The sequence below is a fragment of the Apostichopus japonicus genome, chromosome 3, assembly GCF_037975245.1.
Source record: "Apostichopus japonicus isolate 1M-3 chromosome 3, ASM3797524v1, whole genome shotgun sequence".
NCBI lineage: Eukaryota > Metazoa > Echinodermata > Holothuroidea > Aspidochirotida > Stichopodidae > Apostichopus > Apostichopus japonicus.
This window is the reverse complement of record NC_092563.1, coordinates 28954722-29195689: the sequence shown is the minus strand read 5'-3', so window position 1 is coordinate 29195689 and position 240968 is coordinate 28954722. Positions and strand designations below refer to the sequence as shown.

Below are 240968 nucleotides of genomic sequence, written 5' to 3'. Positions count from 1 at the left end.
ACGTCACCTAATATTAAATAAGCTTGCTTATTCAAATTGTTGCTAAACTTTTTCACACAAGAATGTAATTTTTCAGTTCAAGAACTATTGATAGTGTTCACCGACTGTTTCGAGAATTTTGGTGGAAACTAGTACGAGCAGTTTCCTTTTCACCGCTGAAATTTATGACTCTAAATTGCAGAAGTATTCAGTTCAGGGCGAGAACTGCAGAAACTCATGATGTGTGCGTGCGTGTTGACCATGATTTTGCAATTCAGATATTTTTTAGACTCCTTAAACAAACAGATCTCGCTGGGTCTTATGTTCTGCAATTTGACTCATGATGTGATAATCTTTGCTGATATCACCAATTATTTGATGATAGGCTACTATTAATTATTGGTTGATATCACCAACTAACTGATGATATCATTCATAAACAGCGATTCATTTTATTATATCAGCCAATAACTTAAAATATTTATATAGAAAATATTATCAACCTTGAACACTCGATATTACCACATTCCAGGTGTCCCAACCTGTCTTCACCTCTCCCCCCCCCCCCAAGGAAAATCTTCCGCTCCTCCTCCAACCCCCCCCCCCTTCCTTCATCCTTCCCGCACAAAACAAGAATTTGAGTAATACCAAGCACTTTGTTTTTGTTGCTTGAACTGTTCTCTTGAAGTTTTGAATAGGCCTATGTTGACAAAATTACAATAAGAGACAAGACCTCTGAATCACTTTCAAGACTGACAATAAATAGAAATAGCAGTGGTAGTTGTGTGAGTTTTGTGTGAATTTTCTCTAAGCTGCCTCCTCATCTTCTTCCTCCTCGTCCTCTTCAAACTCTCCCTCCTCCTCTGCTGTTGCATCCTGGTATTGTTGGTATTCGGACACCAAGTCATTCATGTTGCTCTCAGCTTCAGTGAACTCCATCTCGTCCATGCCTTCACCTGAATAATGCAAGAAAGCGTTAGAATGACAGTACTGTATTGCCTGTTACTGATTATAATTGACGCCATTTTGAGTCCAAGCAGTGGCGTAGGAAGGTACTTTTGAGTGGGGGGCTGAAGACTGATGGCCGGCCTGGGGGAGGGGTCTAAGGGGAGGGGGTGTCCCCCTCCCCTGCCCCCTCCCCTGTGGAATTTTTTTGCATTTCCAGGTGGCCTCAGATGCAATTTGGTGCAATATAGCACACTTCAACCCACCCACTCCATTTTGTATATAATTTTGCATTTTCACCTGGCCTTAGATGCAATTTGGTGCTCCAAATGAGACTTTTTTCTCATTTGGAAATGAAAAAGGGGTTTTCTGACTTGCGAAGTGGGGGGCGGAATGATACTTCCGCCCTCCATATTTTTCACTGGGGGCTGGCGCTCCCCCCCCCCCACAGCCCCCCCCCCCCCGGTTCCTACGCCCTTGAGTCCAAGTACCGAGATGTCAGAAGAGCATTCATTTTCATTCGTAGTTTAACATTTCTGCTACATTAATTAATAGGAGGTCACTTCAAACGGTTTAATGTATTTCAAAGATGATGTTACATTTCCGCTGCTGCACATTGCTATGAAACGACTGTCATCATTTCGACTCGGCCTAGTACTTTACCACAAGTTTTGTCACAGTTTTTACATGTTTGATTCTCCATATGTACGGAAATGATCAAGTTTATCTTATTGCAAGTGAAAGTACAGTGTATACGTGTTTTGTTTATTTACTGGGATAAGTACACTTGCTAACAGACAACCATAACGGCAATGTGAAGGCTTACTGATACGTGAACTCCCCGAGAGAAAGTGTTCTGATACTACGAACTTATACCTTATCCAGGTGCGTATCCAGGGGGGGGCGTTGGGGGCGCGCGCCCCCCGGGTAAGAAAAAGAGGAGAGAAAAAAAGAGAAGAAAAAAGGAAAAAAGAGGGGAAAAAAGAAGAGGAGGAGAGGAAGGAAGAGAAAAGAAAAAGAAGAAAGAGAGAAAAAGGAGAAAAGGAGGGAGTAAAAGAAAAACGCGAAGACACCGGGAAGAGAAAGAGGAACAGTGACATCATTACAGCGCTGAAGGGTAGCCAGTGACGGATCAATGATTTCGTAAAAGTGTGACTCACCCTACCCCTTACACCGACAACTCCATTTTTTGACGTTTCCATTTTCCTCTCTCACTAATGATCTATATATATACTATATATGGTCTATCATAACGCGTGTGTAGAATTGTGCTATGAAACCAACTGTGGCTGGTCTCGAACTCGACCGTATCGTCGGGGAACATGACGATTTTTGGGATGGGGGCGACCGCCCGCCCCGCCCCCCATTCAGCATTGTTTTAAATGATATCGCTAAGTAATTTCAAAATAGAAAGTGCTTAGATGCAACTTACAAGGCCTGGGAAGTGTCATTTCCAGCGATCTGGGAGGCATTTTCAGCCAAATTTGCTTGTACGCTTCGCGCTAACAAATGGTCCTGGGTGCGCCGCTGAGATAATTTGCCTACAGGCTTCGCCCCTCCCTTGGCAAATTCCTCGCTACGCGCCTGTTCGAATTTGTAACGCAAACAGCAGATATCACATCATATCAGTGAGCATGAAAATGGCGTTCCAGGATGAAAAGCCTCAAAACTGTCCGACTTGCCTGAAAAAATTAAACAAAAATTTTCGCGCGCGAAGCGCGCGTTCAACGTGTTAATGTCGATATCATATAAGCAAGCATCGGTTATTACATCGCATGCCATCATGTACCGTGCGGTCCGTTCAAATTGCGCAGTATACCGCGGGATGCTAATGTAAACAACGACATGTCTCATGTAGATGTATAAAAAGCATGGAGGTCCAATTATGTCAAAACTCTCTTTTACATTAGTAATGGCGAATTAGGGGCTGCACCCCCGCCGCGCAGTGGCGGAGCGTCCATACGGTCAGGGGGGCGCATGCCCCCCCCCCCCTGACGGACTCAAATGGACTGCTGGCGCCTTTTTCAGCTCTTTACCACTTTTTACTTATTCTAGATTATTGACTTTTTCATTGCGCTCTCATCTACTTATTGACATTTTTCACATTTTGTTGGTGTAATTTGGAGATGACACCTATTTATTCTTCGTTTATCTGCAAATTAGCCAGGCCCGGAAAGAGTCATTTCCGGCGATCTAGGGAGTATCTTTACTCAAAAATTTTCTGTACGCTACGCGCCAACCAGTGGTGGCGCTCCGCTTAGATAGTGTTGAAAGCGCCTCTACAGACCATTCTCGCCCCTCCTGACCAATACCCCTAGCTCCGCCACTTCCGCCGCGCCTCCTACGCCTATGTGTATAGTGTTCGTTCTCGGAAATATCTGCTATTTTTTCATTTCCTTCAACCAAGTTTTATAATAGCCGTTATAAGAGGTTTTAATATTTCTACACCAATAAATTAACTGTGTCTGAATTTTCGAAAATTTCTGACCAACATTCTGCATCACACTTCCCTCTACTCGTGCAATTTTCACCGGTCTGTTAGGGGTTGAAGGAAGTTCTTCTATATTGGTTGTCCATAGATGAAATTTTGTACAACATTATGGGTATGTTTTCAAGTGAGTTTATTCACGAGAAATCTGAATTTTCAAATTCTGAACAAATATGGGGCTTAAAACCTTGAAAAGTGGGGCTGACGGGTATTGTGGGCCGCGACGTAGAATCACCTACAAAAGCAAAGACCCACAGGAGATGCGATCAGGTCGAACATGATGTGTGCCGGGTTGACAATCTTCAAAAAGGTTATGGATGGAAAAAAAAAACTATTAGGAAATACTTGGTTTTCAGGCAAAAAGTGTACATCTGGTTGGTCATTTCAAGCCCGAGAAGTGCCGTTTCCGGTGATCTGGGGGTATCAAAATAAGAAATTTTCTTGTACGCTGCGCGCCAACCGATGGTGGCGCTCCGCTTAGATAGTAATTCGCGCCCCCCCCCCCCGGGTTTGAAAATCCTGGATACGCGCCTGTTATCCCCCACCCACACCCCATTGCACCCAGTGGATGCCCTAACACATTCTCCAAGCCACTGAACCGCGAAGCTGTATGTAAACCATAACAACATGTAATAAGATTCAGGCTATTTTTTTTAACAAATACTAACTAAAAGCCTAGAAACACAACTAAGTTTTAGAGCAGCGACTCGGTTTGTCGGTATCGACAGTTATTTATAACTTCAGCTATATCATAAATTCATTCTTATGTAAACACGTTGCCTCAAGCAAAATGACCTCTGATATGAAAACAAAGTATACGTTATTATTTGAAAGGTCGTCATTATTTGGATCCAAAATTGTGCTAGAGAGTCAAATAATGGTCACCAAGTTTCAAACATCAAGCTATTTACCTTCATCCCTAACTCTGCCATTTTCACTCACCGAGAAACAGGAAATAACTTGCAATGAAGTACTAATGGTTTTACCATGATGAACTTATAGCGGTTACTTTCATTAACAATTAAGAGTTATACCAATGCATTGCCCCATATTCCATTCTAATGTTCACATCAGCTATGTATTGTCAGCACCAGTTTGGACTATGCATAGTATAAACTAAACGACTGCTTAAACATACTGATTGTTCATGATTTGTCAAGGGTTATATCAATTAATTTTCTACTGAGGCCAGAGAAAAGCATCGATTGGAGCAAAGGGTCATGCAAGCGGAATAAACATCTCACTATACCTAGGTTGAGCAGTGAGTGGTATAGGCCTATAGTACGTTAGAAACGAGAACATTTCCTTTGCGTACGGGTATCTAGTGTGAGTGAAGATGCGGGTAACTAGGGCCTACAGGTGACTTTCTTGCTGTTTCTGGCAAATTCGCGAGCATCGTAACTTTTGTATATGTTTTTATTCATATAGCAGTTTGGTCACCTTTTGAACAAGGCAAAATGTGTTAATTTGCCGGAAACGTCACACTCTCAATAAAAGCTTTAGTCTGAGGGGCGTGGCTGTAGCTTTGCTAATTGTTTGATGAGACATTGTTATAGACTCACAGACACAAGGAGGTGTTCCACGAAAAATAAAGCTTTAATCTGAGGGGCGTGGCTGTAGCTTTGCTAACTATTTGCTGACATATTGTTATAGACGTACAGACACAAGGAGGGGTTCCACGAAAAATAAAGCTTTAATCCGAGGGGCGTGGCTGTAGCTCTGCTAACTATTTGCTGAGACATTATTATTGACCTACAGACGCAAGGAGTGATTCCACGAAGAACAAAGTTTTTATAGGAAGTACATAATACTTGATAACACGCTCAATTTGATAAGATGTAACTCTTATGCAATTTTTCGTAAATTATGTATTGATCAATCTCATATTAACTAAACACAAATAAATTATACACAACAATGGGAACATGGGATGTTATTTTGAGCAATTTTATTAAGAACTGACCTTACTCCATCAAAGCCCTGTTGCTCCTTCTCTTGAAAGTCTCACGCATACGGCAACGGTTAATTAATTTATACACGCGACAACTAATTATCACTGATATATGTACACGTCAGTATTCTCACCTAAATGACTATTGTCTTATATCAATTTATAGACAAACACGTCATGATGATTAATTATTAACACTAAACTAGTGTACTCTGTAGCCCGGATACAACTACTATTCGTCAAAGCTATACACTTTTACAAAGGAATTTTTTTATAACTTTTGTTTCAAAGTTGGTAAAAATTAAGCGAACATTGGTGCTACGCAGCGTGGAATTCTAATTTCTTGTGTACCGGTATTTAATTTAGTTATGATGAGTTTGGCAGAAAGGACGTTAGTTTACCCTACAAAAATACAAATTTATTCAGAGGACAGCTGTGCCGACCCAACACCCCGCCCTTCCCTCCCCTCCCCCGCCCTTCCCTCCCCGTATGTAACTGTTGTAGTGATAAAGTTAAACAAGGTTATACGGAACTCAAAATGAAGAAACTTTGGTGAAAAAGAACCTTCGGAAATTCGCGATACTGACCTTCAGTATCACGTGACAATTCCAGCCTTTATTCAACGTGATTCTGTGTTGCCACCTATAACAGTTAAAGTTATCTTTGATCGCCATTGAAGTTCAGTCATGAATATGCAATATGCAGTTATACAAATTCAACAGACCCCACTTAATTCACTATTGTTCCTCGTGGTATGTATTAAGTCCTTGAACTGCGTGGACCTGACGTGGTTAATTAATTTCCTTGCCACAATACGATTAACCTAAAAACCTCATCTACCGGTACCGTCCGGGTGCTTGTCGATGAGTTATTGTTAAATGAAGAATGGGTCAAGGGATTTCTTAATCAAACATTTAGAACAAAATAATTAACACTAGTTAACGTTTCATTAACTGCAGGTGACAGTAATTTATGTGACATTTGTACGACCGTTGGCTACAGGTGGGAACGGTGCGTGAAGGATCTCCGGTTGAACTTCCATGAAGGGGAGAGGGTGTAGTTATTAGGGGACAGGAACGGGGGGTCACGTGGAGATCACACACTATTGTAACCTGCAGAGCTATATTACAAGCTCCATCTTGCCTTAAAAATTTGTCACATTCTTGTGATTTCCGGCTCAACTGTAACATGTCATCACTATTGCTCCAAATATGCCAGAATGTCCAAAAATGGTCACCGATGTTCAGTAGTCAACAGGTAGTTTACTTCCAACTTGAAAGCATTTTGCCCGACAGGTATTTAAATGTATAAAACTCCTCAATGGATGGGAATGATTTTAAGGTTAAGAGCCTCCATCAGGAAAGTATATTTTTGAAGACTTTTTAGCAAATTTTTAGCAAAGTAACCAAAGAATTGTATCAGTACCAATGACCATATATAGTTACATCAATAAGCCACCAATAACGCACCGGGAAAAAGGAATTGTATATAGGCACAAACTTCAAATGGAATATACAATCATTACAAGTATATTGTTGGTGAAATACAATATTTTCTGTATAAGGGTTCGTGGTTTCTAACGCTATAATTAGAAACAACCGCGTCGTCCAGCCGTGGTTGTCTTGATAGATCGAGGGTATCTAATGTTTAAGAATATCACGTGGTTTGCTAAAGATTATTGAACATCTTTCCATCTGGACTTTTCTTTTGCATTACTTGAAAATGAACTTCATTAGTCAAATAAATAAATGAAGTTGCTTGGAGGTTAAGGTTTTTGCAGCAATAATAATAATAGTAATAAATATTTGTAGTATTGCTAATTAATAAGAACATCAACTAAACAAGCCTTACTTTAATAGAAGGATTCAATAAAAAAAAATTAAAAGGCTTGTCATGTTATATATGTTATGTGTATACAGACATTATTCTTCTTTTTGCGCGTGTGTGTGTTTGTGTGTACAATATCGACCAATAAAAACATATAAAAAGCTGTACCGTGTTTCCGTTCATATGGCATAGTTTGATGGTGGTGTATATGTGGCATTTTCCAGGACTAATCGCTAATGTGAAGTCATTGTAAATGTGACGTCATTGTAAATGTGACGTCATTGTGTTACCCATTCACTTGAAACGAAGCACGGCATCTCCCTTGACATGCTTTTGCAGGAAATACTGACAACATTACTGTTATTCAATTTGTTTTTGGCTTTTACTTGTTTCTTCATAGGTTTTAGTTGATTATTTAGTTTTATAATTCAAAGATGCCGTCGTATTTACTAAGCAGTTAAATGTGCATGCTAAGACAGTTAACCTTTGATGAGACTACAATACTGTTACTAAATTGCAACCTGCCCTGAAAATAGTTGATTCTATATGTTTCTCACAAAGCCATATTTTTTGAAGAGTGCATGCATGCAGGGGAGGGAGACAAACATTTAATTGTCTAAAACAATTAGAATCTTGGACGAAACGCTATAGACAATGTTTTTGGCAATACAAACAGGTTGACCCTTGTAAAGAGAAACATGCGTATGTTGTGACAGAAAAAAATCAATCTATAGACAATGTGACAAACTCGAGTTATAGTTGCTATTTTCTCTTCTCAAAAAAAAGCAATTATTTCACGATTCGTTTATTATCTTGAACCATCTAAACATATAGGATACCAGATTTTACAGACCGAGTGAGAGATTAAATCTAAATGTTTGACTTCGTGTCAACCATTGGGTGGAAGTAAAGGAATCTACGGGATTTCCGTCGAGGGAGATAATTACTATGTTCATTGTATACCAGCCGGCATGATATACCCACATCGCACATGATATTTGCATATATATGTCAGACATCTATGTCACCGGATACCTTCTTTGAAATCTTTGATTTGACTTGAGTGTATTATGAAAATGAGAATATTCCTTTCTTTTACATATTTCCCTTGCCCTCCCACCCTATTAACCCCGGGACTGTATCCCTTATGGGCGAAAACTTAAACGTCATCTCATAGCCCTCTATTAAAACGTCATTGTGTCGCCCTCTGTTAATGTCAATTGTATCGCCCTCTATTAATTTCGATTGTATATCGGCCTCTGTTAATGTCAATTGTATATCGCCTCTGTTCATGTCAATTGTGGAACAGCATATTGTGGCCCTTTATAGAACGTCCTATAATAGGTCCTGGTGTCATCGTTTATGTTTACCCATAGGTTAACTTCCTTCTACACTTCATTATATACTTCAAAGGAAGAAGTAGGCCTGGGATGATCTTCTGTAACCAAACTAAAAATACAGTGCTTATATGTAAAAATAAGTCTTTCATGTTCAAGATATATATATATATATATATATATAAATGAAAATCGTAATGAGTTGGAAAATCAAGAACAGTGAAAAAACTTTCAGCCTCCACCGGGATTCGAACCACGGGCCTCCCGCTCTGTACGCGGACACCCTAACCACTAGGCTATGGACGCTGATTGTATGTGCAGAGGTTCGAAACCGGTAAGGAAGATCGTAATTCCACTGTAGGCGTTTGTCACCTATATCGAACAATACTAGTTCTGTTTTTGGTGACATATTTTGCCCTACTCTAGAGATCAAACATGATGCTATCCAACTCGAAAATCATTTGTGATTCCTAAAGCCGGATCTCGAAAGAGATACTTTGAACAGACTTTATGTTATATATATATATATATATATATATATATATATATATATATATATATATATATATATATATATATATATATCAGCCTGATCTTAATGTGTTGTGAATAAGTCTAATAATGTGATAGGAAGCAATTCATGTCATTGAAGGAAGACAATATCATATATGTCGGGTGAATGCGGACGATTATAGAATTCGTCTGCTCTCCAGATAACAGATATATTTCCCTTTTCTTTTTTTGTCTTGAAGCTGAAATTATTGATAAGATTGATTGATTTTAATCGTTTCCGGTGAGAGTGATAATGATGCAGAATATCAGCATTTATCGAGGGCGATGAAGAACAGAGATAAAACCTGTCTTAGATCTTTTTTTAGCCTGTGTTTTAGGTTCACTTGTGTATCGTGGTTGAAAGTTCGTTAACCAAATTATGAATCTGCAACAGGGATTGCATCATTATTTGCCATCTTTAGTAGAGTATTTATACTTGTTATGAGCTTAAAAGATATATTGTTTTGCTATGGGTTGTAACTTTACAACTTTATATTCTACATTCTTATATTTCTAGATATTCATCTGCTTTGGTCTGGATCGAGCATGTTTGGTACTGCAAGTTGTAAGAAACATTCAGCTTTAGAGTAATACTACAGCAAGTATGTAATGCAATTGGGATTTACTATAGTAACTAGGAAAAGACCTGCAGGTAGCTCACTCCCTCCGCCACATATTCGGCAGAACACCCTATTTGGTCCCATCGAAGTTTACAGAGCCTGACTGGCTTCGTGCTACCACACAGGCGTCCAGAGCCGTATTATGATCTGCAGGGCAATGCTTTTATGGTAGAATTATGCCAAGCACAGTATCTAACCTATATATACAGCTTTTTTATGAATAAATGAAGGATTGGAAAATAAGTCTCTTTGACAATGTGGCTTTTGACTCCGTTTCCACTATCAACACGTGGAAAAAAAATATGACTGTTGCGTTCTTTCCCTTTATTATCTTACTGTTTAATAAAATTCAGATTTATACTGAGATAAAACAATAGTTGAATATAAAGTGTAGCTTACGCGGTATATCATGAAAACAAAATATTGTATATTGAAAGCGAGCTCACCCCCCCCCCCCCCCCACCCCCACCAACCCCAGCCCACTTTCCCCTTACCCCAAAAAATATATTAAAACAGCAGGAAAGACAGGAATACATAGAGACGACTTAGGGAAAGGATAAGAGAACCAATCAACCAAGTAAACAAGAGACAAGTAAACAAGTAAGCACGTAAGCAAGTAAAGAAACAAGTTAAACAGGAAGTACAATATTATCTGAAAGGCCATAGCTAATATATAATGTAAAGTCTTTGAATTTTGATTAAATTGGTCTGTGCGCACACTCGTATTAGTCTGAAGTCAAGGGAGGTTATTCCAGAATTCACACTAATTGATTTCCTATTAAGCTTAATATATAATCTATACATATGGATAACATATGAACGTCTGGCAAAATGCTTGCATATAAAAAAAAAATTGTTTAGAATTAAGCCTGAGATTTATTATAGTTGGAGAAAAGTAAACATAAGGAAGTAAACATCTCGAAACACCTGTCCTAAATTGTAGATGATTTCTATAACAGAGGGTAAGATTTACAACTCATTAAAGATCAAGTTTTCTGATGGCGTCTTATATTTAATAGAAACCCTGTATGTAGATCAGTCATGCATGTGAGTATATATTTTCTGCAACTTATACATTTTCTTTCAGCTACATTTTGCCTTCACATTATCTCAATATATTTTAATATCATATCAAGTAAAACGTAAAAGGAAAGAGAATTTATATATGAAAATTAAAATCTGTGACTTTTGTTCACGAAAATCACATTCGAAACGTTGACATTAAATGACAAAAGTAATACATTCATTAACAGTTGTGAAAACCAATTTTTCTTATCAGATTTTACGGTTGATAACTCACTAAGAAAGTTAAGATTGTGAAAAGTGATCGCGTATTACGATGACGAGCCCCCCCCCCACCCTCCCACCGCCACCCTAAGGAAAAAGAAAATAGAACCCCTTGGTCTTTACAGGGACTCTTAGTAGAGCTAATATATATTCCTGTGAAAAAAATAGCTTAGTCTGAAACTCGTTTTAACCCCCCATATCTTGTCCATAATGCCAGGACCAGCCATGTAAGTAAATCCAGTCTTTACTCGGACTCAAACGGATGATACAACCGAATGTTGTTTTCAGTAAAGCAAAACAAATCTTCACTTCTAGGAGGAAGATGGATTTCAAGAACCTCTAAGATATAGAGTGTGTGGGAGAAATATCATGCAGATGCCAGGTAGACATGTATACTTTGTCTCCAGTTTTATAATTGTGGTTAAATGCTAAAAGCTGACAAATTTGGTATGCAGAAATATTGAAGATACTATCTAACGTATGGTTGTATATGATAATGTAGCAAACAGACCTTATTACACGCACGGATAAATCATCTCTATCAGATGAGAATTAATTTATCATATTTTGCAATAATTTAATAATGGCTGCAGGAGGATAAATTGGTGATGATAATAGAAAGATTGTATTATTGTAATATAATCATGTTAGGTCAGATAGTGTAGTTAACAATCTTTTTAACCAGTTATGGAGTTATGATAATTTTCAAAACAATTTTTATGAATTTGAAGGAAAAAAATGTTATATAACGGCTTTCTTAATATCATCTTCACTTGTCAGGAAATAATAATACCATTATGATTAATTTTTTTTATGCTTTCATAATTTAATTGGTTACTTTTCGGATTTTTGATAACTTTTAATAATCTTGTAGCGTCATTTTTGTCCAGGAGTCCAAGTCCAGGAGGTGAGAGGAAGGAACGTGGAAAGGGTTACCAACGTGTAACGGAGAAAACAAACCAAAAAAATACATGATAAATATACAGTATATGTTGTCAAAATGTTGTCTATATATGCGAAGTGGCTCCTTTTTCTTGGCTATGAAACCCAATCGGGGCGGATCCCGGATTTTTAAAAGGAGGGTATGTGAGCTTGAGATCATTGACACAATGACTCTCATGTAAAGGGTGTGTTGAGGAGGGGGCACCTCCAGAATAAGCACATTTTTAAACCTGAAATGTAAAATATTAAGGCTACAAATTATGTCTAAGGCATAAAACTACAGTATTGAAAAAATATATAATGTATCAGCCTAATATGGTTTACAATATACCTTGAATTATTTGGTCTTATTTCGCTTAAATAATAACGGTATATTTAAGTTCCACGAAAACCCAATGCAATAACTAACGCTGTTCCTCCGTGTTTGTCTTTGCAAATTAGGATAAATTAATTATAGTGAAGTTAATTAATTTGTAAAATGGAAAAGAATATGCTGCATTGGACAAACCAGATTCAACTAAAATATGTTGCCGTAATTTTTCATCGGTAAATTAGAAATTCTATGGGATTATAGATATAGTATTTGGGTTTACACAATAAATACCAAGATAGGTAGGTATGTGATCATTGGCTTCTTCCGAAATTAATTTATCCCAAGTATAGATTAATTGATGAAAGTACCACGTTGTCAAGTACGATGTCTGTATTAATATCAAGACAAGAATTGGTTTTGTAATTTGTGTAAGAAGAGGAAGAGATTAATATATCAAGGAAATTATTAGTCATATTTCTGATCATACTTACCGTCAATTTAGATTGATATTTGGGACGTTAAGAATAACAATTATAAAAGACAGGCCATCAATATTAAGTTGCATTGAATTGGCAGGAATTTCGACGGGGCGATATAAATTACGCATTTTGTTAAAAATAGTTTTATAGCAACAACCTCATTAAATATGGATTAAAATAAGTGAACCGATCTTTGCTTGGCGGCTATATGTACGGCATTTCGCCCCACCCCACCCCACCCCTCACCATAGACGACACACCAAGGGCGGCGGAACCGGGGGGGCACAGGGGGCACGTGCCCCCCTTTTCCTCAGATTAAAAATGTGCCCTTTTTCTACATACAAATTTCTAAATAAAAAAAGAGTTTACAAAGCGAAACCCACGTCGAATGAAATATTTCGGGAAGTTTTAAATGTTTACTACCACAGGCGTAGGAGCCCAATTTGATTTGGGGGGGGGGGGGGCTGTAACGACTTGCCCGAAAAATATTACCAAAAGTTTTCGCGCGCTACGCGCGCGTTCAACATTTTAATGTGCATATTATATAGGCATGCGTTAGTTATTTCATCGCATGCCAATAACATACAATCATTTGCCGTGTTATAACCCTTCCAAATTGGTTATAATTATTGGCAAAGTCGTTACAATAATAATGATCATAATAATATCAGTTTAACCATTGAAAAACACATAGAAAATTACCTTTCTTTCAGTATTTTGACATATTTCATTTGCTTTCATGCATGTATCGATCGCGTGTGCAGGGACTTGGACTTTATAATGATTTCACCTCATTTTGTCGTTTTCCTTGTTTCCCAATTTGCACATTAGATACTGCAGTGCTAGTATGCATTGTTTCCTTGAGGGGGGGGGGGGGGGGTTGGCGTTGATGGAGTGATGTGTATACGCAAATAAGATAATACAATAAGAGTTATGAAGGGTACTAAATATCAGGCTGCATCAGTCCAATCGAATTTCTGCAAAGTGCCCTTCGACGTTGGTGTCCCCCAGATTAAAAGTGCTTCCGCCGACCTTGCGACACACTCTCGTTGTCTGACCATTGCATCTCAAGTTCTGCGAGAGATTTTTAAGGGATCTTTGTTTGTCGTCACATCAGTACATTCAGAAAGTCAAATACGCACCCACGACCAAATATACGTAATTATCTCCTCTACCTAATAGTACAGGAGCAGTTGTGAACTAATGAAAGATATAATCTGACTGAACAGCAACAGCTTCCCTCCCTCTCCTCTCATTCTCCTCCCTCCCTCATCTCTTCCGATCTCCTCCCTTCCTCCCCTTCCTCTCCTCCCCTCCCCTCCTGTGACCCATTTCCCCTCTTCTCCTCTCGTCCCTTCCTCTCCCAACCCTTCTTCCCTCCATCCATTTCTCCCCTCCCACCCCCTCACCCCATATGCACCCGCCCTCCCAACACTTCCCATGCAGTCTGACTCAACTCCTTACCGCTACATACGGCTATCTGTATCCTTGTCAGTAACTATAAGTCGCACAATAACTAGACTGAACACGTTGTGACCATACATTTGTTCATTGATTGGTCCCAAACCCTACCTGAGTAGGATGAACCTAAAATGGGAGGGGTGGATGTGAAGAGAAATAGTAAAATCTTCAACTCCCTTTGTGTATGTATAACTTTAGAATACAGTGTAATTAACCTGTGAGTCTGTGATGTAACAATTGACGTACATGGTTATTGTCAGTGCTTATTAAGAATGCTTTAAATTGGCAATTGTTCTGTTAATGGGTGCTTTGAACACGTTAAACTAACCATTCCACGAGGTTCATATACGTTTGCTGCGTGAAATTCAAGGGATTGATAACAGTACGTCTTACAGTTTGCTGACATGCCAAATGTGGCCAAGAGGTCAAAAGTGGTCACGAGTTGTCCTAATTTTTTTTCACGACATTTCTGTCTCACTACCCCCCCCCCCTTTCCTCTCTCCTCTTTTGATAAGGGAAGAGGATTCTTTTGGATAGAATATTGTCAGAGGGATTCGTGTTGGTATGTAGCTCCTCTAGGTTGCAGCAACAATCTAAGTTTTTGTTTCTACAGTCCAATGAATCTCAATGTTGTTTGGGAAGTCATTTCACACCATCGGTCACTGGAGACTTAATTTCACTTCCTTCCAAGTTTAGTACTAAAAATATCCTTTTGAACTTTTATCAGCAAATTAGGCTGATCCTTGTTCGAACTTTAACGATCGTATAGAGAAGAGATTTAGATCTGTTTTACTCGTTTCCCTTCAGACGTATATACAAAGCATGGACAGAAACTATAAGAGTTTGCGCGCTCACGCTCACGAGAGGACGGGATTTTCTCTCTGATTCAATAGGATGCGGTTAATTTAACGTAAAATCCTGTTTTATCCGTTTCGAATGGAAGAGTACGCCCGGAGAACCCTTTACAAAAAAATAAATAAAGAAAAAGCCTCTTTCCTGTCGTGGCGTGGGACAATATCTTACGTAACGTGCTCTTAGAGGATTTGTTAACACCCCATCGAGAAATCACGTTAAGTCCTTATGCGTAAGTTGAACTCTCACTGAAGCTTGAGCAAACTTCTCTGGCCTGTATTGTTTAACTTGTCATGATTCTAATAGCAGAATTTTCAATGGATGAATGAGTGGCAAACTTCGTGCGGATTACCTGTTTTTTAATATCACCAGTGAGTAAACTATCGTTCTTCCTACGGATTCTTATTGGTACGGTTAGTCAAGTGAGACAGTGTCTTTATACAATCAATACAGGAGTTATTTTAAGTTTGCTCTACTCCAAACCTTAGTAAACTATTTGGATATCGTGTGGAAGTAAATTGAGTTTTGAGCTTCGAAAGATACACAAAGCAATGAACTATACGTGAAACCAATCAAACAATTGCCACAACATTCGGGTTGAGGACTGACCTGGTTGCAGATTTGCATGAAGAAGCTACGTGTAGCCTTGTTTTTCTCTAGGTTCGTGCATTTGCAAAGCAAAGTGGTCTTGTTTTATGCGAGATCATATTTACTGCAAATTCCTTGAGATAGTTGAACAGCTGCCGTCTATAATTAAACCGGAATCCGAAGTAAAATAACTTTACAGATGGTTACGTTTAGACTTCAGTATTTGTCAAACTCACGTAGCAGCACTTGAGTACATGCATGGTTGCAGGTGTTTTGACTATGCATACAGATGAGTGACGTCACGATTGTTTTCCATGTAGTAGTCACGGGGGAGTGTACTTGATGAATATTCAACAATATTACCATAAAAGACCTACATTGGCGGATGTTTTAACTGTCATCACATACCTATTGATGCATATTTAAGCGGGGCTTAAAGATAACATTCGCTTAAAACAAACCGTGATCCGTGAAATGGAGAGGTCTTGATGTTGGAGTGATAGAGGTGGAAAGTAAAGATACCCAAACGAACAACAAAGACAACTTCGTCAACAACAACAACAACAACAACAAAATAAAGTAAGTTGCTTTTCATATCGATATGTATATATGTATGTATAATATAAACGATAAGGTTTTCTTGTTCAATTGAGGGAGAACTGAAAATGGGATAATAGTGGATTCAACCCTTTAACACCAAAAGAGTGACATTTCATTCTCTTGTGTGTCAATGCAGTGTGTCTATATACCGTGCTCACGCTCTCGATTAGAATAATTTTAACCTTGCTCTCAGTGATTTCACGCAAACAGATCATAGGTTTGTAGCTTTTAACTAGATTGTAATGGTATCACTATTAGTGATGCCAGAGAATATTACCCATCATCATAGTACTCATGATCCTTAATTCCTTTAGAGAGTGAACCCCCCCCCCCTCTCCCCACGTATAATGATACACACAATAAGTGATAACATAGAATTCTCTTTGAGTCTGACAGGTGTATTGTATGTAGGCTATCTATAGTTCTTAAGTTGAGGAAACCGCTTTTTTTTTCACAATATCGCGTAACAGCCTGATCATCTCTCCGAGTGCTTGCAATTCATGGGCTACTCTTTAGCGAGAACGATGATGCCAAAGTGTTTGTTCTCTGTGCGTTATATATTTAATTCAGTCTTGCAAATTGCCTTCTTTACTTTCTTTGGGCGTTAATTTTTGTTAGAGGTGATTGATATCAATAATCCCATACCAATCCAGTTCATTAGGCTTGTCTATATAGTTTCATTAAAAGCATTGTAGCCCTAACTGAAGTAAAAATTTTCTTAAAATTTCATATGTGCTTTTCGCATGATGTGATTGCCACTATAATTTAGAAAATAAATTTGGATCAAACTTAGTTCGATCGATATTCGGTAGATTTGGTAAAATTACCAGAAATTGGTGAACGAATGATCTCAAACATGTGTAGAAATAGCTAATAAGGACGTATACCGAGCGGTTTACTCATGTACTTGAACAAGTTGCAATAATTACTATACTCTGTTTAAGATATCAGATACTATTAAAAGTGATCTAAACTCTTAAATGTTCAGCTTCACTGCGTTTAAAGTCATATGTATCATATATGTATCAGCATTAAGCATAACTTTTTTTCTAATAGGGTTGTGAATGAGTGGAATGGTTTACCTGAGAAAGTTGTACTTGCAAGTAGTGTCAATGGGTTTAAGAATGCTTTGGACAAGCATTTTAAGCATTGTAATCGGGTCTGAGTATTTGTGTCTGCAGTTTTTTTTTCTGTCTTCATTTTTTTTTCTCTCTATAGGGTCCTTGATGGGGACTTAAGTGTCCCTCCTGATCCTTTTTTTCTACTAAACTTAACTAAATCTATGGCTGCATTGGTCAATAAATAACACAAACAAAACATTCTGTTTTGAAAAAAAGAAATTGTATAGCATTGATTGATATTTGTAAGATCACTTATTATGAGTGTTGAAGAAACGTATCTATGTAATATCAATTATAGGTTTACTTTGGCGCCATTTGCGGGTAATTTATGAAGATGATGATATGCTGATTTTTCATATATAAGGCCACACAGGAACGTCACTCGCATGTCTCATGTATACACTTAACCTACTTATCGGCTGTCTAGGACTTCCGGTTACTAGAAATTAATGGCTAATTATATTAACAACATCCTAATTTAGACTATGGTTCTGCATGGATAAATATTGTGTTATCCTTGAATATTTGATTTGCTTTTTATCTGTTTGTCCTTATCGATAAAGATTAAGATTATCTTGAACATGCTGATGTATCACATTTCATCAGATTTATAATACTGTGTCTGCACGTCCAATGGCTACATTAATAAATGTAGCAAACTTCCATGAGACATATTTCCGCCGGCGGGTTAGACTTTCAATCTTGTGGAAACACGAACGCGTCACGGTTGTTAGATTTATCAGGAAGAGCTGGTGTACCTGCATGTGCGTAATATAAACAATGGTCCCTAGATGAGGAATATACTTGCATAAGTCGTTTTTCACCTGAAAGCATGCATGTGCCTGATTGATATGATGATTTAGAAAAATACTTGGAATTGGTGTCTCGAACAGCATACTATACTATTGTCCATTTTCTCCTTGCCTCAATCCACTTTGCTCTGCAGGTAAACGGTCTATATGCCCTTTGCGATATAAAGTGGAAACAGAAAATATTTTATTCATACCAACTTTTAAAAAGTCTGATATTATTAGATTTTACACCTTTAACATTCCCTTTTGGTTTGAGATATTACCATGTAAACCTTCCTGGGTGACATGTCAATCAAATTGGCTGGACCACTAAGTCTATAATACACAGTCTTAAACAATTTTAAGAGCTCTGATATTATTAGATTTAACACTTTAAGACTCCCTTTTGGTTTGAGATATTACCATGTAAACCTGTCTAGGTGACATGTCAATCAAAGTGGCTGGACCACTTAGTCTATAATACACAATCACAACCAATTCACAAATCAGTAAGAAAATACACGATTTTTAAAGTCGGAAGTATTACGTATATAGGCCTACATTGCACCACCAAAAACAATTTTATGAGGTGTCATAATTTGTTGTTCTTAATGTTACACTATCGCTATAAATAAAAAATAAATAAAAAAGATGAAGTTTAGATTGCATGTTGTAAACGGAGGCTCTGATATAGCAGTTGACTTAGTCCTTCAAGCATTGATAATCCAGCGTGAATTTGCCATGTTTATACTGATAAAAGAGCCACATGTATTGTATTTATATGTTATGACGCATCCTATATCGAAGTATAAACTTGGAAGCAAATTATTATGAAGTGAAAATACATTTATTGCCATATAAATATCCATCTACATTTCTTTCCTTCATGTTCACTTTCGAACAAATCCAGGTATTTCGGAAACAGCATTTTTTTTAAAGGAATGCTTCGTTTACGGTCCTCTCATCAGAGTTCTAATGCGTGACTTCAATTGTATATGTCTAATCAGGGAGTTGTTATGGAACTCCCTGGTCTAATCGCGACTTAGGCCCTATTACCAGTAAATTCACTAACTCAGCGGGGAGTCATTGACTTCAGACACTGCATGGGTATAAGCTCTAACGTTCACAAACCTTTGCGAGTATACTTGAAATTTGATGACGCTCCGTTTCAACACTCCCTCATTCACAACTTACTCCCTTTCTTTCTGGATACATCATTAACACAAACCTTGATATAAATGTTTATAGGTAGACCACTTACATTGTCGTTTACTGGTCTCTACATGACATGACTATGACCACCGCTAACCGTTGGCATAATATCAATTAGTCATCGATTTAAATTAAAGAGATTATGCAGAACAACTCATTGTTAATCATTTACATAGAAGGGTCAGGTTAAACTAAAGGGTACATATGGGTCACTCTCTTTTCCCCACCAAATTAGGTCATCATTATTAATTGATTGCCTCCGAATGTTAACCTCGTATACTGATGAAGTCTTCGAGAGGCTAACGGATGGTAGCTTTCAGGGGCCATTGATACTTGAATCACTCATCGATAACGATGCATCTTGTTGTGTACATCAGTAAATAGGTTAACGACACACGAGTGACAACATGGCACTAATATTTACGACGAAGTAAATCTATATGGGTTTTTCATTGATCTTCTAATTCTGACGGCAGTATTTTATCTGTAAAAAGAGGATTCTATGTTCTCATATAAGAAACTAACTTGACCACATGAAGAGAGATTCCTTTATTTACTCCCAGATTCCTAGAGGAACAGTTGCGCATATTATCATTGATTTTATTGGTGAACTTGTCCTGAAAGTGCATCTGACCTATAAATCAACCAGGTCTCTTCCGGGAAGTAGATGTAAATACACGCGTTTTCCGGTAAGATTCTGCCGGGCAACAGTTATTCGGAAAACCTGCTCTCGTTCAACACATAGGCCTGTTCTGAAAACGTCTGACTCTCTCCTAACTAAAAGGGTCCTCCATCTTAAAAAGTAATTGCTTCACAGTAACAGGAAATAGCTACAGGGTAGGTGGGCCATATTGACAAAGTCACTGAACAGCAAATTTCAAAGTCTAAACGAGGAGCTATACTACTTGGTCCAAGTACCAACTCCCTGGTGGAAAGAGGGAAGGTCTTCGAACAAAAACATTGTCAATGTTTTTACCATTGTTTACATAATACTTCGTAATGGTCCAAAATATCGTCGGTCCAAATATGTCCACACAAAAAAATGGATCTTGTCAGCCGTTTATTCCAACAGACCCGTCAAACTGTTTTCAGACACTCACGATGCAACCATGTCACACCCACAATGATTTGCAGAACGTTCCATTATCTGTAGTTATACCGGACACTAACTAAGGGTGCGGACTAAGATGGTTGGGAAGAGGGGACGAGGCGAAACAAAGGAAAGCGAGGAGGGGAAGGGGGGGGCGAGGGGACGAAAACAGACTATGCGAATCCATCTAAGAATTATTGACTTCGGTTCACAATTCTTATGCTTGCAAACTGCAGTCAAGGCCCGCCCCTCACCCCCCTGCCCCTCCTCCATTGTATAGTAACACTGTGTTCATTTTCAAGATCCTGTTGTGGCACTAGGCTACAAACATCAACAGGATAATTGAAACAATGCGTAATGAATATCTCGTGAAAATGTTCACGGTATTACTGACTTCCATCGCAAGTTCGATAAAAGGGAGTCGGAGGGACCAAAGCAAACGCCGAGCATCCCCTGCTTATCAGAAAAGAACAAAGGGGAGCGGGCCCCTCGGTGGTACCGATTCTGTAATTTTGTTTTATCTCTTGTGTATTAAATGGATTCCGTAGCAAGTATTTTTAAGTCATAGTTAACATGTGTTAGGTATCGAGGAAACTTTTTTTACGGTAATCTATGTAAACAACCTGATGATGGTCTACTACAATTAGTGTAACACATGGTAATTCCTTGTGACGGTATTTCGATTCAGTTTTACTAACACAGTATCAAACTGGATGGTATACTCATTCTGTAGCATCCGAGCAGACGACCGGCGGGAAATGAGTTCTGCCAGTAACAGAGCAATTGTCAGAATCGTTCGTTGAGTGGTTTGATTGACCAAACCTAAATTAGGAGGTCAAGATGTTAACTGGATAAGGCAGTCTCTCAGCAGCGTGTAAGACATACAAGGCGACAGTCTCAAGGTTACTAATATTATACATTGGACATGTTAATGGTGATTAGTATATATAATTACTCCGCACGAACGATATCGTGGACTCGGCTTATTTCATAGATCACATTGCTACTTTCTTCGACAATATCGGACGGAGTACTATAAATTGCAAGAACGATATTAAATATCTGTATTACCTTTAAAGGAGACGTCAGTTTTCATCAGTTCGTGTTTTTATTGTGCAATGGGACACATTTATTTCTCTTCCTATACGGTGAGTTTGTTTTAACGTTATTATATTGTAATTCGGTCGTTTCACTGTATATTTTAAAGGACGATAATTCAGACGGAATACATCAAACACTTAGAATACTATAATAAGCAGAATGCCTGAATTAATCTGTTTTGGTAAGGCACAATCAGCTGGGTTGTGTAGACGGGAGGGAGGGGAGGGGAGGGGGGGGGGGTGCCGGGGGTAAGGAAAAAGAGGTGATACTCCTTTTCTTGACTGGAATTTCTGTATGTTGAAAGAAATCGAACAACTATTGTGTCTAGTTTGGAAGATGTTCGATTTTCGAATTTCGTCAGTCGCCTCTTATCCCCTCGCTCCAAACAAAAGTTATTCTCTACGCCCATGTACCGTGCGTAAAGTGACCCCCCCCCCCACCCCACCTTCAACGAACCGATCATGCGGCGTACAAAATTCTGACGCTACTGTTACGAACTATGACATCAGAGATCAGAACTAATTTAATTTTTAGGATAAAAGAGTTTTATCCATGGTTCTCCCGTGCACAATCCAATTTCTGAAGTAGAATTCTAGACACACACAATGCTTGTTACATTATATGTCCGGACTAAAACAGTATACTTCACCACGTTCTTGGTAATTAGTAAACAACCACTGACATTTCCTCTACGCTTGCTAAAATACACGACACCGTCTCTGTAACATATGAATGTATGCAGAACCCCCAAAATTCCCGTGAGAAATGTCTTTGAAAGTGCTAATATTCCCAGAAGTACGGTCTCTTCCATTTTTAAGACTCGAAGGAGCTTCCTATTGGTTACATCCCGTCTTCTGATTCTGACACTTCTCCTTTCATTGTCATTATAGCCTGCTCTTTATTGTTCTTCTATTTAGGGAACTATTTGAGAACGTTAGACTACGTCACTATTAATTAAGGTATATCTCTCGCCTTTATTTTCCTTCGATGGGGACGTATGCAACCTGCTGCAATCATGCAAATACATGTGGTTCCTATACACCGGCGTTCCTAACCAGAGTGTTCGGAGATGAAGGACGGGGAGGGGGAGGGGGCTGGATTAGCCAATTCGTTATTCAGTAGTCTGAGAGAAGGAATCTTGTGGTATCCTTGTTTGGGATTCACGGGACATTCATAAGAGCTGTATGCATGGAAAGTGTATTCTTTTGATATCTAGTTCTAAAGCTGTGTCAATATGAGCCGTCATAGATGAAATTAAGTTTTATGGGTTATCAACGATCCCTACGAGGTTTTTTATCCGCCTCCCCTCTCCCTTCCTGATGAAGAATGTACATTAGAGTTAGATAGTCTAGAGCCAGGCGCGTGGCAAAGGGGGTGCGAAGGGGGCGACGCCCCCCCCCCCTCCTTGAGCATATTTTTATAATATCGCTAGTTATTTTTTAAATTGAAAATGCTTAGATGCAACTAACAAGGCCTAGGAAGTGTGTTTTCCAGCGATCTGGGAGGTATTTGCGGCCAAAATTTTCTTGTACGCTCCGCGCCAACTAGTGGTGGCGCTACGCTTAGCCTTAGGCAGCTGCATGGCCGCGTTTTTTGGTCCGTTTGATCCAGCAAATGCGCCGACGAGCATCAAACGGATCATGCAGTTGACTGGAGATTGTTTACCTACAAGCTTCTTCCCTCCCTTGCCAAATTCCTCGCTACGCGCCTGTCTAGAGCGTAGAGGTTCTTAGGCTGTAATCGCAACCACCCATCAATATAAAATATAAATATGTCTCGATCTAGGAGTATAGATATCCTCTAAAGGTAGTAAATATCAGATATATTTGGTACTTTTTTTGTACTTCTGAGAACCACGGGAACACGCAAGTTGGTTGAAGAGATTGTGGAGGGGCGTGGTATGCGTGTAATACTCCAAATTAGTTTTCGTTGTCTTCTTTGCCCCTTTAACCCCTCCTCGCAATCATGGATGTAGTAGGGGAGATACAGATCTGTCTATGTCATATTTATGTAGGCTACCCGCCTACTATATAACCCTCTCATGCATATCATTAAATGTTCCTTTAACGTTGCCGAAGAGGGTATTTGACCACGATCTCTACCATTGAACCGTATATGCAGAACTCACGTTAACTTCCTTCACTTTATTTTATGCTCGATAATGCGTTGTTAGAAATAGATAAATATTTTACTTTACCCCTACCTCCAATCGCGTGACCAGTTCGGATTTTGAATGCATATTCATTTAAGATTTCGACGATGGAAGTATTACTCAGTCGCAGGGGGGGGGGGGTGAAAACTTCCATGGTTCAACCCCCTAATAACTGTCCCGTCGCTTCAGTTCATGCAGCCAATGTAGATCCTGTGGTTATAAGGTTATAGATCTTACGTCAATCTACCCTTAGCAACGGACAAAATGGACGCCTGCAGCGTTTCTCTTTAGTCACAACCCATGCTTATCTTCCTTCAGAATAACACGTATTTTATTATATCTCACGATGTTCAGGTTTATGGAATAAAGAAAAAACAGATATCGTTACATTGAAGGTAATGTCATCCAACCCTTGGGCTTCCATATTAATATTCAATATATGCCTATCACATCACATGGTGGCTTGACAGCGTGAAATGTCCGTTACTTTGACCTTAATTAGCTGGGCAGTATGGTGGATTAGTGTACATAGAGAAAGAGGGAGAGAGAGATAGTTGTTCCATGAATGGTAGGGATCTAAACTTGCAAATTTTATATTTAAAAACTTCATGTCCATTACCTGCAGTCATGATTTTTCTATTCTCAATCTGATATTAATTTATTGAAGTTTTGACAAATATTTGTGTTATAATTAGACCAGTGTAAAGTCAAGTGAACGTATTACCATATAGGGTTCAGATGGAATTCGATTATTCAATTTCTTCCAGTCAAAACAAAGACGAAATTTATCGAGAATTGGGAAGGATAATGAGCAGAATTCTGACTTGGTCCCTATATATGACCAATGGATAAATCACTTACTTGCCTCCTCTGTACAATGGCACTCTACGCGTGTACAGTAAAACAATCCTTCAGTAATACACACAGGTTAGCTATAGGCCATCACGTGACAATTTACTAAGTGATGAACGGATTAAGGCATGTGTTCTTTAAAATTCGTACCGTGTTTTCATGTCCTAAGCTTTCGATTCAGGTTCTCATGATGTTTGTGCGTGTGTCTGTATGCGTGTGTGTGTATGTTATATCTTATCTCATCACATAATGAATTAAACTTGGCTCCGCTGAAAAGCCAAAGATAACATCACCGTCTGCCCCCGGAAGTATTAAACTTCATGATTTAGTTTCTGTCACATCTTGGAATGTTATAACATAATCTAATTGACAATAGACTTGACTACCGTATGATATCGACGAGCGGTAGTTCGAATTACTTTAAAGTCACGTGCTTTGATTATATTTAATGTATTATGACATTTCATACCTGTTTACAAATTTGATAAAATATGGTTCAACCTCAAAAATGAGACCACATTTGGTGACGGATCCATGATTTCTTGGATACAGATATCTTTAGATGAAAAATTACTGCCGTTAAAATATAGGTTTCTAAGGCACTTACATCGCTAAAATTCTAATAAAACGCCAGCTACATTTTCCAATATCAGGCTACTTTGCTCTTGAGCAAAATTATGTATGCTGCTAACTTTTAGAGCCCGATATTTTTTTCGCCATACCTGGATCAGTGCCTGGGATCTATAACGATTCACGTGACATTCTGTATGGGAGTTAGCGTGAAGTAAAAGTTTTTGAACGGTCGGCGAATGGACAGAATATACCGGTATAGCAACTCCCTGGTATATTCATTATCCATGGTGTAAACTATACAGCAACTGTTCACATGTTGTCTATTTCACGAGAACGTTTCCTCGATCATATTAATTAAGAGATGTTTCCTCTCTGTATGTCAGTGTTTAAGACTAGTTTCCATTGATCGTTGATATACCGTATCTTGTATTGGGTCGTTAAGAAAATAAAACCGATAAAGTCGGGAGAGGACTAGAAAGGGCATGCCTTCCCCCTCTCATTAGTTTTGTATAAAACTCCTGAAAGTAGGTTTTTTGTTTGTGTGAATTGGTGCACATTCAACTACCCCTAGAAGTCCCCCACCCCCCCCCCCCCCCTTCGCTGTAGCTCTGTAACACCAAATGCTGTTAAGCCATACAACTGTTACCTATTGGAAATTTACCTTGTGCGATACAGAAGCGACTCTGTTTACGTTCTGTAAAATCTTATTTATTTTACAAGTATAACCGAGACGAAACGACTCGTGGTCCCCCATAATATTTACCCAGCATGTCTCGTTAAAAGGTCGGGGATTAAAATGCATTTCATAACGGCGCAGTGGTTGGAAACGTACCGTATATAAATAGACTTATATGGGCATAGTGTCCTTCGCTGCTAAGTGTTCGGTAGCCACTGCAAAAATTGAATCAATTTTGGGTGCCTTGTAATTTTTCGACCTTTCTCTGTACCTTGGACTTTAAAAGGAGTATGAAAGTGTAGTCGTATACTCTATCAGAGTATGCGGTAAGCTTTTATGGAATTACCGTATCCATCAATAACAATAATATATGTATTATCATAATATATATCAAAGGAATTGCATCACCCTTGTGATGTCGGTTTTGCCTACATTCCATTCAACTCATATATATTTATTGTTAGATTATAATGTTCTAAGGTCACCCACCGTAGGAAGGTAAGGAGCAAGGGCGGGCTGGGGCATAAATTACTACCCGGTTCAGCAATCGAACCGGCAGCGCTGGGGCCTTGAAACAAGCGGTGTCAGTTAGCAGTCTAGGGTTAAACTAGCATGTTTTGTGTCCAAGAGTACATCGGCGCCCTCGGAGCTTCAATCCGGTGGCTCCATGGCTCTTCGGACCTAGAGGTGCACCGGTTGCGAGACCCCCCATTCATCCCCCAATTCGCCCCTGGGAGGGGAATAATACATGGGATTCGTCATCGGGGGTATGCTAGCAGCGTTCGATCCAATGTCATGTTGTCTTTATTATTGTGAAATATTTGTCTATGAATATAGGAAGAAACATTAAACCGGAAGTGTGATTCTGGTTTTCGTCTTACGAGACTATTTTGGACCCCTCATCTCAGCTTACCATCCAGACCGTCAGTTGATGTATACGTATACTATATGTCTCCCATAACGTGATATATCTCAAAATATCTGTTCCTATAGAGATAAAGTATAGCTCACCTCTCGTTTCTCATGTGAAACACTAATATACATCGCAAATAGGAACCCCATACTAATTAAACAGTGTTTATTGTGATGACGGCACTGCAATATAGATTTACGTATTGTCTTGATCTTGCTAACGAGAGAAGAAAGAACTGGTTATTCTTCAATTCTATACCTTTACATGCTTCGTTACAAACACAGTTGCAAATCATTAAAAAGCGTTGTGACAAGGTTATTTCCAATCAAATCATCTCATGTTTATTCCATTTACCATTCCATGCAGATACCGAGCAAAACGGTTTTTGGGGGTTTGATAATATTTATATATCACGCAAGCAACATTAAAAATAGTGATCATAACCGCAGATGTTTAACGTTAATCCGGTTTCAATATCCTTGAAGTTGGTTGATTATTTCATGAGACAATGTCGCAGCAACATGATATATATGAAGTATGCCTATACTATTAAAAAAACAAAAACAAGTGACCTCGGTAATGCGATGGCGGCACACGAACTCGAAAAATTGGCAGAAACGGAAGTTTTTGCAAGAATTTAGCGATTAAAACAGAAGGACTTATAAACAAAAAACCTATTTAGACAGTCTTGTAAGTCGGAAAGGGATTTGTGTAGCCTCGGAAACATTCAACGTGTTTGATTTCTTCAACCTAGGAAAGATGTACACCACGATGTCACGTTTGACTCTGTATATATATATATATATATATAAGCCAGTCATATGTAAGTCATTATTCATCCCCATGTTACTGGAATGTTTCTTTCAAGAGGGTAAATATACGTCCATTTAAGTATTAACACCTGTGTCTGTATGGATATGAAAGGCTTAATGAATGTGCGGATCACATAAGGCAAGTCTCTATACGCAAGGTATACCTATGTATATAGCCTTACCTTCCTCACACACCCTGCCAACCTCCGCACTACTGCAACCACCGATTTGATCGTCTGCTGTTCCTTGTATTCTAACTGCAATTTGAGGAAGAAAATAAAGAAACAAAATAGAGAATGAAGTAATTAGCCAAAGTGAGGTAGGGAGGGGGTGGGGGGGGTGCCACGGTCTAACGTAAATCCTGTATATAATAACACAAGTATATAAGTTGCTCATGTGCATTTATTTGCTTATTGAGAAACGTTACCTATATAGGAACAACAAAGTGGAATACATGCATGCTAATCAGCTGCATTACAGATGGCATGATGGTCGAGGCAAGGGTGGTGCGCATGCGCAAGCTTTACACTCGATTCTGAAGTAGAAATCCATTGAAAGTATCTGTAGAGTTCATCGTTCTAATGTGAGTATTGTTTGAGGTTTATGAAAGAACACACGGGGCAACATCAATTATTGTTGGTAAATTTAGCGTAAATCACGATCGGCAAAGCGCTCCCTATTCCCGGTTTTATCTATTCATATATCCGCAGGTTAGACACAGAAGTTATATTTTCACTAGGGATTATTTTAAATCCGTGTTTTGTAGAATAAATCAAACGATGATAAGCCACGTATATAATCTCTTAGCTCTATTTATTTTTTGAGATACACATGCGGTGACCATACGCTCTAAATGCAATTAATATTGACGTATCTGATTGGCTGTCGTTCTCATAAAGTATCGTCTGCTTGACTATATGTCTTGGCGCATTCCTGTTGGTCAGTTGTTAATTGCGAAACGACAGGATCGGATTAAAGGGCACGCCCCCCAACCGTTGGATTCTCAACAGGCGATATGACAGACGATATTCGTTGATAAAATTTAAAAAAAATATATTTCTTTTTACGATATTGTAAAGGTTTTCCCAGTCTACTTTTCGAAAACTCAGATCGTGTACAAAACTAAGCCTGTGTGCAACGGCAGATTTTTCGAACGACCGACTGGATATACGAGAAATTAGGAATAAGACAGCATGCATATTAGCATTAGCAGATATAGACCGTAAATATATACGTTTGATATATCTTTCCCTTTAACGGCTGATAATGTAAGACCGATGATCCTTGAACTAACTTGAGAGCAAGTAAAATCTTGATCACTTCTGTTTTGGTCGGAGAGTGACCCTAACGTATTCTATACGTAAAACCTACAATAACGAGTGTATAGATACAGACTGAGGTCTGGTCAGGTTTTGGTTTGCACTAAGCCTGCAGGTTTGTTTGATATCCGATACATATCCATCAAACATTAATTCAACTTTATTTGGATTCGACAAATACTTTTGGATTCTCAGTGTAAAGGCAGTTCATCGTGTTGGACAAGTCAAAGTCCTCGTTTTTATCCAAGCAGGCCTGCAGGTCATCAACACGATACGGTTTGCTTATTCTATAACATCGCTATACCTTATCCAGCTCAACTATAAAGAGGTAAGATTATAAGATACAAATAGTTTATGCGGTAAAGTGTACATCTATAGTCTTGCAAAAACCTTCAAAATTCAAATGATGTTTGTCTACGAGAGCCGGAAAATCCATTAGCTCATTTCCTTTTATACTTTTCTACATTTTGTTTTTTCTTCTGTCGAAATGAATACCTTCGGGATTTTATAATTTTGTAAACATCCGGGCAGTTAATTTGAAGAGAAATACTTTTAAGGGTTTGCCTAAACTGGCCGGCGCATTTTGTTTTGTTTTCAATGGTTAATTTCTTCCGACCTGTATCTATGTTTTATTCTCACACATGTACTGCATTCGATCATACGGCTAAACATATTCATCTTAAATTATTTTTGTCTTTAAGTTGTATTGCTTTAATAACCAGAGTTACTGAGAATGACCAACCTCCACTATAAGATCGAAACCGTTTGTGGATTTTCTTGTTATATATGTGCTGGCATGAAACCGTCAGTATTTAAGATTTTATGAGCCATTCCGTGATAAAAACGTCAGATGGGTGAATTGCTCTCTGAATATTTCGAAAAGCGCGATAATTGACTTGATGTCAATGTTTTAAGGCGTAAACAATAAATTATTTTATTCTTTAGTTCGTTCGCGTATTGTGATTTGAGAGAGGCCTACTAAAGAGATATTTAGTTTTATAGTTGATGGGTATCGTGACAAATGCGATTTTAACCAACCCACAGTTGTTGACCATCAAATGGAGGAGTATTTGGATCATGCAAATCATCTTTTACCTTTACAAGGGTAGCAAGCTTATCGTCCTGGTAAAATATAGATCAGTTCTGTGCTTTGATGTTGTAAGTTTATTTTTACTCCGAACTAGCGGGGATGCTATTTCGACTGCGCACTGAGTTGTTTGTAGAATTTCAATCGTGATTTTCGAAACATGTGAGTGCACAATCGGATTCTTCATTTATATAGGCTACATGTATAATGGGCGGGGACGGGGAGGGCGCAGGCAGCCGGGCGTACGTAGATGGCGTTTGGAGTTTTCCAGTCCCGTCCGCCAAATCCAATGTTTTTCCACACAAGTTGGCGGCAAAAGTTGTGTTTTCGATTAAATTTAAAATTAGCATTCATAAATATACATGGCGGTTATTCAACAGTCAAATGCGCGACTCACCGTTAAGTTCTTCATAATCATGTAGCAAATACTAAAATATGCATTTAGTCTCGCCGAAAGCAGTGTGTATGATTAAGTTGCATCTCATCATGATAATGCGGAGGGGGGGGGGGGGCGGGTGGAAAAGTAAGGTGGGTTGGGAAGCAGCGGGCTTCAACACTCAAATCCAATGTGCGTCCGACAAATTCCTCTTACCTAGCAATGTTACCGCATTAGGTTATCACCCAAGGGACATGCTACCATGCAGTGACTGTTCTGATCAACCATGCAAGGGGAGGCAATCTGCAAGAAGATTGCTTTATTACATTTAAATGTACCACGTGGCTATTCTGACAATTCCATATACTCTGCACGTGTATCGTATTTAATTAAGAGGAAGAAACCTTATAATTGCTCTAAGCGCATGAGACATGTTAAATTTCATTACATTTATAATTACATCTGGTCCACATATGGCGCTATATATTTCATCATTTACAACATCACACCCGGTACCATGCAATGCCAATGCTCTAAATATGGACTTGCTTCAAGTCGGCGTTTTGACGATTGACAATATCATTCCTTTATGTAGCTGTCAAGTAGTGTATAGGTTTAGTTTTCAACTACGAGTTACATATACGAGTGGGAGAGGGGTGGGCTATACATCATCCAGACCCCATCCCTGTATATCCTTACATTCATAAATAGTCTGCTTACAATCCGTCAGGCCTTCCGTTTATAATACTTTCACCAATCACATTAAGCTACCCTGTTAGTCTGTATAATGTACGCGATTATGTATGGTTTATAAATTTTACAAATAATATCTGTGTGTTGTGTTGTTGTATACATAGTCATCTACACGACTTTGTTCCGCCTCATTTGAACGGACAATTCGACAGCTATAACATCCGTTGATATGTTTCACCTCTCTGGTGTCAATCACCTGTCTACGAAAGGTGAAGTTGACATAAAAAAAATATGATATTCTATAGCCAATGCAAGGCCTTTGATTTCACTCTTCATTTGATAATACATTGTTAAATAAATCGGCCTGTCTCTTCAAATCTGTGACGAAACTGTAACTCGGTGATTGACCTTAAAGTTGATTGTGTGAGCTTATCGAATAAAGTCAATATGCCAAGGTAAATGAGGCATTAAGCCCATCAACTAACACGACCAATGGCCATACACGATGCAAACACAGCAAATAGTAGTTATATAATTATGCGAGGGCCAGTCGTTTTCTAAATTTTATTACCTATTAAGTCCTTTAACTCCAATCGTCCACCATGTGCACAGCACTGCTTGTAGTCCTCTTAGCGGTTGGTATACACTGTGCAGGTCCGACTGATAAATAATTAAGAGGAGGGGGGGGGGGACCGACTATCCTAAGGAACAGCCGAAGTTCTCCTCATAATTATGTAGGAATCGATTTTCGAAGAGCAGTTTGCACAACGTTTGTCTTTTGTCACGTTAGTCTCAGAGCAGCTAAGTTGGTGAAAGTTACCATGAAGTTTGCAAAATTCTCATCACCCTCAAAACGATTCCTTAACAATTTTGCAATCCTACGTCTTGTATGGAATTCGTAGCTTTGTGTGCAGGCTTTTCTTCAGGAACTGTGCCACGGGTTTGATAATATGATAGGGAGTGGGTTGGGGAGGGTAGTCCAACCAATGTGAAAATGGGAGGGGGAAGAACCCAGACCAATGTTAAAGGTGTTGAAATTGCTGTCTGTGACGGCACCATATACCCGCGTGAAAATCTGCGCTTGTGAAAATTACTGGGAGACCCCCCCACCCCTCCCTCTTGATTTAGAGTCAAGCTATGACTCAGTTTCGATTCCACCAACCCTTGCTAATGTTTTACCTTGAGTCACTTACATTTCGAGGTTTCTTGGGGTCGCGTTTCACTTCGGCGGTGAGATTGGGTGAAGGAGGGTGTTTAGGGAGGTGGAGAGGGATTTCCAGTTATCGCCAGTATAACCAAGAAAGGGTAATCGTAGAGGACATGTTATGCTCAATCATTCGCCAATGTTGGACCAATGTGTCAATGCAATTGTTGGACCTATAATATTTTACATATAGCACTACATCATTATGATTGAATAATACATAATTCATACACTGATTGTATTTCTTTATATGTTCGGTTCTAATATGTTACCTGTTCGGTCGTATTAACATTTTAGTGTATCAATACTAAATCTACTGTAAATTTTATACGACACCATTCAATTTGAACTGTTTTGTCAGGTTTTCGTTATTTGAGAAGGAAACAATTAAAGTTTGCATACCTGCTCAACTCAATAAAGAACAATGCTAACTATATCTATAAACTTTATGTGGGTGTCCCTGGTATTTCTTCCCTCACAATAACGACGAACGACTGAAATTGATTAAAACTGACATATATAGGCCAAAAAAATGGGTATGTCTGTATACTCCAGTAAAATTGGTGTGGAATGTCTATAAATTGACAATATATATTTGTTGTATTGCATTTCTGGTATTGTCAGCCTTTGAAACATACTTCTTTTTTTTCCGTGTGGTTTGTGTTTTTTTTTGGACGTTACAAGATTTGTAGCACTGAGCCTTACTTGTATGGTATAGTATAATAATGTTTATAATGTTGTCGTCATGACAACATGTCTGTATGTATATTCGTAATTCGCCAACCTCGGTTACGCACAAACGCACCCAGGCCATTCTAACACGTTTAATACGACTCTGTTTTAGTGCCATACTCAAGTTTCTTTTTTTTTAAATGAACATAACAATCCGAATGTTATATTTCCGAATCCGACTGCTATTATCCTCATGATCACGTGGTCGCAGTCCTGGAGTAAGAGGTATGGACTGACAAAGGAGTCATTTTGACCACGATGTCGTTCATGTTGGGATTATTTTATATTGTCGACTCGAACTAAAACAAAAATGTTATGTGCGTGCGTATAAATTTGTCAACGAATCACTGTAAATGGCTACATATGTCCAGTGAATCTGTTGTACTATTATGTCTTTTGTTTTAAGCTTCCTTGTCTCATATCTATGATACGCGTGGTACAAGAGGAAATATAGTTACATATAATTAAAGGCCAAGTTGATTGAAGTGTAAATGGTGACTATATTTATATATAGCAGGTCCTCCTTGGACCACTGGTGAGAGGTAATATTCTTGCTGTACGCGCGTCGTGAGTTTAGTTTTGACTGTGGACAATGGAATATACAAACGTCGTTGTTGTCTGACTAAAGACTATAGACTATAATTATGACTATAGACTGCAGGGGCGAGCTTTGTCTAAATAGAAAGCGATACTTCGCAACAAGAAAGGACAAATTAGTTCGGAGGAGGGAACTTTAAAGAGACATTTAGCCAATGGTCTCACCCACTCACAGACAGAACAATACACTGGTCGGGCGAAGCATGGAGGTAAAAACAGACCTCCATGGGCGAAGAGAACTGCGCAACTCACCTGCATATATCAGGGAGTTGTTATGGAACAACTCCCTGCATATATGATGGTGAAGTTTTAAGCTGTTCTGAATATGATGAAGTTATCGCTGTTTTATATAGAGAATTTAGCCCTGTGAATATAGAATAGGACCTATATTATGGATACATCGTGCCTAGTGAGAGTTTGTCAAGGTGCGTGTAGAACATTGGATAATTAGCCTACAAATTAACATGAGTAGATCCCTAAAGTTACAGACATATCAGGAACGTAACTACAGTGTTGCCAGATGCCTAGTAGTTACCAGTAGTCAGTGAGGTCCACCATCTGCATGTAATAGAATGTCATACAACCAATATCAATGTCCGTTGTACTTTTCAAGAATTGATTAAAAACTCCAAATACATTTCATTCGGTCGAGTTCTCTCTTGACCGGACATATAATTACCATCAGTTAGTCACCCGCGAAGGAAAGGACAGGACGCCCTTGACCCGAGAAAAGTACTTTACTTACTTTACCGATCCTGTTCATTAAGGTTCTCTATAGTTAAATCTGATATCTTACTGGGAAATAATTACATCTCTTCGAACTCTGATATATAAAGCGCTAGGATTTTCGAGGAGGGGGGGGGGGGGGGGAACAAGTCTGAAATCATTAAGATCAATTATATATGCCTTGTGCATTGAAGTTGTTATACAAGTCTCATAGTACAATTTACTTTGAAGGTACTTGAAACAAATATTCACCAGGTAATATGAAATAAGGCACAATTGAAACTTAAAAGGTTTAAAAATAAAATAACTCAAAGCATTTCACGAAATTGTCCGAATTGGATTAAACATAACTCGCCAATTAGGGAGCTGCATGTATCTGGGTTGCTTCTACAAGCATTCATATTATTACAGCCATCGTTATTTTTATTTTTTTGACTCCCGTATCTGGTGCGTGAGTAACTGCTCAGTGTCTGGGAATAACTTGAAAAAGGGACAGGCTCCTGGAAATTACTCATTGGATGTTTAAACACTTCAAAAAGTAGTGCTAAAATCTAGGGATTTTCATCTTACTTATGATACGTAAGCTATATACAATGTAACGATTGTCTCTGCTAAATCCAGTCTGAAGGTAAGAATTCAATTGGAATATTTTATTTCAAACGTCCTTACGGTTTGCGTGTGAAGTGAAACTGTATAAAAGTCAAACTCATGACTCGCAAGGGATTTTAGTACTGACAACACTGGAGGATTTATCTAACTAAACACACATGTACACTCAAAATGTTTATAAAACAAATTTTGATAGTAAATATCCTAAACATTTCTCTACATTACATATATCCCTTGGATGTCAAAATATAAGACAGTCGCGCATGCGTATATATCCCGAGCGCATTTGTGTTGTTCCTATTTTCCATTATACATCACTCCGTCAATAGGTTTGATATAAGCAGTTTGAATTATTTCTTTTTAAAAGTAGAGCAAATTTTTTGACCAGCAGAGTTGACCTGTCATCTCATTTGAAACAACAAACTATTGTTTTAATTAAGTCGGTCAGGTTATGAGATTAACCGCAAAATAAGTCGTGATGCATATAGCATACTTTGAGAAATTTATTATATAATTTCTGATATTGATCTCAGACAATTTGTCCTGCTAAATTTGCTGGAAAGGAAGAACAAATGAACTTTAACATCCCTCTTGTTACTACCACAGAACAACTTCCTTTTAATCGAACTACTTTCAGAGTGGTATAAAGTTAGGTCGCACTTAGGTCCCTCTGATGACGTATAAGCCTGTCTAAATTTATCTACCTTGAGGTGAATTTTTCTGAATACTAATGCGTATTCTCTTCTTTTACACTTATATAATGGTAACCTATATTTATGTAATATTACAACCCTTCATATAAGACCCACGACTCCTTCTGTCTCTGATCTTATTCCATATTACTTGCAACCATCTCTTTGCACCTTATCATATCATTTAAGGTTTTATACTTATCATTTCCTGTAAGGTTTTATACTTATTATTTCCTTTAAGGTTTTATACTTATTATTTCCTTTAAGGATTAAAACTTAACATTTCCTTTAAGGTTTTATACTTATCAGTTTCTTTAATGTATTATGCTTATCCTTTCCTTAAGGTTTCATACTTATCATATCCTTTAAGATTTTAAACTTATCATTTCCTTAAGGTTTTATAATAATCATTTCCTTTAAGGTTTCATACTTTATCATTTCCTTTAAGGTATTAAAATTGTCATTTCCTTTAAGGTTTTATACTTATCATTTCCTTTAATGTATTGTGCTTATTATTTTCTTTAAGGTTTAAAACTTAACATTTCCTTTAAGGTTTTATACTTATCGTTTCCTTTCAGGTGTTATACTTATCATTTCCTGTAAGGTTTTATACTTATCATTTCCTTTAAGGTTTTATACTTATCATTTCCTTAAGGATTTTATACCCTTCATTGCCTTTAAGGTTTTATGCTTATCATTTCCTTAAGGTTTTACACCTGAGGTATATTATATTCAGTCTATAATATCTACATTACAGTATTGAAAACGACATTGTTGCAAACTCGATAGAGATATACTGTATCTTACTGATTGCTGTAACAGTGTAAAAGTCACTAGCAATATCAAGACCACAATATGGATGAAGAATAAAATTTGAAATTGTTAAAACACGCTCAAGTAACAACTGTAAATATAAATTAAACTTGTCAAAGTCTGTTTTTACTGGAGATTCCTAAGATGCTCGTAGCTTCAATAAAATGAAAGAGAGAGAGAGGTCAAATCTAGAATCTTTACTGGACGGAATTAAATACAGATGTAAATGGATTCTTCAGACTTTTGATGTATAGATTGAGCCCTGATTAAATTTGAATGAAAGGGGAAAGGGGTATTGGTAGGGGATGATAAAGTGAGGTAAAGAAGGGACGAAAATATATGTGAGGAGTTAGGGGAGGAAACCAGGGAGGGTTGAGAAGAAAGGGGGTGGGAGTAGGGGAGGAGACGATATGCTTGGGGAAGGGGATATCACGGGTGAGGTAAGGTAACAATGGAATAAAAGGAATGACACGTTGCAAAGGGAGGATTGGTTAAATGTATGTTAATGATAACCTTTGCATAGGTCACAGGTCACGCTCATTTTGATTATACAATTATAGAGTCCCTTCAATCAACTGACCGTATTGCCTGTTGTTCGGTAGTTCGAAAGGGGAGAGGGTGGGGTGGAACGAGTGATGGAACTGCGATACATTGCATTGATAAGTATATGCTTTCGAAAGATTAATTTCTTTAGAACTATGCTCGTTGATCACTGGAATGGGATAACTGTTGGAGGTATATGGAGAGGTTAGGAGTTTGCCTAGCTCACACACTATCTGATTTGTTTTGAGTATAGTTTTGATAGAAGGGACTTAACACGTTTCGAATAAGAACCTAACTACAGGCCGAAAATTAATTCTGTGTTTTTGTTTGTTTGAAGGGATGGGGGTTGTGGGCAGTGGTTGACAAGAGCCCTTATCGGCATCCGTTATAACTACCAATCCAAAAGCGATGTTTCATCGCGATCAGTATATATAGACAATTCTATAATATGGGACACGGGAAACACATCTCTGTTGACCAGATCTGGATAACGCTTTATCTTTATGGGAATGCCATTAAATACAGGACACGTATATACGGTTTCAATAAGAACAATACTCTCTGTTATTTTTACACTTCCGTTACAAGCCATACTAAGTCTACCCATAAACCAGCAAGTTTTCTCATCAGTGGTTATAGTGAAACCAGAGGAATGTCTCCCTAAGTTGAAGTCACGTATATAAACCACTGTCAGTCTACAATATAAAAGTGCATGGTATTTGGAACATCGTGTTGGAGGTAAGCAATAATGTACGGGTTGAGAGATGAGAATAAGAGTGGGGAAGGGGAATGTAAAGGGGTGGGGGTGGGTGGGGTGGTTTGTTGAAGAAGTGATCTCCTTGAATTGTATAAGTTTATGTTAACCCTACCTTTTCGGGAAATATGCTTTCGACATTCTACGCCAACTTTTTTTTTGGCTATTTATGTTTTGTTTTTTTCTGCACAATTCAACTAACGGAAGGTATATGATGGTGAGCATTGCTCACTAGGTCGATGAGTTCACGAGAGTTCACCTTTCTTACGGAAATGAGGTTGTATCAGTTTGTTCATTTCCTCTATATAGTGTTATTCAGGTTTAATTCATTCTCCCTATGTACACAACATCAATGGCCTTAGCAAATATGATTTTATCAAATAGCAAATATGATTTTATAAAATAACTTGCTTAACAATTTTTTGGTGTTATTATTTTATAGATTCCCTTGTCTGGTTTGAAATTTTGTAAAGTGGTAATTGTAAACACATTCAAACAAGGACATTTTATTATACATAACGTATGTAAACAGTGCAGTTAACTGCTAACTTTCTGCAAACAATTTAAACCGCTTTGGTACTGTACATGTCATTAAGGATACAGGCACGTCGATTAAAATAAATGGAAAACTTTTCAATATATAGTTGACACAATTCAAATGAAATATCAAGAAATGCCAAAACAAAAAAATTAAATTAAACAGCTTAAAGAATATTACGAAATATTTACAGTCAGCCTGCGCGACACCTGATATGATATAAACGGTCCTAGGCCTACAGTAGAATACTCTCCAATTTCATTAACACGGCGGCTCCCGTAACATTCATAAGATGTGAAAAACAATATCGGCGTATTTGATGTTTTGCTTGAGATGTTGGATCTAAATGGGATAACTGAAACCAAACAGGGAATATAGTCACTTATTTTTATTATTTATTAGTTTTATTTCTGAATCAACAAAAGGAGACGGATATATAATAGCATATATTGTAATGTCTAACCTAATAATATGCAAAGTTTATTTAATATGCAAAGTTTCGTCCTGTTTGTCACTATGGTGTTTGTGTCTGTTTCGTAACATTATTCTTACTGCTCGCGGGTCCAACCCATAGTTCCTGTTTTCAGATAGTTTTCAACTTATTATCATGTTGGATGTTTTAAACATTGGTCTATTTCTTGCAAGTACTATAGGTTTCTTGATTTTAGTGATGTTCTATTTTATGTTTCTGTCCCTCGAATGAGAAATTGCCGACCCTATGCAACCGACCTCACTTCTATATTTGACCTATAGTGACAATCTTTCAAGGGAAATAATTCAATTTGATTTGATGCTGATCATATGACATGATTGTCTCGTTTTGATTGCCACGATTTTACTGTTACACATACAGAGAGGAAGTTGTTCGAAGTTTGACATATTTTATCACCTGGCCACGAATCGATGAGGTTTTTGAACTAATTATAGTCGCAATTGGGAATCGGGTCAAGAAAGTGGGTATGAGGAGTTGTTGCGAAACTTGAAATCAATTTGTGGACATATTGTATTCAGTGAGATAGATTACATCTTCCAACCCCTAACCCTCCCCTCCCCACTCCCGTCTTTCAACCGAGTATACTTTATGCGGACATGTACTAATTTAGTGTAAATTTCTCCGCGTACAGGTCTTGCCCTATGATAGGATCTCCCCAATATACACAACTTATTTTTTACTAAAACTGCTTTATATCGTTAACTATATTGTGCCTCTATTTTGTTCCAGAAGAATTTTCCTAAAGAGTTTGTTGGTATTTTAAAAACGTTGATATAAGAAAACTGAATTATTAAGGAACCACAAAGCTTAACTTTTCAAGTATAACTAATCACTAGAGGTGCATGTCACTTTATAATCAAATCTAAATTGTAGTGGCATCCAAGGATATAATTCCACTAGGTTTTTCGTTATAGCATACATTATGCTGGGGGAGATTATACACTATAAAGTAGGTCTATACCAAGTATATAATATCCCCCATGCAGATAGAATAACCAGGGGGGTATTGCACACTGTCACACCGGTATAACGATGTGGGAATATAGGCGAGGGGTTTGATAAGGGCAGAACTAAACTATTAGAAATGTGACATGTTTGTTTAGATTGGTTTAAGTTGTATTAGCAGCTGAGTGCCCTTACAAGCTTCCATAGTTTCGGGGGAAGGATAAGTTCTTTACAATACAACGAACATTATATGAGCCATATGAAATTTAACTATGATTATCGGTATCCTGTTTCTGTTATAGATAAAGCTTCCAAACTCCTCATTTTGTCACTACAAATTCTTTGCAGCGTGAAATGTAAGTACCGCACAGTGAGTGGTATTCGCATTAAAAGGTTGGGGTTTTTTTCAACTGCAGGCTGAGAATTTTGCAAAGTCTCATCATAACATGAAAATAATTACTCAAACCGTCAAACAAATGCTTCAGACATGCTGTAATTGTGAAAACACTATCACCATTTTGAAAACTGGTGGTCACAGATTATTAGTCCCTATTGAACTCCTTCTTATAGTCATTTCATAAGTGACAAGAAATGACGGAAACGTACAGATAATAGAAAGAAACTGTAATATATGGGTCAGTTTTATGCAGCGCAGACTGTATTTCTTCTTCTTCTTATTATTATCATTCAGAAGTGATTGTCCCAGAAATCGAAAACACGGTTGGCGACATATTTTAAACCACCAAATTTTTTAAATTTCAAATACAGTTACTAACTTTTACCAGGTATTAATGGCCAATATTCTGTTTATTGCTTCTTAATCATCAATTGACGGACGAAACCTGTTTCCTTTTATCATATATAGGATAACAAAATCATATATGATGGTTTTAAATTAGCCCAAGGACTTTCCGTTATTAGCATTCGGTAGGTGATGATGGTTAATGCAGATCACATTTGCAACATAACCGATTTATTTTTAGGTCTCCGACCTCCATCGGCAGCCTTGGGGTGAGGGGGGGGGGGAGAAACCTTCAGTCGGAAGACATTTTCTTTCAAATTGTAAAGCATTTATTATCTCAACCCTTGTCCCTGTCCCTGCAGTGAGTAGAAGAGTTTTGAAAATGTTATGCAAGGATTGTCAAATGTAATCAGTGTATAATTCCATATTTGAGGTGGATACCGATGATCAAACCGGATAGAAATGAATATATTTAGGGGATCCTCCTTATATCAAATCAAATAATTGTTGTTTTCCTTGTTCTAATCACTTTCCCATTGATTCAGCTGTTCAGTCGTGTAATGAACTTGCTAGAGGGAACTAGTTAATTTCTTTACTGAACTTCACTTAACGTTCACACTGACAAACTATACATGCATTCCTATACACATAGATATTACTAAGTACATAAAAGAGTTACGAAACGGCAAGGTCAACTCTGACTAGCTTGGTTTGTGGTATCTTTATTTTCAATCATCCGCAGTAACAATATGGATTGATGATTTACTGAAGATATTTTGACTAGATGATTCCTGAAAGATTTTAATTACAGTTACGTCAAATTTATCCCACCCATGAACTTGTTCCCACCTTTTGGCGTGTAGTCGTGACAACACCCCGCAGTTTTGTGTGTTTTCGTTTGTTTTATAAATTCACACATTTCAAGACTATATAGCCTCGCCTCGCCTCGCCTCTATAGACAACACGTTCCCATCAATCCACGACTCCATGTGTTGAAGAAGGCTCTTTCATAATTAACCTTTGTAGGAGGGGCTGAAAAACCTTTTAACGCGGAACCCATCAACTTCACCGGAATTAATCCCCCGAAATTGATATGGTCATTTTGAAATAGAATTGGTATGATTATAATAACCTGCACTGAAAATAGTTATTTTGTGTAAAGTTTATTACATATACCAACATTAATGTAAACTTTTAACATGTCACCAAACAAACTGTAAGAACTGATAAAATATTACAAATGTCAACGGAAAATATGTATGTTGTGTGTGTCCATTTGCTGGTCTCTCACATCACTGGTATAGTATGTATTCACGCATACGGTATACTGTTAGTGCTATATATAACTGATAGGTTTTTTTGTCTGAAAGATGTGTGCATATTCACTGATTTGTTTTGCCCGATAATACATCATTTCTCTAGTATACTGTCAGAATTTCGTAATTTCATAGCCGAAGGAGTTAAAATAACGAACGGTATCGGTGACCAACATCAAAATAAATGGAGTGAAACTGAATCGTGCTTTATTGTCGAGACCATGCAGTCCAAAAAACAACACAAATAATGGCAGCAGGGTTATATTTCAAGTACAGTTAAGTTAAACACCAATAAATCTCGACAAGTGAATGGCTGTACCCTAACAATTCCCTGCTCTGACGTCACAAAGATCGTAACCCTACACCTGTAAGACAAACGTCCAAGAAAACAACAAAACCAAACGTACGGTGGCATAAATTAGAGTTCCTTCATAGTTAGTTTGAAGGAACCCTAGTATAAATATGCATTGCTTGTATATAGGTTTCATTCTCCACTCCTATGTGCAAAACAGTATACATTCATTGTATTGATACGGTCTAGTGCCGACCTAACAAAAGTAATCATATTAATAACAGAGGTATAAATAGAATCAATTTGTGATCTCGTTTAACTTTATGGGGGAGTGTTAAATACTATATACATCGCAACAATGGTAAGGAATTCATTCTTTGAGATTCAAGGTTACCAATAAAGGATCGTCATTCTCGGCGTCATATCTGTGTAGTTATAGCTAAAGGCTCAATTTGTATATATGTATACAGCCATTGCGCAGTCTGTAACGATTTAACTTAATCGGCTGTCGTATACCGAATGCTTTTTTTTGTGAAACTGGAAAGGATTTGATTATTTTTGTTATATGATATTCTTATTAGGACGCGAATGTAAGGTAAGTGGACCATATATACTCTCTACCACACTCTTACCATATCATCTTAACAAACATCCGGGTATTTATGTGGTGTTAAGTTGGTATGATATATGATATATGGTAACACACGATCTCGATATATTGTGTAAGCATGTCAATATGTAATATGCGTTTTTACAGTGAATGACGTCACTGACATTTATGGGAAATTGCATGGGTCTTACTGAACACGTAGTCGAGATTATGACACACAATGGCTTTCCAAACAGAACCGTGAAAGCGTATTTGCACTTGTAAGTTATAGGTCAAAGCTGACTTTCCTTTTATGAAAGTTCAGATGCAGGAATTGGGTGGTTGGGTACTACTGGGTACAGGGATAAGTTAGTTCTCGAAAATCGAAAGCTGCGTATCACCCTTTCCAAACTTCTTATTTCTTTACTGCCCCACAAAGAAAATATATGATAATAATTTGCTGTTCCTTCACATCTAACAAATCGGATCTTTCAGCGTTCAGTTTTCTCTATGCCATCAGGCGTTGTCATGGTTACGCCAATGGTTGGTCCGGTGAAGTATTTACGCTATAGGTAATACTTAAACGTTGTGGTCATACGCCATGTATTATTATATAGTCTATCTTTGCAGACATTGCTCATAATTATCCATGACACCATGGTTACAGTAGCACTCATTATGCTTCCACTGTTTATCACGGTCTCGGTCACCTTTAAGTGTCATTTATGTGCGGCATAGATTGCCCAATGTATCATATTTAGTTTCCTGGAAGTTCTTAACATCAGCAGTTGCGGCAATCAGGGAAGAACACAATTTTCTTTACAACGGAGTTAATATTAATGTTTTCCTAAGAGATGAGGAGGATATTTATGCAATCTAAATGCCAAAGTCTTTCCGCTAAGAGAATCAGGAAACCGCCTCCGATACCTCTGAGTCCATGTACACGGTATGAGACACTGCAGTGTCACTTTATCAAACTTAATGCATCCAGTTGCCAGTATATAGTAGTTGCTATGAATAAAAGTAGTCCAGGATAACTACAGAGTTGGGTGGAAGGAAGGGAGTACTCGAGTCTATTCAAGTGGCTGTTTATAGCTAGAAACCCAATCGAGAGACACGACGTATATATTGGAAATAGTACCGGTACAAAAACCATATGGTAGCCCATAAGGTTAAACGGTACAGCAATACATGGTGAATACTTACCTCGCCATTTCGATTGGTGTTGTACTCATTCTTGATGTGACTGTAATCATGCCAAGTTTAGTTAATTCATTTTAGTCATCGGTCCGTTGTGTTGGCTTATCTATATCGATACCGTGCGTTCATATATCAGGATTTATGAAACACAGATGGTTGAAATTCTTCCTAATCCTATTATCCTATTTATATATTATTTTTATTTTTATTACCATTCAGATTTGGCGATATATCGGCTTTCTTGATGGGTAGATGATGTATCGTTGGTTGAGAAGAAGGAAATGGCATATCGTGATTATAACTACCCTGGTTACCTTCTTCATATTGCGGGCCTACAACACTAGTGGAGATGAACGACCCGAAGCCAGAGCTCATAGAGTGGTACAGGCACGGAACGTGGGAAGGTATGTTGGCCTATATACATGGACTACCAATATGTTAATTCTTCAGTTTCACGTATCGTGTGAAAATGTTTTAAGCACAGCTTTCAAATCGTCAGATATATTGTTCCTATATATAGTGATTCCCAACAGATTCATTTCCCTTTTAGGCTCATAATGAATCCATATACGTAAAAGCAATAAGAACTACGATATCTATAAGCCTGCTAACGACTATACAATCTTAGCTCCAATGTTAACAATAGTAGGAAGTACTTCAATGTAACGGGTACATTAACACAGCATTATATGTGCGGAACCTTCCTGCCATTTTACCAACAGGGTGGTGAATCAATTTTTGGCGAATACCTTGCTATATGGTGTTACGTTACGTATATAGAGATATTTAGATGTTACAAACGAAAACGTTTACTTTGCTAAGTTGGATTTCGAACAGTGTAATCTCTTTGGACCAATGCTCAAAGGGATTAAATATGCATAAGCTATTCATGTTCTTCAGGGATCATACATGCTGATTTTTGTTCTCGACTTCCTTAGAGCGGAGATCTGAGCCTATATGCAAAGCCTAGCTCCCTGGCGTGAGAGCCGTAAATGAATTTAGAAGATGTTGAATGTCAAGGTTAAGTCGGACTGATATTTTGTTGCTTGCCTAGTATAAATCGTTGTTTGTAAATACGTGTACTTTGTGGACGTTCTTAAATTCCCGGTACCCCATCGCGGCCTTTTCTTATCGGATTAACCGTCAGCTCAAATTTGCATGGATTTCGTGTTAGTCTTTGAAGGAGTAGGCAGGCTTACTACTATAGTAAGCCCATAGAACCACTGTCCAAATCATTCTAAAATGTGAATTTATCTTGAGGTATATATTGTTAGTATACCGGCCTTATATGTTTGTTACATCGCTTGTCATGTAAATATACAGGTCGTTTGAAGTGTAGTTTGGAAGGATAGGCTATACCAACATTACTCAAGATTTACTAACTGTATTCACCTCACTACGATTAATTAGCTAGATTAGTGTAGCTGTTACGTCTAGGCTTATCATCCATGTTGTTATAACATATAACATATTGCGTTACTTGATAAATGCACACAAATGCTGAAATGACGCGATTGGTTTAAATATTTGGCTACAACACTGTTACACTGCATTTGTCATTGTTCCATTGTTCTTCATTGATTGAGGTGTACCCATAGAAACACTTTTGAGTTCTTTGGGTGTACCAGACTGCTAATAATTACAGTGATACGGTCTGAAGAATCAAGTGACGTCACTAAAATAACTATGTACAAATACGTGCACACAACTACCTTACACGGTTAGCAATATAAGCATATCAAAAGAAGCATGTGGAGAGAGGGCAGTAGCGAAAGAGGGCATATGAAAAGAAAATGCATTTACACGAACAAAGTGACGCATTAAATTCGAATATATCCTTCACAAACAAGAACATTTCCTGTAGATAATTGCGAGCGAAAGATGAGGATAATTTGATGTCATAGCTGGAGTGTTAGGCGCTGAACCAAATCACCGCCGTCGCCAAACTCTACAACTCGTTCCTCAGTTTTGAGAATATTCAAAATCTTCAAGGTTTAAAGAAGTATAGGCTGGATTTTCTGCATTCTTTATATATTCCTTGCCGAAGGAATCGATGCAATTGTGATGGCATATGGTATCTATGCGTACGGTATATTGTGTGCGTGTGACACTTGCTCGTAAACGCTCTAACTTCAGAAGGATAACTGGGGTACATTTCATATTTGTTATGAAGGTTCCCCATAGGTAGAACTGGTTAGGAACTGCTGTTGGTATTGGTCAAAGGTCATTTGAGGTCAGCACGGGTCAAAGTGTGAAAACATTGTTCACACAATATCTCAAGAAGAAGATGAAGTTGCATGAAGTTCAAACTTAGTGTGCAACTTGCCGTTGGTGAGTGGACGATCTATATAGTGTTGAATATGAATATGAAGGGTCAATTGAGGTCAACAGAGGGGGAAAAGTGTGAAAATCTTGTAAACATGATATCTCAAGGAAGGTCGCCTGTGCAGTTCTTATATTTGGCATGTGGATTTCCTGTAATTAGTTCAGCGAACCTTATTGTTTGTGGTGGAGGTCAAAGGTCATTTTGGGTCAGCAGAGGCTAACATATGAATATAAAAATTGTTATATCTCCAAAGCCAGAACATAAAAGGAGCTCATATATGCATAGTATGATAGCCTTGTGTATTTTATAGTTTTCGCACAAGTTGATATAGGTCAGAGTTCATTTAAGGTCACCAGGTGTCAAAACTTGAACACTATGTAAAACGATATTTACGGAAATGAAAACTGCGTAGCTGGTATATATGGCTATGGCTTCTCTATAATGAGTTCAAGAACTCTATTTTTTTGTGGAGGGTACAGGTCATTTGGGTTCAGCAGAGGTTACACTCTGGGAATTATCATAAGATAGGCAGTTTCATCAGATGTAATATTGGCATATGACTTTCCTATAATGAGAACAAGAACCCAGTAATTCTTAGTGGTCAGCGGGGGGGGGGGGGAGGGGGCGGTTAAAACCTTAAAAGCACTGTATAAGTTTATTTTCAGGTTGAGACTTCTAATTTGCTTCAAGCCAATGGTTGTTTAAAGCTAGCAGAATTCAATCCCTGAAAACCTTGCTTCTTAGTTAGAGAGTGGCCATGGTACTAAGCATAGAGTTTCAGCATGACATTTTGTACAAGGACATGTTGTACAGGAAAGCACATAATTGGTCTGAATGATTTGCAGTTTTAAGAACATAATTAATAATTCCTAAAGTTTACACCATGTCAGTGTAATATTCCATTGCTCTCACAACCTTGGAATACACCCGTGCTCTCACCATACTTAACTGATACCAAGCGCGTAGCGATGGGGGGGGGGGGGGCGACCGTATATTTTTATGATATCGCCAGTAATTTAAAAATAGAAAATGCTTAGATGCAACTTACAAGGCCTGGGAAGTGCCATTTCTAGCGATCTGGGAGGCATTTTCGGCCAAAAATTTTCTTGTACTCTTCATGCCAACTCATGGTGGCGATACGCTTTACCGAATCTACGGCTCCAATAGTTTGCATATACAGGTTCGCCCCTCCCTTGGCAAATTTCTCGCTACGCGCCTGATTGATACAGGCTTAATCCTGTTGTTTAAGATGTCATTTGTAACTAAGTTTAGCCAGAAATACTGCACAATATCTTGAACTGCTCTCAAGCACTTGACCCTAACCTATTAAAGTTGTCCGTTTTAGTGCTGGTTATTACAACTGCATTTAGTTACAGATATTGTCCAAATATTTACCCAAATATGATGCTGATGGAAGGTCATTTGAAGTCAACAGAGGTCAAACAAAGTATGGAAACCTTGAACGCCTGTAAACTCAATTCTATGATGAATGGCATTTCTGTGTCACTAACTGTCATAGGATTTGACCTTTCCTCTTTGAGAGGGTTTTCCACTCTCAAATATGACTGTAACCTGTCAGCAACATTTTGAAGGGTAATAACTTTGCGATGATCAAGTTATCTGGTATGATTTTCTGGTACTTGACTGTCAGGACACATTGTCCTCAGTTGCTCTATCAATCAGTTGATCCCATATACAATTTAAACTTACAAGGAAAGGAATCACTAAGCCTGCTGGCTTTCTGGTGAATAATTCATGTAATGTTCACACATAATTGATCACCGGTCTCTCAGTTTAACTGCAACTATTAGGAGTTTACTCCTTCCCGTCTAGTTTCAGAATTATGAACTGGTAAGCCCAACATAAAACTGCTTTTGTGCCCCCCAGCTTTTTAACATTTGTTTTCATTGTCGCATTTAAAAACTACATGTAGATTTTCTTCTTGCCTTTAACGATCAAACGTATTGCACAAACCGGGTGTGTCTTATGGTTTCTTTTTTTGTGTGTTTTGTTTTTTGCAGGAAACAGTTACAAGCTGACATAGACGAGTCTACGGTTCTTACAGGGACTAAACACCAGCATCATCGGGATGCCGTTGAAAGTTCAAAACCAGAAACACAACGACTGGAGAATGCCAAAAGCCCAGCGACAAGACCTTCCCTTCTTGTATATATTTATGATGTTCCTTCAATGTTCACCACAGACCTGTTACATTGCGCAATCAATAACACAGATAACGGTTATCAAAGAACGGAAGACCGTTTCACTTCAACCACGCACAGTGGTGACGACGTTACGAGCGTTGTTACTTCTCTAGAAGTGCTCTTCCATCGTAGATTATTGAGCAGCAAATATTTAACGAGTGATGCGACGAAGGCGGATGTTCTATTTATTCCGTTCTACGCTTCATTAGCATGTAACTGTCGTTCGGGGATTAATGTGACCGTTGCCGACTTACATAGTCAACTGTGGCAGTTTGTTGACCAAACGCTTCCATACTTCCGAAACGGTAAACCATCCAGACCACATTTTATGGTACTCGGTAAACCAGAACGGTATCACTGGACTAAAATATGTCCTCTTCTGAGAGACAAGGAACATACGAGCAACATCATCTTTATAAGTCCAGATAGGGAAAACAATGTCGAACTTCGAAAATACGCCGGCAGAGGAACTTCCCAGATCATTGTGGCCCCGTACCCAGCTCACGAGCCCATAACAAGCGGTGAATTGCCGCGAAATATATTTGCTTTCTTTTACGACAATACTTTTTCTGGTAGAGGAGTTCGAGCCAGTTTGAGGGAACAGATAACTAATATTCACATTTCGTCGTCGTCAGAGACACCGACCGAGACAGATACCTTTGCAGTTCGATTTATCGATAACTTAAACCAAGTTGGTTCATCCCAGTCAGCGTATCAGTGGATGAGACGATCGGTGTTTTGTTTGCTTGCACCCGCAGATACACATATTCAACAGTACTTTTATGATGCAATAGCAGCCGGCTGCTTACCAGTAACATTTTTACCGAAGAAGAAAAAGAAGCATAAAATTCAATTTCCTTTCGACGATAAGGTTGATTACTCTTCGTTCACAATTAACATTCCTCCAGAGGAAGTGTTGTCAGGGGATCAAAATACAACATGGTTCCTAAGTACATTACCGAAGCTTAGAATAGCCATTATGCAGAAAAAGTTAAAACAATATGCAAGCCAGCTGTTGTATTCAAGTCGTAAAGACACAAACGATGCCTTTGAAATGATAGTCGCAGAAATGGTACAGATATCTTCTTAAGTGAGTCTAACCCTATTATTTTAGTCACGGGTATATGTGAGACGCGTCACAGTCCGCAGTGGCGTACGCAAGGTGGGCGGGGGGGGGGTGGGGTCGGGAGTGGAGGCATGGCGATCGTCAGTCCGGGCAATGGTTCGGGCGAATATCCAGCCAGGTAAAATATGCCTCAGCTGAATGAACCATTTGACTTAATTTTTTTCTAGTGGGAACACCCCCGCCTCCCCCACACTGGTCTTGCATTCAAAGACCCAAGTGCCAACCCCCTCCCATTCCCCAACCTTTGAAATCCTGTGAACGTCACTGACTATCCGTGGCTCAACAATTCAGATATATTTTTCGTCATTGTTTATAATTTATAGAAAATTAACTATAGAATTCCACACAAGTTTAACTTAGCATAGAAGTATTATCCTCCAGGGGACTTCCATGATTAAAGTATTTCATCCGCCAATCATGCTGATGTTTAGGAATCTCATCTGACACGTGCAAAGGAATTCGAAGGTGGGAACCAACTTCTAAGCTCTCTCGAGGTAGGTAGGTATAGAGCAGGGTTGTCCAACCTTTTGCAGAGGAGGGCCACATGGAATGATTATGATGAAGGAGGGGGCCGCATGAACCCTACGCTCGATTTTTCGATTTTTTTTGCCCGAAGCCCAAGGCAACAAAATGTGAGCACTGCGCGCGGAGCGCACTGATTTATTTTCCTTCCTGATAAAACAGATGAATAAAGTTCAGCCGCCCCCCCCCCCCGCTAAGAGAGTGTCACACAAACTGACCTGTATGCAGTTTTTTGGACCCAGAAGGTTCGAATGATTGATTATATAGCTTCAAATTGTTATCAATAAATCTGCTCACTAAAATTTCGCACCGTAGAGCATCTCTGGCGGGCCGGACGCAACCCTGCGGCGGGCCGGACTGTGGCCCGCGGGCCGTAGGTTGGACAACCCTGGTATAGAGGCTTGGACTTTCTGTTAGAAGGTCGTCTTGGGCCCGCAAGAATGGTGCAATACCTCACAGACTGAATGTAAAAAAAACCGGCTGAACGTTATTTTCCGACTACCAATGTAAATGGAACCCTGTCACCATCACACCTCCCCCCCCCCCATCCTTCCCCATCTGATCCAACTGAGTCCCCCTTGCTCCAAATGGGGTATTAACTATTAAAGGGCTCTCGGAATTAAGTCATTTCGAAATTCGGACACACTTTGCACTATACGTACATTGCCACTGCATGAATTACTACGTTGCTGCGGTTCAAAGCTGTGTCGGACGCAGTTAAAAACTCCTTCAATACCAAATATGAACCATATTAATCGGAACGAATAATCCTAATTACTTATTAATTGAAATATATGAAATGAACAAGTTTATTCTGCTGAAATAAGGATGTATTTACTCCTATTTGTGTGAAGTAGTGCAAAGACCGTGTGTATATGGAGTTTCCAAGGAGCTGTTTAGTGTTTACTAATAACGTTTGACCTAACTGGCATATTGTTACTTGCCGTAGACTATCACAAATCACCCGTATCTTGTCTTGTTATACGAGTGATTTTATCTTTGAAACGTCCAGGAAGCTAGATATATTCAATTAGACTTCTTTGAACGGACTTAAAGATAAAAAAGTGAGATAAACAGTTATTCTCTTATGCACTTCCTGCTTGTAATTTTGATAATTTAACCGTATAATTACAATGATAACATATTCCTGTGATACCATCCAGTGTTACCAAGACAACGTGCACTCCAATATGTTAAAGCACTACAGTTAGTGTGTTGGGATTATATAAAATGTGTAATGTAAACATTACTGATGAGAGGCTTTATGTACCGTGTAGTGTTACAACAACATGGAGTAGCCGATAATTGCCATAAACTCTTTCTAGTCCGGTTTCTTAATCACAACAAGGGTCAACTGTCTAGTACATTGGAAATGAGGAAAACATATTTACAAAATCCGCATTTATCCAACATAAAGGAGCCTTTACATACATAGCATTTGCAAATAGACTTGCAATGAGAAGTTCAGAAATAGCAAATATTCTATTTATGTGTTGATAAAGTGTTGAGGTCATGTATATGGGTCGTCCAAAAGGATAAACCTCATTTCAATGTGCACACTTTTAAATATACTTCACTGTGTGTTTAATTAGCACTCTATACTAAGGTACTTGTGATAAACATGTTGACTTCTTTGGAACGCCATGATGGACAATCTGGGTTCATTTCTACATCTAAACTGTAATCCAACGAAAGAGAATACCCAGCTGTATTTATAGAAAAAGTTGTTTTTATGTCAGTATTAAGCCTCTCATAAACCATGCGTTAATGACATATCCTGGTAAATATTGTTCATAAGTTCCATAACCTAACTGAAGGATTATTGTGACATTGCACTCCATTTTTGGAAGTAAACACGGAAGTATGTTACTAGATAGGCACGCATTAGGCACACACTTCATAACATCATTCATCGCATACGTCATATGGTAGCCTATACATGATCGTAAGTACCGCGACGGCGTAGTCCGTTGGTGGGAGGGAGGCCATGTGTGGGTGGGAGTGGATCATAGGGTGAACCAACTCCGATCCTCGGTAAGCACTCGTACATGCTGCCCCCCCCCCCCGGCTGGTAAATATGTCCCCCCTCTTCTTTCAGTTATAACAATACGGTAGGGTAAACCGTTTATTGGTGTACAGGAAAAGATTTGTCCGATCATAAAACAACAAAATTTAGTGATTTGGTAACTACACAAGGATACGTACACAATGCTTTCGTGGAACAATTTTTTTATCACGATTTTTTTAGGAAATGGTAAATTTAATAAGCAATTATACTTGGATTTTACATATTTTGTTTTTATATGTGTATTTTGAAATCGTGTCAAATTATGTCTTCTGTTGCTTAAATGCCAATCATTTTAATTTAATGCATCTATAGTTTTGGTACGTCTAATTAAGCACTTCTATATGGTGTCTGCATAATGTGCTTTATTTATGAATTCATATATTTTAACACATGCTCAATATTTCTTTAAGTCAAAATTGTTTACTTATTCCATTCCGTCCATGTCCCGATCTATTTCCGAAGTTTGTACACTGTGTGTACCAGTGTGTGTACCAGGTACAGTGTGTGTACCAGGTACACTGTGTGTACCAGTGATAATCTAACGATTATTTGTTCTATTTAACTCCTTACAATTGAAACTGTATGAGTAAATTTCCAATCTGTTGTAATAAAGATGCTGCAACCCTGTTTCGGAAGTCGTCTCTTCTTCATTGTGTATTTTGTATGGCACCAACAACGCCATGGAAGGAATCGTAATAACTACGAAGGGTAGTGAGTGAACAGGGGGGGGGGGGCTGGCAGGGATGCATATGGGATTGTATTGTCAGAGCGTTCCTTCCCCAATTCTAAACTAAGAACGATTATAGGCTATTCTAAGTTAGAGGATGGGTTATCGCCAGGGGGTCGTCGGCGTCGCGATGTCTATATAAGAAAGAACAAGTAACTTGTTATGACATCACTATTACCACTTAAGTGCTCTGTGCCCAATTTAACATAGCCCGATACAGCCAGACTTACATTGCTATATATCAAAGTATCAAATATACAATTTTGTGGTAAACGGCTTGAAAAAGATGGTGGTATATCTAAATTGAAAAAGATAACATTTTGTTTCTCTGTTGCCAACCCAGTCAATTACAATCTCTACTGCGTTGAATTTGTGTGGTTTAATAGGGAATCTTGACTGCGACCTGAAGATGCCCTGATCAAGGTAGCCAGCTTCCTCTTAAAAGTGGAAGGGAAGAGCAGTCCTTCGAGGTTGGCATTCCCCACCATCATTTATTCAACAGCAGTTAGTTAGTAGCGCATGGAACTTGCACCACTTACAGTTCACTAGTTCAAGACCTGCTCTAGTCAATGCTCTATGAGCTGTTTCCAAACACACCTACTTTTTCCTTCCATATTTTAGGGTGAGGTCACAAAATATTTGATGAAAACATGCCCTCCAACTGAGTAAAATATTTCATTTAAATGTAGATAAAACTTAAAGGTCGCCCTTACTAGCAAGTATGTTTAAGCATATTGAAGTTGCTTAAAGGTTTTAAAACATATAACTTATTGCATGACATTCGTATTGAATGGGGCCAAGAGCCAGGGCAGCCCTGGGAACAGTTACATTTTCAGATCCCTTATTTGAAGTCGTCTCATTCTCTCAAGAATGTTGTAGAAATTATTATAATTTAACCAATCCCTCTAATTGCCCCTTGATGTCTGTTTGAGAATGCTAAGGACAGCCCTTTCTCAAGTTTTGAGCACAGGTGAACATTAGTTTACTTTCTAGCATACTTAGAGCAATGTTAATGGCTTTCAAACTAAATTAAGTTGTACTCTGAAGTTTCTTTGAAAGATAACAAATACAGCTGAAAAAGTCTTCTTTGGACACTTGTATTAACATAATAATCAATTCATTGCATACATATATTTGAGCAATGCAAACACTGGGCAACAAACACTACTTTAAATTTCTCCACTTAACTGAATCTTTCAGGATAGGAAATTGGAATGATAGATAACTTTTAACAGGGGTGGATCCAGGTTGTTACATAGAAGGGGGTGGCCACAGGGGTCAGATTCAATGGCAATGAGGGGGGGGGGGGTGTAAGGGTCCTTTCCCAGAGAGAAAATTCAAACATCAAATGGTGCATTCTTAGGCGTGTATAGACTAAAAGTTGGTTCTAAATGCACGTTTGTGCTAATAACTACTTTTGAATATTTGTGTGAGGTAAAAAGAGGCGGCGAAAGGGGTGGGTGTCAGAAATGCTTGAGATGGACTTAGAACTAGATAACAAACACACCATTCCATCCAACTAAGCTAGCCACAACATTTCTGACAGTCGAAGGTGTTGAAATATAATGCCAAGGTTTGTGCCAATAATTAACCACTGCTGACTCTGGTTGAATGTAACTCAAGTACAAACAACGTAAAATAGAATCATTTTCTTTTTCCTTGTGCATTGCTACAAATTTAATACCCTATCTTGTTTTCCCATCTTTTGTGGCGGTGAGATTTACTTATTAATTAATTTCTGTCAGTACTGCCGCTCCACCGAACATTTCCCCGCAGATTCTTCCAGCCAGAAACCTGCCATCTCAGAAGCTGGTTGTGGTGTGGTTTCCAAAGAAAGATTTACGACCTGTAAAAAGAAACAATTGAGGAAGGCTAGTATGTAAATGAGTACCAGAAGACCAATGCACTGTTGCATTGGCGGAGAAACATTGCACAATAACCATTACCAATCCATAAACAATAACTGGATACTTATATAAAGCGAGTTATTAATAGCTTCTTTCAATACAGAAAAGGTTTCATTTATACTAAATTTATGTTTTGACTTTTTTACTGTTATTCTGTATCCAAACAAGTCTACCTACAGTACTATACTGTTAACTCAAGTATAACTGTATTAGGCAGCAGGCAAGTGCTTATTATTGTTCATGCAACATACCATTTCAATACTGACTAGCACCTATGAGACATCAGCAATTATTGTCCTCAGATACGCCAGAGAGTCATACAATGGTCACTCCGGTTTAATGTTATCCTGTTTATGGAATCTTTCAAACTATACACAAATAATTACTTTGATTTCTGTAATTCTTGTATTGAATCAAGATTGAGAAGAAAGATGATACAAGGCTTTCTAGTCACTTCGCCCAACAACCATTTCGCCCAACTGCCATTTCGCCCAACCAGCCTGGTCATTTCGCCCAACCAGCCAGGTCATTTCGCCCAACCAGCATGGTCATTTCGCCCAACCATCATAGTCATTTCGCCCAACCAGCATGGTCATTTCGCCCAACTGTGTTGGTCATTTCGCCCAACCTTATTTTCACTAATATTCAGTCAGAATAATATTACTTTTTCTATTCCACTAGTTCAATTTGATTTATTTTGGGTTAGGTTACTTTGTAATAGGTAAATAAAAAAAGTGAGGTCCGCTCGATATCGATCGGAGTCTGAGCAGTTATTTCGGGTATAATGGGAGGATTACACTACTTTAGGCGTTTACGCATACAATGGAAGTTATATTATTATACAAACACAGGGGAATCGGTCTTCATAAAACCTATCAAACCTAACCCCTAAAACACTGATCCATTCTACTGACTAACAATTCCCGAACGTTTCCTTATTAAATTGAAAAAAAAATAAATATAAAACCCGTCCGTAATATTGAATTACTATATTTAATCAATGTAACCACTTTATCAATGTAACCACATATGTAATCACATATGTAATCAATTTAACCACGACTTCAAGTTTCCTTAATACTCGGTTCGTATCCCGTAACGTTAACAATTCCCGAACGTTTACTATATCAAACCTATCAAACCTAACCCCTAAAACACTGATCCATCCTCAAGATTCCTTAATATTCGGTTCGTATCCTGTAACGTTAAAAATTCCCGAACGTTTCCTTACTAAAGTTATACAAAGTAAAGGACTTCAAGTTTCCTTAATATTCCTTAATATTCGAACGTTTACTATCAAACCTAACCCCTAACACACTGATCAATCCTCAAGTTTCCTTAATATTCGGTTCGTATCCTGTAACGTTAACAATTCCCGAACGTTTCCTTTTGAAATATCATATTTAAACAAGGTTGGGCGAAATGACCAGACTGGTTGGGCGAAATGACCAGGCTGGTTGGGCGAAATGACCAGGCTGGTTGGGCGAAATGACCAGGCTGGTTGGGCGAAATGACCAGGCTGGTTGGGCGAAATGACCAGGCTGGTTGGGAGAAATGGTAAGGTTGGGCGAAATGGCAGTTGGGCGAAGTGTCCTGCTTCCGATACAAGTATGAACAAAGAAGCATGAGGGGTGGTTCAGTGAAGGGAAAGTGGCAAACACATATATGTGGTTGTCGCTAAAATGTGGACATCAGATAACCTTTCAGTCACCAACATGATATCTGAACGCCCTTTACAACTCCACACGACTCATTCCATCTCTTTTCCCTCTCCCTAACTAATCCCACCACTTCAGACTCCCCACAACTGATCCCATTCATTCATTCTGATCCTTCACCCTCACCTCACCTCATCCCACTCTTTCACCCTATTGTGAATAGGGCTTGAGTAATCTGTCCCTTTTGTAGCACTCACCTGCTTTTTCCTTCTATCCAATAAAATTCATGACCACCAAATGAAGAATGATACTAGCGAATATGAAGTCTGCAAACGCTCGCTCGTTGGAAACACCATGGAAACCGGATTTATTTGCAGGATTGACTTGCAGTCTGAGGCACACTGTGAAAGAAAGAAGAAACGCAAAGAATTTGTAAACAGAAGAAAATACAGAGACAAATGGGCTGATAGTAGGAGAGGAGACAGCAAGCACTTTTAAAGCTTGCATGGCTATGATATAATGAGAACCAAGTCAATTCATGCATTGTTCATTTCATGTCTAATTTGTCACAGAAAATATAGAAATGGTGACAGCCAATTTTCCTGAAGATGTCACTGTGGGAATGAAAGCACACTGTAAACAACCAGCCTGCTTGAGGTACACCCTTGTCACTTGGATGAGGGCTTTAAGTGTCAGTCTAGTGAGCAGGAATGGGTAGAACATTTACATGGCCTGCTTTTGAATGCGCATTGCAAAGAGCAGGCTTGATTTAAATCACTGTTCAGCCACAACGGTCACATATATATTAGGTCTCAAATGAGCAAATGAAGGCTTTGAAGCCCTAAGGATAGCTAAAACAAAAAGTGATCAAAGTTACTGTGCATAAGTTGCTTGCTCACAGCCAAACTCTATGATTCCATAATCTGAGTATGAAGTGTATACAGTAGCTTTGTTCTTTTGAAATTTATCAATTTTATGCATATGTATGTGCTTGGTAATCTGATACCGTATGAGTGGAAAAAAAGCTGTCTGTTAGTGTTAACTGTGACACAAATGAAGCATTAGCTGTTACTTATATAACAAATTGAAGCCTAAAGTTAGGCCCTAAAACTGAAAAGAACAATTAACACCCTCAAGAAAATTTGCTATGAAGTTATAATGTACGTAACCCATACATTTCATTCATAATTATAACCGGTGCACCTAAGTCCCAAACGTACATAGATCACATCACTGTTGAAAGCGTTTTTGTGCGCAGTTAGCCTGTTTTTCGCACAACTGCTACCACAGTATTATTAGGCTTATACAACATTGGCCCTAGGCTCCCATGACTAAAATAAGTAAAACACATTTCTACACCATGCAATTGAACTGTATACTTAAAACTTATACATTACGAAAGAACAACTAATTATCAGTTAATAGCTACGGAAAAGTATAGAGGCAGAGGTAATTTTCTTACCACCAAGAATAAAAGAACCAACACATGAGATGAAACCCGACAGAAACGAATTGAAGGGGAAGGTTCCTACGAGAGCACAGTATACGAACTGAATAATCCCTGTAAACATGATATAAGCAAGGTAAGCATCAATTATTTTTAGCTTCCTCGGAGTCTTCGTTGTGTACTCATCATAAAATTTCCTCAAAACGGTAACTATATTGGCCGACATCGTGAAGAAAGGGAATTTTCGGTTGCTTTCGAGGAGGTGTGCTGTTGCAGAGTTACGCTTGCGTGTCAAAGGAAGTTACAGGGCATTCTGGGAAGAATAGGTAAATTCCCTGTTGGGTGTATAGTTGTAATATACTAGTCGATAAGCAAGAAGCGTTGGATTGCATGTCCTTAATCGGCAGTACGCACGACCCCGCCAAGTTTTTAATTTTTGGTCACGACCCATCGATCATCACCCCACTCCCTTCCATGAAAAATGCCACTGGATTGATGTTGCTTATGCGATGGTTGGCTGTTTCTTTGCTGAAAGTTAGTCGATCTTGGGTTGATGATCCCTGAGACTGGCACACAGGGGCACTGTGTTAAACTTGTTATGATACCTTAGTTTAGTTTAGTAGAAAAAAAGGATCAGGAGGGACACTCAAGTCCCCATCAAGGACCCTATACCTTAACTTCAGATAAGTTGACATTTTCCGCGGTTTCTGAAACGATCTCGAGACCCATCGAGATTCCTTTCCGACCAAATCGTTGAATTGCGGACCGTCGGCCTAAATAACAATGGGTTAGAATCGTCCTGATATGAACACAAAATATGTTACTTTCTTTTCGCAGATTCACAAAACATGAGAAAGAACATGAGTTGGGGTGGGGGGGGGTGGGCACCAAACATTTAAGGAGGGGCACAATAATCTTTTCCTGTAACTTGTGAAGCTTTATACACATGGTGGTTGCACAGAAGATGGGGGAGGGCACAGTAGTTTGCATGGGGGTGAGGGCAGGGGGAGAGTGTATCTGTACCCTGGCCTGGCTATGGACATGTGAAGGGTCCTTAAAATAAGGCAATTATTCCAAATAATATGAGCAAATACAAAGTATGAGATCCATTCAGTTGAATGCCATTATTCGGTTATTGTGTTAAACAGTTTTCATATTTTGACCCCTACTGACCTTTGATCTCCACCAAACTAAGGTTCATCTATGCATAATGAGGCAACTACACTTCATTTAATTTCCCATGTTATTTTGGTTGTATGCTTACCGCTCACACACACAAGCCATATTTGTATAACATTACCACTCTGTTAACTCAAATTTAATATCAAAGAGTAGCTCCCACCATAAAGCTACTGGGAGCTTTATTAATGTGGAAACATTTTTGCACATAAAATAACGGAAGGATTTCATGGTGTTACAGCACTCTTGTTCAAGAAAGAACACCTACATAGCAATAACCTGACGCAGAATTCATGCTGAAAGAAATTATGACAGATAAAAGATATGGAATTTTAATTTTCTTTTGATCCCATGTATTTAACTTATCCTCTTTTACTGAACGTTTATTGATATTGAAAGAGGCATACTTTTGCTATATAAAGAAAAAAATATCGGTGAAAGTCTGATTTCTTTATTATTTATTATAAAAATATCACTTCAGATAATACAGTAGCTAACAATAAATATATAATATGGTAAAACATAACAATATTACAATCACATGCCCATAACCATATTTGGGCGATGGGTATGTGAATTTGTGCACATTTGAAAGATATGTCAAAATATGGCAAATAATGAATGGATTTTGGCGATACTCGGTAGATACAGAGATGAAAAGATTTCATATTTTTATAGTGAAAACTTGAGAAAAAGAAATAAATAGATGAAAAACACTCAAAGTAATATATTCTTATCCTGAAGTTATCCCATACTGACACACACATCTACACAGCAATACTTCATATATCGGGAAAATAAAAATCAGTTTTACAAAATGATTAGTTAAAGCTAGTAAATAATTATTAAGCAAATAATTGATAAGTTACAGTTACTTTCAACCATTTGTTGAACAAGTTTAGTGTTGTGGGTAATAATTTTATATACCACAGTCATACATGTAAGGCCATGTGCAAAAAAAAAATATGTTTCTTGTCTGAACTTTGTCAAACAAGGAAGGTGGAGGTTTTTTTTTCTTCTCTATTTTTGGACCAAAAAAGGATGAAGGCTAGGATAAGAATATGTTTTTTTTTCCTTTTTGGGCTAATATGCTGGTAATTGAGCAATATTGAGATTATATAACATCAGCAAATGTTCCAGAATATGCTAGAAGGTCAAATAATGGTCACTCACGTTCAAGCTTCATCAAACAGTTTTGCTTCCATATTATACTTTTACCAATCTCAGAGCATCTAGTAATGTTTAGCACTATGTAAATTGGTGGGAATACTGAACATCATACACATGATAACGATGCTAAGCAACCATGCTGACATACCAATGCAATACACGATTCATGAAAAGGGATTTTTTCTTTTTCTTAAACAGATGCTTCTTTAGAGACGGAGCAAAGATATAAATTTATTTTTAGAATTTGATGAGGTGAAAATGTCTTCCCTTTCCTTACAAAGTATAAGTTATTTCTCCAAAGTACAAGTTATTGGTAGATGATATATGAATCTGTGGAAGTCTCGAGAAGAGTGATGACAAAGCAAAATTTCCAAATATACCATATTTTACTGAGAAAACAGGAAATTTGTAAAAAGGAAAGCAAAAATTTGAAGAACATTTTCTGAGCACAAAGTTTAGACCATCAACAAAGGGTTTACCTGGCAATAAAAAAAATATATAAAAAAATAGTAATAACAACCATATTTATATTTAGGAACACATCATTTAGATGGGCAGTGAGGAATAACTCTGGCATCTTAATAAATTTGTCAATGTCTGTCATTCAATTTTCCATATAATAAAGACGATGAAACATTAATGGTATTCGTCCTCCGGTTCTTGATAAATAGTGTGTCACAAATTGTCCAATGACAATTAGGTCGCCGGAAATTTGGCCAAGTTCAATGCTACCTCTTGCTGCTTCTCCTTTCAGAGTGTTGGGCTTTAATATCCGGCAGCGGAAATCCAAACCGTTGAGAGAGTTTCTCCAGAGTCCTTTGATATTCCTTATTGAGTTTCGCCGACTGCTGAAGAGCAAACTTCAAGTCTTCGAGCTCTTCAAAGAAATCCTTCTCCAAAGAAGGAAAAATATGAGAGATACATATAAAATGTCATATTCAAGATGGGGGGTGGGGAGGTGGGGGGATTGGAAGGCAGTACCCATGCCATCAATTCAGCTAATGATAACTAATGTGTTGTTCAAAGTATTTACCTTAAATGCCTGCGACACACCTGAAGATTTATGAAATATTATACTGTAGAGTTTTACCGTAAGCTTCAAATGTGAATGACATATGTAGACAAGCAGCAGGGATAATGAAGTGTGTTATGCAAACCAGCCAAACAGTATTTCTTGTTCATAGAACCTCAGTATTTGAAGTAGTGAATGACAAGCAATATGTAACAACCATAAAAGTATGATGCAAAATGCACTAGTTATTTAGTGTATAGCACAAAAGGAAAAAACACTTCTAACGTTGCTTGCATTGCAGGCTGAATTCAACTTACGTCATCTAAAGCTCCAAGTTCTTTCTTCAGTAATTTTCTGTCCTTGGCTAACCTTTCTTTTTCTTGTCGTAGTTGGTTCACCTCTGACCTCAGATCTAAAGTATAAATGTTTCAAACCTTATTTTCCCTTTGTAATGAATGACACCATTATTTGAACTATTTTGTCATTGTATATATTTACTATAAATTACTAGTTCAGCTAGCCACAATACATTTACTAGAATCTGGTGTGAAGAGGACAAAACAAAAATGGTGCCAGATTTGGTCCATGAATTTTAAACTAAACTGGCTAAAATTAAAAAGCTTACAGCAAGACACCTCCACACTCCCCCCCCCCACCCTACTAAAAGAAAAAAATCTCCATTAGATGAAAGGCAAAAGTTACTCTCACAACATGCCCTTATCACCACCTGAACACCACTAAAAGGGAATAACTTAACTGGTATCCCATAGCAACACAAAATCACACAAAGACAAATATGTATTTTAGGTTTTGTACACAGGACTAACCATTTTGTGGAAAGCAGTCTTCATAAACCTCAAAACTACATAAATACTTTCAGCACAAATTATTTCCCAAAAAATTCACCCTTCTTCAGTTACATCTGCAAAATGTCATTGAAAAACGGGGAGGAAACGTTAGAATCCGTGTTTTGTAGCCGTAGTAACTAGGTTGCTTTACCTTCAGCGTCATCTTGAGTCGATGAAGTTCTCCTCCTTCGTTGAGTTCTTGGTGTCCTCCTCATCTTCCTCTGAGAGGAGGATGGAGTGGTCAGAGGACGATTTCTTTCTAAATAATCAACTTTCTGCTTTGAGTTGGTCAGTTGAGTCTCAAGCTCTTGCACTCTTAACTTGTGTTGAAAACAGGTGAGAAGAACATAGCTGAATATTTGGTAATTAATATTAGAGAAATTTCGGTTTCAAACCACAAAGAGAAACAAGTCTTACAGCTGTACTGATATGAGGTATGGCAAGTGTGTGTGTTTTTCCTTCTCAATTACTATCAGCTAATATTGGGCTGCTCTCATAAGCCTGTACTGTAACTGATATGTGCTGTAATCCAGTAAAATGCGAGGTGAGAACTTGATTTTACCTAATAGATTCTGTTAAGCACTGGCATGTATTGGCACATGGCTAATAGTGTAAAATTCTAGGCCTGATATACTTACATTCAAACCTGCTATCGTTTCAAGGTGTTTGGCATTGTGCTTTAACTCCTTTTGATATTTCTTCATCAGGTTTTTGTGCATTTTAAGCAAGCTGGTGACAAAAAATGCATTACGGGGAGAAAGAAAATTCATGCATATATCAAACAAAAGTGATCATAAATTTTACAATGTTTAAAATTGCTGGAATATACGGAAGCGTAGAAGGGACATTGCATTGACGAGTTACCAACTTGACAAAACGACAATTATCTGCAAATTGACGAGTTGACGAGATGGTAACCTGACAAAATTCAGAAAATTGACGTTTTGACGAGATAACGGATCTCGTCAATGCATCAATTTTCTGCAAATTGACGAGTTGCACACTTACAACCATCTCGACAAGATGACAAAATTCAGAAAATTGACGTTTTGACGAGATCCGTTATCTCGTCAAAACGTCAATTTTCTGAATTTTGTCATCTTGTCGAGATGGTTGTAAGTGTGCAACTCGTCAATTTGCAGAAAATTGATGCATTGACGAGATGCGATATCTCGTCAAAACGACAATTTTCTGAATTTTGTCAGCTTGTCGAGATGGTAGTAAGTGTGCAACTCGTCAATTTGCAGAAAATTGATGCATTGACGAGATCCGTTATCTCGTCAAAACGTCAATTTTCTGAATTTTGTCACGTTACCATCTCGTCAACTCGTCAATTTGCAGATAATTGTCGTTTTGTCAAGTTGGTAACTCGTCAATGCAATGTCCCTTCTACGCTTCCGTAGGAATATGACTCAATACAACAACTTTAGGTTATATTAATATTGCATTCAGTTGAGGGCGACAATAATTTTTCCAATACATACAGGGACATGCTGTTGATGGTGATCTCTCCCCCCCCCCCCCCCAATCTTTCATTTTCACAACAAGGGTTTTGAGCTAAAGTTTGAGGACCTCTGGGTGTTTTGGCTATGTTTCAAAGATTCTGTTCAAACGCTCAAGTGTGTATCAGGCCCAAAATACATTAAAAGAACAATACCGAAAGAACCAGCAGTCTCCTTATATATTACTAAGTTCAAAAGAGATTTTCCATGTGAAAGACAGCCAATGAAATTATTCAGTGACCTGAGATGCCTTTTATCTGTGAGTTGTGAATGTAATTGTAAACAATGGATGTTTACATTGAAGTTGCTTTTGAGAACGGAAGGCCCAACAGGTGAAATTAAAATTATTCAGGGCCGATTTTCAAATTCAAGGATATTCTCAGGACAGTAATAAATGACAGGTACATTTCCGGGAACACTTTTCATCCTGGAACAGGGCGTGATATCTGTGGACTGTCCTCGAATATTGGGAATGTCTGGTCACCTTATTTTAGTTTCTTAATGCAATTATCCTGAATTCCATAGCACTGCACAACTCTGCCCATCCAACCTCCCTCTGGTACCTCTTCCCCCCCCCCCCCCCACACCCACCCCCTCTTTAATCATCTCACCCACATCTATCCAGAGAGGCTTTTACCTGTCAATCTGCTTCTTTTGCTCATCTGTGTGCTTTTGTTGTTTGCTGACTTGTTTGGATTTAATCACAAGTGGTTTGTATCCTGGTAAATCAGTCTGGGTGCATACACTGCAGGAAATTAGAAAATATGTCTTAATTCATCATCAACATTACTTAACCAATTTTGTCTAGAGAATATGGCAGTCTATTCCCAAAGGAACTTCAAATCCTGATTTTCATCCAATTCAAAGCACTTTCCAATCAACATCTCGGAACATCCCACAGAGCCTGTTCTTAAAATTTCCATTAACAAACTATCAGGATGTAGAAACACCTAACAACTAAAATAATGCTTGGCATAATCTATGGTAACTCTTGTTGAGCACTGTCCAGAAATTGGGTCTGTAGGGATTGAATGTTATTGGTTAAAGGACATGTATTTATTGACAGATATTTAACAGACAAGACAGTTTTCAAAATTTCACAGATGGCACATTTTACTCAACTTATTTGGAACTGTTTAATCTTATACTATCAATTCTTGAGTTATTCTAAAGGTGCAATTCGATCATATTTTTCTTTGCACTGTGCTTTGCTTCTCAATATTTATAAATAATTAAAGTCTTTGTGTACAAGGGAAAGGCAGGCGGGAGGCTTCAATGATAAGTCTGAGTGGAGGGGTGTCCCCCCCCCCCCCCTTTGAGGAATTCTGGTAAAATTGAGGGTAATTATATACAGAAAGGTGTTATACATTTGAAACAATATTGAATCATTTTTGACAGTTACATGTTTATGTACAATACACTAAGAATTTTTGGTATTGTCTGTCAGAATAATAGTGGGCCGCCCTCGCCAATCCCCATTTTTTGTATGGGGGGGGGTGGGGATTTATACATTGTTACATCCCTGCTAAGGTTGATGCTACTACATTAGCATGCTTACACAAATTCATTACATTCGATTCCAAATGACAGTTTAACAGAACAAGTGTAAATACTAAAATGAGAAGTGACACAAAACAGCATTGGTGACAATTTAATTATATGGATCAATACTACTCTCAATATTGCACAGAAATTACCATCTACTCAACTTTGACAATGTGATGAGCCAACATAAAACTAACAGGTACATATATACGTTGTTATGTCATTTCTGAATTCTTTTAATTCTTCAGTAGTTCTGTCAAGTTTTATCATGGAAATGAGTGAACACTTGGTTGTAACTGACATCAATAAGGTATGCTTCTAATTACTATTATTCTAACAGCTGGATTTAAAACAATGATTCTAAATACTGTTAAATGTTATATGCGAGAGAAGAGAAGATAACATTGTTGTACCTGATTGTCAACGTGTGATGCTTGACAAATTCTTCAAATTTTAACTTTTCATTAATATCCCTCAGTTCTTCTTCCAATACATTGTTCTTCTTCTTCAGCTTTCTCAACTTTCTGATCAACTGTTCATTTTCATCTGTCAACTATTTGTAATAAACATTGCAGAAAAGAAGGAAACTTTCTGTTAATGTTCTTGAACAAAACTTCTGGGAGAATGAAGAGCTAAAATTTACAGTATCAGTACTATATCTGAATAAGCATGATAATTTTAGGATACAAAAAGTCAAGTCCCTAGAGTGCTTTCCTGAAGATTCTAAACCCTAAAAAATGTTTACATACCAAGGAAGTAATGCCATTGTCACAGAGACTATGATTTTTTTTTTTACAGTTACAGAAAAACTTTAAATCAACAGTTAAACATGTTTGTATGTATCATATCTGCACCTTCACATCAATCCTGCCACAAACGATGTTAGGGATGAGCAATGGGGGGGCAAGGGGAGGGGGAAAATGTTGGTAGACAGTAAAGTTATTATCTTTTCAGTATATAACACTGTCAGAAGGGTTCTGCTTTGTCAAAGTCATGGTGCATCTTATGGATCAGCCCCTCAAAATGGCTTAGCTACAGTACCGGTGGTATGCCCATGGTGACTGTGAATGTGACAAGAGCACATTTGTCAGTGAAAAACCTTTCATTGAGGAAGGTACACTTGGGCTAGGAGTATAGTGCCCCATACAGGAATTCTACTCTAGTTCAAACACTTAAATGGATGTGACAATAATAAATTGACCTGGAGCACCTAGGCTACATGATCACATGTTACTTGTTATGTTAGCCAACGCCTAACATAGGTTATCTTAGAGAAGTTAGGCTACTGCCAGTACTGTGTTCAGTTCACTTTAATTTCGAGTGGGCCTAAGCCTACACCCACAGGTACCCATGACCACCCAACATATGCTGCACATGCCAATACAAAAACAGATAATACTGTGTACGTTATGAACGTCTCCATGCCATCTAGGGCCTAGGCTGCAGTTTAGGCCTAGCCTATGCTATAGTCTACCTTTTGGATGGTTTAAAGATTAAGTCTAACGTTAACGATAGGCAGTTTAGGAATATAGCCTACCCTTGAACAAACATGGACTTCTGGCATTTGGTTGAACATGTTGTCGATATTAATAATAGTTACTGATAGTTAAATTCTGAAATATTAACGGAGATCTGACGGCAATCATCGATCATTATCGTGCTCAAACGCCAATGTTTTCTAATATGCTAGAGAGATAGCAACTGGTCACTTCAACTGTGGATTCAAAATGTTTTGTTTTGCGAACGAACCCCACTATACATTTTCCTACTCAAGTTATCCACCGGCTCTTCAGCATGGAACTCCACAGTCGTGTGAAGAAGCAGAGAGTTTACTCCAAGCTACCTGTCATTATTGTTGAGGATCATCAGGAGGTAATTAAGTCAAAATGCGTTGTATGAGTATGTATGATCGTTTTTAATCGTATTAGCACAAATTTAAATAGCTACTCCATCTTCCCATGTTTTGTCAGCTTTAATTTGCATTGGAACCGTATTCGCGACGTTTTCCCCACAAGAATCCAACCCATATTGTGTAGCATACGTTGGAAGCGCCGATTGTTTTTACAACAACAAAAAACAATGCTGGTGGTTCATGCCTAAACGACAAAACATGTTATTATTACTAATAATGGTCTTTTCATTGACCAATCTGCCCACAGATGCAGCCTTGGTGTATTCACACTCATTTCATGGCTAGTCCATTACATTTGCCAAGGCACTCAGTTCATTAATAACCTGGGTGATTGCATCTAACATAGGCCTAGGGTACATTAAGTAGGTTCCTCATCAGGAACTCGATTGATGGTGAACTACATGTATGCTTCAGCAGAAGAAAGCTAGAGGAAATTATTTAGGGCCCCTGTAACAGTAACATTTCTTTAGGGAGTAGGAATGTTGAAATACAATAAGTTTGTTTCTACCAACCACAAGATCCAAACAGTTTCACATTGCTTATATGTGCAGGTACTGAAGCATATCTACCGGGCCATTGCTACTCGCCATTTACCATTTGAAAACATCAGTATGGTCCATTTAGACTCTCATCCAGATCTCCAGATACCTTCAAAGATTCCTGCAAAAGATGTCTTTAATTTAACAGAGCTGAGCAAGTATGTATCTACTAATAAATTTCTCATTCTATGTCATGCAAAACAGTTACAGTATACAAAAATTACTTAAAGTATACTAAATTATACTTAAATGCCATAGGGAACTCCTGCTCCCACTTATACACTGCTTATAATTATAATTGTTATTGGTTAAATTCAAATTGTAGCAACGAAATTCATTTATTTTTTTGTATGTAGTGTTGAAGCTTGCTATTTCAATCTGTAAATAGTGTTGTTTAAAGTTCTATTTCCTTACAATTGAGTGAATTGACCAGATGGTTATTGATGTTACAATATTTCACAGTGATTACCAAGAGAAATATTTGTTGCATATTTGAGTGTTGGTTCCGTTGCAGACACTTGAGTATTGAGAACTGGATTATTCCTGCAGTGTATGCCGGTCACATCAGTCACTTTGTTTGGGTAAAACCTCCCTGGGCAGATCAGTTGCCAGAAGGTCCAAGACGGGTCACAGTAGGTCGTCATGTGACATATGACACAATTAGGTAAGTGAGGACATGATACGCAAAATTAAGACAAATGGCATTCTACATGTAGTGGTGGCCCGGTCGGCCAACCGTGGCCCTCGGCGAAGAGCAATAGGGTTGTACCCATTAGCTTCCATAAATTTCTTATCAAAGTTGATATTCAATATGCTTGCGTATGAATTGTATGAATAGTTTGGACCTTTCCTATGTAAGAGAGGTTGTGCTCGGAAGTGGGCTATTCACTTCTTACTGCTGGCTAGGGTGCTGGTGGAGGTGGTCTGAAGACCCTTTGTAGCCAGAGGGCCCAAATCATCTTCAGCCCACCCCTGGTTCCATGACTTATTCAGGCTGATGGACCAACCATCAAGTCCAATCTACTTCCTTCTAAGTTAACAAGGCAAATTTTTAATGGTTGTCCCATCATCTTAGATGACCAAATTTCTATTCGGACAACCAAAGTCAGCTTTAGTGGTTCTGCCAAATGATTCTAGAGTAGTTTACATCAAATTCAGATGGCACTTTAATTTATAATAAACCCAAATAGGTAAAATGATAAGGTGGTATCACCCTTTTATCACTTTGGAGATACTGAAATAAAATAAAAATAGTGGTAGTTTGATGGCACAAAAAAACAAACACTAAGACCTTGTTGTCCAAGGAAGAACCAGAAAAATCCTTACAAATTTGCCCTGAAGTAGTAGAGCTCTGTTGACACTTTCAGTTAAAAACTTCTATTCATTGTATCCAGATCTTGCAAAAGGACAGTTACTATGATTGGCATAAATATGATTACATATATATTTAAGAATATACCTGTGGTCAGAGGTCTGAAATCCTAATGGAAGCCTGCAAGCCATCTCTTGTTAACATTTACTTCTTCCTTGACAGGATCAATTGGCCAGATGAGTACTATCTAAGCGATGTAATGTACGCTGATTCGGAGGATATGGTTGATTCAAAACAACTAGACGTGAATGTCGTGACGTTGAAATACAAAACAAAACACGACTATTTAAAATACCAGACAGCAGAAGACGTTCAATTATTGGAGAATAAAGACCAGGAATCCAGAAAAGATACTATTAAGGGAGATGATCTTCACACGAGTGCCGAGAGCAAAAGCCTCGATTCTTGCCAAACATTTGAGAGAAAGAGCGCTGACAAACTTTTGACAAGTGATCGTCTTTCTGGAAATTGTACAGAACATCAAAAGGAAGAAGATTGCAAGGAGTGTAAAGAAGGAGATTTGCCTGGCATGAACCAGAATGTACTTAAAGTGGTGGAAGAATCTGTTTCCACAGCAGGAGCTTTCATTTTGGATATAGACTTAGATTTTTTCTCAACACAGAATCCTTTCAAACTTGAGTATACATTAGTAAGTAGCCACAAACATTTTTTTGGCCATTTGCACGAGACTTGGTTTGTATTCATGCAAACTTCTTTGTATTCATGCAAATTTTTAGTGGGAGATGACCCACGAATTTCCCCTAAATGGGAGTTCGTTCAAGTGACACAAAGGTTAAATTACTATGTAAACAACTACGGATGCTTTCATCTGATCTGTTGTATTTTCATGCCCCACTTTTTTATCTCTTTTAACAACGTTGAACTTGTTGCATTCCAAAAAATTTGAAACTTGTTTGTAATTAAATATGTGGTAAATTTCTTGCATCATCTATTTTATTTATTTTCCAAATGATGTTAAGATAAGATGTCATATGACTCTCCTTCTTTATTTGTTAACCCCATTGTGATATGGATTTTTTATTGTTTCAGGGTGCAACCTACTCACCAAAATTTGTTCTTCTGTTATTCAAGTTATATCAATGGACGTCTTGCTTTCACTGCCTTCAGTTAACACAAACTTCTATTCTCCTTGACAGGATCAATTTAACATATTAAAGGAACTGTATCACTTTGAGGTGCCTAAGAGTAGCAATAAAGAAGAACTAAGGCAAATACAAGAGAAAAGAGCCGCACAATTATCTGATTTGAAAAATGCAATAACCTGGTGCCTAGAAGGAGATGTAGCATCAGCACACACAGATACTGACAATCTTCCAAAGAGGTATTCGAATTTTATTCACTTGCATTCCTAGCCATATGTAACATTATGTGCCAAAACCATTTGTTCAACGTTGTGTCTAGTTTTAGAAGTTCATTCATGAAAATTTATTTCAATTCTTACATGGTGATGTAAAAGTATACTCAAATGGCCAACCTTGAAATTGAAAAGTATTAACAGCTTCTTCCTCTCTTCACTGAAATCCTCTGGTTTTGGTTTATAGTTGGCAGAAAATGCTAGGACTGATTAAGGATTTGAAAGCCAGTAGTGCAGAAACTTTGAACGGAGAACTACTCCACATGGCAGGAGAGACGACCTGCGATGATGAAGATGATTTACCGCATCACGTCAGTTCGGACGAAGAAATTGGAGCATTGATGGAACAAGTTCAAGAGGTCCTTAGAGGCATTTCAAAACCAATCATGGTGACCATTGCTAGGTAACTAAACCAATCAGCTTTACACCACGGTCAAAAAATATTTTCAGTGTAGAAAAATGTGCAGCTTGCACTTGAGTTTATTATTTTCTGTGGGGGCAGGGAAGAGTTTCACCCCCTAATCCCAATCAACTCTCCAGTCAACCACCTTCACTGTTTGCAAGGAAACAGGGAACTCCAATAAATGCTACTTTTCTCTGCACAGAAACTCTTCTCTGCCTTCTTCATGGTAGTCTTTCAGCCAACTTTTTAAATAATGTAGGAGCTCTGTGTTATTTGCAGTTCTTGTTTAGTAGATTTAAGTGACTCAATTCAAAGGAGTATCGAGGTCGAGTAGTCCCAGAGGAAATGCAGGGGTTCTGTATAACATACAATGTATAGGATTATTTGTAGTTTTTGATGGGCAATAATGTGTATTGCCTGAGGAAAATTGTATTTCTTATTACCCCAGGCTGGAAATTAAGAGGAAGTCAGAACCCCATACTGCCCCGGTGGCATCTTTGTTTTTACTCCTCCCACTTTTGACTCTGATCTTGTTTGAAATTAAAAATGGAACAATGTAATTATTATTCCATCTACATATTTTCATCAGTCATTTGATTACCCTCAAGAGTCACATTAAACTGGATATATCTCAGATGGCTTTTTGTGCTCGTCAAATGGCCTTTCTCTTTTTCTCTCCGCTCCATTCTTTCAGATCATCTCTAGATGATTATTGTCCAAAGAAGCAAGTCGGCCGTATCCAGGAACTTGTGATCAAAATGTTAAATGATCTCTATACAGATGTCGAGGTGCAAAAAGACTATGAAGATGAAATAGTATCAACTTCCTCTGAAACTAAGACGTGAACTTGCAACAGCCTTGAAACCTCAGTAGACTACAAAATAGCAGACCAAGATGAGTTTCTTGTAGCAGGATATGGGGATGGTGGGGGTGGGGGAGGGAGGGGGAAAGTTGTAGTGAGGGGAATGAAACCTCAGTAGACTACAGATAGCAGACCTAGGTGAGTTTCTTGTAGCAGGATGCAGGGGTGGTGGGAAGGTGGAGTTGGAGGGAGGGGAGAGTTGAAGGTAAGGGGATGAAACCTCAATACTACAAATAACAGACCTAGATGAGTTTCTTGTAGCAGGATACAGGGAAGGTGGGATGGGGATGGGGAGGGGGAAGGAGAGAGAGTTGGGGATGAAACATCAGTTATTTTCTGTTGTGTTCATGACTGATATGACTACTTGTTATACTAACAGTCTCCCCCGAAGATCCAGTTGGAATTGAAACATCAGGCCCTCAAAAATTTTGTACTTAAATTACTTATCTTCACTACAGTATAATATTTTATGACATCATGGTCCTTGTGGTAATGTATTGTTTCACTGCTGTTGGCAACAAACTCAATGGCACATATCAAACCATGTGAAGATTTAGTAGTCTTTAAAGAAAGAAATTTCCAGGGTATTGGAGACAAAAGGTTAACATTTGTCGGGTATCTTTGTAAACAAAGTTAAATTCCTATCATGTTTTACTGAATTGCCATATGAAGAATTTTCTTTGCATTTTAATGTCATGTAAGAACAAATAATAGTTTATCTTAACTTTGTAAGGTCTTCATCTGAAATGATTGCTAGTTTGGTCAAAATAGAAGAAAAACGAAAGTATTATTTTGTACGTATCAAATTTTAATTGAAATCCAGCATGTCCTAACCTTTAACAAATGCAAGAAATTCACCCAATTTGTATGAAGAAACTTAAATGGCATTTGAAGTTCAAAATCTAAAAGATTCATCTTGTGTTGGATTGTAAGTTTTACTGAGCCATGAAATATTCACATTTCAATGGATACCTTCCTTTAACACACTGTTTATTACATAACAGAACAAATATGAACAAGTTTGTAGATTATAATAGATTATAATGAGGAAGTTTGTTTGAAGTACCTTATCTTCCCTTTAATGCTTATGATAGCTACCATCAGATAGTAGATAATGATACACAATAATGTAGCTGTAGCATGGAAAACTGTATTTTAAGATAGCTACCATCAGATAGCAGATAATGCCAAACATAAATGTAGCTTTAGCATGGCAAACTGTATCTTAAGATAGCTACCATCAGATAGCAGATAACACCAAACAATAATGTAGCTTTAGCATGGCAAACTGTATCTTAAGATAGCTACCATCAGATAGCAGATTCCACACAATAATGTAACTGTAGCATGGCAAACTGTCTCTTAAGATAGCTACCATCAGATAGCAGATTCCACACAATAATGTAACTGTAGCATGGCAAACTGTCTCTTAAGATAGCTACCATCAGGTAGCAAATTCCACACATTAATGTAGCTTTAGCATGGCAAACTGTATCTTAAGATAGCTACCATCAGATAGCAGATAATGCCAAACATAAATGTAGCTTTAGTATGGCAAACTGTATCTTAAGATAGCTACCATCAGATAGCAGATAATGCCTAACAATAATGTAGCTTTAGCATGGCAAACTGTATCTTAAGATGGCTACCATCAGATAGCAGATAATGCCAAACATAAATGTAGCTTTAGCATGGCAAACTGTATCTTAAGATAGCTACCATCAGGTAGCAAATTCCACACATTAATGTAGCTTTAGCATGGCAAACTGTATTTTAAGATAGCTACCATCAGATAGCAGATAATGCCAAACAATAATGTAGCTTTAGCATGGCAAACTGTATCCGTCGTATTGGATTAGAGAATAGAAGTGTCAACACTGCGATTCCATCCCACCATTTGGCTGGAAGGTCTTCCTTCAGTGGTAATACACTGCATGGTTTATTTCACAAGTGCCACGTTACCAAAGATACATAAGCAGAGACTTTTTGGCTAGTAAAAACAATTTCTCTTTCCTAACACACAATTTACCTTTCAAGCTAAATTCAATTCTTTGACTGGATACACTGTCATCACAAAGGAAATAAGTAAGGTACAGCCCTCGGGCACAGGCTCAATTTGGGGACCAGAATTTTCATAATATACTTAAGGGCAAGTAAGGTGGTAAAAAATGAGGCCAAGTGAATAGTTGTCATGGAAACCCGACCTGGCTCTCTCAGCACCTGTGACCTAAGGTAGGCAACCAGCTATTAAACTGGTGGCTTTCCTCTATTATTCCGGCATTCCTCCATCTTGGTGTGCTCACACGACAAGTTCTTCCATCATGTATCTCTCTCTGAAAGCATTCTTTCTATCCACATTTCTTTCTAAGATGGTCCTTCATGATGGCTGCTGTTCTTTTGTTTCTTCCTGTTACCCAACGTCCTATTTGTATCCTTTGGAGCTTCACCGATTAAATCAGCAAATAACTTCCTCTTTTTATCGTCTTTAGTCATGATTGAAGTCCAAGCGTTCCGTCGATGCTTGAACTGGCTCAGTTGACAAGTCCGATGCATGAAACAGCCAAATCTATCTGAATGTAACTGTGTTTCCTTCTTGGCTAACACCTCCGCAATTATTGTCTTCATCTTAATGGAAGACATTTTGAAGACAGATTCCATTGCGCGGCTTCCGCTCTTATCACAGCAGATGGAGAATAGATCATTCTAAAACAATGAAAAGAAATGAAATCAAGTAAACACGAAAGAGGCCGATAATCTATGTTATGAATTTTTATCACAGAGTGTTGGGGATTGATTATGCTGCGATTCGTATGAAAGCCATTTGCTTGCTGCAATATCAGTCATATTCTCAAAGTTAATTTTTTTCACAAAATGTTTCTTAACGCCCTTGCAACTATTTCTTCAAAGAAACCTTTATGGAATAAAAAAAAAATGACTAATGAATATTTAAAGATAAGTTTATTGCTATGATTATAACTGAGCTTGGACAACTTGCCCTCCGTATCTGCTACACCTAGTCACACCACTGTGTGATGCCACAAAATGCAGCACTGTGCCTCATGTCCGGGAATGTTCTACTGCCTCACGTCCCATAACTTACCCTGCACAGCCTTATTTACCATAGCTTTCAATAGCTCCTACCACTACATGAATGATCTCATAATGCACTGTTGCATTACACCCCAGAATGAGCCATGACCTCGTCCCTCACAACTGTTCGGGCCCCAGAGTGTACAAGCTGCCTCATGTCCCCAGAGTGTACTAACTGTCTCGTGTCCCATAAAATTAGATTTGCAGGCTGTTGCCTCATGATGCCTCTGCTGGAAAGCTCCAACCACTTCATGAATCCCCACTACAGTACACTGTTGCCTCATGTCCTAGAATAAGCCAAAGCCTCATTCCCCCTAATGCACCAAGCTGCAGACAGCCCCACCACTTGCTGCATATAAACATTTCAGGCCCCATAGTGGTAACTCATCTCTGCCTTATATAACCCATAATACTCAGGCACAGCCTCATGTCCCCATAATGCACCTTGCACTATCGCCAGATATACCAGCTCTGCTACATGGTACACAGATCACACAAAAGTGAGTGAGGACATGAAGAGACAAACCTTCATCGTGTTGATTAGTTGCTCTTTTTTCTTATCTTTAATCCGTTCGTTGGACATGAAATGCTCGAGCAGATAGCTCCCTGCTGGTTGGCAAATGATCGTCTTTAGCTCCTCTGTGCTCAGTGCCATAAATCCATTCACAACAATTCTTTTATTTTGAAATTTCAAGAGGCTCTGAAGAAGCAGAGAACCATGTAACTTCACCTCGATTCCTTTAGGTTTTACTTCCCCTGTCTGAAGACAGAAAAGGTGAAAGAAAGTTGATATATGCTTTTTGGCTGGATATGTTTATCACATCAATCACTTTGTTTTATATATAGATGGACATTAATTGAAATGGAAAACTTCAGATTAATGGGGGGCAAAAATAAGAAAGGTGGATGAAAATGGTAAAATTTTACCTGATTGTGAAGCTTTCATGCTTAAGGAATGTATACAGGATTTGATACCCTTTCATACACTTCCTTCATGCTTAAACGTTTTACAGGGATAGCAGTGAAACATTTACGTCATCAAAACATCATTCCAGTAATCGCCTCTTCAAAAAGACATAGAATAATTACCCCCGAGTTTGAGTTTTCATCATCTTCCGAAGGAAAGAGGACTTCAAATGATTGTAGGGAACCAATGAGAATGATAGCCTTGAGCTGACGTTCCTCTGGAGTAAAGCCCTTCAATGCTTCAAGCAGAGATTTCAAAAACGTTTCTGACAAGAGAAGTCAAGTCAAACCAAGAATCTGAGTGATTAGCTGCATTGAACGCATAGGAAGTACTCTGTATTTTATTTACTCTCTGTCAACATAACATAACATAACTTCAGTGACATCTTTTCATTATTTCATCAAAATTTCCTTACTCTTTAAAAAATTGTCATATAAAATTTCAACAACAAAAAAAAAAGAATAATTAAACTAAATTCAAATTAAAGCAAACTTATTAGAAACATTACAAAAAAAGATTTAAAAAAGAAAGTTAAAGTTTTTGAAAATTTTGCATGTAAACATTACAAATATAGTTAATCAGGAAATTTTTATTACAACCTTGAGCTTTGCTAAATTTGGGAGCAATACTAACGACTTGAAATTGCCACATTTGTTTCAATTTGGTTGTAAATAGGTGAAATAAAACCTGGAAAGAAGTGACATTGGGGCTTTGAAAATGTCATCATTAATAAGACAATTAAATCCAAAAACCAATACAAAAGTAGTGTGAACAATTCCCCCAGGAAGGATGCTATTAAACTGCACATGAAATGACAAAAGTGTGCAAATGAAAAGTAAATCATTACATTTGATGAAGAAACAGTTACCTTGATGTGCAGGGAATAAGAAGCAAGTTTCTGCTAACTGTAGAAGCACCCCCGTGTTATTGGCTGCTAAGATCTTATGGAATCCTTTCGTAAGTTCTGTCATAATCTGGTCCATCTACAAACAAGAAAAAATAGAACTGATAGTGATTCAGAGGTAAATATCAATTAAAATGGTTTAACCTATGACCTATGACATCACATTTCCTTTGTTGAGCCACAGTTTTTTCTTCTTTCATATATCGCTATGGTCATGTCACTGAGTATATTAACTGCAGTAAGAAACAGATTGAATTTCATGGAAAGACCTGCAAAAGGACCATCAGACTATGAACTTAAATTGATTAAACAATCTGCAATAGTCCTCACAAGTACCTTTGACCAACTTTGGCGACTACCAATGAACTAATTCCTGTAGAACAATCATATGGAAGTACTTTCACATAAATTGACTGGCTGCAAAACACTTCTTTTATTCCAGCTTTGAATTTTTTTTTTTCTGTAACTGCCTCAGTATGTAATAATGGGACCTTACATGTATCGCATAAAAAAAATAACCAAACATGGTCAGTCCCTTTCAATTATCGCTTAAACTGATTCGCATATATAAACTTACAGATTCAGACTGAACTGTTTTTGCAATGAGTCGCTGAAGTATAAAGTTTGCCACAGGAGTTTTAGCGAGTTTGAGAAGTAGGCCATTAAAGCATGTCTCTGTCAGGTCTTTCAGAATGTCATCACTTGCTACTTCGATGATTGTTTCAATTAAATGACTTGATATAGGGTTGACCACCGCATCTGGTAGAGTCCTAGAATGTGAGAGAAAACAAGAAATAAAGATAAATACAATAAAGATATCACATGATTTTCATTGAACCCCCACCCCCTCCTCCCCTCCCAAAAAAACAATTGTTAATTATGTAATAGTCGTAAGCTTATATGAGAGGAAAAGACAGTCTGTTCAAATGTCTCAATTTGTTCAATTTTTTTTTTTTTTTTTTTTATTGGGGGGGGGGGTTATCAAGTTTACCAAACCAACCGATTAGGTTTTATGGTCAAATTGTTGAGCAAAAACAGACAGTTGCTTTATAGTGACTTGACATATTGAGCATCAGCACAACACTGGGATATATTCACAAATAGAATGATAACAATATGATTAATTTCTCAGGATCAATTAAGCAAAGAATTTCATGCCTCTAGGAAAAAAAAAATTTGACTGAGCATGGAATAGGATGCATATGAAGTTGTTGCTTCGAAAGTTGAAGACTCAAAAGGAAGACTTAACATTCTTTCATTTCAAATTTGATGAGATTTCAACAATTACCTTATTTTTTTCCCAAATACCTTTTAGAGTCTGACGAGGGCTCCTGCTTGAGTTCGCATTTCTTTATCAGTTTACGACAAACTTTCCTACAACTGTCCTTATCGTTCTTTTGGAGAACTAGAAGCAGCACTGCTAAGACTGGACATGCTGATGGACTGCCAATATATTCTGCAATGATGAAGTACTTTTTAGGTAATGATTCTAAAGGAGACCAGAATGTTCCAAGGGAGGGATTGGATTCATCGTAAGTCATCTTGTGGGTTGTGAATCATATGTGTGACATTTAAAAAAAAAAAAAATACTTGACAACCTTGATAGTTGAACAAGATATTTCATTTTAAGTAAAATCATTTATGCTATTGCACTTCCCTTAGACAACATAAACTTCAAATATGTAACATGAAATGCTTAGACACTGAAAACATGTAAGTCTTCTATCGAAAGTCACTTTAACCATAAATCTTGGTATGTCAATCATGTAGCTATAATATTGTTTTATTTATTGACACCCCCCCCCCTTTCAGTAGTAAGGTTTCTTCCTCTCTAAACTGTTCTTCCAAGAGAGCAAGATAGTAACATTGAAGAAATACAAGGGTTAAAATCTAGGTCATTTTCATAACTGATGTTATACATGTGAAGACAATTTTATCATTGTATAAAAGTACTTTAAGTTACAAAAGTTACCAAGCCCATTGGATCTTTTTCTTTGACTTTTTTACTGTGACTCTTTTGTGTCATATTCCCCCAAACACAATATCATACACCCCAAGGTTCATAAAATCCCCATACACAATATCAAGCATCCCACTAGGCTAAATGAAATCCCCATTCACAATATCAAACACCCCACTAAGGTTCATAAAATCCCCATACTCAATATCAACACCCCACTAAGGTTAATGAAATCCCCATACACAATATCAAGCATCCCACTTAGGTTCATGAAATCCCCATACACAATATAATAATAAACTCCACTAAGGTTCATGAAATCCCCATACACAATATAATAAACCCCACTAAGGTTCATGAAATCCCCATACACAATATAATAAACCCCACTAAGGTTCATGAAATCCCCATACACAATATAATAAACCCCACTAAGGTTCATGAAATCCCCATACACAATATAATAAACCCCACTAAGGTTCATGAAATCCCCATACACAATATAATAAACCCCACTAAGGTTCATGAAATCCCCACGCACAATATAATAAACCCCACTAAGGTTCATGAAATCCAAACACAACAGACATACCTTCCAGTTGCTTTGATTTCATGAGCTCACTCTGAAGCAAAAGGAATTCATTTTGATATGTTTCAGGCCGGTTTTCCAATATCACTCTTGTTTCTTGTATCATATCTAAAATAAAGGAATGAGAAAAACAATGACACAACGTACATTGTGTTGTTATCACAAAGAAATACAGGTTTAATTTAATTATGACAATTATCAAAATAAAAGGTCTCAGTTACAATTCAGATAATAACATGGCAATAAATATACACCAGATATCATACTGATACAACAAAGTTATCAGTAACAAGTTCTGTACATGACATTTCTCATAATCCTAAAACATATAAACTGAATTTTCATGTGTAGTATACATTTGCTCCATGTCTAGTAGTATATATTAAGTATATTTTCATGTAGTATTTGAAACAGAATGACTTTAAGCCTTTGTTCAAGTTTATGCAGAGTCTGTGGTTGTGTTCTACAGTTCTTGGAAAAAGTCATAGTTGCACATGTTCTCTGTTCTAACGTTAAGTTACTTTCTATATGAGTTGTTCACTTGCTCTTGTAGGATACAGTTCAATAAAATAAGCTGCCTACTTTAATTCTTGATTTCTCTCATATTTTGTCTCTTTACCCACATATATACTGTATGTTCCATACACCAGTATATTACACTACACATGTTGTGAACAGTGATATATTATGTGGGATCTAAGGCTATGACTCTGTGTGCCTGACAGTGACTTCCTATATGCTTGGTTGCCTACATTACCAGGATTTTTTTTCATCACTATTGGCTACAATTTATTAATAGGGAGGCTTCTTTAAGAAAATCCTTTCCATTCTTTGATGGGCCTGAATGAAATGCAAATGCCTCTATCAAAAGTGTAACTTCAGTTTTGGTCTTAAGTACCTCTTTGTTGCTGTTCTCTTGAAAGCTTACTCCGAGTTACTTTCTCTGCAACTTGCAATCCGCCAAATACTTGTAGCAAAGTTCTCAGAACATGACTGGCATAGGTATCCATGACAACAGACTCCAGCTGATCTCTGACACTTTGGCTAAGGTTCAGAAGCAGCCCATTGAATGCATCAGCTTCATCTTGTTTTGCAGCAAATTCTAAAGAGAGCATCATCGTGGTTTGTAAGACGTGGGCTCCAAACCGATCATACATTATGGTCTCAGAATCAGACAGCAGGCCCTTGAAGAAGGTGAGAATCTGTGAGCTCTTTCCAAGAGGAAGTATCTCTTCTAATATTCTGCTGATTGTCTGGTTCTGGCAAAGTTTCACCTCTTGTTCTTCTGTTTGCTTAAAGACGTTTTCAAGAAACATCTCTGAAAAAAAAAGCAACCATATCATCACATTTTTTTTTACATAACTGATACAAAAAGGTCTTTAGTTGAAGTTGTGACTTCTTGACATATATCTGGATCTTTCAAATTGGGACATTGTAGCATAAAAAAATGGCATGAAGCACCGGATGAGAGACTTATACACCAGACATTGGATCTAGAGAACTTGTAAGGAGGGTTCTCCCACTTTTCATAAGAATGAATTTGACCTAGTTTTTTTAAGATTGCTTTATTTTGACAACAAAAAAGACAACACTAACTAAGAACTTAATAAAAGTCTGGAGGGATTGAATATTTTAGACATATAATGAGTTTTAACCAGCTCAGTTTTCATGTATACTATACTGTTTTACATCAGCTGCTACTGATCACGCAGGGGCTATGATGGCTTGTTCACTAGTGAAAAAAATTAATGACAAAACGACACATGAATCTAATTTTACTCCTGTGCTATATCAAGTGGATATGAAGATAACTGTGATGTATTGAGTCCTACGACATATAGCCTAGCCTACTGTATAAGTAACTTGCATGTAGCATTTGTACCTGTAGTATGGCACACAGTAACCTGCATGAATTGGTAAAAATCTTTGTCCATTCCTGTCCATTTGCTCATTGTTTCATTGTTTAACCTGAAATAGGTTTGGATGAAGCTACAACATTATGAAGTAAATGTTAAAAGGCATCTGAGCCATAGCCTAGCTTACTTCAACAAATTCATATTGAAATTGGAAAGACATCTGAAGTCTTATGATTTACCCAGGTTGTTTCATCCTCTTATGTTTACCCTTGTAAGTTGTAGCATGGTGGATTCATAATTGATGCACTTGAGGATTTGATTAAAGATGTCTATCAACAAAATATCCAAATCACTCAACTACATTCGTTTCTTCAGATGTATACTTTCTCAGATATGTAATGATCTTAAATATTTATTGCTCTGTGTCTATGCAAAATACAATTGAGCAGAATTTTACCACAAATTTCTGTTGTGTCAAATTCTTTCATACTGTACCCCTAATTTGACACTCTTGTCGATAAATTAAATGTAGTATAGGCCTAAGTATACATCCATTGACTTTGGATGCTGTTTGCTATGCTGTGAGCCTCTAAGCTCAGATCCCAGAGGGTAGTGGTATGATATTGAGGAAATTTTGGTGCCTAAACATGTGCAAAACTGGGGGAGGATGTTAAATGCTTTAAATAAAACACAATTTGATCAGCTTAATCCTGAAATGGATTAAAACTCATCAAATATGTAACTCTGCTTGACTGCAAAGTGTTTAGGTTGCCTGCTGTATCATTGTTAGATGGGTCAATTGTACGAAGGTGTGTCAATTATGAAGCCTTTACTAAACAGTTGTTGTATGTACATAGTTTCTGTTACTTGTCAATGTCATTCAGCTTCTTTTGTTTTACTAAGCCTAGACCTATACTTACTAATTAGTTAGGCCTATGCTAACTGATGTTTAACTTTAAGTTAATTAAATGAGGACAGATACTGATTCTAGTAATAGGCTACTCTTAATTAGTTATATTTTTAGGCCTTGCCCAACTTAGGCATAGTCCTATCCTTACTTAGCCTAACATGATGCTATCATTAGCCTAACAAGTAAGGCTTTGACTGATACCTGCACATTAAAATACCTTGTTCATGGGTTTCCTGAAAGCCATCTTGTAATGCTTCGTGTACTCGACGGTAATATCCGAGTACGTGATGCTCCACCCTGCCTTTTCGACCAGAATCATGCAGAAGACCTGCATCTTCGCAATTAAAACTTGAGTCATTACCCTTGTCACCCTTGTGCTCTTCCATGCGGGCAGCCATATTGAAATAATTTCAATTTCATATGTTAGTGCTGCATTCACTCCATGATTCAAGCTGGCTTTACGCAACAACAAGAAAAGGGATTGAAAAAGTATTGATTGTAAATGCGGGAAATCATGTGTCGGGAATTTCGATTGCTTCCCGATATTAAGACAAAAAGTCAAAACTTTGATAAAAAAAATTAAAAGTTCATGGAAACAATTCAATTTCTACAACCCCCAAGGCCCTGCAATTTTTTTTAGGGTGTTTGAGGTTGCTTTAAACTTCAAATGGTGCATTCTGAGGCACATTAGACTATAGTATAAGTATAAGTAAACGTAGGTCTAGAAATCATCTATCTATAACGTAGGTGTATAACCAGGTCTAAGCTCAAGACACAGATTCTGCCAATAATTACTTCCGAATTTCGAATACTATTCCTGTCTGAACGTTCACCCTTGACTGACGGTGAAAGTGAGGGTGAGGGGTGGCACTCCCTCCCCTGGCGTTTTTTTCCTTATTCTCTGGTTCTAATTTCTGAGCATTTGGCTGGCCATAGTATTTGGCATTATGTGTATGCCAAAAGGGGAATCCCGACAACTGATCTACACTAACCACTGATCTGTAATCTAACGCTTCCGTATTGTCGGGATCACTGTTAGTGTGCATATCAGATTTGCAAGAAATTGTTGCGTTCACCAGATATATTATCTCTTCAAAATAACATTTTGCTGTGTTTTGACGAGAACTAAGTTGTCAAAGTAACGATATTCTGCATTTTGTTAAGTTATTTCTTTGTGATGTCATGGCATTTAAACGCTTCCGTACGACAACACCACAATAGCACTACGACGTTGTCACAGAATGTTAAAATGGGAGTGGAGATAAAGCAAGAAAGTTGGGCGACAGCATGTCTATAAACAATATACGTAGGCTGTTCCACTTTGTGAGAGGGAATATATAGGCTCGTTTGCAGTGCGGAAACTACACTAGTACTTCGTAGCTAATTACTAACGTTAGACATGCTGGCACAGAACAAGTACAGATACATTGGGCTTGTGGCGGGAAATGTCGATGTCTGAATTGTATTTCAAGAACGATTTTTTGTCGAAAAGGATTGTTTACCTGGACGTGTTGCTGTGGGGAAATGTTTAGTTCAGTGCAACCACGGAATTCTCCATGGAACAGAGCCCAATGCTGCTCGACGGGAATATAGCTATCACGTTAGGCTACAGGCACGGTTATTGCTAGGTAACGGGTGTCGTCTGCTGCTCTAAGCACGCATACACATTTACGTACTAGTTGGGTGAAATCATCATGCGTTATGGGGAAAGTAATATATTAATACCACCCTGGAACACATCACATGACCCTCCATGCATGGTACGCGCGTACGAACTTATTTACTGTGTGATAGATCAGATTCATTTACCGAAGCGTTTAAATGACATTACAATGAAATAACTAACAACATGCAGAATATCGTTACTTTGACACCTTAGTTCTCGTTACTACACCACTAGATCTTTCGCTACTGTATGTGTATTCACCTGTGCCGTCGATGTTCAGAAGTCATTTCGATTTTGGACAAATTGCTTTTCGTAAAACACATGTGTGAGTAAACCAAAATTATGTTTTTTCTTTTATCAATGTACTTGTTATCAATATATTAATATTCATGCGAAAGTTTACCATTGTTTGGCTCTCAAGCCATTTAGCCTGTATAGTGACAGAAGCCTATACCGTTATGATACGTCATTCTGTGTGAGCTTCACTGAACTAATCTTACTTATTAACATCTATCTAACGACTCAAATTTGAGAAACCAGGTATCTGTTCACCTACTCAAATCTTAAACAATAGCATATGTTCTCATGCGAGTAATTCCTTTTACCCAAAATACCAATGCTTTATACCACACTGTTGATCCCAAGCTTAAAATCTCTGTATTTGGCTTGCTTCCCCCCGGCTACTTTCAAATTGCATAACCTTTTGTTTTATACTGTTGTTTGATACAATTAAATCACCAAGGTATGAATATAATGCAATTAAAGCATAGTGATGTTCATTGTTCATATGAATACTAAGTTGGGCTCGAATGATCTCAAATTTCACATCTTGAATCGCAAATCTTGACTGAACCTCACATCATACAACTGCTATATCGTCTGATATTTCCTTTGAGATCAAGATTCAACATAAGACATATTTTACCTGATTCTATATTATCTGCAGTGCTTTATATCACGTTAAATGGCTAAACCTCCTATCAGCAGTGTTCAACTTGACCTCAGGATATCAAAGCAAGACTTAGAGCCCAAGAAGTACTGGGAAGAGATTGGGTATGGTAGCTTTGCAACCGTTTACAAAGCTTACTGCAAAAAACACAATGGTTTTGTTGCAGTGAAAGAATTATTCAAAGAGTACAGGTATGCATAGTTTCCATTTTAATATCAGACATGGTGTAACTATAGGAAGTTGATAGATAGGATCATAGCTCATTGCATTTTAATGGTCAAGTTGGTTTTACTGACCAATGTACATTCAATACACTTTTCATGTTTAACTGCACAAGGTCTCAAATACTAGAATCTGCCATATGTATCTGTGAAAGTGCATCAAGTTGCTCTTGGGTTTTTGTAATTATCTGGAGCCATGATATTGTGTGAAGGGGCAGAATTATGAAGAATGACACATTTGTGCATGAAGAACATTAAAGTGTTGAGAGATCCACATTCCCATTGTAAAATTATGTAAGATGTGTCCACCATACATTTTCCCCATATGGCCACACATTTAATTTGTATAAACTAGTATTTTGAAACAAAGTAGATAGGATAGCATTCCTTTATGTATGTGTGTTCGCTTTGATTGTAACAGTAAATGCTTTGGCCTTCAGATTTCCTTGAGAATCCTAGTACAATAATTATTCTGCTCCTCAATGCTGACATGCAGAGTGGGTACGATTGAGACTATGAAAAGCAATGGCCTTTTTTTTTCTTTCTTGTATCTTGTTCCAGAGATGTTCAGCAGAAGGAAATCGACAAACTTGTACAGCTTTCTACTCACATACATGTGGTCGGAATTAAAGGTGTTGATCCTGATCGTAACCTCATCATCATGGAGTACTGCTCTTACAGCCTGTCTAAGTTGAGAAAGACTCTGGGGAAGACCTATATACCCTGGCCACGCTGCCTCTACTTTATGCAACAAATCATGAGTGGGGTTGAATTTCTGCATGATAATCACATCATCCACAGAGACATCAAACTTGAGAATGTCATGGTAACTGACAGTTTTGTATGCAAAGTAAGTCTTACTGTACTTTTCTAACGTTCACATGACATGCATGTTCTGCATCGATGGCAGGTCATCGGCGATGTCACACTTTGGGATACCTTAATTACCACCATATTACCAGGGAGGTGCTACTCTAGAGTAGCAGTAGCAGCTCCCTGTTTTTACAACAGATTGACACTGCATGGTTATGCAACAAAATGAAAGGAAGAAAAAAGAAAAAAACATGGAGGATTTCAACCTTATTTTTTTTTGGGGGGGGGGGGTGGGGGGAGGAGGGTCCTTCATAGGAAATAATTTGATAGTGATGTCAATCACATGTTTGGGTAAAACTCTTTTGGCACTGAGTGATAATGATAGGCTTTATAAATTTCAAACTTTCCTTTTAACGTAAACAATGTAGATCGGTAGAAGTACTCACCCTTGATGTCAATATTAGGGGGTGGGGGGGCAGAGTGGTTGGAGGAGTCAACATCAATACCAATTTCTTTGGGTTTCCCAGAAAAGGTATTGTAACCTTATGTAGTACAACTTAGGGAATACAGAACTTGAATTTGCTGCACATCCTTTCAGAAATATGCAAAGTTTGCTTATGAGACTTTCATTGATGGAAAGTTGTCACATCAAACCATGTATAATCAATTATTCTGGCTGTTACAGACATTAAGGTATACTTGAAGATACTATCAGTAACAAATAGATGCATAACAGAAATCTTAAATTTCTATCTTAGCACAATCTGACACAATCATGGCTAACCTAGAAGGCATTGTCTTGAAGAATGCACAAACATGTGTGTTTACAGTGAGAAGTGCATGCTACTTTGTGATGTGCTGAATGCCTTATCAATAATCTATTGTGGTTTGTGTTTTGCTAAATGAACCAGGCAGCTGAGAGTTACTTCACAGTGAGTTTTAAAAAAAATATAAAATACCTCATGTCGTAACCATGGAGACTGAATAACTTAGAGCATTGCAGTAGCAGAGGAAGACTATAAATCAAAGTAAGAGAATACATCTTAATTTTCCACAGATTGCAGATCTTGGACTAGCGAAGCATGAATCCAGCCACACCAATTCGAACAAAGACAGTTTTATTATACAACCGTCTGGTTCAATGTTCTATATCAGTCCAGAACGATGGAATTCACCTGCTGATCCAGCCAAGGAATCTGATGACATTTACAGGTATTTCTGATGCTCTTGTTCCTTTCTCCTTTTCTTCTTCTAGAAAAGCTTTTTTGATTCTTACCAGAGGCAGAGGAATCTGTGCGATGGTGATGGCATGTGTGTGTGTGGGGGGGGGGGGGAGGGGTGTGTGACATTGCTTGTAGATGCCATGTAAGAGTTCATGGTAGCTTAACTTCATACTTGGTGTGTGGATCTGTCTTATTGAGTACAAGAACCCTTTTCTTTCTGTCAAGTTCAATGGTCATTTGGGGTCAACAGCTCTTGGTCAAAGTATGAACTCTTTTGTAAACATGATTACTCAAGAATTAAATAATTGTTGATCTTCATACTTTGTATGTAGATCCAGCTTGGTGAGTTTAAGAATGCTATCGAAATTGGTGTAGGTCAAAGGTCACATGAGTTCAACATATGTGTAATCCTTGTACTGTAAACAATTTAGCTCCAAAATTAAAGTTACAATTAATCTGTGAGTTATACCATGCTGTGATTTTCTTTTGGTGAACATACTTTTGTCAATTTCAGTTCAATTTAGTGAACAGGCCCAATATAAAGTAGATCTCAAGTGATCTTCAATTATACAAATATGTGGGAATACGCATTATTTTACCTTTTTGGCTCCCCACAGGTCCTTTGGTTGAGGGTTGGACACCTGCAAAACGTCTCTAACCAACGTTAACTTTTACTTATTATTAAGTGCTCGTAATTACTACGCGTGCATGTGATACCTTCTCAATGATTCAAAAAATGTTTATTTTCACCTTTGCGTGGCAAGTTAAAAGCTCTATTGAGGTAAATATGTATTTCATTTGTATTATTTCTAAGATTGATTATCTCGAGGGCAAATACCCTCTTTGGTTCCTTGCTTTTTGCAAAGCAAGGAACCTATGCGTTCAACTTGGCGTGTGTGGGTGTGTGCGTGTGTGTGTGTGTGTGTATGTGACGCTTGGCTTGTGTACACGATATCTCAATAAGGAAATGATGTATCATGATCCAACTTGGTGGGTGGATAGCCCATAGTAAGAGGAAGATCCCTACTGTTTTTGGTGCCCGAAAAGGTCACCAAAGGTCAGTTAGATGCCAAAAACCAATATATTAAAAACAGCAATAACTCCCATTGACAGGGTCCGACATGGTTGATATTGTGGGAGTAGTTGTGAATGAGGTACGGGATCGTTTCCAAACATAACGGTAATGTGATCGAAGGTCAACAAAGGTCAATTAATGATAAAAAACTAGTATTTTTGCGATAACTTGAGAAATAAATGTCCGTTAGGGTTGGGAGTTGCTTCAATGTAATCCAATTGTCGACCCGCATCTGGGTGACCCTTGACCTCAATTTGACCTCTGGTGACCTTTTACATGTTTTTGGGGATTTTTACAGTTTTGATGCTATTTTCAGATGTTAAAGGTACCTTCTGATCATAAATGTCAATAGATTGACCCTGTTTGACCTTTTTGTGGGAAGTTATATGGAGTCAAAGTTTTTCGGTCGGAGTTAGGATGGCTGTACAGACTTGTCGTTTTGTTTTTTGGAATCAGGAGATTAAACTACATCTGAAACCAAGGTCAAAAGGTCAAAGGTCATATTAGAAAAAATGTGCTTATTTTGGGAGGAAACGAGCAAAAAAGAAAATGTTTGGTTTTGATGCTAGATTTGGATATCAAAGGTACCTTCCGATCAAAAATGTCAATGGGTTGACACTTGTGTGACCTTCGTGTGCGAAGTTATACGAGGTCAACGTTAATTTTCAGACATTTAATGCAATAACTCCCAGTTCCAAGGTGTGACACAGTTGATATTTTTGGACAAGTTGGAAATGGTATAGGGGAATATTTTCAAACTTAACAGTCATGTGATCCGAGGTCACCAAAGGTCAGTTAATGTTAAAAAACTAGTATTTTGGGGGGGGGGGGGGAAATGGGCAAAGAAAAAAATGTTTGAATTTTAATAGTTTGATGCTATATTCACGTCTCACTGATCAAAAATTTCAATTGGTTGACCTCCGGTGACCTTTGTGTGTGAAGTTATGTATACAAGTTCAAAGTTAATTTTTAGACATTAATGCAATTAAATCTCAATGCCAAGGTGTGACACGGTTGATATTTTGGGACAGGTTGTGAATGGGATGGTGGAACATTTTCAAACTGAAAGGTCATGTCATCTGAGGTCACCAATGTTATCATATCTGTTGACCTGCTTGTAGGTGACCGTATATTTCTTACATTTTCGACGCTATATTTAGATCTCAAAAGTGCCTTTTGATCAAATATTTGTGATCACAAAAGTGTTGGCTATAGTGTTGGTTACTTTATGGGAACATGTAGGACCACAATTACTTGGATTATATGAGCCCAATCTTGCTTGATAATATTATGTGTATTGTCATATACCCCTACGCAAGGAACCACAGTGCCCTTGGGCTCTTGTTTTTATAATCGGTTGAAGGGCTCGAACAAGGAGTATTCTAGGAGCCAAGTTCTCAAGGAGCTCTCAAGGAGTTCTCAAGTTCTCTAGGAGTTCTCAAGGAGTTCTCTAGGCTAGTAGATTGTCATTATAGCAATGTTCAAGTTACATTCACTATTCCAACGGCGGAACAAGTTATAGTAAAGGAACTAATTTTTCTTCTACTACTGCATACATGTCACTTGAGATTTTATGTTAACTAAGTGTTTAATGGGCATCTTGGATGGCAAATGACCCTCTACGATATTTATGCTTGTATATGTCCACATGTTTAGGTATTAACCAGACTGGCAAGTGTATTGTAAGCTTTGGAGCCTATCGGGTTAAATTACACTTAGGCTGTATGTGTTAGTGACTGTAGAGGTGTTCGCTAATCGCGCCCTCGGATAGTCCTCACCGAAGCATTGTTTTAAAATGGCCGCGCCCATGTGTCGCTAAACGTAATTGTTGTACACAAAACAGTGTAGGCGTTGGCACTGACTTGTATCCCACTGGATCTTAGTAAACTGTCTCAGTAATGTATAGGATGAGTTGAAATGAACCAAATGTTTATTCAATTTTTGAGCTGTCATTTATAGGGGAAAATCCCCATATGTTTGGTAATACAGTTGGAAGCAAAGATTAGGGTTATGAAAGTGAGACCCCCAGTCAAAGGGTAAACTGCTCATGTATTGTTTGTATTTTCCAGTTATCATTTTGTCTGAGGAACATCATCTAGATATGTCTCAGATTAATTGGTACTGTTCTGCGGCCAGATTAATTTTAGCTCACTCAGCCAAATTAAAGGAGTCTTCCAATTTGTTTCTAATAAATGAAAGGAGTGTTACCTATGATGAATGGTGAGGCGATACTGTTTCTTATTCCTTAAGAAACTATTCTAGTGGTTTTCTTCTTTCACATTTAGAGCTCGCTAGAGGGGAGCGTTAATACACTGCTTGCCAAGTAGACCAATCTTTGGCTCAGTCATTTGTGTCACCCCGGCCATCTCCCCCCACGGGCGTCACCACACCAACAACCTGACCACTCCTGGCTTTATTTATATAGTCATCCAGGAAATGAAATCTGCTTCAAATAGTTGATACTCTTGTATTGGAAGCGTTAAACAGACTCAAGTAACCCTTATATGTATTTACACTCTGAGTTTCAAGTGGTCAACAGGTTATCTCAAATGGCCTTAAATTGGCTCAAGTGGACAATAGGTTACTTCAGCTTTGACATTTGTATAAACAATGTCATGCAACTCTCATTTATTAATAAACAATTAGTAAAGGGATGGTGGCAGAGCTGATTTGCTCTCCCAAAATTGGAAAAGAAACTGACCATATGCTCATACATCTATGTGTCTATATTTCAACTAGGAAGACTGTTCTTTCTGGATAATGGAACATTTTGGAATAAAATTCTATGCTTGTCTGTAAAATCCTTACTAGTGAATTAATTGGTTTCAGGATCCCCACAAGTAAGTACTATAAATAAGAGAAGGATATCTCTGATCTTTATGGTTATATCACTTAATTCTTGTACAAATTTAACTTACTTGCTCTACAATTACGTCAGATGTGTGGAATTTGAGCAAATTAAATAGCAAGGAATCCCAAAGCCAACTGGCTTTCTGGCATCAATGGCAATTTCTCTGCCATTATATGAGTTCAAAACATCTTCCAGGGATGCATTCAACATCTCTAAATAGCTGTAAGGGACTTAAATGAGGTTTATTATCGTGTAAATTAAATATATATCCCATCTTATTAAGCGATAATACTTGCACAAATACAGATATTTTGTCAATTTATGTCACACATTACTTTGGCCAGATCTGCAAGGTAATATATATGCTGGAAGTACATGATTAGATACTTGGCCAAATGCCAAATAATAGATACTTGACCAGCATATTCTCTGAGGTCGATTACAAGATATTTCAAATGTCAGAGTCTGGTACTGGGACAGATGTCAGATAATTGGCCGTATAACAGATAAACTTTGTGCAGTTGGTGAAAGCTAGTTATACAACTGATGGGTGTTCAGCGAGAACATCAACCGTTTCCCTGTTTAAAACCATACTTGATGTACATGCCAAATATAAGATTTTTCAATGAGTCAGCATTTTATGCTTTCATAATCTCACTTTGATATTCTGATTTTTCTTCCACAGTTGTGGCATGGTGTTCTTCAAGATGATTACAAATGGTAACTTATTCGAGTGTAAGTTCTATTAAATTGTCTTCACATGTAAAATCTCGACAGAGACAACCTCACATATTGGAGTACTTTCAAGAATTTCACTTCCATCATAATCGTTGTTGACGGAGTAATTTTTCATATAGGTTACCCCTGTAAAATACAAATTAAAAATACCAACAACAACAACAATACCAAAGCATATACATTAACATTTTATTAACATTAACTGATATACAGGGTTGAGAGGGAATGATGTTTGAAACTTACCAATTCCTCCCCCAAAATGTTAACCAGTATGAACATAGTTGTTATGTCACCCTTTATTTTTGTTCATACTGCTTAAAATTTGTGGGGTGGGGGAGGGGGAGAGGATGTTAAGGCTTTTATCAAATGTTGATTCCTCTTGTAACCCACATGGGTTTATGCTTTGGTGAAGTGTTGTCTTGCTTTGGGGGGGGGGGGGGTTATTTGTGGACCATTCATTTAATTTTCAATATTTTAAAGTCATGGCAATAAAGATTTGATCAGTATTGGCCTTTGAATGCAAATTAGCATTTGCCATTTACCAAAATTTCCAAGTATTACAGGAAATAAGAATCCATTCATCAGACAGAGAAAAATGTTTCCACTGAATGTTGATAAGTTAACTTTAGTAGTAGTAATTCCATCTGGCTTGAACAATGCGACCCCCATGTTGGTAAGTTTTAAGATTTCAATTCATAAAAAAGTACACACTTTTGTTTGCTGCCAAGGAATTCAAAATTTACAACTTTTATTCTTCTCTTTCAGCGGAGAATTTACCGTGGGATGAAAGTGTTGTTTCTAACTTAAAACATTACCTCAAAGGTCCATGGAGAGAGTCTTTCATAGAACAACTTGGGAACGATTGTCCTGTCATTGTGAAAGATGTTCTTAAATCGTGTTGGCATAAAGAACCAGTAAAAAGAAGGACATGTAAATGTAAGGTATCATTGATATTCTTTTATCAGATTCCATTTAAAATGTTGCTGTTACTTGTTATTTAGCCTTTGAAGAAGTCCTGCTAGGATTGAAACGTCAGGCTAACTAATACTTTTACACATTCTCCTACACAGGCTCTCTTGTGGATAAGCAGTTTGCTAACAGTTTTATTTTATTTGGATATTTATAAAACAGAAAATGAAATTAACTGCTTTAAAGTAAGAATTGTCTACCAAAACACAACAACTTTTACTAAAAGGGATAATAATATCGCCAGTATAGCAAAAATGGTTTGATTTTTCAAGACAGATTTGCGCCAACTTTGCGCAATGCTTCTAAATTTGTGTCCAGCAATACCAATTTCCCATTCCTTCTTCCTCCAGCCTGGGCAGACTCATTGAGAAACTACATCCGTGATGAAGTTAACGAAGAAGACCTGGCAAAAGCCGACGAAAAATTGAAGGATCTTGTAAGTGGGCTATGAATTTTCATCTTTTGAGTCTCTGCTATATGGGGTAATTGTAGTGGAGTTTGATTAACAGTATGGTTGTAAAGTTGTGTGATTTTTATAGACAGCCTGTATTTATAAGCCATGTTTACTCCAATATGTTTCCTGTGGAACACAAGGAGTACATATGCATGGATACCCATTAGTTTACAAGAATAAAGCTCGTTAAAATCTTGATTTTTATCTTTGAAATTTGCTAGAAAAATGCTACAATTGTCATACTGGTAATATGGCAACACTGCTAAAGCAATCATTTAGATACAGAGTACCAATCCTTGGTTAGAAGATGTTGTGAAGTAGATTGATAATTAGATTAGAGAATTAGTTTATACATGGGGATGAGCTGTATTGGCTAAAGGGAAGCTGGCACACAACTCCTAAAATTTTGAATGTATGACATGTCCAATATTCACAAGGTGTCGTTTTATCTAGTAAAAACTGAAAGGGCACTTTAAACCACATACATGACAAGTGTTTCTTACTTTACCATCCCAACCCTAGCCCCCTCAACACACTGACATTTTAGCATTTATCAGAAACAGGCAAATGAGAGAAATGGGTACATCACAAATGACACATGTCTTGGGAGGCACACATTATTCATTCATTATATCTTGCAGTCTTTCCTTCAATAGATCAAAACAGTATCTTGAAAGGAACGGAAACATTGATTGCATATGTTACTGCCTTACTATCTAAAACATGAACATCATTTGAAACAATAGAATGAATAAATCACATTAGATTAGAAACATGGAGTAGATCAACATTCCACATTATATCATGAGGTTGGCAAGTATTAGGCTTCAAAACCATAGGTGCTACAATGACAGTAGCACAATACCATTTATGGGTTTTTGTAAGTTTTGTTTCAAGTGCTAGGGTATTAAAGTGCAGGGGTATACAGATAAATTAAGCATTTGATAAATTAATAGTATATTGAACAACTTCTGTTTTGCTCACTTAATGATATATATTGAAATTAGTTAGCTGGACAAATACTTGGTTCAGTTGCACCGCAGAGACCTTCCATTCCTTCTTATTTTCAGCTTATTAAATGTTTCACTATCAAAATTTACCACAAAGAATTGCTCAGACAAGGGCTTTACATGATACTGTTCACTGCATTGAATCTTACTCTTGAAGATTTAAACTTGATAAAATAAATATTTGTCATGTGAAGAAATTATAGTTGTGGAGATGTAATCAGAAAGGTACAGAATATTACTGCATGTGGGATGTAATTAGAGGTACTTTCTTTAAAAAGATAAAGAAAGTTTAAAGGGTACTTCTGAACCAGTCCGTGTTTAGAAAAAGTATTTGTATTAAATTTCCTCTTGACAAAATGGAAGTGAAATGTGTATCTATATTTTGTCCAACTCATATGTGTAAAGGTAAAACAGGTGTGTCAAAGTTCCATTTTTTGGTGGAGGGGGATTTGGGTTTTTATCTGTAAATAGAAGGGAAGAGATCTGAAACCATGTGTCATTTTTGTCAACCAAAACTCAAGACCAGGAAGGATACAGTTTAAATATAAACTTGGAAGGTTCGGGAAAGATGCAAGAATGAATTTATGACATTAATTACAGATAAATTTATGTGACTCAAGAGTATTGGACTAAACAGTTAAAGGACATCAGTTTTGTCCCCACATTTGTGCATTTTAGTAAAAATAACTTTCTAGAGGCTCTGTACTAAAAATTAGTCCTAGACATTGAGAAAGTTGAAAAATTACATAGCTAATTTTAGAGTGGCATAAAAAACGCTTGTTTGAAATTGTGCACCCATAATAACTAACCAATGACGAGCTCAGCAAAATAACTGTACCCATATACATATCTCTTAATTAGATTAACGGTAAATAATATGAATTTAGCTTGGTCTTGGCAAGAATGATGCAATCTTAAAAAAACCAACAGAAAATAAAGCTTTTAGAAATAGAGCAAATGATGTCTCTACATTTGAAATAACAGTTGAAAGGTGGGAAATCTCGGACAAGGCATGGCATATCCCAGTCACCAGCCACTCCTCTCAGTGACAGAGCATCGGCAGGAGGGGAAGAAAGAGACTATCGAGATTCCCCAACCGATGATGATCCGCCCACCACAGACGATGATCCGCCCACCATAGATGACGATCCACCCACCACAGTTGATGATCCGCCCACCATAGATGACGATCCACCCACCCCTGTAAATAAAGAGGTTTCCTCCGCATACCCTGAAGGCCTTACAGGGCGCTACGCAGATGGAGCATCATTTCATTTGGAAGAAGAAATGAGTAATCTGACAGTTGAAGGAAAATGTTTGTAAAATTCTTTCTGTTTATAGTTAGCAAATGTAGTACCTTAGGAATATTTTTGAAAAAAAACTTCTAGCAGAATTCTTGGAAAATTTGCAACATTTAGGCATTGAAAAGTTTTTTGTGTTGTTGATGTTGCAATCTCACAGTATAGTTTGTTGTAAATCTGTGGACTTTTTCAAGAATTTATATTCATCAGTGAAAAAATCTTGTCTGTTTCTTATTTTCTCTCCAGATACTGACGTTTTTGTATTATCGGGAGGTAATGATGTCATCGAATGCCATGGTCTGCAAACAAACACATCATACAAATTATACCTCCAGAAAGATACCGGCGAACTCTGTTTCATTAAGGTGCCAATCGGGTCAGATGGCAATGAGAAATGGATACCTTTGAGGAGGATACAGACAATTGTAAAGAACAAAAAGGAAAGGATTTTGACGCTGCAAGTTCGGGTAGCAGGACGTACCCAAGTTCAACATGTAACACTTTCAGTTTCATCACTGGATACTTTATGTGCTGATTTGAGAGGTGATTTGTTAAATTAAATTGAATAGTTACTTTACTAATTTTTACGGGGGTCTTTGATGATTACAGTAATATATTCAACTATTATGGAATGAATATATGTGGTCAAGTGTGTGACACCTTGCTTGTAAACACCATATCACCAGAAGGGAAGCTTGGACAAATTTCATGCTTTCTGCATTAGTGCCCCATATTGAGTAAAAGAAGCCTATGTGTTTTTTTTAGCAGGTCAAAGATCATTTGAAAGATACTAGAGATCAAAAAAAAGTTTGCAAACAACATCTTAAGAAGGGAATCTTGGAGATCTCATACAGGCATACATGTATCTGTATCATACTGAGTAGAAGAAGCCTTTTGCTTTTGGTTACAACATAACTCAAATGCTAGTTAGTGAAATACAATCACTATTTGCAATAGTGTACCTGCCATGCATCTGTGGATTTGATCTCAACTCTGGATCCAGTACAAGTGTAAATTTTAAATCTCATTGTTAACACCAGTATGAAGATGTAAAAGCAGAGAATAGTTTTTGAAAGAGTGAATATTTCCCCAATTCAAATAAATTAATGTAATTTTCTTGTTGTTTTCAGCTTGTGGAGTGTGTGTTAATGAGGTAGGTACTCCTTCTTCTTTTAGGTGGCAGCCTGTCTAGGATTTCAGTTAACTTTAACAATCATACTAAAAATGTAACAAGAATAATGTTCAGGACTTGAGAACTTATGTATGAATCAATGTAAGTCCAGTAAAATTCAGCCTACTTTGTAACCATTTACTTTCCCTGAATTAATTAATAGGTCACACAGGTTATTTTTGCTCTCATCTGCAAGTCGTTGAGGAGATATTAAACTGGTCTGAAATACCTTTAAGCTTTCATCACAAACATATTCAAAAACTTTTGCATAATAGTGTTCAGACCATCAACGTTATCTAACAGACGAAGAAACAGGTTTGATATCAGATCTATAATTTTGTTATACACAATATGCAGTCTTCACTAAGTTGAAATGTGTTACAGCCACAGCTCACCAATCAAGCAACTGTATATTAACCCCGTGGAATCTACCTGCGTAGTCTGTTGTAATCATTTGGTGTTGGAATGAGATTGGTTATACATAAGGAACTTAATAATAAAAAAATTATTCACAAACTGTTAAAACAGTCAGTCATAGCCCTCAAACTATTCACCAATACTGGCAGATTTGGGAAGAAATTTCATCCCTCTGTTTTCAAACAGTGACTGTTTCTCAAGCTAAAAGCTGGCAAAATGGTTTTGTTAATATTGTTACTAAGTTTGTTATAGTTAGTAAATCTAGGGGAAAAAACTGCAAAGTATGGTATTGAACGATGTAGACCAAAGTACTGTTAAGATAGGCAGGTCTCGGTCGGTAGGTTTCAGCCGTTTGCTCATTGATACAATAACTTGCATATTTAATGAATCAATTTTGCCTTGAAAGCTGGTCTGCCACCTAGTACAATATATCTGAATACAATATTCGTGACACGTTGCAGTGTCTCTGGAATAGGTTAAATATCAAAAGTGTTTCTGCAAATTATTTTAAAGAAATTAAAGAGTGAAGGTGAATTTTTACAGTCTCGTGAAAACGCAAAGACGTCTCACACAAATTTTTCAACAGCTTACCCATTGTCACACCACAGTCTGCACTATTCAAACAGATGCATGCACACTTGTACCTACAGGAAATGTGCAGATTTGTGTTCTATGAACCATGGGGCTATGCATGCACACTCCTACCTACAGGAAATGTGCAGATTTGTGTTCTAGGAACCATGGGGCTATGCATGCACACTCCTACCTACAGGAAATGTGCAGATTTTTTATCTAGGAGCCATGGGGTTATGCATGCACACTCCTACCTACAGGAAATGTGCAGATTTTTGATCTAGGAGCCATGGGGTTATGCATGCACACTCCTACCTACAGGAAATGTGCAGATTTTTGATCTAGAAACCATGGGGCTATGCATGCACACTCCTACCTACAGGAAATGTGCAGATTTTTGATCTAGGAGCCATGGGGTTATGCATGCACACTCCTACCTACAGGAAATGTGCAGATTTGTGTTCTATGAACCATGGGGTTATGCATGCACACTCCTACCTACAGGAAATGTGCAGATTTGTGTTCTATGAACCATGGGACTATGCATGCACACTCGTACCTACAGGAAATGTGCAGATTTTTGATCTAGGAGCCATGGGGTTATGCATGCACACTCGTACCTACAGGAAATGTGCAGATTTGTGTTCTATGAACCATGGGACTATGCATGCACACTCGTACCTACAGGAAATGTGCAGATTTGTGTTCTATGAACCATGGGACTATGCATGCACACTCGTACCTACAGGAAATGTGCAGATTTTTGATCTAGGAGCCATGGGGTTATGCATGCACACTCCTACCTACAGGAAATGTGCAGATTTGTGTTCTAGGAACCATGGGGCTATGCATGCACACTCCTACCTACAGGAAATGTGCAGATTTGTGTTCTAGAAACCATGGGGCTATGCATGCACACTCCTACCTACAGGAAATGTGCAGATTTTTATCTAGGAGCCATGGGGTTATGCATGCACACTCCTACCTACAGGAAATGTGCAGATTTGTGTTCTAGGAACCATGGGGCTATGCATGCACACTCCTACCTACAGGAATTGTGCAGATTTTTTATCTAGGAGCCATGGGGTTATGCATGCACACTCCTACCTACAGGAAATGTGCAGATTTGTGTTCTATGAACCATGGGGTTATGCATGCACACTCCTACCTACAGGAAATGTGCAGATTTGTGTTCTAGAAACCATGGGGTTATGCATGCACACTCCTACCTGCAGGAAATGTGCAGATTTGTGTTCTAGGAACCATGGGGCTATGCATACACCCTCCTACCTATCTTGCAAGTTCTCTGTACTTAATTAACACACTAATCTTGGTTCCCAATTGTTTAACCCAAACTTAAAGGATCATGACAACTCAGTAAAGGCAGATGCTAAGTGCAGATACTATCGTCAACAAACTCAGGATTCTCATCTGCAGGATGAGCCAACACAACACTGTTCGAACTCCCAACCTTTCCAGCAAAACCGTTCGCCTAACATGTGAGACTTTTGTTCATTCTTGTTGTTTTGATTATATTTGGCATCACAACCTACTGTGTATATGAGAAGGGATAGGATGATTCTATTCCTAACTCCTTTGTAGAAAATTATGGTAAATTTTGATGTGTAGTTTTACACATATGGGTGTATGTTTGTGTGTGTGTGTGTACCTGTACATGTGAGCAACAAAGTTTATGGTGAGCTCAATAACCACAAACTGATAAATCTCATGCATGATTCTGGGTAATACCTGGAAATCACAATGGACTCAGTACTCCCCCAAATAACAAAAACCCTTAAAGTAGATATGAGACTGTTAGTGCCATTCTATATAAATCAAGATCTATGAATTTCAGAGATCTGCAAGACTGGTTGTGTCAAAGTTCTCCATAAGATTGCCTACTGTTCTACTTGTGCAATTATTGTTGTTGAGAAAATTGCTTGGATGGTTGCATGGTGATTATTCATTTATGGAGAGAGGAATTTCAATTGTCGTGTGTAATATATTTGTCCTTATTGGCGTTCCATATTGTACCTGTTTGCTGCAAGTCTAAATAAAAGACTCTTCCAGTTGTTATGTTAAACAGAGAACCGTGCATTGTGTTTTATTCGTTAACAGCCACCAAAATATGTTACATCGTGCAATTAAGTTGACAACATGTGCATGGTTTTAAAAGTTAAGCCCTTGAGGTGAGCACCTCAATAGACAAAATACAGATTAATATTTGCATGGTTTAAATCCACCCAGTTATGTTGATAACCAGTCCCTCTAAAGATTGCTTTAAAACTGACATACCTCCACCCTCTCCTCCTTACCACCACTCAACCAGAACCCATATCTCAGTGTTTTTTGTTACTTCCTACCTGAAGTTACCAGCATGCACCTATAAAACAGAAATGGTCAATTAGCACTAATCGAAAGGTGTAAGGAATGTCGTGTATGTGAATGTGTTGTCTTTGCTTTTAAGCAGAATTATAATGTAGTACACAATGATTGGTCAACCTCATTGACCCCATCCATGATCCCAATAGCTTTTGCTGAAGTCAAAGGTTATTTCAGTAGAAAGTGGACAAAGTCTAAGTATATATTGCACTCTGTGCTTGGTGCACACACATTGTCATTCTTTCATAGGTACATTGTAAGGATAAAGCACATTGGGTGTGAACCTCACATTTTGAGGTTTAGAATTCCATTAGTGCATGTACTAATTATCTATCAAGTTTTGCTTGGGACCAAAAGACCAATGGTTGGAATAATAAACTGTTATTGTGCCTTGGATTTGAAAGATCGTCCACCTTAGTAAATGGGATGAAGAACTTTTCATTTCTTGTCAAGAAAACAAGAAAATCCTTCATCCAAGGCAAAGTTGTTTGCACATTTAATTGGTAAGCTATTAACTTTCTGGTTGTGTTTTGTTTTGCCTTGCACATTAGTATCTTTCCTCATGATTCTTAACTGTATTTTAGGCAACCACCACCTCATGCAGGCCAGCCTCTTAACCAGCGGCAGAATCTATCCCACCATGGACAATCACAGTACCAACCAGAGTTCAACCAGAACAGGCAGCCTACCAGCAGCCAGGCTTCACCATCAAGTCAGTGTTTACTATTAAAGTTATGATAATGGTTTGCTTGAAAGTGCAGAAGGATATGATAACAGTTTTCACCTTCCAATAGTTTGAGTGCAAAATGTGAGGTAACGATGTACAACTGACTTAAAATAAGATCAGAAGGGATTTCTCATGGTGATTATTGTAATGAATGATCAAGAGTCTTAGAAAAGAGCAGTGCTTGAGTAATCACATAGATGGGGGGGGGGGGGGGGGAAGTCTTTTAAATAAGAAAAGGGGAATTGGAATTAATCTTTGTCACATATAGAGGATATAACATCCACACAAAAGTGATATGTAAGTTTTGATTCCTTACTGGAGGAATCTATGTGATGATGATGGTGTGAATGGGTTTTTGTATTCTGACCGAGGACTTGAACAAAAGAATTCCAGGTCCTCAGTTATGAGTTCTAAAGAATCACCACTTCCTCGGAAGAATTCTATTGTATGGGGTATTGTTAAGGTTAGGGTACGTGGATTTGAACAATGGAAAATACAATGGGGTCCTCGGTCTGAATGTAATACAAACGTGTGTGTGCATGTGTGTGTCTGTTTCTGGATACTGAAGCATTTTGAAGAAATAAAAAAATGTTATACTGTAAAATCCTTACTAGTGAATGAATGGTTTATATTCCTACAAGGGTAGTGCTACAAGAGCTGGAAATCTCAGAGGTTTTTTTGTTTCTCACTTTCTTCCTTGTGAAGAAGACTGACGGTAGCTTAGGTTTAGTAATTCATGAAATCACCATAAATCATTGTTTAATGTTTGGTGTCTTTTGTTTGTGTTTACTTTCCTACCATGTAGTTAATTACATTAACCACATTGAGAACTTTTATAATGGACCGACGTATCATCAGGGTGGACCTCCAAACACCTAGCATCAACCTCCTCATCTACGGAGTGGATTAATCAGGTACAGTGTAGTCCTTCTTTTACGTATCGAAGCCTTAGTGTGCATCAAATTCGGTACCATTCTTAGACCATATGCAGTTTATCCAGATGTTTGATAAATGTCCTCAATGTGCTAGAAAGTCAATTAATTGCCAACCATGGGCAAATTTTAAAAACCAATTTACTGCCACTGTAAAAGTATTTTGATACCCACACTGAAATTCTAGCAAATTGTTTGCGTACTGAAATTTGAAGCCAAAACTAATAACAGCTAGCTTAACGTTGTTGCTTCAAATATCTTCTTGGTCATGAATTTTTAACCTTTCATTTTTTTCTACAGATTCTTCCAGAATGGTCAAGGATGAAGGAATTTTTTAGAACAAATTGTCAGTAAAATTTGCAAAGTTCCTGCATTGCCAGAAACAAACCCTCTCACCGTTTGAGGTAAAACTTCTGTGCACTTAACAGTAACTATGAGGAAGTTTGCTTCCAACTCGTGTATGCTAGTCTTCTGGCACAGGACAGTGAGACTTAATTAGAATAGTGTGATCTAGTGAACTTTGCAAGAATTCTAAGTGCTGATTAAACTGGTTGTGTCTATATTCCAAGAACTGCTCTTGTAGGAAATCTGCTCAACTTGACATTGGCCGATAGTTTTATTGAGCAGCATTCTCAAAGATACAACCGGAGTAAACATGGTCACTTCTATTACTCATACAAGAAATATTTCCAAGTTTTAAATTTCTATATTTTCATGTTTTCATATTGAAATTTTTGTGAATTTTGATCGATGTCCTTTCAACAACTTTTTTGTTATGGACTTTTGAAACAAAGCTGGTTTATCATGGTTCTCCAAAATTAAAATTTCATTTTGTAATAGCTTGTGCGCAGTGTCCTGTGTCGTTTCAATAACATTTATGTAATAAGTCAAAAGCTCTATGTTGGATCCTCTCTGGGCCAAAGTTAGAAGAGCAAAATGTTTGGGCTGCTTTTAATTCTCGAATTACTCCAAATGAAATTATATCACCCTGAAATATGTCAATTTCTATATTTTGGCTTATATATAAAATTAACTATAATAAATAATTAACTGTAAATAATAATAAACTTATATTCATATATTTACTACTTTTGTTACTTCAACATTTAATGCTTTCCTTAAATTTTAGCTATTCCACAATATTGTCTTATATCTTCAAATATTTTTAATATCTTCATTTGATATCTTCAACTTCAAATCATTTTCATAGATTTGATATCTTCAAATCATTTTTAAGTATTGGGAAGTTAAAGAACATCTCAAAGTATTGTTAACATTGGGTCAGGTAACCATAAAAAAGCTAGTGATCTTGTAAAATTAGTTTGAAGATGTAAATGCAATTTCTTTAAGCAGTGAATATTTTGAATTTGCTCTGAGTTAGTAAATCGTTAATGAATATAATTTCACCATTGAAAATGGAAAATAAAACAATATATTATATATATTATATCTAGATTTTTGGTGCAGAACTTTGTACATGAGCAGCGTTTGTCAAGGGCTACTCTAGTCTAAATGAACAGAGTTTTAAAACAAATTGTGAGTGAACTTGCCCGATGCATGTGAATGGTCAACAAGTGAACAGACAGCATGTGAAAGCTGAAACTGATGTCGGACAACAGAAATTAGAGCTGTGCACTTATCTCTGGCTCTGAATCGGTTGTTAAACTGCAATTATGATGTTCATTTGTGATGGTGTTTATGCGACCTATAAAAGCCAGCCAGGGGCTCCAAGTTTCTTGAAACCCCCAAAGTGCGCCCTTTTTCTTTTTTTAACCAGAATGCAAAAGTGCATTGTGGTTCTGATGATGTAACATGAGCAATTTTCTTCATGAATCTGGTGTAATGTATAGTGAGGGTATACAACAAACTAGATCTTAGTAATACAGTAAAAAGCAGTGTTATGTGACAAACAATACATTCAAAATGACACAGGCTGTCCTGAAATGACCATTGGCCTCAACAACAGGCTTCTTGTACTAAATGTGATACATCAACACACTAAATATGACATCTGTCCAAGCTTCCCTTGCGTTATTATGCTATGGTAGGTGTCTTAGTGTAGAGAGACAGGTTAGATGGGAGTGAAGTAGATGTTTGGCAATTGTTGACTTCAAATGACCTTTGACCTCCACAATCAATCAGGCTTCTTTTACTCAGTGTTATACACCATCATACTAAGTATGAGATCTGCTCAAGCCTTCAATATTGAGATATCATGTTTACAAGGTTTTCACAATTTGACTCCTGGTGGCCAAAAATGACTGTTGACTTCCACAAAAAACAATAGGCTTCTTGTACTCAATGTAGTACTTCTACACCCAAATATTAGGTCTGCCCAAGCTTCCCTTCAGATATTGTATTTATAAGGTTTCCCAATTTGACCCCAAATGACCTTTGACCTCCACCAAAACTATAGGCTTCTTGTATTCAGTGTGGTTCATATGCATATTAAATATGAGATCTGCCCAGCTTACATACTGTGTTTACAAGGTTTTCACAATTAGACACCTGGTGACCCCAAATGACATTTGACATCCACCAAAACAAATAGTCTTCTTAAAATTAATGTGGTACTTCTACACATCAAATGTATGTGAGGTCTGCCTAAGCTTCCCTTTTTGAGATATCGTATTACAAGGTTTTCGGAATTTGACCCTGGTGACCCCAAATGACAAATGAACTCCACGGTTCTCCACCAAACCTATAGTCTTCTTGTACCTAATGTGGTTTATATTATATTAAATATGAGATTTCCCAAGCTTACCTTCTTGAGATACATGTTTACAAGGTTCCACAATTTGACCCTTGGTGACCCCAAATGATCATTGACCTCCACAAAAACAACAAGCTTCTTTCACTCAATGTGGTACTTCTTCACACCAAATATGAAATTGATCTGACCTTCCCTTCTTCAGATATCGTGTTTATGTGCCATCATGACTGCAAAGATTACAATGATCATCGTAACCAAAAATGACCCTTTCTGTTAATAAATAGTACTTCTCCCCATTTTTCTAATTAAAAAGTGCCCTTTTGGTATTCAAAGAATGTCCTTATGCGACATTCAAGTTAAATTCTGCGGAGGAGTGACAACAAGAAATTTTTCCCTGTTGGTACTTGTGTTTATTAGCATTGATATCATTACATAGTGTAATGCGGCAAATATCGCCTGTTGCTCGGTAGAGATTGGTACTGTCGTTGCCCCTGCGGAAAATTACTTGGTAGGCTATTTCAGAAACCTAGCTCCAATAAGCTCCACTCAAATAAATGATTAAATAGTTGTGTTGATTTCAAGCTGATTTATTCTCGATCCGTGATACAATTCAAAGTTCAATTTTAAACGCTGTAAAATAACTTCAAAATACTGATTGGAAACCCAAAAATAGGTATAAATTATTTGGTGATATATATACTGATCGTGAGTACGGGATTATTCCTTCTCCTGCACTAATTTGCCTCTTGAACAACTGTTCAGAGGTCACATGTGATGGGGAATCTGATCTATGATTGGTTCAATATTACCTACTTCTGAACATCATTAATATTCATCAAATCTATCACTGAATGAACCAATCATGAGTGAGAAAGAATTTGATTTTATTCGCACTCAGATTGTGCAAAATACAAAACTATTACAAAGACAAAAAGGATGGAAAAGAAAAGAGTAACTGGAGCTAAACCCATTAGGTTGACTGAACGTCGACTCAATTCCAATGGGGCCCTATAGACGAAAAAATGCACAATGAATGGAAAAAACTAGGGAACCAATAAATAAGACACAAAAAAGGAAGATGTTGCACAAAAAACAGAAAAGTGCCTCCCTCTCCCCCCACCCCCAAAATTACATGAGATGCTTCCTTAACTCAGCTCTAAAAAGATGAGAAGACTTAATGGATTTGATATGATTTGGAAGAGCATTCCAATCCTGAGTTGCCGTGAAGTAGAAAGTAGAGCTAACACCACCCATAGAATCAATAACATAGAAATTGTGATATCTTGAACGAGTCCCCTGGTTATGAATGGCAGAGGTTTTGGTGAAATTGGTGGTGAGGTAAGGAGAACTACAGTTGTTAAGGATTTTGTGTGTATGGTTTAACCTAATGAATTTAGCTCTACTCTCTACGGATAACAATCCAAGACCAGAAATTTCCTCCTGCCCAACATGGAATCCCGGGCCTTGCATAAGTATGAAGCAAAACAAGACGCTGTCCTAATTTTTTGTTATTCTTTGTCTGCAAATACGGGCTCCTAAAGTAACTAGACGTCTGGAAAATGTTCCGAACAGTTTCTTGTATACTTCTTTATTCAGGAACCGTTGGAATTAACGAGGCCGGGAAACAGGAAGGTCAAAAGTGCCAAGGGTAAAGACCTTGCGGGTTCCCCTCCCTCTCGGTTTCCCCTCCCACTCTGAATGCAATAATATTAAAACACATTAAGGTGAAATCATCAATCATGTAAGTACAACATTCAGAGTACCTTGGCTGAGCACAGGCCGGTAATCATGACTTTATACAGACTGTCTGTGAACCACAGGGCCAGTATACTCTAACCAAAACGTATACACCACCATTTATACAATCAACCCAGTATTCCATATAAAATAAACATTGCTATATTTCTCTGTACATATATTAGCAAAGGCACCCTTCATTCTTCATCCCGAACCCCAACCCCCCCCCCTCACCCCATACACACACAATAACAGAAAAGGTAAAAAAGTTGATGTTTATGCTAAAACAATAATATAGCACATTTAAGAAACCATCAAAACATAGACTGCTCAAGAAGTACGGAATGATGCAATACCGTCACTTGCAAAACATTTTTTCCACATCATAACTTGGTGCTGTCAAGGATTCTCAGATAATACTATTCAGGCGCGTATCAAGGGGGGGGGCGTTGGGGCGCGCGCCCCCCGGGTAAGCAAAAGAGGAGAGAAAAAAAGAGAAGAAAAAGGAAAAAAGGGGGGAAAAAAGAGGAGGAGGAGAGGAAGGAAGGGAAAAGAAAAAGAAGAAAGAGAGAAAAAGAGGGAGTAGAAGAAAACGCCAAGACACCGGGAAGAGAAAGAGGAACAGTGACATCATTACAGCTCTGGTCCTTATTTTATACACAGGGTAGCCAGTGACGGATCAAGGATTTCGGAAGGGGCGTGTGCCTCACCCTACCCCTTACACCGACAGCTCCATTTTTGACGTTTCCATTTTTCCTCTCACACTCATGATCTATATATATATTATTTATGGCTGCAGCCCCCCCCCCCGCGCCTCCTACGCCTATGTGTGTAGTGTTCGGTTTCGGAAATATCTGCTATTATTTCATTTCCTTCAACCAAGTTTTATAATATCCGTTTTAAGAGGTTTTAATATTTGTACACCAATGAATTAACTGTGTCTGAATTTTCCAAAATTTATGACCAACATTCTTCATCACACTTCCCTCTACTCGTGCAACTTTTACCGGTCTGTTAGGGGTTGAAGGAGCTCTTTCTATATTGGTTGTAAATAGATGAAATTTTGTGCAACATTATGGGTATGTTTTGAAGTGAGTTAATTCACGAGAAATGTGAATTTTCAAATTCTGAACAAATAATGGGCTTGGAACCTTGAAAAGTTTGGCTGACGGATATTGTGGGCCGCGACGTAGAATCACCTACAAAAAGCAATGATATACAGGACATGCGATGAGATCGAACAAGATTTGTAACTGGTGACAATCTTCAAAAAGGTTATGGATGGAAAAAAACTATTAGGAAATACTTGGTTCTCAGGGAAAAAGTGTACATCTGCATGGTTGGTCTTTTTCAAGCCCGAGAAGTGCCATTTCCGGTGATCTGGGTGGTATCAAAACAAGAAATTTTCTTCTACGCTGCGCGCCAACTGATGGTGGCGCTCCGCTTAGATAGTAATTCGCGCCCCCCGGGTTAGAAAATCCTGGATACGCCCCTGCTATTGTCAATGCCAAGTATTCTGAAGATCGATACTAAATTCGTAGTTAACACTTTTACCATATTGATATATGCTAAATAGAAACTGACAAATGCATAACTTGGAGCCACTGCAATATCGGTACTTAAGCGTCTTCCTTTGCAAGTGTCATGTAATTTGTCAGCACAAACTGTCAAAAAAGTCAAGGCAAAGTCACAAGCCATTATATCTGCAAGTCAAGTCAAAGTCACAATGATGTCATTTAACACTAAATCAAATTCACATTTCAATGTAACTCGAGAATCTGACTGGAATCAAAAGTCATTCCCCTAGTCAACAACTCTGCTAAAACAAAATTGCCAACTCTCTTCTTTCTGTGGCGCTGAATCGTTCCAATAAAGTGACGATGACACACAATTTGATGAGGTACTAGTAGTCTAGTACTGAGTTGTTGAAAATAATGTCCTTTCTGATGTTCCATACAAATAGAAAGGCGAAGTGGCGTGTGAAAACTGATTGGGGAATCCCCTGAAATAACTTTTGGACCATTACATATACACTGTGTAACTTGTTCAAAGCAGTCATCGCACCACACAAAACTCTAGCCATCATGTTGTTGATTGTACGTAACTGCACACTGTGTAGACTTAGTTCAACAGTATTAGAAAACGCACGGTCGATTTGGTGAAAGGTAACGTCACTTTCCGATCGGTGAGGAATTGCTTTGTTGACAGATCCGTACTGTAAGTATTTATCAATTTGCTGTGTTATCAATGTACTCATCATTAGCAAGTAAATAACCCTATTTATTACCCGAAAATGTGGCAATTCTCAATGCAAAAATTATAACTGGTAAAGTAGAGTACCCTATCGTAATACCATTACGGCCTTTTCAACTTAGGACTACACTATTTTTATCTTTCCCCAATTGTTATTATTCGATACATGTATGTAACAAACTGTAAATAAACCCAAGACAGAGGTTACCAACCCCTGTGGGGTGTGCTCTACAGATCTATCTTCTCCCCTTAGCATCTTCACAAACATTAGATCAGGAATATGTGACTACACATCCCTGGATGTAACCTCATTACTTACTTAGCATAGGCTTAAGTTATACAGACTACACTTAGCATTACCTTTAACATATAGTTAGAATATGCTAAGGATAGAATAGGATTTACTGTACATGGAATACTTAATATCTATTACAGGCTAAACTTAAGATTACTTACAGTGTTATTCCAAGAAGTGATCCCTATAACTGGTATCAGCGTGTATATTAGACAACATTCAGAACACTTCTCTGTCTCTTCACTTCAATGTGTCAATAACTGAGGAACAATAATAAAGCTTTTCCAAATAAACATCAAGAGGGAAAAGAAATATCAAGATTGAAATACTGATCCTGTCTTGCTATAGTATAACTAAAGACAAATATGTTGGAATTCATCTTATAATAAAGTGAGTGTAATAATGTACAAGAGTATCAATATTTCAGGCCAAGAAGAAAACTCAAGGTATCATAAAACACTTTTGAAAAATTTCAAGTTGTTTGTTCCATTTATTTGTTGCCACAACCATCTTTCCCTTCCTGTCCAGCTTCCCATTGTCACATCCATGACATTCGCCTCAAAACTTTTATTCGCAAAATTGAAACGCAAACTAGTTTTGAACCCTTGATTCACCATTATTTACATATTCCTTTGCTTCTAAGAAGCAGCAAGCAAGTAAGAATTTCAAAACCTTCACACCTCCTCCACCAGGCCTACTGTAGCAGTGTGTGAAACTGTCATACTGACTTGGTTTGCATTTTCATACGTATTAGTACTCTACTCTACTCTTGGGTCTCTTATAACTTAATGGAAGCAACAAGTTAGATTATTGTTCAATATCATCATATTTTCTTCCCTGAGATCATCATGAACCATCTATTGTTGTTTCCATTTTATCTGCAGTACGGTACTGTACATCTACATTGCTTTAAATGGCTGCTTATGGTGAACCCAGCCTCGTTTTACAAGAGGATAACTTCGAACCCAGAGAAAAGTGGAAAAAGATTGGTGAAGGCGGTTTTTCAAAAGTGTATAAAGCTTATTGCTATAAACACAATGGTGATGTTGCAGCGAAAGAAGTAACAAGAGGGTATGTGCAATTATTCATGTTTATATTGAGAGTTGGTTTACCTGCAAAGTCTTCAGGGTGGGGCACAGCTCACGTTTTGTTTTATTGGTCAAGCTGCTAACAGGAGTGTGGTAATTGTATCCTGAATTGACTGACCAAAGTTTATTGCACTTTCCTTATTTATTGCACAGCAGAAATAAATGACATAGAACAAATGATTCTCAGCTATCTCAAATCTTAGCATTGGTTGTGTTTCTACTCTAAAGATTTCTTGTTCATGTGTATATGTAATTCTCTGCAGGCATGCTAATATATATGGAATGAACGGACATGGTAGCCAGTAGAATTATGATCACATCAATAATTAAATCTATGAAGAACATTTGAAAGGGCACTGTGGCTTTTGTAAATTATGTTATGATTCATATATATTGTTTTATAAATGTATCTATCGCCACCATACATCATACGTTTATGGTAAAGCGTTCTGTAGTGTACAAAAAAATACTTTTTACACTATATTCTATTGTTTATACTGGGTACAAATGTTGGACCGCAGTACCAGACATGCGTTACCTGTCGGGTAACCAACTACGTACAAACTACACGGTAAAATAACATTTGAACCCTGCCCTGACTGCCTAGTAGAAGACTACTAGTACTACAGTGATCATTACATTCTAGATATATACAAAATCCAACAACTAGTCTTTTCTTATACAATTTTCAACTAAAAATATTTCGGGAAGAAGAAAGAATTCATATCGGAGAGGCTTTAAAAAAGCCCCAAACTGACGGAAAATGTTCCCAATAATGATTAGCATATTGTTAGATTAATGTTACATGCAAGCCTTACGGTATGTGAGGCTAAAATTCTACCCGCCAAAACGTGAAATATACTTGTCACTTTTTATCGCTAATTGTTTGTGATGAATAGGCCTAGGTAGTTGCCTATGACATAGCTTTGGCTACCACCGTGTATAATGTTATAGTTGGATAAAGCGAGACGATCTATAGGTTAGTGGGAAAAGAGGATCAGAAGGGACAATCAAGTCCCCATCAATGTTGTCAAAAGGTTCCCTTGGTCAGGTCATATTTTATGGCTAAATGTTAATCCAATAAAGCACCTGTTGTTCATTTTGTGATATATAATGCTATTTCGGCAAAATTATGATTTAATTTTTGAGTGCCCTTCAAGTTCAGTTCGTAACACTACATAGACTTTGTAAGTTTGTAAACAATCACCGCACCTGCAATAACCCTGTACATTATGTATGTGAAAGTAGTGAGCCATTTCACCCACTTTAACTCCCATTGAAATCGGTCATCGAACAAAAAATGTGATTTGGACTTGCTTCAAGTTGAATGAACTTTGTATGTCAATCGGGATATGCATACATTGAGTGTGCTGGTAAAGCAAGGAAACTTAGCTCAGACAGCAGTTACTGTAGTGTGATACTTGAACTTTGGAGCAAGAACGCAGGCTTTTTTCCCTTTTGGTTCTTTTTCTGCTACGATTCCCGCAAAAACTTCTTGCTCACTTATGATGGTTGGGAAGACTCAGAAAACACAAAAATAAAATGATTTTAGTTTTTAGTTTTACGCAGATAGAGCAAAGCGCTCTCATTGACAGGTCAATCATTTGAATCCGCCCCACTCCCTTAGATGAAGTCCTGGCTATGCACTTGACTTTCTCTACCAATGTATCAAGTTTAAATTTAAGTTGGACTCTCCCTTCAACGATTTAAGCTGACGGAAGTCAGGAATATACTGTTCAATTTGGGTTAAGAAACATTCATAACAGTACAGTAACCATGGTTTTAACTGTTTGGGAATGGGGCATATTGCAACAGTACGTAAAATGAAATTAGTTGTACTTTGATTGTTTGTTTTTATCTTGTTGCAGAGATCAGTTGAAGGAAATACAGAAACTGGTAAAGCTTTCTACTCACATTCATGTGGTCGGAATTAAAGGTGTTTATCGTGATCATGATAGTAACTTCATCATCATGGAATACTGCTCTTACAGCCTGTCTGAGTTGAGAAAGACTCTGGGAAAGACCTATATACCCTGGCCACGCTGCCTCCACTTTATGCAACAAATCTTGAGTGGGGTAGAATTTCTGCATCATAATAACATCATCCACAGAGACATCAAACCTGAGAATGTCATGGTAACTGACAGTTTTGTATGCAAAGTAAGTTATACATATATATATTTATCACATTAATGCCATGGGGTTCTCCTAAGCATAGTATATATGTGCTAATTCTATTAAGTGATCACAAAGCTGACATTTTTCTGATAGCTTTTAGACATTCCAAATAGAGTAGCAAAGAGGGAAAAATACAAAGAAATCAAAGTAAAATATATATATACTTTATACTACTTTGTTCGAGATGTTCCATAAACTCAAACGTGACGAAAGACGAACGTTACTTTTTTATGTATGTATATGTATGTATATGTGATCTTCCCGCAAGCAGGAACTCGCGAAAGAAGCCATGGAGGCTTGTAGACTCGCAAGCTGACCGAAGCCCATCTCTCGGCACACATCCATTTAACGTCCATGTCGGAAAGTTGTTATTGAACAACACCCTTGCCAGACGACACATTTAAGGCCTAGCAATGATGTAAATGGTGGAAGAGACTACATAACTTGAGATCAATAGCCGATCCAGACACAGCTTGTGAACTCAAACTGAGACAGTGTTTACACAATTAATTCACATTGAGATTGGTCATAGTGAAAAATTTAACTAGACGAACTGTTAAGTATCATAAACGGCACCTGGTCACAACGAAACTACATCCAACCTGAACTATGACGGAAAACTTCCAGTAGCACAGCTATACGTACAAAGAGTACACCTTTTTGCACGCAAATTAAGGCTTCTGAGCGGCACGTTGAAACCCATGCAGATATGTTCGAGTTGACAGTTTTGAGTTTTAGATTCTACGGATGACCATAAGCTTATTTCCAATTGCCAACAGCCTCCTATTCGTTATATGTTATCTGATAGGCTGGTGGGTGGGAGATACGGTAGCTTATAAAACAAGGTTTCCAAAATTTGGCTTCTGGTGACTCCAACTGACCTTTGACCTCAATAAAATCTTGTACTGAACATGTACCCACTACATAAAATATGAGATTCGTCCAACCTTACCTACTTGAGATATCGAATGTTACAAGGTTCTCACATTTTGACCTCTAGTGACCCCAAATGAACTTTGACCTCCACAAAAAACAGTAGGCTTCTTCTTCTTAATGTGGCGCTCCTTCACACGAAAAACGAGATTGATCCAAGATTTCCTTCTGGAGATATCGTGATTACAAGGTTTTCACAAATTGACCTCTGGTGACCCAAATGTCCTTTGACCACCATAAAAGGATTTTTCTCCTAAATGTGGTACTCATATACTCCAAATATTAGATTGGTCCAAGCTTCCCTTCTTGAGATATCATGTTTACAAGCGAGGCGTCATACACACACACACGCCAGCATAGGTTACAACTATCATTGAAACTCTAATATAAAATAATATAAATGAGCAATTTATAGATCTTCTCAGAGCTCTTACATCATATAAGAAAATCCATGGACTTTATTGGAAAATAAAATACATTACCAACGAAATAAAAACAAAATCGCGGCGTGGGTCGACCAAATATATTGGAAAATGAAATTTCCTCCTTGGGATACTGCCAGGGCAATTCACTTTAATAGATGGGGATGTCTCTGGGGTAGGGTGGCGTTCTGGATGGCTTGCGACTCGGGAAAATATCCTCTTGGGGTGTCTCGGTCTCTAGGAGGGGCTGTTCATCACTTGGGATGGGTCATAGCAGGGCTTCAATTCCGGTGCCAAACACCAACGAGAAATTAAATGGTGATATATAGTTCCATTAAAACAGAAAATAAGCACAACGGGCGGAGCACAACAAATGATGGGGTTGCCAGATATCAATACAGGATGAGATATAGGTCTTCCTCCATGGATACAGCTTTGGGTGATCAGTAAACTCTCCATTTGTTAAACAGCTCTCGGTGTTTACTGAAATGAAATCTCCATCATACCCTATTCATACCATCCCATATTTCCTTATATACATAGTTATTAGAATACATCCCATATTTGTAAGAATACATCCCATATTTTAGTACATTGCAACTCACACTTGATCACCTTAAACCAATCAAACACAAAGGAGGATTCATTGAATATTCGTAATTTAGCCTTTGTCTCAACCCCCCCCCCCTCTCCAACTCTAGACCAGCTTGCCCTTCACTCCCTGTTTTCTGGGGTCCTTTGACCTAACAGCTGTTGATTAGCACTTACTAGATAATTACCAGACACATAACTTAACTTGTAAATGGGTCTCATCAGTGTCCTTAAAGGGTGTGAAGACTCGCGCAAAAAGAAACGTCTAATGTCCGTTATCTGACCTAGTTTCGAATGAGGTGTAACAATTGTTAGACACCACCATCGATCCCAGAAAATACACACATAGCTTGCTACTGTCGGTAATTAGATACTAGTGTACAGTCAGTACATACAGCTACGGTCAATACCCACAGCAGTGTATAAACGATACAGCGATGGACATCTCAGGTCCAGCTAAAGATAATAAGGTATCACGTTTCATTACTGTCTGCATTTTGTAGCGACACGAACAAAACTTCACTTGCAGGCAAAACAAAAATTTTACTTTTCAGATGGCCGCACGCGGTTTGATGCAAGTCTTCAATGCCTATAAGTACATTTGAAAATTAACATCTATCACCAAGAATGTTCCTAGCAACCAAAAATAGCTCTTAAACTTTCTATTTCACCCACAATTCTCAAAAGGGATAGACTCTTGGAGCCAGCTCATGCATTCCTAGAAAAAGAAAGGACCACACAAAACAATTACTTAGTTTACTAAACAACCAAAGAAAAGAAGACAGGTCACACAGGGCCACCTGATCATGAATAGAAGTAGTTAGCAATAAAAGTGAAATCTAAAGTAAATGTTATTCATGATCAAATATCAAAATAGGAAAATGAAAGGAAATGATCAAATTATGAATAAAAACAAAAATATGAAAGAATGAAAGAATGATAAAAATACACAACAGCGAAACATCAACCAGGTAATGCTCTGGCTACTGGTATAGGGCTTTGCCATATTGGGTACAAGAATCCTGTTGCTTTTGAGGTCAAATCTCATTTGAGGTCACCAGAAGTTAACTTTGAAAACCTGTTTACATGACATCTAACGATAGGAATCATGGATGCATCACATTGATTACAACACTCCTATTTTTCTTGGTGGAGGTGTGTTTTGCCAGTTAAGTAGACTGACCTATCATCCTATGTTTACCCTGCCATACAGTTATGGCAAGCCAAATGCTCAATAAATCGAGAAACATGGATGTTCGGTCGAAAAACCATGTTTCGGCGATTAAACATGGTTTATCGGCGATAAACTATGTTTTTCGACAGATAAACACGGTTTATCGGCGATAAACCATATTATCACCGATAAACCATGTTTATCGCCGAAAAACCATGTTTATCAGTGATAATCCATGTTTCTCAAGAGATAAACATGGATTCTCGCCGATAAACCGTGTTTATCAACCGAAAATCCATGTTTATCGGTCGATAAACATGGTCTTTCGATCGAAAAACATGGTTTATCAGTTTATAAACATGGTTTTTCGACTGATAATCCATGTTTTTCGATTTGTTGAGCAATTAGCTTGCCATATACAGTAGTGTAATTGTACATCAAAATAGTGTTTCAAGATTTATAATGTGACAGCTATTAACTTCAGTTGATTAACTTCAAGCAGAAGTCTTGTGCAATGAAGACATGAAACTTCAATGCATTTTGCATTCTGGTTATTAGCTTTGTTTTGTAAATTACTAAATTTTCAAAATTGTGATAATCAAGCTAGAAATTATGCACACTTTGTTATAATCAGCAAAATTATCACATAATTATTATAGAGGTAATTGCTGTTCCTAGGATTGTACTGTACAGTGAGATAAAAGGGAGAGTTTTATGGCCCTGTTGAAGGTAAATCTGTAAATTTATATTCCAAATTTATTCATAGATTGCAGATTTTGGACTCTCGAAGGACCAAGCAAGCTACACAAATTCCAAAATAACAAGTGGCAATTTTAATAAACCCTCTGGAACAATGTTCTATAATAGTCCAGAACGATGGAAATCACCTGCTGATCCAGCCAAGGAATCTGATGATATTTACAGGTACCGTTTTCTCCAGAGGTCTCAAGGGAAATGTTATAAAGATGACAATTGTTTATAGCTGATGTTTAGATTAGTCATCATTTTCCAATAATTAATTTTCCAAATCCACAGAGTATTGTTCATAATAAGATGGCAAAGGATCTAAACTAAAAAAACTCTCCTCGATATTTGGTTTCTCTTCAACCATATGTCCAATTTAGTTCATACTTGATATGGTGATGTAGGTACAAAGTTTGTACATGTTCTCTGCAACAACAGCTTTTACTCATTAGTATTCATAAGTGGGTGGGGCTTTATGGGAAATCGTGGAAAACGGCTTGTGAATATGTATTACAAAAACCATGAGTTGAATCAATGTCATACTTTTTAGGTAGATGCCTCATGGTATGTACATTGCTCAATTGTGTTTGGTTCCCAACCATGTATATTTATGAGTGGACGGGGCTTAACAGAAAATTCTTAAAATGTCAATATCTCTTCAACATTATGTCCGATTTAGTTCATTCTTGGTATGGTGATGTAACAATATATAGTTAGTACATGTTCTTTGCAACAGCAATTTTTACCTCATTAATATTCATATTTGGGTGGGCTTTATGGGAAACTTGTCAAAAAGGGTTTGTAAACATGATATCTCAAGAAGCACAAGTAAAGAACATAGTTTGGTCAAATTCAGTTCAGGTTAGGTCTGTGAAGGGGCTCTATAGGTCTTCAACGAGACATACCTGGCATCCAAGTAATGAAATCTGCTTCAGAATTCATACTCTTTCTTTAAACATGCACTTAAATCTCCTATCAGTTTTCTCCTCTGAGCCTCAAGGGGTCAACAGGTTATATCAAATGGGCACAAAAGGCTCAAGGGTTTAAGGTGATTTCAAATGGTGGAAAGTTTGGCCAATTTTTCCAAAATATTTCACAATGTATAAACAATGTTATGTAACTCTCAACAATTAATCAAAGGGATTGCTCCATCAAAATTGGTAAAATGTGTATATATTTAACATAGGAAGACTGTTTTGTTCTTGTATTAAAAACATTTTGGTTTAAATTCTATACTTTAAAATCCTATGCAGCGATGCCCACAAGGGATTGCTAAAAACCTTTTATGGTTCTCACTTAAATTCTTAGATAAATTTAACCCGCTTGCTCTACATTAATCAGATAGTTATTTCAACTTTGAGGAAATTGTATGGCAAGGAATCACAAAGCTAACTGGCTTTCTGGTTATACTGTATATGAGTACCACTGTTTTTGAGTATCACATTTATCTGTGAGTAGTAAGTTTATTTAAGTGCTAGGTTAATTGAGTACCAAGTTTATCCATGACTAGTAAGATTAATTTATTTTCTTTCTCATTTCTTTAGTTGTGCCATGGTGTTCTATAAGATGATTACCAATGCTGATTTATTTTGCAGTAAGTTTTCATAATATTGTCTCTTTAGTGAAGATTGTTTGTCAACCTTTGATGAGCTCATGATATGACCTTTCTGTGGCAGTCAAAGGTCACCAGAAGTCTAAACAGCTAGTAACTATGATATCTTCAACAGTAAAACTTGGATGGAATTCATACTTAGTGTGTTGATTCGTGTTAATGTGTAGCAGAACGATATAGCTACTGCATGTGTTGAGTTCATTTGAGCTGGAAACTTGAAAATGCTGTCTGCAGTGATACATTCAGTGTTCTCGAATATCAAACTTTGCAAGGATTCACTATGCTAACATTGGTGTTCTGGTTTGAACTCTTTACATTATTCACTGACAATTGTTAGTACATATGCAGTTTAGGATGGTGTGTGTGCGATGTGTGTGTGGTGGGAGGGGCGTGTGTGTGCGTGGCATCTGCATTCAAACATAGTACCTCCACAATGGAAATTTGGATGTATCTTGTACATTGTATTGTACATTGTATCTTGTACATGTATGAGGGTGTCCTAGATAGTCAATTCATGCAGCCAAATGCTTTAAGTGGAGGTCACCAGGGGTTATATGAGGTCAACGTAGGCTAATGTCAACTACTATGCAGATGTAGGCTACAGATTTAGTGGAGGTCAGAAGTCAGTAGAGGTTAGTATGAAAATCCTTTAAACATGATATCAAGAAAGGAAAAGATAACATGAAGCTTCAATCAGTTTCATACAAATACATGGATGTCCATCAAATAAATTACATCATCCCTTTTGTTGTTAGTGGATGCTAAATTTGTCGTCGGAAGATGTCCAAGTCTGAACACAATTTCTCCAACAGGGAAATTTGAATAATTTCGTCTCAGCATTAGGAAAGTCCTATAAAAAGTGCTATGCAAATGCTATATGGTCTGCTGTGTAGGTCAAAGTATATTTGTGGTCAATAGGTAAGAGAAAATCATGTTAACATGTTATCTCAGGATGGGAAGCATCAAGTATAAAATTAGTTGGTAATGTCTCAGTTAATTTTCTTTGTTTTTCAGTGGAGACAAGAGCACAAGATGAAAGCGTTCTGAAAGATTTAAGATATTACCTTGTTAACCTAGAGTACAGGCATGACTTACAAAACGTTGGAAGAGGTAGTCCCGATACAGTACCTGAAATTGTGATAACCGTCATCGAAGGCTGCTGGCATGTTAACCCAACAGAGCGAAAGACGGTTCAACGTAATGTGTCTCTTGGTTATTCTTGTATATTTATTTCTGCCAGTCTGAGAATTGTTATCTTATTACGAGAGATGACCGTAGTTTGAGATTCTTTACTTGTAGTCTTTTGACTCGATCAGTTATAGACAATTTTGAGTAGGGTTTGTCCCTGACGGAATGTGTTTCAATCACTGACAAGATTGCTTTATTAAAGTGTTTAAAAACCTTTTTCCCCAAAATTCCATATTCTTATATAAAAATATGTTTATATATATTTGGGGAAAGGGCAAGAGGTTTCAATCCAGTAAGGAAGGTTATTTTTCCACTGTAGGCTAATATACATATATATATATATATATATATATATATATATATATATATATATATATAAATATATATATATATATATATATATATATATACTTAAGGGATCACAAATGATTGAATGAAATTTTCTGTATTATTACCATTGTTCCTCCAGATTGGACAGAGCTTTTGAGGGATTATAATAAAAAGAATGTTACCTCAGCACAACTGGCAACAGCCGACACAACCCTGAAGCATCTTGTAAGTGAACAATACGTCACCTGCTTGACGATTTCATTGTGTGCCGCAAACAAACACATCTGTGTGTAGCTTATATGATCGGGAGCTTTGCGATGATCCCTCAGACAGCGATGAAAAGAAATATGTTTCCTCTTTAGGAAGTTATCCTAATTTTGAAAGTTGTGTTTGGTAGCTGCTAATTTATTAATGTGTTTTGTCATAGCACTACTAGAAGATAAAACCTTTCACTTTCTGTTCCTTTCTGGTTTCATCTATCACGGTGAATGTAACAGGTATTTGTCACTGGAACCAACGCCAAAATTAGGTCGTATTAATGACAGTATTATCTTGACTCGCTAAAGTATTCAAAACATATGGTCTGTTGCAAGGTTGATTGATGTAGTAAGAGTGCAATTTACAATCCCTGGCAACTTGTAACTATGCATTACAATCCTACATAGACAGAGTGTATGATCTGTCGGAGGATTGTCTGTGACATTACAAACACTGTTACATTCATAGACAGAGTGTATGATCTGTCGGAGGATTGTCTGTGACATTACAAACACTGTTACATTCATAGACAGAGTGTATGATCTGTCCGAGGATTGTCTGTGACATTACAAACACTGTTACATTCATAGACAGAGTGTATGATCTGTCCGAGGATTGTCTGTGACATTACAAACACTGTTACATTCATAGACAGAGTGTATGATCTGTCCGAGGATTGTCTGTGACATTACAAACACTGTTACATTCATAGACAGAGTGTATGATCTGTCCGAGGATTGTCTGTGACATTACAAACACTGTTACATTCATAGACAGAGTGTATGATCTGTCCGAGGATTGTCTGTGACATTACAAACACTGTTACATTCATAGACAGAGTGTATGATCTGTCCGAGGATTGTCTGTGACATTACAAACACTGTTACATCCATAGACAGAGTGTATGATCTGTCCGAGGATTGTCTGTGACATTACAAACACTGTTACATTCATAGACAGAGTGTATGATCTGTCCGAGGATTGTCTGTGACATTACAAACACTGTTACATTCATAGACAGAGTGTATGATCTGTCCGAGGATTGTCTGTGACATTACAAACACTGTTACATTCATAGACAGAGTGTATGATCTGTCCGAGGATTGTCTGTGACATTACAAACACTGTTACATTCATAGACAGAGTGTATGATCTGTCCGAGGATTGTCTGTGACATTACAAACACTGTTACATCCATAGACAGAGTGTATGATCTGTCCGAGGATTGTCTGTGACATTACAAACACTGTTACATTCGTCAAAGAAATTCCTCCCAGGAGTGATGGCGTTAGGAACCAACCTCAGCAGCCAAAAAAAAAAAGTGCATTTGTAAGACACAAAAAATCGTTTCTGTATTAGTCTAAATGATTTATGACTAGCTAATGAGGAGCAGTCAACTGACTGTACCCACATATATCTCTATATGTAAGATTCAGGGGGTCGCTTATCCAATTCTGTTTGAATGTACCATGACTTTGTCAAAATGACAAATAATAACAGACTATTCCTTTTTCCATTAATTTGTCAAAATAACAGTTGAAAGAAGGAAAGTCTCTGACAGAATGCGATGATTCCAAGTCACCAACCTCTCCTCGCAGAAACAGAACACCAGCCAAGCGGGACACCAATGACCGCCCTGATTCCCCGACCGATGAAGATCTGCACATCGAAGATGACCAGTCGCCCTCCGAAGTTGACAAACCATCCACCCGAGAGCTTGAAGGAGCTGTCAATCACAGGGGCCATGCCGATGGATCAGAATCCCCAACAGATGGACACCTTCCCACCTCAAAACCTAAACCTCTGGTTGGTCTGCAAAGCCAAATGAGTAATCTGACTGTCCAATCAGATGGTTTGTAAAGTTTCCTTCTTGTATCATCGTCTGTATGTAACTTTTGTCAATGCGGTGTCTATTTTGGTATTTTGTAAAAGAATTCTTGTCATGTTAAGGCAGAGTAATTCAAATGTTGGACATATACAATATATACAAAATAAGTCATAGTTTTGCAAGGCATCTGTGATATCACACTTTGCTTGCTTCAATGTCACTGTTGGTATCAGACTATCAGTGTTCGCATCAGGACGCACGATTGCGGGATTCCCGCCATTTAACTACAGGGTCCCACAAAAATATTTTCTCTGGGGGAATTTCCTGCAACAATTCCTGGTACTTTTTACCATTACTGTATAGTTACAAAACTTGCCAATAACGAGCCGGATATTATAAAGCTTTGTTGATTTTTATAAAGAGTAATGTGATTGGTCAAATCTTTTAAAGAGAAAACACTTGCTTTGTTAGTGCCCTCACTGTACAGTGTGTATTGGTCGCAATGGTTGACCATGTGTACGGCGCTGTTTGTGCTATATGTGCGCAAAAAAATACAAAAAAAAACACCTTTGAAACATCCTAGCACTAACACTAGTTGGTATCGAGTCTATACAGTTCATAGGCTAGTATCTTCAAAGGTATGGAGATGTTGAATTCAATTTTTACTGTGATGCTTTATTTATGTTTCTCTTTCACATCTATGCTTCTTACAAACATATCCATGTCTGATTCTCTCTGTAGATATTCAAGTCATCATTTTATCCGAAAATAATGATGCTATGGCATTCTATCGTCTGCAAGGTTTAGTATCTTACAAATTACACCTCGACCAAAGAAGCTGGGAACTTTGTTTCAATGAGGACGGTAACATCCAACGGATACCTCTGAGTAAAATAAAAGACTACAAGTTAAACGGACAGGAAAAGACATTCAAACTTGGAGTTTGGGCGGGAAATGTGAAGCAAAATCAAGAAATAAAACTTTCTGTTTCATCATCAATTGAGAGTCTCATCAACCAATTGAAAGGTAATGTATGGAATGAATTGATCAATTGATTTATTGATTGAATTCTAATATCAAGTCATCTGGTCTTAAATCACTAATTTCAGTACTCAATCTCAGACATGTGACTAGAAGTAGAATATTGATGGACCTTATTGGTAGATCTATCAGGTATAAATGTATGCATAAACACACCCATTTTGGCGTTCTCCATTATTTCCAATGCCGTAAAAACGTTGTGTTTATCTATAAAGTCAACCCAGTTGTCATATGTTGATGCTATTTTGTCGTCAGTATATAGATTGGTAAAAGTGCCGACACATATTGAGTTCAAATCAAAATACATCTTTCTGTTTTTATCTTTAATTTCAGATATTGGATGCTACGTCGAAAAGGTATGCTCTACTGATATCAATCTGTTTCTGTTCTTTCTATGTCCAGAATTTCATTTAGACCAGACTTTCATTACATTGAAATATTGCATGCAGGAAGGAGGGGGAGGGAAAGAGGGGGAGGGGTGGGAAGAGGAAGGACAAGTTTGCATCCATGTAACCTGTTGCTGCTATGCTCCTTGAAACATATATAAGGCTACAAGGTGCACTTTCCAAAAGTTTTTAGACCATTTCTATTTAGTAGATAGTTTATACTTGACTTATCTTTATTACTCTCTTTTTCTAAATTTTCAGAAAACAGACGGCAGCAGTCATCAGAAGTCAGCAATGAAGACAAGGCCCGTTTCGTGTGAGAGTAATTATGGGCGGTCTCAAGGACAAAACCACATGGCACACTCTCAGTCTTACCCTGATAATCTACAAAACCCCTAGTTAGTTTCAATTTGCATTTACAGCTTGACTTTTCTTAAAAGTTGCTTCTGTTTCTTCTTCTTCATCTTTATCTTTCTCTCTTTGTGTGTTATCCTAAGAGTATATGTATAACAATAGATTGCTGTATGTCATTGATGATTGGTCATTTGTGCCCGCAGAGAATGTGCTCAAATGTGCAGCTTGGAATGACATCGCTTGTTAATATACAGAACTGAAAGTTGGTGGGTTACCTGACCCTTTTCATAAGTGGGTTGGAAAGACCTCTTTACGACAAAATGAGAATATGTGGTAGACTTCCCATGAAGAATAGGGGTGGCTACTGACAAAATGTATAACGCATAGGAAGCGAAGGATAACATGGGCAGCAGTTTGTCATCAGTCCACATTTCAAGGGCTTGTGGGAAACATAGCAAAAGCTTACATATAACAGGATGTTAATACTTATAAACTAAATAAGGACGATTCATTATAGTTAACGAAAAATTCGGAAGAGATAGTATTAACTACAATGAAATTGTACTTAAGTGAACAGTTGTATATGTAATGCTGCTGGGCAAGGGTCATGCCAGCAATGGGCAAGGGTCATGACAGCAGAGGGCAAGGGTCATGCCAGCATAGGGCAAGGGTCTTGCCAGCAAAGGGCAAGGGTCATGCCAGCAAAGGGCAAGGGTCATGCCAGCATAGGACAAGGGTCATGCCAGCAAAGGGCCAGGTCATGCCAGCAAAGGGCAAGGGTCATGCCAGCAAAGGGCAAGGGTCTTGCCAGCAAAGGGCAAGGGTCATGACAGCAAAGGGTCATGCCAGCAAAGGGCAAGGGTCATGCTAGCAAAGGGCAAGGGTCATGCCAGCAAATGGCAAGGGTCATGCCAGCAAAGGGCAAGGGTCATGCCAGCAAAGGGCAAGGGTCATGCCAGCAAAGGGCAAGGGTCATGACAGCAAAGGGCAAGGGTCATGACAGCAAAGGGCAAAGGGTCATGCCAGCTAAGGGCAAGGGTCATGCCAGCATAGGGGAAGGGTCATGCCAGCAAAGGGCAAGGGTCATGACAGCAAAGGGCAAGAGTCATGCCAGCAAAGGGCAAGGGTCATGCCAGCAAAGGGCAAGGGTCATGCCAGCAAAGGGCAAGGGTCATGCCAGCAAAGGGCAAGGGTCATGACAGCAAAGGGCAAGGGTCATGTCAGCAAAGCCATTGAATAAGGGAAGATCAACAGAACCGTCAATAAACAGCAAGAAATATTGTGTAAATTAATCAAATTATAATTATGATAAATTCTCCAAATAGCAAAAAGCTACAACCTTAAATATCCTGACAGACAGGTAAACGTAATCCTTCATATACTTATTCCACACCCAAAGGATGTCTTTCCCATAGCAAGTCCTGAAGGATTCCTCCTAGTCAAATTAGACTCTAGAGAATAACACTTAGTCCCGATGCGTGCCACAAAGCTTAAGACTACCCACACAGTGCATCCCCTCATGTGCAATAACCACCAGCCCAGATTAATCCTAATATAATATGTAGGAGCATGAGCAATCAAGACAGGCAAGTTAAATTAAACCTTACCTAGGCCAAATGGTAATTATAAACAGCTTAGGCCCCCGGCCCGGTTATACGTACATATACATACATCTATGGAAGCCAGTAGAGCGCACATATGAGCGGAGCTTTAAAAATCTGCAGCCGTCTGAATCTGTAAATATTGAGTGTCAACTACTAAGTTTGGCTTCAAGAACTTGATCAATTCAAAGCTGAATGAATACTTGAATGGTTTACATGCCTTCTAAAGTGTCCCCCTCCCCTTTGGAATTTTTTTGCATTTCCAGGTGGCCTCAGATGCAATTTGGTGCAATATAGCACACTTCAACACCCACTCCATTTTGTAAATAATTTTGCATTTTCACCTGGCCTTAGATGCAATTTGGTGCTCCAAATGAGATTTTTTTCTCATTTGGAAATGAAAAAGGGGTTTTCTGACTTGCGAAGCGGGGGGGGGGGGCCGAATGATACTTCCGCCCCACCATATTTTTCACTGGGGGGGCTGGTGCCCCCCAGCCCCCCCCGGTTCCTACGCCCTTGTTTCTGATAGGTAATTTACTCAGTTTTGTGCACATTTACTCAGTTTTAGGCAATTCTCAGGAGTGCAGTCTCCAAGCTCGGACCACACTGAAGAGCCTCCATACCAGACAGGGAATCAACGATACCAGACAAGACAGTTTCCGTTTCAGTCAGGAAATCCTCAGTACCAACCACAACAGCCCCCATGCCACCAGCACCTGACAGGCCATCCTCCAGTATCCAATCAGCAACTCCCGTTCCATCCTCAGTACCAGCTGGGCCAGCCATCTAGCCAAGCTCCAATCTCATGTTAGTGGGGTTTTTTGTTTGTAAATATACAAAATGATAGTTTACAATGGTTTGCTTGTATAACATTAAAATTTAAAACAAATATCAATTTCCTATCTTCGCTAATTTAAACTATCAGCCTACATAAGAATTTTTTTCTATTTTTCTGTTTCAAAATTTCTAAGAATATCAGTGTTAGTTTAGTACCCAGGTTGTCATTTTTTATTCCTTCAGAGTAATTTTACAAAGACATCCAATGTATAATTTGCAGCAGACATTTAGTTATGCTATTTTTTATTTCTTTCTTTCACAACATTGTTTTTGTGCCGTTAAGGATTATAGCTAGGCTTTTGGATAAACCTTTGGTTAATATTCAACATCTCCTGAGAAAAGGCCTCTTTGGAAACCATTTTGAAAACCACAACAGGAGGTATTCAAAATATCAGACTCTTCTTATAAATTTAGATTTAGTATTTCAAATGTCAACTAGTTGAGTGGAAAGATGACTGTCTGCTCTTTGGTCAGGTGTTGAAATCTGTAACACAATAGACCTGAAATTCATTATCGATAATTGATCGATCGATGGATCAATTAATTGATCGATTGATTAATTGATAATTGATTTTGTAATAATTGATCTGACTGCTTTGTCTGGCTTTTTTTATGGAATGCAAATGAACCATTGAAAACTAACCAAGAAATTCTAAACAAATTTGAAAACAAGGAATGAAAAGTTTTGTTAGATAGGATGTAGTAACAGTGAGCTTAGGATTACATGTCCAATGATATACTTACTGGCCTATCCATCCCTTAGTTGGTGGTGAATCTGATAAAGCCATGTATTTTACAGGAGGGAGGGAGGGGGGGGGGAGAGGTGATGGGGTGCCATTGGAAAGTCACAGTAACCTGCATAACAAAGGAGTCCAGAAGAACTTAAATTTTAAGCAAATTTTAATATCCAGTACAGCCACGTGACTTATTAGATCGAGCTTGAACCTTCATCAAAGGGCCAGAGGTAAATAAATGATTTCATAATGGAGGGTGTTGGTTTAAGCTGACCTCCATGTAGGTATATATATATATTTTTTTGATTTCCACCAGGAAAATATTAAAAATATATTAAAATTAAAAGTTAAACTTTTAATTAGGTCTAAAAGCAAGCTTGTGCTAATAAAAAATCTTTTTTGTGAGATTGAAAATGGGGAATGGGGGTGTCGGTGTACATCTGTGGGAGTGATCTAATTTTTCCTTAACAGAGTGTAAGAAACCCCAAGCTGAACCATTGCCTTCTACAAATCTACCACCCCCCTCCACTTCCCACTTAGTGCATGCCACTGCTGATCAAGTCGGCCATTTTAAAGTAAAAAAAAAAGTGACTGAACAGTTCTCTGTCTTAGGAATACAGAAGACTTTGGTTAAAGCTTAGTTTAAGTTTTTTTTTATAACTGCTGTTTATGATGATAAGTCGTTTTTTTGTTTTTCTTTTGCTCATTTCCTGTGTCACAGATATTAATATTGGCCATGTGGAGAACTTTTACCACGGATCACAGTCGTCTCCACAAACACACCAGAGGCCCCCTTACCCACAGAGTCAGTTAACAGGTACCTTGTATTCTTTCATGTTATATACATACAAGGAGACACACAACCAACTATCATCTACATTAAAAAAATTTAGTTGTCAAATTGTGCCTTCTGAATCATATTTAAAAGTTTGATCTTTAATGAGGTCTAAAAGCAAGCTTGTACTAATAAATACTCTTTTGTGTGAGATTGAGAAAGGGGAATGGGGGTGTGGGCAGGGGCGTATCCAGGATTTTCCAATAGGGGGGGCGCCAGGCATGAATGATCGGCGTCCTGGGGGATGGGTCTAAGGGGAGGGGGTGTACAATTTTTGCTTTCAAAGAAGGGCTGAAATGCAAAATGGTGTCATATGCATGGGCGGCGATCCGTACTTCCGAGTGGGGGGGGGGATATGACCTTGTTGACTATCTAAGCGTAGCGCCACCATGAGTTGGCGCGAAGCGTACAAGAAAATTTGGGGATTAACAAACCCTCTAGATGGCCGGAAACGGCACTTCCCGAGGTTTCCAAGCGGCATATACCCAACTTTAAAATAGGGATGTCATGTCCGAAATATCTCATAATCAGGATCCAAAATACTTTTTTTTTTAATTTCGGGTGTTATTTTGGGAAAATTGCCCCTGTCAATCTTGTTTCAGGCGCAACGTTAGAATGTTCGAGAGCTCTGTTATATTATTCGATGAAGAAAATGGCCTCATGCAGGCTATTATAGGCCTATACACATGCAATACACAATAACACATAGTTACATTCCTAGGTACCGATTGCTAGGGCATCCAGGTGAAACGTGTATTAAGCATTACCCTGGTTACATGAGATTCTCAGCTGTTCGAGGGAACATGTACGTGTGTAGGCCTACTATAGGGCCTATATGAATACTATGAGGGTGCATATATGTAATATATCAATACCGTGGGCGCAATAATACATTTTGTTGGTATAGGGCCAATGAAGCCTACAGTCAACTATTTTTGTTTTATAAAGACGCTTTATTTGAACAGATCGCACTGCGTTTATGGTAGGCGAGAAATGAAGCTAAGAAAGAGCCGTAGGCTACATTAACGAAGATGCATAAATGTAGGCATGAAAATATTCTTATCCCTGGCATTTGGTGGGGGGGGGTATGGTGCATTACATCCCCTCCACCCATTTTCATGGGGGGGATATATCCCCCTTCCACCCAGGATCGCCGCCCATGGCCATATGTGATCCATTTTTCGACCTTAATAATAAGCAACATTTCCAGTAAATATGGACACAAAATGCACAATTTAGTATGGCTGGCATGTCATTTAGTGTTTATAGTGATAATACAAACACAATTACCATCTATGTTTCTAAAACTATTATGCCGCCGAACTTCGCCAGAACCTTTTTTGGCAAACAAACAAAAAAGCATACGGGAGGGGGGGGGGGTTGAGCGATCACCGACATCTCACATAAAGGTCGTCATCAATTTTTTTTTTTTTTTTTTTTGCTTAACTTTTTTTTTTTTGGTGACGGCCAATAGGGGGGGGCGCGCGCCTGTTGCGCCCCCCCTGGATACGCCCCTGTGTGGGTGTACATCTGCATGAGTAATCTAATTCACTATTACAGGTATTACAGACCTCTTCGTAGTGTATAACACTCCCTCAAACAACTTGCTTGTGATTCCTTGTCGAAGGGAAAAGGATTCTATGCGGTGGTGATGGCATATGTGTGTGACTATGTTTATGAGAATAAATCTTTCACAAAAGAGCGTCTAAGAAAGACATACCTTCAAAAACCGGAATCCTCTCGTTAAGAAGAATTTATCCAGGTATGCGCTGAGTTGTTGCTTGTTGCAGATAAAAAAAAGTTGTGTCTGAAATTTGATCTTTTTGTTTGTACAGATTCTTCTAGAGAGGTCAATGATGGAGCAGAATTGCAGCAAATTTCTGAATCTGTGGCCAGTGATTACAGCAGAGTTGCTGAATTGTTGGACATGACTCGACCCAGCAAGATCAAGCTTCAGGAGTCTAACAACAACTATGAAGAAGCTAGCTACCAACTGTTGCATGCATGGCATCAGCAGGAAGGCAGTGAGGCAACAATATCAAGACTGGCAAAGGTTCTTTATAGAGCAAGGTTGTATGATGCTGCAAAATCTTTGAAGTAAAATCATTGAGATTTAAAGACCTGGCCGTTGTGCATTCCTGACGGTTTTTGCGGCCCAAGTTCTGTCGACTCTGAAATCTACTCAATCTGTGTTGGTCGATGGAACCTCGAAACTGCAAAAGAAATGTAAAAGAGGGTGCTGACATATCAGGCCTATCTAGTCTTTGGGGAATTTTGACAGGCTGTTAATTTCTATGAGCTTTAGGAAAATCTACATAGGATCACCATTTAATAGTAGCTTGGACAAAACTGTGAGTAGATCACTAGAAAGTAAATACAAGTTACTATGTCATTAGAGGAAAAGAAAATCCTTGAACCAGGTGTCCAAAGTTTCAAGTGAAGCTAACAATTTCTAACGCATTAAGTTGCATTCTCTGAAACAAGAGTTTCATTCAGCAAGCTGAAAAAGGGTAACCTTGACTGGTTCAATCAGCCAGTCTGCTTGTGGTTATCTTGACTGATTCAATCAGCCAGTCTGCACCTTTGTGAGGTAACCCTAACTGATTCAATCAGCCAGTCTGAACCCTTGTGAGGTAACCTTGACTGATGCAATCAGCCTATTTGCACCCTTGTGAGGTATCCTTGACTGATTCAATCAACCTGTCTGCAACCTTGTGAGGTAACCCTAACTGATTCAATCAGCCTGTCTGCACCCTTGTGAGGTAACCTTGACTGATTCACCCAACCTGTCTGCACTCTTGTGAGGTAACCTTGACTGATTCAATCAGCAAGTCTGCTTGTGGTAATCTTGACTGATTCAATCAGCCTGTCTGCACCCTTGTGAGGTAACCTTGACTGATTCAATCAGCCTGTCTGCACCCTTGTGAGGTAGCCTTGACTGATTCAATCAGCCAGTCTGCTTGTGGTAATCTTGACTGATTCAATCAGCCTGTCTGCACCCTTGTGAGGTAACCTTGACTGATTCACCCAACCTGTCTGCACCCTTGTGAGGTAACCTTGACTGATTCAATCAGCCAGTCTGCTTGTGGTAATCTTGACTGATTCAATCAGCCTGTCTGCACCCTTGTGAGGTAACCTTGACTGATTCAATCAGCCTGTCTGCACCCTTGTGAGGTAACCTTGACTGATTCAATCAGCCTGTCTGCACCCTTGTGAGGTAACCTTGACTGATTCAATCAGCCTGTCTGCACCCTTGTGAGGTAACCTTGACTGATTCAATCAGCCAGTCTGCTTGTGGTAATCTTGACTGATTCAATCAGCCAGTCTGCACCCTTGTGAGGTAACCTTGACTGATTCACCCATTGAACCTGTCTGCACCCTTTTTAGCACTTTTACCCGTTCCTGTTACTTTAAATCATAGACCGTTTGTACCTTCATGACAGAGCCATGGGCGTCAGCAGGTTTCAGAAAGTGAGGGGGACACTATACTATCTAAGCGGAGTGCCACCATTGGTTGGCGCGTAGCGTACCAGAAAATTTTGGGTACAAAAGACCCCCTAGATCGCAGGAGACGGCCTTCCTGAGTCGTTTTTAGTTACATCAGAACCAGATCTGTGAGGAGAAATTTTGTCTCACAAAACTAAATTCCGACAGAAAGTACTGGTAGAAAGATGCCGTTCTGACACCAAGGGAGACGAATTACACAGCGTCCATCTCAAACGAAATATTGAAAAAGTGGCGCCGTCACCTCCGGGATGAGTGGAGTGGTATATATAATACATGCATGTAGGTGCGAGACGTCAGTTGTTATGTGCCCAGGTACTTTAATAATAATAATCAGAAAAAGGCACCGCGCGCAGAGCGTGTGTAGCGCCTAGCCGGCACTCAACAATAAAGATCTACCATATCCGGCGAATACATGTAGCCTTAATTACTTAACCCCTACACCCCTATTCGTCCGTCCAGTCCAAGGGACTGGAGGTAGTGATATGAACATAGTAACTCATCACCATCTACCTGTATGGCTTACCTAATCCCTTGGAACCCATACAAACAACATGTGTGCAAGATTCAATACACTTTCGAATGGTCTCCCCCCCCCCCCCCGAACGAATTAAATGGGCAGATTTAGGATATTGGGAGAATGGGAGATAAATGACGGTGCAAGTGATAGATAGCAGGGGCCCAGGGAGTCCAGATTTCTTGACCTTAAATAGAAAATCGCGCATATGCATGTGATTTTTTTTAATAACTACTCTGAAAAGTGGGGGGGACAAATGATATGATATCCCCTCCACTTTTGAAAGTGGGGGGGACATGTCCCCCCCGTCCCCCACCTGTTGACGCCCATGGACAGAGCCCTTGATTGAAATTCTTGGCAAGCACCATTGTTTGGCGTGATAGTTGTCACAATAAATCTAAAAAAATACTGAGCAGATTTCAATGGTAAAGTCTTGCACACTTTTCATAGTAGATGGACATCTTGAACTGTAACTCATCCACAACTTCTCTGTCCAATCACTTGTTTATTTCCTCCAGGTTGATTAGCAGCTAATGTGTTATCAAGCACTGTCTGAGCTAAGGTAGATTTAATGGTAGCCTAGTCTACTTTGCATGTAAGAATTTGGGCTGAAGTTTTTATAGTCACTGACTCCTGAGGCTAAAAGCCAGCTTATTTGATCTTCTTTTTCAGAATAACCTAATAATACTCTTTATAACTGGATTGAGTCTCTGTGGATGGTTATGTATGCAACCACTAAATTAACTTGTTGGAAAGGTATTTATGTTTGTCATGTGCTTAATAGTCACCTTTGGTCTGATGAAACTCAATTGCTCGTAAGATCTGTTGCCGGGAGGAATTATGAAAAAAGGAACTCAGGAAGTTTCTAGAACTAACCAATGTTACAACAGTTTCTGTTTCTTCAATGTTTCACAAGATTCTAATTGACGATGGCATGGACTCAAAAGGAAAGATACATTAATTGAACTCTGTGAAGGAGAAAGTTTCCTTCTTTAGACTATAATTTTTTTAGTTCTACCCTTTGTTTCAGTTCAGATACATTAATGGTTTCAGAAGGTAATTTACAGCGTTAGTGACCCAAGTTGCTAACTCTGACAGGACTTGCTCCTTTTGTAACGTGATATGGACTTGTCTTAATTCAATTAATGACTTCCCTTTTGAAGACATGAGGCTCTTCTTGAGACCAGCCCTCAAGGACTTAATGGGAATGAAAGAAAATATTTATGTAGAAGCTGATTCATTCATGTTTTTTGCACATGAGAAGTGTAGCATAATCTGCTTGTGTTTTCTTGAAAACCACTTTGTAGATCTGTCAACCTGTTTGACCTCAAAGTAGGGAGAATAACATTTTTTAGGGCGAAACAATAGGGAGAACAAGGGAAGATAGGGAGTTTGGTAATTTACAACTGAAATGATATAAATACTCCCAAATAAGTATAGTCTACTTATGCAATAGAGTGAGAGAATCATCAAATCAGTGTTTCTTCGCTTTCTACAGGGTTTCTTTTGTAGGCTTCCATTTGAAACAGGGAACAGTGGACTCTGGGTACTGTGACTTCATGGCTAGTATGCTAGATAGAGTCCATTAAGTTTGAGACTTGACCGACTATCTGTCTTGTTCTTGCGAACTACACTGAATAGCCTTCCCTGTTCAGCATTACTGTGGGGAATTACTAAGCATAAGACTAAATTGTTGGCTATTTTCAGAAATGTCGCAAGTGATGAAACATAAAAAAAAGGGGGGAAAAGAATATGAAACCGGGAGATTCGGGTAAAAACCGGGAGTCTCCAGGTAAAACCAGGAGAGTTGAGGGGTCTGACTTTGCAGTACACCTTAAAGATAAAGGAAAACTGATGCGCAATGCTGCAAGTGCATGGTACATGTATTAGTATTTTGAGATTTGAGTCATTAAACATCCAATGCTACAGTGACTTGACTTAAAGGTAGTCTGTTTAGGCCCCAAATTATATAGAGTGATATAATTGCTAGAAGTTTGCAAAAAGTACTTTCCTTGAGGTCTTTACTCTTCAAATTGTTCTCAGACATTTGTAAGGAACATACAAGATGACTGAATGTCCCAGTGAGGAAAATTTCCTCGAAGGTTGTAATAAAAACAGTTTAAGAATTTTGACCAAAGGTGACCATATTTGAATATCTAGCATATTTGGGGCCAATACAGCTTACCTTTAAGACCGGTCCTCAAAGACTCGAGACTCAATTGACCTGAACTTTACATTCATTCTGTCAGGTTCTGAAATGATTTAAAACATTCTTGACAAACAAACCTGATATCACACTGCAGAACCATTTTCATATTTTCAATGGTCAAAAACTGACCTTAAAGCAGGGGCGTCGGAAGCTATTTGGGATTGGTACAGCAGATCAGAGTGTGGCCATCTATCATAATTATGGGGGTGGACTTTTGGTAGGTAAAACTACGCTACCCGCCACCATGGTTGGCGTGTAGCGTAATGGAGAAATTTTGCAAAAATGCCTCCCAGATTGCAGGCAATGGCACTGCCCGAGCTTGAAATCAAGACCTGCCAGAGTAGTCACATTTAGCCTACTTGCTGTCATCATTATTGAAAATTATTGAAAAATATACCTCCCAGATTATTTTTTGCCATTTTTTTCCCCCTTAGTCCTACTTTTTTTTTTTTTTTGGCGCCGTGAATATTGGTCTGGCGTTCGCCGTACCAGCTCCGATGCCCCTGTAAAGTGCCCAAAATCATGAAGCTAACTGGAATTCTTGTTAATCATTACTTATCAGTGATCTGGATTGCCTTTATCTGTCTGTTCTGTGATGTTACAGATTTAATGTTTTCTCCTCCACCATACTTTGTCTGTTGTATATAAGTCTTAGTACACATTAAAGCATTACCTGTGCACTGTGAATGATGCAATGTTCTTGTAAAAATCATAATCAACAATTTGCCACATATTTTTGTATCTTCAGGTTTAAGATTCAAAATTTTATATTACATTTATAACTGTATTGTTTTGTCCATTCTCATATTTTTAAATCTTTCAAAGAAAGAAGAAAAAAGTATAAGTAATAATCACAATCCTTTTAATCATTTTATGCCCTAATTGATCTTTATCTAATAAATATTTACGTTGTAACATTGCCCTTTGTTAGTACATTTTTGTGTATTTTCTTTTGACTTGCATAGTGTGGGTACCGTGGAACTAATAGATTCTCCTCTGATGACCTGCTTTTGATACCCAGCTAATGTTACAGACCCTGTGGTGGTTGACCCAGTTATGATAATATCAACTAATGACCCAGCGATGATACTGATATCGAGCCCCACAAATGAATTAAACCACTGTCGATAAACCACAGATGATACTGACCAATTAATGTTACTAATGATTTTAATGTTATTAATTTTACCAGCCAACATGATACAGTTGGCTCTAGGGGAACTACAATACAATCACTGTGGATTGAAAGTCAATTATACATTTTCTCCGTCTCACAAGTGATGCTGTAGTCCTCTCAACTCGAGAACTCATCCTGTTTGCTGTTCATAAGGGGGTACAGAATTCAGATGATGTAAAAACTACTCCTGATCCTTCAAAGAAAACATGATAGATACCTCTGAATATTACAAAAAACTTGTTTTATTTACAGCTCTGAGAATAATGAGATCCTTTCGAAGTAAATATATCACATATTGCAACTGTTACAGTTTCAAGTTTTGGCAAGCTCTTATGAGAACTCACATGCTAGTTTAATACCAAACAGTCTTGACATTTACCTAAACGTAGTTGATTAAACATGCAAATAAAAAGTATCTCTCCAAAAGCCCATGCACCCTGCTGCCATGGTGATGTTACTTAGAGTAACAGTAAACACATCTTAGACCTCAAGTGAATGACCTCTTAAGTTTACCTCTCCTCTCCTAATCCATTTTGACCATTAACGCACAAAGATCTTTCTCACGTGCTAGTTTAATGTGAAAACAATTTTCTCAAGTCGCAGCCATTTGTTTGTGATGGCAAACGTGACCTCATCACACTAGCATCATCAATCCTGACGGATTCAGCTTCAACCCCCCCCCCCCCGACTCCCCCCCCCCTTCCCCAAGATGAGATGTAGAATACCAGTTTCCAATTCACCAAATGGATGTTGTTAACTAAACCCTTTGTAGTTCTGTAGTTTCCATCTCAAATTCTTGGCCAAGGTCGCTAAACTTCATTCCTGACTTGGATGCTTCCTTCAAGTGCCATTCCGTGATCCTTCAAAGTGTTGCGAGAATTCGGGAAAATGATATGAAGATTACCACTAATGCTTGTCCCCACCCACACACAAATGCCCATAAAGTATTCATCTCAATTTGTGTGGTATGAAAAAGCCCAGCTATGACTGCACCTGTTGATAAATATGGAAAAATTGCATACATGTCATGAGTCAAAAATTAGGGATCTTTGAGAAATGGTTCAAATAGGATCAAGGAACAAATCATCAACTTCAAAATATGTGCAGGTTTCAATTTATTTGAAAGAGGTCTGTGCTGCAGCTAAGAATAGCTAATATGAATGATAGCTTTAAGCCTGACATGAATGATACCTCTAACCATAATATGAATCATACCTAAAAGCACAATGAGAATGATACAGTTCTCAAGCATAATATGAATAATACCTAAATGCACAATGAGAATAATACAGTTCTCAAGCATGATATGAATAATACCTAAATGCACTATGAGAATGATACAGTTCTCAAGCATGATATGAATAATACCTAAATGCACAATGCATGATATGAATAATACCTAAATGCACAATGAGAATGATACAGTTCTGAGTATCATATGATACCTATAATGATATGAATGATATCAGTTTCCCAAATATGATTTATACCTTTAAGCATATATGATATCCATAACACATTATGAATGATACATCAATGATACCAGTAAACATGATATCTGTCCATAATATTGAAAGATACTTCTCAGGCCTCTGAATTCAGGATATTTACTGGCTATATTTATATGCCAATGGATTCACTATTTGCCAGTAAAAAAAGGTATGGGCAGTTAACTGCTGTTAGACATTAAGAACTTACGCACATGTTGGTCAATCAGTCAACAATTGTCAGTCAAAGATTTTTGTCAAGACATTAGCCCTATATTACTGCTTACTGTCAGCAATTTACTATTTTGCTGTTCTTAAAAGCCTGTACATTAACATACAGTATGTGTGTTGTAATTCAGAAAAATGCCAGGTGAGAACTTGATTTTGGCCAGTAGAGTATTTAAGCGAAGGCACTTTTTGTAGCAAGAGGCTAAATTTGTGAAAATTTAAGGCCTGCTTCTATGCATTTTATGAAAAATATTGCAGTGCAATAGACAATCAGTACTTAGTATGTATAGCACTGCATAGCAGAAGCTGGCAATGCTGTTGACATGGATTGCAACATAACTTGTACAGGTCATACAGAAACACTATAACATTGTTTATATTTGGAGTGTTAGCTCAGTGGTTAACGCCGGTGCCTTCCAATCCTAAGGTCCCCGGTACAAGTCACTCCAAGATTAATGTATGGCGTCCAGTTACAGAGTTGTTGACAATTGACAATTCATAATCATGGACGTTAAATGTGAATCTAAGAGACTGACTTCGGTCAGCTTGCGGCTTTGATAAGCCAACGAGGCTTCTTCGTGAGTTCCTGCTTGCAGGAGGATCTAAAATACATACATACATACACGCATTTGTTTGTAGTTACACTGGTTGGTTAGCTGTCAGAATTATCTCTGAGTTAACTCACTAGTGATAGTGCCGCCTGTGATAGGGCCTATAAGCCCCATTGCTAGGATCAGTATGGGATAAAAACGGCCCACTTTGTGCTTTCTGAGAGCCCAAAAAGAAATGGATGCAGTCACAGCATGAACCAAGACGGAGGAAATTAGAAACCACAGGAAAATCTGAAGCCACATTTCTGAAAGAGATAATAATAATAAAATATAAAGGATCTTATTTATAGGGGGCTACTGAAATATCTGTCAGAAATCAAACACTACATGATCAACATTACATTATCTAATAAAAAGCTCTTACAAAATTATCATTTGAATATATAGTGAAATGTGAACAAAGAAAAGATATTTACACCGTTCTTACCGAGACTTATGCTTTACCCTAGAAACAAATAACTTGCCATAGAAATTCAAACATCAAATATCCTGCGAATTTACTTTCAGGATAGCTTTCATTGGATGGAAATGCTTGATGACAGTTTTATTTCTAATTCAATGTTACATTATCTTTATCATACTAAAATTTCCACTGCCACTATGTATATTTTCAACAAACCTCTTGATGGGATTTCTTTTGCAGGCTGTAAGAATAATACAACCAGTGTTTTATTTGTACTAACAATGCTTACAGTGCTTGTCCAAAGCATTCTTGAACCCATTCACACTACTTGCAAGTACAACTTTCTCAGGCAAACCGTTCCACTCATTCGCAACCCTTTTAGAAAAAAATTATGCCGAATATTAATCCTACTTTGTGATTTTTGGAGTTTAAGACAATGACCTCTGGTACAACTTCTACTAGCATACATAAAAAAGTCAGTGAAGGATAAATTGTCAAAACCATACACAATCTTGAAAACCTGAATCAAGTCATGACCACGTAACCTTATAAGCCCAGTGTGGTGAGATTCAACAGTTGTAACCGCCTCTAATAATGAACACTCTTTAAGGAACTAATCATCTTATAGAAGCCCTCCTCTGGACCTTTCCAGTACTTCCTTATCCTTAGCAAAATATGGGTTCCAAGCCTGCACAGCATACTCCAGATAAGGCCTAACCAACTGCTTATAAAGCAGAACTACTATGTCCTCTATCAGAAAACTGAATTACCAAGTATATATGTACAGTATGTTATATGATGCAGTTTAAAGGCTGTGAAAAGTTCGCGCAAAAAGAAACGTCTCATGCCGGTAATCTGACCTAGTTTCCAATGAGGTGTAACAGAAGTGTTAGACACCACCATTGATCCCAGAAAATACACACACATCTTGCTACCATCGGTAATTAGACACTAGTGTACAGTCAGTACATAAGCTGTGTTAGACACCACCATTGATCCCAGAAAATACACACACATCTTGCTACCATCGGTAATTAGACACTAGTGTACAGTCAGTACATAAGCTGCGATCAGTACCCACAGCACAGTGTACAAACGATGCAGCGATGGACATCTCAGGTCCAGCTAAAGATAACAAGGTATCACGTTTCATTAATGTCTGCATTTTGTAGCGACAGGAACAAAACGACACTTGCAAGCAACAGAATGTTAACTGTTTCAGATGGCCGTTTGGGGCGAGTCTTCAATGCCTTTAATCTAGTAAAACCTCACCTTGGAAGGTAGTAATTTCTGAGTCACCCTTGATGGAAGGAAATCTTAACAACATTCTGAAATACTGCTTTGAAACGCTCTTCATTCATCACTTGTCCATCTTACCAAATCTTGGGTGCCCTACCATTAGACTACATATATGCTACCAAAACAAAAGAAGAGGAAAGAACAGTGAAACAATGAAGACAATAAAGAAAACATGTTGGTCAAATCGAACATCTGTTACAATGCCCAGTTAATTATTTCAACCCACATCTCTATCTAGGATAAACATTTGTTTCCTGCCGGACTACCGTCTGCTAAAATTCAGTCAGGCCTAAGATAAGTCAGCTAGTAATAGACGTCACTTGGTGACCTACGCTTCAGTGGCTATCTACAGTAAGTTAGCCTATGTAGGCTAGACGTAGGGTAACTAATGCATGGTACTTGGTAGGGATAGGTAGGCTACTTCACCAATGGGTATACCAGTACTTAGGCTATATTTTGTCCAACCATCTGATTACGTCGCAAGAGAAGCCAGTGAATCGAATTATTCCTGTCTGCCTTAGCTAGGAATGCTAAATCAATTGGGATAAACATCAAACGGAGATGATTACCGTAAAGTTAGATGACTTACTATTGGCAGGGTGTGTAAATGTTACATATACACTGGCCCCTGTTTACATTTTCCTAGCATTCTTATCTGTACGATGATATGGTAACGTTGTTTTTCAATACCTCCTACGACCTGTTTGAAGGTAGCAGCCACTAACAGCAGCCCTTTTGTATACAACATCGGTACGCGTCGTTGGCCAGTGATGTTTGTACACTGTGACGAGCGCGGTATATAAATCGGTCAAGAAATCGTCCTTGTTACCGATAGTAGAGATATACCACAAGAAAAAGGAACATTTCTATTTTAATGTGGTACCAACCGGACCTTTCAACTAGGTCGATAACTCAAATTAATCGATTTTGAAGAAAACAAAATTATCATGTTTTTGGACCATTACATATTACGTATATAGAGCGCGTTTAGAAAGGGCCACTTTTGTCAAGAATTAGGCTTTGTTACCGATAGTAGAGGTATATCATGTGAAAGAGGAACCTTTCTTCTTTAATGTGGTGCTAACCAGACCTCTCATCTAGGTCGATAACTCAATTTAATCGATTTTGAAAGAAAGAAAAAACAATACCTTTCTTATTTATGTATATTAATTGACCAACATACACTCGACTGCAGTGTCAGTATAACACACACACGACCGCAGTGGCAGTATTGTGTGTCATATCTTACTGTCCTTTTTCTCTTAGTGGCTGCTGTTAGTGTCTGCTCTTAGTGGTTGCTACCTTCAATGAGGCAGGCCTACGTTCTTCAACTTTCCGGTTATTGAATGTCAGTGTCATGGCGGATTCAGAAGACGATTACAGCTCGAGTGACGACTCAGACTATGTACCTGGTGAGAAGAATGATTTGTGATGTTTACATAACGATTATATAAGCGTCTTAAGTTTTTGCATAATGTATGTTGCAGGTGTAGGCTAGTTAAACGATCTACAACTGTAACATTGTCATTATCCTAGGTAGCTATTTCACGAAAAACTTCAGCACATCAAAACATTCATATTGTGTGAGATTGATGTCAACCATATCCATTTTACAAAGCAGTATGGTAATAAGAATCGCCTCGTCTAATTTTAAGTGTTATCTCTATACTACGTACCTTTCTCAATTACCCTGAAGTTCTTAATTACCCTGAAGTCAGCATGTGCAGATGATAAGTAACATTCAATTAAATTTATGTCTACAGTAATATTTTACAAGTAGATTAAGTAGAGCCCACATGTGGCATTCATGCCATGGAACTATATCTCTGTCCAGGTGCTGAGTGAATAAGGAAACAATGAAATAAACAAGGGCAGTATGTTATACTGTATTTGTCTCACTACTGGGTAAATAACATGTACATTGTCCTATTCATCATGTAGCTGGTAGAACTTGTAAATCCTTCATCCATCAGGCTACTGAGGGAATAACATGATGCAGCCCCTCTTTTGTGTGGATGAATGGTTATTCTCTGTCTTGCTGTCATGTGAATCAAATGATACCTTCCTCTCATTCAGCTGGCTGCTGGATGAAATGGCACAATAAACTATATTGGGTACTAATTTAGAATCCGTACCATTCTACTATTTCTGTTAATCCATATCCCGCTTACTATCTCTCTCCCACATTCATGTAATCACTCCCTATTTCCACCTCCTGTTCTTCTATCTCCGAATCCTAACCGGATTATACAGTTGTTATTTCTGCCGATTCAAAGTAAGCTTTCCCATTCATATGGTATGGATTCTAAAGTTAGGCCCTATATTGCAGTCCTATTAGTCATCCCATCTTTGACAGCCTCAAACTCTATGACATACTCAATTACTAACAATTACTATAATTGTCAGTAAAAAGTCACCTCTCTCTTCCCATTACTGACATATATGCTGAAGCTATTGCTTATGAGAATTTGCTATGTATTTGCTTAAAACCTTTCATTCAGTTTTGAAAATAGTAGATTCTGGGTCTGTAATGTATCATGAAGAGCCCAATCAGGGTTGCCAGCTTACTAGACTTTACGGAAACTCTTAAGATAAGTTTGCTGATATTTAACGACACCAAATATAACGGAAAAGCATAAACGGTATCTAGGTTGATTTCCTACTTTCTCACAAAATTATAAAATAAATTAATAATTCAAAATTATTACTTGTGTTGTGTGTTAAAATTTACTTTTCTCCTTTCTTTTTTTCCCCTTTTCTTTATTGGTTTCACATATATCTTTTTAAATCAGAACTTGTAACCAGAAATGAACTGAAATGTGTGCATGTCTTTGCCTTAATGGCCCATTTGGTCACCTATTTATGTTTCTCACTAACTATGTTACTATTTTCCTCAGATGTTGCTGTAAGCGATTCTGATTCTGGGCAGGATGACCAAGACGAAAATGGTGAAGCAATTGAAAGCAAAGGAAAAGGGAAAAAGATTAAAAAGGATGCTAGCATCAAACGGTAATCACCACAGCTATTAACACACATTTTCTTGTAATGTAGATGTATAGTTTGTCTTAATACATGAAATATTTAAAGTTTTGAATTGATGAGAGCTCTATTATTGAAAGATGAATGCAAACATTGTAAATTAAAACATTTTAAATGACTTATCCTAGTGGATTCTAAGTGAGGTTAACATATGCTTGTTAAATGTATACGGCAGATGACCAAAGAGAAACTATTTTAGTAATGCTTGCTGAATAACTGCAAACTGGTACATCTATATGGAAACAATACTAATGCTTCTTGTGATCAAATTTTAAACCAATAGGACAAGGAAAAAAGAAAAACACACGAGTGACAATAACAAAAAAGGTTCAATAAATTGATTATTACCTCCATTCTGAAGAATAACAAATTTGATTGACAAGTCCATTGTAATAGCAAGTTGTTTTTGATCTCAAGGAAGAGAAAGGGCGGCATAAAACTCGAAGGAGAAGATGTTGATGGTGAGGAATGTCTGGATGAAGAGCAAGAACAAACAGAATTGGAAGAAGAGAGAAAGGCATTGGCAGAGGAGGAGAGAAAAGCCAAAGCAGAAGAGGAACAGGAGAGGGAAAAGCAAAAAGCAGATGAACTCTGGAAGAGCCTACTGAGTGATGTAGGACCACGCCCGAAAGCAACCTCATCTACCACAAATGGCAGCAAGATGAAGGTACCTTTTAAAGTCTCATTCTGTATTCCATTGTATGTATTAAAGGGTGTGAAGACTCGCGCACAAAGAAACGTCTCGTGCAGGTAATCTGACCTAGTTTCGAATGAGGTGTAACAGAAATGTTAAACACCACCATTGATCCCAGAAAATACACATACAGCTTGCTACCATCAGTAATTAGACACTAGTGTACAGTCAATACATGCAGCTACAGTCAATACCCACAGCACAGTGTACTTAGCAGCGTGGACATCTCTCAGGTCTAGATAAAAGATAACAAGGTATCATGTTTCATTACTGTCTGTATTTTGTAGCGACAAGAAGAAAACCTCATTTGCCTTTAATAAGGGAAGGTACTGTTTTGGCCCCTTTTTGTTTACTGTGTACACATCAGATGCCACATCATGAAATGACAGCTGTCCATTAATTAAGTTTGCTAATGATGATGATACTGCCCTGGTTGGTCTGATTACAGAAGATGACGATAGCGCTTATTGAGACCAAACTTTCTTGAACTTAACAAGATGAAGACAAGGGAGACGGTAATTAATTTTTAGGAAAGTCACAATCGAACCCACAGAGGTAATCATTAAAGACAGCGTTGTCAAGTGTGTCTCAACCTACAAGTATCTTGGTGTATTAATAGATGATCGGCTGGCTTAGCATGACCACATTGATTATTTGGATAAAAGGATCAACCCGAGATTGCATTGTCTCTGTAAATTAAAGCAATTTAATATCAATAGCCACATCCTTAGACATAGTGTTTGTAAACAACACCGCATGCTCTGAAATAGACAGACGTGTTCAATGTTACTTTTATAGGTAGTAGTGTACTAACTCTTCTAAAATAGATACACGAAGTTCATGTGGATTGGTTCCAAATTTAAAGAGGTAGCATGAATGAATGAATGAATGAATGAATGAATGAATGAATGAATGAATGAATGAATGAATGAATGAATTCTGAGAGTCGTCAGAGTGCAAGAGACACCAAAGCAGCTAGCTTGAATGTGTTAATCTTCAGAGTTTATATGGGTCATTTAAGTTATTAACAATACTTTAGATTTGTTTTCTATGTAGGTTTGGTGCACAAAGAATGTATCAGTTTGATTTCTTCATACATAATGTGTTTTATTTCTGTTATCCAGCAGACAAATTCATCGGCGTCATTAGACATTAAGGACACGTCAACTAAAGAGGTTGCTCCTGGCAGGAAGGGTGATGCGGCTACCAGTAGCCAGAAAACCGTGACAATTACCAAAGTCTTCGACTTTGCTGGGGAAGAAGTCAAGTAAGGCGATTTCTAAATATCACAGTATCTATCACTATTTTTGTTGTGTTTTAAATATTGATATCTTCTTAGTTAGTGTTTATATGCCCAATACTGCAACAAACTGTAGATGGAATGATAGTTTCCTTCTATGCAATAGATTTTCAATTTTTTTTTTTTTATCTGACTGACATTTTGTGTGTCTTGTTTCGAGACCATTGTTAACCCATATTTTGTGATTCTTTAAAAGTTGACTTGAAAAGACAAATATGAAAACGGTTTTTCCTTGTGATCTTTCTAGAGTTACAAAAGCTGTAAAAGCTGATTCACAAGAAGCTAAGGTGTTAACGACGAAACCAGCAGAAGCAACGAAGGCAAGCATAGGACAGCTTCCGTTAGGGTGAGTATGTACAGTAACAATCTACATGTTTCACCACATATTAGTTGCGTATTTAGAATGTTAAGGACAACTCGCTGTATCAATCAGTCATTTCTCCATTCTTATCCTTCCATCCAATTCTACTCTTTCTGTCCCTTTTCCCCATTCCTTTCCATTATTTCTCCTTTGTCACCCCCGCCCTTTTTTCACCCCTTTTTTCCTCCTTCCACCTCCTTCCTTTCTCTGTTCTTCAGCATATCCTTTTTCTCTTTTTCTTCCTCTTCCTCTCCCTCCTCATCCTTCCCTTCCATCCCCTTGCTTCCCCCTTTCTGTTCCTTTGTCTTTCATTCCTGCCCCTTAATTCCAACCCCTCTACCCCCCCCCCTCTATCCCTCCCAATAACAATACAAACAAATGGTGTATATAAAATGACAGTCAAGAGTAAATGTTATTTTTTACTACTGCATGCAGAACACATTAAATTCTAAGCACACTGATGAAGTTTGAATGCACTCTGACAATGCATGATCCAGATATTGATAGTTTGAAATTGTCACTGTTGATACCGTAGGTGAACTTGAAGCAAACAAGTGTTATGTCATAGTTGACCACTGACTGCAAAATGCTTCAATGTTTTGTTTTATGATTTCACTTTACCGTTTCGACGTTGGATAAGATAGTGTTCCATCTTTAACTTTTAGAATCTGAAGTTAACAAAATACCAATTAAGTGGTGTATTCGTTTGTCAATGAATCCCCATTTGGGAAGAAGAAAATCAGATGTACAAATAATTTATAAGAAGAAAATACTTAAAACAAAATTTGTCGGTGTGCCTCTGTTACATCGCATCCAATCTCTGCCTCGAGTTCCCATGTTTGTACCAAAATATGTTAACTAAAATGTTGATGTATGGAACACCATATGTAGGAGTTGAAGGCAAATTTCACCGCGATGCATAAAGTATGTCCCTGGTTTTATCAGTCAAAGAATACATATTCACCTGCACTATTTCGGGATTTAGAAACCGGGATGAACAATTCATTATATGATGAGATATGAAGTGATTCTGTAATTTAAACTGCCAAGTTTTGGCACAATCCCATGAACCCAATCAAAATTTTACCTCTAGCGGATTGATTAAATATGTTGCAGTACCTAAAGACCTGAGAACTATTCCTAGTCTGTTTACTGCCGCCTTTCTCAACAATACTCAACAATACAACAATACTTTCTCAACAATACTTGTTTCATTTTCTCGTTTGCAGAGGTAAAAGGAAACCTGGAGGTGTCAGCTCTGTCCTTGGAAAAATAAATAAGAAACCCAAAATTAGTGTCCTGGTGAGTTGATATGCACTTTAACAAGTACTCTTGGTTTGATGTTTTATGTTGTTAGGCACAGCAATAGCAGAAACAAATGCAAAGCTAACCGACCTTGCCTAACCCACCCTACCCCTCTCCCTCCCATCTCCTCCTCCCCTCTCTCAGAGTAGCAAGAGCCGGTTCCCCCAGTCCATTCAATATCCATGGGCCCACAAGGGTTGGTTCCAGCCTTTCCAACTAAGGGATGGATAGCTCATTTGCTGCAGCACTGGGTTTTTACCTCAGAAGTCACACAGGCTAGCAGTAAAACCATACTTTGTTGTCCTTTTTGGTTATAAATACAGCGTGAATCGAGGCTATTTTCTGCATAAATAATTGATTGTTATAATTTTGTTTTCCTTCCAGGAGAAATCTAAGCTGGATTGGGATTCTTTTAAAAGTAAAGAGGGAATTGTAGAGGAACTGAAGATACACAATAAAGGAAAGGAAGGGTGAGTCTGGGGTTCAAATAGGTGAAAAAGTAACCAAAACAGGTCCTAAGGTATTGTCATAAAGTAACATGTGGATTTGATTTTTTTTAATGTACTAAAAGGGAGAATGAAGGATTTGTAAACACTTTCTAGCCAGAACAGACACTCTCAAACATTTTTTCCTCAAAGCAAGAACAAACATCAAGACTACATCATATGTAGGGGTACCATATTTCTTTGTTTTGAAAAGTCAGTCAATGCTTCCTGGCAGGGGGGGTTCTAAGAGGGGATGTCTCCCCATATCACAAAATAGTTAAATAAATAACCATTATTGTAGGTAACACTATGTACTATGCAGCTCGCATAACAAACCTTTTCTGTTCAAGCTTGTGAGGATAATATTTATCCATCAATTATGTTTGTGCGTTGAGATTTCAAAAATGGTCACTTATAGTGATGCAATCAAAATGTATAAAAATTTTTTTTTTTTTATAGTTGGCGTTTTGTAAAAGCAGTGATATTCTTAGTTTTCTGGCAGGAAAATGTATTTTCGTTGCGAAAGCTGGACAATGGTGATTAAGCAGGACATATGGTAACCCTATAATCATATGTGCATCCTTGTTGCTGCATGACAGTTTTGAACATCAGATCAAGTATAAATGACTGGTTACACAAGATGCCAAGTATAAACCATTGATAGCTCACAAATACCTGCTTGTCCCTTCATAAAGCTAGTGAACCAGAAGCCTGTTATTTAGGCAAAAATGTTCCCTTGGTCATGGCAAATTTAATTTCAACCCTGGATGACACTGTGTTAAATTGTGTATTAAATTACTGTCATGGAATTTGTTATGGTTTGATAAAAAATTTACCCAAAATTTTGTTTTATAGTTGCAAATTGTGTATCAAAATCATTTAACGTTGATGGTATTTTTAGCAATGGACTTCATAACATATAAAAGTAAAATTTTCTATTTAATTCTTTCTATAAATCATGGTTCAACTAGGAAACATTCATAAATGGTTTTAGCTCTAAGTTCAATTTAACTTGCTTGTTCTTATTGCTATCTTGATCTTTTACAGATTCCTGCAGAAGCAAGACTTCTTGATGGAGACTGACCTGCGACAGTACGAAATCGAACGAAAGATGAGGATGGGTCAGAGTGGTGGGAGATGAAGTCAGATGCTGTTCGCAACATCATCTCCCTAAGTCCTCTCTCCAGCTTCAGGTTCAATTGCAGCAGTCCTATTTGGAGCAGCCCTATTTGGAGCAGCCCTATTTGGAGCAGCCCTATTTAGAGCAGCCCTATTTGGAGCAGCCCTATTTGGAGCAGCCCTAAATGATCACTTATGTGATGACTTTTAAAGGATCACATAAGTGCACATGTTTTAACAATATCAGTGTGCCTACTTAGGTGTCATTCTTGGCAATCCATGGTTGGTTACAATTTACTGTTACAACAGGAAATATTTGTAAAGTGGATTGTGCACCATATCCTTCCGTAGTGACTAGTAACAGTTTCATTGAAGAAGGAAGACATCTTCATGTGGAATTTCCCTTGAAAGATATGCAGTTGGCAAGGAAAAACTGTCCATAATTGCTAATAACACAGTGCAAGGGATCCTAGCAGGTCGTACCCTAACAGAGTACTCTATAGGATATGTTGGTGGTTAGGCTATTCATAAATATGCAACAGTGATGCCATAGGCAGTAGCATAGCAACAGGAGTGGCGGGAGGTACTCTGCCACTCAGAAACATATGCAGAAGCAAAGCATGGACAAGGCATAAACACGGAACAGAAAAAAGATGATTGGAAAAGAAAAGTGAGAGTAACATTATAACTCAATAGAATAAGTAGAGACTTGAAAATAATACCATGGAAATCATAACACATTAAGCATTCCTGCACCTTTCTCATTCGTGGATATAGCTTTACAGTGTATCAGTGTAGAGTTACTGTTGCAAACATGTTGGTAGTATGGCTAGGCTAGGGATAGTGTGAAGTGTGTGGATAACTGTACAGGAGAGATTTTATTTTCAGTCAGCTAGAAGCATCGGTGATATCATCGTCTGTGTAAGAGTAGATGACGAAAAATGCTGACAAAATACTTACCAAACAAGCTATTTCAAGTGTTACTCTCTAAGAATCAGATCAAAAGGAGTCTTTTTTTTGTGTGTATAGAATAAACCTAGTTGCCAAAGGTAATCTGACTAAGGAATGATAATAGTTCCTAAACTTACTGATTGACCTATGCCCATTGGATTTGTGATATGTTGTCAATATCCAGAAAACACAGATATCAAAATAGATTGATGCATGTGTATCATAAAGCACATGTACTCATGAATGTAGTCTCCAAGGTTTAATGTAAATCACATGATAGTCTCACTTGTTTACAAAACACCTCTGAACATGATTTCTGAAGCAGGAAGGGATTTTTTAAAGGAATGCCTGTTTAAACTTATTCCGAACTCAGAGGTTACACTCTGGTTGTGGTTTTGTGATAAGGTGGCTGTAATGAACAAAACATTGAAGCAATGGTTATGATAATTTATGCATTTATTCTTTATTTCTGATTATGACAAGGAATGCTTTCTCTTGGTTTTGCAATTTAATTTTTCTTTTTTAATTCAATGTCTTGTTTGCAGGGGTGGGGAAGGGAGTTGATTGACACACAATGAAGAATCCTGTGTGATATTTTAAGATGGTGTTTGTTGGCAACTTTTTAAGATAATGATCTGCTCAATCTGGAAGCAATCTATACTGCTCTCTACTTGTATTTTCCACTACTTTTAAAAGTGAAATTCACAATGCCAGAGCTATGGAGAAAAATGTTGCTCTTGTGAATTTTTAAATTGATTCATTAATTTAGTTGTGCCTAAGGAGAGGGGGATGCTATTAAAATGGTAAGGCATATTTCAATGATGATGGTTTAATATTCCATTATAAGCATGAATGAACTCAAGAAACCATCTAGGCTATGTTTGCAAACTGGGAGCCAAGTATTAAATATTCAATTCATTGTCTTGTCCATTTTCTACTTTAGTGTTGTAAACAGATATAAGCATGCACTCAAAACATGATGATCAAATAAAAAAACATTCATTCATGAAACTGTCAATTAAACTTTCTGTTTCCCCAAAAATGGAAATTGCAAAAAGAATTTCACCCACAACTTTTGATGTTTTGAAGTAATCACACATGCCTCTTTGAGTTAGTTTGAAGTGAAAACTGCTCCCAAATGTGCTGGGTTAGGTCAAAGGGGATCACCATGATCAAGTATTAATGTTCCTTTGGGACTGCTATTTCACACAACACCTTTTCTAATTCGCGTACCCTTCTTTTAGTAAACCTATCAAACACAGAGGTGGGGGAATGCACCTACAATTGAGGAAGTGTACCTAAGCGTTATATAGTTTAGAAACTAAAAGTCTGACTGTTATTGTTTGACAACGATTAGTTGGATGGGTGAATTCAAAGAGATGTCCAAATGAGGCAACTATTTTCACTATTCATGTCCCCTTCACAACCCAAACAAGATACAAACATAAAAATAGGTTTTGATCGTTATCATAGTGTTATACAATTCCTGAATGAAAAGGATTTCTATTTCTATATCTCTGAATAATCTGTAAGATAAATATCCAGATTGTCAAACTTCAACCAAACTTAACAAAGTTTCCCCTTTCATCCATCTTATTGTGTTCACCGTGCTCATTAACCTGTCTGTATTCTGTGCGTGTTTTTGTCCCCTCTGTTACTTGTCATTTAGCCTCTGAAGAAGATCCTGCTAGGATCGAAACGTCAGGCCAACTTACTTTTACACATTCTATTACACAGGCTCTCTAGTGGATAAGCAGTTTGCTAACAGTTTTATTTTATTTTAAACTTAACAAAGAAATACAAAACAGCTTTTCATAAAATATGATAACAAAGAAAAGACACAAAGGAAAGAGACAAATCTGCTGGTAGTTATGTTGGGAGAATATCTCTGTTTATATTCATCAATCGATATTAAAAATGTCCTATTTATGCATTTATGCACAGAATGACTCCCTAGCAACCTATGCTGTAGCAAATCAAATCAACTACGACATGATGTAACAGATTGCAACGCAATAGCTGACGGTCTGGGTCAACCTCGGCTGCTGCCATTATTAATAAGTACACAAATGATTTTGAAGCATAAATTTCAAAATATAAAAAACTCTTCTTTTGTTTACTTAGAGAACATTACACTTTACATAATATTACACATTTTTGCATGCAATGGTGCTTTATCGACCTAAATCGAGCAATTCTTTACTGCACATTTCCGAGGCATCCTATGCCCCCTCGTGCATGAAGTATGCAAGTGTTAGGTGAACATTTTGAAGCAAATATAATACTCATTTTCATGACACATTTCTATACTTGACCCAGAAAACTGTTCACATTCCTTCCATATAAACCTGCCCGATGTTTTTTTTTCATATATTTTTTTAAATATACCCTTAAAAAAGAAGTGGAAATATCTAAGAATTAGCACAGGTAAATATCAACGCATGGCTGAAATATCTCTGTACGTAAATAACCTTTAAACATGATCGTGGAATTATAATTTCTGATGAACACTTCAAATTTACAAGCAGCTACTGAGTTCCCAGAAAGAATTATTAAATTGAAAAAGTGTTATAAAACTCACGTTTATCGAACGTGAAAATGTCCTACAAGATCGCCTGTTAGTGAAAGGTTTCCTCCTCCTCCTCCACCACCCCACCCCACCCACCCACCCACCATGAAAACTAAAGGCAGCATTTGACAACCGACATGCCTATAAAACACAATCACGATATGTAAACAGTAGCTGTACAACTGTAGAGAGAACTGTGCAAGGTGTCACATTGCATACGTAACTGAGCTCAATCAACACATGCAACGCTATATCTTACTGGCTATTCAGCTTCTAGTAATCACATCTACAGAATGGGCACAGACTGCAGCTGGAGTTTTGGAATGTCTATACCTTTAAATTCATACACGACCCTACATATACTAGACAAGATGGCCCCTTTCCAACACCCCGACCCATAAATCAATAAACATTACTTCCATTTGAGGTGATACTTGCACACTGCAAGCAAAACAAAAGACCCAAAGGTAATTAATTACTCCCCAACTGCTCCCCCAACCCCTCCCTTAAAATGAGGGGGGGGGGTGGAAATTCCAGTAGCCGTATGCTATGTAACCTAACTGCCTTTGACTAAGACTTAATCTTCAACTCAAGCAAATAAAAATAATTTAGCGACATTTTAAACAGAATCATTTGAAAGACTAAACAACCGAAAATGGAAAGGAAAGAACTAAAAAGGTATGAAAATTGCCATTTTACTGGAGCAAGTAGTTGATCACACAACTAAAGCTGAAAGCCACTCTTTCATAAATCCTATTGAAGATGACACTGCTCAAAATCGATTCTATTTTGCATATTTCAGATATATTTTTCAAGAAAAAATTCTAGCAGTACATCATCTCCCTATTTTTATTGCAATTCTCCGAGGAAAGAATTTTTTCAGTTATTCCGTTGGCGTCTGCATGGAGTCGCAAAAAAAAAAAGTTGGCGCAGTTGTCCTGTTTCTGTTTGACTTATTAGGAACAAAACAGCCGAACGGATGAGAGTATCAAACACATATGACGTTGGATACGACGATTAGGTTGATAGTTAATTTAATTAGTCTAAATGCAGCTAAGACTTTGCCATGCCGACGCTGCACCAAAAACTGACAATATATACAGGAGAATTTATCGAGGGACCATTCCCGATCATCTCAATTAGTGCAAACTCATTGAAACGGTATAGAATGTGTTTTACACAAAGAGTATGATATCATGCAGTAAGAATTTGTAACAGTGACTATAGGCTATAAGTCAGAACCCACCAGTGTCTGTCACAAAAGTACACAATAATATCATATTTCACTACGTTTACTTTCATTTGAGCCTTTTATTGCAACATTTTAACAGGTTTTTAACACATGTCTGATGGAACGACAAGGGAGTCTATTTGAATGGGGGGAGGGAGGGGGGTCATATGGACATGTCCCACCATATTTTTCAGGTTCCCTCCTCCACATTAACAAATATATATGATGGCAAACAATTTATAGGCAAACCAAACGTATTCGTAAAATTAAATCAAGACTTGGCATTTGACAAAAACAAACATGTCACATTAATTACGTCATCCGTATATAACGTGAGGTACGATCTGAGTTATTCTCCTCCTCTGAGGTTACAAAGTTACAAATTCATCATGCATATTCATTAGGTCAGGGAATTGCTATAACCTCCATAACATAGGACTAACACTACAGTGTAGTATAAACTGCTATCACATATATCATATGCATATCCCACCTGAGTTCACACATTATAACTTTATAACTTTATAATTTTGATGACAAAAAAAAATGTAGAAAGACCCAGCACCATAGATATAATTACACATGGTAGAAATCTCTTTTATCAATTATGCAAAAACAAGAAGTACAGTTTTGTTTCAAATTGATATGGGAATTAAAATGTATTTACACAAAACAATCTATGCTAAAAAAAAAGGAATACTCCACCTATACAATCAAAATTTGCATATTTCCAATAAATGCCAACAAAATCAAACATTGTGGTGACAGCATGATACACACAGGAAGAACTTTTCATACAACCAACCCAATTTAATATGATATCACCTTTCTCCTCTCCCCTTTTTCCTCCTCCTCTCTCCCACCCACCTCCCCCACCCCCCCACCCCAACATTCAAAACAAGATATGATCACTAAGGTTTAGTCATATCCTCTGATTTATAAAGCCTAGACACTTCTATGAAGTAAGTTTTGCTGAATGTTTCTCAAACTATGGAATATCAATGAAGGGAATGCTAATTACTTTATTAACCAACGGAATGTGTGTACTTCTGTAATATGTATGCAACCTTGACAACATTTGGCCTACGACGACAATGAACCATCCATCAGTTAGAAGTATATGAATCACAAATCTATGATCCCTGATCCTGTACAAGATGTTCTCTCAATGATCTGAGGCCTATAACGATGACCTATCCATGTTATCAAATCAATGACCTCAAATTTACGCGGCTACTGATCATTTCGTTACGTTTCTTTGTTATCGTTTTACGATCTTTGTGTGGTTTGATAAGATCTACTTCTACGCTCGTATGTCAGTCCTTCAGTCATTCGCAACACCTTACACCAGATTAGTACACAATGCACACAGCCTTAATACAACAGTACCTTAGACCAGATTAGTACACAATGCACACAGCCTTAATACAACAGTACCTTAGACCAGATTAGTACACAATGCACACAGCCATATACAACAGTACCTTAGACCAGATTAGTACACAATGCACACAGTCATATACAACAGTATTACAAGTCGTAAAATGACATCACTTTTCAATACACATCCAGCCCAAATTAGTACAAAATGCACACAGCATAATACTACAGAATTACAAGTTGTAAAATGACAACACTTTTCAATACCTATCCAGCTTAAAACCTAACATTTAATGTGATTTATGTATTAACAACCACCATTTGTGAAGTAAGAGATTAGGTGTTGAGAATACCCCCATCTTTGGATCCTGCACAGTTCTTGAAAGCCCAAATTAAAAGGCAAACCAATGAAAGGCAATTTTCCTCCTGAAACTCTGAGGATACCACATACTGCGACAGACTATGGAAAAATATCTTTGGTAAGGTTAACACATTCAAATGCTTTAAAAAGGCAATTAACAGATTTAAACTCCATCACGAATTTGTAAACATTATAATTCTTCACATGTAAGAGTGATAATCGATATAATTTGAGGGATGGTTCCACTAAACAGAGGATGGTTGTCTTAGCGAGGACTCGACTACGACCAAAAATGGGATCAGAACACCCAGATATACTTGGCACAACTTTGGAATGTACTTGCAAAACTTTGATTTCTCATATTATTAGTTTGAAGTTGATGTCCAGATTGATTTAAAAACTTGGCTTACACTTGTCTCTTGAGATGAGCGGAATCAGGAACCACAATATATCTTAAACAGACCAATCTCATAGAAAAAGAGAAAAAGGATTAGAATCAGTACTCTCAGGGATGACAAGCTTTGTGCTATACAACCCCTAAGTTGGTGGCTATCCGAAAAGGAATTTCTTAGGTCTCTCCAACTTCTTTTTAGAACAGAAGACCATTTCAATAATTCAGCGTTTACTCAATTCAGACTAAATTATCATTAATATTCCTGTCAGAAATACAGTGGGTCTGTCATCCAGGCCTTTCACATTTGAATGTTGCCTTTGATGTTAAAAGTTATCACGTAAACTGATCTGGTCAGATAAGAATTGCTCAGACATTCAAAATAATTGTCCCCCAGTGCAGGTTTATACTGTTCTTCTTACTATTCATAAACGTCACATGGGTTTTGCATAATCATGGCAAGCTAGCAACAACAAAAACAAGAGTAGGCAAAGATGAGATGCCCTCACTCACCCCCCACCCCATTCAATACCCACTTCACAAACCCCCTCAACTTCCCCCCACCTCCTGCCTCCATCGAATCATAACTTGAAAACTCAAGAAATGCGAGAAGCAACTTTAGGGTTTCACTGACTGGACTTTAAATTCTAAAAGTAATATTTGTGGTGGAGTGGCAACTGCATTATACACATATCACATAACCTGAGATGTCTCCCTGGTTCTGCGACAGAGGACTAATGTCCACTAAATCAACCATTTCTTTTACACAATATTTCAAGATTGGTGTCCCTCACCACATCTGCCGATGAAAATGAATGTGTAAATTTCGAATCAAGGTACCACAAATCTACCATGTTTTAAAGAGAGGATTTGAAAAATCCCCAGAGAATTTCAAATCATGGTACCACAAATCTACCATGTTTTAAAGAGAGGATTTGAAAAATCCCCAGAGAATTTCAAATCATGGTACCACAAATCTACCATGTTTTAAAGAGAGGATTTGAAAAGTCCCCAGAGAGTCGAACAAACTTTAGGAGGAACACTTGAGATGTTGTAAGGCACGAGTTTAAGTGCTAGTCGGCAGAGTGACTTCCACTTTGTAACTGAAGCCACAAGTCGTTGCACTTTAATAAGCAATTGTAATTGATCTTACCCTGGTTCTTCTAACCCTTCATGGAAAAGGGGACGGGAGGAAGTAAATACCGCTAACATAATTGCTAACAATCTCCATGGAAACCGTTTTTATTGGTACCTGGGGAATCTGTCATTGTTATATAACTATGGCTAAATCACTCTGTAATCTGTGCAAATTGAAAGTGCTGGTATGAAATCTTTCGCATGAAAATAACTTTGAAAATTTGGTCCAAAGGTAATTTTTAACTGTTCAGTTCTTTGAAACAGTAGTTTGTGACTGGAGGAAGCTGCCCTTATCAAAATAGGAATTAGGCGTGGAATGTTTTGTATGCATTTTGATATGCAATATGTACGATGATGAGCAAGGTTAGAATATAAAAGAATTTCAGACAGAGCCATTGTTTTCTTTCTCCTTGGTTGTCAAGGAAACAATTAGTGCTGATACAAATTTCCATAGCATAACAACAGAGATGTCATCATATGGAAACATGACCAGATCTTTAAGAATACACTCATTTTAACTACTACTACTACTATTACTTCAGCAGCAGTAGCTGCTTCCATTTTGGTCACTAAAATTACAGACGTTTTTAGTCTACTTTGCGCCAATTGGACCAGTTTCAACACAAGCGAACATTCTTGTGTTCCATAGCACGCCAAGAAGACTTCCATATTTTACAATATGCAGTTATCACTTGGATATTTTGTAACATATTCCTATTACCGTTGAAACCAGTTGAAGTTCAGATGTTACATGCATATTTAGCTAGGCCCAGGTATATCTGTCTTGGAAACTGCTGTACTGCTTAGAAAACTAAATGTTTTAAAATCATTTCAAAAAGTGACAGAAGTTTCCTGAAAATGAAGCTGACATCTATAAAAAAGATTTGAATATCCCTTGTGACACCAATGCAATATTGAAACTAAAAATGGTTTTGACTTTTGTCTTCATGTATCTGGTGCATGGAAGGAGATGTTACAATCACAAGACAACCAGCTGCATATCAGTATAAACCTAAATATTTGAACCACCTACCCCACCCCCCCTCCGACCCCCCCCTCTATTGGAATTCACCTTGTCCATTCAGGTCAGAAGAGATCCAAATGAGGTCTGTGGTATCAGCAAGAAACTTGTTTGGTTTACAACACATCAATTACAAACATCACCATCACATATGCTCCAAACAACTGTGTATCCCTACCCCGCCCCCAACCCCATCCCCCCAACCCCACCTTCACTGTGGGATAGTTAATGATCATACAGAGTGTACAGTTATGTTACAACTGAAGGGTGTGAGGCTTCAAAATGCACATTATTGACAGTACAGTCATCAAACTGGAACCAAACTTGCATTAAAGTTGGCTGAGGCCGATGTTCAGAGGGGATTGTGGATTAGAGTGGTGGAAGGGAGGGGGGGGGGGGACCTGTGCTAATAGGAAGAGAGTAACCGTGTACCACCACAGTACTTTGCCAGTGGTGGGGGTCAGTGACTTTTAACCCAACACTGACCACTGTCCTGAACCAGCTGGAAGATTTAACCACCTTACTTACTGCCATACAATATCAAGGGCCACCCATTTACCAAATGAAACCTTGACATATTGTTTTTTTCATTTTTAAATGAATGATTTTGCCCCGTTTTTTTCTCCTCACATTATTATGCAACAGGCTTCCGTGGTTTCATCCTCATTCAGTCGTTGTGTATCTGGGTAGGCAGTAAATTTCTTGAGTGTTTCACCGTCCTCTGTGTTGATGGTCAAGACGTTTGTGCTATTACCGGAATCGGCAAGTAGAGCGATATCCTGCGTATCGGCCGTCATGGCGACAGAGTCTCTCTTTTGTTGGCTGTAATCTGAGGCGGGATCGTGCAGGTCGTAACTCTGCATGAATGGCAACGAAAATGGTAACCGCGCTGAGAACCGGCTGCTCTGTTTGTTATTGCTGACTTTGTTGGGCTTCTCGGACACCTGACTGTCGGAAGATTTGCCGGACGAGGCGCTCAGATCTGGACTTGCCGAGTTGCTGTGGATGGGGGAGTTCATTTGCTGTCGCGTCCGCTTCAGTTCTGATAGAGTGTCCGGGCCGGGCCCGTTGCTCTCTCCGGTTACGAGTGCCTCTCCTCCATCCTCTGGGCTTCCCCCCTTTGCTTCTTGATTCTCTTGCTTGCCGTTGCTGACCTCATCTTTGACCTTCTTTGATTTATCTTCTCTGCCTCTCTGTTTCCGTGACGCTTGGTCTTCTTTCCGCCTCTGCTTCTCTTCCTTCTCTCGTTGTCTCCTCTTCTCCTTCTCCTCCTTCAGTCTCTGCCTCTCCTTCTCCTTCTCCTCTTTCTCCTTCAGCTTCTGCTCTTGGCTCAGATTGCGGTCTACCTCCACCTTCTTCTCCGACCGGCGTTCGTCTTTCTTCACCTTCTTCGGTGTCTCCGGTTCGGCCTCTACCCTCGACGGAGTCTTCTTCAGGATGGATTTGGGTCTCTTAGGCTCGACTTGATTTGTCTGAATAGTTACGTCCTGGTTCCCGTCGGCTTTAGATTCTGCCGAGGGTGCAGATTCTGTCCCCTTGTCCTTCCCGTCATCGCCCTGTGTGTCCAAATGTGATAGTCTGCTCTCGGGGAGAGGTTCGTCGGTCATGATTACATCAGACTCTCCAGAATCGGGTGAAGACGCTTTACCGTTAGAAAGACTCTCCGATTGACCCTCCTCAGTGGAGCCATTGGTAATGACATCGTCAATATTCGTGGCAGGAATTTCCTGTAAAGAGATGTAAAGATGATCATCAAGATATCCCACGTGATAAATGGCAAGTACACAACAAGCCTAACGGTTGAGGTGGTTATAATGTCATGTATTTCTATTTTATTGCATTGCAATATGTTAATAAATAAAATTTGATCCTTAACACTTTCTCCACACACAATGTACTTTTATATTAGTATTAATCACATGCAAAGTGGCTACTTGGATAATACCGTAATATTTCACTTTAACCTTTAAGAAAGACACTGCATTTGTTATAAGAGATTTTAACAGCCGATATCAAAATCATCTCTAACGGCTGATTTCACATTTTATGATAAAAAAAACAGTCCTGCATGTCCCAACAGTAATTGATGCATTTTACTGAGCACTATGTGGAGATGAAGGATGTGATCGAAGATAAAATAAGTGGCATACCTGAGATTGGATGAAGGCAGCTTCACCCTTGGCATCCATCTTCCTCATTTCTCCCTTTTTACTACTTCTCCTTATGGAAGACCTACCAAAAAGCAACAAAAGAGATTCAGATTTCACCAAATAAAGTCATTCAAAGTCAGGTCAGAGCTCACACAATGAAACCTCCACCCCCCCTCCCCCAAAATCTCCATTATCCTGTAGAGATGCACTAGTGCTGGGTGGTAACACATAACACAGCTTACCTGTCTCATCGTTACTACTGCAAAATCAATTCTACCAAGCTGGTAACTTTTCACTCTGCATCCAGGTGCCTCGACCTAAACAGGTCTCAAGTCTTCACTGGTGGGAGGCTAACCTTTCTTGTATTTTCATCTGCTCCATTAAACCCTTAAAACTTTCCCCACTCTACCCGAACAAATAAAACCGTAAAGATATTGTTTAAGTGTGGTGCAACGTGACTTTCTTTGCCACTGTAGGAATCATTGTGGATCCACCCCATCCATTTCAGACCTCACCATAGCAACAGAGGATGACCAGACGTACCCTCTGTTTTTACGACTTGACCCTCGTCGCATGAGGTTATGTCTTTGGTTCTTTAGGTTCTCTGTTTTCAACTGGTGGATTAGACTCTTGATGTCATCTTCTTCACAAATCACTAAAGACAAAAGAAATTAAAATGCAGCTTTCTGAGAATGTAGTTTCTTGAAATGTTACAACGTTGGATGTCACCACCAAACAGTTTGATGATAACACCCTTTATTACCCTGGGAAAATGTTTAACTGGTAAATATGAGTGAAAGTCACACAAAAACAAACATGCAGGAAAAAGAAATTAAAAGGAACATTCAATTCAGTCCAGAACCCACCTTTAATATTAGCTCGTTAGATATGAAAATACGTTTACTAATTACGATCGCACATGTTAATAACGCAATTAAAGATGACAACACTGACGATCAACAAAATAAACTTGCTCTTGATTTCCTTTGAAACCAAACTTATTTCATAATTTGTAGACTTTATATAAACACAGCGAGGCATGTCTGCTAATTATTCATGATAAGATACGTATCTTAACATAAGATTATATCTCGTCACTTCTTCTGAAACACTAACGACAATTGCTAACGAGCGTCAACTGCACGAGAAACAAAGACGAAGAACAATGGTATTTAAGCATGAACAGTCGTTGGCAGCAGTATGAATAAATGCAACATGTATCATTTCAAGACTAAAAGCAATAAATGTTGCAATGGAGCTAGCTTTAAAAGTTGGGAGATGAATCAATGAAGGTTCTTTTAAATTCACTTTATTACAATTCTTTTCGACTAAACATTTCCCTTTGAGGGATGTACATTATCACAGTTTTACAGCATGTTACAACAATAATTTAATTCTCAAACGTCCGGGGAAAAAAGAGGCCGGAGCGTTAGAGTATCAACATGAATCATTAATAAACACTAGAAAAAGTTAACGAATGATAATATTTTAGCTATGGCACAGGTTATGGATGGCTTCTATACCCGTATGCTTACTTAGATTTACTTTCTGCATAATTGATTGAGCTATGTTTAGTAAAATTGATACCAGACTTACAACTGAGACAAACGTACATAAAAAAATATGTAATACATTTCATGGACTTACTTAAAGGAGTTTCGTTATTATTTGTCTTGCTCTCCAAGTCGGCACCATGCTCTACTAAGATATGTATAATTTCAGCCTGCAGAGAGAGAGAGAGAGAGGTGGAGTAAAAGCTATGAGTCAATCAAACTATTTATGTAGTATGTACCCCACAATACAAACTTTGACAGAAACTATAAGTAATAATAACAATCAGGCAGTTATTTTTGCCATGCTCAAGCAACTACAACTAACAGCTGTCACGTAGGGTGGCTTCCAATTCAACATTTTAACTCAAAATTTGGAATCTGTTCAATTTAGTAGTCATTTCAGACAGCTTGTTCGTTCTTTGAAGTTGGTTCTTATCTACCCACAATGTAACTTACCTTCAGTCTGTTATGAGAAGAGTCCTGTTAACACGGAGAGAAGGATGGGGGGGGGATGGGGTGGGCTTGGGTTGGAGAGTAGGGTTTGAGGAAGGGAGATGATACGCACTGTTCGTTTGTTGGTTGGTGTAACAGCTGGTTCATTTTTGAAGTCTCGTTCTCGTTTTTGCAGTGCTAATATGATATCAAAGACAATTCTCACTCCTATACATTTTAGATGTATAGATGTAGAGACTGCCCTCTTGTTGAGTCTATCTATATTTTTGTTACACAATACAATACAATCTGTCCATAAGCTCCTCTTTGCCCTATATATGGTTCATTACGACAGTTTTAAGAAAAGTAACAGTTTTCTCTTCTAACTTCACATTTCTTGGCACTTTTACAAACAAACTTTCCATGTCCAAGTATGTTCTCAGAACACACAACATTGAAAGCAACTTAATGCTAGAGTCTACATCATTCACACACTGTGACTGTCTCACAAGAAACAGATCACTGTACTCAACTTTTAGTCAAGGTTAGATAGTACAACTTGGATGAGTTGTGAAAGTGGCATGTATCTGTTGCAGTAGCTATAAGTGTGAATTGATGCAAGCACACAAAACCAGTGCATTCATTAGACTCCAGGGTCAATGCCACCAGCTGACCACCTCCGAGGTTACAATTGATTAGCTAATTCAATCCATGAAACCAGCAATTTATACTCACTTGTAAATGAGTGGTTATAATGAGCTGTGACCGTATGCACATGTTTACGATATGCGTGACTTGTTATTTTATACTTTAGGCATATGCACTACTTAAGACGTGTAACTGTTGGCCTCGACAAACTAGGGCCACAGGCGTAGGAGGCGGGGGGGCTGCAGCCCCCCCAACCAAAATTTTTGGTGAAAATTCGGGCAATATGCTGAGAATTTTTCGGGCACCTACTGAAAGAAGAAAAATCTGCAGTGTGTTTTTCAAATTTTTTTGTGAAAATTCTGGCAATATGCTGAGAATTTTTCGGGCACCTACTGAGAGCAGAATAATTTGCAATGTGTTTTTCAATTGTTTTTGTGAAAATTCGGGCACTATGCTGAGAATTTTCGGGCACCAATAATTCTAACCAATATGGAAGGGTAATAACACAAAAAATATAACCAAAATTTTTCGCGCACTCTGCGCGCGTTCAAGATCTTAGTGTGCATACCATATAGGCATTCATCGGTTATTGGCATGTGATGAAATAACCGATCAATGCCTCTTGATATGCACATTAAGATGTTGAGTGCGCGAAGCGCGCGAAAAATTTCGGTTACATTTTTCGGGCAAGTCGTTACAGCCCCCCCAAATCAAATTAGGCTCCTACGCCTAGGGCAACGGAATAGTTTTATATCCTCCATGTGTAGACTGCTTCTACTGTAGGCCAACTCTGTCAAGAAACGACACTGTTTACCGTACATCCATACAAGTAAATGGTACTCTAAAAAGAAAGAAGGACCTACATTACCTAATTATGATGACAGTATGGTGAGGTTTCTCTACTGACTTTTTTTGGTTTGGTTTGCTTACCTGAGCCCAACAAGCTGCAGCATGGATAGGCTGCCATCCATCTTCATCCTGGGCGTGAATGTCAACCTTTGCCTCTATCAAAAACTCTACCACCTTCTCAAAGCCTTGGGCGACTGCTATATGAAGCTGTGAATCAAAAAATCAAACAATTTGAATTATAGAACCAGTTATATGCTCATTTTGATGATCCCTCAACATATGGGTATGTTACATGCCAGATTCAATTTCTTCTGAAATGAAACAATTTGTCGATGTTAAGGAAAGAGAATGGAATGATAGTGCTGCTATTGATAAGAGGAGGTGGGGGTTGGGTGGGATGGGGTGGGTGAGGTGGGTCGTTTTATGGGTGGGTTAGGGATGTTTGGAAATGTCACAGATGTCCAGAAACCAAAGCCTGTAGTGAGTAGCAGACCGCAACACCATGGAGAAACTCGACTTTAAAACATGACTTTTTTGTCTGTCAATCCTCATGAAAGTTGCAAACATTCTCGATATCAGACAACTCTTATTGGATGGGAAGTATCCGTACTATCCTAAATAGGAATGCATCTCTTCTAAGAATCTTTGAAGGTCGACTTTATGATCCTCCAAAAGTATTTCGTTCAACAAGTTAAACGTGAGTAGTAAGCAGTATATAACCTAGAGGCGGGCTGGATGAAGGGAGCAGAAAGCTTATCATCAACCTTTCTTTTTTTTCTGTATTCTTAAAAAAAACATGCATTCTTGTCTACATTGCACAATATCGTGACAAACCCAAGTTTCTGTTTGACAAAATTAATGGCTCTCAGGCATTATGAATTTGGTCGGTCAGGAAGCAGAGAAATGCATTAATAGCCTATAGATCTACAGTAGCCAGCATCCATTTCTGCCTAGTAGGAACCAATCTAATGTTGATGACGTCTACTGGATTTCAAACGGAAAGAGGCTGAAATCTGACTCGTCATTCAAATCTAGTCACAGGGCATTTTCATCACATTTCTACCCTCAGTTTAATTCAAGTTTACCTTCTAGAGACAAAGTTTGCAATGTCATGCAGTAAGCCATACTATATTTCTGTTTCATGCTATAATGGACTTTTGACATTTTTTTAATATGAATTAAAAAAGGTTTAGACAAAACTGATCACTATTCCTCATTATTATTCAGATGCTGATCCATTGAGGGGGTATATACCTAAGGCTTATTCAAAATTAAACACCTGATCTTTCTTCCCAAAAATTTTTACCCCCAAAATTCTTCTTCTCAAATTCATTTAACATTAATACTGAATGCGACTTTTCTCTTTAATCATACCACTGCCAAAATTTGTCTGCATAATAGGAAAGCTCTTTATTTACACAAACTGAGTGCACAGTCGGCCATCATCTGGGTTATGTAAACATTTACCCCAGTGTAGCTTAGGTCTCTGGTATAAATACCGAAGAAAGATTGTTCAATTACAGAATCTCTACGGTCGTGGTGTAGTGTTCACTCATGGCTGGCAGACAGAGTGAAGGCTACATACAGTACTATGCCCTTTAAATGCAAAATGAATACATATATAAGATGGATAGTGGCTACCCTTGAGCAAACAATAGTATAAATATGATGGTGGGGAGGGGGGAGGGGAGAGAAAGAGTAAACAATTGCACCACATTGTCTTTGTGGACTGTTGCCGGATGGCTCTTATTTGCAGACCTTTCGTGCATACATATTCCCCCGTTGATTTTAATAACAGTTCCATGATTGGAAAGGCATTTGCATTTAAGACATGTTGGAGCAATAAATTGCACAGTGTAATTTCATTAATATTCTCAATAAAGACAAAATTCTATAATAGAGACGAAATTAATATGAACAAGAAAGCAGTCAATGCAAGGCGAAGGTGCAGTAGTTATAAAGTGCTCATTTAATTGGCTGCATTTATATCGGTACATCGTGTGCCTACACAGACTATAGTCTTCTTCGTTGGCATTTATGATTCGTAACTTTGGATTTGTATTCTGCTCCTGTTATTTACTTAATTGTTTCAAAACCAAAGTTTAGAGCAGCAGTGGTGAATGAGGGTATTCCCTGCTATTTGAAAGAGGTCAAACAAAAGTTGGTTTCATTATTATTAATATTATTAAAACTAATTATCATTATCATTGTTATTATGATTATCATCAATATTATCACTATCATTATTATTATACTACAGTTATATAGCACTTTTTCTAAACGTAAGCTCTAAGTGTGTTACAAATAAAAGAAACTTCAAACCTGAAGAAAAGAAAATAACAATGAAATTAAATAGATACTGCAATAAACTGTGAACCTGATAACTATAGTAGGACAATACCTCCGCAAAAGTGAATAGTTCTCGCGGCTGTGAACAGATACTTAGCACAGTATCACTGACAAGTAAGAAACATTGACATTTTCATAATTGCGGCAATGGAGGAAGTCTTTCTCTGTGTTGCTAAAAATAAGTTGTAAACTAATTAAAAGTACAATATGACACTGCTTTTTCCATTGTTCCGCCAGGAAAACTTCACAACACATACATGAAAAACAGGAAATGTCAAATCCTTTATTACTCATTGATTCTAGTTCAGGTCCCAATTCTGAACAATATTGAAAAGTTGTAGTACAACATTGTATTGTAATTTTAATAACACATTATCACAATAGCAAAGTTTCTACAGGCACTAGGGCAGACTACAGCTGAATACCATTGGAGGAGAGTTGTAACTCGTGTACGAATGTTCACCTGTTTCTGTATGTACCAACAACGATGAACCTGATTACATTCATTAATACCACACTGGAGAAATCAGGGATCAGGGTAGGAAAATATCCTTATCATTACATGACTACTTTATGACACAAAAACAGTTGGAAATCTTGTCTTCATGCTGTTTACAACTCTATACAGTCCTCTCATATCACGCTTCAAAGCACTTTGCATACTGACTCGTATGTAAAATCTAGGGCAGCAAGAATAGGTTCCTACCAGAGGGCTGACGTAAATAACCATAATTTTTGTATCAAATGAAGAGATAAGGATATGACACCTATTTGTGTGTCTCTCATTTTTTTATATATTAAATATTGGTTGAATAAATCGAATCAAAGCCATGCAAGATGTGGTAAACCTATGTACGAAGGTGTGAAACATTCAATTGTCGTTGTGTGATAGTTGACATAGAACCTAACCACCCGTGTAGCCATGGTTACACAGTATGAAAGCAAGGTCATATCTAGGCTGTTTTGACTGGCACCATCAGTTATTTCATCTCATTAATTACTTTTAATCAATCAGAAAAACGGTCTCCATCCTATCCAGAATGGTGGTCTTCTTAAGAACTTCAAAAAGTGTACCTTTTCATTGATAACAAAGTGTAGGAGGGTGAGGGAGGGAGGGAGATGGCTGGATGGATGGACGGACGGATAGATAGTTATGTAGATAGAGAGATAGATAGACAGACAGACAGACAGATAGACAGACAGGCAGATGCATGGACAGATGGATGGACAGATGGATGAGCGGACATACAGACAGACAGACAGATCAGCTGCAGATCACAATAGCTGAACCCAGCATAGCTGGTTTGAGCTAATACCATGTCACCCTACAGTTATCTTGTTACGTATGACCTCTGGGCATATTTTCCGTTCTACTCTTATTTCTACATGTAATATTCTCTCTTCTAAACACTTCACTTTCATGATTAGGGATATAGGAAGCAAAAGAGCAGCACATCTATAAAAGAAACAACCTCAAAAGACAGGAAATGCATTTGCTTGAACTCTCAAACTGTTGTAAACATCTGACCTAGTTAATCTATTAACTCTTTCACAATAACAGTGACTAGTAACCAATTGAATGACCACTCTAACTGGAAGTTACTTGAACAAATTAACTGGCAACATTTCAATACCCTGTAGAAATAATCTTCTCAGTTCTGTAACATTAAAGCAAGATTTTCCAAGAATCTTATCAAATCTATAAAACAAAGTACTTCCCAAAATAAGATTGCAAATGACCGACAATGCTAAGACCAACTGAAGGTCAATTAGCCAATAATTAGGCAATTCCATCCGATTATCAGACGTCTTCCCTCAAGACACTTCTTTTTAGTAATGTCATGTATTAACTCGTAGCATTTAAGCAAGTATGGATTATAAAAAACAAATTACTCTCACTTCCTGAATCTGACTGACTCGTCAAGCTAAATTGACTGCAATGATTCTCATGGTTTTTGAGCGTATGATTGTATCACAATTTTACCCAAAATCAATGCAAAAACATCTGCTTTATGTCTATACACTTTGAGAGGGACTTTCCTTTGAATGTTTCAATGTCTGTGTAAACTTCTTCTGTGCATTGCCAGAGCCATTATTGAAACAAGTGTTAAACATAAACAAGTATCCATGACGATTTCAAAAGTAAGCGTAGACAATGGACATAGTGTAAACACCATATGTTATAAAAAATATACCCAGGCCTATTCAATGTCCTGATACTCCTTGATGTAACAGTTGTGGAGTTTCTCTCCGAGAGTGGCTGAATTGACACCTCCCAATGACTGGGTATAACACACAGATACTAAAGCACACACACATACCATTATATTCAGTTAATACACATATCAGTTACACATTAAGTGTAGAACTAACGGTGTACAGCTGCGACTTACACCATACACACATGTATACACACATGCATTGACCAACGAAAAGTACAAATGGGGGGAGACTGAAGTTTTGAAGTTTGGTGTGACTATTTTCAGATGTCAAAACTTGTTTCACTTTATAAAAATTGTTGGCAAACTTCTGGAAGAGTAAATAATGTCATCAATGTCCAATACAGCATGACCAGGGATGTCCTGTAGGGGGTCAGATGGTGTGTGTTGGGGGGGGTGGGTAGGGTGCAATACTCTTCCCATGTATTCTTAAGTATCATCAGAGTCTGCAAAACTAAACTGACATATTAAAACTTGATCTATTCTCTCATCATGTAAAATCAGGACTTTGTGTCGCAGAATCAAGATAACTCAATAGTCATGAATTCCCCTGATGATGCCTATATTTACAACTTTTTGTCATTTTTTCAAACTTCTTAAAACCAGGTTCATATACTCAGATATCTAACATGGAGTTTGCAAGCAAAAAAAACTTTGATATGATTTGAGGTATCCTTGCTATCAGCCATTAGTGTATAACAATTGGGCTATCAATTTTACATGTATAGACTGTATACTTCATCCTTATGATAACAACTGTTTAAGTTAACTATTCAAGTTTCTGGTCAAAATGTTTTCTAATTCAGCCATATTTCTAATTTTATTTCCGGCCTTGATAAGTTCTGATTTTTTGTTTTTTTGAATACATTCTTTACAACTAATGCAGAGAAGAAGCAGTATTGGTCTTAAATTTAAGTTAGGAGTCCCGTTTTGATTCCCATTTTCTGTAGTATTATACATAATATCTAATGAAGCAAACATCATTTTTGGGTTTTATCTTATTGCAGATAACTTGATGGTGAGCAAAAATGAATTAATTGATATATATTACATGGAAAGTATTGAATATTTGATGGCTTAGCAATAATTTAACAGTTACATCAAATACTTTCTAGCATTTGTACAAAGCATTTGTAGTGGTAGACAGCTCTAGTGAAGCTGACTGGATGAATGCCAAATTGCAATCTGTTCGAAGAGAAAAGTTTGTTTCGTTTTTCATGTCAATTTAGTAAAGAACGGTCTACAGTTTTGTTCTGGCTTGAATATGTCACTCCTCTCTGCCTGTTTAATATATAACAACTTGCAAGCCTCTGCTTTAGATAGAAACTGAACAGCATGGTTATTTGGCATCGTTGTCACTTAAATTGTTATGATAACTAACCAGACCTCATGTAGAATCACATCCTACTGCACTGTTGCACTCCAACATTCACCGTAAGGTCTAGTCCATTGCTTTACATCAAAATGACAAATAGCGTTATTAAACAAGAATCCACAAGGGCATCCATCTTCCTTTGACTTTTCATTTGGCGCTATGTATCATCACTGCCAGACAGTCATACCAGGGAGCTGAGCTACCTAGCTAAACAAGCTAGCTATAGGTAATAGTTGTAAGCTACTTATGGCATTTCCATAGTACAGGGTACAGAGCAGGCAGGGGGGGAGGGGGGGAGGGGAGGGGTTAGAAAGTATGCAAATCTAAAAGGTTAAAGGAGTAAACAAATAATTGGCAACAGAGGTAAGATTGGCACTACCCAGCTTCTCCATTTTGGCAAGAGATAATAAATACTCACCAGTCTCCATTCTACAATTTGCATTCTCCCATCCACCAACCCTAGTACACTAGTCACTTCTGACCACACCCATTACTGCATAAAAAATGTCTTCTATCAACTTAGACATTAATTCTCATTAAATTAAAGAGATCATGGGCAGATGTTAGAAAGTAGGAGAGGTTAGGCAAATTTTAGGGAGTGGGAGGGGGAAGGAGGACACCTATTCCTAAAAAAAAAAGACCTGAACTAAAAACATTAGTCTTCTGCTGGATGATGACAAAATAAACTCACTGGGGTTGCACCGACAGAATCTCGAAATTCCAAGTTGCCTTCATCTTGGGAGAGTTTCTTCATGTCCTCTAACATCTTATTGGGAGCAACCTCTCGTAGATCGTCGATCTGATCTTGCGTGATACCTGTTAATGGAAAAAAAAAATGGGTCAGGGGTCAAACAGTGTTCACGACAGTTCACTCGATCTGGTTCCTCGTTCACCTTTCTGGTCATAAATCGTTACAGCTAGCTGTAACGGACGGACACTTTCGATTCCCAGAGAGGAATACAAAACAAATTTGATGTCAACCTACTTGAAACAGATTGGCATTCTCTCTATTCCTCTATCCATTGTATGTGATGATAAAGTTTGGGGTTTCAATCCTTTTTGGGTTTGAAATATTAGTTCATTTTCATTTTTCGCCACTTTCAAGCGACAAAACACATGGCGATGTATCAGGTAGAAGTGCATTTTCCATTTCATATCTGCAAAATTAATTGCAAAATTTGGTAATACAAAACCACTTCATATTTTACATTTTGAAAGAAGTACCCTCGGGTGAAAAAGCTGTCACAATTCATCTGATTTCACACGTTTCAAAATAACACATGTACTGTAAGTGCCCTGTACTCTAACGCATCAAAATGGGTTGCTTGAGGTTAACTTTAAATTGCGACGATAATTGCGACACAATATCCAATTTTCAATCGATCATAAATCCAATCAAACCAGTGTTATGGTGGCTTGGATAAAAACGGTGGCATTTTATGGAAACAATGAAAACTAGCATCTGGCAGGTCCTGGATTCTGGCCTGCTGATGATGTAACGTGGGTTTTTTTCAATCCAGGAGAAATTTACACTCTCTCTTTTTGAAATTGTCTTCAATACAGTGCAAAATCCAAAATGATCTAATGACTGTACATTAGATAGCCACCGACATAAAAGTGTAAGTTATTTGGGTTCTCCCACACACATATATGTGGCTGCATAGGGTTGTAAAATAACTACCTTCCAGGCCAAATCATTGACTTAACTGTAACAGGTTTGTTTCCTTATCACAATATGCAGTGTTTAATTTTACCCCCCAAAAAAATTCACACAAATGCCATTCATGTTACCCACTACAACGATAGAAACTACCATAACCACTGAAGTCTCCACCAACCAACAACCTCCTCCATTTATGGATGAAAATTACTCTATCATGCTTAGTAACAATACTAACCACTAAGTGCCCCCCCCCCCACACCCGGACACAGGCACCACAACCCTAATGTTCACATCACCTGCTCAACCCCTCTCCCTTCTTACTCTTGTATCTCCCGATACAAAGAAAAGAGGAAAATGTTATCTACTTCAAGCCTGCTAAAAACTTAACCACCTGCAGCCCAACCCAAGTTGCTCCAAATATGATCAAAAACACACTAAAAGCTTCCATCATTCCTGAAAAAATGACTGATACCTTGTGCTGCCATCTGGGATTCAATGTAGTCTAAGGTCTCTTCATCCTCACAGATGTCGTAAGGCATGTTCCCATCTGAGTTGATGGCAAGCAGGTTCGCTCCCCTGATGAACAAATAAGAAAGAAATGAATGATACCCTTCAGTCTGACACGTATCCAGGAGGTGTCAAAAGGGACAGAAATGTCACCATCATCAGAGGTTTCTCGGTCAACACCTTCACTTCACCATATCATACAGATATCATACAGAGAGTCTGTAATCCAGGAGACTTCTCTACTAGGCACAAGTCTGTGTGCAAGTGTACAGCAACCAAAAATGTTACCAACTTGTGGTGTTAATCTTGATTATCCACAAAGATAAGAGTAAGGCTGAATAAATGTCATTAACATTCAGAAATGAATCATGTCACATCCCACTTCACCTCATTCCATCCCACTTCACCCTTCCCATTCCATCCCACTTCACCCCTCCCATTCCATCCCACTTTATCCCATTCCATCCCACTTAACCCCATTCCATCTCATCCAACCATGCACTAACTCCTCCCATCTATGGAAGGTGTATAGCTCATGATAATGATACAATAATCTACTGTAGGGACATACAGTATCAATCTGGTTGGACCCACATATTAAAGAAATTCTCTCTAACTGTTTTGCACGATGATGAGAAGGGCCAGAGGTGAGTTACCACCATTTGCTTAACATTAAAATAGAAAGAGTTAAGGAGTGAAATCCTTTCTTATTTCACATACAATCCTGCCACAGCCAATAATTCAGCTGTAAATTACGCAGAGATGTAAAAATATGGTATAAAGTCACATGTGTACTGATTCTGAATAGTAGATTTGCAATGAAGAGTGATGAGGCGTGTACTTATAGAGGTTAATTGGGTTAAAAGCACAGAAATGTTAACAGTTCATAGGCTAGGGAAGATTGAGGTGCATATGTATAGGAAGCAGGTAAGAGAAGTATGAAGTTACTTCTATTCCATACTTACAAATCATTATGACCTTTAACCCATTCCAACCCCCAATGTCCCCCTTGCGACATGTTCGGTTATAATATTCATCCCTATATTTCTTCTCTCCTTTTCATCACTACTACCAAGCAGGTTCAAACAGCTGCACTACCCCCCCTCAACCCCAGTGCCCCCACCCCCATGCTACATGTTTGGTTATTAACATTCCATAATATTCTTCTCTCCTTTTCATCACTACCACCAAGCAGTTTCAAACAGCTGCACTAAACCCCCTCCCCACGCCAAATGTCCCCCCCCTGCCCTGTTACATGTTTGGTTATTAACATTCCAAAATATTAATCCAGTGCTATAATTCTTCTCTCCTTTTGAATTATAGCACTGGATTAATATTTTGGAATGTTAATAACCAAGCAGGTTCAAACAGTTGCTTTCCTAAACCCCCTCCCCACCCCCAATGTCCCCGTCCCATGCTACATTTGGTTATTAACATTCCATAATATTCTTCACTCCTTTTCATCACTACTTCCAAGCAGGTTCAAACAGCTGCTGCTCTTTGTTTCAAATTTATAGGAAAGAAAGTAAAACTACAAAACCAGGAAAGACATGTTGGATATATTACATATATGAGAGGAACTTGAAACCCTGTTTAGCCAATTGTAATTGTACCCAACATCTGCACACGTGTAATAACAGGAATTATGGCGACTATAACAAGGTATAACCTGATTCTTCTCTAAACTCTGCATTCGTTTTTGTTTGAACTCTGTATCTCAGTAAGGACGACACTACACAGTTTAGAGAGTGGGATAGTTAGACACACATGGTACAAATAATATGAAAAGAATGTCACATGTTGAATACACACACACGCACGCACACACGCCAGCACGGTGGCAAACGGTACTGAGCTTTTGACATTGTAACCAATAATACATTACGAATAATTGACTGGAGACTAATGTAGTAGATATATGTACAATATCATTAGTATTTTGCCATTAACAACTCTGTACTATCACTTAAAAATGTGATTTTCTTTCCTAATAAGTAAAGCAGTCATTTGAAGTAATAGGTCTGCTTCCCTGTCAGTGCTTAGGTATATCTATATGCAAATGAACCAACAAGTTTAATTAGTATACATTGCTAAAACCTGCATAGCTAGTGAAGATATTTCAGGTTGTTCATAAATCTTCAAACAGCTATGTCACCCTCCTCCATCCCTCACCCCCCCTCCTGATGCCCCTCACCCCCCTCCTGATGCAGCCCAGACGGAAGAAACAGGACTTACTTCATGTGTTTTGTTCTATGATAATCACAAACACGTACTGTTTGCCTATGGCAATTAACATACAAATATTGAATGCCTGATGAACGTTCGTAGAAAGTAGGCTAACGTTATTTGGCTAACACTATAAATATGGAACGAGAGCAAACTTAAGAAGCCTACAGACTTCACAAAGTTCTCATAAACAAGGGTGGAAGAGGCACAGTAGTGGGGCATTGACTCATAAGTAAGTCAACAAGGACAAAGAGCTGAAATGTCAGAGATTTGTAGACTATATAGATGGAAACTTTAATCAGTCATCACATGTTCAGAGTGTATTTAACATATTACCAGGGAATGCTGAACAGGATGGGTCAAAACTTTTGAAGTATGATGGATGCCAAAAATGGGCACTTTTAATTCATTTAAAAGAGGAATTTTGTTGGTCTTTCATGAAAGGAGAGAGCAAATGCCCCATGCCCCTTCCCTGGCCTTAGCTCCATTGCACCTTCACTTTATAAGACCGCATGCCAATGAACTTGTTGAAAGAGAGTCCAAAGAGTGGTACATTAAGAAGATGTCTCTGAACTCAACATCTCCGATTTCCTTCATTCTACAAAAGCGCAACAATTTATGAAAGTACATTAAAAGGCCCTGAGGACTCTTGTGTTTCAAGAATTACAAACACTATTTGTCACTTTAATACAAAGAGAATTTTTTTTGTCATGTATGCTGGATGTAAACAGAAGGCTAGAGCCTTTTTTTGTAACTATGAACATCATACTCTGGAAAGAGTCAATAAAAGTCACTAACTGTCGGAAAATATTGAACGGTTTGACAACTACAGGTGTAATTTGCAGGCAGTTTCCAGACAGAATGGGAATTTCATATTTCCATGAAATTCATGTGTTTTTCTTTCATCTGATATGTTATTTAAGAAAAGCTTAAATCATCATTAAAAGGGGTAATGTGTTTGCAAATAGGTAGGACTTTCATTACTTTCATTAGTATGAATCATATTCTCTTATTGGCAATTTGTAATCAAGAAAATTAATGGAAGACTTTGAATGAAAGATAGGACCTGTTCTAAAAAGAATTTTTATTTTACAACTTGTTTTTATTTTAACAGGTGGGCGGTGGGGTTGGGGTGCCACAGATATGGCAGAACAAGAGTGTATAAATTGTGCAAAGACAGGTAACGAAGGGAATAAATAAAATTTGGCAATATTTAATATTATTAAACAGAATTTCAGACTAAATTCACAAAATTTTACCTTCCAAAAGCATTCTGAAGTGATGACTGACCTAAAGTTGCTTTCATTGCAAAGTGATAGGCAAGCTACGTTCTATACAAGACTTGTCTCTTTTTCCTCTTCTTTGTTTTCTAATTTATATTATGATTAATATCATAGTTTCAGTTCCACGAAAAAAAGAAAAAAAAAACACTGGTGTGCTACCATAAATCTGAGGTATTATAAATGTTTCTCATTTTCTGTTACAAACTGCTTCGTTCTCAACAAGAAAAGAATATTGTAGAATGATATTCGAGAACAACTTGAAGAAAAAAATTAAAAACTACAATACAGATGATAATCTTCTACAATATTGAACTGATGCGAGCGAGTTAATACTGCCATTAAAAATGCATGTATGAACTTTTAATGAACTTTGTCTCTGTTCCTTCTCCAAGGATTTACATAAATTCGTAAAAATAATAAATGATGCATTCAGGTACTTTAACAAGTGATCAATGATAAGTAGTTTAAATTACGACTAGGATGACCGACGTTCTACATCGGTGATGCAATAATTGCTCTTCAAGTAACCTCAGTTTCAAGAAAATATTCGATACAAATCAAATCCTCCAGAGACCAATCAATCGCAAAACATCTTTCACAGATAGAATTTCATCATCTCTCGCTCTTTTTCTTTCTCTTTTCTCTCTGGAGATTCAGCAGTTGCTGCCTCCTAATCTCATAACTTGCTGCTCACATCCATAAGTACCACTTAGTGAGCTGTATATACAAACCTTTTGGTAATGAATCTTGGCTCATGCGAACATTAAACCAAGCACCCACTGGGGATGCTGTTATTACTGCAGATTATGGCAAGAAGGACATGCATGATTTTCATGAGATCAGGAAGGACAGAAGTCCACAGAAATGTTTTCGGTGATATATATCACGTTTTGTCGCTTCTGTGCGTAAACTACCATTAAAAACACAAATGATCTCTTTCGTGTCATAAACCAGAGAGAAATTTCCTTCAAGATGAGTTGCAAGTAAAATTGTAACTCTAAATGCCTGTAAAGGTACTCGAAAGACTTTCAAGTCACGGTCTAATATCAAAGCTACCCTTCTGCAATGAGTCTGAAACGTTTAGATGTTCAGACCAGATTTATACCGAGTAGTATTCACATAGTTTTTTCTTAGGAATTTCATTGTAAATCTATATTATTTCTAAAATTACTCCTTCGTTTATATATATATATTTAATTATATTCATATTTAAGGTGCGTCAATTTTATTCTTCATATTCATATTTTAAGGGGTTTTGTCATTTTGTTAATTAAATTTACTTTAAACTCACTTTTTTCTTTTTTAGGAATTTCATTGTAAATCTATATTATTTTAAAGTTATTCCTCCGTATATATTTTTTATATTAATATTTAAGCTGTGTCAATGTTATTCTTCATATTCATATTTTAAGGGTTTTGTCATTTTGTTGTCGTTGTAAAGGGCTCTTAACATGCTTAAGCATGAAAAGAGCGCTGTATAAATTTGGTAAATAATTATAATAATAATAATAACAATAGTGGAGACAGGTGAGAGTAGTGTGACGTCAATCATCAATTTTTTAGGGTTTCATCTTCATCCCAAATTTTGCAGCAAGAAAGACCACCCTTGAAGCAATATTCATGTGGATATTGAGCCCATCGGAATACAAGACAGAGACCTCTTTGTTTCATGTCTTAAAATCCAGGATGGCAAATCTTTTCCTTTTCTTTACAATTTGATATTTTAACGACAGATCAATAATACCGATGGTCTACAAACTAAATAATTCCAGAGCCAAATCAGAAAGCTGGAGTCGTCGGTCTACTTCTCAAGATTCATGCAATTCTCATGAGTATATTGATCCATAAACGAATGAGAGAGATCTGTCCAACGTCAAAATGATGAAAAAAGATGAAAACAGTCTTCAAGAGGTTTAACAGACAAGACCTTTTGAGATTTCGTCCAGAGTTCGCAGATGCAGTTTTATATGATGATGTTTTTTTTTACGAGATTTCAAGTTTGACGTCGTCTCTTATTCTCTGGGTGACTCTCCCTGTGCAATGATTTCTCTTTAGTGATGAAATTTATCCTTGTGTCACATCTGCTTAATGTCAAATGGATTCACTTTCATGCTTCTCTTTGGCTGCTACACTTTGCAATGAACAATAACAAGATGGTTTTCCATCCTAAAACTGCCATCAGTAATGAAGGGATAAACAGATCTGAACCAACGTTTGCCATTGACCTGATTTCAAGATGATGTACATGTTAGGCAAGCAATAGCAAACATATGGTAGAGTATCCATCATGATAAATAGAACAGGTAGGGGGAGGGGACGGGGGGAAGGAGGGGAGGGGAAAGGAGGGGAGGGAAAGGAGGGGAGGGAATGTAGAATGGGGAGGGAGGAGAAGTGGAGGAAGGGGTAATGCAAGTGGACTTTGCACAATAAGCAATACTAGAATGCATTCAAACTTCAAAGAGAATGTCATATTACCCCCATTTGTCTCACATATTGATTCACAAAGAATTTCTTGAAATAGGAAATCCCCTTCGTTTTCCAAGGCTATTTGCAACCAAGCAATGATAAACACATATATTAAATGACCCAAGCTACCTGTGTTTGTAGGTACAATTTACCTATGAGTATTAGTGAGCATGTACTATGCATATGTACCTATGAACCTATGTATGTACCTATGAACCTATGTATGTACCTATGAACCTATGTATGTACCTATGCCCATGTACCTATGGGAAACAGTACCTATCAGTATTAATGAGCATGAGTAAAGGACCTCACCTGTTACAAATAACTGGCATAGCATTTTTTTTTCATAAATTACAAAATTCTTCTACGATGAAGCAACTCAAAAATAAACAATCCTAAGGTCAAAATTATCATTCCTAGGATCACAATGCAATTTTTACTTGGAATACCAACCATGGGACATACCGGTCAGGTAACACAGGAAATAGAAGCCCTACATCATGACTACAGTCAGGAAGTTGTGTCAAAAATAAAAAATAAATTTTCCACTGAAATCCCTTGAAATAGAAATATCATAACTTATAAGGGGATGAATTTTCACATACTACAGAAATAAATGACTCCAAATTTGGGGAATTACAAGAGTTAAAAAAAGATGAGACCAAAAGGTCAATGGCTGTAGATCATGATGTAGTACTTGAGCTTTAAACTTTGGGCAAAAAGGAAATGGTGTCTGATGACTCCATACATGTATGGTAGTAAACGTTGCAGTAATCTTGAATGGGGCTAAATTACTGCAGTGCAATACGTATGTAGCAGTAACAATAAACATTGTAGTTGCATTGTGTTTAAATATTACATGGTAACACCTCCAGTTGGTAGTATACGTTGTAGTAATCTTGAATGTTCCCAAATTACTGCAGTGTAATACGTATGTAGCAGTACCGTTAAACGTTGTAGATGCAGTGTGTTTAAATATTACATGGTAACACCTCCAGTTGGTAGTATACGTTGTAGTAATCTTGAATGTTCCCTAAATTACTGCAGTGTAATAAGTATGTAGCAGCACTGATAAACGTTGTAGTTGCATTGTGTTTAAATATTACATGGTAACACCTCCAGTTGGTAGTATACGTTGTAGTAATCTTGAATGTTCCCAAATTACTGCAGTGTAATACGTATGTAGCAGCACTGATAAACGTTGTAGTTGCATTGTGTTTAAATATTACATGGTAACACCTCCAGTTGGTAGTATACGTTGTAGTAATCTTGAATGTTCCCAAATTACTGCAGTGTAATACGTATGTAGCAGTACCGTTAAACGTTGTAGATGCAGTGTGTTTAAATATTACATGGTAACACCTCCAGTTGGTAGTATACGTTGTAGTAATCTTGAATGTTCCCTAAATTACTGCAGTGTAATAAGTATGTAGCAGCACTGATAAACGTTGTAGTTGCATTGTGTTTAAATATTACATGGTAACACCTCCAGTTGGTAGTATACGTTGTAGTAATCTTGAATGTTCCCAAATTACTGCAGTGTAATACGTATGTAGCAGCACTGATAAACGTTGTAGTTGCATTGTGTTTAAATATTACATGGTAACACCTCCAGTTGGTAGTATACGTTGTAGTAATCTTGAATGTTCCCAAATTACTGCAGTGTAATACGTATGTAGCAGTACCGTTAAACGTTGTAGATGCAGTGTGTTTAAATATTACATGGTAACACCTCCAGTTGGTAGTATACGTTGTAGTAATCTTGAATGTTCCCAAATTACTGCAGTGTAATACGTATGTAGCAGTACCGTTAAACGTTGTAGATGCAGTGTGTTTAAATATTACATGGTAACACCTCCAGTTGGTAGTATACGTTGTAGTTATCTTGAATGTTCCCTAAATTACTGCAGTGTAATACGTATGTAGCAGCACTGATAACGTTGTAGTTGCATTGTGTTTAAATATTACATGGTAACACCTCCATTTGTTAGTCTGCAAGTTTGCAAGGTATGCTATCAGTGTATAAACTATGGTAGATAAGAGTGCAGATGTATAGGAGACAGGTAAGGGAGTAACAAAGTAAATCCACTTTCGTTTTGCGGAAAAAAGTGATACATCTGCATTTTTAAGGTTGTACTTTCATGAAACATTTTATCCATTTACCAGAATTATAGGACAAACTTTAATGCAAGCAGGAATGTAGCAAACAATTTCACTTCGTTAGTAACAGTTCCAAGCGTAGGACCTTAGAAAGTACTATTAAATCTATGCTAACTGTAATTTGGTCAAGATTAATATGCCAGCACTTACTGTAGTTGAAAGAAAAAACTAAGTCATAAAGCAAAATCAGAGGGTTTGATGTTTTATTGATGTTTATTACCTATATGTCCACCGGTTCAAGTCCTGCTCCAGCCTATTATTGCTTTAGTATTCCTTTTAAATTTTATATATAATTTCCCAGATCAGTTATCTGTATCTTATCTACTGAAAACTAAGTCGCAAAGCAAAACCTGAGGGATGTTGATTACTGCTATTAACTACGAGACATGTGAACTCTAAACGTCTCGTACTACTGTACACAATCACACAACAACATTTCCATTTACAGCAAGGGTGAGGGTGGGGGGCTGGGGGTAAGGAGGCTCAAAAACTTAAGCAGGTGAGGGACGTGAAGAGGAAGGTGGAGAGGGATTACTTCTAATTTGCGCTCTATTCTATGGTGCAACTTTTAAATCCCTTTCTTACCAACACCTCCCCCCACTCACCTTTTTTTTAAATTTCAAGTTTGTATTTCTAAATGAGAGAATTTTCACTCAGATATATGCAAATATTTCTCACCATCTCAAGCTTCCCCCCCCCCCACCCCATCCTCCACTTCCCAACCACCTCTCCCCACATACTCCATCATCAACCAGCCAGCCATAAGGTTGTAGATTTACCTTGTGATGAGTTGGGCTGTTAGGTCCCTATGGCCGCATGTAGAGGCAGCATGGAGGGGCGTCCACATTTCTCTGTCTTGGATGTTAACGTCAGCGCCGTTGTCCAGCAGCACCTTCAACATGTCTTCTCTGTTATCGATACAGGACTGCAGGAGAAAAACGATAACACAGACACAAAAAAAAGTTGTTAATTCTGATTTTTGAAGGAATAAAGTCATTATTGTTTAATTTTCACAATTTCAAAGTTTGGAAGGTGAGACATTGCAGTCGAGACTGTCCTTACTCCATAGCATTGTGAAGGATTGGAGACATCAGCATATTTATGAAACAGATCAGTAACAAGAGGAATGGAGTCGATTCAACAGTAAAATTTAGTTCATATAATGAGGTTTATTTTTTTGTTCTGAGAGAGGGTGGGAGTAAACATCACACAATGATGATCTAGTATGTAGTAAAGTTTTACAAGCAGCTGGGATCAACCATAAAATTACCACCCAAAAGTGAAATTGTAGGAGCGTTCTGTACCTCTATCTCTCCCTCTATCTCCTCCCACCCATTCATTGTTAGGCACACTGTGCGAACTATAATGCATTCAATTGTATGTAGAAAATGCAGAATCAATCACAAAATTTTCTACCACCTGTAACCTGTACTGTTCGGTTGACACCAAGAAAAAAACAAATTCTTAATCTTTCCGTGTAACTATTAAAATGAACACTGTGCTACTGCTGTTGCGTATGTTGCCAATTGCAAGTCCTTCAAAATTTTAACAAAAAACTTCCCGATCAGTTTTCTGTATCTCATGATTCTCATCTACTCAAAACTTTCTTGTTTTCTTTCAAATATCTTCGTAAATTTTGCCTCCAAGAAGACATCATGAGACAGTCATCAAAACCATCAATTTCTACGAAAAACTGGCAAATTATTAACAAAATCAATAATGAATATAATTATATAGTTATATAGGGCGTCTGATCTATTCATGATAAAATCAGAGCTTGCTTCGGAGTGAATGTAATTTGCCTGTTTCATTGAATCCAATCTCGGTTTAAAATCGTAAAAGCAAGATTTACTTTCTTACAATCCAGATAAACTGACCTATAAGCCTTCCATTTTAAAATATTCGTCATCAACTGCGCATTATTACTACTCTCCTTTCATTGGTTGACAGAAACCAAGTTGCAAATTCAGAAAAGATTGATTGTTGGCAGGAAAGCAAATTTACGGGTAATCTTACAGAGAGAAACAAAACAATTAGTCCAGGTACGGTAGAACTAGGAAGGAAACGCTGTTCCAGTTTTCGGGGAAAAGTGATTAAAATGGTACTGTTTAACCCTAAGGGAATTCGAAGCAAAAATGAAAACGGAGCAATCTTAAGACAAAAATGCCACAAGAGAATTTCAATGCTAATCCACGAAAAAAATCCAACAACAAAGTGACTCATGAGTAATGTTTCGTCAAATTTCATCTCAAGTATTATGCATCATAGTAACCCAAAAATTTGAATTTTGTTTAATTTATTTATTTTATTTTTATTTTCTATTTATTTTTTATTATAATTTTGAAATTTGTGGGTACACATGTGTTATACTTCTATGAAAAGTGTCCGAACGGCAAAATGGTTGAGAACTGAATCAAATTCTGTCATTATTAATCTCACCCAATTCCATTCTTCATTTGGGTGAAAGAAAATCTAGAAGGACGTCTTAATTAGTTTGGTTTATTGCAATCTTATTGTAAGAAATACTCACATACAGTTTGGAATTTCTGACCAAACTGAACAAGCTACTTTATAAAGTACGGGGGTAGACTTGTTTACATGCTTGATCTGCTAAACACAGTTGAAATTAAAATGAGCTGGAAGTTGATGATTCATCAAATATATTTGCTGGTTTGGCCATCCAGTTGGGACTATATTTTTCTATATATACTGTATGTATTTTTTAGACCCTTCTGCAAGCAGGAACTTGTGAAGAAGCCTCATTGGCTTATCAAAGCCGCAAGCTGACCGAAGTCAGTCTCTTAGATTCATATTTAACGTCCATGATTATGAATTGTCACTTGTCAACAACTCTGTAACTGGAAGACATACATTAATCTTGGAGTGACTCAAACTGGGACCTTATGATTGGAAGGCACCGGCGTTAACCACTGGGCTAACATTCCTTTGACAGTATTAGCAGTATGAATATCACTTTTCTATGGTTAGGAACTGTTTGTATTGTTAGTTATTGTGCTTTGGAGCACTGTGCAGAAGGACAGTATGCATAGAGTGGTAATAGTGTTAGGAAAATGTCCCAGCTGGCTGGTTTGGGACTTTACAATGCCACAATACTTCCCCCAGATATGTCCAAAGATATGGTACTGTAAATAATCTAAATTATTGTCCTTTGTTTTCAGAAGAGCTAAGTACAGTCCTTTTGTTCATTGAAATGGCGAGAGATCTACCTCATACCTCGGTATTTAAATACCAGTGGATATTACATTATGTGTCTCCTACAATTTCCTATACCTACTACTGTACCTCAAAAGTACAAACATATGGTTTGGGGAGTAGGGTACCAGTGGAGAGTAGAACATTCACCACCTCTTACAGGTTTGTCCTTTGGGAATCTGGAGTTTAATGGTTATCTTGTGCAAGAGATTTCATGTGAAAATATTAATGTAAGGTAATGCAATAATTGATAGCGAATACATTTACAGGGTAATAAACTGGTCCAGCATATGGACACCTTATCTCCAACAGATAGGGCTGGTTCTCTAGTATGACAAACTCTTTAGTCAATTACTATACTTCATCAATGTAAACTGGCTGTTGTTGTATCTTTAGTCTTTTACTGTACTTCATCAATATAAACATACCCCTGCGGTCCCCCTGTTTTCTCCTTCACCCATCCCCTTAAAGAATCAACTGGCTCATTAGTTAGCAAAGGCCTCTGTGTGTTGACATTACTGTTGATAGGGTACACTTACAGAACTATCTTTTACTCTACATCGGTTCAGAGCTGGTAGGTAATAATTTCCTGCGCCCGGCCTCTAACATGAAGGTTGACACATTCTACGGCGTCCACGGCGAATGAAGACACAAGCTGCCATGCAATCCAGCCAACACTTCCTTGTTTATCCACGCTGAGCAGCATGACACATGACATCCAAGGAAATGATCAATTCAGCAGATACCGACTTTAACGGGGATTTAGGGAGGACTTGATGAATATGAAGTGAAGTGTAACCTCCATCATAATCATCACAAACCAAATGTCTCTAGATTGTTGAACGCAAATATAATCATCTGCTCTACCGCAGTTAGATACAGTTAAAGGGGGGGCGGGGGACTCTTTCATAAACACTGACGTAGCCAGGAATGGGAGGGTGAAGGTGGGAGAAAGTGGGAGTCCTAGTTAGCAACTGGCAACTACAAAAAGTAACACAACTGGGAGGATTAAATCTTCCCATTTCTGCCCATTCTTGGCGAACTGCTTGTATCCAACTTCATATCGACAAGGATGTAAGCGGCCTTCATAATATTATTCCTTTCACGTCATTAATTATGGGAGAGTAAGTCGAGCATGTCAACATGAAGCTGTGAGCCCCACTGTATTATTATTCTTGTAAACCTACGATTTTCCCCTTCAGCGATTTGCAGACTTTGCAATTATAAGACACAACCCCTCCTCATGTATAGTTCCGTCAGAAACCTGATTCTTCTGTTCCAGCCAACTCTCCAAGTTTATTCTAAGTTTCCATTTAATCTGATTACAGAAATTAAACACATTATTCATTCTTAAGTAACTCTTTAAGTGGCTGAAAGTAATTAAACACATTAGTCATGATTAACAAAAGGGTTACAAAAGACAGAAGAAAAACACAGTCCATGACGTTTACGGGATTAATCAAACGTTAAGTTTCGCCGTAAAGTCAACCAGTTTATTTCCGTCGTTAGCATCGATCTGTCACAGCCGATTTGGCATTTGATAAAAAAAAACTATGCCAAGGATCTTTAAAGTCAGAAGTAGTGAAAGACTACTTTTAAGACAGAAATGCAAGTCCTAGAAATTAAGTAAACCTCAAAGATCTTCTTAAATTATATAAACTAAGAAAAAGAACCTATTACTTTGTATCTTTGTATCTGCTCTTCTTTTTATTACTGCTATTGCAAAAAACTCATCTACCTCTCATCTACCTCTCATCTACCTCTCATCTACCTCTCCCAATACAAAGAAATTTAGATAGTAAAAAAAGCGCTCCATGTTTCAATAGTCACTGGAGAAGGTACAAGCCAAGTGTTGCGGTCCACGGATTGGGTACAAACCATAAACTGAAGCCCGATAGATCAATTCAGACCCACCTCTCCGGTAGATGGCAGCGTAGAAAATTGCACACCGTACTGCTACAGCTTAAAACCTGTACGTATTTGCAATTGAGTGTCACACAGAAGCCTAAGCTGTTATTCTCAAGGAATAAATTAGCATCAAGCAATAAAAACATAACGTTTTGTCATCTCTGTTCTAAAATACGGAAATCAATATGGTTTTGTGTACCTAAACTGCTACACATTTTTGGAGCGGTGTAGCAATTCGGTCAGATTGGCATATAGCAATGCAAATGCAATACTGGATCAATATATCCCCTGGATGTTCACAGGTTGTTATAATGGTATAAAGTGCAATGTTGGAGAAGACATCTACAGCAGGTATGAGCAAAGGAAAGCTCCAAAACTTAGCAGTTTGGATAATTATATATGACAATACTTCTGACAAATCTGTATTCTTTATACATACAGTACACATTCTCACAACTCTACCCTAGCCTATAAACTGGTAACAAATCTGTATTCTTTACATACACATTCTCACAACTCTACCCTAGCCTATTAACTGGTATCTAATCTGTATTCTTTACATACACATTCTCACAACTCTACCCTAGCCTATAAACTGGTATCTAATCTGTATTCTTTTACATACACATTCTCACAACTCTACCCTAGCCTATTAACTGGTATCTAATCTGTATTCTTTACATACACATTCTCACAAATCTACCCTAGCCTATAAACTGGTAACAGTGTTGCTCTTTTGCCACCTATGACCCTCTCTAGCACCTCTAGTGTAAAAGGAGTGATTCTGAACGAACAAACACATGTTCAATATAAATGGAAAATTTCAAGGATACTTACAAATGCTGTGTTGTTCGTAGAGTGAATGGAGACTACAACAGCTTTTTGTTCAGTTTTGAAACTTTCCATGAAGAATGGTAATTTTGGTTGATGAAAATCTATGCAATAAACACATGTATATATAGGGCTTCTGCTCATGTGGTAGAGTGCCTATATATGGGGAGACAGGTAAGGGTGGTATGAAGTACCTTAGCAGACACTGTTTGTTGCATTTCAAAATTTCACAAAAGCAATCCAAGGAACTGATTACAAATCTGTGAAAAAGTAGCTTCCAGGGAGAGAGATGGATCATGGATTTCAAATTACTGGGCACAAGTTTACAAATTGAATGATTAATTCACAAAAGAAACCTTATTACGTGAACATTAAAATAGCGGGCGATTGCAACATGTTTCTGTACAGTGAACACTTAGTATTAAAACGTCTTACTCGAGTTGACTTTTTCCAGAGGGTGCCATTTCTAACTGTGAGGTTATACTTCACACTAGATAAAGTTGAGCTACAATGAACGGGCAAAATTTAGACATGGAGAGCTCTCAGGACCAAGTAGAAGGTTGCTAAATGATGATATCTGTGGTAAAGATAGGTGCAACTTATCAGCATATCAAAATATGCAAATTATAAGCACAAGGTAGGCCTCATGAATAACTAATGTGCATGTAATTTAGTTCAAGAGGAATGAAATGGGGCCAACCTCTGTAAATTATACTGCTAAATATAGAAAGACTTGGATGTCCACCTCTGTGATGTCAGGTTTAGAATTTTTTTTCTTTCTAAAAACTAGTTTCTAACATCACACTTTAAAGCTAGATTGATACTTAAACTGCTGAATTCAGTCATGCTGAGTTTTCTCAGGACTCACAGTAATGCCAAAATGCGATCATTTCTCTGGATATAAGGTAAATATTCATAATAACATCTCCTAAAACCCGTCTTTTGAAAACATAATAAAAGAGGTTAATTGTGGAAGTAACTAATGTATGCATCATTCTCATCAAGTCTTGTAGTATTATACATGTAGTTGGACATCCCTCTATCTAACTAAGGTATCTATAGATGAAGTTAAACATTTGGTTCTTCTTTATTACAGAGAATTATCTGCAGTACTATTATATCTAAGAGAGTCCTGTGTTGTTATTATATATTATTTGGTCATTCCTGGTGAAACTTTGATGAAAATCCAAAAGAAGGTTTGGATATTAACCAGTGACGAGCTTACTTGTCTCCTCATAACCACAGCATTCTCGCTCTACCATGACTAGATTGGTCTGCTAATCTGGTCTAGAACTACAACTAGTTCTGAAAGATTCGATGAACAAACCGGAACAAACCCTCCCAGCACTTTGGGTGGTAGAAAGAGAAGGAATGCCATAGACCGGTGGTGACCGGTTATAGAGGGTGTACTGTGCTTAAAGAAATACCACTCCCCCCTCTAAGCATGTTGGACAGAGAGTGCTGAGATTGTGAAAGAACAGGAAAGTGAGGAAAAAGAAGGAAACCTCTACAACTAATTTTTTGCTGTATTGTTTTCCAGCTACAGTACTATATATCTTACAGTGTTGTAACTATATAGTCATGACTTGAGTCATTGATATTCCAAAGTGAAGTGACCCATTTAGCGATATAAGACAATGACTCGGGAAAAATCACTGCCAATGATCGAATCAAAATACAGCCTTACAATCATATTGTATGACTCATTACAGATCCATTATCTACTAAATTTCCTTTTAATGTCCCAACTTGAAATGATCACAGAACATACTGGATTTCTTTATTTATGAGTGCACTTAACATGCTTACCTATCTGCTCATTCCATCAGCACTCTACGGCACCATGTCAAGAGTGAACTGATACATGTACATAATGACCAGTTCCCTCTACAAATGGTATAGCAAGAGAGTGTTGTTGTTGTTGTGAAGAGACAGGTGATTGATGATTGAGGAAGTTCAGTGAGGAGGCCCCCCAAATTTAGACTATTTAATGGCTAAATGTAATCTCAAAGTCTTTACTGGTTGCCAGGAAAACAAAAAGACAACTGCATTTTTTCTCTGCCAGTAGACAGACAACAAGTTTACCAAAAACCAAATTCAAAACAATTTACTCTATGTTAGCAAGCAAGTGTTTTTAAGGCCATCACTTACATTGCTTTTGTAAGTGGCTAAGCTTATGAAATTCTTGGCCAGGAATATCACAACTTCAAATATATGCTTTTATAAGCTTTTATCTTTGACATAGATCTCTACGAGCTACTGAAGGCTGCAATCAAATACTGAACAACAAATGTTCATTCCAGCATCTGTATAATTTTTTTAACTGTGCTGAGAGCAATAAACCTTGTTTACTTAAAACTCAAAATTCAAGAATACAAAGTTCAACCTAAAAACTTGCAACATGAATGCATATGCCTCACATGATATTTGTAGGTTTCCAATTAGGTTTTTCAAAAGGTCAACATTTGGTAACCCATGTTTACACCTGATTATTCCATCAAGAGCGTGGGAACCAAATTCTATAATCACTTTTGGAATCTTATCATGAGATACTCTTGGAGCATGCCAAGTCATACTAACTAACACAGATTTTCAGCAAAGGTTTCTACATACATGTAGCAGAGGAAATTTTAAAGGGATTTTTGTGGTTGTCTCTCTGACAACCAGGTCTTTTGTTTGTTTTGTTTATTGGTTGTCCAAACAGCAAATTTAGTCTGAAAACATGTAGCAACATAATAAAGAACGATCAATATGTATTTTAAAGGAGAGAAGTATGTCTGGTGAACAGAATGCCAGCCTACAGCCAGTTAAGCTCCCTGTGGTGTAGATCATAGGTCTACCACTACTGTTGTTTTATTCCAGTGCCTAAAGTGATGGAGGGTGATACCAATTTATCCTTTTTATCCTAATTGAGGGTATTTAGTCCTTTGGTCAACCGGACAGAACTTTGTTCCGCCTCTGACTACCGGCCGACCATCAAGTTTGCCATGTGTATACTTTAGTGTATGATATTAGCTTAGCACCAAATATGTAGCTCATATTCATGTACTAAAGTACCTTTTAGTAATAAAGCCAGTAGAAATCTACAAAATCCTCAGGTTTAATTGCCAAAATATAACAAACACTCGTCCAGAATATTTTTATTTTAATACCCTGATGCAAGTTTGATTAAAAAATATGTTGCATCCATATAATCTTCCTCCCACGATTTCCAATATTGATTATGTGTTGATAACTCTAAAACATAAATATAAATTAACTGCTATAAACATTTACCTTGCATGGAATCTAAGTATATATATCAATGTATTCTGCTTTTCTGAAGAAATACATGTTCATCAAACAAGATTGCAATGAAAGTCTGCCAAAGAACACAAACAAGGCATCCAGGGACCAAACAAAATTCACTTGTAGTTAATAATTGGATCAATTAATGTAGAAAATGGCACACTGTAGGCAACTACAGCACAGTAACAACCTGGCTATTTGGGTGACAAGAAACACTTTTAATGTCCTTATGAATCACTGTACTGGATCATTATATTGAATGGTGGGAATTCAAGTGAAACAGTCCCATACTTAGTGTATTTGATTATTTATGAGGAATGAGCCTACTGTACCTGTCTCCTCACAACATTACCACACTTTCCCACATATTTTGGGTAGTACTATAGAAACAGGAGGGTCATTAACAGGTCATGACAGGTCACTCATACTGTACAGTGATAAAAAGGTTACCAGTTCACCCTACAGGTACAGCTCAGTAGAGTGTGATAGTGCTAATATTGTGATGAGACAGGTAAGCAATGAATCAAAGTAAACATATTTGTTTCATTGTTATAAAATGCATTAGCAGCCATGATCCCTGGTCCTATTTCGTCAAGTCATGAGATAAAGTGCCTAATTTCAACACACAAAGTATTAGTTGTGTCAACAAGCTGATTAGTGAACTCTTGCATGATGATCTCTTGTTGTTGTTAAAAACTGCAATAACAGCCGTAATCCCTGGTCCTATTTCGTCAAGTCATGAGATAAAGTGCCTAATTTCAACACACAAAGTATTAGTTGTGTCAACAAGCCGATTAGTGAACTCTTGCATGATGATCTTTACGTGAAGAGAAGAAAGAGGAACAGATGAGTTGTAGTGATTCTGTACGCATAGTAATATTCTATATAGTTGCCTATATTTGTACTACATCATACCAAGGAGTACATTGACTTCTATGTATACTCATGCTGTTGTACTCTTATCACAAGTACACTGGCAATTACAACCCCGCAAACCTGATGCAACGGGCCACCACAAGATACATCATGACTACTTCCCTTTTGAGATCTCGCACAGGATGTCTGTATATTTGGAGTGATCATGATCTCAAATTATCAAACAATTGTTTGGTCTTTATCTGGCTGTCAGACAACCAAAGGTACCAGAGTAAATACAAATTATATTAAATGTGGCCTTCTGTGAAGGTGCTCCTCAGACTTGTATTGTTTGATTGCACGCTATCATGATAGTCATCTTTTCATTTATGATATACTGAAATAAACACTTCAAAAGTGATGTATGACTTATGTAAAGTATTAACTAAATATTGTATGTTCAACACACATCATTTTCTTGCTTTAACAACAGAGTTTGTGCGGATTAGCATTACCTGAACAGGTACCAACTTGTTTTGTTTGTGAGAGGTTAACAACGCGAGCAGTTTATTATGTCTTTGTTTTAGGTCATCACATATAACCCTTTCTTTTTGAAGTGAGAGGAAGAGGATAAAGTGATCTAAGAGTGGACCATTAGAGGATGGTGACCTTAACATATATGTGACTTGGGACGGGTAAAGTGTGGACCATTAGAGAATGGTGACCTTAACATATATGTGACTTGAGACGGGTAAAGAGTAGACCATTAGAGGATGGTGACCTTAACATATATGTGACTTGGGATGGGTAAAGAGTAGACCATTAGAGGATGGTGACCTTAACATATATGTGACTTGGGACGGGTAAAGTGTGGACCATTAGAGGATGGTGACCTTAACATATATGTGACTTGAGACGGGTAAAGAGTAGACCATTAGAGGATGGTGACCTTAACATATATGTGACTTGGGATGGGTAAAGAGTAGACCATTAGAGGATGGTGACCTTAACATATATGTGACTTGGGACGGGTAAAGAGTGGACCATTAGAGGATGGTGACCTTAACATATATGTGACTTGAGACGGGTAAAGAGTGGACCATTAGAGGATGGTGACCTTAACATATATGTGACTTGGGATGGGTAAAGAGTAGACCATTAGAGGATGGTGACCTCAACATATATGTGACTTGGGACGGGTAAAGAGTGGACCATTAGAGGATGGTGACCTTAACATATATGTGACTTGGGACGGGTAAAGAGTGGACCATTAGAGGATGGTGACCTTAACATATATGTGACTTGAGACGGGTAAAGAGTGGACCATTAGAGGATGGTGACCTTAACATATATGTAACTTGAGACGGGTAAAGAGTGGACCATTAGAGGATGGTGACCTTAACATATATGTGACTTGGGATGGGTAAAGAGTAGACCATTAGAGGATGGTGACCTTAACATATATGTGACTTGGGACGGGTAAAGAGTGGACCATTAGAGGATGGTGACCTTAACATATATGTGACTTGGGACGGGTAAAGAGTGGACCATTAGAGGATGGTGACCTTAACATATATGTGGTCAATTCCACGGTGACTCACGTGACATTTTTACTAAAATTCCTCTGTATTTAATATCATTAAACAAATAAAGAAATTACCTGGGAGAAAAGCATTCATGTAGTCAGTAAGGTAAGCCTTAAAGACCAACTATGGAGACTTTTAGATGAACATAAAATCCCACCATTTTTCATGTATGTAATTCTTTACTGACTCCAATTACATTGCTGTAATTAACTTTACCAATTTCGGACGTTAAATAAGTGAAAAATGGGACGAAAAGTCAGCTTCTATTTCAGACATTCCTGAAACATTCCTAAGACATCAGGTGACCATGTGACGTCAACGTTTGTATACCTCACTCACAACTATACTTTTAGTGTGTAAAGTCGTATACTTGAGCTGCCAAAAACATCAACGATATTACTCCTTTTTCCTCAAAATGTCACAATTCTGTGTTGTTGGAGGTTGCAGTTATACCTCATCCAACAAAAGCATCAGCTTTTTTAGATTTCCGAGTAAAAGAACCGACGTAAAACGCCGCAGACTTTGGATCATTTTTTTGAGATCCACGCGGAAAGATTTTTCAGCACCCGGAGTATCTCATGCCCATGAGTCCACATGCATGACCCTGCTTCTGTGTATGCAAATGTCTCATTCTGTGAAAATTATATACTGTCGATAGCTGTGTCGGACCATGGTCGGACATAGCTAATGTGAAATTGACCGTAAACACGCCCTGGACGTCCTTACATGTAACATTATATCACGCAATTAACAGTAATATATTTACTGTAAGAGATGACCGTATATATATATACCGTGCCAAGGGTATAGCATTGTTAGTACATGTACGGTAGTTAGTTACAAATCTCGCCGGCGTTGGCTCACAGCATGTGTAAATAGCCATGTTAGGATTTATCTATTTCATTTGTTGTATTCCAGTATCGTGAGTTCGTGATACATGTGTAATATTGTCCGTTCTGTTTATTCCGACATCTGCATGGTCCAAGGAGTTGAATAAAAACGGTAGTATGTAGCGATCGGACGTTTTATTTCGTTAGTGACTGTCTTGTGATTGTGGGATGTTAGTACTGGTCAAGGCCTGTTTCAACTAGACCTAACTCTATGGAATTACACAGACTCACGGTAGTGTTTCGCCCAGGATTGAACAAGAAACGTGGATTAGGATATTCACTGCTAAATTTGTTTATTGACAGGATACTTCTTCTGTGTTTGTATACTTTTGGATATTAAAACGAGTAAGTACTATGTAAGTATATTGTACCGTACGGACGTATTGACGCTACGCTATGTAAAAGATGCCTCCATTTGAGTGGAAATTTTGCTAATAAAATAAGCAATTTAACTAAAATTTCTGCTTATAATTGTCTTAAAACTTGTTGTTAACCTTCATGTGTTCTTGTTTTAAGCTAACAGCTTTTCAAACGCTCGAAATTGGAAGTCAAAAACAGTACAATTGTTCGCTATCTGTGTACAAACAGTGCCTATATCAGCGTTTGATTTTCGCGGTATACAAACTTTGACGTCACACGGTGACCAGAGGCTCCTTTGGGTCAATCTCTGTTTTCAGACATTCCAGAGGTTCATGTCACGTGACTACCCAAAATGTCCATTTTCGTGGTCGTTTTTGATGGGTTATAGTAGGTTTTCGAAGATTATTTTTTACACATGTTGATTATGGGTATGTAAACTCCTAAATTAATGGAAAATCTCAACAAAAAAAATTGCCTCCATATTTGGTCTTTAATGCTTACAACAGTAGACAAAAAATATTTATACCTCAAGTATTGGGGGTGAAATTGGCGAAAAACTAAACGTGACTCGCGTGACAGTTACTATTAGCAAAAATCAGAATGCACACACAAATGTTTGATTTCTTATGTCTTATTAAAATATTTCCAATCACTTTTTGTAATCATACCGAAGTTGAAAAACACCTCTACCTCAATTGCTATGCAACTTTGAAAAAATGTTGTAACGCATGAAAATAACGATGAAGATGTATTGTGACTCGCGTGACAAGAAAACGTGACTCGCGTGACTAGTTCACTTTTCGGATAGTTCTAGACCAAATGCAGTAGTGAATCAAAGGTATAGATCTTGCATAGTGAAATATAACATTCATTGGTGTAGAAAGTGTCCAAAAAGTACTTCCCTTGGGAATATCCAGATGATATTATGTCCCCGAGTTACCTTCATGACTGCAGACAGTAGGTAATATACTGTACGGGTAGTACAGTTGTTCAGGCAATATATCTTGTCAATTAATATTTGTAACAACATTTAGTCTGTTGAAGTCACTCATTTGAGAGTTATAGAAGAAAGAGATCTATCAAAATGTGATTCAAATTACCATTCTCATTTGTCATATTTGAATAAACCAAAAGTGTAATATTTGAGAAGATACATTCGCTCATAGGATTTTGGGAATGATTGAGCAGTTAAAACCTTAAGGTTGTCAAGTCATAGCACATGGCATTGCCAGATACAAATATAGATTATGTTTTTGTATATGACGTAAAAATCAATGAAAAGTGCTAACTTTCCAAATGTGGTGATAAAATAGGCATTATATTGCGAATCAATATTCATGATTTTAAATTCTGATACTTCAAATGAAATTATCATAATTAGTTGCATTATGTGTGCCCATATTATTCAAGTTGCCTAATTAAAGGGGAATGCATATCTGATATCTTTAATCAGTGATTCATTCATCAAACTATAACATCCCTGCAAATTTCACACAGTAAATAGGTAGAAACACTATCTTGATTTGACGTGACTCGCGTTGACGTGACTCGCGTGACATTCGTAAAGGGTGATTTTCTGCAAAATTTGAATATCTTCTGAAAAGGAAAATTCAGTAATCCTTTTGGTATCTATGTGAAGACGTGATATTCATTATTTGGAGTAAAACTTTTGTGCAGGCAAGGAGAAAAAAAACAAAAACAGTAAATTTTGTGACTCACGTGGCAGTAAATCGAGGGTGTTTACTGTTTTCAATTTACCACTGTTGTCTAATGCCTTGATGTCAAAATAAAATTGAAGCTATAAAGTGAGCACTATGCTATAGCAAATATAATTAGTCCAACACACAGTTAATAGGTAGAAACACTATCTTGAATTGACGTGACTCGCGTGACGTGACTCGCGTGACATTCGTAAAGGGTGATTTTCCGCAAAATTTGAATACCTTCTGGAAAGGAAAATTCAGTAATCCTTTTGGTATCTATGTGAAGACTTGATATTCATTATTTGGAGTAAAACTATTGTGCAGGCAAGGAGAAAAGAAACAAAAACAGTAAATTTTGTGACTCGCGTGACAGTAAATCGAGGGTGTTTTCAATTCACCACTATTGTCTAATGCCTTGATGTAGAAAAAAAATTGAAGCTATTAAGTGAGCACTATGCTATAGCAAATATAATTAGTCCAAAACACTGATACTACCTATGATTAATATGTACAAATCTGCACAAAATGAAATTTCACTGTATTTTTCATAATTTAGTTACTACGGGAACCATTTGTTATTACCAACCCCATAATCAAACAAATTATGTTTCTGGGGTGAAAAAATTATTTTTAGTAACTACAAGTATTCTATTTATTGGAAACTTATACAATTTTAATGTACAATGATTTTAATTTTTTTGGTATGATGTTGACCTTATCATGGAATTGACCATGTAACTTGAGACGGGTAAAGAGTGGACCATTAGAGGATGGTGACCTTAACATATATGTGACTTGGGATGGGTAAAGAGTAGACCATTAGAGGATGGTGACCTTAACATATATGTGACTTGGGACGGGTAAAGAGTGGACCATTAGAGGATGGTGACCTTAACATATATGTGACTTGGGATGGGTAAAGAGTAGACCATTAGAGGATGGTGACCTTAACATATATGTGACTTGGGACGGGTAAAGAGTGGACCATTAGAGGATGGTGACCTTAACATATATGTGACTTGGGACGGGTAAAGTGTGGACCATTAGATGATGGTGACCTTAACATATATGTGACTTGGGACGGGTAAAGTGTGGACCATTAGAGGATGGTGACCTTAACATATATGTGACTTGGGACGGGTAAAGTGTGGACCATTAGAGGATGGTGACCTTAACATATATGTGACTTGGGACGGGTAAAGTGTGGACCATTAGATGATGGTGACCTTAACATATATGTGACTTGGGACGGGTAAAGAGTGGACCATTAGATGATGGTGACCTTAACATATATGTGACTTGGGACGGGTAAAGAGTGGTCCATTAGAGGATGGTGACCTTAACATATATGTGACTTGGGACGGGTAAAGAGTGGACTATTAAAGGATGGTGACCGTAACATATATGTGACTTGGGACGGGTAAAGAGTGGACCATTAGAGGATGGTGACCTTAACATATATGTGACTTGGGATGGGTAAAGAGTAGACCATTAGAGGATGGTGACCTTAACATATATGTGACTTGGGACGGGTAAAGAGTGGTCCATTAGAGGATGGTGACCTTAACATATATGTGACTTGGGACGGGTAAAGAGTGGACCATTAGAGGATGGTGACCGTAACATATATGTGACTTGGGACGGGTAAAGAGTGGACCATTAGAGGATGGTGACCGTAACATATATGTGACTTGGGATGGGTAAAGAGTAGACCATTAGATGATGGTGACCTTAACATATACTGTATGTGACTTGGGACGGGTAAAGAGTGGACCATTAGAGGATGGTGACCGTAACATATATGTGACTTGGGACGGGTAAAGAGTAGACCATTAGAGGATGGTGACCGTAACATATATATGTGACTTGTGATGGGTAAAGAGAGACACTAAGTGAACTATAGCCTGCTCATTATATGGATGCTGATAAGTAATTATGATAGGGAGTGTAACTCAGTCACCCAAGGAAGGGGGGGAGGGGGTCCGGAATTGCTTTAAAAATATTGGTAACAGTTTTTGGAGATTCAAAGTCTCCCCCAAGAAGTGAAATTATTTCCTACAATATTGTGAGTTTGTGACCTACTGGTCTGTACTGCAGTGATATGGGTCTGCTTTTGTAGAGCATATGATTCACTAATTAAGAACTTTATATTTATCCTTCTCTCCTTTCCCTACTTCTTGCAGTTTCCTTCCCTTTCCCCATCCCCCCCCCCCTCTCCATAATTACTACCTGGAGATTTTCTTTGATGATTCTATAGGTCCGAGCAAACTAAATTACTGCCCAACAGTCACAAAACATATACAATGAACATTGAATAAATCCCACAACTTACAGGGCTTGGATGTTTACAATATTTCTCCATTGGTGGAATGAGTATAAAGATGGGTGAGCAGTCGTCTATGCAGAGACTTATAATGGAAAGTTACCAACGTATGCATGAAAAGATAGACAAAAGTGCGAAAGTAGTGTGCAGGCATGTAAGTAGAGAGTAAAATGCAATAGATATCCCAAAACTTACTGGTTTGTGTATTTAGGAAATGACACTACTTATCTGCCTCCTATAGACATGCCCACTCAGATCTACCCTAGCCTATAAACTGGTTAAAATTATCGCGTTGCGTCTCCATGATGTTGTCTGAGTTCACTGCCCACTCTGATCTACCCTAGCCTATAAACTGTTTAAAATTATTGCGCTGTGTCTCCATGATGTTGTCTGAGGTCACCGCACACTCCGATCTACCCTAGCCTATAAACTGATAAGTATTATTGCGCTGCGTCTCCATAATGTTGTCTGAGGTCACCGCACACTCTGATCTACCCTAGCCTATAAACTGGTTAAAATTATTGCGTTGCGTCTCCATGATGTTGTCTGAGGTCACTGCACACTCCTATCTACCCTAGCCTAGCCTATAAACTGGTTAAAATTATCGCGTTGCGTCTCCATGATGTTGTCTGAGTTCACTGCCCACTCAGATCTACCCTAGCCTATAAACTGGTAAAAGTTATTGCGCTGCGTCTCCATGATGTTGTCTGAGGTCCCTGCACACTCCGATCTACCCTAGCCTATAAACTGATAAGTATTATTGCGCTGTGTCTCCATGATGTTGTCTGAGGTCACCGCACACTCTGATCTACCCTAGCCTATAAACTGGTAAAATTTATTGCGCTGCGTCTCTATGATGTTGTCTGAGGTCCCTGCACACTCCGATCTACCCTAGCCTATTAACTGGTAAAAATTATTGCGTTGCGTCTCCATGATGCTCTCTGAGGTCACTGCTCTCTCTTTCTTCCATTCATAGGCTAGGGGAAGATTGAAGTGCATTTATACATAGGAGACAGGTCAGAGAGAAATGAAGTATAGAACTCACTTGATGGAGAGCTGTAAGTCCATCCTCATTGCCAGTGTTAGGGTCAACTCCATTCTTAAGGAATGCTTCAACTGTGAAGGAAAAATGTGAACAAAAGTTCTATATTATCACACATAAGAATAATATATTGATCTATTACAAATCGTTTCTCATTTAGAAGCCAGTGAACACTTTAAATAAGTAAAACTGATGCCTATGAACTTACAACAAAAACAACTCTGGTTTGATTTTAAGTTTAAGTGATATCTGGAATCTTTTCACTTAATGGCATTGTGGAATGTGGAATTTAGTAATCATAGTAATCTGTGACAAAGAGGTGAAACAGAAAACCCAACGCTTTGAAATAGAGCAGTAAGAAATAAGACGTAATTATCCTCTTTATAATCTGCAAACTAACAAAAGCTTAAAAATGAAAACACTTCAGTATAAACATTACAACAGCATAATGCATGTCAATATAAACTACAATGTTTTCCAACAGCTGATCAAACAAAACTAAAAATGTTTCAAAGATATTTGATACTGGCATCGCCTCAAAGATTGAGATCACTTTCCAATAATTGTTTATCCAATGAACTAATAATACTTCTTTCTTAAATATTATCTTTGGTCTTGGCCAATATGGATCATTTTTTAAGCATTGTTTTGTGTAACACTGCCAATGTAATTGTTATTTTTTACCAACCAATCAAGAAATATTCAACCTAAGATTAAAATCAAACAATCTACGTCACCCTACTAGTTTTTAGCATCACAATTATCTTAATTAGTAATTAATTAATGATTCTTCATGACTTCTTCCCCCCCCCGCAATTTTTATTTAAATTTGAGGTTTTCACATGCAAAATTCAAGCGGAACAGTTTACTTTATTGTATGAAAAGAAACTTCACACTAGAATCAAGCTGCTATACAGCACTGTTTTACGGTGTTGCCATTTTGTATCAAAGCAGTATCAAAATGTTACTACAAATTCAATGCTAAAAGCTGCTTTAAATAGTATCACACAAGCCTTGGCAGGAAGTTTCAGATATCCTTCCTCTTTCCTACATAAGACACAGTTGGAACAACACTGCACACAGTTGGAGATTTCTATGACAAAGAATATTCTAATTACAACAAGGTTAATGTGTAAAAAATAGTCGTAAATGGAAAGTCTCGAGATGATATGATTTGTGTGACACTGATAAAGAATGGAAAATTACCTGGATCCTGCAAAGTCTTCTCTGATATTAAAAATGAGAGCTGGATCATGGTTTGAAGAGGTACTTCAATTTGAGAATAGTTTTAGGGAATCTCATATTTTTAAAGCTCATTTGTGTATACTGACCACCACACTCAGTAAGCTTACTAGTTTGAATATTTACCAATGCTGATTACTGCTATACCAGGGAATCATTTATTTGGTAAATCACATAGCTACTGTACATGTATACTAGATGTAAACTGGACAAATTGATAAACACACATTATGCAAAGATAGCTTTGTACACTGAATTGTTTACTATGTGGATTATGTTAATTATTCCAGGCTGTTATATCTCATTAACCTATCGTTACTATGCAGACTTACACCTCTATATTTACCCCTACTTGACAAAAAATGTAAACAGAATTTAAGTACTGCCCCCCCTTTTGTGGATTCTTGGTATCTGTAATTCCAGAATTAGGCTTTGCCTATATTGAGTGGTTTACATGGAATGTCCATGATACTATACACCACTGTATACATATATGCATGTTGGATAATCCACACTAACGTTTAGAACTCAAAGGTGAAAACCAGGGTAAACCAAGCCACAACTAGTTCAACTTAGACACCAAGCCCTGTATTACTAATATATACTCTGCCTAGCCCAACAACCATATTATAACCCGATACATTCATCACTGATGAATAACAATAGGGAGGGATCGGATTCTGTGTTTAGAGTTTAAGTATAATGTCCAATCAATATCGATGACAATTCATTGCAAGTGCGCGGGTGTGAAACAAAGTGAATGAAATCCTGACAGGAATCCATCTAAAGTAATTGTATTTGTACTTTATTATCTAATGACGGGTACAGTAGTACTTAAATGAACTCTGTACAATTTACACTATGCCTGCCAGTGATAGCATGTGAGAGTAATACTGCAGCAATGAATTCATCCATTATTCAGGTTATGATGGGTAAAATAAACACTTCAGCAAAACTGAAAGGCAACGGTGCGTGTGAATGGAATCTTCCTTCTTGCTAGTAAGTATTAGATAGATGTGATGTATTTGCTGATGTGAAAAGTTTATGCACTATTCAATGGTTCACTTATATATATGCACACTGCATGGCGCCAATTTCTTTCAGATGAATTCTCTCCATTTTTCTCATCTTTGGAATTCTACGTTGTGTCTTTCTAATATGGCCCACTCTTTAAATACTTGAGAAAACAAATTCATCCGTAAAAGCAATGTGTTTGATAGATATTTTCTTGTTATGCCTCACAGAAACCTTTGGCTGCAAAGAAGCAAAGTAGTGTGAGAGATTGCATCACCAACTTATATAGATCTTCATGTCTATGTTTGTACTGCAGTTTGTTTATTTGTTTACTTTTCATATTTTTGCTAAAAATTACACTGTGGCTTCGATAATGTAGTGCGATAAATCTTTTGGGAATCAGTCATCTGAAAGAGATAATCATGCTTACAAGGCCTTGTTCTCAGGAAAGAGAAATCGAGTTCCATTTACGAAGAACATCCCGCGCAAAGTTGCACTTCGATTGAGTCTTGCAGAAAAGACGTACCTCGATTTACATCGCAACCGAGAGTGAACCCGGTCGGCAAGTAATACTAGTTTCTCGGTATGTGGAGCTAGAGCTCTGTGCCGTTTGATTCTATGGAGTTTACCTTGGACAACTTCACATACTATTATGTGCTGGAATCAAACAACTGCAAAAGAACATACATGACATGTGTATATTTTGCATGACAATATGCAATATAAAGACACAGTGGTCCATATATATGGTTCAGGTAGTGGTATTGCCGAGCTGTGAGCCTGTGACATCTGTTGCAGTTGCTAACAGTAACTGCACTATTTATCTTGGTTACTGACATCAGCTCTCATGTATAGTAAATAATAAACTCAATCAGGGGGGGAAAAGAAGGGTAATTCCCAAACTGTTTTTGCTATAATACATACATGTACAATAAAGACAAATATGAGACTGTAGTGTACTAAGCCAAAAATTCAACAAAACTCCGAAGTGTTCACTGATGCTTGTACACCCACAAACCGTGGACCGATCATCGCATTCCATAAATTGAAACAGAAATAAGTAGCAGAACAGGGAATGAACAATAAACTCATAAAGGACGAGGTAGAAGTGATCCACAGCACAGAATTCTTATATGGTACACAGCTACCACATATGGACGAACACCACGACAAGCATGTACGTTGTCAGTATTTAAGAAGAAAAATTCTGAAGTTCTTCTCATCATAAGAAGTAGAAATAAAATTATTCTACATCAAATGAACAAAAGGGAAATATGTTCTTACTTCGCAATGTTTTATCGGTAGAGGGAGAATTTTGCCAGGCTGGAACATCACCGGGGAGGCCGCTGGGGTTAGGAGGAATTTGGCCAATTTTTATACCCACTGTAGCTAGCTCAGCGATGTACTAATTGTCATAATGGCCAACCTTCTAAGACAGTATTCAAGTCCAATATATTCTTCATCTATCTTTAAATCAATATTTACACAAATTGTTGTCAGCTCTAAGTCCTTTGAGTTTTGAAATAGTTTTTCAACACATTTGTGGGTAAACAAAGTAGGCTGTAGTTCTACTCAGCAAAATTATGCCAAAAGTGATCTATAACATCCAATCTTTCATCAGTTTGTATATTGCAAATAACTTCTTCAAGTGTTCACATACTACAGTATCTATCCCCACTTTTATACAACTGACCTTTACTTCATAATGAACAAACCCTCCACGACCATAAATCTTGGCAATTTATATCAGACGGAGGAGCGATATCAATGTGCGATAATTGTTTGAATATTGAACCAATGTCACAGGCTACTTTGATGTTGCTCTGAAAGCAATTTTATTGCAAGTTAATTATCTTCTATTCAGCATGAAGTGGTGATACATACCATAATGACTTAAGTAGTGGATTATATTGAACCTGGTACTGTATGGACAATTGAACAGAAAATGTACAGCTAGATTATAGAAAACCAAGTGTTTTTTGATATTTTTTTTCTGTATATTTTTTTTAGGGAGTGTCACTACCCGACAAGCCCTATAGGGTTTCTTAGTATCACTTCCTTTCACAAGTTTTGTTTCTTATCTCCTTCTATGTCATATGTCATACTTATGTTGTGATAGAACAAAAATAAATAAATGAAATGATATGAAATATTTGATGGAGCATATGAAGGAATTGTTTGAATGGTGTGTAGCAGCTTGTAAGTTACATTTAATCTAACTCGGTATTCACAGACAATGGTGGTTGACCAGGCTACAAAACTTGGCAATGTTCCAGCTTTATAACTCTTAACCGTTTTTCATATCCTATTTGTAAATATGTTCTCACGTATTTATACTGGATTTTAAATAAACTTGAAACTTCCCCTGACAGTGATTCCAGTAGGGTTGCAGTGCAATGTTAAAAACGAGACCAGTCTTTGCAACTGGAGCACAGTAGACCTTGCAAGTACATTCTTACATGATTGTGTGGAGACAAAAGATTCATGATGAAAATGACATAGTTTAGTAACATTCCAGGTACCACAATTTCATTCTCACTGTAAATTAAATATTTAAGGTGTTTGGCTGTGGATTATTCTGTAGGCCTCTGGGACCTGTACACGTTATCATTAACTTCCTTTCTTTGACCTCACAACGACCGACATACTGCTTTTAGTTAACCACACGTACAGTATGCAATTCTGACTTTCATTTCTCATATACCGGAGGGGCCAGTCATAGGGGGGCACACAGTGTTGAAAGGTTACCAGTTCATTCTAGGCACGGTAGAACGAGAGTCCTAAGGCTGTGGGGAGACAGGTAAGCAAGAAGCGAAGGAAATAGGACATAAACAAGTCCTCCAAATGTAAAGCTTGGGGCATATCATTCTTTCTTAATTTCCTGACCGAACAAGAAGTAACAGCAGGATGTTTCAAAATGACGACTTATATTAACTATAGTGAATTAGCGTGTTCTGAGAGATATGAGTGCACGGTTAAAACGAGCAAGGTTTCATCTTCCTGTATGCATATATTATATACACAGGATGTATGCTAGACTTCCAAATGGATTCTATATCAATTGACAATACTGGAATTCAAAACTTTATTGCACTCTCGAACTGTAAACTGCACTCTCGAATTGTTTGAATTATTTGGCTTGCTTACAAAGACAATGCCACAGTATTTAATATCAATTTAAAAGCTCTTAAGATTGAAGGTATTATCATTTACCCCAGGGAAAAATCCATCAAGACACTGCTGGGGCAGGGGGGGGGGAGACTTCAGCTTCACCAGAACGAAACCAAGTTTACAAAAATCCTTGAGTATAAGTGGATTAATTGTCTGTGTGGTACAAACTGAAGAGTTCTTTGACATTGTTTCAAAAGTTAAAAAACACCATTAATTTTACCAAATTTCTCTTAGACCCCTCCCCTGAGAGATATAACAGCTTAGCCCTTCCCTCCCTCCATCCCTGGGCCCTACTCTATCAACACAAGTATAGAAGTTGCACACCCGATGTCCCATCTAATATTCTAGTCATCGTTAGCACAATAAGTACAATCCACATGAAGATGCCTATTATATATAGACACAATCTCGCACATACAGTACATTTACCGAAGGGCAGAAGAATTGAATCTTAATTCATGATGGATATATATCCAATTACCGTGTACATAGCTGCACCGATCTATACATTAAAAAAAATAGTATCCCTTTTGTTGTTAGTCTCAGAAATATGGAAAAAACATTTGTTAAAAACTAATGAGATATATTATGTTTTCAATAAATGTGACTGGATGAGCAATGGACACATTTCATTCTCCTTTATATAGGAACAACTATTTTGGTAGTTTGAAGCACAAACAAGACAAACTGATATACTTTCACTGGCCTTGAGTTACTAATTAAACTGATAAGTATGTATTGTACACACACAAAAAATGTATGCTCTTGCTTCAGATTCCTTCAAGTCTGTATTTTTTATTTCCAAACAGTATTTGAAAGGTGAGTAGTATTCCCAGTCTTGAGTCTACTTGAGTTAATGAAAACCCACCGGTCATGATCATTATCATAGATCTGTTAGTGATTCAATTATAAGCAGTACTTTGGATAAAATCTTAGCACACACATACAAACAATGGGTTAGAGTAAGATGATATATGTTAAGTGGATGCAGACAAGTTTAGCATAAAATCGGACGACATCTGCTGGTACAAGGAAGGCAACATCAAACGCATTTGCCAGCACTTTGCAATATTCTTATTACAAGCTATCAACTTGTCATCAAACTCTTGTCATACCAGCAAGAACAACAAACAACAGCAAAAAAAAAAAGAGGTAAAGGCTTTCAAAAATAAAATGTCTGCTCCAAAGGAAAACTGTAAATTTTTGGGTGTGCTCGGCCAGAATATAAGTTGCAGAACAAATTTTCATTGCCAATGGGAGTTGTTACCCTATTTACAAGTAAAACAATCATCAATGACAAATCAAATGTAGTTTTAGAACACTATACCCTCTTGACAAGATTTTACACTTGAGGTCACACTACTGAAAAACCAAAAATATACTTCAAGAAACCTTGACCAAGCTTTTTGGGATTTATGACTATAATTATCACCTGCCTGGTCTAAAAGATTCATCTTGTTTCAAGACTCTTTCTGAACATATAGCCAAAGCTGACATTTCTGTCTTAAAAATTATAAAACTTACTGGTTTATATATTTACGAGTGACCCGCTTACCTGTCTCCCCACAACATTAGCACCGCATTCTACCGTGTCTATTATGCCCTGGTAATCTTTTAACACTGTGCACCCTCAGTGACCGGTCCTATCCGGTCAATGCCTTCCCTTAACTTACAAAGTACGCTATAAAAGTGAAAACCCAACACTTAGAAAGCGAACAAGTAACAAAATACATGAAACAATCATAACATCTTACGAGAATCGCGTATCCGTGATAGTGCGAGATAGGGGCTCGCGGCTTACAAAGTACGCTACAAAAGTGAAATCCAACACTTAGAAAGCGAACAAGTAACGAAAGTACATGAAAACAATCATAACATCTTAGAAGAAGTATAACAGATAAAAACATGTACACAAAGATGAGAAACCGCCTATTCGCGATACTGTGAAATAGGCGGTTCGAACGAAGTAGTTTCGCGGAACTACTACCTGAGAAAATAATGTTACGCTGATAAAAAACGAACACATGGGCGTGAGTTGCACACTATAAACAGCCCCCAAACTCCCTTCCCTATAAGAAAGGATACTTATCAGGCTGTAATAGACTGTTGAAACGCTTAGAAATCCAATAGGATGTAAAGAAGGTAATAATCCAATGTAATCCGGGCAGTTTTCGAAAGATTTGAATCCACTACAAAAACGCATGAGTAAACACTTTGGATGGTAGAATGAGAAGGGAGGGCATTGACCGGATAGGACCGGTCACTGAGGGTGCACAGTGTTAAAAGATTACCAGGGCATACTAGACACGGTAGAATGCAGTGCTAATGTTGTGGGGAGACAGGTAAGTGGGGAACGAAGTAAATATGATAAACTTAATTTACACAAAAATTGAACAGAACAGTGAAAAACTACTACACAGGAAAATTAATTCTGTTCTATGACATTGTTAAGGTTCCATTTACGAGAACACTGAATATGAATATACGAAATGTACACCACATTCAAACATAGCCGACAGGTAAACATTCAATTAACATGGACACAATAATGCACTGGGTATTTGCCTGAGTAGAAACAGTTTTCCTCTAGAGATAAAACTCTTGGAAGGCAATATTGTGAATAACGTTATCAGTAGGTATCATCAATTTTACCAGTTACTACATGGAGACCAAATTTCACAGTAACAGAAAACAACCAAATGGAAATATATACAATCTATACAATCTAGTGACCATGCAGTGTAAACTTTGACCAGTGTACATTAGATAGAATTGAATGGATAGGATATGGATAGGATATAGGATAGGATACAGTAAGATTATATTACCCATGAAAGACATATATACTTTGATATTCAATCTGGCGCCTATGCAGTATAAACTTTAATGTGTAGCCTACATCATATAGTCCTGGATAGCATGGAATAGGATGGCTAGGATAGCGTAGGATATAGGAAACGGTAAGATTATATTACCTATGAAGACATTACTGTGACTATACACAATCTGGTGACTAAGCAGTTTAAACTTGGGTGTGTACATGAGATAGGATCGGATGGTTAGGCTAACATAGGATAGGCTGGATAGGAAAGCATAGGATAGGTTGGATAGGATAGCGTTGGATAGGGTCAGATTATATTCCACACTGCTTTGTGTCAAAGTTCAAAAATGCATGCTGCTTTAAGGTTTAACCATCTTATTCACAGCTTTATGATTTATGCTGATATAGCATGCTTTGAGCCATATAATCAACATGTACAACATACTATCAACACAGACTGACAATTTAGTAGCAAAACTGTTACGCATGGCAGGTACAAAGTACAATTGGTTAGTGATCTTCTCCAGAAGCCCATTTTATGATGAAAATTAGCAAGTCATTTACCGATCAAACAATGCAACTCAGCTGTCACAACCCAAGCATTCACGATTCAACAAACTGTACTTGAAGCAATTTATAACCTAGTACCAGGATTGGCCAAGACATTCTGTTGAACTATCACATGAAACTCATGGCCGCCTTGTTCTACACATATCTTCTAGTGCCATTTTAAGATTAAAAAAAACTGTAGCATGCATGTAAATTTGTCTTCAGTTGAGGAATGAGCATTTTCATTACAACTGTATGACACTCGATGGAATAACCTTGCCTTCTAGTTATTGAGTTAATTAATGACTTAATTTATTATTTTAATTTGTAAATTTGCTTTGTTTTCCATTTGCAAACCTTATGCCTAATTGCAACATTTCTGGTATGACTTCTGTCGAGTCAAGTACCAGAATATGTTTTCAGATGATAACCCATTCCCTTTAAAATTGAAGCAGGCTACATTACAACCAACTGACCGTTGCATATTCATTTCAAAACAAAGCTTTAAGAGAGAGTCCAAGTTTTTGAAAGGAAAACCAACCAACCTTTCATACAAATCAGGTTTGCATTAATGCTACACATTAGTTCATACAACTTTCTCTGTTTGCTTGTTTTGTATCGTACAAACCTTGATTCTTCCACTGCTAAGAAAAACAAGATGGTAAAAGAAATTAAATCTGAAATATACCGATGTCCTCAGTTTTCTTTTCCGCAAGACTCGTTCAATAACAAATGAAACATTCCATTAAAACGCTTATAATAATTATATAACACGAAATAAATAAATAAATAAAACAAGGGCTTACCTTCTTGTGTATCTCCTCTAGCGGCTGCCTCCAGTAACTGTACATTAGCAGCGAACATAATCCTGTGATTGCCGTCCTTTCCTTGTACGGAAGAATCACTCTTTTGAGAGTTTAGTTTCTTAGTTCTCCTCTGAAAGTCTCTCTCGTTTTGCTGGTACCTCTTGAGCTGTTGGTTTCGTCGTTTCTTGGCATGTTTCAGTCTATCCTGAATGGTCATCTTCTCTAGAATCGGCATTTCGCCGATGAGTTCGTCGTGAGATGACATTCTGACGACTATCCTACCGGCGAACCGTCAGGTAGACCCCCCAAAAAAAAAAACAACAACAAAATGTCGACCCGACGGTCTGTTATTCCCCGTTGTATCTGATTGGCTAGTAAATATGCCAAACTTGAATCATTTTATGCTTTCCTGGTGTACCATACCAGTAAGATCTACGATACGCTGATTAAAGAAATCTCTCTGAGACCTCACTCGCGCTTTGAACTATTCCATACGAAAGCCAGTAAATATAACCGCCTTGAAGTAAATCCCAAACAATCAGCATTGAAAGGTAATGATGACGGGTATCAAACTACTGTACACTGACTTGAGGCAACTTCCCTCTCTTCAACAACCTTCGTCGTTGTAACTAGTAATGAAACCTTTCCTTTTGTTCATATCACCATCCGTCTTCCTGTATTTGGGTTTCCTCAGGAAGTGCTAATAACAGGACCTTTGACCTCTGCAGGAGAGCACTTTAGACAGCCATGTTCCATCCTACTCGGAAGGTCAGCGCTATTTAAAGTTTCTTCAAAATGTCTATAAAAATAAAAGGAAAGGAGGGTAAGAAAATTCACACAGTTACTAAATAGTTGGGTAGAATTTCAATTTGCATGGAAAGGAAACTTTGGCTTTAAAAAAAAAAAATTAAATTGAATATACAGTAAACCCACCCAAATGATGAAAATCATTACCATATTCGATAGAATTGTTTCATAATAAGGGAAAATCCAGTACTGATAATAATCAAATTAACAAAGTGCCACAATTCTGTTGCTGTTCAACAATAGAAGGATGACGAGAAGCAAAATGAATAAAATACATCAAAGATAAAAAAGAAAGCAGAACAGATTAGACATCAGATGCTTGCTTAAAAAGATAAGTTTATTTTTTACATTCACAATGATCAACCGAGGAACACATTTTGAGACCAGTAGGAAGAGAATTCCATAGGTGGGGTGGCCAGCAACAGCAAAAGCCCACTCACCAATAGCGGTCCGAAAACAAGAGACGACTGTACAAGAATGTTACCAGAATTGGAGCAAAGTTTGTGGTTTACTCCATCCCTCTTAACATGCAAGGAAGATAGGTAATAAGGGGCCATGTCATGGAGTGCCTTATAAACTAGGAGAACTACTTAAAAACGTTTTCTATAAGCAACAGGTAAGCAGTGAAGATGTTATAAAACTGGGCCTGGGCAAATATGACAATATTTAGGATTAAGAGTAACCTGTCCAGCAGCAGCCTTTTGAATCCTTAGTAGTCTATTAGTACAACACTTTGGAACCCTGTGCAATAAAGCATTTCCTGTAAGCAAGATTACAAGTCACAAAAGCAAGCACAAGATTCTTACAGGTATCCTCAGAGAGCATCTTCATAACTTTTCTTATTAGGAAAAACCTGGGCAATGAGGTGCTAATGTTGTGAGGAGACAGGTAAGCGAGGAACGATGTAAATATATAACTGTTAGTTTCTTTCTATCTAACCATACTCCAAGATTGCAAGCTTCTGTGACAGCTTTAATAAAAGCACACAACACAGCTAAGAAAAGCTCAAACTCATCAAAGAGATAAATGGGTTTAATGTTCTTCAATACTTGGGCAGAAGACTTGGAACAAGTTTAAATCTGACATTACAGAGCCAGTTTTGTTTGATATTCTTTTTTTCTTGTTTCATCAATCGTTTTATTTTCTTACATTTAAGTAGTGCTTACAATCGCTATACAGCTAAAAACATTAACAATTTTAATGAAATCCATAATAAGTAATGTTTTCCTCTTATAATAAATTCCAAATATGACTTGTTTGGATATTTACGAGTGATGTGCTTTCTGGTCTCCCCACAACCTTAGCGCTTTTGTTCTACCGTGCCTAGAACGAACTGGTAATCTTTCAACAGTGCACCCTCTATGTCCAGGCCTCTCCGGTCAATGCCCTTCCTTCTCATTCTACCACCAAAAGTGCCTAGATATCTGTTTTGTGTGTGGATTTTATCCTACCTCCAATTCGTTGAGAGTGCTAAGGTTGTGGGGAGACAGGTGAGCGAGGAATGAAGTAATTAATATAAAAAATCTCACCCCTTTGGGAAGCAAATATATATCAAAATCATTTGGTGTTCCTTTAAACAGTTTAGACCAGGGTTCGCATTAGCTGCGGGATCATGCTATTCCCGCAATTTGATTTCAAATCATGCATGTCAAAAGTTGCCAAGACAGGATTTGCTGAAATTTATTTCAGCTCTCAAGTTGAATTAAACAGACATTATGGCTGTGACCGTGTAGCGATTAATTGCAAAACATGAAGTCAAGAAGATATTGGCAGGTGAAAGAAACAAACTCAGGCATTCAGGCTCAGGCAGCGACCTGCTCAAATCAAAAGTCATAGCCTTGTAGCTGACTGTTGGGGTGTGCCAGGTAGGGCACTTAGTACAAGCAGTAGATGATGGTTAGTGGCTTACCTGTCTCCCTTAGCACCTCATTCTACCCTGTCTAATGTTGTGGGGAGACAGGTAAGCGAGGAGCGAAGTAAGTATGGGGTGAACATTTCACTGAAAGCTGCAAAATAAGTTTTTGATGTTATTTGGAAAAATGAAATGAATGTCATTTTCTTCTTTTGGTGTTGGTGTGTGTGCAAAGTTTCATTTCCAGATCAACATAATACTAAAACAAGAGATTAAAGTTACATAATGAAAACAAAAGAAACAAAATTTGACAATATATCTCCAAGTGTTATATGAGAGACCACACAGAACACTCATTTGGTCCCAGTGATGACGTGGCTTCCATGTTATTGTTAAAGGCATTGATGACTCGCCCCAAATCGCGTGGGGCCATCTGAAAAAGTTAACTTTCTGTTGCTTGCAAGTGACGTTTTGTTCGTGTCGATACAAAATGCAGACAGTAATGAAACGCGATACCTTAATTGTTATCTTTAGCTGGACCTGAGATGTCCACCGCTGTATCCTTTGTATACTGTGCTGTGGGTATTGACCGCAGCTGTATGTACTGACTGTACACTAGTGTCTAATTACCGACGGTAGCAAGCTGTGTGTGTGCATATTTTCTGGGATCGATGGTGGTGTTTAACACTTCTGTTTCACCTCATTTGAAACTAAGTCAGATTACCGGCATTAGACATTTCTTTTTGCGCGAGTCTTCACACCCTTTAAACTCCTGTAGAGATTGTTCGTTTCTTCAATGGGTTATCATTGGGACTGCACGAGTTTCACCTAGTCCCTCGCTACGAAGACCCTTCCTGCTGATCTCAAGGTTTAAAAGTGGAGCTTTTGGAGCCAGACGGTGTCATATTTTTCTTGCACTCCACATGTTAAAAACTACCCTCCCCCCAAATATACTCAAAACCCCCCAAAAAGTTTGTTAAGGGGGGTTCCCCCCCTAAATTTTACAGCTTGCGCTAACCATGGTTTAGACTGAAGACTATAATAGAGCATCATTTAAACTGACATTCGCAAAGCCAGTAGTGCTAATTTCTTTCTCTTGTGTTTCTACTAACCCTTTGTTTTGCTTTTGTTTTCATTAAAACAAAGAAACTTGTAAAAATTACTTTACATAGAGTAATATTTATTATTAACATCATGAAATATGTACACAGATTAGACAAAGAACCAGCTCTCACCCACTTCATCCCTCCCCGCCCCCTGCCCCCACCCTCCACCCCAGCCCCTCTCCCTTTGACATGACCTTCAAGCGTCCATCTTTTGCACACAGAGTGTTCATCACTTTTTTTAGGAGAGGAAGATACATGAGTTGTTGTTAATTGCCAGTATGTTTAATGCATAACATACTGTAACCATCATAACCAGACAGCTTTGTTTTTTCACTCTACTTTGCTCTCACAGGAAACTATCAAATTAAACCAATCTAAATGTTAATCATTCAATCATATCAGACAAGTTGTTGTCAGGTTGAAGAATATTATTTATGTTTTTCCCCGTAAAAAAGGAGACAGTCACGCACGCAGAAAGAACTTTGCGAAGAAAATCACATCAACAGCAAACTCTCTCTTGACTTTAATACTTTGACATATAAAGGGCTTTTACACATAAGCCACATGAGAGCTACATTGGTGTGAAATGTTGTACACAGTTTCGAATTTGAACATTTCCCTCACAGCCACATGACATTCAAAGTATTCCCATAGAGTATTACCATCACAGCCATATGACATTCAAAGTTTGCCATGAAAGATGTTTATCTTGGCTTGGTGTCATGTATAAATTTTTAAGACAAATTATCAAAGTTGATACTTTCCATATTCATGAATTTTGTATTTGTCACTTCTTTTTGTAACAGGTAGTTCTTGTTTTTTGTCTTTTCTTTTATTTATGAAATTGTCAAAGCTTACCAAGGTTTGGATATTTACAAGCGACCAGCTTACCTATCTCCTCACAACTAACGACCAGTTTGCTGTGGGTGTACAGTATTAACAAGGTTACCAGTTCACTCTAGGCCTAGTTGAGGGACAGTACAGAGGTAAGCGAGGAAGCCATATAAACATCCGCTAATGTGTTATTAATTAACTGAAGGCAACAAACTAAAAATAACATATACCCCTAGAGTGCATGTAATATTATTGTACATGTACAAGGATGCTACATTAAAAACATTACCATTTCAAATAATTATGTTACCATTAAAAGTATAAACACAGGTTTTTTTGAAATACTAGTGGTTGTCAAGGGAGAAACCATCTAACATGTGGTTGTACTCAGCTTACAAGTTTGAAGAAAACTAATGTGGCACTATCAATGGCTCTACATACGAGAAATTGTACATAACTTTGCCTCTGTGTACTTGGTTTCCCATTTCTCAATGCTTTACATGTTGCAAGTTCACTCTAGACATGGTAGAACTAGCGTGCTGATACTGTGATGGGACAGGTAAGCAAGAAAGCCAATGAAATAATCAACTTCTGGCAAATTCACATCGCAATTCAACAAAATTATGACATCTTGTTTATTTTTAACCAATGAAAATATTTAGGGACAAAATTTCAAATGCTAAACATTTGTAACCCCACACACTTCCCATACTTTGTACTCATATAATTGCAAAAACAACTTATGGATAATGAAAATAAAATGTCAAAGTCTATGTATATGCAGCCACAGATCTTAGAAATGATGGAAATAGCAACAAAATCTGTCTCCTCAACTCATGAACCTCAATATATGTCACAGTTTGTAACAATGCCATAAAACTTGTCAAGTTTTCTTTAGAAGCTTGGCTCCCTTGACGTGAATACAAATGGAGGTAGACATATGGCATAGTAAACCATTCCAATTCCTATTAAATTATCTTACTTCACTTTGAAACAAAATATATTCTTTGTTTATAAAAAAAACTCCATCAACTGATGGCCCAATTTTTTTGTTTAGATTATTTTCAGGGGGAGATAAACTACAACATTGCTTTCGTACACAAAATTACAGCAGAAACCGTATAGATGCATCAGGAGATGAAGGTACAGTACTTTATATGGAAGTCAGACAAGAACACTGACAGTTTAAAATGTAACAGATCACACTTGTTCTTCAGATAAGATTTGAGAAAATTCCAAAACTTACTGGTTTGGATATTTACGAGTGACAAGCTTACCTGTCTCCTCACAACCTTGGCACTTTGGATTCTCATTCTCATTCTATTCTCATTCTATTCTCATTCTACCATCCAAAGTGCCACGGTTGTGAGGAGACAGGTAAGCGAGGAACGAAGTAAATATGATTTAACAGAAATTATTAGGTTGTAAGCCTTTCTGCGTGGCAGCTGTTTGGTAGGAAGGGGAAGTGAATGGTGAGTGTGATGTGGAAGAAGTATTGAGATCCATAATATCAGATCAAATGGGCTAGCGCAGGGATTGAATATAATCAATAATGACAAAGAGCTGTGTGAATTTGAATATTAAGTAGAAGCACTTTTAGATTACTAAAGTATTCATTATAAAACTTACTGGTTTATATATTTACGAGTGACCCGCTTACCTGTCTCCCCACAACATTAGCACCTCATTCTACAGTGTCTAGTATGCCCTGGTAATCTTTTAACACTGTGCACCCTCAGTGACCAGTCCTTTCCGGTCAATGCCCTCCCTTCTCATTCTACCATCCAAAGTGTTTACTCATGCGTTTGCGTAGTGGATTCAAATCTTTCGAAAACTGCCCGGATTACATTGGATTATTACCTTCTTTACATCCTATTGGATTTCTAAGCGTTTCAACAGCCTATTACAGCCTGATAAGTATCCTTTCTTATAGGGAAGGGAGTTTGGGGGCTGTTTTTAGTGTGCAACTCACGCCCATGTGTGCGTTTTTTATTAGCGTAACGTTATTTTCTCAGGTAGTAGTTCCGCGAAACTACTTCGTTCGAACCGCCTATTTCACAGTATCGCGAATAGGCGGTTTCTCATCTTTGTGTACATGTTTTTATCTGTTATACTTCTTCTAAGATGTTATGATTGTTGTGGGGAGACAGGTAAGCAGGGAACGAAGTAAATGTAAAAGTATTCATAGTGATAACGAATACTTTAGCACAACAAAAAATGTCCTAAGTCAGTGGTTCATTTATTAACCTATTAACGATCCTAGCACTGTGGATGGTAGAATGAGAAGGGAGGGCATTGACCGGAGGGCGCCCAGTGTTAAAAGGTACCAGTTCATACTAAGCATGGTAGAACAAGGGTGCTAAGGTTGTGGGGAGACAGGTAAGCAAAGAGTGAAGTAAATTGATCATAAAAATAATAACAACAACAATCAGGTAGTAATTTTTACAATGCTTAAGTCACCACGAAACATGGGAGAAGCCTGCAAGTGCTTATGGATTAAAAACTTCCAATTCAACATTTCAACTCAAATTAATAATCTTTTGATTAATAGGTCATTTCAGATTGGAAACACCGTAGACCATTTTAACCATTGAATCAAGTACACCCTGTCTCATCACCGCACCACTTCCATGTAAACCCAAACAGAATTGCAAACAAGAGAGATTTAGAATCAGCAGAATATCTTTGTTGTATAACCTGTTGTAGAATTGATCCATCTAATATTTTAATATTTTTTAACATACAGGTTTTTGTCTAGCATGTCATATGTATACTTTGCTTCATCAACCCATGAGGCATAACAGAAGATGCCTTAATAAAACATATTTCACAGTGAAACCAATGTAAGGACTGTGAAAAACATACTCAGAAATCCCTCTACGGTTGGTTTCATGTTTTCGATAAAACTAGAGGCTCTCGGCGAATGATTCTTGCACATTCATAAATTACCATTTGTTTAATTTTTCTATTAATATACAGCTGAGACTGACTAGCTCACACATTAACGAGAGCTCAAGGATGGATTTGCAATCGCCTTCAGCAAAAGTCGCCAATTTGAATAAAGGATAACCTTCATCTAGCTACCTGTATGTAGTTAAAGGATTTTTTATCTCAAATTCCTGTAGTAATTATTCTAGTGCTACAATATTGGCATTACTGGCCAAGTGAATGAGGTCTACATGACTGGATCATGTTGAAACTTAGTCTCACAACTAAGAAAAAACTCACATAGTCTCTGTACATAAATTGCTAGCTGTGTAGCCAACTTATTCTGAAACTGTCATGGCGCTAACAAGCGCCCTCACTTTGTAGGTACCTAGTACATGACTATACTCCCTGGTGTGTTGTCCGCCCAAAAAATAACATCATGAACAACCGAAAAGTTCTTCCTTATACGCGCACTATAAGTTTGCATGGTTTCGTGAAAACTTACAATCGGTTTTTCTCTAGCAAAAAACCAAATCTGGCTCAAAAACCAGTTTTTTCCCCCTCCCGAATTGCATTGAAAACATCCAAATCTCGATGGCTAAGATGCGTATTTTTGAAGCTTTACCAACGGCGGGTTCAAGTATGTTCGTTCGCAGTAAATTGTTAAAAATAAGAAGAATAAATTCAAGAAATGTTACTGCCTTCATGACTGTCATTTTATAACCCACGTTAACTAAACTGAAGTAAATATGTCGAAAAGAAATGTGTTAGTAAAATTTTTTCTTAAAGTTTTAACATCACGTACACGTATCGTTTGTCTTGTGTTTACTGTACTTCACGAAGTTCAAATTCGCGTTCAGAAAAAAATATCACGTTCATGTTAAATGTTATATGATATATTTTCGGAGATGAGGGCAGAGCGTAAACTCCATTATGACCAATTGGAGATCGTAAAAAAAAAATGCCTTACAATATGATTGGTCCAATGAAGGTACCAAATTGCACGAGGCTCTAGCCATGTTCGCGGGTGGGATCTTGGCGGTAAAATAAATTTCTCTTCAAGGAGTGAAGAGAATTTACCGTTCAAGTACAAGTTGAAAAATATCCCTGGCAAAAGCGGGGATTAGGTCGGCAAAGAATATAAATTGTTAACGTTTAAGTTGGAAACGTGTTCTTCAACGCAAACGAAAAACCAACTGAGAGACGCCTTGTCTGATAACTGATAAAATGTTTAAAGGAAACTTACAAAGAAAATAAAATCTATTAGGGTACAAAGGAGAATTGTCCCAGCAGCAACATCTGTAATTTCCAGCCATGTATGCAACATTTTTATTCCTTTAATATTCCTTGACTCAAGCGTGATGCCAGGTGTCTCTTGTGAATAATGGACTGTGATTGTTGTAATGTTACTTGTTGCATCTTAATTGTTAAACTCAGAGCCCCCCCCCCCCGTGATTGTTTCTAAAGTTACTTGTTGCATCTTAGTTGTTAAACTCAGAGCCCCCCCGTGATTGTTCATTGTTCTAATGTTACTTGTTGCATCTTAGTTGTTAAACTCCCAGAATCCCCCTCCCCCCTCCTGCGACTGTACATGTCGTATGGTATTGTGAATTGCGCAATGTACCTTTCAAGTTTAACGTTCATTTTTTGAACACGAACTGTGATCAATGTGTTTGAAAAGATTTTCTCCATATCCTCTACTATTAAATTGAAGTTGAATAATAAGAACAAAACAAAGAGGACAAACACGTCGGATATAACAATTTTGTACTGCATCTCGTCATTTGAGTGTGTACTTCTCACAACTACTAACGTTGGCCACCAAGGTCAGTTCAATACTACAAGGTACCTAACTGATGCATGCATATAAGGGCTGCATAGCCTAATGTTAGGCCTAGCTATCCACCCTCAAGCACTGGTTATGGCGTGTGCCGATCGTAGCTGACAATGTCGTCTTTCAGAAAAGCTTTCTCTTGTTGCAATTAACTTTCATATTGCAAAAAGAACAGTAAATAGGAGAAACCAAAGTCAACAAACTTTGTTTTTTCCAGTATTTGCAATTCACATTTCGGTTTTTCCGGTTTTTCGGTTTTCTTAAAATAAAAAATAGTACCGAAATTCGGTTGGAAAAAACTGGTTTCGGTACTAAAACCGGTTTACCGTGCAAGCCTAGCGCACTACAATACTGCATTTTTGCAGGAAAATCCGGTTCTAGTTACTAAGTACTGCTGTTCCAATCTTAATGTACTTCTATTAAGACGTGTCCTGATCATCTGACAGTGTACTATTAATTTCCAAACAAAAAAGTCACACTTTTGGTTAAAATGTGAATAGAGACCTCTCTCTTGGATATCGGTGTCTATTTGGACTTGACAACATGTATGGGTAATTTAATACTTCATCTACTTCCTCCTGTTTGTTCAGTACGTTCAGTAAAAATGAAAACAACAAAACTTAGCTGAGTTTTGGTCAATTTACAAGCTTACGATACTTATCTGGGACTGTTTCACATTCTTATAATTGCATTTAAATAACTACCTACATTATATTGCATTTACCTATCAAAACGACTTACAGGAAGAGCATTTCAAAATTGAAATTGCAAAGAAAATGTGGAAAATTTGACACTTCAGCATTTAATTGTTTTCTTAAATTGTTTGCTAAAGTCTATTTGACAATTTTCTTCACTTTATGTGAGCAATATTTTACACTTCCATAAACAAATTTTTTGTCTACCATACTCATATATACACATTTTAATGGAACAATGACGTATTCAACAGAACCCCAAACCTCCCTGGTTGGTTTGGGTATTTCCAAGGTACAATACTGACAGTAACAGTTTCAACTCTACTACTGCACTCTCCCATTTATCTAGCCTAATAACTGGCAATGTTTAAGGACTCCCCCCCCTTCACCTCCTCCCCATCTGGCCCTCCTCCAGGTCAATGTACTTTACCTCTTCCTTTCAAATGTACCTTTCGCAAAGAAAGCAAGTCTACTCTGGTAGCATATTCCATCGTCAGAAATTCAGCCTTTGCCGTCTAATTAGATTCACGTTTTCGACCTTTTGGAGAAAGATTTTTCCTACTTCCTAAATACAAGTATTGGATAAATATGATCAACTGTTAGATGTCAACTTCTCTCCCTTTGGAGATCGATATTGAAATATAAACAGAACAATGGTAGGTCTATGATCCACCCGAACGGGAGCTTTACCGGTCCGACTACGCTTGTGTTGTATTCACCATACCGACAAATCTCTCCTACAGTGTGCATATTGATCATTATTGTAGTGCGTGTGCGCGCTAAAATAATGGCATTACTGGCCAAGTGAACGATACCTACATGACTGGACGTTGAAACTTAAAACATTCATGTTGTCTCTGCACATTTGCAGTTCAGAGGCTAACTGCCTAGCCAACTTATTCTGAGCCTGTCACGGCGATAACAAGCGCCCTCACTTTGTAGGTACTTACAATATGACTATACTCCCAGGTGTGTTGTCCGCCAAAATATAACACCATGACAAATGGAAAGTATTCCCTAATACTGCAAGCGCACAACGCCCACTACAATACTACGTATTTGCAGGCAATTCCAGTTCTTAAATTTTTTGTTTTGCTACATTTTTTTCAAACAACTACAACGTTAGAGCTGGCTGCCTGAGGGAGACCAGAAATAATCCTTAACAATTCGCTCCATAGTGTATCCTTTGACTTATTGACCTGAGATCAGGTAATTCTCACTCACTCAAAGGATGCAATACTAATTATATAGTTAGGGAATTCTGTGAAACTATAAACAGGCCTCATTCAAGTCTAACTTTCCTGCCTTAAAGCAACAATTTTACAAAGGGTTTTTTACTTTGCATCAACAGTATATATATCAATATCAGTTGGTATTATTATGTACCCAGTCTACCTGTACTTCCCTCAAACTGTAAAAGTACCGTAGATCTAAAGGCTAATTGGGTTTATTCTTCTTGTTCTGAAGTGTAGTGACAGACTTTTCTGAAGTACAGTAATTATGTACTGTATATATATATATATATATATATATATATATATATATATATATATATATATATATATATATCACATAACTAACAAAACTATCCATTTAAGTGTATTTCCTGCCAAGAGAAACTGTTGTTGCAAATGAAAGCGATTGTTTAATTTTAAACTACAGCTTCACAAACAGACAACTTGAACTACTCTGTGTCTTCTACTGACCAAAACAAAAACCCACAAACTGCAAGAAATGATGATTTCTAAACAACCACCTTACACTGTGAAGACAACAAAAACATGCATTTACAACTTTCCAATGGAGAATTAACAGAAATTGTGTCAGTCTGTTGGTTTAAAGCTACTTCTCCAGAGGAATTACAGTCGACATTGTGTAAAATTGAAGCACAATCAACCTATTTCTGGCCAGCATTAAATAAACTCATCTTGGAAAGAATGCAACCAGAGTAAAAAAAATAATAATAATGAACTTCCAGGTCAAGCATCTAGAAATTTTGGAAAACATCTTTCATGAAATGGATGGTAAGTGACATAAAGTAATAGAATTCATTAAAATAATGGATGGATATTTACTCAGTGGTACAGTAATCAAATGCTTTATAGTGAGAGGATTTCAGTGTTCTCATTTAGTGTTCAAAGTTTGTGTAGCAGTTTTGATGTCACTGAATTTTGTGTCTGTATGGAAAATAGTACTATGGTTGTACTGTGTAAAATTCTGCTATATACAGGTACATCTTCGGACTTGCACAGCAGTTTGACCACTTGCACAGCAGTTTGACCATTTTGAACAGCAGTTTGACTAATTTGAACAGCAGCTTGACCATTTTGCACAGCAGCTTGACCATTTTGGACAGCAGTTTGACCATTTTGCACAGCAGCCTGACCATTTTGAACAGCAGCCTGACCATTTTTCACAGCAGCTTGACCATTTTGCACAGCAGTTTGACCATTTTGCGCAGCAGCTTGACCATTTTGCGCAGCAGCTTGACCATTTTGCGCAGCAGTTTGACCATTTTTGCACAGCAGTTTGACCATTTTGCATAGTTGTAACTGGAAAGGACTTCCGTATGGGCATCATAAATTGTGTTGCATTCACTGGGTTTGCAAGGTTTGTGGAGAAATGACACTAAATTTATATCAGCTTATTTACCTGATAGGAACAAGTTCTATTACTACCATATTACTAGTCCATCAATTCATAAACAATACAGTTAGTGATACTAGATACCTCACAAATATGAGTCGCCAATCTTTTCTGTTGAGGCCTAAAGATCCTTTGAAACCAATTTTTTTTTAAATTAGGCCCTCCATACTAAGCTAGTCTATCTGGTGCCTCACATTTTCTGACTGTCACAAGATAATTTTGTAACAAGAAGCACTCACAAGCGACTATGCAGACAAGAAATGACAGAATGTCTTAAATTTTTTAGTCTTTTAAAAGGAAGATTTTCGTATTTGAATTATATTTTCCCTAAAACAGTCGTTGAGGGTGCACAGTGTTAAAAAATTACCAGGGCATCCTAGACACGGTAGAATGAGGTGCAAATGTTGTGAGGAGACAGGTAAGCAAGGAACGTAGTGAATCAAGCAATCACACAACTTATGTTTCATACCTTTGTTGAAAAACCTTAAAATGCACATTTTTCTCTTTAATTTCATCGTGTTGTTAAGTTTTTTGTTGTTGCAATTTTAAGCTTAGAAGTTAGAACTAAACATGTTCAATGCTAGAAAAAATGCCTTTAGTTAATCAAGCTTCTAAAATAAACAATCGAGTCATTCTAACAATTTTGAATGGCATTTATCATTTGAACCTCTTTCAATTAATTCTGTTTTTTGTTATCTATGACTGCTAGAAAGGCTACATATGATGAGAGCCAACAGGCGACATGCAAATAATGAGGCAGCTTATTTATCCTTGTACTGACACATAATTATACCAACGCATGTATTTACATTGGAAGTTATATTCATTTGCATTTGTCGTGTTCTGCTGCTGTAGCTAACACCTGTCTAAAGTGGCGTAGTGAACATGCCATTTTGTTATTGTATAACTTTAAATCAACTTTAAATTGATAACTGGATGGTAGAATGAGAAGGGAAGGCATTGACCAGAGGAGCCAGTCATAGAGGGCGCACAGTGTTGAAAGGTTACAGAGAGGTCAAAGGTACGAGAGGACCACATATAAATGACCATACTAAAACAGAACGACATTACATTGATTGAAATATGGCAATTTTAAGCTTTATCCTTCGTTGCTACAACAAGATAGCATTAGATTGACTGGAAAGTGACCAGTTCATTCTAGGCACGGTAGAACGAGGGTGCTAAGGTTGTGGGGAAGACAGGTAAGCAAAGAGCGAATTAAATACAAGGCAAGTGGGAACGAGACCAAATGGCAAGTTGTTCTGCATGTTACTAGTCATTAAATTTCCCTTGAAGACAACTTACATTATCTTGCAATCTAAGGGGATATCATGAAAGGTCCCAGGATCACTCACGTTGTTAATAATCTCACGACAATTCAAAGATTATATACGTCAGATACTTCCCAGTGTAGGCATGTACTGTAGGTATAGGAGACCTGACAAATCTCTACATACTCAGCATACAGTACACTTAGTGTAGTTTATATCATGTACAAACATATGATGGGTTCTAACTGTCAATAAAACCACACCGGGCGGTGGTATCGCATTACCAGCAATGAAGCAGCATTAAAATAAACCTGATACACTGAGGATATACTAAGTATACACTAAGTATACAACTGTTATATATAAGTGTCATTACATCGGGTATAGTAATTACCTAATAGGTAAAAACTGTACTTTTGGTTTAAAATTCCAAATCTCCAAAATCTCAAAACTCAAACAAAAGGATGGGACACACCTACTGTGCTTACCCATGACTTAACAGAGTTCTTATCCATCAAGTAACCAAAATGGCCTAAACTGAACAACAATTCAATAGAATTTCTTTAGAGACCACTTAACACTATAAGATGAAACCTAACCATAGTCTTTCCCATATCACCCTCAATTCTACTATACTAACTACCATTAAAAGTTTCCAATAAATGCATACCTTATTTTTTTTATCAGATTTGTACTTAAAATAATGAAATTGTTAAGTTTTTAAACTCACCAAATTAATATTCAACATAATCATCAGACAAAATAAAAAAGCCAAGTCATTTTCTTTTAATCCACGTCCCATAAAACTTGTATCAAACACTGTAGATGTTTAGCCAATGCCCTATCCTACTGTGTGCGTTTGATCAACTGAGACACATTTCGCTCTGGTGTGCCTGATACTGAATTGATAATGAACAAGGCTATTATGAGAAATCATTGTTAATTTTCTGGCCTGTGTACACTAATTTAAATGCTACACCCCTTGTGTGATCATTGAACCTTGATAAAAAAAAAGGGTTAAAGCTATGAAGCATATCCAAGGTTACATGTCAAGTCTACAGAACCTCTCAGCAGCACCTAAATAAATTCCTGGGAAGTTATTTTATTTTTTATATTTTATTGTCAACCATCAAAATTGGAGAGTAGAGTGTTAGTCCAAATATTTGTTTCCATTTATCAGAAAAAAATAATAGAAATGTTCTCACGTTCTTTGTTCCAGTTCATGTGAGCAGATCATTCTAAACGGAGCAGAAAATATCACCATGACCTTTTTCAGTAAGTGCATTAATCAATTCTTGGTTTTGCTAAATCCCTTCAAGAGCAGAACAAACAGATAATAATTGTCAGTGTATTTCTGTGGTCTTTATACAAACTAAATACACATACATGTTAAATGTTAATAGTGTTTAAAATGCCTATGGCAAGCAACTCCACAGAACAGCTATAGGGTGTGGGGGGAGCTATTGTGTCTGATGTGTGAAGAAGTCATAGAACCATCTAGGATATTGAGAATTTCAATAAGATGGGGCTGGGGTGGGGGAGGAAGGGAGGTAGGGATGAGCCAGTTACCAGAAGAGGATGGTAGTACAGTATAAGTTTAACCAGTGCTCTACACATGTTACTGCAAGAGTTCTGCTATTGTGAGGAGCCAGGGAAGTGAGGAATGAAGAAAATGTAAAAGGTTTTATATTTTCCCTTCACTATCTTTAGCTTTATCATCAGGAAAGGTCAATATTAGACCTGTGATGTTGTAAACTTCAGTGTTTTAGTACCAACAGTCTCCAAACCCAACCAAATCCAGAATAACAAGGAATATCATTACGAACACAAAGCAATATAAGCTTGATGAACTGAATTTTAGACTTACTCAAGTCTTCAGTCAGATTGTGTATTAAAGTAATATGAAACATGTACCACCATGCGACATACTGCTTTAAATGTATGCATACAATGTCAATTATCAGAGGTCTTTACCTAATTGGCAACAACTGCAGCCTCAATTATAGTTCCAAAACAATTAAGTACCAATAACAGTCATTTCAGCGGATACCAATAATGGCGTACATACGAACATACCGAACGAAAATTTGTGAAAATACATACGTGTACTGAATGGAAGATTCAAATGTAAGGGACAATGGCCGGTGTACTGGAAGTGGGATATAGTGAGCCACAATGCTAAAGTGTTACTGATTGCATAGGAAGATGGGATATAGTGGGCCACAGTGCTAAAGTGTTACTGATTGCATATGAAGATGGGGATATAGTGGGCCACAATGCTAAAGTGTTACTGATTGCATATGAAGATGGGGATATAGTGGGCCACAGTGCTAAAGTGTTACTGATTGCATATGAAGATGGGGATATAGTGGGCTGCAGTGCTAAAGTGTTACTGATTGCATATGAAGATGGGGATATAGTGGGCCACAGTGCTAAAGTGTTACTGATTGCATATGAAGATGGGGATATAGTGGGCCACAGTGCTAAAGTGTTACTGATTGCATATGAAGATGGGGATATAGTGGGCTGCAGTGCTAAAGTGTTACTGATTGCATATGAAGATGGGGATATAGTGGGCCGCAGTGCTTAAGTGTTACTGATTGCATATGAAGATGGGGATATAGTGGGCCGCAGTGCTTAAGTGTTACTGATTGCATATGAAGATGGGGATATAGTGGGCCGTAGTGCTAAAGTGTTACTGATTGCATATGAAGATGGGGATATAGTGGGTCGTAGTGCTAAAGTGTTACTGATTGCATATGAAGATGGGGATATAGTGGGCCGTAGTGCTAAAGTGTTACTGATTGCATATGAAGATGGGGATATAGTGGGCTGCAGTGCTTAAGTATTACTGATTGCATAGGAATATGGGGATATAGTGGGTCTCAGTGCATAAGTATTACTGATTGCATAGAAAGATGGGGATATAGTGGGCCGCAGTGCTCAAGTGGTACTGATTGCATAGGAATATGGGGATATAGTGGGTCTCAGTGCATAAGTATTACTGATTGCATAGGAAGGTGGGGATATAGTGGGCCACAGTGCTTAAGTATTACTGATTGCATAGGAAGGTGGGGATATGGTGGGCCGCAGTGCTTAAGTATTACTGATTGCATAGGAAGATGGGATATGGTAGGCTGCAGTGCATAAGTATTACTGATTGCATAGGAAGGTGGGGATATGGAGGGCCGCAGTGCTTAAGTATTACTGATTGCATAGGAAGGTGGGGATATAGTGGGCCGCAGTGCTTAAGTATTACTGATTGCATAGGAAGGTGGGGATATGGTGGGCTGCAGTGCTTAAGTATTACTGATTGCATAGGAAGATGGGATATAGTGGGCCGCAGTGCTTAAGTATTACTGATTGCATAGGGAGATTGGGAAATAGTGGGCCGCAGTGCATAAGTATTACTGATTGCATAGGAAGGTGGGGATATGGTGGGCCACAGTGCATAAGTATTACTGATTGCATAGGAAGGTGGGGATATGGTGGGCCGCAGTGCTTAAGTATTACTGATTGCATAGGAAGGTGGGGATATGGTGGGCTGCAGTGCTTAAGTATTACTGATTGCATAGGAAGATGGGATATAGTGGGCCGCAGTGCTTAAGTATTACTGATTGCATAGGGAGATTGGGAAATAGTGGGCCGCAGTGCATAAGTATTACTGATTGCATAGGAAGGTGGGGATATGGTGGGCCACAGTGCATAAGTATTACTGATTGCATAGGAAGGTGGGGATATGGTGGGCCGCAGTGCTTAAGTATTACTGATTGCATAGGAAGGTGGGGATATGGTGGGCTGCAGTGCATAAGTATTACTGATTGCATAGGAAGGTGGGAAAATGGTTTTGGACTGTGCAGACATATGTAAAGAGAAGAGCAAAGTGAAGTAAATTATTCTGAATTGCCAGTAAGCGATCACAAAGTTATACTTAGAATATACATCAGTTAACAAGAAAACAGGGCCTAACCTGAATTAACTGATCACAAACAAGCCCTTACTACCTACAATGAGAATACTACTGATAACAAAGATCGGATCATCAGAAGATCAAACAGTTCCCCAAATGACTCACTTGTCTATGTGTCTACTGCAGTGTTTCTCTGTTCTAACAAGTGTACAGTATGTAATGTTATCTAAATTTCATGTGGAACTATTTATAATACATAATTAGACATATGACTTAATTAAACACATGTATGGTAAATGTGAAACTGAATCTGTGTTTAATGTTAAATCATTTACTGAAAACTCATCTATGCTCTGTGTTATGTGTTTGGTTTCTGTTTATACTCTTGTCTTTCTTCTCTCAGCACAACAAGGCTTTAGTGACTATATTAGTGTGGTACAATATTATTATCGTTATGGCGTAATAAAGATATTTGTTTATCAACTTACAATAGAAATAGGTAACCTCAGAAGTCAAAAGGTAGAAAATGTCAGAATGGAAATTGTCAAGACTGGACCAGATCATTAACCAATTTGCCAATTTGTCTATGTACAGCAACCTTATTTTGCAGTTGATTCAGCATTTCCATCTGCAAGTTTGGTGGGATTGGAGTGGTGAAGGGGTACGAGAGGAGAGAGGGTTGGGGAGTGGAAGTGGGAGGGAAAGCAGGGTTAGGGGAGAGGGATAATGGTGGGAGAGGGGAAAGAGTGGGAAAGGGGAAGGGTGGGAGAGGGGTTGGGGAGTGAAGGGAAGGGAAGAGGAAGGAGAGATGGCTTGTTGGAATATTACATTTCCAACGGAATCTCAACCCTTTTACAATTTCAAACTGATATAATCCAAGCCCTGTAATAGATACAGTGGAGTATGAGATCATTGAGATTTGCATGTTAATTTACAGTATACAGTAACTAAATAGAAATAAAACATCTCTCACAATTATAAATTAATCAATCTCAATAATAATTAGTACTGCAAACTTCCTTTACTACCGTACATTCCTATGTAAAACGCACATATGATAACCTGTATTAGGTTTTAACAAGATAATATGCCATAAAGTTGAGCATAACATTTTCAACAATGATTTCATAATTGTTGCCGCACACTAAGGTAGAAAATTACCCACAGATACTGTATGGTCTTTGCCTGAGAGGAATAAAACTAATTTTTTTCCTTTTCACAACAGTCTAGTGGCAAAAGATCCATTTCTGGTTTCATTGATATGTTGCAGGCTGCAAATAATGGTTATAAGTTTATATATTATATAAATAAACAATAACAAGACCGTGCATCTCTGACAAAATTTCCAAGTACTCCTAACCTGCAATACTACCCAGACAATAAAGAAAAACAATTTGACATGGATGAGGTTAGCCATGAAACAACCTTTGACAAGGCATAACCGTCTGAAAAGGGAAAATGAAGAGTGACTAACCGAGAAAAAAAACAGGAAATGTCTTAATATCGTCACCAGTCATGGCAAAACCCATGATGCCACCTTAAATGTGCTGCAGGGGAAGTTATAGACTCTACGATGACGATGCAACATCAAGGGACAAGACATTGACTAGCAGGAAGTACAGACCATCATGGATCTGGAAGCTACCATTATTGCAGAGGGAGTGTCTATTTTCTTCAATTCAAGAGCACGAAAGACATCTACTGTCAAACTACCCTGCATCGTCCTTTTTTTCAGAGCCTACAACTGTGTATCATATCAGTCAGAATATACATACTGGTTTGGTTATTAAGAGCTAGGAAACCACTGATTACCTCAGGAGCTACCTGAAAGAAACTTGGTTGAAAACACCAACTGATTCCTAAAGATGGAAACTTGTTACCAGATACAGGTTGTTATGTTAGATGTTTGAATGGTAGATTCAGGACAGTTGATGGGTAATGACGTGGAAGAGGTCAATGACGGGGGGGGGGGGGGGGAGCAATGGTAAAATGTTAGTAGTTAATCTATGCTATATATAGACAGTGCAATAGTAGGGTTGAGACAGGTAAGGAATGAGAGAAGTTAATTAAATTAAAAGAGTATTTTACATGAGTGATGAGAACTTGAATGCAGGTGGTTGCTACATTCAGGAAACCTCAACCAAAAATTCCAAAACTCTTTCCCTTGTAAGTCTTCCGAATGGTGGAATGGAAGTATGAGAAAACGTGCAGAGGGGGGGGGGGGGAGAGAAGGGATCAGGCCATCCCAACTTGATTCAATGGGAGAGCAGTGCTAAAATGTTGCCAATTTTTTAGGGGGGGGTCCAAGCCTAGATAGATCAGAGAACAAGTAAGCACACAAGAAACAGGTCTGAGACAAGCAAAGTAAGTCAATAACAATTTCTAACCCCAAAAGTAGTGTTTGCAAATGTTAATTGCATATTGGGAGCAAGAAGAATTCAAAATCAAAGCTGTGCACTGATCTTTTGACAAACTTAAAAGGTTACTGTAGGTTACAGAATGGTGAACTCATCTCAAACTATTTTTGCATTTTCTCATGAAAACTTTTAACATCTTTACTAACACCCCCACCAACACCCCTCCCCTCCCCCTTCATATCCCAGCCCAACTGTCTGGTAATACTTCTCTTAGGAACAAAACTGCCAACAGTTTCATGTCCCATGGACCAATGTATCACCGTCTGGAATTGTCTTCATGCAAGAGGATAAGTAGTCATGGAGTGTACTCTTAACAAACTACTCAGTTCTTTTTAAGTTTCTCAAAATATCACTATACTGAGATTGTCATAACAGGCTCCTTTTGCATTAAAGATAACATCAAAACATGGTTTGAGTACCGCGGGCAATTATTTCTCCAATTAGTCAACAAACTGGTGAATCTAAGATCTACAGTAGTTTTGATGATTGAAGGGAGATTAGCGAAATGACAAGTTAATATACTACAGTGTAGCTAATGGAAAGAGAGTAGTAAGGGTCACTGCTAATAGCAACATACAGTACAGTACATGATACAGTACATTGACTTTAGTATTACACTGTAAGGCTATTCATACAGTATGAGGAAGGCACTCAATCGCTGTAGTAATCAAAGAATCAATATATATAATCTACTTGAACGGTATTACAACTGACTCAACTCAAGTCTGGTGATGTACTATGAATAGTAACACTGTCTAAAGAAATGTGTATTTAATTAAGGGCTTTTGACATCAGAGAAACACAGGAAACACTTACTGTACATTTATGCAAGCCTAGCTTTTTATGAGTTGTCTAAAGGTTTCCTCAATTCAACCAGCCATCTTTTCATTTGTTTCCCAGGTAATATTCAGTCGATCAAAAGAAGAAGAAAAAGTTTTGGTGACTATAATCACTGTAGTACAAAGAGTAGTTGTAACTTAGCACTGAGTGACTGTAAAAACAAAGATGTGAGTCATGTGACACCGCATGTTTCATTCATTCGTACAGTAGGAACCCCCTATAGTTGAATTAATAATTAAATGTGAGAAAAAATAAACAGGGACGTACATTCTTGAAATAACATAGCCTAATCCTAGAAAGTTGTAACATAGCACTTACTGACTGTAAACACAAAATATGAAACTGCATGTTTTCATTCATTAGTACAGTAGGATACCCATATAGTTGCTTTTTGAATAAATAATTTAATATCAGAAGAAATTAAACAGGTAAGTACATTCTTGAAATAACATAGCCTAACCCTAGAAAGTTGTAACTTAGCACTTACTGAAAATATGAAACTGCATGTTTCATTCATTTGTACAGTAGGATACACCTATAGTTGCTTTGTGAATTGATTAATTAAATGACAGAAGGAATAAACAGGAAGTACATTCTTGAAATTAAACTCAACCCTAGAATATTGCTTCCTCTTCAATTCACTTTCCTTGTTCTATGTCTGTGCTTTTCAATTTATAGCCAGGGAAAACCAGTCATGTTGCCGTTGTTTATTTACAGTATTTGCTAACCTTAACGAGATTTCTCTTGAATTACATGAAATGAACGACCTTTCCAAAAGATCCTTTTACATGCCGAAAAAAGTCATTTTAAAAATTTAGGACAAATTCTAGTCTTCCCAAAGGTTTCAAAAATCTGATTTGTGATAGATCAGCTCATAACTGAAGGATGAACATGATAACAACAAATGCTCCTTAGAGAGCATTTTAGATAGATGCAACTGGTTGCTAAGATACCGTGGTTAAGAGAGCGGGTGCCGGATGGCAAAATAAGTAGACGGATAGATGATGTGATGAGAAATGCATCATAGCTTGTTTCTCATCAGGTGACAGTTGATGAAGTTTGCTTCCAAAGGTGGTGTAAATCTATCCAAAGATTCACTTCAAGGTGTTAAGTATTCACTTATGCAATTAGCTCCTAGTGAGAAGAACACAAATGAGATGCAATAAAAGTAGGAACTACTTCATTCTGGAATATAAACAAACTCAGGAGTAGATATTGAAGGAAGAGCATCAGCCTATGGACAGTCTTTAGTACAGCAGGATATAGGGAGAGGGGAGGGTGATGGGCTGTGGAGGCGAGGGGAAGGGAAGGAGATGGGGAGGGGAGGGGGGAAGATGGAGCACATGGTAAGGTAAACATTATAAAACCTACTGGTTTATATATTTACGAGTGACCCACTTACCTGTCTCCTCACAACCTTAGCACCGCATTCTACCGTGTCTAGTATGCCCTGGTAATCTTTTAACACTGTGCACCCTCAGTGACCGGTCCTATCCGGTCAATGCCCTGCTTTCTCATTCTACCATCCAAAGTGTTTACTCATGCATACTAGACACGGTAGAATGCTGTGCTAAAGTTGTGAGGAGACAGGTAAGCGGGGAACGAAGTAAATCTGTGGTCACGTGCTCATGTGAGTGGCCTGTAAACTGTCAGTGGAGAAAGTCCATTTAGTGAAGCCGTTCAGACTAGCCATTAGTTAATACAACTTTTGAAGTAGCATGATTGTTTTGAAATTGACGCACTTAACGGAATTGTTGAACGATATCCATTAAGCAAAACCTCAAAACACTCACCTGTAAGCACTTTTAAGATGAGTAGTTCCTCAGAATAAAGTAACCCCCGAAAATGTATTCTTCTGTTCCCACAAAAGGTACAGTTGAGAAGATTCTGACTGGAAGACGTCTCATGTGTCAAGTCCGTTAACACCCCTTTAATTGACTCATCATTTGTCCATAAGCTTACTGTGTGCTTGCGTGTATCCATTGACTTTGTACGATGTCTGCCATGCTCTGAGCCTCTGACCAAACACAAAATAGACTAAGAGAGCATTTAATGTGTGTATCACAATCTCCTCATAATTTCTCTGTTGTCCCTACTGCTTTAAGGTGCACTAAGAAATATGCAAATTTGGCCGACCAGTAAACAGCTGACTGATTACAACATAGCATCTATAGGTCATAAAGTACACACACTTTGCATGCCTAGAAGTAGCAGACGGATCATTCTTACGGAGTAGTGGCGTCATCTCAAGGTAATTTTGGTTATTTTTAGAGAGTAAGATTTCCAAAAGCGAAAAATACTTGCAACATTGGGGAGAGTGTGTGAAAAGCTTTTAAATGAACCAAAACTTCATGGGCACATACTTGAAACGGATTCATACTTGTGAATAACATATCCCTGCACTTAGGTGCAAAAAGGTAAAGGTTGTCTGCAGTATGGTTGTCAAGGTGATATCTAGGAACATTTAAAGGTGTGTCAATTACGGGGGTGCATTAATTACAAAGCCTTGCTATTCAGTACAATGACTCATAACTGCACACATGGTAAGATAACTTAGAAGCAAGTTAGCCATAGGATATTTTCAGTTTAATGTAGAATCCAGTGTAAAAGTCAACGATTTAAGTTGAAGCTCAGTAAGATACATACTGGAATGTATAATGTATTGTAGAACTCACAAAATAAACATGTTTCATACATAGGGAGTGGTCAATATATATTCCAACACTCACTCCCAGTGTGGTCCAGATTTCAGTGTAGAATGGTTATACTGTACATGTATGGCATTGCAAATTAATGTATCTTTGTTGTGGGGCAATACTACTAAACAAAAACTCGACAAGTCTCGACAAATTGACTGAAAGATCCACAAAAAGGGAACTTCAGTCTGAAAACTTTGTGAATTACTTTTGCAAATCATCCAAAAGGATTAAGGGGTACCCTTGTAGCATGCATCATGTAAAACTGATCCCTATTGTTGGTTTACAGGTACTGTATGACTACATGCGATAACAATACAAAGGGCTTTATCGAGGTGAAGGTACAAGGCTGATAACCTGAGACAATACCCTGACAACCATTGGTCATTTCAAACACATTTCAAAGACATTGAACAATAAGTTCCCACACATAAATCAATACAAGTCCCACTACATTACCTGGATTTAAAGGATACAGACAATACCTGACTGAAACAGAAAGTGCTTGAGAGTTTAAAGGTCGTCAGAATAGCTCCCAAATATGCTAGACAGTCATGTAATGGTCACACATGTTCATATTCATAAAGCAGTTTAACACCATCCTCATTCATGAAGAGCGTTCAGGACTGTTGTTCAAAGGCAATTAATTACCTAACTGAAACCACCTCTCTGTCTGGTTTGGGAATGACAGCCACCAGATGAGTAATTTTGAAAACTTTTAGCTCTGGTTACTATCTTTTTCTTTTTAAGGGGAGGGGGTGGAGAGGGTGGTGGGGGAGGGGACAGTACTGATGACCTTGAACATCACTTAAGCAGTGAGTAATAGAGCATCCAGGTGTGATGTATTCTGGAGTATTCTTCCTTGATGACTGCACAAATACCTTCCCTTGATCACAAATATTTTCATTTGATTCATGAATGTTTGGTCTCCAATTTTTGATTTCCCGCTGACATAGCGTAGTTTCCCTTTGCCTCAATGTTATTCATCCCCTCTCTCTAAATTCTCTTTATTTATATATCCAGTACCTTATCATGCATTTACTTTCCTGACATGGAGGAAATATCGTTCCCTGCTCAGGATTAAAATCTTGTCCATCCCTCTGTCCCAGTGACTCACTGAAGTTGTGCAATCATCGGGCTGTTTTTCTCAATTATTTTAACGACTGATTCTCGAGAGCCTACTTTTGATATAAACAGAGAGCAAACTTGCCGCACAAACCATAATGATACATAGTGTGTAAACACTTTGATTTTGCTATTACTTCATCACCATTTGCATCATCACTACCAGCCACTCTACTAGTACAGTAATGCAGTAGTACAGTGTAATGCATAACATGCAAGGGATATATATGATGTGATGTTACAGTACACAGCTGTTGTATTTAGTACATCACTACTCAATCCATGTACTGTCAAATGCAATGAAAATGTAATATAACATTCATGAAAGGCCACCAACCGTTATTTGGCTTTAATTTCAAGAGATGTAAACCTGTGAGGACTCTCTAACTTAATGTCCTTGCCAGTGTTTGTTCATCTAGTTAGTTCTGAGATAACACAACCCTGAGTAAAATATAAATAATTTTGATTTCTAAAATCTGATATTTGATTTGCATAAAAGATGTACAAAAATTATTAATGGTAAACATGATGCTTTTAGCAAATGTAGAATTTTTTCCAGATATAATCTTTAACTATCCTTACTGTCTCTGCCCGGACAGTTTGGTTGTTAGAATAAGGAGGTGGTGGTAGGCCGAAATGGCCCCATCATAGCGAGAGAGGGGACATTGCTAACCTTAGGTTTCCAAGTGGTCCAGACAAGGTACAGTTAGAGTGCAGTTATTGTAAGAAGACAGGGAAGTGAGGGGGTAAAGTATTTGCCATTGCATCAGAGCTGAGAGCTCAGATAGTACTTGCAGCCCACGTTGTGTTAGCCGGTTGAAACATGTTCGAGAACCATATTAAAGGAGCTTCTTCAGGACAGGGACTGAATTTTTTTTAAGAAAGGCAATAGACATATATATATGTACATACATACATGTAGCAATGCCAGGAGGAGTTGAAAACATGAGCATTACCACGCAAAGACTGATGTCGAAAGAAAAATAGCAGAGACAATTGGATGGAGGAAAGCACATGAGAAACGTCTTAGGGTCCCTTCCATTTAATTTAATTTTTTTCAACTCCCACCCTCACAAGTTAGAGAGGGTAGGACAGAGAGTTTAATCCCCTAGAGGATTGTTGAAAGAGGAAAGGTTAAAGTTATCCCAGCTTGTTTAAAAACGTTATAAGAAGTTTGATGGTGTTTTTGTTTTGCAGCCCATGTTATTATTACTACTTTACTCTATATAGTTAACACAATCGTGACTATCTTACTGGATTTAAATGTGGCACTCCTTGAACCAAGTTGAAAATAACTCCAATCATTGGATACAGGAGAGGATACCAAAGGAGCAACATTTTTGGATGAAATTCTTCAGGCAGTCCATATCACAGTTGCTATGACAACATGCTCACCTAAAAGACAAGTTTTAGCAATATCAATTAGTTTCCTCCCTTCCCTTCCCTTCCCTGTACATGTATATTATGCAAGGATTATGGACCTTAATAATAACAGTTCTTATATAGCGCAACTTACAATAAAGTCTCGCCGCGCTGTTCAAAAGAAAGTGAAAGATATGTACACAATATACAATAAGAGTAAACATAACAAATTATAACAATGAAATAAGGTGTGTCTTCAAAACAGTTTTGAACATCTCCACAGACACGACATTCTTTATGTTGAGTGGGAGTTTATTCCAAAGGAGTGTTGAGGAGTACTGGAAAGATCGCTCGCCATAAGATTTAGTGGACACAGGGTGCATAGACCTTAAGAGGATTACCTAAGCCTAATGCTAACCAAGGCTATTAAAATCACTTCAAGAGTTAAGACAGCTTAACATAATCCCAATACTAGTAAGTTTTTTCAATAAAAGTCCCAGTTACACATGGGACGAATTAACTGTCCAACTCTTCAGCAAATTTCAAAATCAGTTAATATGACTTTACTGAAATGTCATTGAAATAAATTACGAAAGTAAATTGTAAAAATTACCATAAGTTTGTGTCCCAAACTAAAACAGTTGTTTTCAAGATATAGTTAAAATCTAGCTTATAGACAAAACATATTTTTTAATCTATTCTTTTCATACCTAGAATTTTCATTATACTACGTAATTATACAGTCATTTTTGGTATTGAACTATAAAGCGTATAATGCATCCAGTGCCTAGATCAGTATAACTGTTGTATGCCATGCTCTTCATAGTTACTTTATAAACACACATTAATTAGGTTAACAGTGAATCTGACTACCTGCACTTATTCTGTAACAAATATAAATTTGCTCTTTCAATGGATATCATTAATTTTAGTCATATTGAATCATCTTATCACAAAAGTAGGGCGTGTTATACAATGGTAAACACTATAGATGTTTCTCAAAGTGAACACCCATCAAATGCATGTTTGTTAAATTATACAAACAAATATAAATTTGATGTGTAATCTTCTGTAATCATAATCACTGAAAGCGTACATTATGTGAGAGGTAAACAGGTACAAATGGGGCACAGAGTTACTTTTAGATCTTCATTCAGTGACGAATGGAATCACAATTGATAATCTCCTTCAGATTGTTCTCGATGTGTTTGATTTTTTTCTCTATTTTTCTCTCTCTCTTTTTGCTACCGGACAAATTTTTACTGGTAGGAAGATTAAAGCAACTCATTTGTACATTTTTGTGACCAGCATCTTGTGCAAACCTACAGTACCAAATGAACACATACTATGTTTACCATGTATTAACCAAACTAAGATTGCATTGATCAAACTAAGATAAGTCTCCTGTTTTTTGGTGGGTTTTTTTTGGGGGGGGGGGATGGGGGTTGGATGGGTCTAATGAAGGATAATGAACAAATAAATCAAAAATTAGACTTAATTATCACTATTTTCATCATCTCAACTTTTTTTCTGATTAATATTCATCTCAGAAAATTGAGCTATTTTAACATTTTCAATTTTTTTTTTACTTCAGTATTAGACATGAAAATTTACCAGCCAATTGAATAAACTACATTTTTTTTTACAGGAATTAAGTTTCAAATAGCTCCTCAATTAGCTAATTAACTAAAACATAGATACTGTTGGGACTAAGTTTGGCTACATGCCAACCACACAACTGAAATTGAGAGCATCCTGCAGTACTAGGATAAGTGTGAGAGCTGATTTGTTTTGTATTTTCTCTGGATCTAGGGGATCCCATCTCTTTAACCAAGAAATAACACACACTCTGTACTTTGTACTTAATTGGAGGAGATTATCTCTGGCCACATCTACCAGGTAATTATTTATTTCTTAACACCGTCAAATCATTAGAAAAACCTTCCGGTACACAAATAAATTAGCAGTTGATCACCTCCAGGTCCAAAGACATATCCACTACCCCAATGATCAGCTCAGAAAAGCAGTTTTTAAGTATGCCATATCCTGTCAACTTACCTCCTCGCCCCCCCCCCCCTCACCGACACATGGGAGTCTGTATGTGCATGTGTCAATCATTTAGTAATACTGTCAGCTAATAGTCAGCAGAGACTCACACATTCTTGAATATTACTTTGACAAAAACAAGGATAGGCTAGATAATTATTTGGGGTTAAAATAACCAGATCTGACATTTGTTGTCAGACATTCCTTGGAAATCATATTCACACATCACATCACAAACAATGTACTAATTAATGCAAAAGGAGACCAGGTTTTATCTTATGTAAAGTACTTCTTAACGAATTTCCTGTTATTATGAGTACTTACTAATGACTGATTCATTCGACCCAATTAAATTTCCATCAACCACCCACACACTTTCATTACGTATCCAGGCCTGTTTATGACACCTTGCCAGAAATATATTATCAGAAATGTTTCAGAGAGTTGCTAATTGTTTTTTTTTATTGTTTCACATTGAACAAGATGAGCCAAGGTACTGTAATATATAAATCCCAATGCATGATTAATACCGATATGAAACAATGGCTGATCAAAACCAACACAAAGAGGTAAGTATCATTAAGCTGTTGTCTGTTAATGACTGATCAAAATGTCAACTTTTACAGCGGTTCAAATTTTTTGTGGAGCAAGATTGAACGCTCTGAACGTTGTCTCATATAAAGTACTAACATTCCTGTCTACAAAAAGCTGCTATACATCTGTTGTACACTTGGAGAGATATACCAACTTACCCGTATTGCATACAAAGCAGTTTGCTATCGGATACCAGATAAATTAACCCCTGGTTCATCGACCAACCGTTTGTGTGAAACGACCAATTCCACTTTTGTCATTCCACAAAGACCGAAACCCTTCTAATAGCCCATCAGGAAGTGACACAAATATTTAACCAAATACATATGAATAAGAGGAAAAAAGCAGTTTCAGGACAAAACCCATCAAATGAAGCAGGACAGTGTTTGGTACGTGTATCGGTCACAAAGTCTACTGTAGGCGACTAAATCCTATAGAAATATCTAGGTATGTATAGTATACAAATAATAAATGGTTATGAGTGCAATAGTGCATATATTTCATGAGTTGAGAGATGGAATGTTCCATTCAACGAGGCGCAGCCGAGTTGAATGGAACAAATTACATCTTTCAACTCATGAAATATTTGCACTATTGCACGAATGGAAACCATTCATTATTTGTTTTATACAACACCTTCAAATTTGGATATAATTGGATGTAAAATGCACTCATGCAACAGATTGTTTTGAACAGACAGGTTTCTCTGCTATCTTACCATTGAAAAAAGTGCTATCAAAAAAGTATAACACATGGTTCTATTTCATAGAGTGCAATAGAGCGGATTTTGCATGCAATCGACGAGCAATTGACCAATCAAATGGCCGGAATATTATTAGGTGTTGTATAAAAGAATATAATAAACACTAGAACAAACTAACAAGACGTGTCACACCAGATCTTTGAAAATTACACCGAAACGTAATATCTTAGGTTGTACATAAACTCCAACCTCCACTTCAACCATGCACTGTATGCATTACTGTATGATACAGTGGGATGAATATAAGCCAACAATAGTTTTTGTGCCAATAAACTCTTCATTGCGTTGGGGTTTTTTTTGGTCTACAGTCTGCTCCGGATTACGTAAACGTACAGCAGTCATTACTTGATGAAGTGCGTAGGTTTACTGAAAACTGTGACTTTTAGTTAACCAAAAGTTGTTGTATAGGAGATAAACAATTGTTGGTCATTTTAATGTTAACTCAAAATATGTTGTTTAATAAGAATTCTTTCCGACTACGTACTGTAACGTATAAAAGGCTGTGGGATAAGTGAAGCCACAAGTTTGGTTTAAGAAATAAAGTTTGTAGAACTGATACAGTGCAGTGAGCCCGGTAAACAGTTTAATATAGTCATTGTCAGACTTCCTACCGAGTGGAACAGAGTCATCTTTAAAGTTTAAGTCTAGAACAGAACTGCATGTATTGTTATAAATAAACACTGTAAATACTTGAGTGTAACATAACTTCTTAATCCAATTTGTTCAGCAAATTTAATGGAAATTTAATGGATTTAATGGTCCGTGAAATTAAAGCAATGTATCTTGTTTCGTTTGCAAACTATAATTTTGTAAGTTGTAACGTCCCTGATACGTTTGCGATGGAATAGACAATAGGAACAAATACAGTGTCTTTGCTTTTTATCCACATTTTTACATTTGGAATTTTCATGTTAGGAAGGTTTTCAGACTATGACCTCTTGTGACATCAAACTATCTTTGACCTAGAAAAAAAACATACTGAATTATACGTTTCTTGTACTCAAGAGTGTGGATCCAAATTATACTGTACCATGAAGTACATGCATCCAAATTTACTGTTGGTTGGAATTATCACTTAAACTTATAGCCAAGGCATCTGATACACACTCACGCACACACACGCACACCCACATCCTCACACGCATGTTTAACTTCACCACTGCAAATATTTCCGTTTGCATACAGCAAGGAATAAAATATTGATGATACAGTCATTACTGCAGGAACTGGAGCACCAGTAATGTACCCTTATTGACATATACACACCAGTAATGTACCCTTATTGACATATACACACCAGTAATGTACCCTTATTGACACACCAGTAATGTACCCTTATTGACATATATACACACCAGTGATGTACCCTTATTGACATATACACACCAGTAATGTACCCTTATTGATTTATACACACCAGTAATATACCCTTATTGACATATACACACCAGTAATGTACCCTTATTGACACACCAGTAATGTACCCTTATTGACATATATACACACCAGTGATGTACCCTTATTGACATATACACACCAGTAATGTACCCTTATTGACATATACACACCAGTAATGTACCCTTATTGACATATACACAGGTTTTGAGTAGAGTAGGTTATCCACATGTACCTGATATTAAGACAATCACAATCTTATGAAACTGACATGCTAAAAATATAGTTATCTCATAAAAAGAATGGGAGAACAGGTCAATTACCACAAAAGCACAGTAAGTATTCAGATAAGTGGTATGAGTCTTTTTGAAGACTACAAGTGGAATTGAACCATTGTCAGTCAACATATTATGAATGGTTGAAGTGGAAATCCACTGATATGTTGGCCTAGGTTACACAGTTTCCAAGCTATCGAGGGATTGAAAATTAGTTGTCAGACAAATCGTGTCAAAACTTACGTTACTGTACATATTTGGTTCCATTTTCAATACACAGGGCAGAGAGTTTGTTTTAAATGACTAAAGTTTCTTTTTCAAAATTTTTGTGTGCTGTAGGCCCTGTCTAAGCGTCATAGTTAAGTTCTGAGATTGGAACACAGTAACCTTATAGGTTCCACCAAATACTAGTGGTGCTAAGTTTCAATGGCTTTTCTGGTCACAATTACAGTATAGGGACTCAAGAAGAAAGTAAACTTACTGTATATCCTATTTTTTAAACACTGAAAATTTTGTAGTTCTTAATTCATACAGCTTCTGTACAGCATATTAGAATACTTGAGAATACAAATGTACTTTGTTAAAAACACCTTGCATTTTCATACAGGGATTAATGAAATTCAGACCTGAAAGAACTTTGGACCATCCTTTATTGCTTTTCCAATCAAAATTATCAGTGAATCAAGAGGAAATATACATATGTCCGTGCAATGAAAAACATGAGTAAATGTCGATAAAACTTCTTGCGCGTTTGAACAAACTTGAACGAGAGAAAAGACAAATGGACTACAGTTTAATTTGAAAGACGAAGAAGATGAGAACTGTTGAAGGTGGTCAAGCATCTATTAGACCTCAAGTGCTATATTTTCAATGTCAATAGTACAGTAAACCAAGGACTCGTCTGGCTTCTTTTGTGATTACAAACATGTGTGTACACAATTCCACCTTCCTCCTTGAAAGAATATATAAGTCAAATAACATAATTTGCGCTACATTTTCAGGAAGGACTCTTAACAGTTCAAGCTACTAATGCATGGATTAGTATGGGTATTTTTCTATCCGGATTGCCATCGGCACTGGGATATATGTATTAAAGCAAATACTGTAGGTGAAACACACTTCTGTGTTTTCTTATTCATAACGTAAAGAAGAGTTCTCAGTTCCAAAGTAGTTTTAATTGAAATAATGTCTACTTTCAGAGAATTAAAAGTGTCAACATGAACTATTTCAAGCTAATTGCAGGTATACATGTTCTTTCATCAATATAACTTTATCACCACTCTTTTACCTAAGCATTTAGTACTTCCTATACTCACAGTGCTTTAAGTGTCATGATGAAACCCAGAAACTTTCTTCAAATTATCCAAACTGAAATATTTCTAAATGGGACCAGACTATATTCCTTTTCTTTTGTGCACTGACATATTTTGGTTATATTGCCAAATTCATACAACTACTGTAGCAAATTTACGCACTGAACAGCACAATGCATGATCATAATTCCGTTCATAATCACATAGTTCGTTCTTCTTACTAACCTATGCTAGATCTCAGTCCGTGTTTTTATAAGAGTGTGCATGGTTCTCTATTATGGAACTTTTGAGTGGTTTGAATATTCAAATCTAGCCTAACCTAGCACACTTTAGCCTGGTAACAAATGTCTACACAAGAGTAAACAATATACAGAACTGAATGAACTTTTGAACATCTTTTATATACCCACCTGAGGCTATGCTATGTTCTATGAAATTAGAGATGATGTTCTAAGCCCTTACGTTTGCCTACGTTATATTAAGAATAGAAAATTAAGTTGGTACTAGTACAGTACTAGTATAGTCAGTATTGCGAAGTTCGGAACACTGCAAAGTTCGGACACCCCTAAGATAATACAAGATTTCACCATGACAACCTACAGGAAGAGCCAAATTCCACCAAAAAGTACAAAGCTACAGTTATTTTCTCTCCAAAATGACCTGTGTGCAAGCAAGTACTTACATCTTTGTCAATAAAAGGAAGTTATAGTTTTGGGGTGTTTAATGCTTTGGTGTCCGAACTTCGCAGTGTCCATGCTACTACTGTCACTTCTACCGAGTACTAGGCCTAAGTGACCAACCTATTTACTTATTACCAATGAAGGTAATAATGTAAACTAGGAAGCCTAAATGCCTATTGCAGCAGTCTTGCCTAGCTTACTGATTCTTCGTATTACCAGATAAAAGTCTGCTTCATCACACACAGTTACATGTTGGCAACATGGACAACTTCCCAAGTAGAAATTGAATACCTGCCATAGTCACAGAGTATGCCTATTTCGGTAGTTGCCTATCGTGCGTAAATACAACGTATTTTCTAAACTCGCCTAACGTTATCACTATAATACTCTACATGTGTTACTGTTACTTGTGTTAGCCTATACATGCCGCAATGGTCATTTTGAATCATGTTGTTTACTGCTAAATTATTCCATTATTACGTTTTGATTCGACCTACCGATTACTGGGAGTCTTTCATCTATAAAGCAACTGCTGGTTCAAATATTTTGATTATCCATCGATCACACACGTTTCCGAAAAAACTCCACACTACCTACGCAGTGTTTAATCAAGGGGACTAAACGACGTTAAAAGTCCTTGGATAGGAACAACCACCACCGTTGTATATAATGTACAGCATGTATATAGTGCGCGTTGTTTTGGATTATCCAACTACTTCCTGAAAGTTGTGTTGTGCTTGTCTAACTCACCTGATATGGTGGTAAATTCGTAATCTTCTTACAGAATCAACCAACCGTTCACCACAATACGTAGAAAACTTTATCAGATTTTCAGATCAGGAGCATTAAAATTTAAACACGTAGGAATCCTGCAGTCAATACATAGAATGGGCTTCAATCAGACGAAAATTGCCTTGTATAGCTGTTTTCATACCGGTATAAATCTTTGAAAAAAAAGTTGTTGACGGACAGTACGCAAAGCCCGAGTAAACGACGGCGCTATACATCTAAGTTTCTACAGATAAATTATTTCTTTAAGTTTCATTAGAGGCGTGTACCCGTTAGGCCCTAACTTTCTGTGAACTTTATTGGAAGAATTATATTGGGACAGTTGGAGATTTTTGTGCCAGTGCTTTGATTTCCCCTCTCTCAAGGTTATGTACTTGGCAGGGTTGTCACCTTTCCTGCATTAATACGAACAACGTATGACATTTTTTTTACATTGATTAAGTGATTATAACCTTGGCAGATTATAACCTTGGCAGCTCCGAAATCCGGACTATAGTTAAGCAGTCCCATATACGCATTTTAATTTATACTACGCGACTGAAATTTTTAAGATACGACCATTGCTAAAACATTCAACGTAAAAAAAAAGAAATTACAATGGGAAATGTTTGGTCGGAATAATTTTTTAAACTCTTTTTATTTGTTTGTTATTAAATTAGCAGTTTGAAGATGAAAAAAGACTTTTACAACAATATGGGAAACACTTAGTTGGAATTTCAACAGCTTAATATTTATTTCAACAAACAGGGAGGCACGGAAACATCATCAAACTGAGAGACTCTACTACAACTTATTTGCAGGGCACCCGAAGATAACTAATTGGGGAATTCGCCCTATGAATGTGACACAGAAACTGAAAAAACGTTTCAAAGATTTTTAACAAAACTTCAATGACTTTTTTTCTTCAGTATTTTAATGCAAGCGTGATATGGAATCGTCTTGTGACAATCTTAACAACACACAAGTTTGCACTGTATAATTTATTATTATGATTATTGTTATTATTACTGTTATTATTATTATTGTTGTTTCTTGGCTAAACTCTTGTGGTACTTGTTTTAATACTTAACTTTGTAGTGCTTTTGACGATTACAACAAATTTATTGTTTGAAAGAAAGAAATTAAGCAAATGCGATGGTTCGTAAACTATGGGGCACCAACTGACCGAAATTGGGTCGAAAAAAAAGTTCGGTAAGTCACTTGATTCCTTGCAGGTGCAATTTGTGGTTTAAAATCACTCATTTTCCCCCACTGCATTTAAGTTTTAAAGCACAGTATTTGAAAGGTGAGAAAGGGACGGGAGTTTGTATTCCCGGCCCGACCGATTTAGGTATGGGCATGAATATTGATGAAAGGGCCACAGGCAAATCATGGGGCTTTATGAAGGAATGGGTGTGGCTTTGTGGTAAGTGAAGCCTGGGTATCCCCCTCCTCCCCCTCGAATAAAAATCATAGACGTTTAGACGTCCAATGCTACATTCTGAAGTGTGTTTCGACTATAATAATGATAATAATAGTAATAATAATAATAATAATGATGATGATAATAATAATAATAATAATAATAACATTATATAGCACCTAATACAAAAGTTTCTAAGCACTTAACAAAGGAAAATAGAAACATAGTAAACAAACCCTACGAAAAAAAAGAAACGTTAAAGCTGTCTGTTGAAATTTCAAGTGTAGGGAAGTCACGCATACAGATCGGGAGTTCTTTTCAAAGGGCAGACTCATACATTTTATCTATAATAATATTTGGCGTAAAGGGAAGATTGTGTTAATACTTTTGAAGTTCATACTTTTGTTAATACTATTGGAGTTTTGCATGAGGTTGGAAAGGGAGTCTTTCACTCAGAAAAATCATCTGATTCTTCCCCGACTGAATGTAAAACAAAACAGACTGAATTATTTTACTCCCCGGCTGGGGTCTCCCTGCCCCTGGTCACTACAGCTAGCATCAGTTGGTACAGTATGGTCAGTGGATTAACTGTTACCAAACTCACTAAACTTCGTACTCGCTCTCATCATTTTTTTTTCATGGAAAAATAAACTGACGTTACCCCATCCCCTTCCCTTCTGCCAAGGGCGGCGGAAGCACTTTTAATCTGGGGGGGGGGGGCACCGACATCAAAGGGCACTTTGCAGAAATTCGATTGAACTGATGC

General features: G+C 37.6%; 9 protein-coding genes and 1 long non-coding RNA gene across 21 annotated transcripts; 5 read left to right on the top strand and 5 right to left on the bottom strand.

Moving 5' to 3' along the window:
* Positions 1-28719: 28719 nt before the first annotated feature.
* Positions 28720-52647, top strand: LOC139965801 (uncharacterized). 2 transcript variants are annotated; one of them, XM_071968512.1, is made up of 3 exons: positions 28720-29161; positions 43994-44178; positions 48122-52647. In XM_071968512.1, the coding sequence occupies exons 2-3, from the start codon at positions 44027-44029 to the stop codon at positions 49392-49394; spliced, it is 1425 nt and encodes a 474-aa protein (XP_071824613.1). In that variant the 5' UTR covers positions 28720-29161; positions 43994-44026; the 3' UTR covers positions 49395-52647. The 2 variants fall into 2 exon arrangements, with proteins under 2 accessions (XP_071824613.1, XP_071824612.1); XM_071968511.1 differs by lacking the exon at positions 28720-29161 and adding an exon at positions 42422-42580.
* Positions 52648-53828: 1181 nt separating this feature from the next.
* LOC139965812 (dolichyl-diphosphooligosaccharide--protein glycosyltransferase subunit DAD1-like) lies at positions 53829-58078 on the bottom strand. The gene is made up of 3 exons (XM_071968553.1): positions 57775-58078; positions 56570-56713; positions 53829-54593 (listed from the first exon to the last, which is right to left on the bottom strand). The coding sequence occupies exons 1-2, from the start codon at positions 57983-57985 to the stop codon at positions 56583-56585; spliced, it is 342 nt and encodes a 113-aa protein (XP_071824654.1). The 5' UTR covers positions 57986-58078; the 3' UTR covers positions 53829-54593; positions 56570-56582.
* A 1301-nt stretch (positions 58079-59379) lies between these two features.
* LOC139965774 (uncharacterized) lies at positions 59380-66791 on the bottom strand. Of its 2 annotated transcripts, none has more exons than XM_071968466.1 (7): positions 66765-66791; positions 65429-65568; positions 64108-64215; positions 62607-62697; positions 62120-62288; positions 61438-61532; positions 59380-60998 (listed from the first exon to the last, which is right to left on the bottom strand). In XM_071968466.1, exons 1-7 carry the CDS (start codon positions 66774-66776, stop codon positions 60837-60839), a joined length of 777 nt encoding a protein of 258 aa, XP_071824567.1. In that variant the 5' UTR covers positions 66777-66791; the 3' UTR covers positions 59380-60836. The 2 variants fall into 2 exon arrangements, with proteins under 2 accessions (XP_071824567.1, XP_071824566.1); XM_071968465.1 differs by lacking the exon at positions 66765-66791 and adding an exon at positions 66553-66743.
* LOC139965773 (UPF0489 protein C5orf22 homolog) lies at positions 66764-71542 on the top strand. The gene is made up of 7 exons (XM_071968464.1): positions 66764-66887; positions 67479-67624; positions 67981-68130; positions 69001-69487; positions 69996-70180; positions 70401-70616; positions 71311-71542. Exons 1-7 carry the CDS (start codon positions 66810-66812, stop codon positions 71459-71461), a joined length of 1413 nt encoding a protein of 470 aa, XP_071824565.1. The 5' UTR covers positions 66764-66809; the 3' UTR covers positions 71462-71542.
* A 723-nt stretch (positions 71543-72265) lies between these two features.
* On the bottom strand, positions 72266-82194 carry LOC139965772 (nucleolar protein 9-like). The gene is made up of 9 exons (XM_071968463.1): positions 81972-82194; positions 79887-80306; positions 78992-79096; positions 77748-77895; positions 77017-77209; positions 76404-76518; positions 75658-75800; positions 75095-75328; positions 72266-74181 (listed from the first exon to the last, which is right to left on the bottom strand). Exons 1-9 carry the CDS (start codon positions 82150-82152, stop codon positions 73843-73845), a joined length of 1878 nt encoding a protein of 625 aa, XP_071824564.1. The 5' UTR covers positions 82153-82194; the 3' UTR covers positions 72266-73842.
* A 938-nt stretch (positions 82195-83132) lies between these two features.
* On the top strand, positions 83133-103573 carry LOC139965771 (uncharacterized). Its single transcript, XM_071968461.1, has 14 exons — positions 83133-83745; positions 84367-84560; positions 85152-85440; positions 86461-86615; positions 91238-91287; positions 92056-92226; positions 92610-92695; positions 94708-95038; positions 95271-95567; positions 96155-96177; positions 98548-98684; positions 100152-100279; positions 101100-101208; positions 101527-103573. The coding sequence occupies exons 2-13, from the start codon at positions 84385-84387 to the stop codon at positions 101171-101173; spliced, it is 1917 nt and encodes a 638-aa protein (XP_071824562.1). The 5' UTR covers positions 83133-83745; positions 84367-84384; the 3' UTR covers positions 101174-101208; positions 101527-103573.
* Positions 103574-107726: 4153 nt separating this feature from the next.
* Positions 107727-129731, top strand: LOC139965765 (uncharacterized). Of its 2 annotated transcripts, none has more exons than XR_011792380.1 (14): positions 107727-107893; positions 109109-109295; positions 111181-111472; positions 115377-115534; positions 116899-116948; positions 117981-118163; positions 118624-118709; positions 120279-120594; positions 121312-121596; positions 121945-121967; positions 122259-122395; positions 124515-124759; positions 125073-125168; positions 126245-126340. XR_011792380.1 is itself a non-coding variant. In XM_071968452.1 (14 exons), the coding sequence occupies exons 2-14, from the start codon at positions 109138-109140 to the stop codon at positions 128457-128459; spliced, it is 2295 nt and encodes a 764-aa protein (XP_071824553.1). In that variant the 5' UTR covers positions 107728-107893; positions 109109-109137; the 3' UTR covers positions 128460-129731. The 2 variants fall into 2 exon arrangements, 1 of the variants encoding a protein (XP_071824553.1); XM_071968452.1 differs by lacking the exon at positions 125073-125168 and adding an exon at positions 128194-129731 and having other exon boundaries at positions 107728-107893.
* A 6492-nt stretch (positions 129732-136223) lies between these two features.
* LOC139965770 (uncharacterized) lies at positions 136224-138520 on the bottom strand. Of its 6 annotated transcripts, none has more exons than XR_011792381.1 (3): positions 138383-138520; positions 137767-137908; positions 136224-136336 (listed from the first exon to the last, which is right to left on the bottom strand). It is a non-coding gene; the product is annotated as an uncharacterized lncRNA (long non-coding RNA). The 6 variants fall into 6 exon arrangements; XR_011792382.1 differs by having other exon boundaries at positions 138363-138451; XR_011792386.1 differs by lacking the exon at positions 138383-138520 and adding an exon at positions 138238-138349.
* Positions 138521-139045: 525 nt separating this feature from the next.
* On the top strand, positions 139046-146805 carry LOC139965769 (craniofacial development protein 1-like). Of its 2 annotated transcripts, none has more exons than XM_071968460.1 (8): positions 139046-139205; positions 140691-140802; positions 141250-141499; positions 142654-142793; positions 143074-143172; positions 144417-144489; positions 144877-144962; positions 146025-146805. In XM_071968460.1, exons 1-8 carry the CDS (start codon positions 139151-139153, stop codon positions 146116-146118), a joined length of 909 nt encoding a protein of 302 aa, XP_071824561.1. In that variant the 5' UTR covers positions 139046-139150; the 3' UTR covers positions 146119-146805. The 2 variants fall into 2 exon arrangements, with proteins under 2 accessions (XP_071824561.1, XP_071824560.1); XM_071968459.1 differs by having other exon boundaries at positions 142651-142793.
* Positions 146806-148916: 2111 nt separating this feature from the next.
* On the bottom strand, positions 148917-238963 carry LOC139965766 (uncharacterized). 3 transcript variants are annotated; one of them, XM_071968454.1, is made up of 11 exons: positions 238762-238963; positions 204623-205421; positions 195023-195093; positions 177800-177945; positions 168848-168951; positions 167404-167528; positions 160851-160976; positions 158935-159010; positions 157831-157942; positions 157288-157369; positions 148917-156864 (listed from the first exon to the last, which is right to left on the bottom strand). In XM_071968454.1, exons 2-11 carry the CDS (start codon positions 204885-204887, stop codon positions 155764-155766), a joined length of 2208 nt encoding a protein of 735 aa, XP_071824555.1. In that variant the 5' UTR covers positions 204888-205421; positions 238762-238963; the 3' UTR covers positions 148917-155763. The 3 variants fall into 3 exon arrangements, with proteins under 3 accessions (XP_071824555.1, XP_071824554.1, XP_071824556.1); XM_071968453.1 differs by lacking the exon at positions 238762-238963 and adding an exon at positions 238509-238734; XM_071968455.1 differs by lacking the exon at positions 238762-238963 and adding an exon at positions 219326-219468.
* Between the last annotated feature and the right edge of the window lie 2005 nt (positions 238964-240968).

Bases quoted from the DNA above. Each gene is read 5' to 3' on its own strand.
- LOC139965801 (XM_071968512.1), top strand. From the start codon at position 44,027: ATGATGTATCGTTGGTTGAGAAGAAGGAAATGGCATATCGTGATTATA. The intron at 44,179-48,121 runs GTATGTTGGCCT...TGTTTTTTGCAG, and splicing joins CAGGCACGGAACGTGGGAAG to GAAACAGTTACAAGCTGACA.
- LOC139965766 (XM_071968454.1), bottom strand. From the start codon at position 204,887: ATGTCATCTCACGACGAACTCATCGGCGAAATGCCGATTCTAGAGAAG. The intron at 167,529-168,847 runs GTATCAGTCATT...TTCCATTAACAG, and splicing joins ATCCCAGATGGCAGCACAAG to GTATCACGCAAGATCAGATC. The intron at 159,011-160,850 runs GTAAGCAAACCA...CTCTCTCTGCAG, and splicing joins CTGCAGCTTGTTGGGCTCAG to GCTGAAATTATACATATCTT.
- LOC139965812 (XM_071968553.1), bottom strand. From the start codon at position 57,985: ATGTCGGCCAATATAGTTACCGTTTTGAGGAAATTTTATGATGAGTAC. The intron at 56,714-57,774 runs GTAAGAAAATTA...TTTCTTTCACAG, and splicing joins TGGTTCTTTTATTCTTGGTG to TGTGCCTCAGACTGCAAGTC.
- LOC139965774 (XM_071968465.1), bottom strand. From the start codon at position 66,591: ATGTTCAACCAAATGCCAGAAGTCCATGTTTGTTCAAGG. The intron at 65,569-66,552 runs GTAGGCTATATT...TATTACAAATAG, and splicing joins AAGTCCATGTTTGTTCAAGG to TTGACAGATGAAAATGAACA. The intron at 60,999-61,437 runs GTAAGTTGAATT...TCTTTGGAGAAG, and splicing joins AACTTGGAGCTTTAGATGAC to GATTTCTTTGAAGAGCTCGA.
- LOC139965769 (XM_071968459.1), top strand. From the start codon at position 139,151: ATGGCGGATTCAGAAGACGATTACAGCTCGAGTGACGACTCAGACTAT. The intron at 140,803-141,249 runs GTAATCACCACA...TTTGATCTCAAG, and splicing joins AAGGATGCTAGCATCAAACG to GAAGAGAAAGGGCGGCATAA. The intron at 141,500-142,650 runs GTACCTTTTAAA...TCTGTTATCCAG, and splicing joins CAAATGGCAGCAAGATGAAG to CAGACAAATTCATCGGCGTC.
- LOC139965773 (XM_071968464.1), top strand. From the start codon at position 66,810: ATGGAACTCCACAGTCGTGTGAAGAAGCAGAGAGTTTACTCCAAGCTA. The intron at 68,131-69,000 runs GTAAGTGAGGAC...CTTCCTTGACAG, and splicing joins GTGACATATGACACAATTAG to GATCAATTGGCCAGATGAGT. The intron at 69,488-69,995 runs GTAAGTAGCCAC...TCTCCTTGACAG, and splicing joins TCAAACTTGAGTATACATTA to GATCAATTTAACATATTAAA.
- LOC139965771 (XM_071968461.1), top strand. From the start codon at position 84,385: ATGGCTAAACCTCCTATCAGCAGTGTTCAACTTGACCTCAGGATATCA. The intron at 92,227-92,609 runs GTAAGGTATCAT...TTCTTCCTCCAG, and splicing joins AAAAAGAAGGACATGTAAAT to CCTGGGCAGACTCATTGAGA. The intron at 100,280-101,099 runs GTCAGTGTTTAC...CCTACCATGTAG, and splicing joins CAGCCAGGCTTCACCATCAA to TTAATTACATTAACCACATT.
- LOC139965772 (XM_071968463.1), bottom strand. From the start codon at position 82,152: ATGGCTGCCCGCATGGAAGAGCACAAGGGTGACAAGGGTAATGACTCA. The intron at 76,519-77,016 runs GTAAGTTTATAT...TCTTGTTTGTAG, and splicing joins AAACAGTTCAGTCTGAATCT to ATGGACCAGATTATGACAGA. The intron at 75,801-76,403 runs GTAACTGTTTCT...TTCTCTTGTCAG, and splicing joins CTTATTCCCTGCACATCAAG to AAACGTTTTTGAAATCTCTG.
- LOC139965765 (XM_071968452.1), top strand. From the start codon at position 109,138: ATGGCTGCTTATGGTGAACCCAGCCTCGTTTTACAAGAGGATAACTTC. The intron at 111,473-115,376 runs GTAAGTTATACA...ATTTATTCATAG, and splicing joins CTGACAGTTTTGTATGCAAA to ATTGCAGATTTTGGACTCTC. The intron at 118,710-120,278 runs GTAAGTGAACAA...TCAAAATAACAG, and splicing joins ACACAACCCTGAAGCATCTT to TTGAAAGAAGGAAAGTCTCT.